Source organism: Chaetodon trifascialis, chromosome 5, assembly GCF_039877785.1.
Source record: "Chaetodon trifascialis isolate fChaTrf1 chromosome 5, fChaTrf1.hap1, whole genome shotgun sequence".
NCBI lineage: Eukaryota > Metazoa > Chordata > Actinopteri > Chaetodontiformes > Chaetodontidae > Chaetodon > Chaetodon trifascialis.
Window position 1 is genome coordinate 28,323,903 of NC_092060.1, and position 288,358 is coordinate 28,612,260.

The 288,358-nt window shown below is 43.3% G+C and overlaps 5 protein-coding genes across 8 annotated transcripts in view; 3 read left to right on the top strand and 2 right to left on the bottom strand.

The window, feature by feature from the left end:
* The window catches only part of ppargc1b (peroxisome proliferator-activated receptor gamma, coactivator 1 beta), an 84,986-nt gene extending 76,640 nt beyond the window's left edge, over nt 1-8,346 (top strand). For both annotated transcript variants that reach the window (XM_070962266.1, XM_070962267.1), the window contains 4 exons: nt 1-30; nt 408-526; nt 1,572-1,699; nt 2,177-8,346. The exon at nt 1-30 is cut by the window's left edge and continues 28 nt beyond it. In XM_070962266.1, coding sequence (XP_070818367.1) covers nt 1-30; nt 408-526; nt 1,572-1,699; nt 2,177-2,268 — 369 coding nt within the window. In that variant the 3' untranslated portion in view covers nt 2,269-8,346. The remainder of the gene's footprint in view (nt 31-407; nt 527-1,571; nt 1,700-2,176) is intronic.
* Nucleotides 8,347-15,836: 7,490 nt separating this feature from the next.
* Nucleotides 15,837-39,559, bottom strand: pde6a (phosphodiesterase 6A, cGMP-specific, rod, alpha). 2 transcript variants are annotated; one of them, XM_070962268.1, is made up of 24 exons: nt 39,485-39,559; nt 38,165-38,498; nt 37,527-37,668; nt 34,464-34,616; nt 33,325-33,414; nt 32,855-32,995; nt 31,850-31,924; nt 31,659-31,723; nt 30,836-30,902; nt 28,423-28,470; nt 26,550-26,699; nt 25,112-25,255; nt 24,414-24,479; nt 24,080-24,226; nt 23,872-23,979; nt 23,435-23,544; nt 22,354-22,441; nt 22,113-22,213; nt 21,657-21,764; nt 21,504-21,567; nt 19,190-19,264; nt 17,357-17,440; nt 16,835-17,003; nt 15,837-16,518 (listed from the first exon to the last, which is right to left on the bottom strand). In XM_070962268.1, the coding sequence occupies exons 2-24, from the start codon at nt 38,491-38,493 to the stop codon at nt 16,472-16,474; spliced, it is 2,571 nt and encodes an 856-aa protein (XP_070818369.1). In that variant the 5' UTR covers nt 38,494-38,498; nt 39,485-39,559; the 3' UTR covers nt 15,837-16,471. The 2 variants fall into 2 exon arrangements, with proteins under 2 accessions (XP_070818369.1, XP_070818370.1); XM_070962269.1 differs by having other exon boundaries at nt 38,165-38,501; nt 39,485-39,558.
* Nucleotides 39,560-40,741: 1,182 nt separating this feature from the next.
* slc26a2 (solute carrier family 26 member 2) lies at nt 40,742-49,056 on the top strand. The gene is made up of 5 exons (XM_070962612.1): nt 40,742-40,824; nt 41,942-42,567; nt 43,225-43,515; nt 43,741-44,189; nt 47,036-49,056. Exons 2-5 carry the CDS (start codon nt 41,956-41,958, stop codon nt 47,862-47,864), a joined length of 2,181 nt encoding a protein of 726 aa, XP_070818713.1. The 5' UTR covers nt 40,742-40,824; nt 41,942-41,955; the 3' UTR covers nt 47,865-49,056.
* A 34,544-nt stretch (nt 49,057-83,600) lies between these two features.
* Nucleotides 83,601-225,160, bottom strand: htr4 (5-hydroxytryptamine receptor 4). Its single transcript, XM_070962901.1, has 7 exons — nt 224,753-225,160; nt 181,870-181,948; nt 152,165-152,278; nt 145,774-145,974; nt 131,022-131,175; nt 125,567-126,168; nt 83,601-84,249 (listed from the first exon to the last, which is right to left on the bottom strand). Exons 2-7 carry the CDS (start codon nt 181,923-181,925, stop codon nt 84,162-84,164), a joined length of 1,215 nt encoding a protein of 404 aa, XP_070819002.1. The 5' UTR covers nt 181,926-181,948; nt 224,753-225,160; the 3' UTR covers nt 83,601-84,161.
* Nucleotides 225,161-285,309: 60,149 nt separating this feature from the next.
* Nucleotides 285,310-288,358, top strand: part of lman2 (lectin, mannose-binding 2) — an 8,562-nt gene continuing 5,513 nt past the window's right edge. For both annotated transcript variants that reach the window (XM_070962992.1, XM_070962993.1), the window contains exons 1-3: nt 285,310-285,532; nt 286,983-287,101; nt 287,528-287,645. In XM_070962992.1, the coding sequence (XP_070819093.1) occupies nt 285,397-285,532; nt 286,983-287,101; nt 287,528-287,645 (373 nt within the window). In that variant the 5' untranslated portion in view covers nt 285,310-285,396. The remainder of the gene's footprint in view (nt 285,533-286,982; nt 287,102-287,527; nt 287,646-288,358) is intronic.

Consider the following 288,358-nt stretch of genomic DNA (forward strand, 5'->3'; position numbering starts at 1 on the left):
AAGCAGAGGAACAAAGCCAAGTCTGACGAGGTACAGAGAGCATTCAGCCCTGCAGTCTTCTGCATACTGTTGCATTTAAGACACTTTTCACCTGAATCACAAACTCCACCTGAGTGTACCACACTACAAAATACACCTCTAAAGCAAATTCTTTATGCCACAAAACATCCAAAGACGTTTTTGGTCCACGAGTGCGGTCGTGTAAACACACATGCACAAACCGACAGCGTGTAGACGCTGCAGCTGTGAGCCCTGAATGATTGACAGCATGTAAATGAAGAGCAGGTTTGAAGTGTTGAGCCTCAGGATGCCGCCCTGCACTCAGCCTTCCTGCTTCAGTTCCCACCTCCATCTGTATTCTGTAGTGTCCTTTGTCCTGACTGTTGCCATGGTTTCCTTGTTGCCAGGACAACTGCCAGGTGTTTTACATCCACAACCTGCCAACCAGCGTGACCCAGAACATGCTGAGGAAACGCTTCCAGGTTTTCGGCAAAGCAGAGGACTGCAAAGTCATCATCTGCAACGAGTGAGTGTCCTGATCTGTTTACCTCCAACTTTCTTTTAAAGCTGTTTTTTGAGCTCTGAGATGCTGTTTGTTTCATACTAGATTGAGACGTTAGTGCTTGAAAAGTTACTTGTCTTGGTAGGTGAAATGAAATTAGCAGAAATGTCTGTCTTAATTCCCCTGAAGTAATCTGGCGTTAAGACGTAACAACAAAAGATAACGAGAAAATGAGAAGGGAGTGTGTGTTGATGGATTAATCCATCTGCAGCTGTTTGAGCATCTGGTGTTTTGTTCCAATGTTGAGTCATTTTATACAACTATTTTCTGTTCAATGGGACACTTAAACCTTACACTGTATACAGATGACCGCTGAGTGCCAACCAATCAGACTCCTAGCTTTAACAACAGCCCCGGGTTCAAACATTGTCTCGTGTTTGTGAAGGTTACTCCAGGGGATTTCATACAGCATAAAGTGAAAAGCAATCAAATTACCAGATTCAACGACTTCTCCGACCACTGCTCTTGGGAGACTGCCCACTGTTCGGTCAAGCAATAGTCCTAAAAATGTCCAAAAAAATCTGCCAGATGTCCTCACAACGCAGGGAATCAGAATAATGGGCTCATGACCAAAGATCTGGCCTCAGAGCTGCAGTTTGTCCCTGGGCTTTGCACTGTGAATGGTCACTGCTCCCACAGTTAGACTGGGTCGGTAACATTGGAGATTAAAGTGACTTAAAAAAGTGGAACACAGTAAGTTTGCCCCCTTTTTGTTGCAGACAAACCCAAAGTGTCACTTCATTTATTTTGGACATTTGTTCTGTTAAAAGTCAGAGCTGAACATGCAGTCCAGGAACAGATCAGATCAGTAACAGAGGAGATGAGGTTACGTCTCCCCTGCAGTTTATCTGCATTGGACCATTTGAGTCCATGAGCACATTGAATAATATGATGCACATGATTGAGTCAGCATTCTCCATCTCTCATGATGCCAGCGTGCACTTTCATCTCCTCAAAGGCAAACTGTCATTATCTTAATGCATGTCTGTCTCGACCTGTCTGGGTGCAGGGAGCGCTGTGGGGTGATAAAGATCCGCCAACCAGGGGTTCAAAGACACTGGAGAGAGCGGGAGACTGTTTTCCAGAATGGACCTGCAGGCCTGAGGAGGCTAACGAGGAAACGCTACATAGATCTTGGTAACAAACACACACAGACAAACTTCTCAATGGCTCAAAAAGTAAACCAGCATGACCTGCACCAAAGTGCACCAGGCAACTTTGATCACACTTGGTGGCAACAAAAGATCCTTTGTAAGCCTGCGTTTGCAGATTAATGTTCCCGAGGTACTTCACATTTCTAAGATCATAAAATACTGTGACATAAAGCTCTTCTGGTTGACAAAGTGAGCACATAGCCTTTCATTTTCATCCTGCTGGATGGTTTGGTCCAAAAAAGATGGACACTGACTCAAATTTGTATGTCAGAATTCACCAAAGCTTAACTGTATGCAAAAGCACTGTGCAAGTTTACTGCACCTCCTCACTGTGTTTAAGAAGCACACTGTCCACCTGAAGTTATCTTTCAAAGTAAAACATGCTGCTGAAAGATTGAGAGGAATGTTCTCAACAAAGACTTGGATTTTCTTGTACTTGAAAACTGTTTTCTTTGTGTAGATGACGCAGGTCCGGGCCCCGTCAAGAGCAAGTACGATGCACTGGACTTTGACACTCTGCTGAAGGAGGCCCAGAAGTCCCTGCACCGCTGACAGCACAGTGCCCCTGACTGGCCAGCCTTAGTAAACTGCAGCAGCGGCCCTCCGACTACACGGCTCTGCCCTCAGACGGGCCTCTCAGTACCTCCATGCAAGGCAACCTCGCAAAATGTTTACATTTTTACCATTGGAATAAAGTAACGATAAGGACCTTGTTTTTTTAAGTTTCTTTCACCGGAGGATACTGCTTAAAAACGAGGAAGCCACTGGGATTCGGAGGAGCTAACAGACAGTGGAGGAAAGGACTTTTAACAGCAATGGTACAACACCTACAAACGATAACGAAACAGTTCTCTGCTGAACAACAATAACAAAGCTGTCTGTGTCGGTGACATCATCGCCCCGCCTTGGAAGACGGGCATGAGAGACCTCTGTAGCAAATCCTTGCTATTCCTGCGTTGCGTTGGTCGTCGTGGTGTGTGTTTCTGCGTGTGCGTGTTCTTTGTTCTGTTTGTTTTGTAAAAAAAAAAAGAAAAAAACATCCCTCTTTCCGGTCACAGGTGGTGAACCTGCGAGCTACGTTCGCCACGAAGTTGTGTGGTTGTATAACCAGAAAAAAAACAAAAACAAAACAAAAAAACCCTGGTTTGTTTTAGCGAAAAATTGTGGATGTTCTAAATTTTAAAATCTATTGTGTGTGCGTTATGGACAAAGAATATATAAAAACATTTAACGTAATCATTTGATGACTGATAAAGTTTACAAATCTAAAATGAAGAAGAAAAAAATCATGTTTTTTTCTTTTTTGTAATTGTAGTGCTTCCTTGATTTTGATCTATGCACTGTAAGGAGGTAAATGTCTCCGCTGTCCTCCACTTTCCCCCTTTTGACTCTAATCTCTAACTCTGCCATGCTGAATATTTTGGCTTCTGCTACTGGCTGCTGCAGGCTCTGTTTGGTAGGTGTTTTATACGTTAAGACCCTGACTTGGTTTTCGGAAAAAATTCACCTCAAAATAGTTTCCAACTCGGGAACATGTATTAGAAAAGCACTTAAATGTTGAACATGTGAACAGCTTAAACAAGATCCCAACTGAGTTCCAGTTCCTTTTGCATGACTATGATGGGTCACAAAGAAGTTTCAAATGTGACCAAATCTTAAAAATGACATTTACTGTTTAGGTTAAACATCCCAGAAATATTTTTCTGTGACATCTAAATATAGAGGCTGTTGCTGTTGGACACTTCGTAAAGTTCTTTGGCGCTCTCGTGGATTCAGCCTGTCAGTTGAAATACAGAAAATAGACTAGTGTCAGATTTAGTCACTGTGATTCAGAACCGTAGTTTTAAACTTATCCGTGAAGAAAATGGACCGTCATCGGTTGTTTCCAGGTAAACTTTTTCCACATCTAGACGGGTCTTTATGTATCTTTGATAGGGTCCCACTGAACATGTGTCCAACAAAGGCTGCGGCCTAACGACACCCCCCGAATGCCACAGCCAATGCAACAGTTACTGTTTACATTTGGACTGCAGCAAGCAGGAGTGAAATGGGGAAATACAGTTGGTAGCCATTGGCGCTTTCAGCAATGATCTCAGCATTCATCGCATCTGCACCTCGTCCAAACCATCCCAGTCCAATCTTCTCTCACACAAAGTCCATCAGTCATTACAGTTCACAGTACTCAATGAAATATTCAACTCTAGATTGTCCAGGACTCCTTTTTCCTGGTGACATTAGTGCTTGACGTTGGGTTAGCTTGATGTCAGGTTTCAAAGTGCAAAGGAGAATAAGACCAATTTGCTTCCTGTAATTCACCCAGGGAATATTGCCATTGCTAGGAGTAGATGAATCTGCCGATTCAAATGGAATGTATTCAAGAATCTGAATGTAATCATCGTGTTCCCCATTTCTGCTTGCCCAAAGATTGTGGAGCTTTTTGGTGCTTTTAAAAGGGTAGAGTTGCTTCGTCATCCGTATGACTGATCGTGGCTTGAAATGCAGTCCAGGTAGCGCCTAATTTACATTCCTGACACAGCCAGTAGCACCCGCCGTGAAAAGGGAGAGAGAGCCTCCGAGCCTGCCAATCCGGTGGCACCACACCGCCACCTTCAACACAGCCAGGGAAGGAGCGAGGGATGGGCTTGAAAGTAACAAAAAGTTTCGGTCGAGAATCCGATTTCTCATCTGGGAGGTACTGTATCAGCTGAGCATCTCTACCTCACATCCATCCCGTTGTTTTTTTGTCAGAAATGTTTTCTGTGTGAGGGTTTCCCCAGCTGATGGGTGGTTATGGGTAGTTTGGGGGTTTAAGTTTGATTTTTTATACTCTGACTCCTTCTACCACGAAGCCCCTGTGAGGGGAATAATCTCTCTTTCTCTAACTATTTCCTTCGCTTGCCTCATAATGGTTTTTAGCGTGTCCGTTTCTTGGAGTCTCGACCTTGTGTCCTTGTGTAACTGAGTGTTTCGTCTTTGTCTCGTGTTTGAGTCGGACACTGCTGATGCTTGCAGGTTGGTTAGGAGGGGTTGAACGGTGGCTTGGTGGTTGGTTGGTCCTCGAGTGCGACTGGGGGGAAGGTTCCCAATCTTCTCCTCCCGCCCTCGTTTCCTTGTTTTCTTGAGGGACACGCCACGCCTGCTGATTTGCCTGTTCCTCCTCTCCTTTCCCAGGAATCTCAATAAAACGCAGCCCGACTTTCTCTAACTTTAACTATCGCTTTCTGTCTCTCGGTGGGTTCAAGGCCTTGTTTCCAGGTCTTTCCCAAATCCTGGTAAACTCCGCGCTTTTTAACAGATAATCCCTCTTTCCCCATCCTCTTCCTTGTCCTTTCTCTATCTAATCAACTCCTTGGTAACACACACAAAAAATTGAATGTTTACATCACTCGATTCTCCTTTGACTTTATTAGGAACGCACACTAAGTACAAAGGCGCCTTATTCAGTGTTAAAAAATAACATCAAGTGACGTGGCCTGGAGGGATACACCTTCTCCAGGCTCACTGATGTCCAAAACTAACAAAAACAATTTAGTGCTATACATACTGATTGAGAAACAAGGTGTCGACTTTAAAAAAAAGAAAAAAAGAAAAGAAAAAAAATTAGAAATTTTAACAAAACCAATCGCAAACTGAATGAGTATTTGTGCTTAGTATGTATACTACTAAAAAGTGAGAGAATGTGCTGGTTTACATATTAAAAAAAGAAAATATATTATATGAATATAAAATGTGTATATAGCACTATGCCTCGTTGTAAACATAAAATGTATTGTGTGTTTTTTTAAAGGTGGCGGGTCACAGTTGATTGCTAATCAGACAGGAGACGGTCAGGTCGGTTTTGTTCTAATGAGTTCATGTTTGTTCAGTACAGGGAGGAAATTAAGGGAAGAAATTAAGTTGAAATGACTTCACGCAAAGTCCAACACTGTTGTAAAAGAAAGACAAAAAAGATCCCTTTAGACTATCACACTAGAAGGTTCTATTTCTTTGCTGTTTATGAAATGACAAATTATTTTTTGATGTTTTCTGTTTTCTTAAAAAGCAATTTGAAATGCAATACGTAATAATCTTATCTATGAGACAGCCTTTCCGAAAAACTGAGGTAATAATGTATAGCGGGCGGTTGGATGTTGACAACACGGGCAATGTTAGAGTTGCGGATTCAATAGGCTACTGTACTGTATGTAGACTGCTGTTAACACAAAAAAAGCATCATAAAACGAACTACAGGAAGAATGTGGTCAGTTGTGTCGTGAACACATAACACGTATACAGAACAAATTGTACTAATATACTCTTGCACAAATAACGTCCCAAGTAGTGAAATCTCTTGACAATATTTTCTTCTCATTGAAAGGAAGCTATTGTAACTATGTTATTACCACATTTTGATGGTGCACAGGTTTGTTCAAATCTGAGTTGCATTGGTCACTTACTTGTATTACAGGAACAGCTAATAACTACTCATGACTCTGATAAAGGAATGTGGGAGGGAGGAAAAGAAGAAAACTACGGTCGTCAGTTCAAGTTTCAGACTCGTTGATGCAGATGAGGTCGACACTGGAGAAATCCCACTTGGATTAAAACAGTTACAACCTGTCACAGAATGGTGTGGTTGTCCAACAAGCCGAGAGGTGTTAGAGATGTTTTTGTGTTAGCGAGGTAACGCAGCACTAAAATCGGAGAGATGCAAAAGAAGGCTTGAAGGCAGACCGATTGGACAAATTTGTGACTGCTGCACGTACAGCAGGAAAAAGAAGACATATATTTCTTCACTGCCTGAAGAGGACAGGACAAGTAGTTCTACGCTGAAATGCAATGAAGTGCAATAGAAAGGGAAGGGGTGGAGGTCAAGGGTGTGAACGGGAGAACTTTGACTTTAAACCCGCTTGGAAAGTTTTCCAATGTTGTTTTTCTGACTGATGACCAAAATGCTTCCTCAAAAGGCTTTTAATGAGCGAATCCGAACACTTTACTCGCTGAAACGGTTTTCCTTTTCAAGGAGGAAAACCGTGTGATCCGAAATTCAGACTTCCACTTATTGGCTGCAGCATGTGGTGGGATTTCTACAGTGTCTGCCGCTGTGCCTGTGAGGGTACCTCCATTGTTGTAGAGGTGTATGACATCGAAACAACCCCATTTTTCATCATGGCAAGCCTTAAAAATCAATCGGGGGCGGGGGGTGGGGAACGAAGCTACCACTAGCTTTTATTATTACTTTCTCAACTCCTTTCCAATCCAATGTGGTTTATTATTAAATAATTACTGACGTAATTAAAACTTTTTTCAATAGCCATATTATAAAAAGGTATATACATATATATGAATATATATTTGTGTGTTTGTGTAGATATCTAGATAATTATATACTTTCTTATAGAAAACTTTGATGTTGACCATTCTCCTCAGTGTTTTGAGAACACGTTGACACATTTCAACATAATAATACCGCTGTCCGCTTGGTCTAGGTCCTAGGTCGATGGACAACGAATCCAAATAAAAAAAAGTTAAAAAAAAAAAAAAAAAAAAACGTTCCAAAGGGAATGACCCTTGTCAGAATGCAATACCTTTCTTTCCACTCTTCATTAAAAAAAATGGAAAATGGCAAGAAAACCACAAAACTTGATAGGCAAGTTGACCAAAAAATAAAACTTCAACAATAAAGAGCGTGGCTCGCGACGGCTCGAGAAAAATGTGACGTTTTTCAACGGCTGCGTCGGATTCAGTTTTATAGATGTCATGTTTCCAATGCCATGGCCCACGAAAACACCTTTGTTTCTGTGTCTCTTACGGTTTCTTCACTTCACGAAACAACGCATCTGTCAGCTAGCTACACCGTCAATGAAGCCCCTACCAGGACAGGAGTGCTTACAGCGGCCTGACTCTCGCTTCAGATTTCACTTCTGCTAAACGGTTGTGTTGCATTTCAACATCAACAGTTGTTCAATGCAAAGAAAATAATGGGTAATCTGTCAAACTTGATGGCAACAGTGATGTCAAATGGGCACTTCGTAGGGACTGCAAACTGTCAAAATCTGCTAAATGTGAGTGGGTGTTTTTTTTTTTTTGGGTGGAGGAAGATGTTTTGACACAAAGGGCATACATTGTTCTTGTTGTTTTTCATTACTATTGATTTTATTGTCGATTTACATCTAATGACTATCAAATTCACATAAATGATTTTTTCTTTCTTTTTTAACTTAGTTTTTGGTAAAAACAAAAAAGGTAAATACTGCTAGTGAGATTTTATATTTTTACATATGTTGGTTTTATTTTGCGTTTCTTCTTTTTTATTTATATGCCACTTAGTTTGGATGTCTTTAAATGGTGTTATTTTCTCTGTTTTGTGTGATTTCATATGTCTTGAGAATGTGGAGACAAAGGCATTTCAGTATTTTTGAATTGTTAAAATCTAGTTTCATAGAAGCGGAAGTATCTGATGTTATAAATTATATTTTAATTCATGTAAATAGTTTAAAACAGAAGACTATGGCTTCCTTTTAAACTGAATACATTTCTCTTCAGAGATTGTTTACATTATGAAACTGTAGAGATGTGCTCCTCATATACTGTATAAAGTACATATATTCATTGATTTGCCTCCAAAAAATAAAATCCTAATGAACAGCATTCTTTCTGTGCATGTGGTGATCTTTGAACGAGGAAAAAATACAACTGTTGACTGTCTTTAGCGTGTTGAAATTCAAAATATCAACAGAAAATCTCACCTCATCCTTCCCTACGGTGGAGTCAGTGTTTGGTTTGTCCTTTCTGGGCTACTGTAGAAACATAGAGGAGCCGCTCCCTCCGGTGATTATGCACTAATGAAAACATAACTATGAATATAATATTTCATTTGTGCCAATAGATCCTACAAACTGCTTCTTTAAGTACAGTAGTTGAGTAAATGTACTTAGTTACATTCCACCACTAGTTATACTGCTTGTTTTGCCTGTTTATTTTGTACTAACCCTGTGTGAGGATTCTCACTCATCCAGGCCACAGCGCTTCTAAGAAGCTGATTTAAATGTGGAAACTAGTGGAAAGCGTCAGTTTTATATGACTGACACTGAACCTGCTTGATTCTCATCACAGTAACCTGCGACTCGCACATACGTGACTCACTCTCACCTCTATTTTAATCTACAAAATACATCCGGTCTTCATGTTATACAACATGAAGCCTCTGTGGAGTTCTGTTATTATGTCCTTAGAGCTGAAGTTTGGTACTCCTAAAAAGTGACTGTCAGACTGATGAAACCTACCCGGCGGGTTGTCACGTCCTTGGTGTACTTGTACTCTGCATGATAAACTTTTGCTTTCGCACTTCAAAGGTTAATTATAAATGGAGTTTACTATTATACAAGTTTTTTCATTTCCTTCTCAACTGTGAAATTGTTATGAAGACACACCTCCAGGAGGAAAACGTCTCCTTTAAAATGCTGTCATGAATTGGACTTAGCTGTCTACTTCAACTGCTTCACACTGACATTTCACCCATGACTACTTCTGTCTTGAACTTTGAACATTATTACAGGTTTAAATATTAGTTCTTAAGGTTAGAAATCTTTCATGATTGGCCAAGTTATCATCAAAACATCACAGACACACATCAGTGAAGACAGTACTGACATGCTGGAGAGCTGCTATAGAGTGTGCTTGTTTTATTGTGTCCACCCACCACACGCCGTTTTCTCTGCAATGGGTCAGTACAGATGTCTCTGCATTTAAAGCGCCTGCATTTGCTGTGTCATGGTTGTATAAGGCTGCTCTGTTGAATGATGTTAGCACTTGTTGCTGTGATCAGAAACAAACAAATGTCAGTTTCTCTGAGCAGTTCTCCTTCGACATATTATCACTGTGCCTGGATGAGTGTTTACATGTGTTTGCATGCAGAGTGTTGTGCCTACACGACAATCTGCATGTTTTGTATAACTGCTGTGATCGGTCTATTCGTGCAGTGCAGAGGTTCAGCTTCATGAAGCAGTACGCTCATGGACACTCCCCCTGGTTAAACAGCATCCTATTAACAGGCCGCTGGCAATTTTCCGCCTGGCTAAACTGTGATTCACATGTCAGTGACTGCACTGATGATGTCTGTGCACAGGACATCACTTCACTAGCACTGCTGTGCTGATGCTCTCTGCTCTCCTGGCGTTCCCACACCAACTAAAACACATTATGTTTCACAAAGCCCTCAGGATACAAGGGACGAGGAAAACCTACCGGGCCCAATATCAATTGTGTTCAATCTGGTATGGAGCGAAATGGCCATTGAGAGGGCAGGAGGAAAGACTGAGAATACAAATAAGAGTAAACAATTTCATGGATGGTACAATAGAGAGGTCTGATACAGAGATGAAGCAGACAAGACAGGCCGTGGAGAGTCCAGAGCAAGATATTGACCAGAGTCACGCTGGGAGCCACAGGCCTCATTGTGAGCTGTGCAAAACAACATTACATCAGGCCAGTTAAGGGTAACTTATTTAAATTCTGGAACATTTAGTTCTGGAGTCATTTTTGTTTTTCTGAGAGAAAACAGTGAGGACTTTCACACCAACAGCGAGGCCGTTAATTCCAAAGGAGAATGGCGCTGTCTCCTGGTCAGCTGTGAGCCACAGCAGCCTGATTTTCCAAATAAACTGCTCTTGGATCTCAAATATGACGAGCTCCACAACGCACTCATTCATGCAAAAAATGGTTTTAAAAAGTCTGAATGCCAGGAGTTTTGTAACTCTACTCTCCGGTCCTTCAGGGACTTCAGTAAAGAGTTTCAAGCATGGCAGAATTTAATGGAGGAGATGAGGATACCAGGTCAATGTTGTAAGCCACTTTGTGCTGCTCTTCATCCTGCACACTGCGTCAGTCAAACTACTCCTTCTTGCATGTTTGGTCTGAAACCAGGTACACCAAAAACCTGCATCCAGATCCAAAGTAACTCCAGGAAGCTACCACAAAACATACACCTGCATTAAGCATTTTTGACCACTGGGTGACTAAATAACTGTTTTACAAATCCAGAAGTCACACAGCAGCATGAGCATCCCACTGGGCAGTACTGTCAACATCTTGGCTACCCAATAACATAGTATGCACAGTCACAGTCTGGCAGAACTACATCATATGCAAAAAGCAAAATACAACCCTGAGACCACCAAACTGTTCACACGACGTGGTGAAGATTCTGTTCATGATTAAGACAAACAGAGGGGGTGTCCCTCGGTGGAGCTCACTACAAACATGCCTGACGTACTTCAGAGAATATAAGCACAGCTTTCACTTATTACAGATGGACCAAATGGCTCTTAGCAAGGCACCAAACAATCTACATTCTTGCAGTACATCTAAGACACCAGATCTGCTGAACCACCCATCAGTCTAACATACTTAAGTTCAACAGCACAGCAAACCGCAGCCTTCAACAACAACAACGAACATAGCCTTCATCCAACTGAATGTATATACTAACATTAAAACATTTAGCCAAAGTGTGGGTATGAATGATTAATGTATGAGTACAGTGACTTTTCTTTGTTTAACAAAGTCATCTGGTCATATTAGCAAAAAACATAATATCAGTTACCGTTTCTATGCTGATGATACACAATTCTATCTCTCCTTTGACACTAATGACATCAATCAATTAAATCACTAACTGGATGGATGGCATCAAAGTTTCTTCATTGAAACTCATCATCAGTCCAGACTTGTCACAGAATTCCACCTCCTCCTCCCATCTTTGTCCCTTTGTATTTCACGTTACGAATTTTTGCAGAAACCTCGGTCTCATCTTGAACAACCAGCACATTCATCCTGCTGTCAAATCCTCTTTTTTTCCAACTAAGAACATTTTCAAAAATCGGGTCACTTTGATCCACCAAGAGCTTAGAAACAGCTTTAAGAATTCATTATTTTAGACCTGATTTTTATTGATTTTGCTGTTTTAGTGCTTTTTTCATTGTATTTTATCAACTTGTATGTAAAGTGCTTTGTAACCAGCTTTGAAAAGCACTATATAAAGAAAATGCTTATTCTTATTATCTATAAAGCATTAACCTTTTTTAAACTTTGGTGATTAACTGCACAGCCCAAAGCCAGAGGAGAAAGCAGACACTTGGAAATCATCCTGTCAGCCATTTCCTGCCCTGCTGTCCTCTGTTTGGTTGTTTCTGTGGGGCAGTCGTGACTGCAGCAAACAGAGCTGCTCTGCAGTGCAGTGCAGAGTTATTAGACACACAGAGTCATCCCCATGAGCTTCACTTTAACTCTGATAGGACACCAGGACACGACACACCATCCACCATGAGGACATTATGTCCAGAAGCAAAGATCAGTTTTACATCAAAGCTCAGTCTCCGTCAAGGCCACAGACTTAGCCCACGTAAACCATTACTTCAGTAAAAATAAAACAAGCTTGCATGGACTGTGAAACAGCCACTGCCGACCAACAGAAATCCAACAGATGATTCAAGAACCAGATACCTGAGTGTTCAGGAACTTCATGGTGAGCCTCATCATCCATAAAACAAACAGGTGGCCGTTAGGACGATGGCTTTTTAAATGTGTTTTTTAAGGGAAACTTGTCTCAGCATTTTCAGAATTAAACTGATTATCCTTTACTGCATTGATTATAGGAGGGGAGCAACAATTAATGCTGCACACTTTATATGGCCTTCAGTTTCCATCAAATATAAGACATTTTTCTAAAGTTTAATCAGTAAGATGAACTCAAGCGTTCTCAAAACCAATTAAGTGTGCTTTAAATTACATTCCACAAAATGAGAAATGAGCTTTTCACATCAGTTGTGTTCACAGTGAGAGCTCAGACATTGAACATGACTGCAGACCAGCGTCGTGTCAAAGGTCACCTTGTGCAACACACTGATAACTGTTGCGTTCAGTGGATGCCGACCCTGTGTGACACACATGCACAAAATGATGCATACAACTAAGAACCTTGAATAAATTACAAATTTTCAGCTGTACTTTGACGTGATTTATTGTTGCGTTTATGTCTAATGTTTTCATTTTAACACTGGCTGTTGTCTGCTGTATGACTATTTATCTTGGCCCCAGAAAAAGATATTAAACTCCAAGCTGGTAAAATTTAGGTGACACAGTATATCACAATATATTTGTAATTCAGATCTTTTTTTTCACCTGGCTATAAATCATACTACCCTAAAAACATCCCTGAGATGGAGAACAACTGCTTCACAGACCGGCAGTGTTTGGTGTTAGCATCGCCACACAGACGCATTGTGTTGCAGTCTGCGATGTGGCTGCTTCCTGCATGCATCCTGCATATTGTGCGAGTTGTTGGATAAGCCTCTTAACTGTCCTCATGAGATATGTTGATCCAAGCAGCCACATAAATCACACCTGCTGCGACTGAAATGATTTGTTATGGTCTTCTGCATGTATTAAAGAATGCATGTATCACATCAGCGCGCCCTCCTGAGATCACATCTCTCCCACAGTTTCTTTGTTAACTTTAATATCTTTCTGGCCTTGAAAGTACTGCAGCAGTGATTTCACACTGGTCTTGGTGCTTTGCTTTCACACATTATTCACTGCTGATGTGATTAGTTGATTCATCCAGTTGTTGATCTATCAATTAACCTTTCTTAGTGATTAGCTAAGTAGAGATGCTAATAGCTTCAAAACCTCAAGCTGGAAACACTCGTAGTCTGCAGCTCTCTGGTCTGAGTGCTGCAGCTATGACTCTACCTGAACCGCAGGTGATCCTGCTGTCAGGATTTCAGGTTATTGTGAGATCAGATCATTGGCTAAAACGCACAAGTGTGCATCATGAAATGCTGCTGAATGCTTTGCTGGGGCAAGAAAGCCTGAGCGAACTCGTCAAGTGCCCTCCTCTGCTCAGAAACTGCAGCCGACCCATGCATAGCTGTCCTATAAATAGTCCTGCATCGCTCTCTCGGCTGTGGCTTGCAGGCTGGCAGCTCTGCAGTCACGACTGCCCCCGATCCCTGCTGGAATGAGGCTAAAGTTCCTGTAGGCTCACTGGTTGTACTGCAGCTGCTGCTCTCCCCCTGCCTCTCTCTCTGCAGTCACGGGTTATCCCTGCGTCAGAGCTGAGCTTTGCTAGCTCTGCTGATCATCACAACCATATACGGCAATCCTTTGAGCTCCCAGCACGCCCTTACGTCACGGGGGTTTACGTCATACACCGGTGACGCCACACTTAGCTTATGTATCCATGCTATTATTACATTACTACGGTGTCTGAGGGAGGGAGGGATGGGCGATGATGAATTTAGCTTGTGCTCTGCTCCCTGTTGTGGCTCCAGTGGCGATCGGTTTTCATTATCCCACGCTGGCATCATGTTGTGTTTTATAACTGTATTATATATGGCTCTAGGTGGGAAAATTAACTAATATGTGTAAACACAAACAAATGCAAACGGATAGTGCAGCAGGCAGATATTTATACCACATCTTGTGTAAGTTGTCTTTTATGCATGTTTCCTGCAGCAGTTCTGTGTTAGTGCTGCAGACTCTCATGCACACAAACAGTCACTGTCGACAGCCGGTTCACAGTCTTTACATGCTGAACTATGAAACAAACATGTTTGCTACAAAAACTTAATGTTCTTTTCCACAGCTGCTACATGCAGTCAGCTTAAAAAAAATAAATAAATAAACAGAGCAATGATCTTCTTTTTTCCATGTTTGGTTTGAATAGTAAAAACACTGAACATGCTTTTCTGATTAAAAACTCAGCTTGCTTTGTCCTCAAGGTGAGTTGTTTCAAGTAAACAGGGATTTTATCATTTGCAGGTCAAAACATCTCTGAACATCTGACCTAAATGTGGTTTAAAGATGTGGCTTTGCACACCTGCAACATGCAGCATGACACAGATCCTCATTACAGTACATGCTGGCATACAGTAATCAAAGCGCTTTACAACAATGGTTATATGTGACATCTGAAAACCTTTTTACTTTCCAACAGAACTAAAGCCAGTTTTAACTCAGATCTCTTTTGTAAATCAGTGCTTATCGTAATAAATAACCCGTGGACGCCTTCACATAAACATTAGCAGTTTGGGATGGAAAGATTTTGAATTTCTGCTCCTTGCCTAGCAACTGATGCAAAGACACACTAGCAGCGGGGGACACCTATTTTGGGGGGAATTCATTTTGGCACAGCGCTCGGCCAGCTCCTGCACTCCACTGTCAGTCAGTTGCTTGCTGGGTTGTAAATCCTCACGGCTGAGAAGAGTGCAAAACTTTTCCAAACAGATTCTCTCGGGAATGAAATGAAAGTGCAGCGAGGGTTCAACAAACATGCAGAAAAAGTGCTATGAGTGTGTGTCTTAGAAGTGAAATGCTGACAGAAGTGCATTCGAAGACGCTGCCTATGTAGAAGCACTTCATCATACATCCACACACACGCGAGCGTTTAATGCTGAAATACACACATTTCTTTCCTACAACACAATGAAACCACTCAAATGGATGTGGATGCAGTGAGCACCTCACACACCCTGAGAGGTGGTATATTTAGATACTTCTCCTTACCTGTATGCACATATTGTACACACATGCATGCACACACACACAGACACACAACAGCATGAGCTCATCAGGTATATTTTTTCACTAAAGCAGCCACATCTGCTGGCCTCTATTATCACACACACTACACCACAGCACACAGCTACCTGTCACACACACACACACACACACACACACACACACACACACACACACACACACACACACACACACACACACACACACACACACACACACACACACACACACACACACACACACACACACACACACACACCACCCAGTGAAAACACAGACAGCGTAGTTCAGTAGGAAAATAGCCATTTATCTTTACTAATCTCAGCAAAGTGACTTATAAGCAGTTTCGTATTTCCTCATTAGCTACAACAAAAGTATTACATTTTGTGTGTTGAGTGTGAGTCCACAGACTGACATAAACAGCATGCAGTAAAACCAGAGTCGAATCAAAGCATCAGTAACACCATACATTTGGTATCGCAGAGACATCTATTGTGAAGCAACGTCCTCACTTTCTTTTCATGTTGATTTGCAGTACAGAGCCATAAATTCTGACCGCCTGACGGCATGTGGACAAACAAGCTGAGAATAATGTGTCAACACAGCTAATGTCACAGGACCTGCGCCAAAAGTACAAAATAACTTGACATTTGACTCGCAGACAGTATCGACATGTCAGCCAGAGCTGCAGCCGTTTCCCTCTCTGTGTTTACACAACTCTACAAAACCTGTCATATGATGCAAAACACCTTAAAACGTTCAAATCCCAAACCATCAGAGCTACAGTCTGTTGACTGAGTCCAACCTGTTCTGCTATTCTTTTCATCTTCTTCACATCTTACGCGACAATAAGCATCTTGATCGACTTAAAGAGACTTGCACTTTGCACTTATAATGCTGTGTAAACAGTGACTTTGAGGGTTTGCCTGAACACACCATCAAGCCAATGATGAGCATCTAATGAGTAATTCAATAAAAAGAGAGACAGACAGGAAGAAGCAGTGCAGAGGAAAGCAGAGCAGCAAAAAGGTGGGAAGACAAATATCAGTGGACACGGCCGTATGAGACGTCCTGACAGGTATTTTGAAGTGAGGGACGTCCTCTCAGTGGGGTCAATCTCGCAGGTGAGATCTCAAGAATGACACGGGAAAAAAAAGTGCTGGACCACAACCATGGAGCAAGTGATGTGGCATCTTTAGCTGAGACAACAAGTCTTTGACTGTGCCTGGGCTGCACTCCCCGCTGGAGGGAGGGAGGGAGGAAGGAAGGAAGGAAGGAAGGAAGGAAGGAAGGACGGAAGGAAGGAAGGGAGGGAGGAAGGAAGGAAGGAAGGAAGACAGAAAACAGAGGAAGTTATTTTTTTTAATCATTAAGTCTTTTTTTACACTTTCTACACTGTGTTTGTGTGTTATTCTGGTTACTGAGCTGCAGGTTTAGCCTACGTTTCTCACTCAAATGAACCTCAGAATCGGCATGTGGACTGTTCAGACTCAGAGACATTTCTGTCCCTCGTGAGGTTCAGAGAGTGTGTGAGTGTTCTCGTCTGACAGCCTCTTACCTTGTTTGGCTGCCACTGAATTCTGAGCCGCCTCCTCCTTTGCTTTCTTGGCCTCCTCCAGTGCAGCCAGTTTGGCCTCGTGCACCTCCTTCAGTGCGTTCCACTCCTTCCTGTTGTTCAGCAGGCGGTCCAGCATGGGGGTGATCTCCACATGGAAACGACTGAACTCCTGGGGAGCAGAAGAGGAGGACGAGTCAACCCAAATCCAATCACGTCAAATCAATACTGCTTGTTAGATCCAAAGTGTTAACATTTATTAAATCATAGAAATATGACAAATGAGTGCAAATAAAGTTGATTCTGCTAATCCAGTTGCACCTGAACCGTCTTGAAATAAAGTTACTCAGCCCAAATTTAAGTCAATACCAAGGCACAACACCAACAACGCCCAGATTAGACAGACATTCTTCAACGTGGTCTTGAGATCAAACACAGCAGGCGTCAGAGCTGCATGTAAATCTGCTGTTTAGTGTTCGGCAGGTTAAAGGGAAGGAGTGCTTCTGTGTTTGCCGGGCGTCTGACCTTGTACACAAAAGCGCAAACGAAGTCGATGAAACCGCACTGCAGCTTCGGCAGATCATCCGCTTTGTTTCTGTCCATCATAGGCTGAAGGAGAGAGAGAGAAAGGCCTTTAAGACATCCAGATGCACTGATGTGGTCATCGACCTTAATGTCTTTATAGCATGATGAGTACTGTAGCAACAACACTAAAGGGTCTATTTTGACCTGAAGTATTACTGCATTAAAGCTATCAAAGATTAAACAGAATGATAAAAGGTTTCACACATCAGTCATTTTTAAACGAAACGAGTACACAAACTGCTTTATCAGCTTGTTCCCTGTTCAGCCAAAACACCTTTAATGAATTTATCAACTGGAAAGTTTGGCTAATATTTCTTATGGTATGCGTTAACTGCGCACAGGCAGTGGACACCAGAACAGCGCCTGCACGTTACAATATGAACCGATCCCACAGCTCTACCGTAATTATTAACACATCTTTGTGTTATATTCATTTCAAGGAGAATGCTCCATCCTCACTAACTGGGAAACTGCTGCTGATTCACCCACTTTAAATAGAAGAAATTCAAATCATCTGATCAGAACCTGAAAGCCGAAAGGTCTCCTCAAAGCAGCAGAGAGTGAGCGCTCCTCACAGACGAGCATCACTGTCTTTGGTATGAAAGCAGGAAGTGCAAACTCTAGGAGCTCTACCTCCTCAGCGTCCTTTCCCAAGTTTAAATAAAGTTTGAATTAACGTGAAGTTACATAAGATTCCCATTAGCAGCCACATCTAAAATATACCTGGTGTACCTGCACACCGGACTGTGAAAGCCTGTCAGAGAAAGTTCACGCTGGCTCTAATTGCTGGTGAAATTGCCCACCTACATTTCCTGACAAAACTGTTCAAGTGTCGCAAGTTTTTCTTCTTGTCAGACCACCGTGAGTCAGAGTCGACTGCTGGGAAAATACAAACTGATCAAAATGAAAAGTTTTCCCTGCTGACACAGATGCTATTAAATTCAGAGCACTGCGAGGTGAGAGAGTGTGGGATGGTGCTTCTCACACTTCAAGTGTCTCAAGGACACGAGGGAATGAGACAGGGAGGGGGGCACAGAGGCAGAATGGAAGAGAGGGAGCCGGGGGAGGGCTCGGTCGGCTGGGTTAGGGCCACAGCGTCCGCTCTTTCTGTATCAGTGCTCCACATAATGGTCTGTACATGGCTCCACGCCGCCGCCACAGGGAACTAAATCTGTCTTTTCATTTTGTCTTCCAACTGCGTTTCTGTCTCTTGTTCTCCCTCTCCCTCCTCGTGTCCTTCCCGCTCTCCGTCCTAAATTGAAGCCCCGAGGAGAGCCGTGTCCTGCCTCCACTCCCATGATTCCTGTCCACCCACCGAACTGTCTTTCTCCTCCTCTCAAACTTTAGCTTACTGGCACAAAAAAAGCTATGAAAACCAAATTACACAGAAAAATCCAAGACCGAAAAATAACATTTGACAATCCAAACTGATGAAGGGACTGATCGCACATTTAACGACTTCTTGCAGATTGTAGGAGTTTAAATTTGCATAAAGAGATCAGTTCAATCTATTCGATTTCAGCAAACAAATGTTTAGCTAACACTGACTCTCACTGCCGTCACACATCGAGTAATAATCACTCACAATAATTAAGCTTTATTGACTCTCAAATGGAACTCCTCTTTTCTCATCTAGAGATCGACTAAATAAAACCACAGCGCTGCTGGAGCTGGAGGGGGTTTGGTGTTTTTACTCTGGGGGTCAACGGGACGGATGCTGTCTCCATCCGTCCCTCCAAACCTTCTCTTTAGCATCTCTCTCTGTGTCCTTACGATGGGCTGTTGCTCCAGGACTGTCCTCTCCAGGTCTCCCTGCTCCCAGAACTCTGCAGCTACAGACAGCGCCACCTGCAGGGTGAATCAAAAACAGGGTGAATCTGCATTTGTCGGACTGCAACATCACAAGTTCCCAGATCTAAAACTACAGATGCTGAATAACAGAAGAGGAAAGCAGCGAGACGTCACATTCGACTCTTTGATTCTGACTCAGTGATCAAAACTGCTGTAGATATATTTTCCCTACGCTGACAGTCTAATAATTTCAGCTCTCCTGACGCAGGCCGGCATATCCTTAAACTCCCATTTGAGTGGCATTTTATCAAGCAGGAAATCTTCCCGTTCACGTTGTTAAAATGGTCCTTTAAAGCTTTTACAATGTCCCATAAATGAGAATTCGCAGTTCACGAGGCAGTTTCAGGCTTTGTGTCTTGATGAGCTCAAAGCCTGTTTCCGTCCGCCCGCGCAAACCTGAAGCGGAGCAACGTGAGATCTGATGAATAATATGTGAATCCTGTGTTCGGGGTAGAAACCTCGTTTTAGAAGGAGTTAGTCATCGAGCCAGATTTGGGGAACAATTGCCATGAGGCTGGTGCAGCCTGCAGACGGATACTGTGTGAGTGGGAAGCAGAGCTGAGTGAAAAAGAAAATATCAGCCATAAAAATGTCAGCTGAATATCTCAACAGGAGCGAAGCAGCTCCAGCTTTTGTCTCTCCATAAAATCTTACAGAGGGCCGTGTATCATCACTAAAAATCTGAGTGAATTTATTTGTGCTTCAGAAGATTTTCATCGAAGAATCTTATCAACGTAAATCAGAGCAGAGCTGCGAGACTCATTTCATGCCAGCAGAGATTCACGCCGGTTAAATTAAATTCTTGTAGCAGCCGCAGGTCTCTGCACATGATGATCGCCAAAAGTGGAGGGTTTCACATGAGCTACGATGTGTTGTCGCTGTATTCAGGGTGGAATTCACCTTTAAAAGGGAAGAGTTAGTCATCAGACTTCTTCTGGAGCACAATTTGCAGGAGGGCGTCCGATGCTGTAGATAGACCCGCTGACAGTGTGTGTGGGACGCGGGGCTGACTCACCAGGTGCAGACAAAGGTGAGTCCAACCAGAAATAAATAAATGCCAAAAAATGAAGTGGAATACCCTAATTGACAGCGGCTGTGCAACGCAGGAGGAGTAACAGTGCATATATAATAATAACAAAGCAACGTGCGATGAAATGAAGGTGACAAACAAATCACACAGTTCAAACTGGTTTCAAGTCGCAGAGCCGTGATCCCCTGAAAACCTTGTCTTCAAAGGAAAAGTCAAGCATGGCGGGAGTCTGGAGCTGTGACGTGACTTAGCTAAGAGTCCCTCATTCAAAGAGACTTTTACTAAGTGAGAGTTATTTACTGGTCTGAGTGACTGAACCTTCCACCAGTGCTTCTCTCCTTCTCAGATCGTCTTATTTGAACGACTTTTAGAGGCCAGAGGAGATAAAATTACCCACCAACACACAAACAGACTGCAGGAAAATCAGACAGAATAAACAGAATTCAGTGTGCAGGAATACGTCTTTCTCCATCTGCTTATTCCGCTAATTATCTCCCAACTCTTCAGATTTATCTGGCAAGTCGTTGGGCGGCCCCAGTCCCCATCCTGGGATCTACTGTCTGAGAAACGTCACAGATTATGATCTTTTCCTTTCTGTCAGCAGAGGCTGCATCAAAGACTTCACCAGCACTCAACCAGCAGTGCTTTAAATCAACATTACTGGTTTTATTATGGATTCTATGTTGATGCAACTGCTATGAGACTCCAGCTTATGTGTGTGCTTAAGAATGTGAAATAGGCGTTATTGAGGAATAGCATATGCTTCCAGTCAAATGCAGACAAATAAAGGTAAAAAATGACCCTCCGGCAGCGGCTGCCGAGCAGCCTGGGATGCTTCATGTTCATATTGATATGCCTGCGTGTGCAGGCTCCATGGCAATGTGTATATTACATAGTTAACTGAAATAAAATGCTGAGCCTGCCAGGCGGTGATGAGGGAAATGAAAAGCACCGAGTTGCTTTTGATGCATGAGGCCGTCAGGAGTCACTGCTGAACGCCGCTGAGAGAAATGGCAGTGCTGACAAAATGTCATTCTCTGTCTACTTCATCACCGGCTCCCCTCTCGCAGAGCCTCTCCTGGAGCCCGTGTGCGAGTGTGTCTTATTACCGTGAGCGGCTGGATGTTTGTGAGGCTGGAGTGCCATTTTACAGCCACCGCTGTGAAGTATGAAAGGACCTTGTGGAGAGATCGTGCAGGTGTGTACCTTGCTCTGAATCTCCCACGGCTTGGCGATGGCAGACAGGTCACAAGCAGTCATCATCATGGCCCTGGAAACACAGCACCGATGAGATGTGAGGTCTGTGTGTCTCTGAGGGTGCCCGCCTCTCTGTGTGTGCGTGCGTGCATGTGTGCCTACATGACGATCTCTTTGCGTGTGGTCTCCAGCATCATGTACTTGGTCCAGTCGTTCCAGTTCTCGTAGGTCTTGGACTGGTCCACGATCTTCTGGAACATCGTCCTCTTCCTGCAGAAATAAAACAGAGAGGCCCTCATCTTCATCTCATGAGCTTTTCAAGGCGTGTGCTCGGCTGCTGAACAGGCTGCAGGAGGTGTATCAGCGTGTCTCACTCATTCAGTTTTGATCCTTGTCTTGTCTGTTTTGGTGCATACGGAGTAAGAGGTGTGCCTCTGTGGCCACTTACAGACAGTTAAAGTTAATCAATTGTTGCCTCTTCAAAATCAATTTATAGCCCACTCAACCATTAAACGTCATTACTCTCTTAAATCGCTTAAATAATAGCATTTAGACCATTGGAATAACATACAGACAGACCGAGTCACAAATCATAAATATCTGTGTTCATGAACTGACTTGAAGTAGAGAGCCAGGTCAGTGGCGATGATGGCGATGTCCATGAGGTGGATGACGAGGTCGTGCTGACGGCGGTTCAGATTCTGATAAATGTTCAGCGCCTGAAAGGCAAGAGGAAGTTCAGAAGCGTCAAAGCGCGAGGAGAAAACCAGGTAGTTGTAGTAGTGGGCTGCTGTAGAGATGCTGTGTGTGTGTGTGTGTGTGTGTGTGTGTATACGTGTGTGTGTGTACTGCAGCATACTTCATCTCTCAGCAGAGTCTTCCCAAACTCCAGATGGTGCCTTTCCAAGATGGAGGAGCCGTGAAGCTTCGCCAGAGGATTACCAGACCTGGAAACACACACACACGCACACGCACACGCACAGTGTGTTGGGAGGTTACACTGCGATGAATCACGCATGCTAAACCCAGGGTGGGCCTGGCCTGCTGCGTCCGCGGCTAATGGCGGCTCTCATTAGCTCATCCATCAGCAGGTGGAGCAGAGCAGCTGGAGGTGTTTCTGGTCAATATCAGCTCATTGATGTTCCGCGTGTGTGACGTTAGCGTCGCCTGAAGGGCTGAGATCAGCTCGTCTGTACGCAGGAGGAGCGGCTGCTGTCACTTTGACTCAATTAAACGGCCTCGGAATGACCAAAGAGTCCCATTTCACAAGGAACTGGGTCGTCGCAGCAGGAAGTCATAATTAATAAAAACTGTTTCTAATGTTTCATGCTGTTTATGTCTGTTCACTGTCTTTGATTTTAGGGAGCTGCTTTCTCTTTTGACCCCTGAGTTTATATTCAGTTCATAGTTAAACTATTTAAGCAACAGGTTTTTTCACTGCACGTCCTCCTGTTAGACTTCTGTTTGAAAGTGTGTCTGCTGCAGTGTGCAACCACTGAGAAATCACCTGTGAGCCGCTTCTACATACATGTACTGTACTGTGAAGGCTCTTTGTTTAGACTAATTGTTACTCAGCTCGCCTCAGCAACCTTTCTGTTCTCATTAATCAAACCCTGAAGCCTCACTGTTCTCACACTGCTTCTCTTATTGGCTCCATGAAGGAACAGATCTTGTATCTCAATGGGATCTTTCTGGCTAAATAAAGGCTAAATAAAAGTAAAACCAGCAAATCAATGCATCCCAACCGGCAACAGTGATGTACAAACAGGCAAAAAGGTCAGGAGCTAAATGAATGCAGCTTTACAGAAACAACCTCAATAATAAGTATGAATAAAGAGTCATGTGCAGTAAATACACATAAATAACTAGTGTCAAATTTAACCTCTTCACTGCCAGTATGTCCCCCACCTCCCCCGTTCCCTCCCCCGTGAAGCTCTTACTTCATCTGGTAGAGGTTGTTGGTTCCTCTGTGGTCAATATCGTGGCATAAGCCAGCGGTCACCATGGCCATACACTCCAGGTCAGTGTAGTAACGCTTCAGATCACCTGTCTGAGAGCACAAACACACACAAGTGACAAAGACACGCACACACAGGGATTCCCAGCAGGGGCTGTATTTCTATAAACAACAGACACTCGCTGGTTTCCTTATTGATGATCAGCTTCTTTTCCTTTACACACACTTCATTATTCCTCCCGTTTACACACACACAGATACAGAACACTCCAGATGATGATACAAGGAGTGAAAGAGGAGGAGAAAGAATGCTATTACTCTGAATCAGAGAGAGGAGAAACAGGAAAGATGAAAGGATGAAGAGGAGGAGGAGGAGGAGAGTGGGTTTACTGAGTGAGTCAGTGTATCTGTGTGTCTGACCATCAGCAGCGTGAACATGGTCTGTCCCACGTTGAATCCATGTCTCCAGTTGTGGTAGGTGATCCTCCTGTAGCCTTTACTGAGAGAGTACACGAACCTCACCAGGGCCTGCAGAGCGCGTGCACGCACACAAACACGTGAGGCACAGCGGTGAACACACACATCGTTTGTTTTGAACATCTACCTGGTTAACCAACCACACACCCACCTCTCTGGGAATGTGGAACTTGTCCACCACTTTCAGTTCGTAGTACATCTTGATGCCACATTTCACCAGGTCCAGCTCACTGTGTTCAAAGTCATAGAAGTGAAACTCCAAGATCTCAGATTTCTTAGAGCTTGGCAAGACCTCTGACTGTGGACAGAGACGGACAGAGACGGACAGAAATTCATACGTGTCGCCTCCGTGTGGATTCTAGTGTGAATACTGTCACGTTTTTTCAAAGCAAAAAAAAAAGAAACTGTCCCTTCGTCACGTGGAAAAACAAGGGACCTTAAAGTTTCACCAAGAGCTACGCTACATGTGCATTGTTCCTGCTTACCAGGATCTCCTCCAGCTCCTCCTCCTCACACTCGTCGGGCTCCTTCCCCCATCTCTCCCTGGTGTTCTGGGGAAACACACATCATCAACGCTCACCTTGAATGAAATGGTTCAGCATCAATCAACTGACTCCTGATCTGAGGTCAGAGCGGGTCATCGCTCTGCTTTTGTCTCCCTCCGTCCACTGACAAATCGCCTCATAGAAAATCTGACAGCTTATTTCGGTTTACAAACGACGCTCGCCCTCCTATTTATATCATCCACATCTACCGACGGGTTTGAAGCGGGCTGGGTTTGATCTGTCGAGCACAGATATCAAAGGATGAAGCAAGGCGCTAACTCTGCAGGATTGGGAATTCCATTTCCAGTGAAACTCTGCGCTCTGCCTCCCTCCTTTCCTCTATTTACCTAAAAATACATCCTTCATCTGCTCCCTGGAGCATGAATGTGGTTTTTATCTCATTTCAACAAGACCCCACTGCCCTAATTCCAACGTTAAAACTATTGAAAGGTGATCAGATTAAACCTGATCATCAGGTTGCTCGTGTCAGCTGATGGACTGAAACAACGACATAAGCTTCAATCCAAAGTTTGTCTCTGTATCAGCCTTAAAAAAAAACAAAAAACATTTCAGTGGTGCATTTCTTGTTGCAGTAGTTGGTTTGGTGAAGCCGGCCTCGCTTTTCAACATTTACTCACCAGAACGTTCTGGATTTCATCCTTGCGACACTTGACGTGGTACATCACCATGTCCTGGAAGATGTCCTTCCTGTTCTCCAGCTTGTTCATCTTGTCGTAGGTGTCGGGGTTGAGCATCGACCACCCCAGGAACTGGGTGAGAGACTAAACGTGTGTGTGTGTGTGTGTGTGAGAGAGAGAGAGAGAGAGAGAGAGAGAGAGAGAGAGAGAGAGAGAGAGAGAGAGAGAGAGAGAGAGAGAGAGAGAGACTATTATATTAAACAGCCTATTACTGGTGGCATGTGTTGGAAAAACAAAGATGGACGACACTCCTCTCTCTCTCAGTGACCATCAGAGCTCAAGCTAACTGCCTTCTTTAGTTCAAATCCAATGAAACCATGACGAGTAACCACAGCTGCAAAAAGTGCATTTCCATCCAAAATACCCTGCAGTAACAAATTTGAGTAAGTAAAGTATCTCAGACGTACTTACTTTCCACCAGTGTCACTTTGTTTGCAAACGTTACTTCACACTATTTTTTAAGTTGATTTTTCATCAAATCATATTCAAGCGTCAACATGAAAATTGTTCCTCAACCTATTTTAAATTTCATCTCCCGGCATTCAATGGCCAAAAACGAGCTTTTTCCCCCATGAAAAACATCCCTTCATGCCTTAAAATGTCTTAACTGTCACTCAACACCTTTGCCTTTATTCAGTATGCGCAGGTCTATGAATATGTGATTAGACCCCGCCTCTGTCTCCGCCCACTGCTCACCTGCTGCTCCACTCATATCTGGAAACTGATTCCAAAGAAGAAGAGTCTTGCACAGGGTCGCCTAAAAGTCGATGTATCAGAATGGTAATTTATGTTTCGCCTCTCTACAATGCTAGAAACAGTAAAGCGATAACACGAGCCGTGAGCTTGACTTTGTTATCGAGGAGCTTCACCCCTGAAGCTTCAGCTTCACCCCTGAAGCTCCTCAGTTACGTGATGTGTGAAAGCCTGAACGAGTGAAGCCATGTTTCTGAGAGCGTCACGGGTCCACTGCAGTGCCAAGGACTCGTAGCATATTAAAAAAACACCCCGTGAAGATGTTAACAAGGTTAAAGACTTGACTTTCATTGGGGGGGGTCTTTCAGGAAGAGCTAAGGATCAAACTGTCATGTTGGGGGTTTTCAGTGAATCCTGAGCAGCGAGGCAGATACAGAAACTTCAGTAAAAAGCCTCCAGGCCCAACCATAAATAATGCAGACGCTCTGAATGGGCTGAGAGTATTTATAAACCAATGAGTCAGTGCTGCCACACGCACGCACGCACGCACGCACGCACGCACGCACGCACGCACGCACGCACGCACGCACACACACACACACACACACACACGGACGCACACACACACAGACACACACACACGCACGCACGCACACACACACACACACACACACACAGACAGTACCTCCATCAGCGTTTCGTCCATTTCATCAAAGGGTTTCCCATCCTTCCTGTTATAGAACGTGGCCACACCCACGATCTCCTCTTTCTTGTTGACGATTGGCATCGACAGCACGTTCTTAATGGTCCAGCCGGATTCATCCAGAGGCTCTTTCTGTGCACGTACACACACAGTTCAATGTGCTTTACTTCAGTGACTCTGAACAAGCACATGCTTCACCTCAACATGTTAAAGACCGCAACGCGGGACCCCTTTATCCTCCCATCGCCGTCATTAACAGACAATTTATGACAGCAGGGAGCAGGAACGCAGTGGAAACGTGATGTCACCTTGCACATTCAGGGGAAATGTGAGAGAATCAATAATTCACCTGCTTACTGTCTCTAAAATCTAAACGTCCTGCAGCAGCCTCACTTTGGTGGACTGCCTCATCACAGAGGAAGCGTTCAGCCGTCAAGAGTTACAAAGAGCTGGATTTAAGAACATTAACATCATTCACTGGAAAATGCTTACATGTGTTATTTATAGTGATCTAGAAGCTCCCCTTAAAACACATGCAGGCTGCTGTTGAGTGTGCTGCTGATGCAAACTGCTCCCCTTCAATGCACAGAGGAAACAGAGGAGCTGCTCACAGCTGGAGAGAGCTCCGAGTCATTTTTGGAATCAGGCTTGTATAAATTATTTCTCGGTTGCAGTTTGATTGAAATCTGTCGCTCGCATTGTATAACTTCTTGAAGTCATGAAACGCTGAAGGACTGCACTCACACTTCTCAAACAGTGTGCTATCATAACTAGTGGGTAGCATTAGTTTGTAGCGTGAAGCAGATGGTAAGATGACTCAAAGATGAAGGACAGGCACGTGATCAGAAATGACATTACATTCACATTCAGACGCCGACTGTCAGCAGAGCAGAACCAGGACGGCATCAGAACCAGAGCGTAATGAGAATAAAGAGAACGGGTTATTTACGGCCTCAGGAAACTCATTCAGACTGAGGAGAGCAGAGGATGAGGAGCACGTCCTTTATGGGCGAGATGGCAGAATCCTTCCTTGTGATTATTCTCTGGTGGTCTCTTATGGTCCATAAGAGCTCATTATGCAGCTCAGTTAGTTTTCTAATATGTCTACATGTTCTCACTTCTATTCTATGCACATCACTCAAGAGTAAAGCCTGACAAATACGCAATTACTGTAATCTGGCTGCAAAATGCTAATGTCGTGTCTTACTTTAAAAAAATGGATGGCAGATATTGAGAAAAATTGCTTTCTTATCTCACAGCAACAACTGGTGTTAGTGCACACAGATATGAGCGTGAGGCCGGGCGGTGCTGAGCGTGTTCTTCCCTGGATAAAGAAATGCTCAAGAACAGATCACATGAAGCCAAATCATGTGAGTGAGTTCATGAAAAAGAAAGGTACGATAATTCATCTTGGAGCTGATCATTATTTCTTTTACCTGCATGTTAAATACATTTGGAGTGTAATAAGATGCAGTATCTGTGTATGTCTGCAGAAGATGGAGACACTTTGATGTTTATGTCAAAAGCTGAAGCTTAAAATCAAACTTTTAAAATGAATAAAGAAGCATTTTAGCCGCTGTCTCCTCTTTTCACTGATCACGCGGCGTCCTCTGCCTCCTGACAGGAAGCCTGATTTCTTTCATTTCTGGAGTTTTCACTGTGAAACAACAAACTGGAATCATCTCCAGAAAGAAATTCTGATGATGGATTTTAGTCCCTTATGTGTTTTTCACAGCTTACAGAAAACTCCATACTGTACAACTGCTGTCTCATTGATCTGGTCTTAAAGCTTCACTGCAGCTGAGTGGTTTGTTTTGTTGATGCTTTGCTGCAGTAAAACAAAAAACTTGCTTACCTGGAAGTCGAAGAATTCATCCTCAGCTGCGTTCATTATGTTGCAGATCTGTTGAAACATGGAAACACGAGATGACAAAGATGAAGATGATGAGAAGAATCCTCAGTGTTCAAAGTAAAAATCAAAAGGAAAAGAAGAGGCTGCTGGGAAAGACGAGGAGGTGATCTTTGCTCTCATGTTCTCACACCAGAAACTCCACCTTCAGCTTTTTGGCTTGAAGGACTTCATGTTCATATCATCATAAGCAGCTGACAAAGTTTTACTGGCCCACAGTGAATCCAATCGAAGCCCCCGAGTCTCATCCAAAACCATTAGTGTCACCCTGACGCATCTTCTCCCCTCAATTTATGAAAAGGTTTCACCTCTCACATGATGTGGAAGAGGAGAAAAGGGATGCCAAAGACAATGAAAGGACAGGGACGCAGGAGGACAGACGGGTGAAGCAGGAGGAGGGATGGATAGACGAGCGGCGGCGGGCTCAGCGGTTTGGGAAAAGCACGCTGTGATTAATTGCAACGGCTGCAGAAATTACAATTATACATCACAGCAGCGTGTGGGTGAGCGCGTTTCATTTCCACCACTGCGTGCTCCCTGGCAACTGTGTAATAAGGCCTAATGGCGCTCTGCTCCTCTGACCGCCCGCAGCTTCCAATGGAGACGTTTAGAAATAAAGATATTTTGCATGGGCTCCTGCACAGCAGAGAAAAAGAGCTGTTCTCTAAAAGTGAGAAACGACGAGGAGAAATTGGCTCTAAGCTAAAAGTTTTGTTGAATCGAGCCACATTCAGATTTCAAAAACATATTCAATCACTGAAATAACGCTTCATTTTATAAACTCTGCCTCCAAGACGTACTCATGCACACAAAGGGTGATTAGGTAAAGATAAGCTGTCACAAAAATATTAATATAACTCCTTAATCTTAATCCTTAATCTACCTGCTGGACTAAAGATGACCAAATACACCAAAGTAATATCTGACACATGAGTCAGTCAGTCAAAATACTGCATTTGGATTGGCTGAAAATGGCTCACAGCTTGGTTTCTCAGTCTGTCTCTGATGCTCATCCGCCACAGGAGATACACTTCTTCTCTTATCAACACAGCTGTCCACACGGGACACTTTGAAGGCTGTATTTTACACTTCAAATACTTTACACTGCAGCTGCAGTGATTGTTCACTGGACTATTTAATACTGGGAAAACACAGGTGACCTACACACAGAATTGCACCTGAACGCATCCTATGCAGCCTGTGTAGACAACAGATTCATGGAGTCTCAGCCTGGATGAGATTGAAGGACTCACTAATAAATGTTCACCGTCCATTCGTTCTTTGAGGCACAGTGTTTCTATTTCACTGACCTTCAGAGGTTCTGTATGTATGCATCGTCTTTATTATGAATAGAAGTTTTTCTTATAATCCCACAGTGTCCCTGACTGAATCCCTTTCTCGGCCACCTCCTCGCTGAAACACCTGTTGAACTCGCTGCAGCGTGTCGCTCTGAACATGCTGGATATGATCAGAGTTCACAGCTCTGTGTTCATGCTCGCTGACCATTTATTCATTATTCACTTGTTTAATTCATACGTGTTTGGGCTCCAGGGAGGCTGAAAGGTCACATGTCAGTACTGTCAATCATTGTATACCCATGTGACAAAGACTCCTTCCTTAACTCTGGAACTTAAGACTGTAAATGTGACAGCTAAATGACTCACATTTACATATAATTACAGTCTGTGCTCTCATTTGGTCTGATTCAGAGTCTCTGACAGCTGCAATAAGAAAATAATGCAGGCAGACAGAAGAGTTAGACACCTGCGAAACTGAGAAAGAATGATGAAATCTGAAGTCACAGATTGAAGCTGTGCAGTGCTGACGTGGAGGAGCCCTGTGGAGGGCAAGCAGAAGCTATGTTTACGTTCAGTGTTTCTCAGCAAAGCATGCTGAATGTATAGAAAACAATGTGTTGAATGACGTCCCCATAAAACAGAAGACCATGTTTGAAGTATTTTAAATGCAGCATTGTTTACGACCATGTTTACTAGCTTGAGGTCTTCTTCTCCGCCTTTGCTGGCGCACTGCTGCCTATGTTGGCTGAGTGGAGCGCTGTACGTTGCTGTAGGAGGCTGTCGTAAGGTTGTCGGTGGGACGTAAGGTTGCAGAGTTCAAGTGTGATACCAAACACTCGATGAAAAGTTTCCAAATGGGAACTTTCTGTGTTTTAATTTGCCCTCGAGATGAATTAATGTGATGCTATCCAGTGAGAAACGTGTAAAAATGCTGTGTGAAATTCATGATGCCGCCACATAATTCTGCCATGGTGCGAAAGTGTTCTTGTGACACAAAGTGGATTCGAGAGTTTATGCTCATTTCACGACACTGTGTGAGGCAGTTAAAGAGAAACACTGACCAGTCCAGACTCTGCTACGTAGGTTGGTAAACCGCTGATCAGGGCCCAGTGATCTGCCGGAGGGTTCCTGAGGATGAACACAACAATAATCATGTTAAACGACAGGAAAACAAAATAATGAGGTGAGTTACTTTCCTGTGCTGTGTTACGATAAACGTGACTTTGCCCGGGTGAAATAAATGATGTGAAATCATTCAAATCAAATTGTGCATAAACAACTTTCAGTTTACACAGGCGGGATTATTCTGCAGTGAAATGTTTGGACAGCACTAATTTCTGTTGACAAGAGCAACAATGTTGGATGATAGAAAAGCAGCTGAGGATGAGGATGAGGGTCGACCCCAGAGGTCAACGATTTTCATCTTTCAGTCAGGAAAACGCAGATCGTGTTTGGTTTTGTCTTTTGTCTCTTCTTCTCTCTAATAACCAATCCTCAAACACCTTTAAAGTGGCCCAGCAAGCTTTCCTGTGAACAAGCATGTTTACATCCAGGGTCACCATAACTGGCTTGTGTGCATGCTTGAGTCTAACAAAGTTTTGAATCATCTCCTCTCTCAGAAAACATTTGCAGACATTTTTCCTGCAGCTTTGAAACCTGCAGCGTTTACATCCGTGTTTACTAGCTCGCACTCTTCTTCTTCTCTGCCTTTGTTGGTGCTCCCTTTTGTTTCTTGGCCCATTAGATCGGTGGCACAGTGCAACACAACAGGCAGGAAAGTGCAGAGCGTCCACGTGCACAAGGACAAAGACAACAGGGGGGCACTTCAACTATCAGTCAAAGCTCCAGAGGGGACCTTTAAACCAGATCTGTGCTGACACTCACGGTATGACTTTGATGTCCTCTTTGCCGTGAAGGATGTAGTCAATCAGCTTGTAGAAGATAATTTCCTTGAGGAGACACACGACACAACAATCAGAGAGTCACTGTTACCTCATCACGTAGGTACGTTTTGACCTGAAGGTGGCACTAGAGTAAATGAGCGGCGCTAGAAGCGGTAGTCAATGCTTCCTCACTCTGCCATCAGGAGTTTTGGGTCCGTCGTATGGTGGAACTTCTCCCATCAGAACAGGCCACAGGTCAAAGAACTCCTACAGAAAAACACAAAGAAGAAAAGATTTAAAGCGAGACAACAAAGCGGACGCAGCTGCTGCTGTTCGTCCATCATTCAGATGCACTCGCTGCATATCGTCAGCACAGCCAGCTCCACCGTTCTGCCTGAAAATGCTAATGCCAGCAGCCTCTTAGCAGTGTGGAGTATTTCTGTCCTCACGAAGAGCAGATTCCAAACATGAGCCACTAGTTTTGTTTGTTATTCTTAAAAACTGGATTCATGAAATCCAGTGTTGTTACCAGAGAGCCATCTGCGCAGGCAGACAACATGTGTTTGTTCTCAGACAGCAGGTGTTAGGAATCAACTGGCAGCTGCTTGTAATTAGGTGACAGCCACAGCCAATAAGTAGTATTTATGACAATATGTTAGTTATCACAAATACATAGGGAATGTAGCACGCTGATCAGAGGACGGCTTTACGTAGTATTTATTTCACTGAGACAAGACAGTGAGGCAAGAAAGAAGATGGAGACAAAAGTCTGAAAATACGTTGTCCGAAAAGAGGAGAAGAAGAAGCAGAAATGATGTCATTGAAAGGCAGACGGGATGAGAATGGTGCAAACACAGCAAACAAACAAGCGACAGACACACTCAGGATAAAGTCTGTGGAGGTTTGGTATGATACGATGGTTCCTTCAGCTCAGAACATCGAGGTTCCTGAATTCAAGCTTCTTAAACCCGAACTGTAGATTACTGCCCTACAACAGTTTGACTGCGTTACTTTATTTAGGTGACCTGCTCCCTGACGCTGAGGCTGAGAGCAAATCTGAGGGAAAAGCTTCTATTATTTAACGTCCACAGCAGTGAAACAGTGAAGCACAGATAGAGATCTGCAAACAGTGGATTAATCGTTCTGCTTGTTTTCCAGCTTAACCCTGACTCTGCCTGCGTGCCTCTGCTGACCCACCTTGGTCTTGGTCATGTCCAGCAGACCCACAGAGTAACGGTCGCAGTTGAGGAAAGCTCTGACCGTGTACAAGGCCTTGTGGAACTGCCTCTCGATGTCCGTGAGCTCTTCAAACACCTTGCTGGCCGACCACAGCAGCACCTGGATGATGGAGTGGAATACAATACAAAACTATTAAGTTTCTGGGTTCATGCACACCACAGACCCTGAGCGTCGTTTTTTTTTGCTATACATCTTATCAAACACAGTTCGCTCTATGACTGTCTTCCCATCTTTATTTTTGTCCTTTGCAGAACATACGTCATCAAGAGTGTCATCAAGAGTGAAATAAACATGGATCCTTCCTGCTGTCTCTAAAAAACATCACATGTGAGAGTGGGAGGTCAGATGTGGGGAAACTCAAATGAACTGAACGAGGCTAATTCAGATGTCAGGGAGTAAATGAAGCTCTGCATGCTGTGTGGCCTCACCTGTCCCCTCCTGGTCTCACAGTTGTGCAGGTAGCTCAGGTGGAAAACTCTCAGGATCAGGTTGGCAAAGTTGAGATACTTGTTTAGAGTCTGGAAGAAAACAGCAGACATTCAGCTGCTTCGAGTGAGAAATGGACATGATTGTGGTTTTCAAACAGCAGATTATTTGATTTTTGAGAGAGATTCAAACTGCCATGTTTGAGGAAAATGTTGTTTTTCTGGGTGGGATTTGGGCTGCATGCCACAGGGGCTTCCAGGTGATGGAGCGCACCTTCAGGAAGCTACATCAGAGGTCCCCAACTGTTCTGGCATTGGCTGAGAGGAGTCACTGTCCAGTGGCTAACGTACGGCCACACTTTGATTTAAGGATTGTTTCTCAGCTTATACATCTGACCGCCTTTGTGCAAACACTTCACGTCAGGCTTGTTCTGGCAGTGAAGAATTGGAAGTGATTTTGCAGTTTCTTTTCCTTGGGACTCTTTCATCACGGTGGCCGAGCCCTTTGCGCCCTCTCTGACAGGCCTCTGGTGGCTGAAAAACCAAATCAGCTCCCGTTTCAGTTGGATAAAAAGCAGCGACTTTAAGTTGTTTGGGTGTTAAAGTTTAACCGTCGATCAGGTTTAAGATTTGGACAAATCAGATCTCTCATCTCAATTCAGAGGTTAGGAGTCATGGATTCAATATTCTCCAAAAATCCTGGGCGCCAACAGCCAATCAGCAACATTGTCTTTATCACTATGTGTATTTTTATTCATATCTGGATCCAAAAGCAGGTTGTGTGTTTGTATAATTTAATGATGATACCATCACCACTGGAGAGAAACAGGAAATACATGAGGTTAGAAGACATTACATGTTATCAGTTAACTTGATTAAAATATTCTGGGATCCATGAACCCAAAACGGCTCTGAAGGAGGAGGAAAACACAGCAGATCAGCTGCATCAGAGTCGAGGCAGAGCTGACACTTCGTCTACGTCACATGGTTTTATGTGGCTTTTATAACAGAGCTCATAAATGATTATTTGGCAGACTGAGTTTAATTGTGTTGGATCACTGTCCGGTCAGGCAGCCAGTTACTGACAGACGAAAGCAAAGGGAAACACGTGCAAGCTGAGGGGAGACAGTGTCACATGTTACCTCTTCATCCTTCGTAGTGAACTGCGGCCCGTCCAGCTTATTGACGGCCATCATGACGGCCACCATGTCTTTACCGTTCATGATGGGGATGGCGAGGATGTTCTTGGTCTGATACTCGGTCACTTCATCCACAAACTCACTGAAATGAGGGCTCTGTGAAGAGAGAAGAGAGAGAGTGCATTCGACTGTATTTAACTGGCTGTTCTTTGGCCCTGCACTCCTCAAAACGTCCAGACTCAGCTTTGATAACACACCACGTCCACCCGTGAGCGCTGCTAGCTGCTAGCTTCCATTCTCTGCTGCACTCCTCCTACTGCTCCTCCTGTACAGCAGGGGTCATCAATTCTGTTCCTCCAGGGGTGAAACTGAGGAAGAACGGCTCATTAACTGCCAAGAAGGAACTAAAACCCGCAGAGAGCGATCCCTGGGGGACCAAAATTGGGACTCCTGATTTGGGTAAGTTGAGTAAGTGAGTAACATATATTTTACAATGTTGTACTTCAGCTTCTTGTCATTTGTCGGCTGATATATACAATTATACTAATATATCTGCAATAAGCCGTCAGCCAAGCCCACCAGACTGCTTCCTCTGCCCCTTTAGCAAACACACACTCACATGCAGGAGACAACTCCTCAAAATCAAACATTTGCATCATTAAAGTTTCATCCATCAGCCTCAGAAAATATAATACTGCTGCTGTCACAGGCAGAGAAAAGAGACCTGAGCAGCATCTCAAACCCTCTCCTCCAGCCCGGCTGCAGACACAGAACGTGGAGCTGCAAAAGAAAGAGCTTTCGTGGGTTTAATGTTGGCGTGCGTCGCACTAAATGCAGTGAAACGTGTTTCCCTGAAGTACAGACCTGCCTGTTGCCACAAACTCAACTTGTGCTTAAAGCTGCTTTACATACATCTGACGTGCAGCAGCAGTGCCGGAAATGAAGGGGAATATCACAACGAGAGAGAGACAAAGCTGGTCCTGGATCAGCTGCAGCTTTACGCTGTTTAAAAATGAACGCGCTCCAAAGACCTGGGCAGTTTGACAGCTTGTTATTGGGTGACCTTGGACCCCCTAAAGCCCAGAGAAGTCTTCATCCTGCTTGTTATCAGCTGAAGCTTTGCCTTGACCTTTGCCCAGCAGCTCTACACTTTAGGCTGGTGTCAGAAAATCCTCAATAAGGGTTCAGAGATGATTTATTTTATATCTGTACATGAATAAATAATGAATGCAAATAAAGAAACATGTCCAAATAAATAAAAACAAGTGTAATAAATACATAAGTAATCTCATCTAAAGTCTGCACACACACGAACTTCCTCTCTGACCAACTTAGCTTGTCTGTTAGGACACAGGAAGTGGATTTTAAGGTGTTCCTGCTCGACTGAAGGGAAAAAACAAAACAGTGCAACAGAATAGATTAAAGGTGTGTTATAGTGCTGAGTCTGTGAAAATGGCTCAGGTCCTGTGTGACCTCTGGGAGTAATCTGGGATCGCTCTAATTCAGAGCAGATTAACAGGCTTCATCTGCAACCTCCCCCACTGACACTGTCCACGTTACACACACACACATGCATACACACCTCAAATAACAGTCAGGGTTATTAGTCTGTAAATGATGTGATAATTAAATTCACTTTGAAGGAGGCGTGGATAGAAGAACGGTGGGAAATGAGGCCAGTTGTTGTTCACTGCGTAATCCCAGTGACACAAAATCCCCGTCTTCCACTTCCAAGAATCCTGACTGGTTGACCGGCCTGACTGGATTGGACTGGGATAGAAATAGAGACAGAGACACACTGATTCCCAGTCTCTGCATTACTGTGAAAGGCCATCCTCAGTGCATTAGCATCATAAAGCCGACCAATTATATGGCAACATTAGCCTTTCCTTCGCGGTGACTGGGGAGAGGCTTGGGGGCTTTGATATTGTTCCAGTTGCCACATTTCCCATCGCGCTTTCATGTGTTTGTGAGAGGCTGCGGCGTGACGGACAGAGGTTTTGAAGAGCACCACGGCGTTTGTTCTGTGGCGGCTCAGGGCGAAGCCACAACCGGCTGGCCTGGCGGCAGAACCGTCAGATAAAGACGAAACCAGAACAATCAGCCGGGATCTGTTTTGTTCGCACGTCAGCGGCTGAGGTTTCTAATCTGCCATGAAAGGAAGTGATTGAACTGATACGGAGGAGGGCTTGTAATCCATCAGTTATTGTGGAGTGGGCTGCTGCCTTATTAACTGTAAATGTCACAATAGCAGGTTGTGCAGGAAGGAGGGGGTGGAGGTGAAGTTAGTGGACCTGCAGTGGCATGACACACTTGAAATGTACATGGGAATAAGCTTGCCAGCCTTTTCCAAATGTCAAAGGTATTGGCTGTAATGAGATTGAGCTGGCTTTGGTTGGAGGGAATTAGAAGAAGGGACACTGCAGTGTCCAGTCGCCATCTGGTGGCCAAACAGAGGCAGAGCAACAACACACAGGGCTTCACACCCTCCCAACACAAGGATTTCAATGTCTACTGAGCAATTAACAATGTTTATATTCTTTTTCATTAGCAATACTATCATTTTATTATCTTTCATACTCGACTTTTGCATAAATGTTCCCTTCTCCGTCCCCTGTACTGCCTGCTGTCTTACTTCCCTTTTTTAAACGGATTTTGTGGAAGCCAACAGGAAGAACATGGCAACAACAGGGTGAAACAGTTTCATTCTGACTATGTAAACACCTACTGGAGCTGCACTAGATAAACTTTAAGAGGATTTAATCCTGTATGAGTAACTGGGAGGAGCTGGCCTTAAAGGCTTTGGCCTTTATTTTTTTATGCAACTAGTGAAAGTGAGGGAGAAAATGAACCGGAGGGATAAGTTTGCCACATTTTAGATAGATAGATAGATAGATAGATAGATAGATAGATAGATAGATAGATAGATAGATAGATAGATAGATAGATAGATAGATAGATAGATAGATAGATAGATAGTTTGTCTGCCGACGCGTGTCGTGGTTCTGTTGGCCCCATCAGTGCCACACACACAGAAGAAACACACTCAAACAGTCGTGTATGTACCTCCGCCACATTAGGAACGTTGACCATCTTTTTGCTGGACGCCACGTGGCCCACGATGCCGAGGTCCAGAGGGTACACGATCTCACTGTCGGGCGGCACCAGGCAGTCTTCAAACGTCGCATCTTTATTAACATTAAACAACCTGGAAGTGAAGAGCAGCACAGTGTTACGATGAGCAGCTTCTCATCACAGGAAGCTTCACATCCACAGACCGTCTCAAAGAGCCGCCATCAACAAAGCCCAAGCACTGAAGAGGAAACGTGAACGTCCCTCGACACTTTGAACAAGGCAGCAGGAGCAATAAGAAGAAGCACCAAAAAACATCTGAAGTCATCTGCTAACATCCCGTTGCTTAATTAAGCTGCCACATGTGAGCGTCTGGAATGCACGAGCGCGAAGCGGCGAGCTGGAGAGAAACAGCATCTGCGCTCATTCATTACGATTCCCTGAAGATTTGTTTGAGATGATTTTTGTCCAAGCTGTTTCCCACACTTTACCGTTTCCTTTTCATGAGACCAACATGCAGACACGCCTGCAGTCAGTCACAGACTCCATCCGTGGCAGAGAAATATTATCTTATGATATTTTGACACAGCACAGAATCTGTGTTGGTGAAAGATGAACAGAAATCCAGTCACCTGGTTGCCAGCTCGGCCACTCCGTTCCTCTGCCGGTACATGAAGAGGCTCATGCGGTCGGCCCTCATTATGAAGCTCAGGTGTCTCATGAGGTTGAAGATGGACTTCTCCATGTTCAGGTTGTCCTGGATGTCCCGCACCAGGTCGAAGAGGATCTCGCTCTCCTCCACCATTGTCAGGTCGTGGTACTTGCTGACGTCCACCATTGGCTTGCGGTTGTTGTCCAGCAGGTCTGAGATGACCTTAGGCCTGAAGTTGATGTCATAGTACTGCTTGGCGAACTGTGGATTGGCGTCCAGGAACTGCTCTGCTGCCGCTGCGTCCACCATGGCTGCTGCTGACAAGGCACAGTTTGAAATGGAGGGTGTTTATCTTAAATTGTCTTTTACTGGCTTCTGTTTTTTAATTTTCCTTTAATTGTATTTTATTTTTATTTTTATATTCTCTTCTACTCTTTCTTTCTTTGAAATGTGTGATTTTAATGTATTTTTATGCTTCTTTAAAGCACTTTGAATTGCCTAGTGTACGAATTGTGCTATACAAATAAATTTGCCTTGCCTTGCCTAAATATCTGTAAGAAAATGCAAAAATATGTACAGTATAAACTGGAGTCGAGTGCTGAGACTGAGCTGTACAGCAAAGGTGCTGTAAAACCAAAACAAGGAGCTGAAAGGTGCTTAAAAAGCTCTGCAGAGCTGCAGATAATTCTCCAGTGGCACATGACTATAACTGTGCCGTTTCCCAAAACAGGCAGACACATCAGCACTCATGTAGTGAATAAAAACAGCAATCCTACATGAACCACTGATAACCTGCCATTTCATCGTCAGTGATAACCTGATGGTCTGTCTCCAGTCACTCCAACATGCTCTTGTCTTGAAAACGGACAGAAACAAGCTGAAACGGTTCTTAAGCACACAGTGAGTCTTTCATAGCTCTGTCAGCACTTCTCTTATCAACACGGTGAGCTTATTGTTTGGTCTGTTTATCAGCGTGTTCCACTCTTATTCTTAAAAAAAAAAAGCACTTTCAGCTGTGATTAAAGCGAAGTGGCTGTCATCCCTTTAAATCATCGTAATAACGATGTCAACACAAATTATTCCTGGCAGTTAATTAAACATGTGTGTTATGACAACATGACACGTTTCAGTTAACTGAGCACTTTCCTGTGATAATCTGACCCCTCTGGCTCTTCATTCTGTATGTCATCTCTTCCTTGTACTCCACATAGAAAGTCATCAATGCAGTTATGATAATAATAATCTATATCTGACACCAGCGATCCAGTAGATTATTTCAATAAAAAGCAAACAGTCCTACCTGTTAAAGTCCTTGTATTGTCTGCAGCACAGTGTATAATCCCTCTGTCTTGCTGAACAACCCCGCAGGTGCCTGAGAAAAGAAAAGGGATTACCAGGATGGCTTTAAATGGTCATGTGTGGACATAAGCCCGCATCCAATTACAACACTGGGCTTAACGATACCTTCCAAAGATTAATGACACAACCTGGGATTCCTTTCTCTGTCTCACACTGATATATCTGCTCGGGGCATACAGCCTGTTGAAGTACTGTTTGTTGGCTGTGTACCAACCACCAACCAGGTCTGAAAAATGTCACCTTGCTAGGAAAGTGTTGTGTGTTGGTTCTCCCCATTGACAATAAGAAAACAGAGTTCATATCAGGCGTTTAGGTGACATTTCACACAAAGTCTTTGATTTTAGTTTAAAAGATAGGAAAACCAACGAAAGGAGGCTGCTACAAGGTGTTCAAGGCTAACCTTGAAACAAGGCCTGAAAAAGACAAGTTTTTCTATGTCGCTTCTTTTTCCCTGACAACCCTCTACCTTTCCACTGCTTGTTACTGGGTTTGAAATATAAATTACCAGTTTGATGTAAACCTGTGTGATGAAACAGACAGCTGTCACACCCTGTCTGAGGAATGTGAGACGGAGAATAACAGCAACCACTGAAATCACATCATGGGTGATAAGAAAATAAACCTTTGTGTGCAGCTGCAGCTGCAGCTGTCAGTCAGTGAGGGTCTGCGTCTCAGAGGTGCAAAGCAGAACGAGCCTCACTGTTCCTGAACACCCCAACATCAACCTGAGGCACGTGACCGACTGTCTTATTGGACTTCTGAAGACGGGGTTGGACAACAGCCTCCAACTGACTTATTTCATTGACTTTCTTGTTTTATTCATTATTCTTACCTTATTCTTACTTATTCCTTATTCTTATTTTTTATGCCTGTTTTTATGTCTATTCTACGTGAAACTCTCACTGTGATTTCTTTGTTGTGAAGCTGCAACTCCTATATGAAAGGTGCAATACAAATAAAGCTTTTTATTATACAGACTGACTTGTTTTTTAAATAAACCTCCTCGTTATCTTACAATAATCACGCAGTAAGCTCCTGCCTTAAAGTTCTGCATCGTTACTTTATTTCTATTGCGTGATCTTATTTTTAAATACAGAGTGATTCATCTTCTCATTCACACGATCTTTGTCCCAGCGGGTCTGGTGACGTGGCTCTCGCGTTCGATACGTCATCACGCACGGAGCTAGAGACGGTGTAAAATGAATTTGAGGCGGAATAACTGTCGGCTGTGTGGACTGAGCTCGAGATTAACGTCGTAAACCTCGGCTGATCCTGGCTCAGGTCAGTTCTTTCTCACTTTAACTCTGTCGGTTGTGCTTCGCTGTGGAGGAGCAGACTGTCGCGTGAGTTTAGCTCAGCTGGACCAAAGTTTCAGCCGGTGTCCACGTTGACAACTTGTTTACAATGGAGCTCATTCACAGCATCGGACTGCCCAGACTGCGCTGGACAAACTTTAACTGCAGCTGGTTTCCACAGATGTCACTGGCTGCGATGTCCTTCAGTAACGTCGGACTTTTTGCTAAAATGTGTCCCCGTACGCAGATGGACAGCGCGAGTCGCTCCCCCGGGATTAACGGTCAACATTGAAATAACCGGCAGGCATGACCTATAATCTCATCAACGCACACACAGCAGTCCTCTGAGGAAACAAAACACGTTACGTTACTGTAATCCTATTAACGTTACCGTTTTAAAAATGCTTTAAATAGCTCGTGCGTGCAGGGAGGGGGTCACACATTCAGTCAGATCTGCAGGACAGAAGTCTGAAATGTGATCAGCTGTGTTGAAAGGAGACAGTTTTGTATTACTACCTTTTATATAACCAACTCTTCAGTTCAGCTTCAGCACGTGATCAGAGCTTTTTTTTTCACGTTTCCCAGCATCGTGTTAATGTGCTTAAACAGCAGGAAACTGTGTGTCTGCCCAAACTGACTTCACAGCCTCTCATTCTCTGGTCACTCAGCAGCTGGAACCTGTTTGCAGTGACCTCCTCAGGCAGCTCAGGGTCTAACTGTCCTTATCACATCTGTGCTGATGACGAGTGGGGGTAGTGAGGTAGTGAGGGTCACTACGAGCATGAGCCGTCTATGAAAAGGGGAAGTGTCTTATCTGTACTGTGATGTAACATCAGAGCTGCACTCGGCCCTCACCCTCCGTCCTGCCATTTAACAGTGCTGTCCTCTGCCTCCACCTGCTCCACCTGCTCTCAGGTGTCATATGTAGTTGTTATTGTGGTGATGTGCACATATGAAAATACACATGACCACAGGTGAGCTGGCATATACGTCGTTTTTCTTGTCCCATGTCTTTGTTTTTATCCTGTTTGAAACAGATGTTTGAGAAAACGTTGGTTTGGCTACTCGTCTGAAGTAAACTCTGTTTCCTCTAATCGCCACAGATAAGGGCTCGATCATGACTCATGGCGATGACTGCTGCACACCAGAGGAAGATGGCGACCGGAGCGACCAGCAGCAGCCTCTCATTCTGCAAAGAGTGGAGAGAGAAATGGCCAAAAACTGGAAATCCCTCGTGTCACATCGACTCAAGAAGCACTGCTCGTGCACCGCAAAGAAAGCTAAATCCAAAATACTGGGCTTCGTCCCCATTCTCACATGGCTGCCTCGCTACCAGGTCAAGGAGTGGCTGCTGGGCGACATCATGTCAGGAGTGATTGTCGGAATCCTATTGGTCCCCCAGTCCATAGCCTACTCCTTATTGGCCAGTCAGGACCCCATATATGGCCTCTACACGTCTTTCTTCTCCTCCTTAATCTACGCCCTCTTAGGCTCTTCTAGGCACATCTCAGTGGGGATCTTTGGGGTGCTCTGCCTGCTTGTGGGTCAGGTTGTGGATAGAGAGTTAGCTTTGGCAGGATACCTCACAGAAAGCAGCGGCAGCAGCAGTAACTATAGTGCCGACCTGCTGGCTGGTCAGGGGAATGACAGCGTTGGGGTGGAGTGTGACAGAAGCTGCTATGCCATCACGGTGGGAGCTACACTCACCTTCACTGCTGGAGTCTACCAGGTGAGGAAGCAGCGGCAATCGTATACACCGGACAGACACAAATAGCATGTTTGTGTAAACCAGAGGTGGGGAACCTCCCACCGTTTGATCCGGCCTGCGAGGCAGCTCATAAATATGAATAAAAAAGCATTTACTTCTTTCAGCAACGAAGACAATAACATAAAATGTAGACTAACATGTGGTCCCTGAACGCAACACACACAGAGCAGTCAATGCATCAGTGCCACAAAACCAAAGTAAGTGCGGAGTGTCGCGCTTTCCAAGAGAAATGGACTGTGTTCGTTTACGGGGACGTGGTTTGGATGAAAACGGCTCATCTCGAGCGCCACTGCAGCTCTAAAGCATAAACTGGATGAGCAACAAGCAGCTTTCACAAGACCATATTCAGACAGAGACAGTGCTCTGTGGTGAGCGAGCTAATAGCTAAGAATCTAAAGCCTCATTGAAAAGGAGAACTGGTGAAGGAGTGGCTTGCTGCATTAGTTTCCAGAGAATGGCCCTTGAAGGATGTTAGGAAAACTGAAATGGCCGTTGACTGGACAAAGGCTCCCCACCCCTGGTGTAAACAAATGCTTCTGTTCTTCTCTATGGCCTCTGGCAAACTGGAGGCGTTCATTTAAATATCAAACCCGCCTGATGCTTTTCTCTTTGTCTCAGGTGTTAATGGGCCTTCTCCAGGTCGGCTTCATCTCCATCTATCTCTCAGACTCCCTTCTCAGTGGCTTCGCGACAGGAGCCTCCCTCACCATCCTCACTTCGCAGATCAAATACCTCCTGGGCCTGAAGATCCCCAGGCCCCAGGGCTGGTTCACGCTGTTTAAGACCTGGTACAGCCTGCTCATCAACCTGGGGAAGACCAACATTTGTGACCTGGTGACCAGTTTGGTGTGTTTGCTGGTACTGATACCTACCAAGGAGCTCAACAATCGCTTCAAAGCCAAGCTAAAGGTACAAGTGCAGATTTGCATGTTAACAGCTTTGGTGTGACCTGAATCTGGTCTGCTCAGCTGCACGTGCGCTTCCAAAGTAACTTATAAATCCTCCACACATTAACAGATACATTTACAGTATAAACTCTGTTGACTTATCTGATGAGCAAACCTTCTAACAGCTGTTTTTAAATCAAACCAAGTATGTAGTATGTGTCATGTCTTTTGTCTTTTCCTTACCCAGGCTCCAATTCCCTTTGAGCTCTTTGTGGTGATAATTGCGACACTGGCTTCTCACTTTGGCCACTTCAACACTGATTATGGGTCGAGCGTGGCCGGCGACATCCCCACAGGCTTCCTCCCTCCCAAGCTGCCCATGTGGTCCCTGATCCCCAATGTGGCCGTCGATGCTTTCTCCATCGCCATTGTGGGATTCGCCATCACCGTCTCGCTGTCGGAGATGTTTGCCAAGAAGCACGGCTATACAGTGGACGCCAACCAGGAGATGTACGCCATTGGCTTCTGCAACATCCTGCCATCGTTCTTCCGCTGCTTCACCACCAGCGCCGCGCTGACGAAGACCCTCGTCAAGGAGTCCACAGGGTGCCAGACTCAGATATCTGGGCTGGTCACCGCTCTTGTGCTGCTGCTGGTCCTGCTCGTCATCGCACCGCTCTTCTATTCCCTTCAGAAGTAAGCGTACCAAAATGTTCATTCATAAACTATGTTTGGGGTCGACCTCAATTGTTCCTCTGGCAAGTTTATCTCATGATTAGTGGGCAATTGGTTCACTGTAGAATGATCATCAATAGGGTGATGAATTGAAATTAGCTTCTTCACAGTGGTTTTTGTTAGTAGCATTACATTACGAACACTTGGAAACATCACAGTTGAAACCATAACAGGACATAAAACATATACACTCACAGGACGGGAGTGTAAAAAGCAATGAGCCATATATGCAGGAGACGCACAAGTATAGGAGAAGTATAGAGTAACTGACAAAAGGGAAACCTGGAATAACGTCGATCTCCAGGCTGTAACCCTCCCCTAAAAATAGAACACACGTCTGAAAAGCTGGTCAGGGCAGTCGTGCCTGCTTGACTCGCCCCAGTAATTTCATTGTTAAACAGTCAGGCAGAGTGAGATTCTCGCCCTGGATGCAGTGCTCATCTCTAATCTGTTCAATGGATGTGAAGGAGACTCATTATTGTAGAGCATGAGCCACATGGAAATGAGAGCTGTGCACATTTTGGTGCCGAGCGAAAACATGACTTTGCTTTTATGTACAAAAATTAATTAAAAAAAAAGACTTCAGTGGTTTCTTTGATGTTCCACCTTTTGAACAGCAGTCAATAAAAAACACACATAAGCTCAAATTTTAAATTCCAGCATTAGCGGATATTAGAAGCTGACACCTTTGCATGCAGCTCTCAGCATGACACATCAGCATGACAAGCACATTTTATTTGACGTGAGGCCTGATCTACCTCAGGCTGAAGAAGGTGTCACTCATTCTGATGTTCTGGTTTGTTTTACGATTCGAGGGTTCTCCTTCTCGTCCGCTGGAGCACTTAAAAGTTGCCTGCAGTTCTTATCTTGTTTACCATGAAATGTGGTTTTAAGCAGAGCCTTAGACAAACACAGATAACCCACAGAGGCAGTTTAGGGTTAATGCTGACGCCGCCGGTTATTGCTCTGCAGTAACTGTGCTAGTTCAAACATCTTCAGGGCGACAACAAGAATGCTGATTTTTAAAAAGGCGGATGTCACAAGAAATGATTATGGAATAAGGAGAAGAGACACACATGAAATTTAAGAAAGAAGTGGCCACATTCAGAGATGCATTACTTCCCTGCAATCTGTAAAATGCATGCTGAGGAGAGTCAGTCTTATTGAGCACGGTGCATCACCAGCCACGTGCAAATGAGAGCCGTGCACATTCTGGATCTGTGCAACTACGTGCTATACGTCAGTTGAATTAGCAGAGAGATTTTTGTTAAGCAATGTAAATATTGGAATATTAACATGCTAAAATTCTTCTGGTTTCTGAATAGCACACAATGCAAAACATGCTTTAAATCAACACTGAACACATCCAGGCTGACGCGTTTGTGCAGGCTTTAACTCATCAGCATGACAGTGAGGTTTTATCCACTTCAGGCTTCTTAGGTTTGTTTTATGAGAAAACGTTTGCTGTCTCGTATATCAGAGTGCTTAAAAATTAGCTTGCACTTCTTATCTTATTTACCATGAAAAATGGCTTCTAGCCTTAGACAAACACAGATAACCTGTGGCTACAGTTTAGGGTTAATGCTGTTAATGTTTAAATTAGGGCTGCTAAAAGCCATAATCACGATTACTCTGCACAGTATTGAGATCACCATTATTCAATGGTGGAAATACTGGAAATACTGTGTATGTGTGGAACTTTTTAAAAAGCGTTGGAACATTGGTTTACCTTTACTTTAAATATAATTCAACTGAAAGACAAAAATCTCTGCAGCGGCGTCACAGGCTTCATCATAGCCTTTAATACGGTTCGATCTGCATGAGTTTTCTCCAAATCGTTCGGTGTTTAACGAGCTTGCCGATCAGTGACTCACACGTCAGCTCTGAGCACCTCAGGAAACAGTCGTCACTGCAGAGAGCTGATTGGTGCGCTGCAAGCTGTATGCTGAGGCTCTCTTCCAGCCTATTTGTACAAGGTTTTGGGACTTCCTCTGCGCATAATGAGCGATCCTGCCTGCTCTCCCTACATAAGCTCAGTGTGTGTGCACCATGTGATATCCTCCCGTCAAACAGCTGAATTGGTTTTACCTTTGCTGTTGACTAAAGGCTCTTTCTGTCTTGGCTCATTGTGAACTGAGGCTCTTAGGAAGGGCTGAAGGCACACCGCTGTAAAGAGCATCATTGTGAAACGGATATCTTCAGGCAGCGAAGACACAGATGTTTGAAAAGGTTTAATTCTAATCTGACCAGAAATAATTATGGAAACAGGAGAAAAGAGTAGAATTATAAATGAATTCTAAAGAGTTAATTACAACAAGAGAAACTGCACTTTTCATCTATTGGAGATTGTGATTGCAGCTGATGATTGGCAGTGATGCTGGTGTGATATCTCGGTGCACGCTCATGGACAAACTCACTGATGTCTTCATCAGCAGTGTCTCAACGTCCGAGGCCAGATTATGTTTAGTCTTTGTTCCTTGTCTCTTACTATCCTCCTCTGTCTCCCTCTGTGTAACCTTTTGACCTCTTAAATGGATTTTGTCTGTTCTTCTCAGTATCTCAACCTTTGCCCCTCAGAAAAATCTAAACTTAAGAACAGTTTGAAGAGCAAAAGATTACACTTTAAACACCTTGCAGATGTCAGAAGTCCACTTCTGTTTGTCAATTTGACGTTTTCTTACTACAGAATGAAATGTGAGGACTTTTCTCTTCACAGCACTGATTGATTGCTTTAACCCATGAGTGCCACTGCGGCTCGTAACCTTTCCCTGTTCCTGCCTGTTTCCTTGCTTCCTTGTCCTGCCCAGGTGCGTATTAGCCGTCATCATCGTGGTGAATCTCCGCGGAGCTCTGCAAAAGTTCACCGACGTTCCCCGCATGTGGCGCGTCAACCGTGTGGATGCCGCCATCTGGATGATCACCATGGCGACCTCGGCACTGGTCAACACGGAGCTGGGTCTCTTTGTGGGGGTTTTGGTGTCGGCCCTCTGTGTCCTGGGCCGGACCCAGCGGGCCCAGGTCCTGGAGCTTGGCCGGGCTACAATGAGGGAGCATTATGAGGACCTGTCATCTTACCGTGGTCTTCAAACACATCCCGGAGTGGCTGTTTTCAGATATGAGGCTCCAATCTATTATGCCAACCAGAGCCTATTCAAAAAATCACTGTCCAGGTGTGTGGGCATCGATCCTGTGAAGGAGAAATCCCGGCGTATTAAGCTAAGAAAGAAGAACAAACAGCAGGCAGAGGTCGCAGGAGTCCCAAATACCAAGTCAGAGGAGACGAAGGTTACAGGTAAAGAGGATGAGGTTGAAGCTGGCAGGACTGTAGTCACGATTAACTCTCCCTGTAGCTTACGCAATGTGGTGATCGACTGCAGCGCCATCTTGTTTCTCGACACGGCTGGAGTGAATGCTTTGAAAGAGGTCTGCAAAGATTATGGAGAGCTGGGGATCACGATCGTCTTGGCCCAGTGCAGCGCCTCAGTGCTGGATGATCTTGAAAGAGGGGGATACTACCCCGACGTAAAAGGATGTGATGGAGGAGAGGATAAGCTCATATTCTTCACCATCGCCGACGCCGTCCGCTACGTCCAAAGCCTCTCAGCTCCGAATGGAGATTGTGACAGCAAGTGCTAAAAAGATAACCTATCCAGATCTCTATGTTTACATGCATGCCGTTTACATCTCACATAATGCAAAAGTCCTTGTTGCCGATGTGCCTTGTTATGCTACAGTGATTCCTTGAAGAAGGTTTCCTATTTGAAGCACATTCTCTCTTGATGAGTTCATTGTTCACGGTGTTCAGAGAAGCAAACCAACGACCAAAACAACGACCGTGCTCACTTTCCAAAATACGTTCTAATTTTACTTTACTTTACGCTGCATTACTCAAATCAATTATGTTTCAATAATCAGTAGATCTGACTATCAAAATAGCCGTTAAGCTGCTGTCATAGCTACATCTGTACTTCACTTTGAGCAGCATTTTCTTTTTTTGCACACAGAAACTTAAATGAGTCGATAAACAGTAACCCACCAATGTTAATGTCCCAACAACTGAGTCACATGCTGAGCAGCTGGAAACTTGTACTTTGCTTCATAGCGAGGACCATAAATAACTACAATTACATAGAATTTTGTCCATAAACCCCAATCCTGAAGGCGCTCGTGAATAGTAGAGTTCACTGTGTTGGGGCAGATGTAGTTGGGACGTGTGCAAAAAGTGACAAAGTTCATCACTGAGAAATGCTGCTTTGAGGGGGACGTCAGAATCCATTGAAGGTCTTCCTCTTAATTCAAATGTCTAGTTTTTCTACAAAAGAAATTACAGGTCAAAATTTTACCTGCTGTTCATAAAATATGTGTTTTGTAAGAATCACCGGACTGTGCCTGAACACGAACTCTTTCTAACTAACAGTAGGCCGTAATATAGTTCCTGTAACAGCAGTGATGATCATGGTAAAGGTTTATTTTCCACTGGGAAAGACTTGGTCATGTTGTTAAAGCCATAAAAGTGTAACTGAACACTGATTGTTAAAAACAAACAAAAAAAAGACAAACTGAATGCTTGGCTGAAGCAGACAATCGCCAGTTTACTTTCCAGTCATGTGTCTAAACTGCAGAGGCTTTAGTGACGCCTTTACTGCAATAAATTTCTATACTGTGAATGTTTTCATATCAGGTCCTTTGACGTATGAATGCCAGTCACCTTCTTAATGTTACAACTGGGAAACTTTTAAAAACAGAGGATCTCATTTTGAAAGAAATTTCCTCAGCTCTGGTTTTGAGGCTGCGGTGTTTTTACAGGCCTGAACTGGATGTGTTATTTTAAAGAAGTTTGTCCTCAGTCTGTTTGCTGAGGGCGACGACGTTACTGACGCAGCTTCAGTCCGTTATAGCTGTGCAAATACAGCAGCGTGGGGGGGGGGGCAGAGTTCAAGTTAAAGAAGAACCGTGTGCGACTCACATGAAAGCAGCCTCCAGGAGTTTATTTAGTTCACTTTCCATGATGAATCGTGCCAGTCAAGCCTCAGACTCATTCCTTTGTGTAGAAGAGAATGGTTCATCCGGTCCATTCATTTCTGTTTCGTAACACCCCAGTGCTCAGGGTTTGCTACATGACGAGTGTCTGACCTCTATCGATCTGCATGCACGTTGATGAAGCAGTAGATGTTCCTGCCAATGCTTTCACACTCTTCCAGTTGATCTACGGGTCAACTGGAAGAGAAGAAGTGTACTAGCTAGAAAATATAGATGCAAACTGCACTTCAGAAAGTTGTCTTTGCATGTGATTTATGAGGAAAGAAATGTTTGTTAGATCTCAGTGATAGACATTTGAAAGTCACACCTAATGGAAACCAAAAGTAGCTTCACGTTTGTTTACAAGAAAAGTCCACAGGGAACTTTTAAGTAACACATTAAGCATTACAGCACAAAGATAGGATGCTCTTATCTTAAAAAAACATTTACCGCAGAGTGTATGAAGTTTGAGAGAAGTGTGGAATCGACAATCACCTGCAGCTCAGTGTCAGCTCAACCAATCAGCATGTGGTGGACTACAGAGCTGCAGAGAAGGTGGAGGCGTAGAAATATGAGGTCTTCTGGAGATGGAGGAGACAGTTTTTGCTCTTCTGCAGAGCAATTACTGTCAGAGAGGATTGATTCAGGTCGTCTCAGTCCAGAACGGTCCAGATGTATGACATGCTAACATCCTCTCCTGATCACAGACGGCCTCTCATGGAGCTTGAACTTGACGTTTCTCTTTCACACAAAAACACGGAGGGAGAATGACGCCTGTCGGATGAACTCAGTGGACAGTCGTGTGTTGTGTTTGCAGCTTTAAAATGCCTTGTAACATTATTTATGTAGCACTTAGAAAATTACTGCAAAGTTCACAGTAAGTTCTTTCATACAGTAGTTTTTTTGTTTGCTTGGTTTTTTGAAACCAAAAACATAACTATGCACAAACATGTCTTTTATCTAAACTGATTCACCTGAATGCTCAGGATAAAGTTCATTCCAGGTTCAGGCCTTTATTTCTTACCTCTCAGTTCCTCTAAATGTTTATGCCGTCATGGCTGTACAGTTTCTCCTCCTACCAGACTAAAGAGTGCCTCAGTATCAAGTAAAACTGCGACAGCCGCCCACACTACTGACAATTCATTGCTGGTTGGAGCGTTCCAAGATTCAAGTCATCCCATAATTAAACATATTATTGTGGATATTTAAGAAAAAGGTATTTGTGATTGAACAGCAATTGTGATTGTGTGGGTCAAAGAAATCCAGCAACTATCTGTTCTACTGAGTTTCTGTTTGTAATTCACTGCAATGAGCCCAAAGCAGCAGGTCCATGCATGAATATCCATGAACCGTTCAACTCCACTCTCTCCAGGTGAAAAGGCTTTTCGAACAGGTGCTCAGGGAAAACAGCCACCACTCATCCCACTACAATATGTCACTGCAGAGTTCATGTTTGTACAGGATGAACTCGGGATCTGAACTCAACAGTTCAACCATGGCAAACTGTAGTATTGTTTCAGGGATTGAGGTAATTGTTCGGACCCTTTCCTCTTCCTGTTTGTCAATCCCAAAGAGTCCATCTTGATTCCTTCTCGTCAGTAAAGTGTACCACCAACTCTTGCCTGGTTTATTTGGTTCTTAATACATGTACAAAATGATTGCTAATGTACCTTTATCACCCAGTTTAAATGCTAGTTAAATGCTTTTGTTGTCTGTTTTTATGGAAATGAGTGTTTTAATGGGGTCAAAGCTTGAAATGTTGAGGGTTGTTTGTTTTAGGGTGATTTTTTAAGACTTGGCCTTGATACACAATAGAACTTGTTCTGGGTTTTGAATGTATTTTGTTTTTTCATTGCTTGTTTTCTCCAATGTTCTTGCTGATATAAACTGGGAGTGGTATATATTTCTAGCTGCTTTCATAGAGATCCATAATACAAACTTGGTTAAGTGCTTTGTGTTGTTCAGTCAAGGATTGACGTAACCTTTGTTGAATATGTTCTTCTCGCCTTTGTCCAATTTGCTGATGTAAAAAAAAAATCTATATCTATATATATATAAATATATTGCTTTAAATGAAGGACTTTATTTATGACATACAGATAATCAAGGGAAAAGTTCACTTTTTACAGGTCATGTATCCATTGCGATTGATTTAGTAAAATACTTTGAAATATATCGTGTCAGTGCCTTTTTCCATCAAGGGGGGCTCATCCCTTGTTAAGCAAACTGAACTCAGAAAACGAAATACTGACTTTCAGATTCATTTACTCTTTTGTGTTACGGCTACAATGACGCTTTGTGAGGTGAAAAAAATCCTCAGTCTTTTACCTTAATGCTGAGAAAATGTCCGATAAATTGGACCTTTGCTTACCCCGAACGACAAACAAAGAGGTCGTGTGTCACGGGTTGTTACCACACTGAATGACCGGCCTGCACCTGCAGCAGTTCCTCACTGATACGCTGGACTTCTGCTGTTCTGTCCCTGCCTCTAAAACACAGTGACAGGACTAACCTTCTCTTCACACCAGCAACAGTAAACTTGAGGACTCGATTTAAACCACAGTGTGTGCTTGTTCGTAGCCTTTGGCTCTCATTAAGACTTTCCCCTGATGACACATTACAACAGAGACACAGGCTCCAGATAAAGTCAGCGCAGGTTTAAAGGTGAATGGGAATCCTCAAGGGTTCAATCAATAATTGAGTCTCTGATATTCCTAATAACACACTGTCGAGACGAAAGAACCAAGTTTCATCAGAATTTCCCAGGAGGCCACTCTACCAGCGTCACCTGTCTGTTCTGCTCTGATGACTTACTCATTAGAGCTACAACATGCAGACGGAGGTATTCAAACAAGCTCAACCATTCAAAGTATTTTTTGTACCTTCCCTCCTCTCCTCCTTTGCCTGATGACAATAGACTCCATGAGTCATCTCAACATTCTGACATTTATTGAACACGGAGACGTTCTTCAGGTGAAGCTCAGTGGAGGACGTAGCTTCCAAAAGAACAAAGCAAAGAAACATCACAGCAACAACTCAATTTGACATTTCTAACGTTTGTTCAGACTAGATAATGAGATTACCAACGCCGCCGGCTGCGGGAGCTTATCCTCTGATTAAGTGGAGTGGTGGTGAGAGCAGACCTCATCGTCATCATCGATCATCGTTAGCCAGCAGAAAGGCAGCATGAAGTCCCAGCCTTGTTTAACTGAACACAATCCACAGCGGATCCCAGAGGACCAGACACTAAGCGATCATTTCACTTATGGAGGAAAAAAAACCTTGTCTCACGTCTCACTGTTCACACTGCAAACATCTAGGTAGCGCTGTTCACGTCACCCTTTCATTAGTGAACATCAGGATTCACGTAAGAGCAGTTCATCCATTCAGGACACATTGACGTCACATTCAACGTCACATTGAAATGTCACTTAGAAAAAGCTTGCGACGCTTCCCTGAATCACGAGACACTACATCAAAGGACTGCTTTGACATGCCTGGATCAAGTGGCTAATGTGCTCTTTCATAAGGCGAAGGACACGACAAGAGAAGCCAATATCTAAGATTTCACGGAAGAGCTGTTAAACCTTTACAGCTCATTCAAAGTGTCTGTTTTATCCTGGTATTCTGTCATTGTCTTTGCTGCTTTACCCAGACAATAGTGGCCTGGCTAAAGAAAATACAAAATATTGATGAGCTTTTCAAGGTGAATGAGGATCCTCAGATGCTCCACCTATACTCTGACGCTTTGGTCAATAACCAATCTGGCTCTCTGTGAACTTGTGGAGGAGATAACAGTTCATAGATCTCAAGTTTTGCACAGCCTTTATCTCCTGCTCCCATCTTCCCCTCTGACTGAGGGAGCAGCAAAGGAAAAAGTCTTATATTTCAGCTGTTTTAAACTAAGGTTACGAGCATCCAGCATTCATCTTGCTCTGCCACACTTACCCACACTATTACACACTACGTGGATGAATCACAGAAGCTCAGTTTCGAGCTGGTTGTCATGTTCTGCACTGTGCACCACGCAACGCTGTGACTTCATCTGTCCACCAGGGGGCAGCATTGCCCAGGAAACTGGACAGAATCAGGTGAAGACCACAGGGACGCTGTGGCACTGGGTGTGATTCCTATTTAGATAAAAGCTCCTCATCCTGATAATGCTTTCATTATCAAACACCATGTAACATTTATATCTATGGAAAATCACTTTTCTATGCTTTTCACTCTAAACTGTGGTAATTATTTCTGTCCTGTGACGTTTTTTACAGAAACATTGGGATGCTGTTTTCAGTTGTCTGAAGTGCTCCTGAGCTCATGTATTAATCTCCTTTACCAATCATGTGTTCACAAAGTGGTGAACCTCACTCCATCCTCGCTCATGAACGACTGAGCCTTCCCAGGATGCCAATCATACCCATCATCACCTGTTTCCAATCAACCTGTTTACCTAACTTTCCCAGTCCTTTGTTGCTGCTGTCCCAACTTGCTTGAAACATGTTGCTGCATCAAATTAAGAATAAGCACATATTTACAAAAACCAATGAAGCTGATGAGGAAAAACATTTAATACATTGTCTTTGATGTCAAAAAGGATTAGCAAAATATCAGATGTTTTGCACAGCATCCCAACTTGTTTATGTCTTGATTTTGTTAACCTGAAGCTTATTTTAAACCACGCTGTTCAACCCTTTGGCTGCACATCAATACAAAACTCAAAAATAAACTGGACTTACCAGGAACTAAGACTGCAGTGGCAAAAAGGAGCAGAATTCAGGAGGACCGTTATCAGTCAGATCCACTTCATTTCTAAACTCCGGCCTTGGCCGAAGGGGTCGATACTGAAAACAGAGCAAACAGCCGTGTTTAAGACCAGAGATCAAAAAGAGACGCCACTCTCTCTGCTGCTTTAGAGGAGACATGTTACATGCTTGTGGTTCTTGGGATAAATAAAGAACCCAATGAATGAAATAACTTCTGGAGTCACCTCTCTGAGCTCTGAATGTCCTCTGTATGGATGCAACCTGCAAGTGTAATCAGGTGAAAAAAGAGGTGAAGAGAGCCAGTTGTCTGCAGAGAGGTGAGGATAGCAGAGGTGATTATAGTCTCCTTCACGGCTTGTTGCCTCTCACAAATTACATTGACTGGGGAACGGCACCTGTGTTGACTGGTACGTGAAGGAAAGCTCCTGTACAGGATGAGAGGAGCACAATTACACTCACCTCCAGTCTGCATTTTTTTTTTTTATCATAGGCAAATCCCAAGACGGCTTTCTTAATCAAGACAAGAGGGGAAAAAAAACGGAGATGAGAGCGGGCGCGTCTTGCTCTGGAGGTGATGCAGAAATTACTCTGAGTGGATCCAAAGTTCATACTGAGTCTTATGAATTTCTAATCCACCTTCATAACCTTTCCAACTGGCGACCTTCATGTTTAGGCATCGACTGAGCACACACTGAAATGAATGTAACAGGGGCACCGACGGCTGCTGCTCAGTGCAGCTTGAAAGAGTCTTAATTCAGAAAGAAAGTCTTATTTTTGCTGCATACTTAGCATAAATGCTGTTGTGTGCTGTTGTAATTTTAATAGGGATAGGATTAGGTTAGATTAGGATTGCATTATTACATGCAGAGAATATAGTTTGGACTTCATCTTTTAATCTGAGGATTTAAACTGTACGGCAACATGAAGCATGGCTATTTCTGAGGCTGAAGTACTTCTAAGGTATGTTATGCTTTTCTTAAGAGAGATGGCAGGAAATGGGGAGAGGGAGATGAGGAGTGACATGCATCAAAGGCTCGAGGCTGGGCTCAAACGCACAGTGGCTGGTTTAAGTACAAAGTGTCCATCTTTACAATCTCTCCTTAACCTTTAGCAAGTCCTGTTAGTTACTGAAACTTAACCGGAGCCATAGAGGAAGCAGCTCAGAAAACACTTGTGTGATATGGGTCATTTTTAGAGGCATTAAATGACCTATTTGATCATTTAGGTTTGACGATTAGCTGATTTTGCCAACTCCGTGCTACTCAGGGAGATCTTTATCGACTAACTTCAAAGAGCAGGTCACTAATGAGGCTAATATGATTGATTACGGCCACGGTAAGATCACCTGTTACCAACAACTTATTCCATTATCAGATAATGGAGGTAAGAATCACTGGGAGCACAATGGATTTCCAGCAACTTCGACGGCAGCTCAGCAGCTTGTGGCTGTGCTCTCTGTATTTTCTATTTGTTATTTGCAATGTGGACAAAAGCTGCATCATCCCATAAATGCCACGACTTTACACTGCCTCCATTTCTTTGTTTGCTTTTCCATAGACAGAGACAGAGGGAGGGAGGGAGGACGCGGGAAAGAAAAGCTCATGGATAAAGCTCTTGTCATCCACAGGGATTTTTGTTTCAAGTTGTCAAAATCCCAGTGTTCTGTGAGGGGACAATTCTATATTTCACTGAGGTTTCAACGGGGGAAGCCAACAGGCGTTTTATGTTTGCTGTCAGAGGCAGTTTTATCACCACTCTCTCGCACCAGCTCGGCTTTCTCTCTTCCTCAGATCTCATTTTTTTCTCAGATGCAGCTGACGGATCTGAAATGTATACGTTTCCACCAAACACAGCCGCGTTCAGTGAAATAACGGTGAAATAAAATGTAGGTTACGCCACTATTTGTCATATCATTTACTTCACATAACAGATACTGTGCTGGCAGGATGGAGTTTTAGTTTTACAGGTAGTTTTCTGATGTAGAGATAATAATAATAAATCAACAGTGGAAAATAAGCAGAGTTTAGAGGTTCTCACAGGACACCAGCTACATGTAAATAATTGTTATTGTGTGGCTTGACGTCACCAGAGCACCAGATGGGTGGGTTTGGTTTCACAGCATCAGCACAATCCACATGGTGTCAGACAGTGGAAGAAAAGCTGTCAGTCACAGCGGCGCTGTTCAAAGCCCGTGCTCTACTTCTGTTCATATTCTGGCAAACACTGCTGTGTCCTAACTGGGTCAAACTCCGACAAGATGGCTTATTAAAGGGTCAGATTTCTCAAATCCCAAAATGACATTTCTGACTCACCAATAGAGCCATGCAGATAATTTTTTAGCACTGTATTGTGCCCAAAGCCCAGTGTGATGGAGATAAATGAAACAGTGATAATCCACAGTTTGCACCATGGACTCTTTTCATGGTACCATTTCTTTAGTAGAAAGTAGTTGCAGCGGGCATTAAGGCACCGGCCATGAAGTCCTGGGTTTGCCTGCAGCTAAGTCATTCCAAGTCTCTCTGCCATTTTGTCTTGTCTACCCTATTTTCTCCAATCAATAAAAGGCATAAAATGGCCCAAAAATACTTCAAAAAGGTAGTTTTAATGACAAGAGAGAAAACAGATTTGTTAACGTCAGAGTCTCGCAGATCTGCTCATTTTGCCAAACTCAGAGGCTGAACTCAGAGTCACTTGTTGGTGCACTGAAATAATTTTTCACATTCGCACACTCTAATTTGCACTGTACTGCTATATGGAGCGAAATGCTGCACTTAAAGCCTGGCTGTCATTGAGGAGAGCAGCTCTGCAACACCAGCAGGCTGAGATGGACAAAACACAGCACGGTTCAGGTTTTGATCGACTTCATTTCAGCCAATACTGATCCATTAAAATCTGTCTGGCTCAGGATTGGCTCAGGACATCTCTGTTCAGTACTAAGACTTCCACTGACTCTTCTACAGTCACAGGCGCACAGCATTTACTCTCCCTTACATTTATCTGGGTGATCCTACGTCGACATAACACTAATTCTGTCCATGCCTGTTTCGAGCTCTACATGTGCAAACGGAAGTTGACCACCGGTTCATGCAGTGAGCCATCATAAGCGAGGACAATCTCCCAGAAATTAGCGGCAAACTCAGAAGTGTCCATTCTGCACGATATTAATTCTGAGCCATGATTGGACTCGCTAAAGTGGCTGGAAGGGACACTCTGTGCTGCGGGGAGCAGATGGCGTGGAGGAGGCCGAGGGCAGCAACACACACTGACAAACTCACACTCGCATGCATGTACACACACTCTCACATGCACAGTGACCCCGCTGAGCCCCCATCACAACACCAGCCACACCGTTTCATCCACTGACTGAAAATTAGTGGATCAGTGGAGCAACTGGGGATCACAGACATGGTGTCGGTGGACCACCAGGGGCTCTGAGCACATATCAGCCAAAGGACGGCCGTCACATGGGCAGCGCGAGTTGGCTTGGCTCGCTGTTGATGCCTGTGGGATGACGCTGAGAGGCAGTAAGAGAGCTCAGCTTCATTCGCTGCATGCACAAGATCTGCAGCCAGAGTGTGTGTTGTCCTCACCGGTCAAAGTCACACATCAGGCCTGCTGGTCCAGAGCTGAGTGACTGCTTCACAAACCCTTCACTCACTTCCATCCTCGCAACAAATAAATGGCAATAGGAGGATCTGATGTCACTTATTTCCTTCATCAATACTTCATTTATTGACAAAGGAAACAATATTAATTCGTTATTAAAAAAACTGCACCCTGGCATTAGGAACACCTGATCTCTGTGCTTCCAGGCTGCTCCTGCTGGCAACCACTGTGATTTTTCCTGTGTGACTGTAACACTGCGTGTGCCTCTTTTTTGTTCCACCTGGGTGAACAGAAGATAAAGATGCTGTCATGTTGATTTATCTCACTGAACACTGCAAAATAAGACAAATTGAGCGTGGGATAAAAATTCAACGACAAGCCGTCAGCATCACAGAGCAACTCACAAGACAGCCAACGGGAAAGAGAAAGTTAAGCAAAATCTAGAAGGCAAAAAAGGCTGGAAGGACGAGAGCTTACAGGGATTCATTGATATCAAAATACTCCATGTAGCCCAGAAAAACAAAACTTCATGCGGCTGGTTATAGCTATTCATGCTGTATATACTGAAAGACACAAGCAAATAAAACTGCTAATAATTCGAGTGATGGGACGAAACTATGATCCTCGCATCGTCACGAGGCTCACTGGCATCTCGTACTAATGCCAGTTTAATGAACAAAGACTCCTCATAAATGTCTGGTCTCTCTGCTCCAATAAAAGGGTGATGTGAAACACAGGAGTCGTCCATCTCCTCTCTGTCCAGTATCAGCCTGCTCGAGTTCATCCTTGTTTTCATTTCCAAGAGAAAAAGCTTTTTGTTATCGGCTTCTTGTGATCTTTGTGCTTCGCTGGTCAATCTTAAAGTGATTATGGACGTTAATGGAGTCTGCAGCAACATTTACTTTAACGCCGGCTGACAATGTGTCGCTTTCCCGTTCACTTCCATCTTCCTTTGTATTTATGAGGACTAGTGAGACATAAAGAAGTTGTTTTTTGGTTTAAAATTTCCTGTCTGAAATCCTCCCATGTGCTTGACGGATGCAGAGTTCTCCAGCTGTTGGTTCATCTTACAGAAAGTGTGAATCGGTCTATGAGCTGTTAAGAGAACTGGCTGATGCTGAGGAAGAGAAATGAAGGACATACAGGAAAAAAGAAACAAAGAAGAAGAAGGATTAAGTCGCTCAGCTGCTCAGAGAGGTGACAAAGTGACATGAATGTTTCTTCTAGTTTGACAAACAGATTTTTCTACTTGCCGCCGTCACTCGAACGCACCAATAATGAAGAGTTATCCAAAAATCTTCTGCTCTCAGCTCACGAAATGGCAACATAACCTTCATCTATGATGAATAGGTCAATTAAAAGAACAGAAGTTCATAGATTAGTAAAGTCATTACATAACCAATCATGCTACATCACACCATAACATCACAGCATACACACTAAACGGTGCCCTTCATATTGATTTCAGGTGACATGGTTCTGCTGTATTCTGCCATCGCACTGTATTGATTCTCTACATCCAAAAAAATCAATACACTATTTTTCACTCACAGCTGACTGCTTTCGAAAATAATATTCAACGTATATTATTTCAACTGTCCATTTTCACTGCATTTTTTCAATTTCTTGCCAATTTTCAAAAATGCAAACCAGGGTTCTCCTGAAACTGAAAGGACGTGAACGGCAGCGATCATCAGTGGCTTTATAGCAAAGGATTTGAACAGTGTTGAACAATTAACATGCATTTGGCATTCAAACAGATTAGTGTTCACAGGCAAGATTTGGTGCCGCTGCAGGAAGTGACCTGACGTTTGCTGTATTTACAGTAGGTCAGGAACAAATCAAAGGTGCAAAGACTTTGACATTAGAAAGCCTGTGCCCTCTGGTGAAGGAGATCAGCGTTGTTTTTGTGATATTTAACCATTTAACATGACAGACAAGCAAAATCCACCAATGAAATCAAGTCACTTTCTCTCTTGGTAATGTTGATAATGTGCATTGTGCAGTAAGCAGTGCTGCCTTTGTGCTGCATTGTTAATCTATTTTACCATAATAATAATAATAATGCAGCTTTTGTAGAATAGAATAGACAGACATCAGAGAAAGAGGAAGATAAAGTTAATGAGAGGGGAGCTGTCTCATTACCTCCACTTCAGGTGAGGACACAGAGTAAATCAGTGCTGTAGAAATGTGTACGTGGGAGACAGATGAAGACGACGGGTGGAAGAGCCTGAGCTGCTTGAGAACTGCCAGACATGAGAAGACTGCCAGAAAAAACCTCAAACAATGCTCTTATGAAAACGCAAAAAACTCAGTCCACAAATAATAAACTAAGATGTAACGGTGCTTCCTCCATCTTTGGCTGAGTGTAAATAGCACAGACGTTGGCACGCAAACAGCAGAATGACCAGAAGGCAGCCAGGAGCTTAATTCTATAGCTTGGCAAACTTACTAATCTATTAGCTACATCTTGCAGCAGCAGAAATCAATGGCTGACAGCTACGAGTTTCACCTCTTCAATTTGACAACATTAGCTGTAATTAAAACAGCAGCTCCTGCTATTGTAAAGTGGAGAGGACAGACGAGGGAAACCATGAAGTCCCTCCATGCTACCAGGATCTGAGTGAAATGACTCTTTATTCTAAGTGTCTCTCCGTCTCTCTTCATCGGGTCTTCTCCTTTCTCAGCTTGGCAGGAAATCACATTTACCAGACGTCCCATTTCGTTTCAGAAAATGAAAAATAGGTTTTACGAGGGGAAAAGCACGATTCCAAACGTCTGAGCACGTCACGTTTTTTCTGGAAGTCGTGAAAGCTCACCCAGAGCGGGCAGATTTTCAGCTGTGAAGGATTCCTTGAGGGCGACTTAAGTGTTTTCCTCTTTTTTTGCAGACCCTTATCTTCAGTCTAAACCAATGATTTCCAGCCAAATCAGACAGCAAACGCTCTGCCTTCCATCGTTATGTTGGAGCTGGTGTAAAAATCCAAAATACGCTTAACATAAAACCTAACAAGCTGATTCTGCAGGAACGGAAAAGGACGACTTTTATCATCACAGACAGTGAAACGAAAGAGCAGCTGTCAAACCTGTTATCACTGAAAGCACGAGGGTTTTATGGTGTGTTTTGCTCGGCCATCGTCACAAATGACTTTAACAGGTGCTGAGTGGAAAACCCATCGGCCCAGGAGCATCACGTTCAATACTATCTTAAGCACAGCACAAATGACTTCTTTGCACTTGGGGTGTTGAAACAGTCCATCTGGTGGAAATGGAGCGTTCGCACTGCACAGCGACATTCCTCACTCAATAACAGCAACATCTTACCTAAAACCAATTTTTGCTGCCAATGTTTTGGAATAACTGCGTGCCGCTTTTCACAAAGTGATCTCTCATTTAAGAAACTTTTTATGGAGGATTTCGGGAAAGCTGAATCTTTCAAACTGGACATGTGGGGGTGCAGGGCTCGGCCACAAATTGAACTAAATATCTTCGCACACCAACATCCATGGCTCTTTTCTGTAGTCATTTAACATGCTCTTTTTTCCATTACCCCAAGGCACCACACATTACACTGCACACATCATGGAAACCCACAAACACTCCCTTCCATCTGCGCTGTCCACAGCGAATGCACACTTGGGTCTTTCTATCAGCATTGTGTGCAATCATGTCACCTGTAAAGTGTCCTTTGCTTTCAGACTGAACACACCTCAGAGGCTGACATCCATAAACAATGGTGAATAAATCTGAGTTGAATCACCTTCATAAATAACTCATCAAACAAACAGCACAGAGAAGGGTTGTTTAGGGGCTATTGACTTTTATATCACTTGATATTTTACTGCACATTCTACAAAGGTAGGATGAAAGATCACAATGTATTCTGGGTAAATATGCACCGCTGTTCTCCCTTAGCAACTGAAGGGGCAATCTCACAGCAGTTCTCTTGGGTGTTCATACTATTGAAACAGCACTAAAGATGGTGGCGAGTTGCCCAAGGGCGAGTCGACTACATCTAAAGCACTGCTGAAACACACTGCTAGGATTTGAATTTGATGAGTGGTCATAGGCATGCAGTGGACAAAGTATACAAAGGCAGTAAAAAATCCCCCAGACGCAGAGAGTCATTTGTCGAAAAAGTGCTGAGTGAAGAAACCCAGGCTCATTTGGCTCAGATAAATCACGAATGAGTGAAAACTTGAGGATGCTAGAGAGTTTAGAGACAATCAACTTCAGCAGCCACACAGTGGACGAAGATGCTACAAGGTTCATTTAACATTATCAATTAAATTCAGTATTCCCACTGAAGTGCTGTAATGTGTGTTCACATGGCAGAAAAGACTGCAGTTTCTCTGGATTTCAGGCTCGATCAAGTAGCTGAAATGAGGTGTTTGCTTGTCAGTGAACAAACAACAAATGAGCAAGTTGCTCAAAAATCCTTCATTTCACCAAGCGCTGGGACTCAAAAAGCGTGGACTCAAATGACAAATGTGTATCAGATTTAACAGATTTCAGAAAAGGTTTCACGTCAGGTTGTAATTTACATTTTCCAAAAAGTAAGAGAGGGTTGACTTCAGGAGGGTTTTTATTCCCAAAGAGAGAACAGATGTGGTTATGGCAGTTAAGCTATTTTTTCCAAGTTTTGGGTCTGAGAATTCAATTTCAGTATGCTTCCTTTGAAATTCATTGTATGTATCCAAAAATTACTAGTTTTAGGGTTTTTCCCCAATCCCAGCTTTAGTTTTATTCACAGACACAGATCACAAGCATTTATAAGATAGGGTTAACTGGAACTCTAGACACTGGCTGAGCTGGTGCGTGATGCAGATGTATGAGGTTCAAAAGATGTAAGACATTTATTTGGTAAGCAAAGTTTCAGCTTTCGTGTTTCTGTTGATGACAGAGTACATAATAAATGCCTCAGTTGAAGTATTAACTGTGTGCCTGAGCAAAGCACTGAATTCTCCATCAGCCAAAAGAGTGTGAGAAAAAACAAGCTTACATAAAATCCAACTCAGACAGCTGTCTAAAGTGCTAAGCTTCACCAGCTACCTGTGCATAAATAAGGTGACGATCAGTAAACAAAGGAACCGCTGTGACTCAGGCTGTAGCTAACTTTAGCCGCCTTAATATGGCACAAACAATTCACGTCACAATGAAAGCAGAACACAGCTGCCGTTTCCAAAGTTCCTCTTGACTACAGTCTGCAAGAGGGCGCAAATTAAGCACTTACCAGTCATGAAATGCATTCTGCAAATATCGCTGATGACTCGCCGTCAGTCAGTTCCAAAGCAAGGCGACCTCTTCAAAAGATACATCACAGCAGCAGCAGCAGCAGCAGCAGCTTGCTCCAGGTCAGATCTTCTCATCCAGGCCTCCGTTGTGCAACTGCAACAAACCTGATAGAAACCAAAAGAATCCAGAGATGCTTACACTCAAATGTACCAGCTTCCAAAAAAGGCCCAAAGTAATGAACATGTATTGTAAGTCAGTTTGACAAAACTATTTATAAGACACTGTGAGCTAATTATCTGACTCACTCACACCTGGGAAGACAAGGTCTAATCATGTCATTCCATGCATCACTGATATTAATACAACCAGCATCTCAAACACATGCAGCTATATTTGACACAAGGCCGAGACTTTGGCAGTGAACTCACAGGGAACAGTACAGCTGTGGAGGCTGGAGGATGGGTTTAAATCAGCTCTGCAGAACTGTGTTTCAAACATAAATCATTAACATTAACTGCCGCCTTATAAAAATACAGAATGTACAGCTTTTGGCATGTCAAAGTCAGAGGAGCGTCAACTTTTAAACTGTTTGTGCCACAAAAACATAATTTACATTTCAGATTTTGTGCTTATTGCACATGTTTTTCCCAGAGTGTGCAGAAAATTCAACTTTAACATTGCTGTCAGGTCTACATGGCAGTTTGGAAAAGATTAGTCTATTTATCTAACACTACTTCGAAGCATGAGTACGATTAGGCAATTTATATTCAGTTCCAGCATTGGAATATGTTAAGAAGGAAGCCGGCTAAGAGACGATATGTGTATACTGTATGTAGGCGATAGTCTCTGCGGTCTCTAAGACAGCACTCAAATGTCTAATTATATGTCTCATGATACATTTTCTCCATAAACAGCAGCATGAATCTTCACACAACCTCAAAAAAGACCCAAACTCCTTTAAAAACACAGACAAACACACTACTGCACACACACAATGAATCAGGCGTGAGGACAAAGTCAAGCACACGAGCACATTTCCTTGCACGGGGGGAGGCAGCAACGTCTTCTCTTGTCGACAGGAATGACAAGGCCGCCGACTGTCAGGCGAAAACAATGACAGCTGCACTCCGCAATTACCTGGAACATCAACAAGAGCCCATTTACCAAGACATCCCGCCGGGACGTCCCATTATTCCCCCTGTCAAGACATATGCCACTGGGACTCGGTATTATTCGCTCTGCCATCAGGGGAGGCCACACACACTGTGGTCCAAGATGAAAGCAGGAGACTACAAACACCCTGTCGCCAGAGTATGTGATATCATCTGAAACACACACACCAACAGTCTGGAGTCAAGAAGTGTTGTGAAGTGACTGCCATGTCTTTAACCGCAGATAACCTCAGCTGTGACACCTAAACTTTCACAGAAACATGATTCCTCCCCCTGCACTTATTCCTGAGATACTCACTGATGAAACAAAACTACAGTCTGTACAATCAGTACTTCAGAGAGTTAGACTGACATATGGTCGAGCTGGACAACGTAGCTGAGGATACACGAGGATCTGTGAGTGAGAACTGTGTTTAAGTAAAGTGAAAACCGACGTTTTCTTGCTAATGATGAAGTCCATCCACCTGTTGTTAGAAATCGTTTTCCATCTTGTAGCGTATCATGGGCGAAATAAGAAAACAGACAGTTCAACAGGTCCAGTGTAGACAGTGAAGAGGACTGCAGCTGCTCCTGCTGTCACTACACAGCCAGCACAGATGTGGCGTAACAACATGTCTACACGGAGACGTGAAAGCCAGAGACACCAAAGCCACTCTCTCATATGAACTCTGGACAATGAAGGATGAGGTCCAGACATTGTCCAGAGTTGTAGCACGCTCTCACTTTATGGAAATACGGTTTGCTTTAGGTGAGGGGTGTTTGATATGTATTTGGTCACAGCCACAATATCGACAAAAGAGTGGAAAGCGATATAAAGACGAGCAGAAAGAGTACAAAGCAGCTCCATGTGCAGCGTCTCCAACACGCCCACTCGCTCGCCATGCAACAGGGCTGTGAGTGACAGCGTGTAAATACGCGTTAAGGGATAACTCCTGTGCTGGAAACGGCACTGCCAAAACTCGCACAGCACGGCACGGCACGGCACGGCACGGCACGGCACGGCACGGCACGGCACGGCACGGCACAACTGCTCACCAGAAACAAGGATAAAGCCTAAAAAGATGCTTCCAGGTGTCATGACAGTGTTTTGAGAGCCATCACACGGCCTGTGTAGACAGCTTTATCAAGCAAACCGTGACAAACCATGTTCTGAAGCGTTCTGAGCCTGTGAGCTCATATCATTTATACAATCATGTGTTCACAAAGTGGTGAACCTCACTTACTGCTTCTAGCAGCAGCAAGGTGACACATCAGCACGCTGTCAGGCTGAAAGACTGAAGTGAAGCTTCATATCAGACAGGGCCTGTTTCCGACATCAGGCCAAACTTCACCTGATCTGAATTCAAACTCGAATCCAAATCTCATCTCTAAATCATCTTTTAACAGGATCTGTCAGAATGTCTTCACTCTGTAAGCCTATCAGTCAAAAAATCCACACCCACACACATCCTATTCAAACTCTGGGCTGACGTGTGAAATGAAGCCGGTGTCTGATCTCGTCTAATGGTCCTCCAGCCGGCATGTAGCTGTCAGTCTGCACTGTGCAGGCGGTGAGTCATGCCATGGTTCTCTGTGTTTATGGTTTAAGGTGTGAGTTGTTTAACACTGCACACACACATAAACCTCTTGGCTACCTTTTTGAATCAGTGATGGCCAGCATCCTGTATGTGTGTTGTGTTGTGTTGTGTTGTGTTGTGTTGTGTTGTGTTGTGTTGTGTTGTGTTGTGTTGTGTTGTGTTGTGTTGTGTTGTGTTGTGTTGTGTTGTGTGTGAGTGTGTGTGTTTGATCAATACCCTGCATGTCACACCTGAGCTCCTACTGATACTTCTCAGCATGGGAAGAGAGACAGAAGAGATGAAGAGCCGACTTCAAGCGAGTTTCAGTTGTCAACATGCTGCTCACCTTTCTCAGTCTGCACACACAGAGACACACACACACAGCACACACAGTCAGGAGAGCTCATTTCAATCAGCTGTTTTCTTAAAATGAATTCCTCACGCCAGCCTATAAAGTGCCAGATGCTGAAATGACTAAGCAAAAGGACAACTCTGCGATTGTGTTTGGACATTTTTCAACAGCAAATGAAATGAGTACAAATCCAACCAGTTATTAGTCTCCCAAGAGGGACTGGAGAAAGTGAAAGACGAGATCTGTAAGCAAATCCTGACTCCTTTTTCAAGTCAGCTGTTTCAGTTTTCTGTTGCTGCTTTTCACAGATTATTTGCAGCTCAGAAGGTCAGGGGGTGTCGGCTTGCTAACACTTAACAGCTAACAAAAACGTGCATGTTTCAACATGATCTGACTGTGTCACATCACAGGAAGGGACATTCAGATAAAGACAAACGCTGAAGGATAGCCTGACATGATGTAACAGGAGGACACTTCACATCTAAATGGAGTCTGCTGCGCTCACAGTTTGAGTTTTTCCTTCAATGAATCTAATCTGCCAAAACTCAGAGTCTACAACATAGACGCCCGCGAGCAAAGGAAGGCCCACTCCTCACTCAGAAGTGACACACTTCATGTTTCAAACTTAAAACAGTGATTACATACTGCTCTGGCTTTGCTTACTTTCAGCTTGTTCTGTCACCTAGCACTTCCATTGTTACTAAACCTCCATAACACAGACTGCATCTACTGTCTTCTCTTCCAAAGTGCAGTACAGAAACAACAAGCTAAAGTGCTAGGGTCGATATTGTTCAGATACTGGCGTCTGATGGCCAAAAGTCCCTGTACTGATGATTCTTCGTGTGTCAATTCACATGAAAAGAGCAAAAAAATGCATGTTAAATCAAATATCCTCAACTACTGACACAGAGACAGGAGTCACTATTTGTTTAGACTCCCCACCATCACCCAAACCTCTAACCTGGCAAGATGTCAGGTAACCAAAACTGCACACAATAAACAAGCTACTTAAAGAGTCCATGTTAATTGTGTTTACAAGCCCCAGGCTGTTTGTAATTAGCCAATCTGAACCATAACAACCAAAAACATGCAACAAAGTCAACTTTTCCACTGTGGTTTGGGACTGAATTCATACCGAGTCTCACAATAATCCACGAGCAAACAATGACTGGTTACATGTCATATATGGAGTGTTAAATGCATCTCTGCCCCTTGTTCATCATCAGCCGCTATCTCAGTCTGACATCTAACCCTCACTTCTGTCCGTCTGTCATCCTATCTCTACATTCATCGTCCCTCCTCATGATTCTTCTTCACTGGCTGCCCCCCTCATATTATGCATCTTCTCTCCTCCAATTAAAAGTCATTATATACCAAGTTTGTGCTATACTAAAAAAAAGGTGAAGCTGAAACTCCAGTGCAGCATCTTCAGAAAGCCTGGGATGTAAATGTGAGTGGAACATGGATTCAAATGCTTAAAAGAAGACAAATAATGCACGACTCCAGCGCGACTCGCCTATAAGCTCCTACAAAACTCTGTCACGGCTGCTGTACAGGGAGGGAAAATGAGTGAAGAAAGGGTGAACAAGTGAAATCAAGCATCACAAAACTGAAAGGTTTACACCTGTTCTCAACAAAACAGGATTTCAGTAGGTGATCTGCTTTCCCAGAGGTCAGTTATGTGTCAACTGATTTAGGGATGGGAATCGATAACTGGTTCCAGCTGAAAACTGGTTTCAAATTAAACAGCAGTTAAACAGCGGCGCGTCACACCTGAGTCACATGGATGTCTTTTTTCTACTTTTCCTAAACTGCGTTCAGACTCAAGAGATAACAAAACAGTTGCACTGACTCTGAAAACCTGCGTAGGCCCTTTTTCCACACCGAGCTTCAATAAAGGATCGGACTGATAGCAGAAGAAAGAGGCAGAATCAATGATGGCCTCGGTAACAATAAAATCTTACTTCCCATCCCTGTCCATCTGACTGCTCAGCTCCAACAACCTGACGTGAGAAACTCTACATTACAAAAGCTGCCCAAACACCTGCTCATATACACCTTTTCAACCTGCCAGCTGAGCTAAACTTTCATTTTAATAAACACGTTTTCTTTGTTGAAAACAAACATTTAACCTGAAAGAGAAATCTTTTCTGCTTTCACTGAAGGCCCGACTGTCACTTCAGCTCTTCATTCCTCATTATTCTGCAGGTGATTCAGGGATTTAACCTTATTCTAGCAACACGACTGCTGTGAGTCAATCTGGATCAACAGCCAAAACATGAATACTGCTTGTTCAAATGAAACGCCAGAACTTAAAATAGACCTGAACGCATAAATTTATGCAGAAGCAAAGCCAGACTCCCTCATAATCAATAAAAGAGTTGGGGATTTGATCAAGATTGATTTTCACATTTTCTGCTTCTTTTTGGCAGATTAGGAAAGACATCACAGTGATTTATTACACCTGCTGATGCTGAGTTTAACATAAAACACACACAAATTCACACATCATGCTCACAAACAGACACTGATAAAAAAGCTTTTGATCCTACACAAAGTTGCTCACACAGTGCCCCCACACCACCCACACTCTTAATATGAAAACCTACTACCACAATCATTATTTAGCACAATTACTGAACCTGAACGAACACACATTAAAAAGAGATCAGTCTCAATCAGTGCTAAACCCAGCTGAAAATTCAATTTCTGAGGAGATTGAAATGTCTGGAAAATAATACATTTAACCCAAATTATGATTAAGGGTGTTGTCCAGCGAAAGCCCTTCAAGCAGCTGATGCAGCAGTCAGACTGAAAAGACTTAATGCAGCTGATCGTGATATGATTCACTCTACAGTCTTAGTGCGTTTATTTTCATCTACATAAAAAGGTCAAATTGGAGACAGTTTTTTTTCTTCCCAGCATGAAACAGATGAAGCTGAATCTCACATGTCAGCACTGCTGCTCTGTCACAGAAATGTTCTACCTCTAATGAAGTCAGTGCTGAGAGCGCAGGTCTTCAACACCGAGCTCGACAACATTTAGTTTTTCACAGCTTATGCCATACACATACTCGTATAATGGCTTTTTGTTTATTCTGTGATAAGATTTCTTCAGGTTTCTACAGTATGTGTGCATGTCATAAGTTGTTGTTAGCTACACATCTTCTTCTCTCTTGTAATGTGACAAACAACTGCTCCATGTTTTTCATTTTAGGATGTTAAACAGCTGACAAACTTGACGTTTCTTTAACGGATAGTGAAGGAGGTTGGATGATGAAGAAGAGTTCACATTTCCTGTGCATGCATCCTCACATCACATCAGCTGGCTGCACCCTGTGTGCATTGATCCCCACAGACGCCTACCTGACGCCGTGTTAATTTACAGTCACCTTTAAATTCCACTTCGGGTTGTGATTGATTATTATTGGGTGCTTGCACTGCTGTTTAGAGGAGCAGAGGTCAGGCATTAACTTTGATTTAGCGACACAGAGATAAGGGCGTGTGAATGTACAAATGTGCATGGATATAAATGCTAAAGAGCAGACGCAAACCTGCACATGAACATGGTGACAAGCTGTTAAAGTGCACACATATGTCCCATTCTTAAACAAACACTTTTGGCCAGGGGTTTATATCTTTATGATTACAGAGAACAAAATATATGGTTATTATTTGGCCGACATGGTGTCAGATGCTGTTCAGCTCTTCTGATTTCATCTGACAAGAATAAACTGTGAGTTTCCATTCTGTCTGTTCCATACTTAGAAAATAAAACTGAAAACTTACCAGAAACGTCTCTGCAGAGCAGGCCAGTCATTTTGCATTTTCACAGACTGGCTCTTACCCTCCATCGACCAATCCGGTTGCATTTCTCTTGATTTGCACTCATCAGGTGAAATCTGTTTATTTTTATTAGTTCCTGCAAAGAGAAAAGATTCATCGTCAAAATGTTCTTTCTATGCAACCGTATTTCTCAAGTGGAACATATGACAATGCCAGTGTTCTCATAAGAATATTAGCAACAGTATTTTTATGGGCAGTAGCACCTTTATGGCATTTAGTATTTTTATTATCTGTAATTAATATACATATACACAGCTGGTTTTCTGATCTATATCTTGTAAGCTTTTTATCTTGACCTTTCTGTACCAGTTTTGCTTTTTGTAATACATGCTGGCTGTAATGACTTAATTTCCCCGGTGTGGGATCAATAGTCTTATCTTAAAATACTGTGCTTTGTAAGATTTCAAACATTCAGTTTGGCCTTTTATTGCTTGGATGTTCCTCAGACGTTGTATTTCACATGCTGGCTCACTGGCACACTTTGTGGTTCTGGGCCATTATTAACAAAATAGGTTTCACCTGTGCTTTTCCTTCAAAACATCAAGTGGAAGTCAAAATACCTGCTGTGGAAAAGCTCTATTATCTTAAAACTGTTGATCAGACTACTAGACTTATAGCAGTTTCACTTTTTTGAGGTAGAATGACTTTAGACAACACATATTTTCAGGTACCTTTAAGCTAGTAGCCTCAAGTTAATTAAGCTAACTGTCTTGAGATTCTAAGCTAACGTTAGCTTAGCTAATAACTGTCGTTCCACATTTGGTGACAGTCACAGTGCTTGATACTTTTAGGTTGCTCTCTGGGTCAAAAGTTTGTTTGACGACAATCATATTACGGGCGAAATATTTAAATCTCCAAACTTTCTTACCGAACATCCGGCGCACCGGTGTCGTAACGTTTGTTGCTGAGAGGCAGGGCCGCTTCGCGTTGTGATTTGAATTGACTGATTAACCGTCCTGTAGATAGTATCCTGGGCTTGGCCATTGGCCCATACTCATCCAATCAGATTACGTATAGGCGGGATGTTTGTACCTTAGAGCCAAGGTTGGCACTGATTGGTTGGTGCGTTTGCGGCCGGCGGCCACCAGCCGCCGGAGGCCAGCAGCCCGCCCTTCGTTCTTGAGTGACAGCTGCAGAAAGTGACGATGAGTTTGTTTGTTTTTGGTATTTATCCTGTGGGAAGAAGGGTTGGTCACTGTAGTATTCTACTTAATTACAGTTTTGAGGTACTTGAGGTACTTTCTACTTATTTTAGAGGTAAATATTGTACTTTTTACTCCACTACATTTATTTCAAAGTTTTATTTAATAGTTAAGCTACTTTGCACATTCTTATTATTAATAAAAAAAATATCATTAATGATAGATAATATGGTGTATTATAGACTAAACTGTATAAAGATACCAAAATACCACACCAGGCAAGAATATGGAGGGGGGAGAGAGCAGTAGGAAAACAAATACAGGTGTTTAAGAAGAAAATGAAGAATCAGGATACAAAACCAAAAAGAAAGAGAAATGAGTGTTCAAAGAGGTGATTTAAATAATAATAATTATTAGCTGAAGTAGCAGACGAGGAGATGTTGATCTCAAGATAAGGAGATCCTGTTCATGCTGAAAACCATCGGCAGAATGTCAAAAAACATTCCCACTGATCATTTTATCACCGTGCACTGTGTCTGTTTGTGCTCTCTGGACGTGGAACAGGAGGCATATAGTGAAGAGCAGGCATCAGCTGGCTTCCACAAGCACGAGAGCATCTGCGTTATCTGGTTTGTGGCCGCGTTACAAACATCTGACAACTGTTGGACATGAGTGTAATCCCAGTGGGAAATGAAAGGTGAGGATGTAGTGGCACTGGAGAGGTGACAGAAACTGACTGAGAGGCAGAATCAATTGATTTCTTCCTTTTTTTACTTTGTTTTCAGCAACTTCTGGAGGAAAATAAACTCACCTTGATTTTGCCAAGAAGAGGGGGACAGAACAGGGAAAGAAATGGCTTCATTTTTCTCAAACATGTCCTCAGGTGAGAAAATAGTGGACTAAACTCTAATCTGCTACACTGCAGTTATAGTTTTGACTGAAGGATAGGTTGTCAGACCCCAGAGTCCTGAAACTCGATGTGAAGCTTTATAAAGACCTTTACACTCACCACGCTGTGACCACGCAGGAAATGTCACCCGCAAACAACATGGCGTGTGACTCTATTGCCCCATTTCTTTAATATTGTTTCTATCAGTCAGCACATGACAGGGCGCTTTGTGCCTTTGTTTTCCTCGTCTGCCCGTCGCAGCCAGCAGACCTTAAATGTCAGACAAGCAGGCCGAGAAACAATGCTGCGATTGTCTTCTTTTCTCCTTAATATCGAATATTAATTTTTCACTGCCTCCTCAGACCAGAACAATTACGGAGGGGGCTGCAAATGGACATTGTGAGTGAAAATCGATTTAACATGTTGGGCTAGAAATGAAAAGGCTTCGTGTGGGTGAAGGAATAATGGCCCGCTGTCAGTGTGTCTGATGGATCAGCAGACAATGTGAAGCAAAGAATAAAGACCGGCTGTACTTTGAGCTCACGTGTGAAGCTGTGGGTCCGTTTCCGTGAGATGTTTCATTAAGAGGAATGAAACTCTGGCAAAGGATATTCAAACTCCTTGAAAAGTATTTAGATTTTGTGCATCACTTATCCGGTTGGCTCTTTTTTCACATTACTTTCATATGCATTCAAATTCAGATGCAAGCAGGGAACAGAAAAAGGTGCATCTCTGCTCTCTCCAGCAGTTCAAGCTTGATGATCCTTTGATTTGTACAAACTAAACACCCGAAAGATCAAACAAGGAGCTCAGTGACATCAGGTTAAAGGAGGCGTGGTCTCGCCGGGTGTATCGTACTTAAGGTGAGTGTCACAATAAACCCGGGATCGTGTGTTGATTGGCCTAATGTACTTTGAAGCACTTGCCTCTGATGCAGTGATTGTGGCAGCTGAGCACAGACTTTGAACCCAAATGGAGACACAGAGGCAGATGTGGATGACACAGCAGTGCTTATTCAGTCAAGTGGGAAGCAAATGGCACCCAGGAGATCAGTCCAAACGAGCTTCAGTACAAAGGGACAGATGCAGGCAGACCGGACAGCAACCGAGACAAACTGGAAGAGTCGAAAGTGGAAGCTAGGGAGCCAATGGGAGCCACGAGGTTCAGGTGGAGTTTCAGGTGGGAGGCTCTTCAGTGACAGCTGCTGGACAGGTGGGCAAAGACCGTGTGCATGGGAACAGCAGTCATCACATATATGCAGAAGAGTGGAGCTGGGACAGTGAACTCAGCTGCAGCTTCTTTCATTTGGTGTGACTTAGAAGAGCAAACATGTAGCACTGATCTGTCAGAAGTGGACAGCAGAGACAGCCTGTTACTGATACTGAGTCTGATGCTGTGGGCAGACACTTTGCTTCCCAAGTCTATGTAAGAATAGTGGATCGTGAGTCCAGTAAGGATCTATGTGGACAAACAGTTGTAAGTAGAGACCTCTCTAAAATATCGCCTATTAGCTGTCTTTCTTTTGTCCTGCGAAACCAAAAATAGCAAGAAAACAGTAAAATGAGTGAAATATTATATAAAATGAGCAAAATGATGTGACATGTTTCCCTGGTTCATCGATGTATTATCTTTTTCCTCTCTCAGCCTGCAGCTGCAGTCTGATCAGACAAATTTGATGCAGTTTAATGAATTGACACCTCGTCCGAGCTCTGTCTCAGCCAGCGTTTAGCAGCCGTAGACAATAAGTGACCAGCTGTTCGCAGTCCATTCTGTCCAGCGTGAGTCTGTCGGAGGGCAGCAGCTGCTTCGTCCTCAGCAGATGTGTTCCTCTCTCCTCTCTCTCCGCCACAGTCTCTCTCCCTTGAGGAGAAAATTGTCTTAACAGTTGCATCGGACCGTCCCCTTGACTCAGAGTTAAAGGTCAATAGACTCCCTGTAGAAACAACAGAGAGGAGACGACATTGTTTTGTTGAGGTGAAACATGACCAGAGGGACAATGAGACGGAGGAGAGGACACTTCTATCACGTCTCTCAAAGGTCAAACTGAGAGAACAGACTGGGTGTCGAGAGTCGACACGTGTCCTCAGCTACTGAGCTGAAGCTGTTTTAAGAGAGTTTGGTATGACAGGAGTTTACTGAAGCGTTCCTGAGCTCATGTATTAATCTCCTTTATCCAGTCATGTGTTCACAAAGTGGTGAACCTCACTCCGTCCTCACTTGTGAATGACTGAGCCTTTCCAGGATGCTCCTTTCACACCCAATCATGACACTATCACCTGTTACCAATCAACCTGTTTACCTGTGGAATGATCCAAACAGGTGTTTCACTTTGAACCCTGACAGAGTCAGTCACTGAATTCAAAATGGACTCAAACAGGTGACGCTGGCTCAGAGGATCCTTTAAACCCTGAAAACACTGCAGGCTGGTTTCAGGTTGGATTTGGAGGGAAATCTGCTGCATGTTTCAGATCTGAAGATGGACACTTGAGGGCAAACCAAGGTCACACGTTCAGGGATTATGTCGTTGGACATAAATTATTCCAAATATAACAAACAAGTACGACAAATGTAAGTCTTAAAATCCCACACGCACACGCTGTGGCTTACCTTCAAGCTCCATGTCTGTTTTCTGACAGTGTGCCGCTGCCACTGACAGGGAGCAGTCAGAGAGCTGTCCTCAGTCTGTAACCGCATTAAAGTCTCGTCAGGAAGGATTCTCTCCACCTAATTGAATTGACTTGATGTGTGGGCTGGCTGCTTTGCTAACTTCACGACCTCTGTCTGCTCATCTGGTCTTTAAAGGCAGAATGAGGTGGATTTTACTGACAAAGAAAACAATCAATAGAAAACTGTCGTTTTAGAAAAGTAACTTGTTAATAAGTGAAGCCAGTCGAGCCCAAGTCAGCTGTGATCTGACTATTTTAAATCTGTTGTCATCACACTTCAGACAGCTGGCTTTAATGTAAACACGTTAGAAGTAAAATCAGTAAACAAAACCACAGTGATGTGTGTTTCTTAAACTCTCCAAACATTCACGCGCAGCACTGAGAGGAACTTTACGTTTTGTCAGCTCATCTCCGGGAACCGCAGCACAATGCAGCTTTGTGCTTTCTAAAAAGTGCTGCCCTGGATGATGTGCGCTTCTCTCTGGATATTTATCCTCCAGGTTTGACCGTCTCTATCGACGCTCTGCAGAAATTATGGTCTGTGGAGATGAATGCAGTCCGGCTGAGCTGAATCCAAAACATGCTGCCAAAGCAAAGCGAAGCTGAACTCCAGCCAAACACTAAAACTTTGGTTCATGCGTAGAACGACAGCAAAGGTTCACATGCATCAAATATGTGTGTTAATCATTATTATGTTACTGTGCTTTTCTCTTCACGATAGCCTCTGTGACTGTATGCTTCTGTATGGAGTCCTATGAGAGTGAGTGTGTGTGTGTGTGTGTGTGTGTGTGTGTGTGTGTGTGTGTGTGTGTGTGTGTGAGTGTGTGTGTGTGTGTGTGTGTGTGTGGGGGGGGTCTCAGCTCCCTGCACTGAGCTCTTGTTGACTTCTTTGTGAGCCCTTTTGAACACAGTAACCAATAATTTTTAATTTCTCAGTTTCTCGCTCCGCCGCGCTGCTGCGTCCCTGCTGGCCTGCAGATTACAGCTTCACATCAGCTGTCAATAAGAAGCAGGAAAACAGGAAGAGGTCCAGCTCAGTTCATTTCACAGAGCCGTTGGTTGTGTGTTTGCTGTGTGTTTGAAGTGTTGACATGACTTACATCCCTGATAGCTGACGGGGTTTGGATTTTGGATCGAATACAACATTTTTACTTGTATTTCTACAGTGTTATTGAATCTAAAGTAAAAAAATCAGAGTGCTTGTTCCACCACTGTCACAAACTCATAACCGGTATGTGATGAGTCATTAATGACATTTTCCTTAATTGGAGTTTGATGATCGTGCACTGAAAGAGGAGAGCCGAGGCACAGCGACGAGTTTGGAGGCGACGTTTTCCTAAAAAGACATTTTTCACTTCACTTTGAAGGCCTTTATTCATTTTATTCAACCCAACACACCGTCAGGGACTTTTCGTGGATAACAATCCGTCAGCGGAGACAGTGAGCGATTACACTTACAACACAACTGATCGTGTCCCAGCTTCACCAGTGACAAATAACAAAAGACTCGTTTATCTTTCCAGATTTTTGTCCACAGATTTTCCTCTCGTCTTCAGTCCAGAGGATGTTTTAGTGTTTTGTGTCTTTATGTGCTCCACGGGGAGGAGGACTGCTGACTCCTGCAGTTCGGACAGTGTCTAATGTGTCACAGCAAGCGTCAGGGAGGATAAGTGTATATGCAAATGAGGACGACAGCAGCTAAAGCTAATTTACATAAAGCTGAGTCCAGCTCAGTCTGCTCGGATCTTTCCTTTATATGACTGAACATTTCCATGTTTGAATACTTTCTGTTACTGGTGCCAGAATAAAACAAGTCTAAAATTTTAATAGCAGTTTGAAGGAAGGTTTGTTGATTCAGTGCCACTTAAATGATGAAAATCTATGACACTCCATCTGAACCCTTTTATCTCTCACGAACTGTTGACCTTTCCTCTAATTAAATACTGCTATGGCCCTGAGGAAGAAACCTCATCAGTATGTTGTTTGTTGTGTCTTCTATAGATGTGTACTGGACATTTCTGCCTTTAAGTGGTACTGGGAGGGTTCAGCCATTTTCAACTGTCCAATGAAGGAAGAGAAAGGTCTCACCAATGAGCAGCCGTTACAGCTCTGAGTTATGAGCCATAACTGTGATTCGAAGCATATTTTTGTGCCTTTGTGGAGTCTGTTTTCTTTCCATTTACCAACATAAATATTCCACAAAAAAAAGCAAGATGAGGAACTTTACTACATCACCACAAGCACTTTAAAACCACATAATTCACCATATTCATCCATGATTATTAATATTATTCTGGCTAATGAAATGAAATGAATGGAATAAAAAGAGTGAGTGGGTGGTCTAAAGGTTTAAGATGCTGACTGTGTGACTGCAAACGTCCCTGTTCGAGTCCGGCCAGGGGGCTTCTGCTGTCCTTCATCTCAATCCTTTCATTTCCAGTCAGCGCTCTGCTGTCTCTAATGTGTAATTAATGCAAAAATATCTCCACGTCTAAAAGGACCTAAAGGTGCAGCTGCTGTCTGCACAGATGAGAGATTCACACATGCTGCCTCCATGCTGCTGTGCAGCTTGTTAGCTCTGAGGTCACGTGAGCTCGCTGCAGGTCGTCAATGAGTGTCTTCTGAAATGTCTTCTGAACACGAGCTAAACAAGGTCCACGCAGCTCTGTAAGAACCTGGAGATGATGAATCTAAAGAGAGAGACTCTCACCGGACAAAGCTGAGACGTTCTCCTTCATTCATCACTGTGGAGTATCTCTGCTCAGAAGAAGCCCTATATGTGCTTTATCTTACTGGGTTTTTCTTTCTGAACTGCTGACTTAATCCTCCTGAGTGCCTCCAAGTCATCAACATTTCACTTAAGAGAGAGGAAACAGAGAAGAAGAGCGAGCTTGGATTAGCTCGGCGAGGAAACACAAGTCCTTTGAGTGAAGTGAGCTCTTTAATGACGTTTTAATCAGCGGGCTAACTGACGCGAGTGTCGCTATCGGAGTCACAAAGAAAGTCAACACCAGGATTATCAACATCTCTTTAATCTTTAATTAGCCTTTATCTGAACTGTCACATAGCAACAGAAAAAAGTCTTACACGTTTCAGCTCCCTGAAAGAGAAGCCTTTTATGTTCTTTTAATACATGAAAATACCCATTTTGTTCTGTCAAAATAAATACTGAAGAGTTTTATAAAAGTTGTTTTTTTTGTCTCCTTCGGACAGTTTGTGGGAGTTTTTTCTTTATATACACATTCATGCTGTAAGCTGCAAACATAAATGAATAAATTAAAAAAGAGATGGAGGGGACAGAGAGCAGGAAAGACAAAGAACACAAGTCAGGAAGTTGCACAAATGGCAGCCATTGTCAAAATCCTGCTTTTTACAGCGCATTTCTGTTTGTATGGTGTAAATCCAGCTTCTCAGTCAGGAGTGAACAAACTGCTCCATCAAACCTCTGAAACCTCCAAACACAATTCAGCAAAATCCTCTTTCTGCACTTTTCTGCAAAACGTGAGTAAGACTTAGACAGCGGCTGCAGCGGAGAAAATCTGCGACGGACGTTTAAGAAGGCAGATAAGATGTTCAAAATACGTCCGGGGGACATTTTCAGTTTGCAAATAAAAAAGGCAAAGAGGCCGTTCGAGCTTGGGTGCCAAACGTTACCTGTGAGGTTACATGAAGCAAAGAATCCAGCATCTGAAAAAAAGCCATACCTACACTGTGTGTGCACGAAGGAACCAAACCAGAAACTGTGATTATTCTGGATAAACTCTTTCTGCTTCTGAACAAATATTGACCCATCGACTGCAGGAACAGCTTCTCCAAACAAACAAACAAACAAACAAACAAACAAACAAACAAACAAACAAACAAACAAAAGTCATTCTGGAAATGAATTCAACATACAGACTGTTTTCACGGGGTTTAGGAGGCAAAAGGCTTTTAAAGGCTACAGATTCTGCTTAAGGTAAAGAGCAAAAGAACGGACTCTTAATGGAATTGAACACCTTACTTATCTTCCATCCTCCTTATCATCCAACAACGTAACCCTCACCAACCACCCTGCCAGCTCCCCGCTGAGGAGCTCTGTTCTGCACGGTGTTGTGAACTTAGTTAGGATTTCTATTTATATTTGGTCTGTGTTAGTGGCAGTGCTGCTTTCTGGCTCTCGAGTTTCAGCAGTTACATCAGACGGGCTTCCCAAAGTCACCTCAGTGCTCTCACCTGGGATAAAGGAAGATTTCACTAAATATGCAATCGAGTCTGTGTTATCAGAAAAGAACGGTTGGTCCAGGTGTTGTTCAGCTACATTTTGAGATTAGGTTGACACAAACATTCATTCAAACATTTGTGTCTGCTTAGTTTGTGATTTCCAACATTTCCCAGCGTGACTTTGATCAGCCTCCAGAGAAAAGGCTGATTTCAGTCAGGCTGGGTGTCTGGACGTTCGCTGACTGTATGAAGCCACAGTGCGTCTGTGGGACTGAAGCTCTGACAGCATTCTTGTCTTTTTAAGCTCCTCCAGGTGCAGAAATTAACCTTTTATTTATAGCTTTAAAAGAAACTATTCTCTTTGATTCTGAGGGATTGACATAAAACCTTAATGTTCTTTCTAACTGGCTCAAATGAAGACATTTAAAAACACTTGAAACTACAATTCAGGCAGCTTATCGATGCCCAAGCTGATTTTGGAAAGCCAACCAAGCACCTGCAGCGTCGGTCAGACCACAGCTCACCTCCAGCACAATGACTTCACCGCTAACTGTGCATTGAATCCCACTGATGATCACATGGACACATCAGGCACTAATGAACCCACATTTCAAGACATGAATCCAAATTCCTTCTCAGGTGGACGGATGTTCTGCTCTTTGAAGTGCTGAGGAGAACAATGAGTTTCTAACTTGAAAGTATTTCTGTTTGGAGCAGCTGCGTTTTCTTCCCGCGTCTCAATCTGGCTGAAATGACCCCTCAACCCCCCCCAATGGTTCCTAACTGGAGCGTGCTCACATTGATTTTGTTGTATCTTGTGATGCGTTTGGGGCATCTCCAAAAATGGCCTCCCTTACACTTTTTGGCTCATTGCACTTCATGAAGGTAGGCGAGCCGCAGTCAGAGAGCTAAATTTAGACTGTCGAGGAGCTTCCCACGCTGCGCACACACACAAACACACACACACAAACACACACATGCGCACACCTCCACAGCAGAACGGACACAAACACGCTGCCTCACATTAAGCTGCTGCAGATGTCATGGAAACTGCAGCTGTGGAAGTGGGCGGTGATTGAACAGCAAAGTAAAAAAAGGAAAAGAAAACGAAGAATATAGAAAAAAATAAGCCACAAAGTCTGTTTCTTTTTATACTGATGGAACAACAACAAACATGTTTGTTTGAAAAGAAAATTGTGGGTTTAAAGACGCTGAAAACAGGAATTTGATTGCTTATGAAAGAGGCTGAATCTGCAGCCGTCTCTGTGGAACTGCGTCTTTGTCCTCGGCCGTCTGTGCTCGAAGGACACAGTGAGGACACGAGGGCTTCTTAAGGGTCAATTACGAGGACGCTTGTTTAGAGAACTGCGCCATGATGATGTGCAGTTAAAGCTGCTCGAATACAAAAAGGGTTCAGAGGGTCCAAATCCAAAGAAAAGTTTGTTCTCACCTGAAAAGTAATAACAGACCTCGCATGCTGTTTCAAGCTTTGAGTCATTTGTTGAGGGAGAAATTTCAAACATTTTCAATCATAAATAATGATTCTGACTTTCATTACGGACTCATTTCAAGCTCCATTTAAATGATTCATCTCTAATTTTGAATGTAATAATCGACATGTTTCATAGTTAACTGAGAAAAAATATGCACAATTTATTTGCTAATAAAAAAGAAATGCCATTTCAGATTTTGTTTTACAATCTTCAGTCTTACTTTCTCAGCACACTGGAAAACTTTCTCTCTGTAACTGGAAAAGTCCTCGTGTATAAGCTTCATATTAAAACAGGTCACCTCGATCTTAATTGTCTTCAGAACATTGGACATATGTTGTAAATAAATAATATTCAAATGCACCTACAATAAAAGTCCACAGGTTGTTTTTGGGAACATTATCAACTTAAAGAATTATTTTATATTTTATACGCCCCAAACACTGCTAATTTCCTTAAATCACAAAAAAGTGCTTGTGCTTCGGTCATGGAAGAGGTCACAGTCTGAGTCTATTTTTGACAAATAAAAAGAAAACAAAGAAATGTTTGTACTTGTTCATCAGTGAAACATTTTCCCATCTTCTGTCGGTCGTTTGGTGCTGAAAAATTCCCTCAGCAACACTGAAACAGCCACAAAGACTCGGCATGCGCGCAGTAAACATACAGAAGAGCTTTATATACGGGATGAATGACTTTCTTACTCGCTGTATGTTGAGATTTGCTGGTGTCTGCAAGAGCACTGAGACAAAGAGCATGACTGGAGGAAACTGCAAGGGATTGTGGGTAGACAGGGAACTAACTGAGGGATGGAGCTATTGGTGGGATCCTCATCAGCAGCGGTTTCCTTTGAGTTCAGTAGCCCCAAACCTGGTGGGATGTTGGGCTGCTGGGACTCTGTCCACTATAGAAAGACAGGTGAGGACACTTGAAGCCACCATGATGGCACCTTTCATCGTGACTGTAAGGAAATATTTCCTCTTTCAGTGAAGCAAAAACTGCTGCAGCAGCATTTTCCAGTTTTCTGTGGCAAAATATGGCCAAATACACCTCCTGTGCCACCATCACCCTGCCTAGAACCTGTCTTTTGCCTTATTTTGTGAATAAAATTGACTATTTTGAACACATTGAACATACCGATGGACAGCAGAGAGCTGGATTATGCTGTGAACAGTTTGAGAAATGCATGTTTATGTATTTTAATCTGCTGTGAATCGTCATTTCAACCCACATAATTGAGCTTCTTACAGGAGAAGGTGAATGAGACTCAAAGGACAGATGCGTCTCTTACAGACTCATGGATATTTGTGTCTTGCTGAAGGACACTTCAGCACGATGAGCAGTTTCCTGCAGATCTCTACCATCTGTAAGACGGTACAATACGTCAAACGGCATTGACAACATTAAAGTGGAACATCGTGCACACACAGAGAAAGCACTGAAATGTCATTATTGTTGACTCTCTGCTCTCATAAACTCGTCTTTCAGGGACACGTATGGTTTAAACTGTGGACATTTCACTGTAAAATGTTCTGACATGACGGTAAAGAACTGAAGTGACCTGAACGACAGTGGAGTCTATAGCACATCACGCCTGAACCAGCTGCCCCCCCCCCTCGCTCTCTCAGTGTGTGAGCCTCATATTTATGTATCTGGAGTAACATGAGGGATGGTGTCATTGATGAGGTTCCAGCCCAGCCTGGATATGTCCTGTGAACCGTGGCTCACTAAACTGGGTCAACGGGCTTGTCTCTGCGGGGATTTGTAATTACCTCGCCTGCCCAGTGATTCCAGTCAAGAGCTTCTTGGCTTTTCTTTGTGCCAGTGAATCAGTGCTCAACAGTGTTGTCATGTGATTAACTGATTTCAGAGGGCTGTTTGTTCCGATGCAAACCTTCTGCAAAGGCTCTGTGCCGGCTCTGGAAGTCATGATGTTCGCTATTTGTCCACACTTCATAGCTGCCATCTGATTTAGTTTTTTTCCCTAAATGTAATTTTCTAAAGAAAGACAGCCCGAGTCCTAAAGTTTACGCATCAACTGGAATTCACTAAATTTGGACATGCATTGTCCATCGGTCTGCTGAGGACACTCAGAGAGACCATATATCAGAAGCAGAAAATCTCACAGCTCCAGTTAAGCTGCATAGTTATTTTTGACCACTTGGGGGCAGAGAAGCTCCACAGTAAGCTGACACACACAGCGCTGACGTATCACAAGTTCATGACGTCACGGCGAATGGCTCAGCACTCAGTGGCGTAACTTCACATCCGGCAGACAAAGAGCAACATCATCAAACCACTGAAGCCGTCTTTCTCCCCACCTGATGAGGACAAGTCCCATGTTCTTTCTCCTTTTAGCTCTGGTTTGGTCTCCACCACCTCCTGAGAAAATGATGTCGGGGAGGCTAATTGCTAACTTTGTTTATCTGCTGTCTGTGCAGGCAGCTTACAGTGGCTTTATTAGAGCTTCTTTAGGGACTAATTACTAGCTTTGGAGACGGGCGATTGACCTTTTTAATAAAGTTTTATGCTGTAAGCCACACGTACTGGAGGACACAGAGAGGACAGTCTGCCGGGGATTGACTTTTAAAAAAAGGACAAGGTTGCATTCTGGGTGCAGGTAAACAGGTGTTGTAGTGTTCTCTGTTTCCATGAACAAGAAAAAAATGGAAACATTTCTGGTACATTCTGTAACACGACCTCCAAGGCGAGCAGGGACGATGGGGGAGGAGGGGGTCGAGATGGAGCGGGGACAGCGCAGCATGGAATGATGGGAAAAGGAGGTTTCATTACATGCTAACGTCACACATGAGGAAATGCACATGTACGGTACATGGACACCCTCTGAAGCACTCAATCACCACAGAAGCACACATACAGACGCAAACAGACTGCAAAGCTCTGTAAATGTACACACACACACACACACACACACACACACACACACACACACACACACACACACACACACACACACACACACACACACACACACACACACCCATCCTTGTCTACACACACACACCATATTGCTCCACCATCATCACAATGGCTGCTGAATCATTCATGAGTAGCTGTTGCTGATGCGTCGTGGTCCTCTAACTTCTTATTGTGTGAGAAACATTGATTCAGAGGAGCCTCGTGGAGCGATGAGCACGGGGTGCGAGCTAGCAGCCTCTATATTAATGCACTTCAACAGTTTAGGTCAAGGATTTAACGCAGCCTTGCAGCCACATTTTCCTTTCAGCTTAGTGAGGATTTAGCAAAGCTGGAAAGCTTCGATCTGGGAGACGAACAGGTCCTTCAGCTTTGTGTCTAAGGCAAAGACACGTGATGCTTAACATGTGATGTTTGGTGAAGGAAACTGCCTTCTCTCGTGAATAACACTCGTTTTACAAGGAACAACCTTCTAAAATCTATGGTCACTCTTTCTGACTTTGCACTGGAAAACAACAGGGAGCATCATATAATAATCAGAAGCAGGTCCTTTGTGTGGAATATCAAAGAGCTTTGGCAACAGAATTCACTTCCACGACTCCCAGTCCATCATCACATCTCGTGCTGTGAACTTCTCCACATTCCACCGAAGCTGTTCTCCACAAGACAGGCTGAACTTCACAGATAGCTACCAGCAGGTCTGCGGCTCTGGGTCTGGTTTAGTTCGACTGGGACAGCTCAGTCTCTGGGGGCCTGCGGACCAGAAACCAGCACGACAGAAACAGCGTCAGAAAGACAAGAGAGCTGGTTTTGTTCAGTCCACCTGATCCAAGCCACCTTTAAAGACGGCAGCATGAGTTTCGGCTGAGCTTTCAAACCGGATACCCCCCTTCCAAAGTCACATTCCTGGCCTGGATTGGTAAGGTGCCACCAGGGCTCTGGCCTGCTGGATTTGTAGCATCTGTGTTGGATTTCAGCTCCGGGTGTGTGGAGGCTGCGGCTCTGTGGTGCCGCTGCAAGAGCCGAGGTTGTTGGAGATGTGACTGAGGAGTCGTTGTTGGTCACAAGCAGGACTCGTGGGACTCTGTGTCGGTGTGCAGAGACTTCTTCTCCTGCTCCGTGTGGTTCCCGTTGTGCAGGACAGAATACCTGAGAGAAAGAGAGATCAATCGTGTCAGTCGAAACAAACCATATGAGGATGCTAGCATGAGCTCTATAAAAACTCATCAATTAATCAAAAAAGACAATTTGTATGAAACTTACATCGATCAGTTATGACATAAAATGAAGAGAGGGCTTTATAATTTGTGTGAGTGCCCCCTGGTGGCCATAGATCACTGAGCAGCAGTAGACAACACGGCAGACAATCCTTTCTTGTCGTCGCATTCAAACATGAAGCTCTCATGTCTTTCAAACACACGACTGTCAGGCCCTTGAGGGAGCTGTTCAGGCTTAATCAAGCGACTGAAAACTTTCCTGCAAACACCTCTTAACTGCTCCTAAAGCCCTTCTGGAGGAAATGACATTGGTAGTGGCTGCAATAGATCCTGGTCTCAGCAGAAACACACAGCAACAAGCACCAAAAGTTTGATCTGGAGCAGACATTTAGCACTGTTATGTTAAGTAGACTAAGCTTATTTTCCACGATCACCAGCGTTACAATCACATCAGACCTGGTGACCTCCCATTGTCTCTGCACTGCCAAGCACCTCAGACTTGATAGGCTTTTGTGCAGGGATAATACAATTAGTTAAAGCCTCATAACATTCCCCTGATGGTAAGTGAGTCATTTCTCAACATGGCCCGAGCCCGCTTACTGGAAAAGTGATCATGCAGTCTGGGTTACAGGAGGGTGATGGAGAGGAGCTGTCAAAGCTGACCGCAGGTGGACTTTGTTAGGAGACGTCAGCGACGCTGGAGTGACGGTAAAAAGCAGGCGAAGGCGGCAGAGATGGTAACCTGAAGATGAGAAGGGCCTCTCATACGCTCTGGATCCACGATCACTACATGTGTTCAAAACCAAAATACAAGCTGAGTACAAATACACGTCAGACATGTCTGACTGATGTTCCCATTTGATGGTTTCTGATATGGTTTAGTCGTTTAGCTGGAGATAAGGACTGACGTGATAAGAAACAGCTGTTTTCGGTTCTGATCTGAGCCACCTTCATCACCTCCATCACTCAGATATTCTCATAACATTCATCCAGCTCTGTTGCGTTTACACATTACTGGATTATTTTCCCAGTTACATGAAGATGAAAAATGTATTCACTGCCTGGTTTATGCTCTGAGTTAATTCTTCTTTGAGTTTAATGAACGCTAGAGCTGCAGGACCTTTGAGTCCTGTCTAGCTTTCAGCAACAAAATCACATTTACCTTCTGTTGAGTGTTAAAAACCCTGACATTTTCTGTTTTAACGACCTGTTGTCACATGACTGACTGTGACTCAGATCATGTGATTACACCACAGCCAGGCGCATTCACAGATAAAGACCACGAGCGACAGATTGAGATTGTTCTGTTAATGTTTTTAGCTAATTCCCAGTCGTCCCCCTGACAGAAGAGGGTCCTGGACTAAGTGTACGAGGTGAATCCGGCCCTGATTCGTCTGCACCTGTAGGAATTAGATGACTTACTAATCCTGGGAATCAGTCTACAGTATGAATTGTAAAACTCTTTATGGCCCTTTGTCACTGAGGGGAGAAAGAACATCAAAGGACATTCAGTGGGGGACACTGGATAGAGGGGGAAGGTAAAGGTACAATTCACTGTACCTGAGGAGTTTATGGTATAGTACAAACCCTAAAGAAACGGATGAGTGAACTCCCCCAAATGGTCGTTGTCTTTGAAGGAAGGTTTATGATTACCAGGTGTGTGTGATAACCATCTGTCCTTTTATTGAAAAGTATAAAAGCCAAGACATTGTGGAGATCTGCAGAGAACACTCTGCATGAGTCTTCCCTCCATGCTGCATGTATTAAAGAGACCTGATTCATCACACCGAGTCTATAATTCTTCAGAGAATTAGCAACTCTCAACAAGCAACAAGGAGAATTTCCCTTACACACCCTCGTCCAAAGCGGCCACGGCGATCAGCTGAGAGTTTATTTAGACTCTGCTTTCACTGAGCTTTCCAATTTTATCTCCAGCTGGTGATTTGGATGTTGGACGTTTCCCAGTAAGAAGTGAATGAGTGCTGCTCCAGTGTGCTGCCTCTTCCCAGTATAACCGCAACTGTGAACAAGATAAACAGCTGAAGGTACATTTTAAACTGAGAGTGAGACCAGAAGAGAAATCAGCACATTACACTCATTTATGAGAAAAGGGATTCCAAATGGACGAAAACTGTGCCGAGCAGAGTTTTCCATTCAGTGTTGACAGAATTCTCCTTCTTCTTAAGCCAAACAAAGGATTTAAAAACCAACTGGATCATCTGAAAACTGAATTTTCACAAAACTTAAAATGTGGCTCATTGTTAACCTGTTGGAGATATGAGTTTTTCACAGCACAGTTAAACTAATGAGGTCAATGACTGAAACCTCAGTTCATTTTAATGACTTTAATGTTGCTAATTGGTGGAAAAAGCCAACAAACACTCGCTGTAGTTGTCTCTGCTATGAATTCAATGAACCGGCCACTGACCACAACGATAATAAGCTCAGCTTTCTGTTCCAGGTGACACTGATTTGTTCAAGCAAGCATTTCTAATCTGACAAAAGAGGCATTTAGCAGCACAAAAGATGAACGTGACTGATGTCCACGTCCAGCATGTGACTAATTGGTTCATGCAAACGGTCCACAAAGTTAAACGTGGCATCAGCTCTGCTCAACAGCAAGAAGCAGCATTTGTTAAATGTAAGAGAAACTCATTTGGCAGCCATGATGGCTCTCATTTGTGTACAGTCTATAGGCTTCACTGCTTTTGAATGAGAAGAATGAAAACATGCAAGCATTCACATGTGTGTGACTACGCGCACTGTGCAGATACACATGTGTATATGTACAAATGTATGTGTGTGTGCAGAGGCCTCACCGCAGGGCTAAAACCATTACGAGCTGTTTACACAAACACCCTGACCAGAGACACTTCCTGCTGCCAAACTGGCCGTGAAATTTACCTTCCCGACAGCCTCGAACATTTGGGGCTTTTCAAAAGGAAACTGGCTGCAGATTCCCGCCGGAGCGGAACCCAAAATTGCTGCCACATTGCAGCGTTAAAGCCTCAGCGGGTCTCACCGTGGCTCTGTGAGGGTGACCGTGCTGCTGCTCGAGCTCGTCGGCAGAAACGGAGATGATGGAGAGCCATGTCGGTGAGGAGAGGTGGGGCCGGTTATTGACGACTTTCTGCTGATCCTTCACTTAGCAAAGCCCAGAGAGTCACATGCTTTAGTCTATCGAGGAGAAGCTAAATAAACGTCAGCTTGATGGTGTTCAGATGAACCACGCGTAAACAGTGAGCTCTGCTCTTTGTCGCTCACACTTTTGGTGCTTTGCTGTGAATCTTCAATGTCTGAAATGTTCATGCTTCAGTTCTTTGTGCTTCACAACACTGAAATGAGTCCAAGTGATGCTACAAAAGACGTGACTAAGAGGAGGGCAGTCAGAAGGCACTTTCAGGCTGCAGCCAGCTTATTGTTGCTGTGCAATTCTGAGGCTTTTCAGATAAACTGAAGGGTTCAGTCAATGACAAACTTCACAGCGCTCAAAACAAGGCTATTTTTAACATTTCATGAGACGTTGACATGATTTTCACTGTACAGCAACAATATTTGTTTCCTCATTATGTCCTCGACAGAAGCTTGTTTGTGACAGAGACGTCAGGTCAAAATGTGTTGGCGTGAATTTCATCAATAACAAACTGCCTTCGAATCTCCGCTGGAGCACTTTATTTCTGTAAAAATGCCATTTTGCTCTTTTTGTGTGCACATGTGCTACCATTTGTATTTGTGTTTATCTATTTATCACCAGCTTCAGGAGAGATGGATGTAGTTTGAGCCTACAAATGATTCACTCTTCCCTTATTGATATCATTCGATTGCCATATAAATCCTTATTTTGTAATGAAATGCCAATGTTAAAACAATAAAACAATGCAGATCTTGATGATGGTATGTTCAGTAAGACCAAATGCATGATAACCATGAAAAAAGACATAAGTGAACATATGAGTCACAGATCTACATCAGCTTCATTTCTACACGAGAACAAACATGAGACTCGGCCAAGAGGAACGTGTAACGAGGCTGTAGCTTTATATATACATTAACGTAAATGTTATGCAATATAAAGTCAACCAGGTGACAGTATAATGCTCTAATTTCCATCCATAATAATTTATGTCAGGAAGAGAAAGGATGAAACTCCCAACAGGTTACAGAAAAGTCTCATTAAAAAGCCTGAAAACTTTATATGGAAGCAAAATGTGGACGGAAACAGACTGAAAGCTGAAGAATCTCTGATGCACATGAGCCTGTTCACACACAGACATATGCATGATAAGAAAAGTGCACACTGCTCATTAAGAGCACTTCTCATTCTTCTGTAGGGATCAGATGAAACTCTGGAGCGCGACATGTGGCTGCATCCATTCTGTGTTTATTCGTGGTTTTGTTTGTACACAGCCGAGCCACCAGGCCAACTGGCAGAGCTGGAGACAGGATGGAGATTTGTTTAATGAGGCCAGGGGAGAGAGAGAGACAGAAGGCCCGGATTACAAGCAGACTAAACATTTCTACATATTTTGGGCAGCAATGTGGCGAACATTCGTCTTGATGAGGTGCCCTTTAGCCAGATTTTGAACGCGCTGTACGGCAGACGCTGGCGTCGTCTTCCTGTGGAGGAGTGGGAAAGAGGCATTTCTCACTGAAGACCAACACGCTCTAAATCCAAACTGAAATCTGTATTCGAGGGTTTGATTTCTCAATAATCTGAAGGCAGCGCTGAAATGCTGGACTTTCCCACCAAAGCATGAAGAGTCTAACAGTGTACCGTCAAGATTTCCTGCTAACAATAAATTCAAACACTTAACTGAAATAATGAAATTAATGAAACAAAAAACAATTGCACCAGGGGACTGTGTGAGAGGAAAATCTGCTTCCTGCAGTGATTCTGTCTGTGAATTAAACCCTGAAGGACTTTAATAGACTGAAAGATGAACTGCACCAGTTTTACTCATGAGTCTCTTTATGGTTCTGGGTAGTACTACTGTGATGTGTAAAAAAGAAAAATGTATATAAATCTTTTTGTGGCTCCAGAGGGAGCTGTGTGAAATCTGTTCAAGGGGAAAGAAACGGGTTGGAGCTGAGATCTACAGCTGCTCCTCATCTCTGCTGGAGCCTGGAGGCTACAGGCTACATTAGCCGCTACTAGCATAACACCCCCGAAACAGAGCCTCTGCTGTGGAGTTGCATTGTGGATGATGCAGGCACAAGGATTTGATTAAGAATAAATCAGTCTAGTTGCATTTCACTCTTCAGCGTCATCAGCACTGAGGATGGAAACGGGCCTTCCAGAAGTCTTACTCCACTGCATTAACCGGAGAATTAACCTCAGCAGGAACTGTGGACAGAGAATGCTGGGAGATGCTGTTTTACCAACTTCTAAAAAGAGATTTACATCACTTATCCTCCAGCGTGTTCAGTCCGAGCACAGGCAGCTCTGCACAGGGTCAAAATAAATAAAAGAATAACAGAAATATCTTCATTCAACAACCTTCACGTTCTTTTCCCTCTGACCATCATCCACTTTTTATTTCATCCAAAGGACTTTGAAAAAGTTTCAGCGGTCTGACAGTCAGTTCAATAAACCTGCACAGAAATGTTAAAATATAAAAATCATGAATCTTGATAATAACCAAACATCTTTTGTGTTCTTCTTGAAGCTTTACTTCGTTTTTTTTCTTATTTTCTCAACCTATTTTTGCACCTTAATAAGCCGCCAGCCATTCTTTTACACAAAGTCATAGACAAATAAACAGCCTAATTATTCTTTGGCTGTTACTGTTTGTGGTTACATTCACTGCTCTCAGCACAGATGTGGACTTTTACAGTTTTATCTAATGTTTTACCTTGTTTCACCCTTTTCTGAACACTGTTTGTTTCGTCAAACAAACTCCTTTCATATTCACGACTGGAGCAGCATATGAAGACATACGATGTCTTCAGCCTTATGAAATGCTGAGAGAAAACATTACAGGGAGCTTGTAGTGACTGGCTTGAGGGAACCAGCAGTAATTGGAAAAGACTGTCAAGTATTTGGGCTTCGCGATATGAAGATTTACACTGTAAGACAGGGGACGAGATTGCGCCATAACATTTATCCCCAGGTAGCACTTTTTTATTTATGGGATTTATTTAAAAGGGTGTGAACACGCCTGTCTACAAATTCTCTGCTGATTTTTCTGGTTTGGGCCTTGTCAATGCTACAGCAGTGACATTTTAGTCAGTAGCGTGCTTCCAGTTTCGTTGCAGGAAGGCCCTTTGACCTCAGTTCAATAACTGGTGGGTGACTGTGAGCCAGGTCTTCATGCACAACGTCGGCGAACCTCACCCACGCCAGAAGAGCCCGAAAGGAAGCAAACAGCTACAGAAAGTCTCCAGAGGAATGGAGGCTGTTATAGCCAGGGGTGTACATAACTTACAGGTGAGCACCAGGAGGTTGTTTGGTACTCCACCATACACAGCGAGGTCTTTACAAATGCACTCTCCCTCACTGTCCTCCTCTTCAGCTTCCTGCATGCATTTTCCATCTCGCTTTAAGTGCATCCATTCTCTCACAGCGGACTCTCTGACAGGCTGCAAGGTGGTTTTTGTGATGTCCTCTCCGATCCATCAAAGAGCAGCTCCCAAAATTCAGCAGACTGCAACTTCGCTTTCAGCTCCCCACTGATAGTTTGTGCAATGCTCTGCATGATCTGTGCTCGCCCTTCACGTCAATATGTCCCTCCCAAATACGCTTCAATAAAGCCAAATCTTCAGCATATGGAGACATAGGGTGTGCGTGTTCAGCCTTATAAAATGCTAAGAGAAAAGCATTACACTGAGGGTGGTGATGATATCTTTGGAGAAAAATGCAGTGTTTTCTCTGCTATGCTGCTCAAAGCAAAGCTGTTTGGGTTTGAGATACAGTTACTTTGCTGTACCAAAAAGACACATGTCTTTTGACGGCCAAGTTCAGAGATTTCAGGCCAAACATTAATACAAACTGTCAATACTTTGTTATGAAAGTCCTGAATTTGTCCTTTGCATGAGTGACAGGAGAAATGTACATTTGCTGCAGTGGTTGAAAATGTGACATCCAGTTTCTCCACGAGTGATTCAATCTTCCACTTGTATCGCCGACGGGCTGCCAACACCCAAAACTCACTCTCTGCTGATGACCACTCTACGTCTCTCATCTGTCTCCACTCCCCGTAATCACACACTCAGCCTCTCTCTATCACTCTCCACTTCTCCTGATGATCCCACTCAGAGTCTTTCCTGTCTGAAGTACAATCATTGATCAGCACCATCGGGAAGCCTTTTCCCCTCTGTGCCGTGTCGGGGGTCTGTTTCTGTCCGGGTCACCACCAACCTGGACAACAAGTGGCCTGTTTCAGCTGCACGCCACTTGAGGCAAAAGCATCCGACTGAAAAACGAGCTCACAACCCTCGGTGATACTGATGAGAGGAGGAGGAGGAGGAGAGGTAGAGGATAGGAAGAAGGATGATAAATAAGAGATGAATACAATAGACCGGGATTTGAATAGAAAAGAGATTACACAGTATTGAGCTAACTAGACTGAGAGAAAAATTATGCAAAAATTATTCAAAGTTTACACCCACGGGGAAAGTTTGCCTGTAGCTCAGCAACAAAAAAGAAAAATATGCATGTTGGCAAGAGCAGCATGACTTTCTAAGACTTTCCAAAAAAGAGAGAACTACACAGTATATCTTAAAGAAAACCTCAGTGTTTACACTCCTCTGACCTTGAAGACAGATTTGTTTGCAACCTGAACATCCAGAAACGTGCACAGGTGAGCAGAAGCATCACGAGTCCACACTGTTAAAGGAGGTAAATAAGATGAGGTAGAATCACCTCAATCACAGTGAGGTAATGTGTTTCTGCTGTGTGGAGAAAAGTTCATAGGGCTAGAAAAGTCTGTTTCCACTTCCACATAAAAAATAAAGCTGGAGAAATGAAACTCCGGCAGAAAAAGAAATGACGCAAGCAGCCACCGGTCAGAGACCCAGAAATTAAACTTTAAACTTCTGACAGATGCTGTTATCCTCCGGGAAACAGACTGTTCTCTCAGGCCCAAGACCCCCATCAGCCCACCTCTCACCTATCTCCTCTTTCATTTAATTCCTGACTTAAATCTGAACACCCTGCCCGCCAGCTGAATCTGGTGGAAAACTGATTTATTTTGGAACTTTTCAGATCAGATGGACTTGATCTATCTGCTGTTGAGTTATTAGCCGCCAACCTTCCATAGTGCCCCGACCATACACCGCTGCCTCCAACTGAACCAGTCCGTACCCCATGCAGGTAACCCCTCTAGACCAATATTCAAGACTCAGCTATAACTCTGTTTTCTGCAATCCCCCCTTTCTATGATCATATTGGAGTAGTTACCTCATAGGCTCAATGCTGCAGGTCCATTTAATGGGCATAGACTCTCTCATGACGTTAATTTTGTTCCACATGGCTTTTCTATGATCGCGGTAATGAAGCGCTCTACATTCCAACCCTCATCCAAAAGAGAAAATCCTGTCCAAACAGAAACCAACAGAATATGGACAAGTTGATCCCAGTGAAGGTCAGAGCTGTTTTTAATAGCAATACCAGTTTTAAAATCAGTTTATTAACATTAGACCACTATAGGCTCCAAAGTGTTTTTAATTCATGATCTAAACTTCTGTGATTTTAATACTTTTGGACTCTGTGAAACCTGCTAACAGATAACTCTGCTTCCAGCTGAAGCGAAAAATTTATCAAAATCAGATGCTGAAATCCTCGCACAAGCCTTCCTAACATCTAGAACAGACTACTGTCATGCACTTTTCTCTGGACCAGCTAAGACAGCAACAAAAGGAGCAGCTGCCAGAGTCCATGCATGAGCTAAGAAGTTGGTTCATATAACGTCGGTAATGATGTCTCTGCATTGGCTACCATTTCATTCAGGTGCTGTCTTCAAAATCCTCCCTCTTACCTATAAGGCTTTCAATGGTCTGGCTCCCTCATACATCTTCAGCCTTATTTTTCCTGACTCCATCATATCTCTTTGTTCCCTTGATGGCAGTTACGTTAATATTCCTCCGTTTAATATGAACTCTTTTGGTGGTCAAACCTTCGCCCACCGGGCTCCATTTCCCTGGAATGTGGGTGCACTTTACATAAGTTGAATTGACTGCATGAGGGTAAAACACTGATTCAAATTTCAAAACAACTTAAAGTTTACAGCCAAAAGCTAAAGCAACATTGCTGACACCAGGTCTAGTGAAGGAATCAGGCACTTGGCCTTTCATGGGATTTAGTCTCGCCGGCTAGTTTTCTTCCTCTCCTGCTCGATGAGGCTGGTTTGAAGACATGTCAGAAGGCATTAGAGAGGGCTGAGAGATTTTTAGCCGGCCAAAGAAACCCAATCTGCACCAGACAAACAGAAAAAGAAATCAAATGCTGGAGTAATGCGGCTGCACGGATCCGTATTGTTTCCAGTGATGGAACACCATGAACATTTCATGTAGGGTCAGAGGATGGAGGCGGAGGTTCATGAGTAACTTGTGTGAAGTGGACAATGAAAAGTTTTGTAAGTTTCCTCAGAACTTTACACAGAGGTTATTCAAGCAGGCTTGTGAGTCAAAGCTAGCAGCCCCGAAACCACAGAAGCTGAAATAATTAGTTCAAAAGCAGAAAGAAAAGTTCACTCCTGCCTCGTTAAAAAAACAAAATTAGGACTTTCTGCAAAACTCTTAAAAGCTAGCTGAATACTGACTTTGTTCTGCTTACGTTGGAGATCTTCTGGGAGTCTAGTAACCAACAGCAGAGGCGGCAGTTTTAAGTCATCTGGTTTACTTAGACTCCATCAGTGCAGGGATGCATCGTCAGGTAGCTAGCTAAGTTAGCTAGAGCAATATCTAGCTGGAAAGCACTAGGCTATAGTGGGTTAGCTTGATTAGCTTGCTCGCCAGCTATCCCACCACAAAGGTAGCTAGCTAATAAGCAAGCTAATTTACCACTGAGCAAGGTAACTAGCTGATTGTTTTCAGTTGTACACTTGGTGAAGTAGAGACAGGCTTAGAGGACCGAAAGCACACAAGAAAGATAAAGTAGCTCACTCGTTAGTTAGTTAGCTCAATAGCTAGCTATTATAAGCACCGCCATTGACATGAGTGTCCATGCAGTCTGCTGTGGAGTGGATCTGGAGATTCAGGGTAAACCAGATCAATTATTATGAACCTCACGCTGAGCTAGAAGACAGAGCACATCACAAAGATGAAAAATTATTTTGAGTCTGGTGAACTCTCCCTGGACCATCAAACTGAACAGGACACATTTTGCCCTGCAGTGTATTTAAAACATAAAATAAAGCTAAAATAAAGCCAGGTGTGAGTCTAGAGTCTAACACAGTGCTGAGAGGACCACTCCTCTGAGCCTGCCCTGCATATCACAACACCAGCTGCTCTGCTTATCAGCATTTAAAACACCACAGTGCTCCCGACCGACGTCCCTTGTTGGCGTCTCATGGCAACCCCGCTGAGCCGTGTGGGATTAGATGGCAGAGCAGAGCTGGCTTTGCAAAGCGTCACTCACGGCAAACAAAAACTTCCTTCCCTCTTCTGTCACAGCGATACCATCTGCAATTTCAAGCTTAGTTTCAGAGAGCGAGGAGGGAGATCGTCCGTCATAACCCTGGTGAGGCCTCTCTGGGTTTGAACCAGGGCACTGCAAAGGTATCAAGATGGATGCTTTGATTCAGGTTGTTATTTTATGTTTTTCCTTCCTTTTCTTCCACCTTGATAAGAGGTTTTGAGGCTATGTGCCTCTGGGGCTCAATCAGACTCGAGTCCACGACTGAGCAATTCTGAGTGCAGCGGGGGTGATGGACCTGGGCTATCTCAGTGAGCAAACACTTTAATTGGAAATGGACCTTTTACTGATAACAGGGAAGCTACACAGTCAACATGATTGACACAAAGCTAAGACATGTTTTTATTTGTGGGGACTGGTGGCACTCTATTCTGTCCTCTAGCACACATAAATGCATCCTTTCTCCCTGACTGACTTCTTTTCTTGGCATTTTCCCTCTTTCAGTTTCGTCCACACAAGTGAAAATCTTTATTTTACGCATCAAACATCACTCCCTGTACATTTGAAAGATGGCTCTGGAAAGCTTGGAGCTTGGTCCTATGGGGTGGATAGCGGCTATATGGTCATCTTTGATTCACAGCAGTTAAACAATGGTAGAAGATCCATTATACATTCAGTATATTCCAAAACTACAGCGATAAACACAGTAATCCACGTTCTTCTGACTTCACTGAAGAACTTCTCATTCAACAAACACACAATGGAGCGTATTAGCAACACAATAAATATGTTTAAAACATAATGCAAAATGGCTCAGAAGCAGCCGTTAATCGCAGGGCTGGTGGTTGGTGATGGCGAGGCAAGCACTTTGCATGGCAGCTCTGCTACCGTTGGTGTGTGACTGTGCGTGAATGACAGCCAAAATCTAAACGGCTTTCTGTGAAAGTATAGATAGAAATATACTTCTTTTGCCTTGTTTGAAACTTTGAGACTTTCGTATCAAGGACTGCGTGGTGGCTTTGTGTCAATACTGGGTTCCTCCAACATATTCCAATGGGCTGAAGTTCTCATCTCTTTTCACACTGTTAATATTTGAGCTTTGCATGCTAAGACAGAAGAGCAAACAGCACATAATGGCAGATATCCTCTGTGGTATTTCTGAAAGTGAAACTACTTTCAATTGTCTTTCCAAATTGCACCTTCCCCCTCACTCCTGAATGTGCATTGTCAAACTTTTTCTCTTTTCCACGGCTCAGGTAACAGCCCAGAGAACCATTTTTCTGGGAACTATGTGATCAGTTTTTGTTGAGAGTCCTCTCAGACGGCTGTAGGTGGACTGACCTGACCTGCGGTGTTGAGCTGAGGCTGAAAACACTGAACCTCCTGCTCTGTTTGTCTCAGAACATAAAAACAAGGCTCTAGCCTGGACACAAGCACTGAGGCATGAGGGTGAAGTACGCAGCAGCCAGGCAGGCCTGTAGGGAAGGATACACAACACACATGAATGTGTGTGTGCATACTACACAGCATGTGTGCACACACACTCAAACAGGACAGGAGGACGAGAGCTGAATCATTGAGCAAGCAGGATTCTTCCTCAAGGAGAAGCGACACCAAAAATACACATGAAGAGTAGCCGAGCTTCAAGGTAAAAGGGCCAAGGGTGTGTGTGTGTGTGTGTGTGTGTGTGTGTGTGTGTGTGTGTGTGTCAGTGTGGTGTATTTCAGGAATGAGATCAGTGTACTGCTGGCTCTCAGTAGATCAGAGGTTTGATTATTTCTGGCTGAGTGACGCCTGCAACGCACCCTTCCTCAACTAATTGCTTGCATGACTGGAATGAGGAGAAATGACCACAGTGTGTGTGTGTGTGTGCGTGTGTGTGTGTGTTGCTGCGTACCATACCTGCAGGTGAGTTAACTGGTTCACACTGCGTGCAGGAATTCAGGCTTCTTTGAAGGTGAAAGAGCTGCGTGGGTTGTGTGAAGGCACTGAGTCAAATATGCTTCGCAGGTGAAAATCAATCAATCAATCAATCAATCATTGATACTTGACTCAGATTCTTCTGAAAATAGACCACGAGCTTTGACACATTCGTTCTTTACAGCATGCAGGTGCAGTTTTATCAGTTTGTCATGTAAGTTTCAGCTGCATGTGTCCACGCTGCTTCACGTTCACACACTTACAAACATTTACAGCCGCTCGCTGTTCAGCACAGCCACAGTCTTCTTTTCTGGCTCCTGAGCAGCTCCCAGAGGCCGGGGGGTCCCCGCTCTGCTCACATGATGACAGCGGTCGTTGGGAGGAAACTTAATCACACAATTACGACACACTTCTCGAATCTAGAGTTTAGATATTTGAGATAAAAGCAAGAAAGCCGGTCTACTTGTACAGTCAGCCTTCAAGTTGAATCAATTTCATGCAGAACATCTGACTTTTACTGAGTCTGAGCACAACTGGATCAAAAACTCTCCGACTGTAAAAGAGCCAAACACTGTTGATCACTTTTACTCATTTCTACAATAGAGTGAACACAGTGAGCGACGGTGTGGATGATAGTTTTGGTTCTTCCACTAAATGCTACTTGAAAAAAATATTTCAATACATAACACAAGCAAACAAAATCAGTGTCTGTCAGTAGAATAATAACTGTCAGAGCCGGAAAAGTGGAGCACATTCAGTGAAGAGCGAGCTGCTGCTTTGTGATGTTTCAATGAAGAGAAAAAGATTTGGATCTCATCATTGGGCTCATTTACAAAATTGCTTCTGGCATTCAGCAATTGGAACTGTAATTAAAATAAATTGTATAATAATCTTAAATGTCCAACATAAACAAACTAAAACTGAACTTAAATTCACTTAAAAATAAAAGTTAATTAAAACCACGACCATGATTACTGCGACTCCTGTTTTTACACGATGACTTAGCTTAACGCGGTTCACGGTCAGAGTTAACCACCGTGAATATTATTAGCAAAACACCAAGAGTTCTGAATGAGGACATTTGTGTCCAAAACATTCCCGATGTTTTCCGAACATTACGCTTCCAACACATGAGAACATGTTTTCCCCAAAATGGAAATGTACCTTTTTGGAATGAACCTTTTTATTTCACATCGCTGCGTTTGATGTTCATTATTTCTTGTTGGCTAACCAGTCGGTTTGCTTGTCTGGGCAAATGAGATGCTCCTACACTGACAAAAGAGGTTTTCCTCTCTTTATCTGCTGGGAGAACATTCACACTGACACTCTATTATCCACAATGCCCACAAGACGATTGCACAGAAGATTGCATGGACTGCCAGCAGAAGGCCGGAGGCATCGGCGCAGCTCCGGCGAGCATGAAGAGCGAAGCGGGTCAAGGTTCAAGCAGGGCCAAGAGCTGCTCTGTGCGCCGCAGTGGCTTCAGCTGGACAGGAGATCTTCTGCTTCTGTTGCATTTATCTTTCATTTGCAGTGGTGGAAACTCAGAAATAATACAGTATATGTGTATTTTGTGCAACTTCTGGGGAAAATATTGCACTTTTACTCCACTATGTGCAAATAACTACTTGACTCAGGTGAAATTACCACTTCAATCCTCAGATGCGTTTTTGTACTGCAGAACATTTTCAGTAGTTTGTTCTGAGCTTTTTCTGTGTGACTGTGGACAAAGTCGGTCATGTATTCTCCATCAAAACCTCGAAATGTCCCAGAGTTTATCCGAGTGCTTCAACACCAAATTACATTTAAAAACAACAGAAAAAAACTCCATTTCTAAAAATGTACTGGGTATTCCAGGAGCAGCTTGTCGGTATTAGCATCAAAAACTGACCTGATTTCAGCGTAAACACACAGAGAGAAACACGTCTGTAATGGTCTCGTGATTTTAAAACCAATGTTTTTTTTTTCTGCGTGACTGAGGACAAACTCAACCATCAAGTTATCAGTCAAATCTTAAAACACAGCGGATATTTTATGAAAGAGATTGTCTGCATCAGGACGAAGGAGCTGTAATTTGACTGCAAACGCTTGTTTTGACATGTTATTGTAAATGTCTCCTGTCTGCTGTTGGTTTTAAAACCAATGTTTGAGGACTATTTAAATAATGTAAGAGGCTCGTTGGCAGCACTGTCCCCTGATGAGTGGACATGCACGCAAAGGCAAACAAACAGTCAGAAACACACATTTCTACTCTGGTACACATGTAAAATCACACTAACAACACATCAGGCATGACACTCACTGCAAGAATAGGCATCACACACACACACAGACACACACACCTGTACACACACCGACAGAAGCAGCTGGTGTTTACATCCCCACCTCACCGGCAGAAGACTCATTGAACATTTATGTCTCGCCACAGTTTGGTCCTGTCGGCCTCGTCCGGCTCCAACCTCACGTTTGCCTGCTCTCCTCTCAGGCTTCATGTTGAAAAATTCACATTTACAGAGGGAAAATTTCTAATGGAGAGTAACTTAAAGCAGCAAGAATTGATTTATGTGGCCACTTTGAGGCTGAAACAAGTGATACCCACAACTCTGACAACAATAACAATCTGTCATTAGAAACTCCATCCATCCATTATCTATACCGCCTATCCCTTTCGGGGTTGCGGGGGGCTGGAGCCTATCCCAGCTACAATGGGCGAGAGGCGGGGTACACCCTGAACCGGTCGCCAGCCGATTGCAGGGCATCATTAGAAACTTCACAGCCTAATTCAACACCTAAATAATTAATATATGACCTTTAATCCACTTAAATTATAAAGCTTTTATTTCCTGAAAGCAAATGTTTTCCCTTTTCCTGGCTGACAAAAAGGTATTTAGTTAAAACTGAATGCTGTGTGAGCTGCAGACTGTCACAAACATTAGGCCAGCGCTCTTCAGTGTGAGAACAGACTGTGGATAGTCAAATCTGACATATGGGTATATCAATGGACGGCGCCAAGTTTTTATCATCGAGGGAGCGAGGAGCGAGCGGCCATGTTCTGTGTGGGAAGATAAGAGCTGATCTGATGCCAAACTACATTTACCACCGCTGTTTGTATGTGCGCACTGGAAAAATAAACCTTCACGGTGGCTGAAAGCGGCAGCGCCTGTCTAACCTACATGTGCTGTCCCAACTGCACCGACGCTGCTGTGGGAATGAATCAACCAGCAGCTTACTGGGAGACTTTAATCTGGTCCCTGACTGCCTGACCTGCTGCTGACGAGGCCCGAGGACGGCGGTGTCAGTCAGTCCATCTGTTTCCAACTCTGCAGCATGATACGCTCTCAGCTATGAGCCAGGCCATTATTAAATTTGGTGGTTTTATTATGGTTTTAAATATTTATATATTAATGTTTCATATTTTATATTCTATTATGGCGCCTGTGGGACAATTAATTATGACTCAGGGAACAGCAAGCAATGAATATAATCAATAATGTAATGTGGACAGTATGACAGCAAAAAACCAAGTTTTTTTTTCACTGTTCACAATCAATCCATCAATTGTTTTACATAATCCACTTTCAATGCATACATACATGCAGAGCAAGTCTGAAAGAAACCTGCAGCCTGACTGAGGAAATGCGATGTGGGCTTAATGCTGTTGAGCAGCAGGCTGTGGACTCCCAGATGCAACATAAGCCTAAATCTTTGCCCAAAGCTAAATCACCACTAAAGTCTCCTCGATTGATCCAGTAAAACGAAGGCTTGTGATGTTCAGATTGCACCAAATCTATCTGCAAGTTCATGATGTATTTCTTGCTAAACGACAGATATTAAATAAAATCAGAGATTTTTATTTCCACTGGTCGAGTGGCAAAGAGGGAAGTACGCTGAGGTTGATGCACTTACACTAAATCTCTGAGGGAGGGGGGTCGGGGCTGATGGGTGGCCGTTCTTTTTGAACCAGCCATGTGGGTCAATTTGAAGGAACTGACTTATTTTGTCAGTGAGGTATGAGGACCTGTTGAATCATAATCTTCACTGGCAGATGCGAGACAAACAACCTCATAGTCCACACCTCTGCAGCTCTCTCTCTCCTCTCTGTACATCCACCCACTTCAGGTCTCTGCGTGAGACGCCGTGGCAGCGAGGAGGAGGAGGAGGAGGAGGAGGAGGAGGAGGAGGAGGAAGAGGAGGAGGACGGAAAAGTTCCTGCCAAGCAGAGCTTTCTACCTGGAGGGGAGGGAAAGTTACGCTTCTGCAGCGCGGAGCCCTGTGAGACGAGGGGAAATATCTTCATATTTATGCTCAGGCAGAAGAAAATAAACAGACCTCCAATCAGCAGAGGAGAGCTAATCATGAATGAAACCACAGAATATGTGTGAGCGCAGATTTGTCTGCATCGGCGCTTGAGAATGAAAGAAGAAGAAAAAGATCTGACAGCATGCAGCCCAGACGCTTTCATAAAGAAAACTTCCTGTGTCGGTGCCTACACATGACCTGAGGTGAGGCCGCTGCTTTATTTCCAATCACAGGGTGGCGCTGTGATGAAAAGTTCAAATTATTTTTCACACGCTGAAGCTGACCTTCCACACACTGTTGCTGTCATTGATGAAAGCAGGTGCTGTCAGGAGAAACTCTTCTTTATGTTTCTGAGTCCCAAAAATAATATTTCAATAGCTTAAGCTGCCGGAGCGTCGACGCTGACGGTGATGCATCAGAGTGCCAGTTACTGTGGCACGAGTGTGCAGAGGTTCAGCAGAGAAAGCTCATGTAGTCAGAGCTCTGCATCATCAGGGTTACAAATATTTGGAGGAATTTAATCATAAAATGTGTTTAAAGAGGGAATAAACAAAGTGAAATTTATGGTAATTTAGACCAATAAAATGAGACAAACAGAAACGCTACACTTGGTATTTACAAGCTCCATTTTCAAACTTGCAAACCATCAAATGTTCGCTCTAAGATTTCCATTCGCCTTGGAAGCTCATCAGTTTTAGGTGGATGTCCCAGAAGGAGAAGGTCAGTGGCTCTCAAATCTCAAAACCTCCAGACCAAAAGTGCTAAATTTAATAAACCTATTTTCTGACTTTTCATCAAAGGATTAGAAGTACAGAAAATATTACAAGAAAATAATGCTTTTAATCTCTCTGCATGGACAGAAATAATGTTTATATGTGAATAAACCCACATGTTGTCATTGTCTTTAAAAATAGATGCAAGTCTGGATCAAAGTGATGGACATTAACTTGATGAACAGGCCTGTCCGGACACGTGTGCTGCAGCAGCTGAGAGCTGTATAAGGACTGTTTATGATGAATTTATTGTGTGCGTGTGTGTGCGCGCGCGCAGATGTGAGCCAGATGTATCTGCATTGTAACCGCTGTCTTCCACCTGGGCAGAGCTGACAGTGTGTCTCAGAGAGGAGGAGACAGTGAAGTTATCGAGGCAGCAGCCCACACAGCAGGTTGATTGATCAGGAGGTGAAAATCCTTCCTGACCAGTTTAATGTGGTTACTGACTGGGGACAGCTAACTCTAACTGCTGCCACCAGTTCTCCCGGAGAAGCACCACGAGGACACTAACAGACTATGAAACTGGTGAAGTCGCCGTTCAGTTGTGCTTTTGTGACCGAGAGAGTCGAGGCTCTGCTGGAGACGCAGCTAATGCATGCAGCTTTTCGCTCCATTAATCAACTTGGCTGTTTCACAGAGTCACAGCCGGTTAATGGAGGTCGACGGTGCAGCTCGTCCTAAATCTGTGGTGGAAAAAAGATGCATGACTTCATGATGTGGATAATAGTTTTTAACCTGAGTTGTGTGCAGCTTCAGCTGTACACAGATTCCTATCAACCACTGCACGAATATGCAGAACCCTGAGTCCTAGAAATGATGTTTATATGCTGAATTTGTATTTTCACATACGTTTTGTAGGAAAATGTTACTGCTGCCTTGTTTTGCTGTTTAGTGCTGCTCTCACTCTTACATGTGATGCTAGTGTCCCATCAGTCCGTCCAGTGAGGCTGAGGTTTAGTGTTTACAAAACATGATAAACTACAAACATGAAGCTAAGTACACACAGTATTATTACCACATCTTCTCTGTGTGCCACTGACTCGTACTGAAAGCTCAGTGTACACTCATATAACTTAATGAGCAGAAACCTTCAGTCCTCTTGTTCTGTTACTTCCAAGTGAAATGGCCACAGTAATGGATTCTCCATACAGATTCTTTACCATAACCATCAGCACACCTTAAAGCACCCGCATTTCTCTTGCCAACGGCCTCCCGCAGCTATAAAAACCAGCATGCGTGGCCAGTGAAAATGAAAAACGCACCACAATCATTTTGTTTAGCTGTAAACTGCCTCTTCAGAGCAGCTCCTCCAGGGTTCACCGAGCAGCAGCCGGACGCACAAAGGGCCGCTGGAGCAACACGTCCTCTGAACTGGTCATCCTAAAACAAGATACAGGAACGCTGGAGGGTAGCAGCGACACACGGGACATTTGCTGTCACATGGTTAACGTTGTGAAACTACCTGACGAGGTTTAGATCATGTTTTGCGTAAAACAAGTATCTCAGTTACGTAATTTACATGCAAAAGTCAAAATAAGATGTAAGTTAAATATGTTAATACGTTACCCCCCCACCTGACTTCCTCCTAATAATCAATACGGCCACAAGAGGTCGCCACCTAACAACAGTCTTATATGGATCGTAATAAGCCGCTCGCGCTGATGACCTACATGGCCAAATGAAAACAGAGAGACATCTAGTAAAAGCAGAGTTTAGCTTTCAGGATTAAAACCTCTGCTGTTTGTTTTTTTAAACCTGGATTTAAACCGTGGGGCTTTTCCATAAAATAATCTCAGTGTAGTTTTGCTCTTTGATGCTTCTGTAATGACAACACTTTGAATAAACAAAGCTTTACATTGTCAAACTGCTGTTGATAAAAGCCACCGGGTCTGGTTTGTCCCCAGCCTCAGCATCCACCTACTGAACTCACAGAGAAAGTTGACTTCTGCAACATAAACAGGCTGAAGCCTGTGTGATCGCGGCCTTGACAGGTCCTATGACAGTATGACAGCGTCACAGACTGCCCTGGTCAGCGCTGCCAGGGACAATGTCAGATTTCTTTTTTGGGTTTTGAATATTTCAAATTTCTGGCACAAAGATATGTGAAGCACTCAGCACTTTTCTTTCAACATAAGAAGAGAAAGAAGCCTCTGAGAAGAAGCTCCTGACTGACACATGACCTACACTGTCTGACAGTTTGAGGGGACCAAAGCTCAATAACATCACTCCCACACTCATCCTCATTCATAAACTGTCAGCGCACACAGAATCCCTGCAGCGTTCCACTTAAAAAACGCCTCTTAAGTCACCGAATAAGGTAACACAATGGCCCACTGATAAACATGCGGCAGTATTTATACACTCACTGAACTGTGTGAGCGTCAACATTTCTGGAAAAAACTTGTTTGTACCTACAAAATAAGACAATTTCCTGCATTTTCTGATGGCAGATGACTTTGAAATATTGCAGGGAGTCATGGAAGAAGAGGGAGCAGCCACAGTGAGCTGACAGATGAAGAGCTGCAGGCACACCTCCAACTTCTCAGCGAGGTAACGAACTCCTTTCATGACGGAGTCCCTGCTGACTGTGCTGGTCAGAGTTCTTCATGAAGACGTCGTCCTCAGAGCTGAATTTCAGGTGGCTGGTTAGTTGAGTGCATACAGCAGTACCATTTAAAGAGCTATGACAACTTTCACACTTATAGCTCTGAAAATGGCGCTGCCATCTGCAACAAACAGAGAAGCTGACATCTTTGAGCTGGCTGTTGGTTTCTGGCTTATCGCTTATAATTCTGCCCACACATCTGTCAGAAACGCACACGCCTCTGCGACAGCCAGCGACCACGCGTCAGATGGCGCTGCGAGTTTAGTCTGTTCGGTCCGGAGGTCTGCAGTCCATGTCAGGACGAGACAAAATGAAAATCAGAGTGGAAAGAAAAACAGCAGCAGAGCAGCGGGAAGTCAGCGACAGGTTTGCAAACATTTACACATGTTGTGCATGTCGGCGAAAAGTCTGCGGAATGAAAAAATGCTCTGTTTGTGACTTCATTCATTCATTCATTCAACAGCTAACACACACACACACACACACACACACACACACACACACACCAGCCTTTTGCCATCAGTCGTGTTTGCGTGTGAACAAACACTTTTGCGTGTTTTTGCGTGTTTGCATCATATTTTAACAGTCTACATCTTCCATGCACTCATATAACGTGTTAACACACTCAGGTTTGTTCCATCTCAGTTGTCACGTCTTATTATTTCTGTTGAGAAATCTTTCCTGGTCTCCTCTTTGTCTTTGCACAGAGCTGTTCATCTCTTACGGAGGGCGGCGCTCTCATGACACAGCAGTGTATTATGCTGCACCAGATGTTCACACAGAGGCTGTTAGCAAAGTGGACTGCAGCACGAGCTAAATGTGACAGCCCCTCTATCGACCCAATCCCCTGCTGCACATTTACTGCACGCTTAAAGCCGAAAAGAAAAACTTGACTGGTTTGAAAGCTTTTATATTTTGTCTAACTTTGTTGAAGCGATCATGGCTGTAACTCTGTTTCCTACGTGCTCCGAATGGATGATTTGATTCGACCTCTAGAAATCAAACTTCAAGTGTTTCATAATCAAGCAAATGTGAATGTGAGTGTGTGTGTGCGCCCGGGGATCTGGTGGTCTAATAACCCCCCGGGGAGACCGGCGGCGTTGAGGAGCGATGTAATTAGACCTGAGCAGCCTGCCAGCAGCAACAAGTGGAGCAGAGTGACTCGAGTGGGCGATGGAGGGGAAATGAAAGGATGTGCTCTGCTTATGGACCCTGGAACCACCTCCTCCTCCTCCTGCATCCCTCCATCCCATTTCCTCCACTTTCTCCCAAACTAAACAACAAATTGGCATTGTGTCCATAGACGACATGTGTGATATATAACTGCAATATTAAACAAGCGCTCACAGAATGCTACACCAGATTCAGTGGTCGCTTACTGCTGGCTCTTTGCTACATGTAGTTTTGGGAAGGGGGGCTCTTTCTTAAATGATCTTCATTGCAATTGGCTGAGATTAAGAATAAACATTAAATGGTACACACACACACACACCACAGGATCTAAAATAAACCTAATCAATATAAATGTGAGTGTGTTTCATGCTGCATTAATTCACGTGAATTGTTTTAAAACTTTCTGGAAAACGGTAGCTCTGCTGTTTAGTAAAGGAGATTAGAAAACAAATGTGAGCTTAGCTTTGTGTCCCGCTCTGCAGCTTTTCCCCCCGAGGCAACACACGGAGATGCCAGCACTTTCCCTCTTCAGCATTTATCATGCGCTCCTCTGGTACATTATGGAAAATGCTCTGATTTCCTTTATCCTCGCCTGCCTTTGTCCTCTGTGTGTGGGACCGGTGAAACTGATGTTTTCTCATTTAAAGGAAAACATTTCAAACAAAATTTATGAATTATTAATAGCAGTCATTTGAAGGTTAACATTTGGGGCATGTAGCTCAGGAGGCGGTGTGGGTGGTCTGCTGTGGAGTTAATTTCATTAACACTATTATTGTGTTATTTGTCTTTAACATTAACATCAAAATAAATTTGATTTAGCATCAAACTGGGAAAGACAGCGTTCCCCGGGTAGCTCCCATGCCCCTGGGTACACACAAGCCACTCCAGGCCCGGATAAGTGGTCGTGTTAGTATATATGCAGATTAATAAACCGGGTTGGGCGGGGCCCGGTTTGCCAGTGAGATGAAAACAGATGATCAGTGATTATATAAGAACTGTACCGTCCTGTTCCCGTGAAAAAAATCCACCACACTGAAGGTGTGATGAGAGTGAAATTCACAAAGCAAATGCATTTGCATGTTGTGGTGAAAACAGATGTGGCTGCGACAATTAGCTGCTGTTGCTAACTCTGCTAGCAGGCTAACAGCATTGGTCCACAAAGTGAGAATCATACATCTCATTATCTTTCACGTCTGTGCTCTCTGCAGCCACACAGCATCTCTGCCACTCCGCCGCTCTTAAAGCGTATAGTTTTACGAGCAGGGAGTGCAGTACTTCCTGGATGAAAGGTCACTGCAGTACGAGCACTGAGCGCGACAGGTGATGCTGCAGCTTCATGCGCTGCACTGAACACTGTGGACAAATCCACATGCTACATGTACAGAAGGCAGGGATAACTGCATCTTTTTGCTTACACTCTCATAATGTCATTCATAAGGTTGCACCATGTTTATTCTTCTTTCTTCTGCGCTCGGTGGTAGCACACCGTGGCTTTTCACATCTAAAGAGGCGTGCAATCGTGTCCTCATGCAAGCGGCAATGACAGTATCATGAAGCTTCTGCAAGAAAGGACTGAATACACAGAGAGAGGCCAGGAAACCTTTTCACTCTGTGACTCCTTGCAGAGAAGAAGCAGCGCACATGAACAATAGTACATGCTCAGACTTTCAATTCATACGCTGCTATTTGGAGTTTCAATGTGTTTGTTGCATATTGGAAACGCAGCGACAGTATTTTTCAGTATGTCTGAGAACTCCAGTTAGATGTTTTGAGTGTTTCAGGCTTCTTAAAAGTTTCTGTGCTTTGAGAAAAAGAATCAGATCAGCAGCCAGGTCACACACACACACGCAGTCTTATATGCACGCACGCACGCACGCACGCACGCACGCACGCACGCACGCACGCACGCACGCACGCACGCACGCACGCACAGAGGATGGATTTAAAAGCACCACTCAGGCTCACAAAAGCACACAAACACATTCCTCTGTTCACCTCCACTTGTGAGGACTTTAACCTCTTTAACTACATACTGAAGCCGTGACCTTTAACCTGCTGCACATGTGGGAAACAGCCACTGCGAGTCAATCCTACACACAGCGTCCTGCTGCCAAAAGTACTTACAAGTGCACCAAATCTGCAGCAGAAAACAGTCCCTGACAAATACACTATTTATTCCTGTTCGCTAAAACGACAGCACCCAGCTGTTTTAGGAAATTACTGAGCCTTTTTTTATTCTAAGAATCTATAAATGTGTGAACTACTGAAGAATTAATGCTCAGTGGGAACCAGTGGCTGGAACTTTATGTGAAAACTGGGCCTCACTGTCAGTGTCTAACAGCAAAACGAAATGTGATTTCAGCACAAATGATTGAGTTTTTTTGTGTTTGAGTTTGTACTTCTGTGTTTTCTCCTTCTTGGTGGAGCAGGTAGGGAGATTTCCCAAATCATGACACACACAGAATTTAAAATCTTTGCTTAAAATGATGAATACTGAACTTGTCGAGGACGGGATAATGTATGATTAAATGCAGAGTTAATGTAACATGGAGGCTGTTTGGTTACTGACATTCATCCTGTGCACACCTGTGAAAGGTCAAGATGTGACACATCAGGACTTTGTGATGTAAAGCCACTTTGTGCAGACTTTGGCAGCCCTCCATGGGTAGCCTGTGTTTGTGTGTGTGTGCATGTGTATGTTTTCCTGTGTGTGGATGTGAGTGTTTGAGGCAGCAGACTCACTTGATAGAGCCTTGAGACGCCCTACACACAGCAGCTAGACAGGCACTGGCCTGGTGTTGCAGAACCAGAGCAGCAGCTTGGAGGCAGAGGAGCAGCCGCTGGAGAGACAGGAGGAGGAGGAGGAGGAGGAGGAGGGGAGGAGGAAGAGGAGGATGAAACAAGAATAATCGATGAAAGAACAAGGGCGAAAGCAATGGTAAAAGGATGCACAGATTGGATAATAAATGGGAAGAAGAGGGAAGAAGAAAAATGGGAGAGGAAATGAGAAGGGTGGAAAAAGAATTAAGGAAGATAAGGAAACAAGAGCAGAGGAGAAGGGAAGGAAATGAAATAAATGACAAAGCGAAAGAGAGGAAGAAAGAAAGAAAATGTGGAGGAAATGTAATAAGGAGAGTAGGGAAGGAAAGGAATGCAAAAAGGAGACAAAATACATGAAGGGATGAAATAAGGTGAAGAGGAAGGAAAAAAGAGAAATAAGGGAAAAAGGCAAAAAGGGAAATGAAATAGGGAAAGAAAAGAAAGTGGAAGGAAGGAACAAAAGGGGGTAGAAAGTGTGAGGAAGTAGTGAAAAGGCAGCATACATGCAATGAAAAGTGGAAGATAAAAAGAAGAGACAGAAGGAGAAAGAAAGGAGAGACAGACAGGAGGAGCCAAAGGAGGTGAGGAAGAAACAGGAAGGGAGAAGGAGGGAGGGAGAGAGAGGGAAAAACAAGGTTAGTTTACACCCAGACGACCAATCAGACAGCAGGCAAGACAAAGACACCCGAGTGTGTGAGTGAATGTGTGTGTGTGTGCGCGCGCGTGTGTGTGTGTGTGTGTGTGTGTGTGTGTGTGTGTGTGTGTGTGTGTGTGTGACAGCTTGCTGAAGATGTCTGCATTATAGTAATAATAACAACAATCTGCTTCTTATCAGACTTTGGTTTTCAGACTTTCATGCTTATCCTAACACCTTAAGCTCGGCTTGCCGAAGCATAATCTAAACCTAACTTTACATTGAGCCAAGTCTTAACTTTAAACTTCAGTGATTTATGTTATGTCGCACTTTGTCTCCATCCGTAAGGCGAGTCCCCACAGTGTGACTGCACATAACAGACACATACACACACGCACACGCACACACTCACATCATGTCCACATCAATACACTCAGTCAGTGTTTTGGTGGTAGCTGTGAAATTCTGGACAGACCCAACATTTAATGAGCTCTACTCAAATGCGTCTGATGGAGACGTGGAGCAGCCATGTGGACCTAACGAGCCCAGAGACCTTTTAGTGGACAGAGGAAGAGACAGGCTGACAAATTACAGACAGAGTGACCAGCGAGCTGAGGGAAGCTGTCACAGAGGGAGGAAACAGGCCGCTAAAAATAATAAAAAAAAACGCCGTCGCAGCTTTCCTGCATCAGCCCCAAACTTCTGAGGCATGAAATAAAAAATATTTCCTTTGTCTCTGGAGGGTTTCTCTGCTAACAAGCTGACACTGTCTCCTCAGTCAAAGGTAACTTGAATGCTTTCGAATGAGCCAGATTACCGTTGCTAAAAGCTACACGCTGAAACATCTGATCAAGCCTGTCATAAAACAATAATGTTAAAGGTCACAGTGATTGCACCTACATTTTGGGGAAATACTAACGCTAATAAAGTTTTCTAAAGACCGAAAAGAGAAGAGGGTAACCTGGAAGAGAAGAAAAAGAACAAAAAACTGTTGGGAAAGCTAAACAATAACTGTTTTAGCCACGCTAGCAGCACATGAGCCTATTTGGCAAACGGAAACGGCTAACCCTGTAGAGCTATGAATGCTAAAATGCTAAGTGCTACATGCTATCAATACACCTGGAGTTGTCATGTTAACATCGAGTCTAAATTTGAGCCCTGCTGGACACTGTAGAGCTTAATCTGACTGAGGCGTCAGAGGAGAAGCTCTTTGATTTGAACAACACGGCTTTCCCAACTGTTTTCTGACCCACAGCGGGTGAGAAGCTGTATATGTATAATATATTTGTTTTTCTGTCTTTACATACTGGAGATGGAGCAAATTCAGAGCAGACGTGGCAGGAACCCAAAACAGCGTGAAGCTGTTTTGATTGGCCACAAATTGCCATAAAACAGATCAAATTGCTCCAAAAATCCATTTCACAGCACACAGTGTGAGTAAAAGCTCGCTCGCTCGCTTTGCACCCAGTGACACCTGCTGCTGTGGAAAGCATTCAGACCAATAATGAGAGGACAGTCCTGTCAGGTCAGCTGCTCAGCCCAGCGACGGCTGACTAAACTAAAGTTATCAAATATTTAACGGCTTCATGACTTTTTCTGACTGGTTGAAAAGTCAAACTCTGGTAGATGGGAATGTTCCTCTCAGCACACTTAGTTTCTACCCAGACAACAGACAGGAAATATGGAAATTTAAGATAAATAATGAAACCGAAACCATTTTGGAGAATTGTAGAAAAGGACAAATTAAAGCTGGGGTTGCACAGAAATGCACAGTTAGCAGAACTTAGTTTAAGTCTTGAGATTGTATGTGTTATGATTCACCTCTATGTTCTATAAAACCCAAAGTTTGAGTGTTTCCTCTCCGCTCACTACACATATTTGAAGGCAGACTCCGAGCATGTGTGCACTCTCAGCTGTTGTTGTTTGTTGTGAGCTTGCGGTCGAACGCAGCCGACAGCATCGCAGCAGCGTTTAACCCGACGGCCTGAGAATAAGGCTTCCTGTTAGGGTTTTCTCTGTTTGATTTTGTTTATATCCGCAAGACAATGCAGTCCAGACACACACACAGATATGCACACACTCAGCGATGCAGACACAAATATAGACGCTGGAATGAAAACACAAATAAATACTCACATTCCTCCTCTCCTCTTCCTCGCAGACAAACACACACCTGTTATCTCCCTGCCTTTTTATCTCCCGCTCACAAGCAAAAGACACAAGCCGACAAACACACTCCGCACACTAACGAGCGGCGACGGTGTGTGTGGTATTGCTTCAGGTCAGCGGAGAGATGCCACACACACGGCGAACACTGGAGGAAACGCCATGAAGAGATGAATATGTTCATTCAAGGAAAACAGAAGAATGGGAAAGAGAGAGAAAAGAGAGGAGAGGGGATTAAAGAGACAGAGAGGATACGGGGAAGATAGCACAATGGAAAAAGAGAGAGAGCCACATAAAAGAGCAAAAGCAAGGGAGAGAAAATCTAAACGTCTGACTGATGAGAAACAAGTGTCCTGGGAGGTAGTTTGTCAGAACTGGTGGCCGTACATTTAAAACCTGCTCCAAATTAATCTAAAACCTGCTGCCTACCATGGAAAACCTCCTCAGTCCTCCCACGTGGTCTCCTACTCAACATTCATCCAGCCGGTGGACTCACAGCACTGACACACACAGAGGTTTGATGAAGGACATAAAAGAGACACGCTCTGTGTCTCTTTACGATCCACTGCCACACCTGAGCGGAGAGCTCGTCACACACCTTGTGAAAGCAGCTGGTGTTCAACAGGAACTTTGATATGTCAGCTACATTACATGGGACGCTGTGAAAAACACTTTTTACTGTAAATGAGCCGCTGAGTTTAAAGCGAATATCATTTTCTTCACACACAAATAAACAGAGAGCACAAAGAGGCTGAGAGTATATCAAATAAATAATCACTTCCTGTTACAGATGAAAATATTTGCATCGACATGTTAGACGTTTCAGACAAAAACAAATTAACAGCAAACAAGCAAAAGCAGATTCAGCCATAAGTGCACAGATGAGTCATGTCTCAGAAATTACTTTAATATACAACTAATGAGCAGCAGCAAATACATTCAGAAGGTAATGCTGACTGAATTATGGACTACATTAACATAAAGAGGACAGTATTGCTGCTGTCAGCACTTATGTTTGGGAAAGTTTGAGGTCTGTTTTAATACAAGAAAGTCAGCAGCAATCAGCAGCTAACCAAGGCGTCCTCGCTGCCTAAACCAGTCTGGATGTGAACTCTGGATTCTGGTGTCAAAGTTCTGCACTTTCTAACCCGACGCCTCCAGTGTGGTGCAGAGATGTAGCGCTCCGTTCAGCCGAGCAAACATTGACTCTGAACATAATCCAGGCAGCGATGATGTTTGCCAGCACATCATAATTATGAATGCAAATCAGCTGTATGTAAACGTAATTTATAGGTTTGCGTGATTACCAGAAGAGGTTCAGGCAACAGATGCTTTCTGCAGTTCAGAATAACCTCAAGCCTCCAGCTGCAAGCAGCCGCCGTGCGTTCCCGTCATGTAGAATAACATTAGTGCCATAAGATCAAGGTTGCTCACAGCTGGCTGCATAAATACATATGGAAATTTCCTTTTGAGAAGAACTGATCACCAAACACTGGCAGCTGTTTGCTTTCACAGTGTTCTCTGGATGAATCTGGAACGGCTGTGTGTGAAAACCCCAAGATGGCAGCCGTTTGGTCAAAGCTACAGGTGGCACGTACAGACATTACAAAGCACAGCGACCTGTGTGTCTTTGTGCAGCATCACTCCAACGAACGACCCTTGAAATGTTCCTGAATCCATGTGTTAATCTCCTTTATCCAATCACGAGTTCACAAAGTGGTGACCCTCGCTTCATCGTCACTCATGAATGACTGAGCCTTTCCAGGACGCCCCTTTCATACCCAATCATGATCCTCTCACCTGTTACCAATGAGCCTGTTTACCTGTGGAACGATCCAAACAGGTGTTTTTGGAGCGTTCCACATCTTTCCCAGTCTGTGAAACGTGTCGCTGCATCAGATCCACAATAAGCAGAATGAAGCTGATGAGGAAAAATATTAAATATATTATCTTTGTGCTGTTTTCATTTGAGTTTATGTCCAAAAGGACTAGCAATTTATCACATTCTGTTTTATTTGTTTCAACTTTTGTGTGTTTGTGTGTGAGCTTGTGTGTGTTGGCTTTAGTTAGTTTAGCCTCAGTGCTTCTCTTATTAGCCTGGGAAGTGATGCATGAAGCTGCTATTTGTGTGTGTGTGTGTGAATACATTACAAACAGAATCGCACCTTGAGAGTAATCAGTGTTACACAATCTGAAGTGTGTGTCCATACGCTCTCTGTATGTGTGTTTGTCGGTATCCATGTCTGTGTGTGTGTCTGACCCTTTATTTCGACTCTCCTCCAGCCTCCTGCATACAGAGCAAACAGCAGCGGGAGGCTGAGCAGCAGCTGTATATTTTCAGCCAAAGGTAATATTCCCAGCTGGAGAGAACCCAGTGAATAATGAAGAGAGGCTGCTGTTTGTTCCGCCAGCATAAACCCGACCTGCTGAGTGTGATAACATTTTTACATCTCCACAACACCTCAGACCGTCTGAGGGCTTAAAACTGAAGCAACCAAAAAAAAAAAAAAAAAAACATTGATTAGTGTGGCTTCTACTTAAGTTGTAACTGAGACTTAATTGATGAAAGACGTGTAAGCAGGTATTTAATGTGCATTAGCCTAACGAGACTTGGCTCTGCATTATATTAACGCCAGAAAATATGAATATAGGTTTGAAACATCATCTTAGTTTATAGTCTGGATGTCAGTTACTTGGTTACTACTTGGTTATGTTATGTTAATGGTAAATGGACTGTATTTATATACTGCTTTTCTAGCCTGATGACCACTCAAAAAGTCTGCATTCACCCTTTCACACGATGGATCACACAAACGCTCCATCTCCTGAGCCACAGTAATGATTTGGCTTAAAATAACATCAAAACTGACTTCTGGTATCCTTTATGCTAACCTTTACCGCAGTAATTATCGCCCCCTGCTGGTACTGCACCATCTTGGCAAAATGTGACACGCTATCCTGCAGTGGATCAGCGGGTCGATCACATGCTTTGGTGCTTTGGTGCGAGACTGGGCTGAAAAATAACCTGAGCGGGAATCTGCGCTAACGTCGCTAACTGGATTCCACTTTTCTGAGTGAAATAAAACGGATCCTCCAAATGCCGTAAAGAGACGTCTTAACTTACAAACGGCGCACTGCTGCGTGGACTGATCCTGATTTATATTTCCTTACACAAACAGTGAGGAGAATTCAAACTTCAGTCTCTAAACGCCGTTTTAAAAGCGATGATTTTCCCTCACTGTTCAGCACAGTTGAAATCACTTTACCGCCGTGTGTGTTCAGCCGCCTCTGTGTTTTACTGCAGATCAGCTGAAACACACACTTCAGTTTGCATGCCATCGACATGAGTCCACAGCGGCGGACTGCAGCCCTCCGTGTTTTCTCTGCTCGCTGCAGGTGGTGTCAGCCTTCACACGGTGCAGCAGCGTGTCAGAAATGATGGAAATAGCCCATTAAATCGAGGCTTTAAAACCGGCTGACATAAATCATGCAGACTGTCATTTACGGGACTGGAGACGGACAGATCCAGTATAAATATAAAGCTGGGAAGCTCTGGCATCAACGCTGCTGTCCCTCTCTTCCAGTGTTTTCTCCTCTCCATCTCATTTCCTCTCTCCTCCATTTTCATCCATTCCTTCTTCAATCTGTTTCTCTTCATTGTCCTCCTCTCATCTCTCCACATCATCTCACCTCCTGCACTTTCATCCCTCCTCACCTCCTTTCCTACCACGCATCTATTTTCTCCTTTCCTCCTTTGCTTTGCTTCTTTCCCTTGTGTTTACTTTCCTCTTCTCTCTCCTCCTCTAACCTTCTCTGACTTCACATCTTTCTCTCCTTTCTTCTCTATCTCTTCCTCCATCCCTCTGTCTCTTTCCTTTCTGATTTCCTCTCACACTTCCTTTTCCTTCCTCCATGTCTCCTCTTTACTCTCACCTCCTTCTTCCCTTCCTATCCTTCTCTCCTTCCTTCTCTCTTCTCTCATTTCTTCTCCTTCCTTTTCCTGCCTATCCTCTCATCTTTCTCCATCCTCTCTCCTCCTCCTTGTTTGTCTCATGTAGATATAATGCAGTGTGTTCATGTGTCGTGCTTGTGTATTTAGGAAACGCTGCTCTTCACACTCAGTGTCTTTGTTCTTCTAGCAGTTTTCTGTAAATTGCACTGCATTTAGCAGAAATCACCTGTCAGTCAAACGGCACAGGTGGGAGCAATGCATCTTTTTTTGGGACTTTCTGTTGTTGTGTTTTTACAGTGTTGAAGTGCCAGAACTTGTTGAGTTATTGATTGATTTTTCTCTGCTGTATGTGTCCTCGTGTGTGCATCCAGGCTGTGGTTTCATGTGTATGTGCATGTATTTCAGATACACTTATTAAGCTTATTTACTGGTATTTACAAGCACTGCTGAAGGTTCCTGTCTGAGGTAATATTGATAAGGACGGATCCCATCAATTGTCCAACATGCTTGTTGACAGACAGGTCAAGGCTTGAGGATATGACTGTGTGTCCGTCCCTGATCCTCACTTATATAATGTGCTTCAAAAGTCAAGAGCAAGAAGAGCTGCGATCATGAAATATATGTTATATAATGTTGATGTGATGTTTTTGAAAAGAGTGAAGTAGATGTTTGAGTCGCTACGCAGCATCTTGCTGAACAGTAAAGACTTTGCCGGCTGTGCCCAGAGGTTTACAATCCTGACGAGCTTTGAAACCAGGAGACAAAGACAAACTTCACTGATCACTCTCAAAAACTGAACATACCAAACCTACAAGACCAGGCGACAGCCGTGCATCCTGCTGCATCATGGCATCAAAAACACTTTTCCAGCGAAGACAACGTTCAGAACTCTCTCTCTCACGTATTTTAAACTTCTGCTGGGTGTGAAGCTACGCTGCTTCATCTGAGTACCAGCCAGGAAGTTTGAAGTGTGGGGATAAAGTTCTGTAAAAGTTTAGAATCCAAACTGGATCAAAAGAAGTACAACGTGCATATACACTATAGTTATATATATTTGGTTAATCTGCAAAAGTCTGTACTTTTTCACAATAAGTGACGATATGTAAATCCACGTGTTTCAGTGTGTCCATCTCTACCAGAAAATCCTGCTTTTGGCTGCATTTGAGTGAATTTTCTGTTACTGGATCTCAAAAGTTTGTGTAAACTGCTGAGCTGAGCTGTGAAACGTGTGCTTTAATATTGGTTTATTAAAACGAAATTTGTTCTGTTTTGCTTCATGTGTATGCATCCTTTTCCTTCTTTTAATTAAACTGAATGTAAAAATCAGTTTACACATGAACCTGAATGCAGTCGTCTATTAAAGGATCATTTTAATAAATGTGAATTTGATTGACACGCCATTTTCTTAATGTATTTCTTCATATTGCTATAAAACACAGGCTGGGGCGCCTCTGTTCTCCAGCTTTCGTGATAAAAATTTTCAGCTTTGTCACGTCGTCACAAAGAAAACAAGTCACCTGTGCTCATCTGAAAAGCGCCATCATTACTTTTTATCTTGCTCCATGAAATCTTTTCAGAATATCTGCGGGACTTTTTGCTTCAGATTCCAGGTATCTCATTTTGCGCCTGGACTCTCCAGCTGTTTCAACCACATTCACAGCTGTACAAAGAACAACAATAGGCCTCATCACCACTTCTGGGAGAAAGTGTCAATAACAGAACTGAACCATGACCTTTTTATTCGACGCGTCTGAAACAGAGGCCGCCGAGGTCAAATGGGAACAAACTCCAATCAGCGTAAGCTGAGCGAGCGGCGTGAACGTTCTATATCTGGCCTGTTTCCCAGAATGAGACGTGAGCCAGACCAATGTACAGTACGTCCTTGCACAGCCATTGTGTTGGTTAAATTGACTAAAATGAGCGTCGTTCTATTTTTGTGCGCCTGCCCACGCACTGATGCGTCACGCTGGAGATGAGCCTGACCCTCGCAGTGCGAGATCATACCTGTGAGAGCGTTCTGCTGGGCTCGTAGAAGATGAATGAGGAGAACTTTCAGCCGTCTCTTCCTTTGGATAACGACCGAGCACAGCGAGAACCTGAACTCAACACTGTGTGACTCACACATGCATGAATCCCACTTTGGGTCTCACTCCTGAGCTTTTCTTGTACTCTACCAGCCAAAGAAGCAGTTTCAGGCTGAGCTGGTGCACTGCAGGCATTTTAAAAGCCATTACCTGAGCTGTGATTTTTCCACCTGTGCTGAACCCTCCACTGCCTCAGTCAGGCTGAATGGCCTTGCAGTAATGGACTGTGGGATAAAGATGATATAAAACAGGGTCGTGACCATAAAGCTCCCCAGTGGGATGCAGCACAGCCTGTTAAAGACTGAATAGGTTGGTGAAGTTGTGGCGCTCTTTTTCTGCTTCCATGACCGCGAACACGGCATTATCCACCTCTGCCGTTCTGTTTAAAGCCCCCATTTAATCATGTCATCACTTCCATACTTTAACAAGTTCACAATATTTTAAGTCAGATGCCCCCTTGGTCATCGAAACAGTAATGGTTCTTACTGCTCACACTGGTCTTTAAGAGATGAATGAATTGAAGCAGTTTCGATATGAGTGATGGGGATGAGTCCACAGTCCAGGACACTTCAAAGTTCGACACATGGTACTTTGTTTTCAGTGCGAAATGCCCGTTTCCCACTCAGACTACTGAAGCCTGCATGAGTGGTGAAAGTACGGCAGCTGGGATGTGCCAATCTGAGGGAGAATTTGTGATGACGTATACAATCTCTCATTCTCTTATTTATCACCAGCTCAGCTCATGCACACAGACTGTTGACTCAAATGACTTTAATTCCTCCCAAAATTATGAAGAAGTTTCTGGACAAATCACCCCGACAGATTATTGATGCAGACACTTTTTGAACATTTTTCGTCCATTCTGCTATCATGACTGATGCATACAGCGTAGCCATCGAGCTGGACAAAGGAAGAGTGGCAGTTTCCATCCTAAAATCTCATATCAGATAATAGAGTGATCCAGTTATTAAGGCCACTTTCAAAGCTCCAGGCTGGGTAGATTCATTCTTAAAAGCCCAAGCAATTTGTGACCTCAATTGTTGATGATTGAGGCTGTTGGCTTGTGCCGAGCTCTTTTTGAAGGCCTGTGATGTGCACCAGATATGAAGTCATTTACATGCATTTCTTTGAAAATTATATGAAATCTCTGTGCTCTTAGCAGACAAATGCTTGCATGTGCAAATAACGTAAAGTGCTTAAAATGCATTAGGGAATATTACTCATTGTGCAAGACATTAAGCTCATATGAAATGACCCTGTATTAGTGGATATTTAGGTTTAAAATGAGACCCAGGATCAAAAAACATACAACTGAACAAAAAGAAATGTTCCTTTTACCACATCTACAGAGTACAATACATACTGTAGCGATACTGTATGTCTGTAAAAGAGCCTGTTACGGCTTTGGGGTTCATCTGTTTCCTGTTTTATTTTGAAGGTTACTCTCCTCACGTCATGCCTTATGTTACTTCCTGTCTTTGTGTGTTTTCCCACCTGTTTTCTGTGTGACCTGTGTTTCATTAGTTAATTAACCTCTTGTGTATTTAGTTCATGTGTTTTCCTTCTTTCAGTCTTCGGGTCGTTTGTTCGTTTCCCCCGCTGTTCCTGTAATATTCTGTTTTTTTTCTAAGTTTAGGTTTTGTTCTTTTGTTCTTGTTCTCTGTTCTTGTCTCAGTCTGCTCCCTCAGTTTTTGCTGCCTGCCTGTTCTGCCTGTTTTACATGATCAAATCATGCTTTTGTTTCTTCAACCTGGCTGCTTTGTGTCCTGCTTTGGGGTCCAGCCCCTTCTGCTCCTGCACTCCTGCATACACATGAGTGTGACTCCTGTATCCTGGAAGGGCACCTCCTGGATAAATAAAGGTCAGACGGTTTAAAGACTGATTACGACCTCAGGGGGCAATGTGCCTGTTGCTGTAAGTGCCAAGGATTAATTCAGTCATCATCTGTGTCAGGATTAATACATCCTCCACTCCAGAGGCACATTAATCCGACTGGTCTGTCTGCATCGACCGCTTCAGTTCCTCCATGTGTCTCAGACGTGTTGATCTCAGATTGCGGCTCTCTGTCTGATCTTAATTAGCATCACAATTAGCATCGTCTCATCGCTCTGTACACTTTGGTGGCAGCGGGCATCTTCATCACACCTTCCAAAAAGCTGCAGCACAGATTTTATGAATCTGTTCACATGTTCTCCTTCTGTTCATCAGGATCCTGTAAAGCAGAGGTTCTAGCCTCCTAGTAAAGCTGACTCAACCTTTCATGCAGCTCATAAAAGCTTTAACATTGTTCCAAGCACCAAGTGACTGATTTTAGTTCTGAGGAAAATCCGTAAAAAAAGGAATCGTCCCGCCCACACAGTTTGATCGACATGTGCGACTCCGAAGCACAGACGCTGCTCAGCCATTAGCAGAGAGAAAAATACAACAAACTGACAGATGATTAGCAAATCTGATTATCTCAGTAATTCCTGTGTCAATTGTCAAAGTCTATCAGATGAAAGGAGGAAATGCTAGAAGCTGATTTAAGTCAGAGCAGCAGAGAGCAGGGCTGCCAGGTACAATCTTCAGGTCTTCTGAGGAGTCGGTGTGTGCGGGTATGTGGTGATGCAAATTTTCCCATATTTTGTGTGTTTGTGTATCTGATGTTTCCTCATTCCAGCTGCAAATAAGTCACCAAGAAGTCACACATAACAGGACTGGGCAGCATAGCTCAGTGCATGAATCAGAGGAGACATCCCCCAGCTGTGGTGACTGGACTGGTCATGTTTTTAGAGCTTCATCAGTGTGTAGATGTATGGTGAGGTGTGCCACCTCATGAAGGAGACGTTAACTAATTAGCATTCACCAATCAGTAGTTTTATTATGAGCTCAGCTAGTTGTCAGGCACAAACCGCACTTGTTAAGAAAAGCTTCATTTTTCATGCCTACAAAGGAGCTTGAGGTGGAAGAGATTTGATTCAACCCATTTTACCCACAAAGACTTAAGAATCCATCCATCCATCCATTTTCTATGCCACTTATCCCTTTTGGGGTCGTGGGGGGGCCGGAGCCTATCTTGGCTGTCAACGGGCGGCAGGCGGGATACACCCTGGACCGGTTGCCAGCCGATCGCAGAGCAACATATACAGACATACAAACATTCACACTCACACACCTAGGAGCAATTTTACAGTCGCCATCAACCTAACAAGCATGTTTTTGGTCTGTGGGAGGAAGCCGGAGTACCCGCAGAGAACCCACGCATGCACGGGAAGAACATGCAAACTTCACACAGAAAGGCCTGACCCAGGAATCGAACCGGTGACCTTCTTGCTGTAAGGCACGCGCACTACCTGCTGCGCCACCGTGCAGCCCAGTCTTAAGAATATATAATGTAATGTTGTTGTGTATCTTATATGGACTTTTGAAAAGTCACATTACTCATTAATGATCGAGAAACAACCTCATTTATCAACCTGATGAAGCAGGATAGCCTGAAAGTTTTGGTTCTTAAAGGGAGGTACAATGGAGAAGTACTGCGTGATCCACCGGCTTCAGCACCAGCATCAGGTTCACATTTGGGATTTTGACTGTTGGACGATCGCTCTGAGAAACCTTTAATATTAATAAATACAATTATCAGAAAAAACCTTTACTTTGCCTGATATTCTGGTTTGTGACTAAATACCTGAAAATGACATCTGCATTAGTCAAAGCTAATACCAAGCTTTGCCTTCTTCTTTTATTTTACCCTTTAAATCCCATTTAAATGTGTCTTTTCATATTGTCTTGTTTCTTTTTTTGCATGTCATCTATAACCTTCATCAGTCTCAACTGGCGGCCAATAGGAACAGAGCAACATAAGCAGAGCACATCTCCTCCTACACAAGTTGCCTGTAGCTTCATACACCAATGAGCAATGACCTACCTGAGCCCAGGTGATCATCATCACTCTGATGGTCATTTGCAGTGTGTGAGCAGATCGCTGCCTTCACACACTTGTAATCTTATTAGTTTGTGTGCATTAGCATCATCTTCATTTGTCAAAAGCCTTGAATATTTCAAGTCCGACAAAAGGGACTGAGCCCTGAACCTCCAACCCGACATGATGTACATGACATATGATGTGAACACCCCACATGTCCAGTTCCCGGCTTTCCTGGGAGATCAAAGCAGACTAATGGATGTCAAATCTCTGAAACCAGAGACGTCTCAGTGCTCTGTGCAGTTCCTATCAATAGCACACCAGGAGGCATAATGAGAGCATGTGCAGGAAAATATGCAGTGCATAACTCCTGTCTTTTATAAAGCACACAATTATTGTGAAATATTGCTGGTAGAGATCTCTCAGAGGTAATAACGTTGAGAAATGTCACCAGGTAGGAAACCCAACTCCTAATGACTTTTATTATGTAAAGCGGGGGATTACATTTGTTGAAAAGTCATATCTGTCAGCGGGGGATATCGATCGTGGTGAATGTCTAACATATTTTCCTGCAGAGAGCTTCGTCGACTCTGCAGAGCTGCAGGCAACATTCCTTTTATTTCTCTCCAGACTATTTATGACACCAAGAAAAGCTCTTCGATTGATTAACACAGCAGTCAAAATAGTACAAATTACAGAAAGTCAACAGGGAAACATGGCACACCTGCACTGCGCTCAGCTTGTTTCTAACTTTGGATGCGCTTTCATGTTTGCAGTTATTGTAGTAATTTGTCATCAGTCATTCCTGGTCGAAGACAGGAGCGGTTTTACTTGCAGGCCTGATTTAATCCACTAACATGGATTTCATGTGACACACTGTTAGTTATCACATGACACATAGCATTAGCCTCACCCCAGATATTTATTGTTAATCTGCTGACACATAAAAGTTTCCTCGCCAAACACTGCCATGATGATGCTTATTTCTCCAGACTGCAGCTGGCTCATTATCATCCTCGTACTTTATCTTTCTGAGCACTGACCGTAGATGAGCCTCCTGAAATTGTACCCAAAATCCGACCTGTGTTACGTATTTTTACTCATACAGCGATGAGGACAGCAGCAATTTCAGCAAAACACAAGGGTTCATTTTCAATAATCCTCTAATCTATTTTCAACCTGGAAGAGGATTTTAAAAAGCACGGAAAAAACAGGGAATCCCTGCAAAGTCACAAATAAAAGTGCAGCCAAATTACTGACAAAGGAGTAACATCTGTTTGGTTAAATATAGTTGGTAATTTGCAGTGGAATGAAGGATTAAGAACACACGAAACCTCTGAAAGTATTACAAATCACCGCTGCTGTTGCTGTGAGAATAATTGTAATTCTATTTCACTTGTACTCACCTCTGAGTAATATAATGAGCCTATAGATGACTTCCATACGGGCAGGCTCACAGTAATAGCTCTCAGTCCTCAGTAACAGCCCTCTGGAGGTGGTCCAGAAATGTCGGAGAGGGAATGAAAATGTTGTGCGTACTGTTGGCAGATTGGACATGATTTGATCTGGGCTTCTGAGTTGGTATAAACACACTCAACGACTGCTTACAATGAGCTCCAGCTCCTTTGTGTCTCAGCATAACAGCACCATTTTGAATAAAAATGGTAGATTTTCTGCTTGGATGTGACAACAGCTAACAGACATCGCTCCACATGGTCTTCCACGGAGTTAAATCACTCAAGCAAATGGTTACAGGAGCTCAAATACAAGTCTCAGAGGATCTGCAGCGTCAGTGTGCCAGAGGAAGACGTTTCATGTACTTCACGCTACATTAAGAAACCTTTCGAGCATTTACAAACGTCTTTTCATCTAAGAACATCATTTTGTTTCCTCTGCTCAGAAATATATGAGCGCTTCCATCATGCGGTAGAAGTGTGACTTTTACAGTCACTAAATCTGTCATTTCTGGCCTATATTAGCCATTAAGAAGAAGGAAAGGTGATTCAAATCATTAATCACTTTATTCATAACATCCTGGCGCAGTAATGTCTTGGTCTGTGGAGAAAGGTGTGTGAAGCCTCGTTGTCACTGTCTAAAGCCTCAAAGGAAGCGTCCTCAGAAAAAAGACCTTGGCTGCGATCCATAAGGAAGAAAGGAAGCCAGTGGAACTTTTTTGTGTAAATATGATCACAAACATGGAGCCTTACGAGGTGCAACACCCTCACAATTACACTCATCACCCTGAAATATTCCTCTTCATAAAATCTGAGCGCTTCCATACTTTAAATCCATCTGCCAATAATCGCTCGCAGGTTTAACTTCTGAACATGATGAAATTATCTTAAGATTAAGATAAATGTCTGAACACCTCATCAGCCTCTGGCCGTGGAGGCCCGTCTCCCGTCTGTGTTTACATGAATGATAACACGAGGGCCATATCAGGAATGCAAATCCAGGACAACAGGGGCGATACACTGAACTAAACTGTCACAGAGACACACTCGCTACAGGAGACGAGGTGCTGCTCTGAGTGTCCGGAGGATCTTAATGTGATTTTATAAGTCTGTATCTGTGACTGTGTTCAGGGGAAGCCGCACAGCAGCCAGCTGCATCGGTGCAGGACACTTCTCTGTCGACTGCATCAGTGTTTTTGGTCGTTTTAATGAGAGGAACAAACACATGTTACTGGTTAAAGGAGCTGCAGGAAGTCTGGATCAGTCAGATTCGCCGGTTTTCTTTGGTAGAGAAATAATTTAAAAGCTTGAAGCTTTAAGTTCCTGCTTGTTATTGGTAGAAAAATGTCTGCATGCCAGCCGTGCCACGTGTTCGCACTGTCCTTTTCATTTAAAACACATACATTCATTTTAGATATTTTACATCCATTTTTATTGCATATTTTTGTTTGTGAATGAAAGTCAATAAACCTGATTCTGATTCATGTTTATGTGATTTGAGACCAGCAGCTCACTTTTGTGGCCACAATTTCAGCTACTCAGAAATAAAAAACACTGATGTGACTGTGAAGCGTACGCTCTGTACTCTGAGATTCATTACTCTACTTTTTAATACAGTATGTCGCCTCATCGTTGCCGAGCATGTCTGTTCAATCTCTAATTAACTGGCCAGTGTGGTGCAAAGGGAGACAAAGGCTTGGGGACGAGGACAGAAGCTCTGTAATCTCTGGAGTGTCTATTTTCATTTTCCCCATGGTCTTATATATTATTCATACATGTCACATACAGATGCATGCATGACTATTTAGGCTTCCCAGCATACGCTGCATTCATTGTTACTGAATACAGATAAGATCGTCCTATTCACACGAGGACGCAGACTGTGGAAGATAATGAAGATAAGAAACAGCTCCTTACAATGAACTGCACATGTTAAACATCGTACTGTTATCACGGTGGCACACGTGCTCTATGTTTAGAAACAGTAAAGGCTCAGGAGAGTAATGAGTCGAGTATTGGAAAGCGAAGCGGCTGGGAGGGTATTTACGGAGATAAAGTCACCTCGAACACATCTGAAAATAAATCAGGTTTTATCACAATGAGCTGTTGCTACTTGCCATTTGACCCCAGCGAACGCTGTTCAGGAAACGTTAATTACTGCACGCAGGGCAGATGAACGATAACCGCTCCCTCTGTTTTCTGTGAGACTGCTGCTGCGACGTCCGTGTGCGGAAATTATGAGGAGGTCACAGTTTAAGTAGATAAAACAACAAAAACTGCAAACCGTGGAGAATTAATAGCTGAAATGTGTTAAGACGGCTGCAGCTGCTGTTGGGGTTGAAAAAGCTCATATTTACAGAGCAAAGGAGTGAAAGTGCGAGGAAAAAGTTAGAATGTCACAAGAAAATAATATAACATGGTCCGGGTGAATACTTCTGATTGGCTGCAGAGCGTCCATTATCAGGAATGAACTGACTATATGTAAAGAATATAAAGAAGAAAGAAAGAGAAACGGAAAAGAAAAGGGAGAAACGGCAGAAAACAGGAGAATTAAATCAAATAGAAGATGGAAAAGATGGTGGCTGCAGACAACTCGACATTAGAAATAAATTATTTACCGGAGGAGGGAAAGTTTCTGTTGCATAAGAACGTTATGGGATGGTCATGACTGCTCCAGGTATTAGTCAAACCCTCAGAGTCACGGCTTGTGAAAAAGGTAAAGTTTTCATTGCAAAACGCGTGAAAGTAAAAATAAATATTTTTCTTTGGTGAGCAGCCATGATCCCCGAGCATCACATGGTTCATGATGGTTGTCCTGATACTGAACATCTCATCGTGCGTTATCTCTTACTTATCTCTTCCAGACCCAAACACTCGAAAGCTTTCACTTACTTGAGCACGTGTGTGGAGCCGTTGATCTGCGTGGCTGTGCAGGGAGCGCCAGACCCCAGGATGGACGGCCTGCGGTACCTCTTCCTCCCACAGCAGAGGATGATGAGGAAGGCACGGCGGAAGGACTTGTTGAGGAAGGCGTAGAGGATGGGGTTCAGCATGGAGTTGATGTAGCCCAGCCACAGGCAGGCCGCCCACAGCTTGTCTGGCACTGTGTAGTCTATAAAGGGGTCCACCACATTGGTGACGAAGAACGGCGCCCAGCAGAGGCAGAAACAGCCCATGATGATGCACAGAGTCTTTGCTGCCTTAGTTTCTGTCCGCATACGGTGGTTGCGTTGATGGTCAGCAGAGTCTGATGTGGTACCGGCGCCGACGGCAGAAGTTCCAGGCGCGCTGACGCCGGCTCCTCCCGCCCGCTGCAGCATGCTGATCTGCAGGGCATGTGCGCGGGCCGTGACGTAGATCCTCTGGTAGGCCAGCACCATGAGGACCAGAGGGATGTAGAAGGCCACCACAGAGCAGGTGAGGGCATATGGCTTGTTGACCATGAAGACACAGGATGTGGAGTTGCTGCCCTCGCTGTGGCGCCTCTGCTCAATCTGGTAAAAGAGGTCAGATCATAGAGGACAGTTAGCCAAACTTCGTCTGTAGTATCAGCTGAAGCTGTGATTATTTCATAAATAATAAGAGGAAATCCTCATGATAAAAGTAAACTGCAGACATTTCACTGTATCGACAGCCGGTCCGGTGGAATCAAGCTGTTACTACTAGTGCCACTGAGACTCAAATGCTGGTCTGAGGATGGCGTCAGAGGAAAGACCCTGACCTACGGTGGCCAATTTGGGACGTTGCATACACAGCTGGTCAGGCTCAGCTCAACATTATCAAACTCGGTCAGTCAGTTGAAGCTGAACGTCATCAGCCTGAGCTGTACTGCTCGCTGACAGTTAGCATTTTCACCTGCTAACATGCTAACATGAGCCACAGGCTGAGTCTGAGAGGATCTAAAATGACTAACAGGAAATCTCTCTTAGATCAAGTCAGTGGAGAAGGACTGGATACTGGCCATATATGTGATTTTCCTTCTAATTTAAGACATCACCATCGTGAAGCCACACTGATTGGTCAGCTCCAATCTGATTATAAAAAAGGAAACTGTAATACACTGAGGTGCCAGCTGCCACCGAAAGTAATCCGAGTACTGTAGTGTATTCACAAACTGCCTTTATCCTGTTCTTGGCTGACAGAATCGGATGAACAAAATGTGTTATTTCATGCCCTGAAACAGATTAAGTCATGCACGAGTGACTCACACACATGCACACTGGCACGCACACAGTTTAAGCAAAAAGGTGGAATTTAGCGAATACGCAGTTTGTAGATATAATCTGCCGGACAGCTCTGCCCTGCTACGCCTCCACACTCCACTGTGAATCCCACGCTCTCCTCCGCTGAGCCTCCGTGGTGAAAGGGGAACACAGCTCCTGAGGGAGAGGGAGGCTCCGCACGTCACCATTAATCACAGTGAGGTCCCATCCCGCTTCTTCATCCGCTATCATCTTCATCTCAGCGGGAAACTACGGCTCAGGGCGACGAGATGAGTAATGCTGAGGCCAATCCATATCTCTGCAAGGCCAGGCTGCTGCACGTGTGAAGCCGAGCCGCTCTTATGAACGGCCCGACGTGTTTAAGTGTAACACGGTGAGCGGGAGCGTTAAGGTTACCTGTCCTGCTGCATGAATGCACACAATGATAAGAGTAAAGTTGAAGGACAAAATATATATATTTTATCTGTGCTTCATGCAGGTGCACTTCACACAGCTGCTCCTCAGTCCTCTTCTGCGAGATCCTGATTTATTCCACAGAAGTCCTGCCAAAGGAGCCCTGAAAACCGATTCTCCGTTAATCTTCTGAGCCGTGGAAGAACAAAAAAACGCCTTCAATGAAAACACCGTAGCATTTTTTATGAATCATCTGGAAAATGATATGGATGTTGTTCCAAACCTCTTTGAAGTCTTTAGATGCAACACGTGGGGAATTCTTTACACCGCATCAACGTCAAGTGATCGCTAATTAGCTGAGCACGCCACGACGCAGAAACACTGTAATAAGGAACGAGCGGACGGCTGAAGGTGTTATTTTAAGATCTGTTTAAGGACATTAACGCCAACTTCAGGCAAAAATATAAAATCAAAGTACCCTGTGAAAATGAATTTGTTTACTTGGTCCATCTGATTTTAAACTGAATGTCAGAAACAGGAAACTGTTCATTAAAGCCATTAATCAGCTGAATACAAAGAAACTCACTAATAGCTTTGATCTGAAAACTGAAATGGCTCAAAAAAATATTTTATTATTTTATGACAAGCTGAATAAAAAGCTTCTGCTTCTCTCACTCAACACCCAAACGCACCATCACTTCATATCTGTCACACTGCATGTTATCGTGTACTTTTGCTGATGAGTACTAGTACTCACTTGCAGTAGTATTGTATTAATTGCATTTTCTACAGTATACTGCTCATATTTTGAACTCCACTGCTTACATGTGGTACTTTTTATCGCTGATATTTTACATTTCTATCTCATTACTGCCTTATTTATTCTTTGTGATTATGTGTGAGGCTTAAATACAATAAAGTCCTACTTAGATATTTTAATTAAGCAGTGATACCACAATGTAAAAATACTCTGTCACTATGAGAACATAATACACATTACCTGACTGGATTTTAATTATTGATCTGTGTGTTTTCACTCTGACGTTGCAGGCTGTATCGGTGGGACTCATTTAAACTGATTGATTGCATTTCCCTCCAGGGATCAATAGTCAAAGGTTCTTATCTTAACCTATAACAGATCATAATCTATTTGTTGATTATATTTGTTTCATTCATCTGAAACTGCAAAGCAAGCAGAAACTGAAGTTATCAAATGGAGTAAAAAGGACGACAGAGGAGCGAAAATGGAAATATTTAAGTAAAGTACAGTTACTTTGAAACTGTACTTGTAGTGACAGTGATTGATTAAATGTACTTTGTTGCTTTCCACCACTGAAAATCTCACTTTTCAATCATCTCCTGGTATGAAATCGTCAGCGCGGCCGACTGTAAACACAGAAAGTGGAGTGATGTGAGTCCAACAAGGCCTTAAAAGCAACAGGAAGCAGTAAAAATACACAGTGGTGTGTATTTGTGGCTGCACCTGACTTCTGGTTGTTGAGTTCTGGAGCTGCACGCTGTGCCAGGACTGACTGACTACTCAGAATATTCAGCAGCTCTAATTAGACCCAAAGAGAGACGCCGCCACCGCCGCTGCTCAGAGTGCTAACGTTAGCCTGCTGTCGTGCTGTAACTTCTGTGTGTGTGTGTGTGTGTGTGTGTGTGTGTGTGTGTGTGTGTGTGTGTGTGTGTGTGTGTGTGTGTGTGTGTGTGTGTGTGTTAGAAAGACAGGAAGCCAAAGATGTGTGTGTCATGTGTGTCACTGCCAACACTGCCAAAAAATGAATCAGTCAGTCCTCCTGCTCTCAGTCAGCTCGGAAGTAACTCTCAAAGGCAGACAGGGGCGAGCGAGGTTAGTAGTGGCTGGGGACTCTCTCTCTCTCCTCTTTGTCACTGTCTGCACACCTGTCTGTCTCTCTCCGTCCTCCTCTTTCTGCCTGTCTCTCCTCTTTGTCTCTCCTCCTCTTTCTGCGTGCTTGTCTCTCCTCCTCTTTCCATCTGTCTGTCTCTGTCATCCTCTTTCTGTCTCTCTCTCCTCCCCTCTTTCTATCTGTCTGTCTCTGACTCTTTCTGTCTGTCTCTCGTCTTTGTGTCTCTTCTCCTCTTTCTGTCTCTCTCTCCTCCCCTCTTTCTATCTGTCTGTCTCTGTCATCCTCTTTCTGTCTCTCTCTCCTCCCCTCTTTCTATCTGTCTGTCTCTGTCTGACTCTTTCTGCCTGTCTCTCGTCTTTGTGTCTCTTCTCCTCTTTCTGTCTCTCTCTCCTCCCCTCTTTCTATCTGTCTGTCTCTGTCTGACTCTTTCTGTCTGTCTCTCGTCTGTGTGTCTCTTCTCCTCTTCTTGTCTGTCTATCCTCCTCTGTCTGTCTCTCTGCTTTATTCTTTTGCTCATGTCACTCACTTCGTCTCATCACATGCTGAATATCATATCATGTTTATATTTTTTGTTGTACAAACTGCTTCAAAATAAAAGCATATAAGGAAAAATATCAGAGGTGGAAAGTGAAAAACATAAAAATGACAAAATGGGAGGAACAAAGTGAATTGGATTATCGGAGTGTCGTGCAGCGTCTGATAGCTCATCACTAAACCTTCAGACTGAATTCCTGGCAGTCAGTGGACGGAGGCCAGCACTGGAGGAATCGGCTCCGTGTGCTTCGTCTTTGTTATAAGACGAGCCGCAGCCAGTTTCAACCATCTGCATCAGCTGCTTGGCTGAGACAAGACTAGAATGAGTTACAGTAATCCAGTCCTGAAGACACAGCGTGGATTCATTTTTCTGCGCTTCCAAACGATAAAAGTCTGATTGAAGACACTTCTCGAGGTCTTTGGAGCTCTCTGAGATCAATGGACTGGATGTCTTTTTGTTATTCTGCTGCACGTACTCGGCATCATGCGGCGGAAGCAGCTGTTGTTTGGATTCTAATTCAGTCGTTCCTTTATGGCTTGTGACGCCCTGAAACAAATCAATACCTTGCGACCCCTTTGATACGAGTTAGGAGCAGCTCACACTGACTTTTCCTCCTTGTTTTCTTTAATATGAAGAACTTTTAGAGGCCTGAGGGGAATAAAGTACCCATTTTTCAACAAGACAAAGTCAAAATTTATACAAAAAAACTTTATTCTTCTTCCCATCTTTCTCACTGGATGCCTGCTGAAGGAAGGAGATGTGTTCAGAAACACCTTGTGTACCATTTCCAAAGTCAAGAATGAACCTTAAACTCAATATTTGTCTATTTTACACCTTCAACCAACCTGTCTCCCCCTCACATTAATCCCAGCTCTCTTCTCACACCCTCGCATTTATCCTTTGACTCCTCATCCCTCTCAGCCACTCGAGCACTGACTCGCCCATTCAGGAATAACTCGACTCCACGTCCGTGCTGTCGTGGCCTTGTCCTCCTGTCTCTCTGTTTGACATGTTGATGTTGTTCCCATAGCATCGAGCACTTCCTCCTCCTTTGTAAACAACATGCCCCAAATTTGTTTCTCAGCACATGTGGAGGCTAATTGCTTTGTGTTGATGTAAAACATGTTTTGCTCTACTTTTCTTTTTCTCCCCTGCAGGAAACTCCACTTTTCACTTCACAGCAGTGTGTTACCATCATAAACTTGCATATCCTGTGGAGATACAAAGTAATTTTGGCTTCATCTCCATCCAACCCAGACTCCTGAGTGGATTTCCCCTGGCTAACACACACACGCACAAACATGCACACACACTCCAGTGCTCACCAGGTGGTCGATGCCGATGCTGTTCCAGCCTTGCATGATGGGCAGGAAAGAGATGAAGGTGGGAATAACCCAGCAGCCGCCGATCATTAGAGCCACTCGCATGGGCGTCATTTTGTTCCGGTAGACCAGAGGCTGGCAGCAGATAGCGTAGTACCTGCAGACGGAGGACAGGAATGAGACAACTGATCAACTCGTCCAGCTCTTTGCTAAACTTTTTCCAGAAGTTAGAGGCATTTCTGTTCAGCTCTAGGTCACAAATCCCCTCTAAAATTCTGTCATTTGGATGTTTTCTTTGGGCATTTTTCTTACAAACTTGCACTAATTGAACAGCATCAGAGATTTCAAGTCATGCATCACCAAAACACAAGACACAGCTGATGTTTGTTCATTTCTGGTGTTTTCTGCAGTCACTCAGCCCCTCTGCTCTCTGAGTCTTTGGGAGAGGGTAACCACAAATCACTGAGCACGAGAACATTTTCAAAATCAAACGTCTCCCTCGCTTTCTCTTCTTCTTCTTCTCAGTCTTCCTCTCAATCCCTCTCTCTATTGCACCTCTCTCTGTTTTATCATCTCTCACTCGTCTATTTTAATTCCACTCTTCCTCCTTCTTCCTTCACTCTCTTTCCTTTAATCTCCACCTTTCACTACTTTGTATCCCATTTTTACAAAACAAGCAGTTCTTCTGCCTGCTCTTATTTCTACAGTTTATCTGATATCTGAAAGTAAAGTAAAAGATGAGAGGAAGTAAACAGCTGTCCTGCCGCCCTCATCATCATCATCATCATCATCATCATCATCATCTCCATCAGTGGACTCCTCTCGACTGTCGGTCAGTGATTTGTTCGTTTCTGCTTTGCTGCTCGTTAACGTTGTCTGTCTGCAGCGTCCCATCTCTCGTCCTTCCAGTGACGGCCGGAGGAGCTGCTTCCAGATGCACTCTGTCAGGTGGTCAATCTGCTGCTGTGCTAACTTTTTAGGGCCACTTTTAAGCCTGCAGGCGACCGTTTGATGATCCAAACATATTTTTTTGTGGAGGATTCCTTTAAAGAACATTTAAAGCCAACAGATTCACTCACTCTGACCCAGATCTGTCTCTTCCATTGTCCACTTTCTTCCCTCTGCTTTTATTTCTGGTGCTGCCTGCTATCTTTCTCTCTTTGATGCCAAAAAGCCGAGCTTGGATTTGAACGCCCTTTGTCTTTTCAAATGAGTGAGACACACTGGATTTTGTTTCCAGTGATCCTGAACGAGCACCTTTTAATTCATATTAATCTTTGTGCATATCTACATCTGCCTCGCTTTACTGTGACTACTTAACACACACACTTACTGGCAACAAAGTCAGAGCGGATGTGTGTGTGTCCTTGAGTGTGTGTGAGCATGATATCAAACACTGCAGCAGGAATTCCCAGAATGCTGTGGGACAGCGATATCGCTAAAGCGACTCTGGTGCTAAACTGGATGAATGGAATCGCAAAGATGACAGAGAAAAGCTATGAATGAGTGCAGGGAGAGGGAGAAGGAGCGATGAAGAAGGAAGAGAGGAAGAAGAGACAGGCAAGAAGAGGAAAAGAGGAAGAGAGGAAAGGATGGAAGAGGAATAGGAGGAATGAAACAGGCGATAAGAAAAGAGAGAGTGGGGAAAAGAGGTGAAGAAGAAGAGGAAGGCAGGAAACAGAAAAGGAGGAAGAGGAGGATCATAAACAGAACGGGTGTCAGAAAACAGAGAGAGAGAAAGAGAGAGAGACAGAGATTAATCCCTTTATAGAAAAGGTCAAATGACAGATGCTGCATTGTTTACTGTAACAAATCCTCCACATCTGCAATTTTACCTGGCCTGGTCAATGACTCTGTGTGTGTGTGTGTGTGTGTGTGTGTGTGTGTGTGTGTGTGTGTGTGTGTGTGTGTGTGTGTGTGTGTGTGTGTGTGTGTGTGTGTATGTGTGTGTAGTCACAGAGTTCAGACCTGTTCCAGTGTGATAGGAAACAGATGAGGTCGACCAACCGAGCCACTCAGACCTCCATTACCCCCTAACCTGATGTGTCTACGTGTGTGTCTACGTGTGTGTGTGTGTGTGTGTGTGTGCCTGTGTGCTCCTGTGTGTATTTGCCGATGTGTGGCTTTGCATTGTGTGCCTCAACTGATCTGTGTTTATTAGCTTCACTTCTTGATTGTTATTGTGAAACACTAACATCAATAAATCTGATTAACTTTTTCATTTCGTTCAAAGGTTTTCATCCTTGAAATCTGCATTTTAATGCTTTTTTTTGCTGTTTCAATGTTTGAATGCATTTTGTAAAGTACTTTGAATTGTTGTTGGATGATCTAATAACAATGATCATGGTATACAAATAACACCCCCCCCCCCAAAACCAAGAGGAGAAAGAGGGAGCTGTGCATTAAGTACAGTCTTCACGCTCACACGCGTTATCGGAGTGTAGGGCCTTTAAATGGTGAAGAAGTTTCTGGATGACAAACTGGAGTTATTCCCCCTCTTGAAGCTTTTCGGCTTTTACCGCACTGTTTTGCTTTTGGGGCACATGAACTGGACGGTTCAGTCGCAGCGCTCTGATCAAACCCATTCCCAGCAGAAGCAGCAGGCAGCTGTTTCCAGCTAACACACTAATAATCACTGTATGCAACCTGCCCAGCTCCAAACAGCAGAGAGACAAAGTTAGAAACTACAGCAGCTGCTGGACAAAGTTGGACATCAAGCGGTTAAAGAGCCAGATCTCTTTGACAGGAGTTGGCACAGACCAAACCAGAGCTAAAAAAAGCCAACACTGGACTGGTAGGTGGACACAAACTGGACTCCAGATGAATGCTAATGTCACTGTGTGCGTGCTGGATGTGTAAACTGTCAGCTTCAGAGCTGTTTGTCTCTTTGCTTGTTTTCTGTCCAACTGTGCTCAGAAAGTCAATCAATGCGGCTTTAAAAACACTCTTATTCAAACACTTGATTAATCAGAAGAGTTTAATCACGTAATAATCAATGCTGTGGCTGCAGCTTTCCTCTGACTGTCTAACTCAGACTCGTCCTCTGCCTCTCTGTAACCTTTGCTGGTCGTCGGAGGGTTGACTGAATACTGTGCTCTGCCGCAGCAGTATTAAAGCTAAACCATCGTCGCCCACTGTTGATATTTTGCAGTCTCCCCTGCTATGTCCTACCTCATTACCTACTCGCGGTGCGTGGCATTTCAGCTCCCTCAGTAATTTGGAGTGGCTGTGTATGCTGTGTGTGGTCTGCATGTGCTGTGGCATTAAAAAAAGGTCAAGAGACCCTTTCTGTTTGAGTTGCCAAAATAGTTGTGTTAAAAGGTTGCAAATGGATTCTTTAAGTGTGGATGTGGAGGTCTGAATGACACAACACCCCCACTGGGTCTCCAGCACAAGTCCGTCCACACATGCACAAAAGCACAGTGTGCACGCACACACCCAGATGTTTACATGCATACAATAGTACACACAGAGGCACACAAACACCCTCACACACGTCAACCTGAGGAAGATTAGACGTATGCACAGCTGAGAGACATTTCATACGAACATTATTTTCAGTATATGGAGGCCAGTTTCTGAGAACAGCAAAGCCTAAAGCACGCTGCTGCATTTCATGTTCATGCGGCGCTGCAGGACATTTGATCTTGTCTTCACCTTAAACATAAAGAGAAGGTTTACAAAAACAAAAAAAAATCAGTCAGCATGATTTTAGCTATGAAAATGAGCATAAGGTCTACACTGTAGAACGTGCAGGGACACAAACCGTTCCCTCATGAGGAAGCAGTCGGCAATGGCGGCGAGGAAAAACTTCCTTTTAACAGGCAGAAACCTCAAACAGAACAAGGCTCTACAGGTGTGCAGCCACCTGCCTCGACTGGTTTAAAAGTCTCTGCTTCTCGTTAAGCATAATTAACAGAATATCTTAGTACAGTCATCAGTATCAACAGCTCTCAGGAGGAGGAGCTGGTGACATGAGTGTTTCAGCACAGTAAAAGACAGAAGTGTGAGGTTAGAAATGCCTGTGGGAACGACTGTGCGAACACATCTGGGTGTTTCTGGTCTGACAAATGAGGCGGTGATGGCGAAGGATAAACGAAACAGCTGATGCATTAAAAGCCTTCTATACTGTGCCTGAGCTAATGTTACGCTCCATTAACAGGTGACAGCAACACAAGAGTTTACAGTAGAATCAGAATCAGCTGAATTTAGGCTGATTCTGCGAGGAGACGCTCTCTGTAGCCGTCTCTGGTCTCTGGGGTGACTTGGACCATTACACACATTACAGAGCAGCCAGATCACTTTCAACATCATAATCCTGTTGGTCTGGGTTTTTTTAGTCCAGCTGATCAGACTGATTTGATCCACCTGGGGCGCCAGGTGGATGCAATTAACTGCATGTTGGGATGGAAGGCCAGCACCGCTCTGGTATTTGTCAAAACGGAGCTTCTTCTGTGCATTTCGGTCTTTTGTCCGCACACAAACGCAGTTTTAGGCCACTGAAAATGGAGCCTCTGGAAACTCCTTCCTGGGTGAAGATATGCAAAAGCTCTGATTGCAGAGTTGACAGCGTTTTTGAGTCATGCCTTCGTCACTACAGTCAGTCTCAGCCTCAAGAAACTGGCTCAAAATGTGACCTTTACTGACGCATGTCAAACACTTCATCACACTGACGACACAGTATTGACCCAGCTCGTCAGTCATCAGCATTTGCTCCCTTTCTTTCAAAAGACTTTAATCAATAGTGTCAGGTTTGGACGGTCAGTCTCACACAGAAAAGGAGAATAAAAAGGGGAATTAATGCAGGCACAGTAATAAAGTAAGAAGCCATTAATGAACAAAGCTTTCACTATGTTAGATTTAAACTGTAGAAACAAATAATTTTACCCCTAATAAAGCCCCCGCTGAGTGAACGCAGCAGAACTGTACATACCTTAATGTGTTCAGGAAAACATCTGCCTGTGAAGATCATGTGATATGACCAAAAGCTCCAGAAGAGCCACTGAGTGGACGAGTGCAAAGAGTCTTTTCTTCAGCCTTGGAGATCATACTGAAGTCATGCCAACCTACAGCGTCTATGTCTGTAGAATATGTCACAGACAGGAGAAGCTATGAGGGGAAAGCCGTATTTTCGTTCTGGTTCGCTCTCTGAATGAACAAGAATCATGTCGTCGTCGTCATTATTGATCGCCGCTCTCAAACAACACTCGGCGTGTGCGTGATGGCTGCCTCGCAGGCGTGTGGTGTGCACGCAGACGAGGTAGGTAGAGAGTCTCGGGCCTTAAGCGGTGCAAATTTCCAAACTGATTCCTAAATTTGATCAAATTACTAAAACCAAGAGACATGCAATGGACTCGAGACTCGTGGAGCCCGGGGGCGGCTATGGATCCTTCCTGCTCGACTTTAGGAGAATCAGGACCAGCAGAGCTTTGGATTCAAAGTTTACATTTTTGTCGAAATTAAATTAGCTGTTTTGAAAAAATCAAATCAAATAAAAAAAAAATTGGGATTGCTGATGAGTTTAGACTTGAGAACGCACTGGGAGGCTGTTAGCACACGTATACGTTCTATACTGTGATTTCCTCACAAACAGCCGACAAGGCAGCGTGCAGCTAACATAAACAAACAGGTTGTAGATCATTCAGTCAAAGAATCACTTGTTTGTAATCAAGTGAATATGAAAGCATGCAGTGATATCTGTGTGACTTGTTTTCCTCTCTCCCTGTCGCTTCGTGCAGCTCTCAGAGTTCCCGTGTCTCCGTCTAAATGCCTCTCGTGTGTGTTATCCTTTCCACTGAATGCCTTTGTGTTGGAGCATCCTCCTTGTGGCGGTTCTGGTATTTTTAGTCTTAATTCATCTCCATTCCGCCCTTTTCAGCATCTCCAGCTCATTGTGGATGAATGAGAAGCTTTATCCTGCAGCTGTTCACTTATTTCCTATGTTCTCTCACTTTCTCTCTGTTTTCTTCTCCATTTCCCTCCTTTTCTCTCGGCATCCATCTCTTTTCTTTCTCCTGCTGTCGCATACACAAGCGTATGTTGTCTGTTAGCCAAGTTCTTATAGCAGAACAACACCGGAGGCAACAGATGTTTCCTTTTCTGCGAGGATGAAGTGAAATGTTTCGAGCTGCCTCTTTTCTTCTGCCCTCTTTCAATCAGTGTTTCAGTGGTTTTATTTTGACCTCTGACCTGCCTCAAGGTGCGCTGAGGAGAAAGACTGACATGAGGAAAAGGTAAGAAGTCTGTCTCACAGCAGACACTGTGACATGTGACAGGACATGTCCTCATACTTAGACGAACGAATAGGTCGACTGCCAGACTATATAGCCAACTATATACAGTTGTTTTTTCATTATGTAACCTTTTTATAAAGTTATATCTTATCTTATCTTATCTTAGAGATATACCCGCTGCAGTCTATCAGACCTTTGTCGTCAGTTGGTTAACGCTGTGGAAGAGTCTAAATTTTTGAAGTTAAAATAAATCAACGTTGACTTTCGGACGGGACGTAAGCATCGCTCTACTGGTGGAAACTCCTGTGTTTGTCGATATGCAGACTTTCTTGCACTTTAAACGACGTCACCTGACTTCCTCCTTTGTTCCCATCATAATTACCGCGGCCACTAGAGGTCGCCGCCTCACAGTAACCATAAAAATGGGTTTGCAATGGCATACTTGCAGGATATACTGTATATGGATGTTTTTCTGGTGTTTGATGGCTGAATTCTAGAGCTGCTTTGATTTCAAGGTCCTGGTATCGTGCATGCTGGCTTACTGGGACTCTTGAACCTGATGCAGGATGTGAAATGAAGGGTCAAGTTTATTTGCAAAGCACCATTCAGACACAAGGGAATACAAAGTGCTTTACAAGGGCGTAGAAACACATTAACAATAAGACGGTTAGAGATAAAAGATCAAGTTCAGTTGAAGAGTGTGCCTACACGCCGTCTGCTGCAAATCTGACTGAACGGACTCTTATTGTAATCGATACAGCCGTCTATATGGGCCACTTAAGGGCTCATGTTTCATTCACACTATAAGAATGGAAACACAAAGCAAAGCGTGTTTTCACCCTGTATTCTTCTCTGTTTTGCATGTGTCTCTACAGTGAATGTGGATTCATCACTGCCTCCTGAAACCAAGGAGAAGCTCACAACAGCGATGTTTCCAATGTCTGTGCGTCAAAGTGTCCTTGAGCAAGACGCCGAACCCACAGTTGCTCCTTAATTGTGTGCATGTGAAACAAAAAGTCGAATTCATGTAACGTAAATGATTTTTCCTCGGGGAAATAATCAGGAACATCTTGCTCAGATGCTCCCGAGCAGATGCGGCACCGAGAAGGAAAAAACTGAAAGATTAATTAAAAAAGAAATGTTGGTAAGCAAGTTTTTGGCACACAGGACGAGATGCCTGGCTGAGTCTCCTCAACAGCTGACCGAGTCAAACTGATTAAACGGCTCACTTTGAAGAAGATGGCTGCCACCGCCGCAAATATGGCAGACATCATTGATGTTTATGCCGTGTTGTGTTTCTGTAACGCTCCGTCAACGGCTCGACGGAGCGCCGGTTTCTGGGTCAGGACATATTTTCTACATACTGAATGCAGTGACAATGTTTGACAGCTGTGAAAAATAAATAAAATGGCAAAATGAGGGATGACAGTATTTACACGCAGGTATAAATGCACCAGAAATGTTTGTCATTTTTGTTTTTGAGTTTTTCTTTCCTGTAAATTCTTTTATGTTAAGGTTTCATATTGTTTCCTTCTGTGTTTATGCTCCTTCTCCTCCAGTGAACAGATGCTTCCCTTCAGAGAATCATAATATACTTGGAAATATGCTTTTTTTTGTTCCTGGTCTATTGTCTTGTTTTGTTTTATTCAAGATGCTGGAAGCAACAGATGACCTCAACAGCCGCCCTTACCTTCCCCTCTCCTCTTTCTCCAAAAGCGTAAACATGTTGGAAGTGATTTTTCCACCAGCGTTTCACTCCGTTGTCACCAGAAACTCTGAAACTTTTCTGTTTGTGTTGTAAGAGCAGCGCCGTCTTTTAAATCAGTCCAGCACATTCCCCTGCAGATTTGATTATCCTCTTAGTGGTGGTATTGATCATTTGTGAAAAATAAATTAATCTCTCAAATGAATAACATATTGATCCGCTGCTGTAAAGAACAACACAGTCTCCCTCTCAGAGAAGGTAACTAATTTAATGAAATTTATTGGGATAATGCGACACGTTCTCGTCCCAGGTCGTCAAATACAGACGCCATGTTGTCTGTGTGAGACAGTGACAGCGGCAAGGTGAGGCGGTGATAACATCCACTGTATTCCAGAAAAGATGACACACATGAATCATGTGTTTTAAAGGCGGGGGGAGGTCGGGGGAGTTTGGCATACTGACACTTTAAACCATCCGTTGAAAAACTACATCTCATGATCATCAAAAAGATCTCACCTGGCTGCATAATAACCACAACGCTGAAAAGTTGAATACTGAATATCACCTTTCCACTTTTGCCATCACAGCTTTTTTGCCCAGAGGTGCGGATCACAATCCTTTGCTTGATTCATGACGTCGAAACGCTGGTGAAGCGGTGAGGAGAGCAGCTTCACGCTTCAACGACACTCAGATAACAACGGTAGCTTCACTGTCCTCCATCAAAGCTCCTCTTTAAAGACAGCCAGGGACGCAGGAAGTCACACGAGGTGCTGCTTTCAGGTGCCGCTCATGAGGTCGGACCTCAGCTGAAAGGCTGCTTCTCTCGCCATCAGCGGCCAGAACGTAAAATGCAAAAAGCTGAAAGCCAAAGCTTTGACCTACAGAGGTGAGCGGACAAGTGACAGGCTTTTTATAGCGTGCCCAAAACCAATCACTCTGCCTCCACCTCAACTATTTAAACGTATTTGGCCGAAGAAGCTTAACCAGACTATTCTGTTCTACAGCAGCTGCCGCGCTGCTTGAAACACCCCCACAGAGAGCTGATTAGCAGGACGATGAAGTTGTTTCACAGATGTGAGCAGGGATTCTTCGCCTCGCTTCTGGGCATTTGGAGGGCGGTAAGTGCAGGAGGGAGAGATTCTTTGTTCAGTATCTCCGCTCTGGCTTTCTCAAAAGGTCAGGCATTAGAAACTTCTTTTTCACTTTCTGTCAAACTTTCTGTTGTCTGTACAGCCTCTCTGACCTCAAGGCTGCCAGTAAGTGCCGACACGCCGTGAACACAAAGATTCAAAACACTTCGAGCTCCACATGACGCCCAAAAAATGCCCTTTTCATGTCGGCGGTTCAGGGAAAATGAATTTGCAGATCGTAACGCAGTGGAGCCCGGGAAGCATCCTTGAGGAACACTTTCATAAAGGTTTCATGAATACTGATGGATGAATGCACGCTTCAGAAGTTCCTAACGTGGAGAGTTCATCAGGATTTCACTTTCCTACAAAGGAAATCCAATAAACACAACAATGCAATCGTGTGATTTCTTCCCCTTCCTCTTCTTCACACTGTGAGTTCAGTGTAACTCTGAGTCGCAGCTTCTACTGACCTCTGTCGCTGCTGTTGTGATATTTCTGTTTGCTGCTGAAGGCAACGGCTTTTTCTGTGAATGGGAGTCTGTGAGTTAAAATAAACTGAACTGCTAAGTACTGTTGCGACAGCTTGTGCTCATTCAGAGACTGTTTAAAGAGCTAACAGGCAGCTTCTGACACAAAACTGTTTGCACTGTTGCTGCTGGCCCAAAATCTCAAACTGTCTGGGGAAATCAAGGCCTGTTTCCTTCCCTGCATGGTCGAGGTGGCCTCACCTGAGGCTCTTAACCCTTGTTGTTCCACGGAGCAACTCTGCGGCTCTAATTAGTGTGTTTCGCCCTGACTTGGGTCTCTGGGGAAGCACTGCCTCTCAGGCCTCTTTCATTAGGACTGACAGAGCTAAGACCTGACCACGGCCTGAACATGAACCATGAACAGATGAGCAGCCTGAGAGCTTCTGCCCTCAGGGGCTCAGTTAAAGAAGCAGGTTTTGGCTCCTTAGCTGATAAATCATCTGTACTTTACCATTTTGCTGACTATTTCGGATTCACGCCACACAGTTCTAGATATTTTGATATATTCTTCTTACAGGCACCCATCGGTTCATTTCTATTCCATTCACTTTTGTGCAGTATGGAAATCAATTAGCAGTCTCTTGAAACTTGCTGGAGTTGCATAAACCGTGCAAGGGTGAAATCCCGATTGGGGACTGGGTTGGATTTGTCACTTTCCAGTTTCGCTTTTGATAATGTTCTCACGTCTTGCAGCCGTATTCCACATAAGAGAAGCTTTGAGTTGATAGAAATCATAACATGCTCATCAGCGTCAGTTCCCACAGTGTGCTTGCAGCAGATGAGCAGGAACGAGGGTTAAACAGGTTTTCTTTCCCCTGGGTTTCATCACTAAGGTGACACAGATGTCGGCCTCCCCTTCTGGTCAATCAAACTTGTTGAAGCCTGAGAAAAAGATGTGCAAACACCACTCAAACTACTTAAACTCCACTGCACGTTTTTCAGAAAAAAAAAAAATCCATATTTTAATTTAGAACTGATCAATCAAAAGTCCAGGACCGTCTTCCATGCAGCGCAGATACAAGTACGGCATTATCTATCAAGTCCTCGGTCGTTTAAGTCTGTGGATGTGATTTTGAGTGGGGTTAATAATGCAGCCTGCATAACATTATCTCTCTAATGTAACGCTGACACTTAATTTCCAGTGTGAGGGATCATAACTCCAGCAGGTTTCAGGAGGCAGATATATATCAGTGAACATCAATGGCTGCCTTGAACAGTTACTGTACAGAGTTCAGCGAACGCTTTCTGTTCAAATAAGGTTGAAACAGGTCTTTGCATGAAAACAAGCTCTTTTCTTCTTGCTACTCTGAATCCATAATTATTTGTTTGTGTGTTGCGGTGATAGCATTTATCTCACCCTGGCAGATGAACTCAAAGCAGAGAGGCAGTTACGGCTCTCAGTTAATCCAGTGTTAAATCTGCCAACGCGTGTTTTAATCTTCAGTGCCTTTGTTTCTGTTGTTCTGCAGAATGTGAGTGTTTTTATGTGTTTGCTGAACATTTGAAACATGCAGCAGAACACACACACTGCAAACACACACGCTGACTGAAGCAGTTAATCTGGGCTTTGTACCGAATGGGACTCCAGACTCTCTCTTACATTTTGCTGTGACTGACTGACACTTTCATTAATTCTCGGTGTCATCCTGCAGTCTGACGGGACTTTCACTCAGTCTGTCGCTTTTAATACAACCACAGACGTGATCTCAAACGGCCCGACAACACGTAATTACAGCTTGACGCTTTACAAGCTTCTCAACACGTGGAAGTAAAACACTGAGCTGATGATCCAGATGCTACTTAACTACACCTGTTCCTAAAATACTTTTAATCATCCATCACATTACCAGAGCCCTGTTTTAGTTAGACATTAGCTCACATTATCCGGCATCTTAGAAAAGCTGCATGTGGTGTGTGACTCATATATCGACAGCTACTCATCTGTGAGGACAGAAACGTTGTACAATAAAGTGTACTTTAATTAACCCAATTATGCATTAAGTATCTTGTAGACGCATCAATTTTGTGCAATTTTATTTTAATTGAAAATAAAATGTTTCTGAAAAAGGCTTTCAGGTTATTGAGACCTAATACTCTGCTGTTTATTGCTCAGTGGGTATCTTAATATCATTACAGGGGCTTTCTTCTCAGAATAAGAACATATGAGCAGACATGCGCTTTATCAGCAGCAAGCAGTTAAAAAAGGGAAAGGTGAAGCTCGGGCAACATTGTTCTTGAGAGCAACATCCAAATCAACAAAAGAAGGAGGCAATTAAAGTAAGTGGAGGGGGAGAAACAGTCGATGGGAGATATGATATGATTCACTGGGGACAGGGGGAACTTGGGTGTAATGAAGGGTGATTGCCGCCAATATAAACTGGAAATGGAAGTCTCGAGAAGGCGGAGGCAGCTGAACGTGGAGGCAGCTGTATGTATAAAAGAGCACAAAGCTCCTCTGGCCAGATAATTGAATGAAGAGGCCATTTCCCCCTGCACTGTTGCTGAGCTTTGCATCTTTGGTTTGTCTAATTTGGAAAATTGTCTTGTGTTTGTGGCTCCATGAGTGTCCACAGGATGGAACTCAGTTTAGCAGAATAGACGGTCTATAACAACCGTACACGCCGCAGTGAGAGGTCACAGAGGTTCTCCTTGCATTCCTCCAGTTTGTTCTCTCTGGTCTTATTGAGGACACATCATTACTACATAATAAACAGTAAAATGCACAAGCACAATCTTCAATCAGTATCCTGCGAGCATGGTGCCAGTATCCCCCAGCGGCTCTTGTTTTACTTGACAAGTTCCTAAGACTACATTCAGTGTATAAATCCTTAATGGCCGATACATTTTTCATGAACTCTGACTTTCAGAAACTTCTCACACATAAAGTTTCTTCAGGATTATTTACTCCCTCTGTGTTTTCAGGGCTTACAATATTGGAGCATGTTTGAAAAGTCACTGCACACAAATCAGTATGAGAGGTGAACAGCCAGTGATAAGACTGTTGCTCACACCTGTCTCAGCCTGGGCATTGTCAGGTGGAGCTGAGGTTTAATCCGGCTGTCTGCATGATAAGGCTCACCCTGTCTGGTCTGATTCTCTCACATCGCAGGCTGCCATCCTCACCAACCAACCGCATTAAGTGAGCAACACAGAACAGAAACTTTCCAACTAAGTCACAGTTTGTTTTCTCTGCAGCAGGCTCAACATATCCTCAAGAGGACAAGTAAAGATTTGCATCTGTAACCAAAACGACTTTACAGCTTTACGACAATATATCTGATTCATGCAATATCCTTTCCAGCATGCAGGGACTTTACAACAGATGCTTGACTACAGCTGTCAGAGATGACGAGCAGAGCTGTCCCAGAGTGCAGCATAAAGTTAGCCAGCAAGCTAACGACCGCAGAAAGTGTAAAGTCATGAGCTACGTGGTGACAGAGCTGGCAGGCTAAACCGGCTAAGATGCTAAACGAGCAAGCGAGCTAACTAACGAGCAAGTGATGTCAACTTGATCACTTGCAGTCCTCACAGTTCCTCCTGAAGTGCACTGAAGGCACGGGAGGAGCTGCTTTCTGTCGATGAAGCTGTAGCGTTTCCTGCCAACGTTCACAGACTTCATGAACCGATGGTACCTGCTGAAAAGAGCGAGTGGCTGCAAACAGCTCTGGAGTTTGCTCGCCAGTTCGCCTGCTTGCTGCAGGAGCGCTCAGGTCAGGTCGTAGGTTAGTTCACTTCCACCAAGAGTGAACCGATAAGAATAAGCCTCATTTACACTCATACTCTTTAAGCAGCATGTGTACGGACTCCAAGCAGCCTGACGGAGGAACTTTCGCAGCGCTCTCCTCCTCAGTTTGAATCGTCTGTCTTGTTTGTGCTGCAGCGCTGGAATTTGTCAGGTGCTGTAAATGCCAAAGTGTTTTTTTCCCCTCTGTGTTGAAATGAATTCCATCAGTCTGGCCACAGAGGCAATAAAAAGAAGTCCTCCAGTCTGCGTCCTCACACAATCTGTGCCATCGGTCTGGAAGTCCTCTCCCTCGTCAAACAGAAACGCGTTGCTTCAATGAGATGATATCAAACTGCACTCTGCCATGACTCAGCCTTAAATATGCCTCAGCCCTGTGATATTTTTTAAAGTGAGTTTTCTACTCATAAAGCTTTATCAGCTAACGAGAACAAGAATTTTAGGAGTTTATGGGCAACTTTTCAGTATTTCCGACCTTCTAGAAACCTCTCAACACCAGGGGGAGGTAGGAAATTACATCTGCTGTGGAGTTTGTAACAGACAGGACGGGCACTGTGAGCCTCGATGTACTGCAGATCCTGACCTCTAACCTCGAATAACTCACAACTACACAGCAAGTGTGATTCGATCTCTAAATCACTTCACTAACCCATTACAGGAGTGACAGCACTGTGTCACACACTGAGTTCCCTCGTGTGTCAAGGCCTCACGCCTGCTCGATGTAACGCTGCAGAAGAACTGTGTGTAATGTCAGTGTATTGTTTGGTTATATATCATTTTTGTAATATATCCATGCATTGATGCGTATGAGAAGTGTGATGTACGTGGCAGTGCTCATGGTGTTAAACCGACATCTGTGAGCGCTTCACTTCTCTTCAATTACAGTCGCTGGCGTCTGTCATTCAACCCCTGACAGGTGGTCAAAGGCAACGAGTTTTGTCTCAAGATTCAGCACACACAAGACCCACAAGACCTGCTTATCCTTTACAGGGTCGAAGGGGGCTGGAGCCACTCCAGAGGCGAGGAACCCCCTGGATAGGCTGCCAATCAATCACAGGGCTGACATATAGTTTACCACATTCACCTCTACAGGCAATTTAGAGTTGCCAATTAATCAGCATGTCTTTTCTGTGGGAGGAGGCCAGAGCAGGAAAAAACCTTTCAAATATGCAAAGGTCCACATGTGCAGGCAATAATATGCATTGCCTTTATTAATCCTCCCACTTCTGCAGTGCAATGAAGCCAAATATGAAATTTTTTGTGGCAAAGCATTTGAATTTTTAGAGATTTCGTAAATATTTTGTACAAATATTTCTCAAGATCGATCATTTTACACAGAGTGCAGATACACGATTGAGCATTACACGTCCAAACACGGCATGTTGAGCCTTAATCACCAGCAGAACAGGAAGTCTCACCTGTCCAGGGCGATGCAGCACAGGTGCAGTATGGACGCGGTGGTCAGCAGGACGTCCAGCGAGGTCCGGACCAGGCAGAAGGTCTCGCCGTAGATCCAGTGCTGGTGGACCAGCTCGATGGCGCCGAACGGCATCACCAGCACTGACACCAGCAAGTCGGCGAACGCCAGAGACACGATGAAGTAGTTGGTCTTGATTTTCCTGATGGAGGAAAGATCGAATCGTTTTAGAGACAGAACAGCGAAAATGCACTTTAGATTAACAAGTGTACATAATTGTTCTTGAGCAAACTGAGTCAAAATGTGAGTGAAACTGCATGAAAAAACACCAATAACAGCCATGTTTTTTGTTTTTGAGGGGGCCGTCGGTCCGGAGGCTGATGAAAAGCAATTATAGAAAAACAGTGAAACAGCTCATGAGAGGCTCCTGTAAGTATGAAAACAAAGAGCTGCAGTTTTTATTATGAATCGTGATGTAAAGGAAAAACTGAATGAATCAATTTAATTGAACAGTTTCAATTAAAACTCTCGGCATTGAAAACGAATATTGAGGTTGGTTTATTTTAGCTTTTTGTGTGATTTAATTGAACACTGAACACATCTGAACTCATTGCATTAGCTTTGCTCTAATAATTCTGAGGAATCACCACAACAACACATTTCTACTGACCGAAGTTCCACCTGTCGGTCATGTGATGACACCTGAGCAAGCTGCATTTACAAAAATCAGTGGTTTCACAGCGCTTGTATATTTCAAAGGGCGCATTTTCTTTCACATGAGTTTCCCAGTTTGACTGCTTGTGTTGTTGTGGTGCTGTAACGTGACCACAGGTGGAGGCTGCTCAAAAGAGGCCTGATGGATGTTTTCCTGCGCCTGAGCTCAGATCAAGACAACAACAGACAGGAAGTACTGCGTTCTCTGCCCCGAAGAAGAAGAGGAAGCTGCAGGTCTTTTAATCATCTGCTCCAGAGTGGCATGACCTGCACAGGGCCAGAGGACCGAGAGACTGAATTTCAGCCGTGCCTAGCAGATGATGTAAAAAGGTGGAAAGAGCTGGAAATCCACCCAAACAAACAAAGTTATAAGACAGCCCAACTCCAGGTTTGGCTTTTCCACCACATCCCTCCATCTTATATACCAAACTGAAATCCCCTCATTTCATGTTGCCGGTCCTGTTAACTGTTTGTCATTAGCTCCATGAGATTACTGCAGAAACGGGTGAACTTCAAGACTCTAAAGTTCACTTTGACCAAAGGCAAACAGACACAGGCGATGAAAAATTCAGCAAAGAGAAAAAAAGGAAATCAGATTTGAAACAAAATACTGCTTCCATTACTCACAAACAACAGTTTTCAGGAGAAAAGAACAACAACAGAGAAAAAGAGGGAAGAGGAATCATCCATCTTCACCTCACTGGAGAGGGAGGAGGAGGAGGAGGACGGGAGGAGGTGCTGACTTCTAAAAGTGAAAGAAAAGTCACCAAAAGCTCAACTCCTCTCAAACACACGCCAACTTGAAATGAGGTGAACGGCATTAAAACAGATTCATTCTGCAAATAAGTAAAACTCAGGGATACAAAGGAGGCAGAGGGGCTGAATCCACCTTGATTACTGCAGCCGGAGCCTGCAGAGTCTTTATCCCTTTATCTGTGATTAAAGGTGACTTTCTTCATGAGCACTACAGCTGTCACAGGCAAAGGTTGTCCTGCTGCTTTTAAGTGTAGATGAGACACAAACGTTACACTTTTTTAAAACTACCTTCTTTTATAGAAGTCTTTTTCTTTTTCATTTTAAATTTTACTTTTTGCAGAGTGGTTGACTGTGGGACGGACTGAACTGAGACACGAAGTCGCAGCTGCTGTGTGAAGGAGTATCGTGTATTTTCAGTCCAACTCGCTGAAGGCAGCGCGGAACGATGACCTGAACCAGGCTGTTAAGACAAACACAGACAGTCATTCTCACAGCAGCGCTTTCTTTAACAAACTCTCACATTCGTTTCACAAACACCGTCTGGGCCAATTTCACACTGCAGACCAACGCTGTTACTAACTATTAAATGTAGTTTTTACAGGATTGTGACCCATCATATCTCTAGCCTTTCCTATCTGCTGACACCAGTACCGATACGGTATCAAACAGACAGGCTGACCAGGTCGTCCTCACCAGAAAACGCCCATATACGTCGCCTGGGTTCGCCACTGCAACCCATATTTCTGTTTATTTTTAGGCAGCGACCTCTAGTGGTAATAGTTGTTATGATGGGAGCAGCGGAGGAAGTCAGGTGAAAATCCTTTTCCGCTAATGTGTCACTTAGTTTTCTATTTTTTTTCAGAGGTCTAAAATATCTCATCCACAGTTTCTCAGGTTCATTCAGCTGATGGGGCGTCAATACCGCCTTAAAAAAAACAAAACAAGCAATTTTACAATGCAGGCTGACATTTTCAGGTGTATCTCATGTTGTTTTTGCAGCATGAAGCCAATCACAGATTTAGATTTCATGAAACTTGTTTTAATTGATCTTGGAGGACTAGGGTAAGGCTTCATGCTGTGCTCCCATTGAGTTTTCCAAGTCAGAGTAATCAATTAATATCAGATGAATCGATGTAAGCCTTATTTATATGACCGGCGGCAGCAGGTACGATGGGTCAAATGGAGGCTGAACGTATTGTCACAGTGTTTGTGACAGCTCTGTCCCAGCTGGTCAGCTGACCGGTCGACTCATCAGTCAGACCAGCGATCAGGTCAGACAGAAATCCTGACGGGGAGGCAGTCGAACGGAGAATGATGAGATTTGGTCATTTCTCCTTTTCCTTCTCAGGTTAGGGACCACAGCAGCCAACAGCTAATCAGCGACAGAGTCGGTCAGCCTTGCCTCCTCGCTCTCCGCAGCGTGGACGGTCTGCGGTCTATAAATAGCTTCACTCAGAGCGAATGGCGTTGAGGGTTTTCCATCTGCCTGTCTCTAAGCCAAACAGCCCCTTAAAACAGGCTGTTAGCGCTGGAAACAACCAGCCGTCTGCTCCGCCCGCCGCATGTGGGGCACATGTAAATCATGCACACACACATGTTCACATACACACATCTGAAACACACAAGCGCATATCATGTATAAAAGCAAGCACAGGCACACATAAATACTGCATACACACACAGGGGATGAATTACCACAGGTTTATACACACACCAGTAGTGTATACTGTATAGTACACTCAAATACACACGAGGCACACAGCAGCGTTGGCTGTGATTCAGAGCTGTTTAAAAACCATTAACATGCCCGGGGGGGGGGGCGTCTAGTAGGGATGGAGGTGTTTAGATAGGATGAGAGACTGTGTTCTGCTTAAAGTGCTAAGAGTAAATAAACTTTATTAAAAGAGGGTTGTGTTACGCACAGAATACGGAGAGTACAGGAGGAGATATTTAACAAGAACACACAGCAAAGAGGAGAAGAGATGCGGCGCAGGCACACATTCATCCACACAAGACTACATTAAAAATCCCTCATCACAATCTGGGTAAGAAAGAGGACACCGTTTTTCTTTAGGAACTTAATTACTGCGTTTACAGCTCAGACAGCCACGCACAGAGGTATCTAATGGTGCTGAAGTGTTGTCACGAAGCACGAGCGCTGGGAGTTTAGTTGGAAGCCGTGTTAATTTGACAGTTCTGTGCGGTAAATTATTCCCACGTTTGACGGTTGGTTGGGCTGCTTGGACCCTCTCCAGCTGGTAAAAATTCAAGGCTAAAAAAGCGTAAATCCAATGACCCTGAGGAAATAACAACAAAACAACTCCACTGCCAATAAACGGCATTAAGATAGTATTCCTGTTTTTGTAAAATGCTGCCGGAGGCTGCAAATGCCTCTGCAACAACACTGTAAAACTCAGATTACAACAGCAGTGAAACATTAATGCATATTTTCTTTATTCTTTAAGAAAATGGTTGTCGCTGAACACAGTTTGTTTGGAAATGATTGATTCTCTTTTGACTGATGTTTCACACAGAGTCCAACTTTTTGGGATTCAGGAAACAAAGAAAGCTCCTCACATTTAAAACCGCGACTGCTCATACATCTGCCCAATATCCAGAACACACAGCATGCAGACACAGCAGCGTGTGTGTGTGTGTGTGTGTGTGTGTGTGTGTGTGTGTGTGTGTGTGTGTGTGTGTGTGTGTGTGTGTGTGTGTGTGTGTGTGTGTGTGTGTGCGTGTGTTTCTTTTTCACACACTTGACATGACACAGTGAGAGAAACAAGAGGTGGTTGGTAACAGTGGTTGTGTTTGTGTGGTGGCTACTGACGAGTGGTTTAACACCCTGTGAATCACCTTCTGCTGTGTGTGTGTGTGTGTGTGTGTGTGTGTGTGTGTGTGTGTGTGTGTGTGTGTGTGTGTGTGTGTGTGTGTGTGAAATGCCGCTAAGTTTGTCTGGCAGGTTTCCTCTCTTGCAGACTACACAGGGTTTGCTTTCCAGTTTGTCCACCTGATTATGAGACTGCTTACAAAATTTAACATATTTAGCATGTAGCATGTTTCCTAGCATGTTTTTGCTACATCAGTAGTGTTGTAAAGATGATGAAGCAATTTTTACCTCATGTTTGCATGACTTTGCTGAACTCTGTGTGGTCTGTGTTTATTCTCCTAAAATAATTAGCTGTGGCTAGCTTGTGAAAAGTGGCTTGAGGAGACATTAGCAGCCTGTAGCACATCACACCTGAATCTCTATCTGAACCACTGGCATTCCAGTTGCATTATGGGTAATGTAGGCTCCAGGTTTTGAGAAGGAAGAGGGATGTGATGCATTTTGATTTTTTTTTAAACTGTCCTTCATGAGTCCAACAATGCGTAAAGCTAAATCAGTGGAGCGCCGCTTTGACTCCTTTAAAGGAGGAGAAGGTTCAGCCGGCGATGCTGATAAATACTGATGTGTTCAGGTTCATGGTGGCACCTCTTTTCTATGAAATGCTTTATTTCTGCTGTGAAATGACTGTTCTGAACAGTTTTTTATTCTTTTGGGTGGGGGGAGGCGTGGGTTTAATGATGTGCTCAGTTCTGATTTATTCTTTGTCACAGATGCTGTCATGGGACACTCCCACTGAGGAGCTGTGTTTTTGTGTTTCACACTTTATTTATGTGTGTCCTTTTTTATATTTGCATGCAAGTTTGTGTGTACTGGGAATAAAGACAGTGGATGTCTGTGTGTGTGTGAGCGTGTGTCTGTGTGTGTGTGTGTGTGAGTGTCTCCCCAGTAGACAGGAAGACAATGAGGCAGGGGGAAACAAATATGTCGTGTCATGGTTCTCTCCTCAGGGAGCTGAGGCATCACAGCGGTGACTTTGTCACTCATCAGCGTTCTTAAATACTCACATACAGTACACACACACACACACACACACACACACACACACACACACACACACACACACACACACACACACACACACACACACACAGCATGAGCGCAGTCATACACAGAAATGAAACCTCACACATACGCACTCATAACTGACACACACCTGCCTACGTTAACTTGTTTTTGTGTGTCATGCCACTCCTTCCACCACACACACACACACACACACACACACACACACACACACACACACACACACACACACACACACACACACACACACACACACACACACACACACACACACACACACCATGTCAACATCCTGGGGACAAAGGTCACCCTGAGCTCTCAGGTGTCATAAGATAGAAAGGGACAACGCGAGGGAGAGAGAGATGTGACAGAAGGGAAGACGACTCAGAAGACAGAAAAGGTGGAGAGGACAGGACAAGAGGAGGAGGGGAAGAATGAATTATTGCGGTGACAGCTGCTCCCACATGACCAGCCGTCCTCAGGATGACCTGCCGGCTTGTGTGGCATCCATTGTTAGCCTCACGCTGCACAGAAACACACCCTTCTGTCGTACAGTGTCCTCATGTATTGTGGGACATTTATTTTGTTTTCATCATTTCAATATTTGCAGGCTGTTCAGCAGTGTGTGTGTGTGTGCGCGTGTGTGTGTGTGTGTGTGTGTGTTTAGCGTCGAGAGAATCTACTTTCAAAATTCCACTTAGAAGCAGTTGATGTGTTACTTAACTGTGGCTTCCTCGCTCTATTTCTCTCACACTCATTTGCTCTTGAAAACATCCTTTCTATCTTTGTCTGACTGAAACACATACAGAAAAGACACACACACACACACACACACACACACACACACACACACACACACACACACACACACACACACACACACACACACACACGTAAACCAGTGTTGCTTCTGAATTACTGTAACTTGCATAAAGTTATTAGTAGTAATTGTGTGTGCTATAGGAAAGAAAGCAACATGCAGGACGAAGGAACGAGAGCTCTGTCCCACCTGAGTTGTCTGTCCTTGCAGACGGCCACCATGACCAGCAGGTTTCCCAGGATGCTCATCAGCATGACCAGAGACAGGAAGCAGATCAGGGCCATCCGCTTTGGCATGCTGTCGCTATGGAAAAGGCAGAAAAGCGCAACGACAACACATCAGATACGATCAGTGAACCTCGAGTCTGTATCTGTTACAGATAAGAGTGATGAAGTGAAGAAAACTAAGTTTAGATTTTTATGTAAAAATCTCTCTTTTATCAGGCAACATCATGAAGTGGAGCTGCAGGAGGGAAGCGTAATCCCCTCTCGCTGACTGTTTGACTCCAAATTAAGTCGAGGTATTGGTGCAGTCATGTGCAGAAAAACTTTTAATGAGGCTCAGCGCTCCATCCAGGAAGAGCCAGATTTAGATGTAACAAAGTTTCTGCTGCTCATCAATTTGGCTCAAGCGGAAATCTGATATGACGACACCTTTAAAGGTGAATCTGCTGTATGTGACACGGCAGAAAGTCACTTCTTTGATGCAGATTCAAAGGTGACAAACGAGGTCAGAGGTCAGAGGTCTGGTACCTGCGGCTCTCTGAACGTTGCTATCATGCAAATATTCAGGTGCCATTGAGAGTTATTTATATCTCCTCCATCTCCAAGGTGGCCTGTGTGCTCACAGCAATCAGCCAAGCAGCAAAACTCCTTTTAAAATCAGCAGCATGAACATCAGAGAGGCTTTGGAGAGACGCAGCAGCTGTGATGTAATGCCTTGTGTAATGAGAGGAGCATGCTTACTGAAGTAAATGTCGGTGTTTCTGCTTTACTGATTGCTTTAAAAGCTTGTGATTACTAGTGCTTGAAAGGTTTAACATTTATCACAGGAGCTTTGTGGTCTATTGGGAATAAACAGAGGAGCAACTGGCTGCGTTAGCATGAGCTGCAACAACCACCACGACAAGACAAAGGAATGAACACCACCTACAGAAAGTCACAAGTCCCGCCCACACAGCCTGACGGACAACACATCCGCCGCCAAAGACCGTGTCAAACATGGACGGAGTCTCTGTGACGTCACCCACAGGTTTCTGAAGAGTCATGGAGAAGCTCAGCCATCTTGGCAGTGCCTGACTCTGGGGGTGGAGTGTGGGTGGAGGCGTAGCGGGCATTCATTCAAAGCAGCCATGCATAACTTTTAGCCTTAAATCGTCATGAACAGGGACATTACCTGAAGATAAAAGGTTGTTTGCACCAGGCTGTAAACGTGTTCTGCTGTAAGGATGGTCATTTTAACATGGAGGTCTATGGGGACTGACTTCTGGAACCAGCCTCAGGCAACCTTTTGAGGAACTGCAGTTTTAGGTGTTGGCTTTGCATTGTGTGTTACCCCAGAGGGGGGGTTAGTATGGTCATGTGGTCAGAGCCCAGAGGGTGAATAAAAGTTCACATAATCTGTAGTTAAACCCATAAACAAAATTCTGATGCCAGCATTTTTTTGCTGATCTTTATCCTCTAAATTATAAAGTCATTAAATTGAGTCATTATGTCACTGTTGTAAGTGTCATGAAACTCTTTAACACTGAGCATTCAATTTGAAGTTTCCTCAGCTGGCATTTTGACAAAATGTCCATCCAGAGAGATTTGCAGTCAGAAGAGAAAAAATCAAAGACCCTTTGACAGGACACCTCTTTGTCCAGTCTGAAGAAAAATGCAAAAGGGTCATTTTTCTGTCTGATTCAGGCTGAATAAAGCCAATAAAGCCGGGTGGAGGGCGCTCATTCACTCTCCACCCCGGGGAACATGACTGATTTTATGGCATAAAACTGCGGATGTTGCATTTCCGCTCCTGCATACTATGTATAACCTGGCATGGCTTCAACAGAACGTCTCAAGGTACAGCAAAGCAGCCGGCGTGAGTTATGAATCAAAGCTCTTGGAGTGAGTTGTGGGGTTTAAGAGCCCTCCGAAAATGACTTGTTTAATCTGAGACTTGTTTGACATTGGTAATGCATTACAGTAATCCTCCTGAGGTTTGTGGTCTCTGGTACCAGAGGGCTTGACGGGGAGGGAGAAGCCGGAGTGAGAACAACTCAATTACACAAGCATAAATTCAATTTTCCTTCAACGTGTATTTGTCCTGCAAGTCTACAGAAAATCACAAGCACAGGGGCAATTCATGCGCGTCTCTTATGTTCTGTAATATGCTAAAACATGCCGTTACTGTACGATGCACTGCTGCAGTCGGGAGCTGGGCGCCTTCCCTGTCCGCCAAATTATTTTACTCTCACCATCTGAGGTTCAAAGGCGAAGTGATAGTGTGCAAATGAGGCTTTTTCTTTGATCAGTGGTGCCAACGCGTTAATCAGATCGAATGGGAACGCTGACAGGTTCTTAACAGAAGCATCAGTACCTGAAAGAGAGTTAAAAAGGCCTCACTAACACCAAACTAATCTTCTCTCATCTCGAATTTTGTCAGCTACATAGTCTGACCTTTCCCCTGAACGGCACATTCATATGCATGTTTCTGTAGTAGCGGCTATCTTTTAACACAGCTGCAGGCATGACACGCAGCGAACACATCCCCTTTAAAGCAGGAGCAGGAGGAACGCATGCAGCAGCGAGAGCAGCGCTCTCTCTGAGCTTTCAAAACACACACTTACTGATCATTAGTTGTCTGTCAGCTTCAGATAGGCTGCCAGCATCTGCTTCCTAAGGCTCAAAGAACAATTAAGAACAGCATCCAGCTGTCCAGCATAAAAGGTTTTTTTAAGATTTATTAGGCTCAAAGCTCTTATTCAGCAGCAACACGGTTACCTGGGAGCCACACAGTGCAGCTGCAGCCCTCTGCTGAGCTGTGATGCTGAAGAAAATGTTCCTCCTTCACACTACCCACCATGACCTCCCTGATTCACAGACTTGACCCTGCTACAACCAGGCTCATCTAACCTTCCAGTGAAGTCATGTTTAGACGTAACCTAGTGTTACCTATCTTTTCTAACTCAAGGCAGGGGCAACACACAGTAATCATGGAACTGGGGATAACATCCCACACTTTCAGGCAGGTGGTGCACTCAGTTGTTCACTCTGTAACGGACTTAAGTAGTACGAAGAATGAAAAAGGGATTTCAAACCCTACATACTTCATCACCTCTGGCTAATTCCCGCATGTGGTGGGAACACCTGTCCTATTGTCGGCTTCACAAAGTTACAGAAATGGTCAGACATAGCTCTTCCATTTCCAGCAGGAGAGCGATGTGATTGAGGGGGTTTCAGATGCTGTTTGATGATCCAAGGACACAGACATCTCAAGTCTCTTTGGACTTTTTTTGTCCAAAGAGACTTACAGTGAGAGCATTCAACCAAGAGCTGGATGTGGAGTGCATCCTTCCTGGGAAGTGCCACAGTACCAACGCTACAGACTCCTCATTCAGTTTAGAAATGAGATGCACTAAGTGCTGGCGTGGGGGGGTCTAAACCTGAGTGGGTTTCAGCCAGTGAACTGCTGTCTTGACTCCAGTGGGGACTTCATCCACCAGCGTGGGGCCAGAACAGAAAAGCCTGCATACTGTCCTTTGCTCTTAAATCCTACTTTATGTGGAATTCAGAGGTAAAACGAAAAGACTGAGCAAAACAGAGAAACTAATTTTGTTGACATCTGATACACATGACCTTCGACCTGCAGCTAAGCTGAACCTCTGGTGGGCAATCAGTGAGCAGCAGCCTCAATTAGGCGTTCAGCGACAGATGACCGGGGAAATACCTCGTCCAGACAAGAAGCTTCAAAGCTCCAGTCGGTGGCTGGACAGCTGGTTTCCTTCGCTGCCCCGTGAAGAGTGAGTGACGCTTCTGCTAAATGTGAGGCAAAATCTTTTCCAAATATGTGTGAAAATGTTTTGAAAGTTATCTCCTCAACTGTGTCAAGAAGTGAAAAAAGTCCCCCTCAATCACCCACACTGCTGAGATTACCCTCTGCATCACTGCTTTCACAGCTATTTTGGAGCGTGGCTTCAGCCTTTAGAGGGGCTCCGTATCAGGTAGCTCGACTGAACGAGCTGCTGAAGTGCTGCTGATTGGATCTAAAGAGCGGGGGCTTTTTCAGCCCTGATGACTGGCAGTCAGGGGCCTCGGTGGTCCACACAGATGTCCTGGAAGAGTTGATGCTGCAGGCAGAGAGCTTGTTGGGTGAGAAATCAGCCCTCTGTGTGCTTTACTGCTCGATAAAAATGATCAAATGATTAAAGTTTGAGGCTGTAAAATACAACTTTTCTCCACAAGTCAGGAGAGAAATGTGTTGTTCCAGCTTACGTCAACACTCCACTGCAGCTGATGCAATCAGAATCTGTAAATATGCCACCGACTCTAGAGAAAGAAACCAGGCTGGAGTGTAAAAACAATACTTTTAAACTGAAGTTTTAATGTTATTTGTCTTTTTTCTTTTTGGAATTTTCTAATTAAAAACGTTTTCGACCTTTTTGTCTGTTAATTACTTTATCCCCTGCAATTAAATGTAGTCAGCAGGCTGTGGTGGACCTCGCCCCGAGCCGACAAAACAGGACATAAGAACAAACGTGAAAGAGCACGTCACAGCACTACTACAAGCTGATGAAACTGAAAAATGCAGTAACACAAAAAAAGGAAAAAAGTGCTAAAAAAAGTGCTAGATTGCTCAATCATTCGAGCAGCAGAGTGCACAGAGGACCCTGATGAGCTGCATCCAGTGCTGGTACATGATTTAAGTGCTTCCCTTCTCTTTAAAGCCCTACAAAGTCCCTATTCATCTGAGGACACTACAGCATCAGGAAACTGGCTATTTCTGGGTGAGAGGTCCTAGAGGAGAGAGGCGTCCTGTAAGAGGGGAGAATTTAACAGAGCAGAGAGGGTGCGACTGGTTGACCGTCATTTTCTGGGCATTTACAGGGAGAAACAGAAGGACGGCCCCTGCTGTTCATCCCAGACGCTACAGGGGAACTCTGTGATGCTGATGCTGTGATGTATCCCTCCTGCCAATGTCTCTTTCTGCTGACACTGAAGCTGCAGCAGTGATTGAAGAAATTAAATATTCAAGAGTTTTCTTTACCTTACAGCTGCTGTGTGTCTCCTGTTGTTTTTCATGGATGAGGCCAGCTAGGAAGCTACTGGCAGCTGTGGCTCAGGAGGTAGAGCAGTCGTGAGGTTGGTGGTTTGATCCCTGGCTTCGGCAGTCCTTGGGCAAGATACTGAACCCCAAAACTGCCCCTGATGCTGCACCATCGGTGTGTGAATTCATATGTACGTCACTTTGGATGCCAAAAGACTAACTGTAATTGTACTGTGCAGAGTCTGGCCCACAAAGCCCCCACTGGTTGAGGTGGTTCAGAGGTCTGGAACCACGCTAGTTCAGTTTGCCTTGACTTAAGCTGAAATGCGGAAGAAGCTGCTGGTTCCAGAAATATTTTTCCACCAAGACACACAGGAGTCTCGTGGATATTTTAACAATACTTTAGGTTTATGAAATTCCCATCAGTGTTAATTATTTCAGCTTGAGAAATCATGTGTCATCTGATTTGGTCGCAAATGCAATGATACTCACGATCCAAAGTTGCTGAGAGTAACAAAACAATACATTTTCATTAAAATATGTATTTGGCCCCATCGCCACTGCCCAGATGACCAGACCTCACCCTGTCCTATCCTGTCTGGACTCCATCATTCAGGCCTGCTCTCTCTGTTCCTGCTCACCCAAACATGTCCGCGTTGGATACGTCCATCAGACCCCGTGTGGGTAAACACCTTATCAGCAGGGAAGGCATCCAACTTTACATTGTCTCTTTAAAAAAAAAGAAAAGAAAACGCTGGCTGCTGCTGAAGGCATCAGTGGGAATCCCTAATTGCAAACAATAGCTGTCTGGACACTGGCGTTCCCTCTCAGCAGGCAAAGACAAGCCTGCTATTATGCAGACTGGCACCGGAGGCAATGGGTGCCATCCAAACTGGTAGAAAATGCTGCTTCTCGGCGTCATAAACAGGGAAAAATGTGTTGGAACAGAGGGCTGGGTCATGACAGAGTCTCCTGCTGGCTGGAACCACAAGAGAGAGAAACTGGAGGCCAAAAAAAAGAGAATAATTACGCTTGAAAGCTTGGGAGTAAAAATAAATTATGAAAGCAGGTGGTTCACTCAGCTGGAAAATTCTGACAAAGGACAATAAATCAATGCATTCGAGTAAGCGGCCTTGATAATGAAATTCTTTTTATTTTGTGGGAATGAGCAGAAATGAGAATTCTCCCACATGCATGCTGAAGAGCTAATATTTCTCCTTCTGTTTACTCCATTTCTTCTGAAATGAACGGCTCAGTTATTGTACATTGTTTGTATGAAGTGAGATGGCCAAAGAAAAAAAAAAAACTTTATCACATCTGTATGCATCAAAAACCTCAACTGTTTGGAAATCTGCTCCTTTTTGTTCTGAACAGGACTGAAAATAAACCGTCAGAGGACACCAGCGTGGAAAGCGTTCAGCCTAACACCAGCCTGTAATCTTTTTAAATAAACCCAAAATGAAGCATTCCTTCCAGCTCGAGGATCAATAAATCAAACATTTCTAGATGTCTGTGTAGATATAGAAAAATGTCAATCAGGTCTTGACGTGGTGTTTTAGTCACAGTGAAGGTGCCCTCCTCTAAACGGTTTATCCGTGATTTGTCCTCCTACCTGAGTCCTGTTTTTCCAGCCCCACAAGATTATTTTCTTTGCTGTGACGAGGGCTCTTTAAGCGGCTGCCGCTGCAGCTGAGGTTTGCCTCTGAATGACAGGTTTCTGTTTCTGCTCTGAGCTGAAGGGTCAGACCGGAGTTTTCTTCCAATTAGGCTCTGTTATCTTTACCTCACCTCGGAAAGAGACGTTCTACAGCGCAAAACAGAGCGAGAGAGAAGCAGCTGAAAGGTAGGAAGCACATCTGGTTCAGCCGTCAAACAGCTTGAGGTGTCGGTGACGGTTCCAGCGACTGTAATTTAACCCGGTTGCTGCTTTCATAACTTGCAGTGTGATGAACATTGTAGGCGACACTTGGTCTGGTGAGGAAGAGGAGAACTGACTCTATTACTTTTTATTGGCCTGATGGTGGCCGGCCACAGCACAGAGCGCTAATGAGGAAAGAATTAGAGGGAAATTCTGGTGAACAACCTGGATCTTATTTTCATCGTTTCGACATCATTTCTATTTGTAATGAGACCACAGTGCTCACCTAGAAAGTTCCTGATTGGGGAAACTAAAACGAAGTCAAGAAACAAACAGAAGACAATGAAGCAGGTTGGAAACAAACCTCGAGCTCAGACAAACTTCACTGGAAAAGAAAATGAGGGTGAATCGTAAAATGATTTCTGGAGTTGTCCATTAAAACATTCATCCCAGTTAATAGACTGACTCACTCTTCAACTTTGATCTGCTGCGCTTGCTTTACTTATGCACACAGTTTTTCTGTCTAATGAGCCAAATAAACAGCCCAGAACCCTGATAATTATGACTGTGCACCACACGATTTATGTTCTGCACTAAGGCAGGATGTGAAAATATGTTTCTGCTGAATATATAACGGCGTTTTACAGAACTGTGCATTAACAACATTCTGGTGACAGACTGACATTTCATGTTGACTCACTTTCAGTTTTCCATCCAGATTAAGAGGTTTGACTGACCGCCCATCATTTGATGTGTCACCATGTGCTGCAGGATTACTTTAAAAAACACTGTACCACTAATCAATGATCAATCACAAGGCAACATTAGAGAGTCAAGTTCACTTGTACCGCATGTTTCCAAAGACCTCCGCTTCGACAGGCCTAACTAATCAATATTCAGTCACAAAGCAAACGGTGCGACAGTGAAACACAGAGACGTGAAGAGACGATCTGATTTGACCTGACATTTACTAGGATGCATTAACAGGATATTTTTGGTTGTTATGAGGTTTTAAACAAGCAAAGCTCATCCGATTGTTTACGCAGCTAATTGAAGCTTATTAGAGCTTGCTCTGTGCACCCATCCTTGTGATTGTAAATGTCAACTTCCTCAACTTTCCTGCAGCTCATAACTTTGCTAAGCTCGCTGTCTAAAACCCATGAAGAAGTCGCCGAGTTGTCTCAGAGCTTTTAAACTCAAAAGCTCAGAATAAGTTTGAAACGCAGCGTGGCTCGACGCGCCAAAGATCCGTTCCCGCCATGAGTTTTTGGAAACTTCCCAATCACAAACTCTCATCTTCACTTGCCGAAACAGAGTTGAGGCTGTTCGTGCACATGCAACGCTGCAATCGGCGCAAATGCTGCAGTTAATGGAAACATGCTCGCAACAAAAAAAGAGACCAAATTCACACAAAGACGAAAATTAGACTGAATGTGACAGATTTGGCTGAGATCTCTTAAAAGGAGGAAAACACCACCTGCACGAGAGGCAGAACACACAAGAGAAGCCGTCATTATCATCAACAGCACACAATTGCAATCGTTCAGTCACGCACACACACGTGCACGCACACACACACAGAGTTTCATGTGATTTATTCAGACTCGTCAAACTCACACAAACACGCGTACACAAAGACTCATTTGTATATCAATCAAAACCCATTCACCCTCTCTGCTTTGGCTTTTTCTCTTGATGTCGCCTCTTCGATAACGACGCTACCTCTCCTCATGCCTCTCTGACACATCAACCCCGAAACGCTCATCAGCATAATAACAACAGCTCGTTTTCCAGACGTTTTTTTAAAGCCAGGCATGGATTTGTATGAGGAATTCACATCTTCTTAGACTAAATCGCAAACTCGGGCTCCGGCAGAGAAAAGCATCTGAGCGAGATGCAGAAGATTCATCCTGTTTGTGAATTTAAAGTCTGCAGTCAGACAAGGCCGCTTTCCCACTCACAGAAAGTGGAGCATCAAAATTCTGCCGTGAAATGTTTCATAAACAGCAACGGTAATAGAAAAAGTTTCCTGACGTGTCCAAGCCCGGCCGTGGACATGTGCGGCGTACTAATGTCGTTTTTTCAGAGTCTCAAACTTGCATTTTCAATCGGCTGCTCATCATTTCCGGCCCTACAAACTTGACATCGCCCGTTTTGTTCCAGGAATATGCAGGACGAGTTCTCTGAGTCAGGACGCTGTCAGCGCAGATACGTCAAAGCTACGATTCAGGTGATCTGACAAACGTTTAACCAGCTGACACATGACTGACAGGAGCTCCCCTTCGCTGACACATCGACATCAGCTCCTCCCTGAAACTCAGATGAATGTGCGACTTGAGAGCCGTGTTGAATTTTGATTCATGTTTTGAGACTGGACAGGCATAAAAGCTGTTCGGAGAGGTTTCTGCCGTTTCCACTGTCCAGTTTAGGACCAACAATGTTCAAATCCAGAGACATCTGTGATTTTATTCAAGGTGATGGTGATGAAGACGACACCTGAGAGGGAGGAATGACGCCAGTGAACGTGACTAAACGCAACATGAATGAAACTTTAATGAATTACTTCATCTGTGAAAATTTGACACATCAGATTTATTTTTCATTTCAATGATTTCAATTGTTTAACAATGAAGACAACTCCCATGATCCCATGCTCCTTCACCACATCATCAAACTACTTGCAAAACCGAATGTATGTAAGTAAGAATTAATGAGGCTTTTCATGTAAGTGAGTGATTTTCACAAAAGCTTTGGTTTACTGAGTTCAGAAGGTCTTATTTTCCAGTCTGCTAACAAAGTGAGGACTTCCTGTCTTCCTGTCCAGCAGTGTCATGTACTGTACGGATGGACCGGGAGTGACGCAGCTCATTTCAGGCCAGAGAAACTCATCTGCACTCCTGAGGAGGCTGCCTGAACGTGATGCAGTGACCGGGACAGCTGATGATGTGTGACCAATAGCTGAGGCAGGGAAGGGCAGCAAGTGTCCACAAATCGTCCTGACACTACATACACAGAGAGGGTTCAGAATAGACGAGGACCTCTGTCTCAGAGTCAATCTGCCTGGTCATAAAAGTCAGTTTGTGTCGTTAGACCAGGATGTCGACGTCACTGCCGGCCAATAAAACTTTGTATTTGGAGACTTTTTGCCGTTGGTTCAGAACATGTTTTCCAGTCTGCGTCTTTGTCTGTCTTTGGATCAGCTAACCTCCCACTTCCTTTGTAGAGATTCAGGAAATGCAAACAGCAGCAGATCAAGCACAGCAGAGAAGCAGCACAAGCCTCCCGAGCCTTTCCAAATCAACTTACATTCCACATATAAATCATTCAAACACTCTCTGGCTGGAAGTGAACACAGAACGCAGCCCCCTGGATCAGCTATGGTAGCTAAGTGCACAGGAATGTAGTGCAGAGCAAACCAGCTAACTGACCTGAAGTCAGAACGGCTCCAGAGATAAGAATACGACCTGTAGACCCCTTTAAATGTGGCAGAGACCACCACAACCCCACTCTTTCATTACTCATCCCCGACTTTCATTGCTTAACATCTTTTCACTTTGCAAAGAGCAACCAACGCAGGGCTGAAGTGGAGCTCAGTACTGAGATCATGCTGTAATCAGAGTTTTATTGCCCTTTATTATCTGAATGAACAGAAAATTGCCTTCATTGCTTCTGACTTGCTCTAATTGTGCGCTAAAAACCGAATACTTAACTTGTCAAAAGTGTTGATATTCTAATACTTCTCATTAAAAAGATACGATCTCTGTTCATTTTATATTTGATAGCATCGAAAGTGCTGAAGGTGTTAAAAAACAGATTCAGATTTGTCACCCAAGGCTGCACGGAGGTAACAACTGTTTAAGTTATTATCAAAAAAGATAATTAAAAAAATAATTAGCATTGCAAATATGTTTGTATGTGTTCTGTTGATCAAAAAAGGTTTTAAAAATCAAAGTGAATGAGTGGCAGAAGCCAAAATGTGATTACTGTAATGATCATGAATGACTACGATCAAACAGCCTGAGGTCAGATTTCAGTTTCAGTAAGCCGTGGTTTGAAAATAAAAAGATAAAAATCTAACGTGGCGATGCATTAAATGCTTATCATTCACCCCAGCAGGATATACTCGTATCTAATCAACTGATTTCTAATGAACCTGCACACTTCTGCAAACCTGTAACTGGCACTCTGCACTGGCCGGACCTCAAACTGTGTCCTCTATAAATACTGGTCGATCAAAGAGGTCAGCAAAGGTCACAGATTTTTTAATGCACCTCTGAAAACTTAAGAATTAATGAGTCTCTTCATCTCCACCCTGCATCCATGTGTGATTTCACAGAAATCAGGCGAAAACAAACACGAGTGAGTCGCCGATCTGAGCTGAGTCCGAAGTGAAGGAAGCAGGCGGCTAATTTCTCCCTCACCCGGATCCGCTGACTGATCCACTGCGTGTTTAAAACTGGAATTATGACAGAAGAGCGTGAGGCATCAGGCAAGCGTTAGTGTCGATGTGGAATAAGAAGCGCTGCGACTCATTTGAGGCTAATTGTCTTCATAACAATTTCCCAGAGGCGAAAGGCCCCCCCCCACACACACACACACACACACACACACACACACACACACACATATCCTGAGGTTGAAGTTGAGTTGACAGGCCACGGAGTATGAGCTCAGTTTCATCCAATTACTTTACATCAGCTTCTCTGGTAGCACATCCATTTCCCCTCCAATTATCAATCGCTTACTGGCCTCGTCCTGATGCAACGGGGGAGTTCTGGAAATGGGTTGCACCTGTGGTCGGGTACGGAGACAGCTTTAACACATGTGACCCACCACATCCTCACCTCCACCCACGGCCGCCTTACACAAAGACATGCTTCACAGGTAAATTACCACACAACTGCCAACTCCTAGGACATGACTGACATCTCTTTACATGGAAATGATTCCATCATTTCTCCGAATCGTCTGTTTTTTTTCGTCCGTGAGGTTGAGGAAGATCATGTCGCTGTGCTGCTCCCTTTCTGGCATCACCTCATGAGAGAGAACGGTCGGCTTCCACACGTGCTCTCTGTTCACGCTTCAGATTCACCGCAGAAGAAAAAAAATATGAAACTACAAGTTTCAGGAAATTACGACAAACTTCATGTTTTGCTTTCAATCTTGTTCTTGCTTGGTTGGTTATTTTTGTGGATTATAGGACTTTTGTGTCTTCTCAGGGTGTATTCAGACCAGGAAAGTCCTTTGGTCCGCCGGTGAAAATAAACTATGGAGATTCAGCATGCTGCATTCATTGTGCTTGTATTGATTTGTTTCATTCAGCACAAACGTTGGCAGAACTTTTGGAGCATCAGAAGTGTTTGGCACAGTGTCGAGCATACTTTTTATGCTGTCGTCTGCCCAAATCTCCAAAAGACATTTCGTCTCCTCTTCGCTCCATGTTGAGCCACGACTCATTTTAAACTGATCAGTTTAAAATAAGTCTGATAGCGTGCTGCTAATCTTTGGAGTTACCGCGCTAATCAAAACAATATTTCCCAGCTTCGTTTGGAAGCGAACCGAGACCACCTCTCCGGCCGGGTTTCGGTCCAGCTGTTTGGTCGGCACCAGAGTTCGATGGTTTGTATTCACACCAGCCCAAAAGGTCCGCACCAGCCATTTTTTTTGGTTTGGTTCGAACCAAACAAGTCAGGCGTGAATACGCCCTTAATCTCACCAGTGCTTGTTTTTTGTGTTTTTACTGTGCAAAGAAATAAATAAAAACAAGCTTTAAAAAAACAGCTGTTGAGACATTTCATTCAAAACCGTAATTGTTGACCTCGTGCGGCTGCGGCAGCTGAATGGGAATACGTCCCTGCAGACTTCCTGTCCAGCGTATTAATGCCTTAATGGTTTTGGAGTAACGTGCTAACAGTCACATTATGCTTGGGTGTCCATGAACTGTGGGTCCTCACAGATATACAAGTACAAATGTATGTGTGTATGAGTACGAAGATGGCACTAATTACTCAGCTGCAGTGTTATCGTTACTTCCACACACAACCGATTCACTTTTTGTGATAGCTTGTCTCATGTAAGGTAAATTTCTCACATTAGGCTGAAGCTCAAAGACAAACTGTGCAAATTTTTATGTTCAAAACCATCAAACAATCCCAGTTTGAGAGTCAGAGGGCACGTGGCGTCATTTACACACCAACAGGCTGATGGGAAATAGTCTGGTTTTAATAAGGCAGCACATCCATCCTCTGAAGGCTCCTCTGGGAATTTAAGCTGGTGACGGCAGCAGTCAAACACCAGTTTGGGTTGCCTGGCAACATGTTTAGACCAAGTGTAAGTGACTGTGCTTCTGTTTGGTCCGCGTCACAGCAGCAGAGAGATGCTCAGACCGGCCTGCTGATCAGCATCACGCAGCAGGAACACTGACAATCCTGCCGTAAGCTGAACGTTGAGCTGCTCTCAGTGACGCTGAGGTGACAGAGAAACTCGTCAAAACAGTCGCACTTGTTACTCTGATTTGCTGAAAATAATTAGCGTGGTCCCGTGTTGGTGCTACAGGCAATTAGACGGCAGAATAACACAACTCAGCTCTGAAGCTCTCGTGTTTCAGTGGCTCTCAACCAACCTCTCAGCGTTTATTTACAGCCTCTGATTAATGAAAACACTGCATCCCTCTGTGTCGCATATGTCGTTGAATTATCATCTCTGTTGACGAAGTGTGAAAAAAAAACTGTTTGCTTTCTGTTTGCTGAGTGTAACTGGAGAGCAGGGGAAGCAGCAGCAGTGACCCTCTGCACTTCATGCCTGTGTTACACAACGTTTCTGCATGGAGGGTTTCACTCATCGCGCTGTTGCAAACATGCAATTAAAGGCTCTTCTTTTGACTTTAGCTGCACGGTGCCATCTTTTTACACATTTTAACATCACAATTATCTTGTTAGCATAAAGCATCTACAGATATTAACAGCAGAGATGCTGTCAAAACGTCACTTCAACACATCTAGCCTCGAACAGAGAGGCAATATCCCGCCCATTTCTTCCATCACTCAACTTTTCCACTTTTCTTTAAATTGTCTGGCAGGCGGAGCTGAGCTGAAAGACTGTAATTAATCTGCAGCTACAGCTCACTACTGACTGACGGACTTAATTAGAACAATTTCAGTCCTTCTTTAGCAAAGTTGTGACAAACAATACAAATCTACGTAAATCTACCTCTCAGTAAACTCTGGTTAAACTCAAAGGCATGTGCTAACAGGCTCAGACTGCCAAAATCCAACAAGATCCAGGATTTGAAGCTGCTCAATGACCTGATTCCTATATAACGCAGCAGTATCCGGAGTGTAATATCAAACACACAGCAGCAATTGAAGTGTATTTTCTGTTGATCTCTCTGGGTATATTTTGGGACGTTGAGAGACTGCCATGTGTTGAGTGGAGTTTCCTGCCTGAGGTTTGATGTCCGCTAAAACTCTTAAGATCTGGGATGAGCGCAGCACTGAGTGCATATATAGCTAAAGGGATTCCCACACTGGATTCAGTGAGCTCAGAAACGTAAGTGCATGTCCAAGAGTCAGAGACACTGAGAAGGTTCGTCAGGAGAGACAGAAATGGAAGAGGAGCAGACAGAGAGCAAAGAGAAAGAAACCAAAAAAAGAAACAGACGGCCACAATCTGAGTGAAACAGACAGCGGGGGAAAAGGCTCGTATGGACAAACAGAGAGATGATGGAAAGAAGAAGAGGTGCAGCGGCGTCTGCAGACTTTGTCCAAATCTCACCTTGGTACGAGTGACCCACATTAATCCATCATTCTGCGCTGTTACATTTGCTGAGCTCAGACAGCTTCAAACTTTGCTTTCGGAAAGAAAAATCAGGGTCAAACCAATGTGAAAATGCTCCTTTCTCTGCTCGACTCCCGTCCAAATTGGCTATTAATGTCCTTTGAACCTCGTCCAGAAACCTGATCATCAATTTTATTTTTCCACAGGAGGAAAAATAAAGTTGAGTTTCTGTTTTTCAGCACCTTCCCTGCTGCTGGTTATTCAGCCGCTGCTGTCAGTGAGGATGTGGTATCTTTCTGAAGGGAAACTTAAAAATCGTTGTGGAGTGTCTCTTCATCATTTGTTTTCCTAGAATCTTATTTACTGGCCTCCAAATAACCATGCAGCTGACCCCCAAACTGCACAGCATGCACCTGAATGCAAGCTAAACTTTGATGCTAACAAGCTAAGCTAGTAACTGTTAAAAATCAGCGTGTAAGCATGGCCACTGCAAGCACATTAAAATGTTAGCATGCTGATGTTAGCATTTAGCAAAGGCTTACAAAGTACTGCTTAATACTAGCACTTGTGAGTAAACAGTGATCTAAAAAGGTGTCAGGAGATGTGTTTTGGATTTTGGACAAACCAGGTGAGACTTTCCATTTAAAGCTCTTCCAAATGTCTGTGTTATAAATAAGGTGATTATAAGGTGAAATAACAGGATGCTCTTGCGCGTGCTGCAGTGATGGAGGCCTGGCTGCTCGTCAGTATTGTCCTACTTTGCAAACAAAGAGCACTCGTTAAGTTACAGATCTCGGGAATAGCTGAGTTTTTGGGGAAATGCACGCAGGACGCCTCAGAGATGTGTCACATCTACTCGCAGCACTCTGCAGCTGCCACAGTAATCAATGTAAGCTGCTACACCACCTGCAGAGCCCACACATCCCTGCTGCTGAGCCACGCAGCCAGAGTGTGAACTTCTCCTTCCTCTGATGGAGGAGCTGCAGGGGGTGGACTCGATGAAATCTGCACAGCATAATGCAAAACATCTACCTCTGCTCAGCCTCTAATGAACCTGTGTGCTTTCTAAGCTTTGTGGTTTGGATTCAATTATATGCTCAAAAAGTCTGAGTCTTGGACCACTGTTTAGATTTCCTGAACTATTTCAACTCATTCACTTTGTGCTCTGCAGGTAAAAAACAGCCACATTGCAGTGCTCCATTTTCCCCTCTGCACAACACAAATGAAGTTCAAAAGCACTGATCTGGTGATTGGCAGTCAGGAACCTCTTCACATTGAAATATAGCCATTAAATCCTGTGGAAACAACTGTTACAGTAAAATAATTCACCTTAAATCAGATCAGTTTAGATTTAGAGGCAGCAGCAGACACATAGCAGAGGTGTCTTATGATCTGGGTGAACTGACCCTTTAAACCTGGACAACAGACAAAGGCTGGAACAGACCAAGTTAGTTTAGGGACAAATAAAACAAACACTAAGTTGGAGTGTTTTGGATTAACCACATGAAAGTTTCCTCCTCATCTCTTCTCCTCGTTAAGCACAATTCAGATTTATAGCTACGTTTCATTTCATCCAAACAGCGGCTTTGTTTGCGTCTGACTCACTCCAGCTGTCCCTCCTCACCTGCCGGCTCTGCTCAAGTGTGAAATTTACTGTCTTAATGGGACAAATTAACATTCACACACGTGCACACACACACACACACACGCACACCACAAAGTTGCATCACTGTGCCTGAATGAGGATCTTCATTCATATCTGAGCTGTCATCGTCACTCTGACAGTCCTGTGGCTGCACTCCGCTAATCAAACCATCTTTGATTGGCTGTTATTTTATCATAAGGCTCACTCATTTTTTCAAACGGCGCTGCTAATATGCTCGACGTGTGAAATAATCTAAAGTTTACAGGTTTAACTGTGCCAGGTTTAATACAGTCACAGTCGTACATATAGTGTGTTTCTCCCTCTGCAGCTGATCAGCTGTTTCCTCTCTGTTGCTTGGTTACTTGTTTTCTTTGTTAAAGGGCGGCCAGTGAAGAAGCTGCAGTGTGCTGACAAAAGGAATTCGCCTGGCCGGTAAAATGTAAGTGGAAGGTTTTCACCTGGCACACCTGGACAGGAGACGACGTCCGGACAGGAGTGTGTGTGACAGAGGAAGAACCAGTGTGCGCTGCCTTGTGTTGTTTCTTTGCTACTCTTAATGCTGTTAGATTAAATGCACATTCGCATGTTAATTGATTTGACTTCTCCTAAGAAGTTAACTAATCTGCAGCGTTGTGCCAAATTGCATTAATGAATATGGAAAACCAGAAAGCCTCCCTCGCATCTCATTCAACCACTACAAATACCATCAGTCACTGAAGGAGGCTTTTTGCTGCAGTGTCTCTGCTGCTGTGGGTGGGACTGGGTTTTATTTAGAAGCTGTCAATACCATTGTGAACACCACTGCTTTTATCCATATTTATTAATCTCTTATTCAATTAAAAACAGACATTTTTCAATATTAAAAATGCTTCTGTCTTCACACCATTTTGGTAGTACAAGGACTTTGCCTGCAGAAAATTCGGTCTGTCATTAGGAGAACATTTTAATTCAGAATATATGTGATGAGAGAATAAGTAAATGACTAAATAACACATCTGCTGTTCTTTGCTTTGAACATTTTGTACTCTGTTGGTCATCTTGATCTTTTCAGGTGAGGTCATTTTAACATTTCTAAAAAGAAGCCGCTGATTAAAACGTGCAAATTTCAGGCTGACTCTGACGTATTTATATTTTAAAGCTGACTCATGCACACTGTCCCTCACAAAGATAAATACAAATGCCTCCTTCTGCACATCTGTCCTCTCTGTCGGAGTTTTGGTGATAATAAGCAGTTCAAACCTCACACTTTAATCCCAAACCCTGTGTGATGTTTGAGATCACTGAAGCATTTTCCACATCAAGCTGAAAAATATGGGGACAGGATATCACAAAGCCAACATCTGGCAGTTGTTACAAGGAGGAACAGAAACGCACTCGTCAGCAAAATACATCGACAAAACGTCTCACAGCAGCTGCAGTTTCTCTCCTTCCTGTTCTCAAGTTAGAGATGGAGAGAAAGTTCAGAGCTGATTCAACACAAAGCCTCTGATAATCATGTCAGAGATGCAGGTTGACTGACAGCACAGTATACACAGTACACAGTGGTAGTGGGGTTTTTAAGGAAGAAACCCCAGGCGAACACGGGGAGAGCATGCAAACGCCGCACAGAAAGGCCCCTTTCCTCAAGCAGGCACCGAAGGCATGGTGGAGGACACGTCCCCGGCCCCCACAGCGGGAATCAAACCTGGGCGACAGTGTTACCACCGTTACCAAAGTGCACAAAGGTTCATAATAGGGTCTGCTTACATGAGCATCACTTAGAGGCATGAAAAAAATCCAGTCAGGACCAGCGTGACAGCAGAGCTGCTCTGCACAGCTTGATCCCCCCTGACACCCCCCTCTGCAGCTCCCCTCCCACTCAGCCACAGCCGAGCTGACAGCGAGTCACCAAAACACCAAACAGACGCTGGTGGGAAACAAACCTGGAGTGCGCACGCCGGACGAAAATGCCACTGTACTGGCTCAAAGCTTCCCTGTGCGTCGTGAGGAAAACAGAGCGGTGAACTGGCAAGATGAAGCACAGCATCTTCATTTAGAGCTGCCATGTTTGATCATTACTGAGCCGAGATCAAGAAAGACGCAGCTTTTCATCTGTTTAAAAGAGACACAGTGGCACAAACATAATGTCTGAGCTGTTTTTTTTTGGGTTTTTTTTAAAGGTGTGCTTGCCACTGTCTCAATATGTTTGGACGTGTGTTAAGCAAGTTGTGGGGACATAAATCTGTTTATGTGGTCACATCGTGCTGACAAAATGCAAGTCATTAAGTCATTAACCTTTAGGGTGAAGACTTGGGTTGAGGTTAGAGTAAGGTTAGGTTTAAGTTAAGTCTCCAGTCTCCAGTGTAAGTCTATGTTTGTCCCCAAAAAATGAAGGAAACGCCGTCTCCATCATTGTTCCGTACTGTTATTTGGTCTGCTTTGATCCCTCTAATGGACTTTCTAATGAGCTTTTGGATTCATTTAATTCATGAATAACTTACATAAAATAATCAAATGAACCACTATATTTGCATAAACTGTTTTTCTAACTATAAATTCAAGCCAAATAAAAATGTGAGATGCATGAAATACATGATTTCTGCTGCTGGAACAAATTTTATCGTGGCATCAAACGTGGCTTTCACATGCTGCTCATCTGGACTATGCCAGTAAAACATATCTGACAAAATTTGGCAATAACCCACTCACCACACTGTGAGACTGTGTTCTGCAAAATCACCCAAAAATTATGTAATTCCTAGAAATACTGGGGCTTTAGCTCTCTTGACTTAAAGATTTCACATTTGCTTCTGTTTCCAACAATGAATGTAACACTGAACGCTCATAAACCCGTCTGCTCCACGTAAATTCAAACTGTCAACGTTAGCAGCTTTAGCAGCTCACGTCTGTGCCGGCTGATCATCAGTCGACGTCAGAAGCAGCGCAGCACACACGAGACTTCAGACCTCGGCGTCTTGCTCAAGGACACTTTAGCAGATTCTAATAGGATGGTCCTCCAGGTGAAGGACGGCCAGCCTGCAGGAAACGTTAAATAGATTTGGAAAATGAGTCTTAATTTCAGGTCAATAACCAGGAAGCTATTTCAACAAGAGAAAAGATCAAATTTGCCTTCCAGATTTGTCGCTTTAAAAAACTGACACGTACTGCGGCGAAGCGCTTCCAGGCAAAGGGCACGAAAACAAAACTCCCACACAAATTACTGTGCGGCATCTCGAGGCCTCTGCTGTAAACAAGGGACGTTTTGCGCAGTGTTTTGGAATCACTCCAAATCAGGAAGTTTGAATTTCTCCTCACATAATGACTGAGCGCAGCGCTGATTGCTTTTCATCCACACTCTGCTTCACAGTGAGGTCAAACCGGCGCTGCACATTCAGACCTCCAAACCTCTGTCAATGCACAAACGTCAGAACTGCTGTACAGTTCAGCAGTTGGAGCAAATGGATGCTAACACACCCTGTTTAACACACCAGTGGACCGTGTATGTCAGTAATAATGCATCTGCAGAGTGATGTCAGCTTTATGTCCAAAAGCCTCTTGGACAACAACAAGCAGGAAGTGTTGAAACATCTCAGTCATGGCTCGAGCGGCTGAACAAATGATCCAGCCAGCAGCGTCATGTGATCAGGTCGGGCCGGTCTTAAATAAACCGTGGTGCCTGTCTTCAGTTTCATCGCAGGACATGTAATAAAAGAGCAGGCGTCCTTTTCCTGAACAGGATGTCTACAGGAAACTCTACACCTGCTTTCACAGCTCCTCTCTTCGCTGCACGGGCTCGTAAACAGTTTCAGAATCACGGGGAATGCGGAGGGACTCGACTGCTGCAGGAAAATGTTGAGAATTAACACTGATACGAACTGACAAATGAAGCAGATTTCAGTAAACGCTGCTAAACGTACTGTCCTGAGGTGTCAGCGGGGCGTTTTCTGAGCAGCTGTATGCCACATTCTTATCTTCACCACAGCGCTCATTACCATTCTGCACATCTAATTTTAGTGTCTTTCTGGTCTCTGCGTGCTATAGATAAGATTTGGGTTTTCACAGCTAGACTGAACATGTCTGTCATATCTACCTGATAATCATCAGGAAGAAAATCAGCATGCTCATTTTCTTATTTCCTCAGAGGTTCAAAAATGAGAAGAAGCGCGAGTCGACACACACACACAACCACACACACATGCAACGGAAACGCTGTGCAAAGCGTGAGAAAGCTTCACCTTGTGAGCTCATGAGGGCTCGATGAGGACGGAGGGAAGAGCGCTGGCTAAAAGGAGCTGTTTGTTGTTTTAACGTCACACAATCATAAGAGCCAAGATGAAATTCTGAACTCAAGGATGTGGTGCTTCAGTAGGTAATGAGCAGCTCAATCAAGGAATTCAGTGCGAATAGGGTTTTACACAAGCTTTCCAAATATAGTAAATGGCCTCAAAATAAAGATATATAGCCTAAATATAAGTATAGATACCCCAAATCTAAATATAGTTTGCCTAAACATAGATTGCACGAGATGTTTGTATAGATAAGTAGAGGAAATGGACGTTTTTTTAGAGAACGCCTAGACATACCATTAGAAAAACATGTAAAATATTAATTTTCTGCAGTATTGTTATGAGTTTTTATTAACTTGGACTCGTGTAAGGCTTCATGCTGTGGTCCCATTGTGTTTTCCAGCTGATAAGGCCCAGCTCATTTCAAAAGAGACCAACACCATGCATGCACTCCAAAGGTTCAAGAGCAGCTGTCAGTTTTCTCTGGTCTGCCGTGGATAGGCGTCGATTTGAATGGGAAGGGGTGAATTTCTGGAAACATCAAGCAGAATGTCATTGAAAAGATGTCGAACAGATTAGTTTGAATAGATAAAATGTCACTGAATAATTTGGTGTTGTTTGAGGACAAAAAGGAGGAGGAAATTATTATTAATTATTCATTATCCATCCAACAAAGAAAGATAAGTTTTGACAAGGTGAGCCTGAATTTAATGCAATCGAGATCAAAAGTGACGTCTCTTTAGACTAAAATTGGTTGCATTTGGACACGATTGTGACGTACGATCAACTGAAGCCAGAGTAGATCAAGAACAAACGCTCAGATTCATGTTGAGGTTAATCTGTCAATCTTTTTAATCTGAGTTACTGCCAGAACACCAGATTTAGCAAATTTCCTCAGCTTGTGAGGACACTCTGCTCAGTAGGATGGAAAATTCCTGCAAACAAACCTTTAAACTTGTCAGCCTGTTGAGCATCTGCGCTGCAACTGTTACCACTGTGGATTTGAAGGAAATCTGTTGAACTGGTTTCCAGCATAAAACAGAAAGAGGAGGCTGTGATTCATAAGCAAAGCTTTCTGTACCACCAAAGACAGGAAAACAGCCTTAAAACTAACACATTCATGTCCAGTCAAACAGCACTTTCCCCGTAGAAGTGTTGTTAAAGCCGCTGAAGCGACGCCACAGACTGTAAACAAGATAAATTATTACTCATCGTATTATGAAGCTGGATTTCATAAAGGCTCAAAACTATTTTATGTTCATGACTCTCTTCCAGTGTAGCGAAGGAGTTCAATCAAACACGTGGAGGATATTCCTTTACATATTTAGTTTTGCATATCCTGCGTGTATCCCGCGGCTGTAAATTCTCACTCCTGGTCTAATCCCCTCCACACAGAGCAGCAGCTGCTGTGGCTTTAATCAGCGGTGTGGAGGTGGTGACGACTAAAACCACAACACAGGAGCTCACAGCAAACAGCAGAGTTTCCTCCACATCATTAAAATGCACTCCGGACTGGTGCTGCATGGCTGCCCTCTGTGTGTGTGTGTGTGTGTGTGTGTGTGTGTGTGTGTGTGTGTGTGTGTGTGTGTCAATAAGATCATAAGATCCCTTTGCTGCAGTCCTTCGCATGTGTGTATCAAAGGGAACGACTCTGTGTGAAAACACTGGGCAGACTTCAGCTCCGAGCCACTTGTCAGCACAAATTAGCTAATTGTTCTGCACTCCAACATGAAATATGGCATATTTGTTTTAATGGAGAAGCTGGCAAAGACGCTCTTCCAGCTCCTCTTTTGAGTTTTATTTCAGTTTTTTCTCGTCTGCGTGTTGAAACGGCTCGACTGAAGTTCGGATCTCCTCTGCACCCGAAGCAGGAGGGACGTTTTGGGAAGGCGGCTTTTGAAGAGGTCCCACTTCCTTCATTTATCCTGCTTTTGTCCTGCGTTAGCGCCGCAGAGCGAACACTCAGCATTTCCGAGTGATGAATGGTATGAGTGTCTTGAGCTCGTTGAGGGATGAAAGCAGGGAAACAAAGATTAAAATATTCTGCACAACCCTTCACATTTGATCCAGAGAGCAAAGGGAAACGGTTACCTGTGCAGAGCACTACACGCTGAAGACTGAGATGAACAATGACTTCCACTACTGAAAATGTGAATTTCTTCAGTTTTTTCGCCTGTTTGATACAGAAACCAAGTCAAGAGGGCTAATAAGTGCAGTTCCACTGCTGTATCTACGTTTCTTTCTTTTGATTTTTGCTTTCCTTTCACATCCTGCAATAAGAAGGATTCTCTCATGGGTGAAAAACAAAACGAAATGTTCCCCTCCAGGCATTTATCCCCATCTCCATGTCTTTACCTGAATACTGAATGACATAATTAATAGAATATATGTCACCTCTTGTGAATCTCAACCACAGCCTGCCAATCATCTCCTCACATTGCAGCATTAGCACACTTAAAAGTCTCCCTTCTGTCATGTTAATGCAAAATGTGGTTGAATATATTCATGTGTTCACAAGCTTGCTTCATGTCCAGCCTAAAACATTTCAAACTGATTTTTGGTCTTTGGTGCAAAGAGCTGCTCAGGGTGAAATAGTGAAGTGAAGCTTTTCTCTCACTGATCAGTAGCTTGTAGCAGTGGCGCTCCCCTGACTGGTGATTGACAGCTCCATTATTAGCGCCGCTGTGATGCTCAGTATGTCACCGCCTGGTAAAAGCTTGATGAAAGACTCCAAAAGTCAAATAAATGATCAGGATTTGATCACTTTGCTGAAAAGAGAACGACAGATATGACCTATTAATTAATTATAAAAAGTTCTTGCAAAAGTCTAATTTTGCACTGAAACCAGCATCAGACTGAATTTTTGATCTAAACTGAACAAAACAGTTTGAAACAGCAGAGAGATCATTTTAGCTCCGTGTTCAATTCCAGCAACCGTGGAGGGAAATACATGGCTGTTTAGCTGCTAGATGCTCCACTTTCTAGCAAGTCGCTCACTTTGGTAGCACTTTATTAATTCATTTGTCTGGTTAATGTTTAATTGTCCAATTGAAACCAAAATATGGAGTGACAACCAAACGCTCTGCAAAGCTGAAGGAACCTGCAGAGTTACAGGATAATTCTCTTTGAGTTCACTATCAGTGACCCCTTTGCTAATTTATATAGATATTTGATCTATTATTAATATAAATAAAGTGCAGTTTGAACAAAATTTAGTCAAAAACAATGTCCATGTAAAACAACTCCCAGATTTCCTCCAACACTGAGGACACGGTCTCTTTGTCAGCGTTGCCACACCCATGCAGAGTGTTTGTGATGAGACGTGTGAAAAGCAGGCTGGCTGGGGATGCTGCAGGATGCGAGTCGTTTTCAGGGGGGGGGGGGGGGGGTCAAAGAGCAGGAGGAGGCACTGGAGGCTGAGCTGGCACGTGCCTGAAGTGCTGTCACTGACAGGTGGGATAACTCACCTCGTCTGGCATGAATGGAAACAGGTTAGAAACACTGTATAATGGAGCACTCAACACACACACGCACACACACTCTCTCCACCTCCTGCTGACTCCTGTCCATCTGGGAGGATAACACATTCGGAGGCTTGGCCGATGTCAGGCTCAGCACCGGAGACGGTATCTTTAGTGCGCTGCCATTCAGATACGATCGCGCTGAGCTGAATGGAAGCCTCGGCGTCCTTTTTGCTTCGGTTTGCGTGTGTGCGTGCTCGGCTTCATGCATCAGCAAGTGCTTTTTTTTGTATGAATGGAGGATTTCTTATTGAGATTACGTAAGCAGTTGCTGAATGTATTATTCAGTCTGTGATTTGAAAAAGATGGTGTACTGTGCTGGCTGCCAAGTCTGCACTCTGCGACACAGCCACCAAACGGCATAAGTAGGGCTTGAATGGAGGGATAGAAAAAACGTAGAATAGACTCAGATTGTGCCAACACTGGTGTCAACATGCTGTACAGGTGGTTTGAGGTGATAGATGATGACTGTTAGGAAAAGATTTGGGAGCACGGAGGGTTAATCCGGCCACACCCTGCATGCACACTGCTAAAAACACACTATGTATGCACACTAGTGTTTTGACATATATTTTGACATACAGAATCTTCTTCTTTGCCTGGGGTGGCACAGTGGGACAGTGGTAACAGCTAGAAATCTGTAAATACTATTTACAACTTCTCAGGATGACGTTATTCTTTTATCCCACTCTTGTATATATACTTGTTTTGAATTTGCATTGCACTTGTTCTAATACTTTACACACTTTATTGATGCTGCTGTACAGTATATTGGAATTTCCCCTCGTGGGTCTAATAAAGGAATATTGAATTGAATTCCCGCTTGGGGCGCTGTGGGCGCTGGGGGGCGTGTCCTCCACCATGCCTTCGGTGCCTGCTCGAGAAAAGGGGCCTTTCTATGTGGAGTTTGCATGTTCTCCCCGTGTTCACCTGGGCTATCCTCCATAAAAAAACCCACTAAAAACATGCAAGAGACAGATCATCACCACCTGACCGAAAGGTGGCAAAAGGAACTGGGTCCCCGGGCGCCGCTGTCGGCTGGCCGCTCACCGCTCCTGGTGTGCCGCGGAGGAAGGACAACCAGGATGTGTTGAATGCGGAGGAACAATCTCAACAAAAAGCATGGTGTGTGCATGTTGTGTGGTGATAAAGTATGTCTTCTTCTTCTTCTTCTTCTTCTTCTTCTTCTTCTTCTTCTTCTTCTTCTTCTTCTTCTTCTCCTTCTCCTTCTCTTATGGTGCTATCTGACCCATCATTTGGATTTGAACCCAGAGAAAAACGTAACCATAGCCATTACAATCTTACAGTCCCCTCATAGTGACTGCTATTTGTCTCCATCATTATCATCACACGGAGGACATAGTTTACGCCCCTCATCCATCTCTTGCTACACCTGTGAATGGATTACATAGATGGGAAAGAATCAACAGCCGAATGAACTGAATGAATAAGCAAACACGAGAATGAACGAGCAAACAATTGACAAATGTACTGTAACAACACAAGCGGGCAGAGGCGACCTGCTCTTTCCACCTGTCTGTTTGGTTTCATGCCGTCTGAGGCCAAACTCTCCTGTTGAAAGCAATCATCCAGAAAACAGGATCTGTCACAGGACACCTGGGGTGGTGGGGGGGGGGCAGCAGAGCAAGGGGGGAAAGCTGATTCAAGGAGAGGAAAGAGAAGCTCGCCGCTATCTGATCGCTCGCAGTCTGACTGACTGCATCATATTGACATATGGCTGCGACATGTCGGCCTGCTCCAGGACGATCGCGATGGTTGCATTAATGTGAGCTGTTGCTTAGCAGGATGTGTCTGACATGCAAAATATTAGGTGTTAGTTAAAGAGAAGTACAGCGTGACACATTTTTCATTCACGCAGTGTTAGCTGGCAGAGCTTCAGGGTCTTCCTCGGGGGAAATTCATGCTCGCCATGAAGACTTTTACTGCTGGTACTTGTGCAGTGAGTTTTTTCACGCTTATTTATTCAAAGTTTGAAAGGGAGGAAGTGTTTCTTTTACAGGAACACTTTCATCATATTTGCACAGTTGTACACATTCACACCTGGCAGCTGCTGAACAGGTGACCTTCAGGTCAAAGGTTACCTCTATAACCTTGCTCGTGCGCGATGATTGTCGTCGTAGCCCTAACTGTGCATCTTTGGCAGAACTGGAGCAACTTCAAAATTTTCAGCTCCAGACTTCTCTCATTGTAAACCTGCACTGTAAGATAAAGTAAATAAAACCGAAATACAGTCAAACTGAAGAGAGATTAATTTTAGATAGAGCGTGTGCAGCAGCCATCACTTTTGTTTCGGTTCAACGGTGCAGTCTGATGGAGAGAAAGGAAGTTCCTGCTGCATCAACGCTCACTGTAAACACTGTCAATGCTGTGTGCAGCTGCCAAACCTGATGCATTTTAAACATCATGTTAAACGAGTGTAAAGCTGCAGCACCGCGTGCATGTTATGCACTTTTTATATGTTTTATATGGAATATCAGCTGAACTGTTTTGTAAACGTACCTGAATGGACTAACTCTTAACATTGGTCAAAAGGAGGCAAATTGCTATATCCTGTTGTAAGCTGCGATTTGGACAAATAAGATCAGATGAGACTTGACTTCCAGCCATCTGCACATTCCTACACAACAATAGTACATAAAATCTGTGTGACATGAAAAATGAATGCGCTCTGCCTCGTGACATGCTAACAGAAAGCGTTGCTAAATGGTCTCCACCAATCGAAGCCGCTCAGAGACTGGGAGAACTGGGTTACGCATTCGGAGCCTCGCTGTCTAATGAAAAATGAAAAATTTGCTCGAAGGCGTTTCGTGTTACAAATACTCTGCGATGTACTGAACAAACAAGAACAACTGCTGGTTTGAGGACTGCCTTTTTAAAATGCATATATGACAGATTACTGTTTAATTAGCTTTTTCTAGAGAATTTGTTCTTGCCTTTTTACGTCTCCTCTGTTGTGTCCAATCAGCTCTCTGGCTTTTTTTGCGTGCACATCTACTTTGACAATTTTGTCCTATTTGCCAATGATTATTTTCTGTTCACATGTAGCCTACGGTCCTAACAGTAAACCTGCCAAGTGGGAGGAAATGGGTTATCATTTCAGAGATGCTACTGTAGCTCATGTAAAATGTAGAAATCCCTCACAGGATGTGAGGATGTGTACATAATGTGGACCACATTTGGAGCCAGAACTGATGTTAAGAGGTGTAAGCGGGGAATAATCCATGCCAGAGGACAAACTCCTGCATGTATACTGCACAGGCTACATGGATGTTAATGAGAGATAAGACAGTAATGTGACGCTGTTCTGACAGAGCATGCAGTGCAACATGTGTGAAACGAGTTAGCAGTTAGCAGCAACAGCATATACTGTCTCCACTAATTAAAGATAGTGGGTTGAAGCTTAAGAACGATACTAATGATGCTAATTTGGCATTAAAAATGGTTATGGATGTTATACAGTAGCTGCATCTGTGTTTGTGTGCGTAACTTGTCCACCACCTCATGTTGATTTGTCGTCAACCAATAAACACAACATACAGACACATATGTTACCACGCTACTTAACATATATGGCAGGAGGATGGGTGTATGTAGGGCGCTGCGTGGGCCGGTGTGAGAACACGTCATAGATCAAACTCCTGGCTGGAGCTGCTGGGTTTCTCTCAAGGCTGCTGGAGGCTGAATGAATGTGAGGCAAGATGCTGAGTGGAGAGATGTTTGATGAATTTCTGGATGCTGGAGATCATTATCACTGGAAGTTATTCTAGCCAAATGTGGTGTTATTACTGTTACTGTGCATGTACTACAATACTAATATGTTAATGATCAGTGCTGCCTCATTGCTTGATCAGTACTGTTCAGCATTTCTTCTTCTTCGTGCACAAAAGGATCGCACACCGACCTGTTTTTCCTAACAGGACATTTTATGGTTTAATTTCGTTTGATGCGAGAAATGATCATGGTTAAATCCACATGGTCCACAAGTTACTGCTCTCCCAGCAATAACATGTTTCATTATGTACAAGAGCAAAAAGAACAAGCTTATTGAGATTTGGAAGAGTGATTGGATTTCCATGATAACACACTTAAAAATCTAATGAGATGTTTGCAAACAGTCACTTAAAGCTCGACACAGACGGCAGGAGTGATGTGTCAGGGATGCTTGTGCTCTCCAGCTCCTCCACCTCTAAACGAGCCACAGAGGAGCAAATGTCCACAACAGGAAGACAACAACAACAGAGACATTCAGCCTGTTTTCAGTCAGTCTGTCCTTCTGTCTTCTGTCTGGTTAATCTCTCTCTCTTCTCATCCGTCTGTGGGTCAAAGCAGCCCAAAAAAAGTGGCCCAACTGTGCCTCCACACTGATGATTGAAGAAATATTCTAATCTCTCGCTCACCTTCAGGCTAAAGGACATCAGCCGAGCAGAGGGAGCTAGAAAATGACTCCACATTCCAAAGCAATGAAAAAAGACCACCCAACAGCTTCAGCAGGGTCCCCGTTTTAATCAAAGCAACAAGCCTGAGGGAAAGACAACTACTGAGAAATCCCACGTCGTCTATTGTTTCCTCGGCTGAACCAAATATCTGAAGATGAAAACGCCCTTGAAGAAGACACGAGGGCAGGCCGTTCATTTTTCCATGTGCACAACTTTGAGGCTGCTTTATCACACGATGCAGCAGCCACACCGGCTGTTTTTCCAGATTCACAGTTTCTTATTATTTAATGCCAGAAACTGCATTTTCCTATTATTTTGTAGAGGTTTTGTTTGGGGTCGAGATGAGAATCATGACCGATGTAGATGCTTCCACGCAGGTCACAACAGCTCACCGAAAGGCTTGATGAGCATGAAAGTGACGCCAGACCTTTAAGGTACTGATAGATGGCGTTCCACCACCAGCCAAACACCAAATAAAGGAACATCTTTTGGAAGAATGGTGTTTATCCCTCCAGCAGAGTTCTACATTCTTGAAAATTTATGTCAGCGATCACTGAAGCTGCTCCACAAACTCATGTGGAGCAGCATCTTCATCTGTGCACAACCATCATCGAGGGTTCGACCATCAGAGAAAACTACAAACACCTTTTGAAAGTGTATATTTTGAAGTAAAAACACAACAGCCAAGCTCCAACTAAGGACTGATGTTTTCAACATCAAGTGGACACCAGTAATACTGCAGCTACGGAGGCTGATTAAGGACAAAAACCCTCTGTAATCTCAGCAGAGTTCGGCTGGTGCAGTCATGGAGCCACGTGTACAGATGTGACTGTGAATAAGTGCATGTGCAGTGACAGACTGAGATTTCTTCTTCTTTCCCCGTGGGCACATGAAGAAGTGTTAAACACATGTGTGACTGCATATCGGTTAGAATGAGGGTTATTGGGTGCCTGCATATGTCCGTGATGCCTCTATGAACAGAACCCAAATTAGCCAAAGTTACCAAATGTAATTTGAGAAACTATCTAAAAAGTCAATGTGTTGTGTATGAAGCAATGTGACTATTGTCAGGAAGTGTTCAATCACACACACAGTGATTATTCTACATTAAAGCTGATTAAAACTCACCTCTCACTGACAAGCTCCTCCATCACCGGCATCTGGCCTGCAGCGCTGACATTCATGTAACCATAAATGCAGAGAGTCCCTGCAGACAGAAGATCACAATTAATAAATTAACATAATCATTTATGTTATTATAGGCTGAACTTTTAATTACAAATATAAAACAATTCATGCAGGCAACAGACTCTGCAGATTACATTAACATAAACGTATTAAGCCAAATCAAAATTATGCAAATGCAAGCATTTTCTTTGACATTTGAAGTCTGCTGAAAGTTGACCAGCACTGTGTGTTCTGCATCAGATTCCAGGTGGAATAACGGTGGATTTAGCACACAGCAGATAAACTTTGAATGTGTTTACCCCAAACTTTGACATAAAGCTTTACAGAACGAATTCATTGACGATAACAAGTCAAACTCATTTGTCTTGGTGGTAACATGAAGCAGTGCTGGGACTGACAGGATAATGCTGCTGTACATAATCTTCTTAGACAATATTCAGTCTGTCTGGGGTGTTTTTTATAACCATCGAGTGGGATTTAGCTGAACCTCCACATGGAAACTAATAATATGTTTTAGGCCAGTTATGGTGAGATATTAAACCTTCTCATGAAGACTTCGATCTCATCACCTCCAGATAACAAACAGTGCTCATATTCAGCTTGTTTTAACCTCAGACATTGGTGCTGATTTCCTCAAAACCTTTTCATAATAAATGTTTGAAGCTACTTCCAATAAAGCACAAATGTCACAAAGCTAATTCAGCTGTCTTGCTAATATGGCATTCGGTGACTGAATATCCTGGCCACCTGACAGACGACACTTTTCATACAAGAAAACTCCACAAGGAGACTTTAAACTGGATTTACTGGACACTTTAACAGCCGCTACTGTGGAAAACACAAACTTAAATAGACAGAAACAAGCTAGAGTTGCAACAACCCACAATGCAACACTCATGGTGCTGCATCAGGTTCATGCTTGATGTATTCAGAGACCCTCTGTTCTTGTAAATATAACCCCAATTTTCCAGGAAGACATGACACTTTTTTCCTGATGCTCAAAACTTCAAGATCAGCAATCGCAGTAGGACATAAGAACTGGTACATTATGTAAGCAACAACACGGTAACACCTCTGATGGTGATTAGATAATCACGTTAGACCATAATGGAGACAAACAACATCAAGACGCCTTCAGCGAATCAAAACCTCAAACACACACACGAAAATCTAATTACAACACATCGCTCATACCACATGTAGAGGTTTAAATTATACAACTTATTTTCTGGTTAACTCTCTCCTAAAATGAAAACAGCATTATATAATAGCCAATATATGGAGGTAGAAAACACTTCAGGTCATAATCTCCATTCAGGCCATGAGGAGACAGAATCCATCCAATGACTGTTCCCTAAAAAAACATCCAGGTTACCTCCTCATGATACCCTCTCAGTTCCAACATATGTTACAGGTAACAGGCTGATTAAATTCAAATTTAATGAAGTAATTAATGAAGCGTGTGCAAGACTTTTTCTGCTGCTCTCGAGCAGTGGCAGCTCCTGACAAATTTCTCAGGGGGGGGCAACTGTTGCGATGATGGCTAAGATGACCTGTTCAATGAGTAAAATAATATTAAATAAAAGTCAGATAGCTAACTTTACAGTGTTACATTGTATTGTTTAATTTGGTTTTACTGTTCAACCACTAGATGGCAACACCAGACATGAACTGTGCATACTGTACAGTATTTTTGTACAGCTATATCAAGTTAAATGTCTCAAATACAATAAATTAGGTTCCACAATAAAACACTTCCACCGTGGCGTCAACAGATACAGTCATTTACTAGTTTGCCCATGAAATTACTGTTTAGCACAGTCTACAATTTATAGGTACCATGGATGCCCTAGCAATAATCAAATCAAATTATACTATCATCAAAACTGTAATTAATCAAATCTTTCCAGTACATATTCAGCATATGCAGTATTTGGCTGGCAATATGCAATCAATACAACTATTTACAATTCAACTCACCATTTCATAACACACTCACTCAAAACTTGTGCTGAAATTTTGCTCGCCTCTTTTTCAAGCAGGCAAAGTGATCAATTACCCTCCACCCATTGTCTATACCCGACTATCCCTTTTTGGGGTTGCGGGGGGGCTGGAGCTTATCCCAGCTGTCAACGGGCGAGAGGCGGGGTACACCCTGAACCGGTTGCCAGCCGATCGTGGGGCAGTGATCAATTACCCTCATTGAAATCTGACATGTTCCTGACAAGTTTTCTCTCCATGGAAAGCAAGGCCAATGTTGCAGTCTCCCGACTCCCGACACGTACGCGTGCTGTGCGTATCGTCCGAGCACGCATCAGTGCGTATGACGAAATCACATTGGGGCAAGCCCTCCCAGAGCCCATAGAAATCAATTGTAGGAAATGGAAAAAAAAAATCTCACCATGTAAGTCTATGAGAACGCCTGGGGAGATTTCCAATCCCCGAGGGGGCGGGGCTTCTGGTTGGAAAGTGATATTCAGGCTGCTGAATGTCACAGCAATATTCAGGCTGCTGAATGGACAATAATATTAAGACTTAGACCAGCAAAATAAACTCTTTTCTCTCTCTTTTTCTCATGTGGGCCAGCCGCCCCTGCTCTCAAGTCTACTTCCAGTGATCAGCACCTCATTATGACACTTGGTGTGCGTCACACTTCTATTACACATTGTTAGCGTATATCATTCATCATGGAGTCTCTTCTTCTGACCTTGAGAACAAGATGCATTCGAGAAAATGAGCAAAAATGATGAGAATTGGGGATTAAGGATGAGGATTAAAGAAGCAGACCTAATTAAAAATTTACCACTATGGCCTCCATTTCTTGTCTCATGTATAATTAGACAATCAATTTATTTTCCTGAGTGTCATCAGGTAACATCATCTCTTGATAACAGTAATGAGTACCAGAAGAATAAAGACAACTGGGCTAAAAATTACTGGTCTGACGACATTAGAAAAGCCACATTTTCATGGTTCAGCTTGCTGATGTGAAGAGATGAGACCCAGAGGTTGCTGGAGATGAGAGGTCAAAGGTCAGCTGTATAGACTATCTGAGCACAATGACATATTAGAGTGTCCCGGTGAATAATCCTCATGCACGAGTCGATATATGTGCCTGTCAGGAAGATTTATTCTAACATACACGAACTGTGCACTGAGAATACAGAAGCTGGCCTTAATCGAGCGTTGCATGGATACGTGCAGGTCTGAGCCGGGAGACCTCACCTCACGCATGTTCACGAGAATATCCTCACACACAAACACATGCAAATCCGTCAAGCAAGCGCGTGCGTGTATGTACTCATGCATATGGATTCATCAGATACTGTGAGGGGCTTTGGGTAGAAGTGCCCTCACAATGGCACATATTTACACACACACTTAAAAAATCTAAACCGTACTTGCTGCTCTCACATGCTCGTCTCCAGGTATCAAACAGAAAATAAGATTTAATGTACAATGCCATAGGAAACTAAATGTCTTTGTTAAATCTGCAAAATGTCTGGATCCTGCAGTCCAAAACATGTCAGAATGTCCTCTGTGTGTATGAAATGGACGATGGGAATAAACTTGTTGGCCTCACTTTCAGACTGACTTGTGACCCGAAGCATCCACTGATATACTGGGCACAGTCTGTCTGGCCCCACATGGTACCCACTAATGGGACTGGAATGTCAGCATTAAATTTGGCTCCCTGTACAACAAATGATGCAAATAACTCTGCAGTCCACCATGACACAGAATCTCCACACCAGAAGAAACTCTGAATACACATCACATCTTTTGCATTTAGCACATGAAGAAACAGAAGTCAAGACACTGAGTTTGAACAAGCAGCCAGCCTGGAGGAGTTAGCTTAATGTCAGCCCCTGCACACGGGTCTGGATTCACACCCCCTCCAAGTCTGAACAGAACCAGGTGGTTTATCAGTGGCGAGCAAGCCAGCCAAGTAACAGAAGCATTTGTCCCATTTTAGCAGAGGCTAGCTGTGCCAAGCTAATATATCAAACCAGCCTCTCCACTGAACGCACAGAGAACGAATTAATATGAAATCTTCAGTCCAACTCACTGTAACACATGTAATTCTATCATAATCCCAGCGGTTCAACAGCATGAAACCATTCAAATCGACAAACAGCACCGCTGCAGTATCATGAAACTGCATTTTCATCTAATAGCACGCACCTATAGACTTAACTGGACAGGACCTTCAAATGAGAAAGGTGCTCCGTTACACAGGTGCCATGACTTCCAGTATATTGAGGAAAGGTGGGAAAACTGCACCAGTATGCACTTATGTCACCATGTGAGCTGTTCCTTCGCCTCAAAAATCCCTGTGGGTTCAATCCTTTTGGTAATGACACTTTTTTCTCTGCTTCCTATGAAATAAACTGGAGCAAAACATGAGCTCACATGGCCACAAAAGTACATACTGCGGCAGATTTTCCCACCTCCTTCCTACACATGTACAATGCAGGTCATGGCACCGGTGTGACGGAGCATTCATTAATCCAGAACAGATTATTATATCATCATAAGACTGACTGGCCACCAGTCTGAAATCTCCTTGGCACTGTCTTGAGTTCGCGGCGGGCCTGCAGACTCTGTTCTATAATAGACAGAGTTGGGGAGGTGAGGTGAGTTGAACGCATGACGGAGCTAATGGGCGAGGCCGCTGAGAGGGTTTACTGAAGTCTGTCAGCTCTCATCCACTCACAGAGAGGAGGGAGGAGGAACACAAGGAAAACGATGACCGAGGGAGAAACTGATGGAGTTAAGTGAAAGAAAGAAAGGTGATGGCAGAAAAGGAAGAAATACTGAGCAACAAAGAGTCAGGAGGAGGCAAACATGATGCAGCCAACTGCTGCATTTACACACACTGACAGCTTCTTCAGCTGGTGATTTAGGAAAACTGACTTTGGGCCGATGCGTGAAAACATACGAGTGGAGTTAGAAAAGCCCAGGTAAGCTCAGGGAATGACACACACTGTTAAGATGCCAGGCTTCAAGCTGCCACTGCTGCTGCAGCAGCAGCAAGAAAACATCTGAAAGTTTGGACTTTCACAGCATTATGAGCACATCCCGATATCTACAGGAGCCACGGCAACAAGCAAAGGCAGAGCAGTCAGAAAGCCACATCGGTTTAACACTGGCAGGCTGTGCACGCCGTGGGCGGGACATCACAAGTGGACAGAAATATTCTGTTAAGAGGTTTATTCAGGGCAGCATGAATGGGAGACTCAGCAAGGTATCAAAAGTGCATCACAACAGAGTAAAATCACAGCCCTGAACCAGCCAGCAGCTCAGCTAATGTACACAAATCTAAACACAGCCACAGATGAGGAAGAGCCGACAGCTTTGTTTACGACCACGAAGTTAAGCGACTGTTGGTCTTAATGGAGCTGAGGTCTGCTCGCTCTGCGTCTCCCTGCAGTCATTAAGAGCGACAGAACATTCCTGACTGAGTCTCATAAAACATTTAAAGCCCCGCCGCCGGCTGCCCCTCAGTTCTGGAGAGGTGTCTGAATGGAGGCATGGCGGCGGGATCGTGTGTTGATGTCATCCATCGTGGAACTACATTTACCCCGTTCAGCTCCACCTGCAGTCTGTCCGGCCTGTTGAAAAGAATTTTATTGGTTATGTAGCTTTTGTAAACTGTTCATAATTTGGGCCTCTGATCACGACCTTGAGAAAGTTGACTTGAGGACAAGCTGAGTGAGAGTTTGAGTGAATATTTGACTCATTTAATCAGTTTTCATCTGTGTTTCTTTTGGTTCTGATGCTGTTAGCTGGTTAGCTCAGTTAGCTAGAGTTGGTGATTGTTGTAACAAGACAGATTCTGTGGGTTTTATTTTGCTTCTGTGCCACAGCTGGCTGGTTAGCATAAATTTCAATAGATATTTCTATAACACAATACATGGACATCATTTACTCCCATGAGGATGCAGCCCCTGAACACACCACTGCAGCTAATGCTCCTGCTCTGCCAACAAGATGAAGCAGTGAAGCCGAGGGTTCCTGTTCTCCTCGTGGAGGAGTCTGTCCTGGGAGGAGCCGGAGTTTGAGCTCACAGCAAAAACCAAAGCAGACAGGAATAAAAGGCAACTGGTTTTTCATATTTAGAGAACGATTAGACCAGGCTAGGAGAGAGATGTGTGTGCATCGTAGTGAGAGGAAAGATGTGACAGCAGCAGACAGCTCCAGACTGACTGAGCGGAGCGTCGTGGGGGTGGAGGCCTCGGCTGTGTTTGTTAAACTGTGTGGTAGAGCTGGTTCGGGTCTCCTGAGGTTCAGCCAAAGGTTTCCATTGAAGGTGGGGCTAATCTTCCAAACTAAGCTCCTGTGTGCTGTCAGCCCTGCAGGCCCCTGGAGGTAATAAACTGAGCACCAGCAAAAAGAAGTGGGAACTCTGTATTTGTGCAATAAACTCCACAAGAGCTGTGAAACCATCGGGGTGCTGTGCGGACACTGTATCTGTGAAGCAGTGTCATATTTAGGTGGTACAGTTTGTGCCGTTTAGCCTTTTATGCTTGTTAAAATGAAGACCACATTTTTTAGACCCACTTTTATTCCTTAAAGTAGCAGAATGTTAAATTAAGTAAAGCCTCTGCTTCAGGCTTTCTTTAGAGAATTTAAACGCTGTTGCAAGTATCTTTATTAGAAAAGGATGAATATACAGTAACTGTATTCAAAGTGCTTACAATGCACTGCATGCACATTAACAACAATACAAGGATCTGGAAGTATTTAAGTATATACTCTTTGTGATGTAAATGTCCACAAAGAAAAGCACCATGACAGAAAGACTGATGCACATACAGGACAGCGTGTGCAGAGGCAGGAAAGACGTTAATTTACAGCAGCATTCCTGTAAAATTCACTACATTTTACCGCTTGGCAGTTTGTGGTTTGAAGGTTTGTCTTGATATTTTTTACAATTTTTCTTGTGATTGCAAACATGTTAAAAGGAAATACTAAAATCAGCCTTTGACAGGCCAACAGAACCGAAACATCATGACACACCAGCTAGTTTTTCAGTCAAAATGAACTGATGAATTCTCTAAAAACACTCTTTGGAGCAAACAGCCACCAAAGATCACTGCACTGCAGCGTGAAGCCACAGATCACTTCTTCACTGGACTTTTGTTTTCAGTGTCTGCTCTCATTAACCAGCTCATTAAACTCCACTGCCAGACCACGGCTGCACATTAATCCCAAGAAATTATTAATATTATTCTTACTGAAAGTCAGTAAAACACACAATTAAATTGTGCTAAAAAAAAAAGACAAACGGACACAATAAAACCTGAAAATTTTAGCCAGTGATAAGTCAAAGCGTGGCAAACAGTCATTTATCGGCCGATCATTCATTCTACTTTTACCCTTTACCAGTGAATTACAAACATTTTACTTATTAACTACTGGACAGAAAAAAAGAGTTAACTTATTTCAGGCAACGTCACATTTTCGCTTTTTGACATGAAATTACTTTACAAAGATGGAGAGTAGACACACACACTCAAACTGTTACTGAAATGAAATTAAATGATTGGTCGATGAACTACCAAACAGAAAATAAATCACCAATCATTTCTATAACTGACCGAATGTAAAATAATTTAGTAATTTAACAAAAACTCAGATGGTTGGTCCAACAAGACATTTAAACACGTCGCTTTGGACTCGATCATTAATTGATAATCAAGAATGAAGGCTGCAGCCTGAAAGCCCAATAAAAAACATTCTCAAGGTGTGAAACTCAAATTGCTCTTAAGAAAAACTGAAGTACAGAAGCACACACACACAAACACGCACACAGAGTTCACAGGAACATGTATGTTAGTAAGAAAGCATTGTAAGCTCTTTCTGTGCGATGCTCCTGACACATGTTGAGAATGTCAGTGCACTCGGTGACCTGAGGCATCGGGCTGCATGCACACAGGAACAAACCCACTTCAGACAGATGGACTGGAACTAATTAGCGGACTATGTAAAGACAGACCACACGCAAACCTGGAAAGCACTCAGTGAGCGCCCCACCAAGGCTGCACAATCCTCCAGATTTCTAGTTTTAAATCATAAAGAATATTAATGTTGTTCTTTTTTATCTGAGTCTGGATCTGCAGCACAGTTTACGCTTCGATTTAAATGGGTGCAAGAGTTAAGAAAATAGCAGACATGCATACAGTAGATATTGTCTTCTGCATAAAAACAGATCAAGTTTGTCCCAAACCAAGTTTATTTCTAATGAGAAATCACAACTTTATCTCAGAGGGCTCAACAATCTGTCTAACAGACAGAACGACCCTCTTCCCTGGAAAGACTTCCCAATAAACGGAACTCAAGTGCTGATGGGTTTCTGAGATATTCTGCTGCAAAACACACAAACAAACAGAGAAACAAACACAGTCTGACACGCAGCCTCTCAGCGGGAGATGCTGCGTGGAGACTTCTCGCAAAATTCATCAGAATCACAGGAAATGAAGTGAATGAAAGGCCGAGAGATCAAACATCTTTCCAGAGAGACTTATCGTCCAATCACGGCAGAATACACTCACCAACGGGAGACAGACCCTCCCGCACAAATGACACCACAAAGTGCACCGCCATCAGGAAGAAATGGCTGAAACCTGCCTAAGATACACGTGCAGTATGTGTGCACTTCATGGCAACTGGTTTTAATGGCAATTTCTCTTAAGTAGTAACAGAGAGAAACAACAGATGTGTTGTTTGGATAATACTCACCCGTCACTGGCGGCCTTCACTGAGGAAGAGAAAGGTATGAGGAGACAATCAGCATGTCATGTTTTTTGTTCTGTCCTCCACGCGGCTGCAAAAGCCTAACGGTCGTGTTTCAGAAGCGTTTTGCTGACTGATTGGTCAGATTTTGCTCTTTTGGTCATTTTTGTGCTTCTACCTTAGGAGGTAGGCTTCGTGGTTAAATGGTTTCCAATCTTGTTTTAACTGTATTTACTGTTGTACGATCAGGAGTCTGCACAGGGCGCTTTATTGTGAAAATTTACAGGATTCTCGACACTGTTCCCGTGTCTGACTTCCTGTCTGGCTCGATCTGCTCTGTGCAGATTGACACGTCATTTCATGCTTTTCTTGTCACCGTCCACCAAAAGTCTGACAGCGTAATGATCAATCAGTCGAGTTCTCTTTGAAAAGAAATGAAAAACATTAAGTCTCCTCTGAAAAAGCACAGACCTTCAATTAAAAAACTCACGTAATTCAATGAAGTCACTAATTAACTTGTTCAGTTGAGGCTGAGAGTGTGAACATGTCGTTCTTGGTAAAATATACGGGTCATTTTGTGGATGAATACATTCATCCAGTCGTCTACATTCTGACCATCCCTGTGATTTTTAATCGTAAGAAAGACGGACGGTCTCGATCGCTGATGCAGCGCTGATGTCCACCTGTCCATCGTCCTGCACTCATCCATGTCCTCCCTCTTTCTCTGAGTGTCAGTTTTCAGTTTCCCTGTGCTTCATCTTCCATGCAGAAACCCGCTGACCCGACCGTATCCTGTTACATCTCCACTCCTGTAGCTGTGCTGCTTCAGAGTCAAGCGGCGTGACCGAGACACAGCTCAGCTCTGCTACTTTCATGCACTAAGGGTGTCCAACTGCATTAATGAGACCAGTCCAATGACATTTAGGCCATGGAAATACCTCCTGTCTTAATTTCCTACCACTCTCATGCATTGTTCCAGTATTGTGCAGAGGGCAAACACATGAAAGGACCCAGGACTGATTCCACATTCAGTTCACATGGCAATAACTCTTTTCTCTTGTTTGAAAGATTTCCATTTCAGATTGGACTTAAAACACACACAGCTCACAGCTAACGTTATTTCTGTTGTAAGAGGGAAAAAAGCTCAATTAGGGGATAATTACGGTGTTAATATGGACTGTAATAACTCAGTGTAATGTGAAAAGGCATCAAGTGTTGAACCAGCTGTGTGAATCCGCACAGAGATGTGAGTCTCTCTGATCTTATTGCTTTGCTTCTCTGGCTGCATCGTCTGCACAGTCTCACATTAAACTGCAGAAAGTTCGCGACCAGCTGTTGAACAAAGAGGAAGAGTTGTTTTTCTTCTAGGAGTTTGTGGAAACCAAAATGATGATGATGCTCTGCAGCTGCTGGATGTGCAAACAGTCAACTGATAGCTAACATGTTAGCTTATCAGCGCTGTGTATTAATGTGCTTGTTTTAAAGGGGTTTGGCTGCATGTAGCTTTAAAAGAGAAAGTTTAAAAATGGAAACTTTACATTTAACTTTCAGCAATTTATCACACATGCAGGCAACTAGATCTGCAGCACGGTGTATATAATATTCAAAATGTCAGAATTGGTATGAAAGGGCATTTATTCGGATTCTAATGGGGTGAAATCGCTGCATTTTGGCTCTGAATTAATCTTTAAAAATCCGACTTTTAATGTCAAACCAAATGCTGCCTGCATTAATGAAAAATGCAAGCAGCTGTTCTCTGCCGTCTCACTTGGCATTCATTTACTGTTAACATGTACATTCTTATTATTTCTGATTGATTTGTATTGTTGTACAGTGTACTTCTTACTTATTTCCTTCTGATTCTGATAAAGCGCTGACAGAAATTAACGTCATTAAGGCTGAATAATTAGCTAAAAGGAGAAAAATATCCAGACTCTGTGAACATTGACGGATGCACAAACACAAACTTCCAAAGTTTAAAGTCATTTCCAGCAGTAGCCAGATGTGCGACTGGGTGTCATGTGTGTTTGTAATGATCCAGCTGTGTGGTTTTGGCCCCACACCATCTGCTGCCAGTCTCCCCACTCACAGGCCCATTAAGCCTCAGTGCAGAAGGCACCATTGAGGGAGGCGACCTGAGCCGGGCCCTGTCAGGGGCCAAAGACCTCAACCAGGACTTCTGACAGTGAGAACAGGCCCCACACTGAGAGCCGGAGGCCCCAACGGGCGACAGCTCTATGGACACGGAGCAGCAGAAGGAAAACACACCTGAACTCACCTGCCAACTGTTTCTAACCACTAATTAAAATATTAATTAGTGAATTTACAACTGGACATGTTTTGGTGGAAAACATAAGGCATATCCTGATCCATCCACACGCAGGCCACGTCCTCACGGCTGCCATCATTTACATAAATCACTAAAGGTGTTTTGCCTTTTGCTGCATTGTGCTCAAAGGATGCCAAAGAAAGCCACTAAAATCCTGTGCAAGCACTTTAAAACATGCTGATCTGTCCCGCTACACTGTGTCCCATCTGTGCAAACTGACGAAGCAGACGCTGTGAAACTTTCCAGCACTTTACTAAAGCTCAGCAGGCCGAGGACATGCACACTGCCACCTTCCACTGTGCTCCGATTGTTTGCTCTAATATTACTAAATAATGACTCATCTAGTTAAATAATGAGATGAAACTGCTTAATTACCACCACAACCAGGCGATACAGAGCTGCATTAGACTCATGAGGCCTTAATAAAGGTTGGTTTGGTTGAGTACGATGAGGCCAAAGGCAGCTGTTATCATTGGAGTGTAATTCTCCTTGTTGGGTGAACAGATTGTTAAAAAACCCAAACCATAAAGTGTTTATTATCATCAACACGACGACAGAGTTTAAGATTACTTTGTCAAATTATCCAAGATGTCCTTTTCACTCAGCTCAGTTTATGGGTTAACATCTTAAAACAAGACTCCAGAGAAAAATCCAAAACCTCAAAATAAAATGTTAATTCTCCAGCTTTGCTACACACGAAGAGAAGGAGTTTAAGTCTGCTAATTAGCATCAGGGTTCGGGGGTATGCGTGTTCCTCGTTTAGGACACGCTGATTTACATCTTTACTCCACTCTTTCTACTCGAAGGGGATTAAAGCTCGCCCTTGCCAGCCTTTATCTTCACACCAGCTGCCGCTCTACCTTGAATTCCTCCCTTCTGTTTTAATTCAGTCCAATTATCTGCCTGCTCCTGTGTTCTGAGGGGCCCTCCAACCAGACCCTCATTACTCACAACTTTCCCCTTCGCTGTGTCTTAAGGAGCAACAGAAATTACCCTTCAGACATCTGGACAGCCTCGCTCTTGAGTTTCCTTCCAAGTGCCAGCTCACAGATGACTCTGTTTGGCTTTATTTGACAGCGGTAATCAAATTTGCCTTTCTGTTGGTGAGGCGCAGTCCAGACGGGGTGATGCTTCACCGTGTGGAGAGCGGAGCCCCGTGAATGGAGGTGGGCGAGGGAGGACTCCCGTCGCTCTCCTGCGCCCACCAGACGAGAACACACACTTCCGTACCTCTTGATGAATTTTCCAATTTAATTTAAATGCTAATTTGAATTTGATGACAGTCTTGGGGACAGTCTTCGCTCTCAATAGCAAGATGGATGCCTCTCCTTTAGTTTCCCGGCGTTGTATTCAGCCTCAGTAAGTTCCAGTTTTTCTCATGATTGCTTCAGCATGGCTCCTACATATGGAGGGCTCAGCTAATCCAGCAGTCAGAGTGCTACACCCTTTCTGCTACGCTCATAATAATGAACATCCTTTGGTCTCTGGGTACACATGCAATAACACCCTGCAGCTGAGAGAGTCTATTTACTCTCCACTGATAACATCCACTGAGGCTTTCTGGTGTTTTTCATTTGCATGCTTCACCCAAACTGCTGGTCCAGGTTCATTACGGTATCGATCCAGGACTTGGGATGATGCCTTGAATCATTCATGTGTGTCGTGACGGTGGAGAGAGAGGCAAAGGAGGAGGGACACAGGGAGCGAGGGAAATTAAGGAAAATAAGGAAAAACAGAGGGAGAAAGGCAGGATAGGTGGAGGAAGAGACACAGATGATAACCATCGAGGCCTGAAGCCGCTCCTTCAGCAACAGACTGCAGCATCCACCGAGGAAGAAGCAACACCACCGCAGGTCCTTCATTCCAGCAGACTGTTAAACTGCAGCATCGTTTAATGTAGCACTGCCTTTCATGTCACAACATCCCAAACCTTCGCTCTGCACGACTCCATTATTTATTTTACACATGCTAATATCATTATGCAACTATCTTGTGCAATGTTACTTTTTTTTTCTACTTATATATATTATTCTATGCTATTATAGATATCCTTTACATATTTTTACTGTGTTATATACTTTCTAGCATGCAATAGTCAATCCTTCTCAAGGCAATATTATTTCAGAATATGTACATAATGCACATATATATAGTTGGTTTTATTGTGTATCCTTTTTTATTGTGTATTTGTTCCTCCTTTTTGTTCTTGCTGTATTCAACAATGAAATTTCCCCAATGTGGGATCAATAAAGTTATATCTTATCTTCGAAAATATCAGAAAGAAAGAAAGAAAGAAAGAAAGAAAGAAAGAAAGAAAGAAAGAAAGACTGGATGCTGTGTCTCATCATGTTATTGATTCCTAATATCAGCTGACGCTGGATGGTATTTCATGTGCATTTGCTCTGCTAAATGTCAGTATGGTCTCAGTTCACGGCCTCTGACTGAACATGAACCCTTTAGAAACCTGACGAAGAGACGAAGGGTTAAGGCTTAAAGGTGAATTCTCTCTTTCTGGTCTTTTTGCTTGTTCATTACATGGATCTTCATTTCTTCCCTCTCAGTTCTGGAAACACTTAACTCACCAGTTTCATGGCTGAGATCTGCAGATGTGGCGACACCACTCGACACAGCTTCACGACACTCCAACAAATCAAGCAGCCTGCTGAATTTCAGACAATTCAGGGGTTTAAGTGCTCTGCTCTGTGAATCTGCATGTGCACACAGTTAATACAGAGGGATAAAACGACACCAGGAAGTACCTCTGCAGGATCGAATGGATGTGTTGGATTTGTCTGTTATTTGGACTATTTGGTTCTTCCTCATATATTATTTCACACGTTAGTTAAACCTTCGAATGATCCTGTCTCAGTTATGTCCCTCCTTCAACACCCTGCTTCAGTGGGAAAAGCATCGAAGGCAGAATGCCCTTTACGTGTGTTTATCGCTGTATTAACTGATGAGTGTTTGCACCACAGAGTAGCTGCAGTTGAAATTAAAGTGACAATGTGCATGTCAGACATAGCCTTTGTGGAGTTACTATAATTCAGCTCCTTGAAATCCGATAAAAATGATTTAAATGTGGAACTTTCCAAGTTCATATTTATTAGAAAAGCTTTCACTCTGTTTGGGAAGACAAAAGCACTCCCAGTAAATTAAACTTGTATGAATCTGAATAGAAATAAAAATTGGTTCCCAAAATAGTCCGAAGAGAGGCCGAGGTTTCCCTGCAGAAGTCTAATTTTATCCTGTGGCTTTCTAGCAGAGATTGTTAGCACATGTCCAAAGGCAGCCCACACCTGATTTGTGCAGTTTTGTAAAATACTAATAAAGTATTTAGATTTTTGACTCAAACTTTTACTGTACATATTCACAGTAAAGTAGAGTTGAAAGGATTAATCAATTACTGTTGGAAAAACAATCAGAAAATATTTCATAACTGACCGTTTTAAACATTTTCTCAGCAGAAATTGCGGAAAAAATGCTCTGGTTCCAAACACTTGAGAAGATTTGCTGCTTTCAGCTTAAAGTGAATATTTTTGGTTTGGACATCTGATCAGACAAAACCAAACATTTTGAAACGTGGAGAAATTGCAATATTTTATGTCAATTAACTGACCAAAACATAATCAGCAGGTTCATGAATGCAGAATAATGCAAATAACTGTGAGCTGCAGCCTCAGTATAGATGTATTCTTGAGGAAAGTCACCCACCTAAACACAATGTTAGCACACACTCGAGGGTTTCACATCAGCTGGTATTTTGCTCTGAAATTGGCTTGAACTGAATGTCAGAACACTCAATAACCAGCAATCAGGAGTGGTCCCTGCAGTCTGAGCCGTCATCACAAACTGACCTTTCAGTGCTGTCTGTCTGACTCACTGTTTGTCTGTCCTGACTGCATGTCCACAGGAACTGTCAGAGCGCCACTCTGCAGGGTGACTTAGTGGAGATTTCAATAGCAAAAGCCATAAAAACCCGCTGAACTGTCCAAAGAGCTCCCTGAGAGAAAGTGACTCACCACTGTATAAAGTCAGTCGCTGAAGACAACCACACACACATGCAGTGATTGTAAAATCTGTGGCCAAAGAACCTCTCAGCACCTTTAAAACATCAGGCCAGAGACATAAATGTCAGGAGCAGCCGCCGCTTAAAAGCAAAGTTGCTGCAGAGCTTACCCTAACCCTGCACTAAGAGCAGAAATCAGGAGAGAAGAAGAAGAAAACAGCATGGAGGACAAATGGAAAGAGAGCTGATGATAATTTAATAGAGCACTCGTGAAAGTCTCGAATATGTAATAACTCCTTGAGTTCAAATGCAAACACACACACAGTTTTATGGTTATTACACTTGAGTCAGTAACCTCGCATTGCCTCAGCTGCTTCTTCCCCAACGGCAAACAGCAAAAATCTCTTCATCATATTGTTTCTGCGGGTGTCTCCTGCAGGGGGCGCTGCAGGTTACATGCTGCTGCTTCTCACACACAGACAACAAGTGACCTCAGATTCCCTGTTAGCTTATTGTGGCAGGCAACAGCACCAAAAAACATGTTAAAACATCGGACTCACAGCCACCATTAGCATGCTAACATTTGCTAATTAGCACTAAACCTACAGTACAGCTGAGGATGATGGGACTTTGGAGGTTTGGTTTTGGAGATATTTGGTCATAAAGCAAAGCGTTAGACAAAGTCTTCTGCTCTGTTTCATTATGTTAGGGCTTCAGACTGAGAAGATGCAGCCAAACAGCCACGTTCAACACAACTTTATTTCTCTCTCACCTGTGAACAATGCAGCCTCTTGTTACCGCATTATGTAACACAGGCCACGCTTTCACAACCTAACACCACAAACAATTCCACGAGTCACGGCTGACGGCCCCGATTCCTCTCATTCAGGTTATCTGGAGCAAAGTCCAAGGCCAGCGCCGCGTTCCCAAACCATTCCCTTTGTAATACTGGAGCTCACAGGCTGGTTGTATTGGCAAATACTTCAGAGTACTCGATAAACAGACGCTGACCTCCTCTTGTGCTTTTATTACCCCATTTTATAACCAGTGTTTGCTTCCATTGCGGAAGACATAAAAGACAATGGCAATAAAGTGGCAAAACCAGGCGATGTGTTCACTGACTCCCCTGACAGCACCAGACTCCACCGCTGCACTGGTTTCATGATGAAAACTCATTAAACCGTGTTCAGCCTCCACCAGCGCATCATCATCAGCCTGTGACTGCCAAATGGCAAACAGCCTCTTCCCTTTTAATGTGAATAAAACACACAAACTGAGCGAGCGATATATGACGCAATAAAAACCAGGACACCAAACACATCAAAGCACAAAGCGTCACAACTAAACGGCTAAATGCGTCATGTGTCATCGCCTTCATAACAACTCAGGTGAGCTTCCTGAATCTGCCATTGAGGTGTGGTTAGCTGTAGGTGACCCGACGACTAAACAGTGAAAGAGACCAGCATCACCTGTCAGAGATGTGCTTTATAGGCCCGGTTATCCACCCCGACCTCCTCCCTGCACACAAGAGAAAACCCAGAAAATCTATAACAAGTCGGAGTAGCATATAGCTGATTTTGAAAGTTAAGCACGGTTAGGTAACTCACTTTTTTTAAGGTGTGTTCAGACATGATATCTTTTAGCTGCAGTGTAGTTACATATAAAGCCATTGCAAAGATAAACGTGGACCCTAACAGTCACGCATTTCACCTGGGGTGGCCAGAATGGAGGCAAAGTGTCAGAGAGAGTAGTAAATATCTAAAATTAAGCAAAAAATTCATACCTATCCCGAGTCCATTCAATGAGCTCGAGGAGATGAGAGCAGCAAACGTTGCTAGCAAGCTACAGTCAACATCTGCCGGCTGTAAATTAGTGGTTTGGTACAAATAGACTCAGATTGCAAAACAATCCCAGAGAAAAACAGCGAATGCGCACTTAAAAAGCTGGGAGCTGGGAATGTCTGCCATCTTTGCTTGTCAAACCATTAATTGATTGAAATACTGTTGATTGCTGCGGAGAACATGCTGTTTTTATAGCTTTACCCTGTCAGGCTGACCCCAACCAGCACGATGAATTCTGCCTCACAGGATTTGTTTGTAGAAAAGTCCAATACAGACTTTATTAAAGGTGGCCATTAAAAGTAGCATGAAGTCCTCCAAACAGACAGTGAACTCGCAGAGACACGAGGGAGCAGCGGGGACGACTCCAGCAGAGCCAGCACGTGTCCCCAGTCCCATTAACCTTAATGGTCCTTTCTGTTAAGCGGCATCAATAGCAGCTACGAGCATGTAGGTCACAGACGCGAGTGTGCATCACTGTAGCAGCTCATTAACGACAGTGGAAACTTCTACCTGTTTTCTGGTAAAACAGCCAGAGATAAGGACACAACAGCAAACGCAGCAGTGGAAACTCCTGCTGAGCAAAAATGATCCACATTCACTCATTATCCAACAGAGCAGGATCACTGCGTTATACGCAGTCCATGAGGAGGATACTGGGCTTTCTTTAATATAATGTCACCCAGAGTTTAAGACGTTTCAGGATTCACTGTAGCGTTCAGGAATGGTTCTGTTTACGAACGTTTCAGTCATTAAATAGATTTAAATAAACATGCAGCTGTGAAAAAAAGAGCTTTTCATGAGCTTTCTCAGCCAATCCGATGGGTTTTTAAATAGTTTTGAGAAAGTTTCTCAAGCTATAAAGAGACACTTCATCCTTAAGGTTGTCTGAAAAATTCAAATCTCCAAATTTGGAGATCGTTCAAGTGTTTTTTTTGGATGACAACAGTAAGTGAACTGTCATCAGACTCAGATTCTTACTTGACTTTCAGTGAAAAGCCGATTAAGAAAATACGTTTTCCAGGTATTTCAAATATTTCCTGGCATTCAAAATGTGATGTACAACATATTGTTGACCTCAATCTGTGTGTGTGTGTGTGTGTGTGTGTGTGTGTGTGTGTGTGTGTGTGTGTGTGCGCCCAAACATTCCCATGCATGACAAATGTTTTATTAACACAACGTTATGCAACAGTCTGTCGTGAAGTAATAAGATGCATAAATCTGCCGTGTACAGTGTGGTGCGAGCATGTGTGTGTGTGTGTGTGTGTGTGTGTGTGTGTGTGTGTGTGTGTGTGTGTGTGTGCTTGTATGCCTTTTTATGGCCGTGCCATAATCCTGCATCTTCAACAAGCAATTCCTGGCACAGTGGCACAGCACAGTCCACAGCCGTGTCACAGATATTATTATAAACCACGTTTCTACAAGGCTGCGATCGTCTCTCTGCTGGATTACATCCTTTACTCTGCTGAGAGCTGGAAAGCTGGAACAATGAAAAGATTGAACACAGTTCTGCGGCTCTCCTCTCCTCGGCCTCGCCCGAAAACCTCAATTAGAAAGAACGCACTGCAAAGAGGTGACCGAGTTGGAAAGCCGCAGCTGGTCATAACGTTCATGTGATGCGTTGATCATCACCTGAGGACCTCTGGTTTTACAGCCCACGACGTGTGAACACTGGACACGCGTTCAGGCAGCTGGAAGACGAACTCATAATGGATGCTGATGTTACTCTGTGTCTGCTGGATGTGCAGACAGCTGCTTGCTAACATGCTCACCGTGCTAACCTATGATGGCCACACATGAGACCACTTCAACACTCCTAAATACCTCAAAAGCAACCTTATAAACAGCTAAAGCTCATTCACTGACATTATTCCCCAGATTCATAACAGCCGCTTCCTGAATAACAAGAGATCAATGTCGTGAATTTGGACCCAAAACGTTGTCAAAACTTTCACTTATAAAGGCCAACGCAGCTTCCATATTTCCAGAGCAGGAAAGAGGCAGAAAAAAGGTGCACAGAAAACTAAAAAAAAACAAAAATCAAATCACACTCAAAAGCAGCATCTAAGCATTTCCTTTGTGTTTCCTCGCTTCGTTTCAGAGCATGAGATGCTTCCAGTTGTTTCAAATGTTAATTTGTGCCCCCGGTCAAACAGCACGAAGGCCTTTTCTGCCATAAACTGAACCGGCTCAGATGTTTATAAGAAGGAACGGTCTTCAAAGTAGACCAGTCAACACAGTGGGAGCTCAGCTAAAAATAGCCATTACATTAGCTCATCACAAGTGCGCTGGCTGGGCTGGCAGGCTGACTCATTCCAGCGAGTCAGTAATGAGCCTCCGCTCACCGGGCCTCGAATCAAACGCGCACTCAGCAGAGCAAAGCTGACATTATACGACTCTACCTGCAGATACCTCCTTCATGGCTCTTCATTGTGATGCTCCCAAACAAGAAAGGCTGATTCTCTGGCTGCATGCGCTGAGGTTTAACCCGGCTGCAGAGACTATTCATGCCTCCAGAGCGGCTCTGCCTCAGAGGAAAGTTTGCATAACTAAAACGCCACCCTGCACACTTTAAGTAAATACCACCCTCAGATGCTCTCACACTGTTTTGTTCAACACATTCCAGGACTTCATTTATCTCTTCATCACAGGCACCCTGAACCTGCTTCTGTCTGTTTTATTCAAGCTCCATTTGTCAATTACCTGCGTTTTCAACAATTACAGCATCTTTTGCAGCATCAAGCTTTCTGCTTTACAAGGATCGAGTACAATATTGACCAAATGAGGATGAGTGTTACCAGAGGGGGAACAATAATACACTAATTCAACATGCACAAGCTGCATCACGTTATGGGCTAAACTAGAGCCAGGTCACTTAAACAACACAGATATTCCCTCACCTCTGAAGCCAAAAAGAAAACTAGAAACCTAAACTATTTGCATGGCGAGAAAATGTCATGATTAAATGAAAATTTGGGCGAGCTGCCCCGTTAAGGATTCTTCTGTTCTGGATTAGTAGATGCTGCATCTTTTACAGCGTCAAAATCTTTTCCTACAGAAAATCCAAATAGAGGAAGAAGCCAACAATAATCAGCTGCGAAAAGAAGGAAAAGATCACAAAACAAGAGGAATAAAAAGAGTCCAAACGGTATGTGAGCCGATACAGGATGTCACAGGTCTGACAAATGCTGGATGCAACAATGTCAGTTAAATGGAAACTGCAAAGAACTGAACCAGTAACATAATCAACTGAAACCAACTGCTGCTGGTGAAATATTCAGTGTTCAGTGAGATTTACATTTAGCTTCGTGTGTTTCAAGAGTTAACACGTAAAAATAATGCAGAAGAAAAAAAAAAGAAGATGAGATTGTGTTGGTAAATGAGTTCATGATGTGTTTCATCAATAAAAGGAAAAAAAGGACAAATTAAAGAATGTAGACAGAACAATAAAAGTAGAGTACAGTAGAGGGATGTTTCACTGAGACTTTACCACAACGACACTGAACATGTTTAGTTTCTGCACTGAGCTGGAAAACATGTCAAAGGACAACCGTTCACTGACTGACCTACAAAACAAAGCAAGGCATTTTGTCATTTTCTGGCAATGAAATCCTATTTTTAGGCTAATGCCCCATTACTGACACGACTTGTGTGTGCTCGGAGCTGAGCAGGATGACGGCTGGCAGATGCTGTTAGTGTCACTCACACTGAGAGCATCTGTCTGGAATAAACTTGTCTTTTCTGGGATGAAAAACCTTGAAAACATCCTTGTACAACTTGTACACCACCAGCCTGTATCTGTATGTCCAACTTAAAGTCTCTGTGTGGCCTGACGGGGAGGGATATTCTGACGGGCTCGGGATCATTTAACAAAATGTTGGAGCAAAACTGCTCAGAGCCCAAATTTATGCAGCATCTTGGTAAGTGTTCAAGGAGTACTCCATTTATTATGCATAACATTGCACACAGTCAACTTCAACAGCTCTGGTCAAACTCAAGAGGTGAAAGAGTGAAAGAAGGTTTCAGGTTGAGAAAAAAGATGCTTTTCTGGCCAAAACCAACCTCAGTGTACTATCACATAATGAACAGACAAACATAATGAGAAGAACAGTCCTATGTGCATTTTCTCGAGTGACTTTCTGCTCTTCCTCTTCATGATCCTCTTTCTAAAGACCAATCACACTTGAAAGCAGATTCAAGTAGAATTCAGCACACCTGAAACTCAGATTTAAATTTAAGTGTGTTTTGTTGAATCAAGAAGTCGTCCTGACATCCTGAATGTAAAATGAAAAGGTGTCCTGTGGAGGAACAAAAGTCACGCTTACACTCAGTGTTACTCACCAAACCGCACTGTGTGAATCCCCGAGGTCCGAAAAACTTATTGTGTGCATTTCCTTCTCCATAAAACATCTGCAAAGCCAACTTTTAACCATTTTGAAACCAGCATTGCTAACATCCATGTGTACCTGTTGGCTGTCTTCTTCTTCTCTGCCTTAATTGGCGCATTACTGCATGTGCTGGTGCTTTACTGCCACCTGTAGATCAGGGGTGTGGACCTGTTCCTTGTGAGTGTGCATTACTTCACACTGAGTACAGTTATACTACAGTACAGGGAGTTTTTTGTCGAGTCAGTGAAGCGTCTCTTGACGGCTGCAGCTAAGCTAACCATCGTTTTGATGCCATAATCCTCATCTGTTACACTGGTCGAGCATCTCTGAAGCACAGTCACAGAGCAGCTCATTTTTCGGTTTAACTCCTCCAACAAAGACAGAACAGTCTTTTCCTGCTGGTATTGGCATCAGCGCATCCCTAGAATTATATCCTATATAATAGATGGATATATCTCATCTTTTCTGTAAAAATATATCCTATTCATGGATTCATGCCTTGAATGTTGTATTTCATGAATAGCTGCACACTCTTAATAAGTCATCTCCTCTTGCTTGTCATTCCCAAACAGCAGCTCAAACATCAGGACGTGGGTTAAAAGTCGCAGCAAAGTGCACAAATATTTGTCTCTCTATGTTTAATAGTGAGGTTTAATGGTTTGAGACTACAGAGGAACTCGAGGAGCATTTAATTTATTCTGCCTGACACTTGAGCAGCAGCATAAGTGTCCACCAGGTGCACTTGATCGAAGCTGTCAGATGAATGGCTCTTCAACTGCAGCCCGCCAGTCAGAAAAAGGACAAGAGGCGAGAGGTCGAGTCCATTTATGAAGACAGTCTTTGTTACTGTGTCTTTCAAAAGGTCACATTTCCTGAAATTGGCTGTGCAGCTGATTAGAATTGATTGGCTTTTGTTGGATCCTGCAGAGTTATAGACGTCAATCAATAAATGAACACAACTGATCAATCTGATTACACAAGTGAGTAAAAGTTAGAGGCAAAAGGTTTTTTAATTTGTCAGCTTCTCATTCGAGTGAATGCTGCATGTTTCCAGCTGCTGTTAACATAAAGTGTGTAATAAAAAAAAAAACATCTAATGCGTTTTTGTTTTCCTACAGTTTTTATAGAAACAGTTTTCTTATGAACGTCAGTGAAGGCAGCGCTCAGTCTCGTGTGCTGTGTTTTTCCAGACAGAAAGTCTTAAGTGGCCCTGCACGCTTTGAAAACAAGCAGTGCTCAAACAAAATCACAAATAAACAGTAATAAATCAATATACTTCTTGATGGGGTTCCTCACTGAGGGGATAATAAATTCTACTTTTAGAACATAAACAGCTTCACAGGATTAAAATATCAAAGGAAGTTCCCTCCTTTCAGTTTCTCACCATTAATGACTTTAATTTAAAAAAACAAAGTGAATCACTTTTGATTATTTATAACCAAACTGGCTCTCAGGTCACAGATATCCCACTGTTAAATCAGATGACTAATCCACCAGATAGTTGCTAATCTATTAGCAGATGACAGCTAGCTCTCCTGGGGCATCGTGTGTGATGGGAACCAAGCATGTCTTTAAATCATCCCCCACTGGAGCTCTAAAAATAAGCCCTCAGCGCCTCAGTCCGGTTCATGTACAGCAGGATGTAGGTGAGACACAGTGTCAACAATGTCTGCTGGCTGTAGGAAAAACATTTATTTACTATGAGGGAAACTACAACCTCTAACAGGAAACAGAATGGAGTCTAATTCAATCAAGATAATCAGTTCAACAACAATGAATGAAGGAGAGTCTTCTTGCAACAGAGAGCCCATTTTGTCTGATATCAACATGTGATCTTAAGTGGATCTTAAGTGGATCAGGAGAAATATGCCACTGCAAGCACAGACGCTTGACTGACTTGACTGAAAAGGTGGCACAGTGGAAACACTGTCGCCTCACATCTAGAAGGTCCCGGGTTCAATTCCCGCTGTGGGCGCCTCAGGCCCTCGGTGCCTGTCGCTTGAGGAAAGAGGCCTTTCTGTGTGTTTGCATGTTCTCCCGGTGTTCACCCGCAGGATCCTCCTTAAAAAAAACCCCAAGAAGATCACCACCTGACCATTGGTGACAAAGGAACTGGGTCCCCGGGCGCCAGTCGGATGGCAGCCCACCGCTCCTGACCAGGATGGGTCAAATGCGGAGGACAAATTTGACCAATTGCATGGCGTTGTCCCCTCTGATTCTTAAATTCTTCTGATGCTCAGGTCTGCACATGTCGGTGAGCTTTGCAAGTTTCTGCAGCTACACCCAAAAACTATTCCCTCGCTAGTTGATTAATTGTGGGATTTCTAACCATCATTCCCATCAAAAAGGTCTGAAATACAGCCAATTAAGGCTTAAGGAAGTAGGCGGGATCAACCTGAAGGCAGGTGAAACAGCAGAGTCCTCCCTTGGCTCTGACAGGCTGCTCACAAATGAGCCACAATCTGATTGGACTAAACCCCCAGTGAGCTTGTCTAAGCTGGAAATAGAAAATGTTGGTTTAAATTTATGTGTGCTCTGGTAATGTGCTTCCATACTGCTGACTGTAGTCAAGCAGTAGGATGTTTACGTCAACAGCAACTATCCACATCTGCTGTAGATAACACCAAACGTAAATAAAGTCCCAATTTTGGATGCATAAGGACAAATGTGGGTGTTTGCACGCTTTAAAAAATGCAGGTATTTCAAGACAAAAATCTGTAATAAAATTAAAAAGTGCCAGACCTCTTGTTTCTTCTTCACTGTCCTGATCTTTTAATGCTGATGTCCCTGTGAGTCTAGCTAAGTGAGAAAACTGAAGACATCTTGTGATTTCAGGCAGTGTGTTTTTTCCTGCAGTCAGGTCTTGAGGTCTTATTGGTGCCATCTCAGCCTGCAGTTATTGACTGCTGAGACTGTCCTGCCAGGATAAACTGATGAGTTCTCACCAACCTCACAACCTGAGGTAAATACTCGGGCAGTTTGCAGACGGGCACTCGTTGCCTGATGTTCGAGTGTCGGCTCCATGTTGTGCTCTCTCTGTCTGACTGTCCCCCTCCTTTCCAGGGTCCTGCAGAGCTCAGAGACAAGCTTTCCTCTGGCTAACCGTCTCCTCAAACCGATTCGACTCAGAGCTTCTGTGGGTGGTGAACGTCCGCCCTCCTCTCAGATGGAGCAGACGTCCAGCCGTTGCATCCGGGTCAATGGATGACCCCTCCAGGCAAAGTTCACAGGTCACACCACTGGGACACAAACCATCCACTCCTTCCTCCATCAAACTTTCCTTTCAACTTTTAACCTCTGATTTCCTGCCTGCTTTTCAGCCTCATTCTATTTTCCGCCTTTTCTCTGACTTCTTCTTTTCACCCTCTACTCCCTCTGCAATGCCTGTTGGGTGCATAAACACTCATTTCCAGTTGAGCTGAACGACGGGAGCAAAAAGGTACAAAAAGAAAAGTGGGTCATGGGCAATAAACTGCCACCCGATCAGAGCAAGTTTCAGGACTGATGCTGCAAGACTTCAATTGTGATCCCTTGATGCCCTTTGGCTGCATGTGCAGTTCATTTGAATATTTTTTAGAGGCCCAGATGTATTAGCATTCAGTAAGAAAAAGCAAATATTAGTCAAAAATTCAGAAAGAAATAAGGCCATGAAGACCCTCCTCATGAGCTCCAGCCCCTCTGATTCATTTCTGGACACTTGTTCAGATTGGGAACCTCCAGTTAAATTGTTCACTTCTTATTATTAACTTCTGGTGTCTTGATCTTTTCAATGTGTCGAAACTCATAATTCAGTAATTATTTGTTGACATCTGGTTCGAAGCCCGTGTCAGACAGTTTCACAGGCATACTGGATTTATCCTTTTATTTTTGGAGCAGACAAAAAAAGCTCTTCGATGAAGCAGCTAAAAAAACACAGAATGAAGCAAACAAGCCAAATCAGACTAACACCTCCGCGATGAAATATCAGCCCCTCTTTGCCTGCTCTGTTTGAAACCACTTCTCTCGTCTCTTGTCTGTTTGCCTTCCTCTCCAGCCTCCTTCACACAGACACAGAAAAGCAAACTCTTGGACAGGGTTCACGGTCAGCAGGGCCAGAACAGTTGGGGGATTGATGAAGAACGAAGCCAGGTGGCACAGGACTGGGCCTCTGCGCTCCATGCCAGTCTGCCCACCGGCCTCTCCAAACCAGGAGTTTGGCAAATATTCTGTAGGTGTAGCTGGATGGGTTTTATCTGCGAGTCCCTGCAGTGGCAGCTGCTGAAGGAGTCCCCCCCTCCACATGAATCCTGCACTAATCCTGATCTGTCTGACACAGTTCTGTCTCCAGCGTTCACACGAGGGAGAAATTCCACTCCTCACTGTCAGCTTGTATCAAGTAATTTGCCTGGACATCCACAGGAAGTGATAAATCTAAATGGAAAATGCTAAATATGAAGCGCAAAAACAAGTTCAGATCAGTGCAGATTAATTAGTTTTTCCGAGCTGTCAAACATCAGTGTGCAAAGATTTATCCCTGACGCTCAAATTAAAACAGTTTACTAGCAGTTCACCCTTTTATTTATAGCTGCCAATATTCAACTGCTGTGCAACTTTTGGTAGATTCTGATGTCCTGAAATGTTTTATTTATTACTTTATTATTGAAAAAATATTAAAAATATATTTTTCCCAATAACTTTTATGTTGCATTAGGAGCTGCAACTGTTTATTTCTAATCAGTCAAAGTATGTTGTCTATAGTTCAGTGTCTAAAATGTGAAAAACGGGTAAATGCTAATCACATAGCAGGTCCATGTTGTGACACTGGTTAAGGTTTGGTCAGGGTGAGGCACAAAAATGACATTGAAAGAGGAAATGAACAGCAGTCCTGTGTTAAAGTCTGATGTTTTGTTGGCCTTGACCTCCTTATGCAGACCTGATGTCACCTGACTTCCTCTTTTGCTCTCATCATCATTACTTCAGCTGCTCACATAAATATAAGTCGACAGTCTCTCATCGTAGGATCTCTGAGCTAAAACTCATTTTTCAACCGCTTATAGTGTGAAGAACCGTGAAAAGCCCAAAACAGATTCAGTTCAGACCGACATGAGAAAGAAATGACATCATCACAGATGATAGATGCCTTACAAATACACGCACACACGCATTTTTATCCTGATGGTGACTGAGCTGCGACATCAGAGAGATTTTCTGTCTCCATCTCTCTCTGGACACCTGATGAAGCTTCAGCCAAACTACTCCTCCTAAATTCAAAAGCTGATTTTACTCCACCTGATTCGCAGTGCTCCTGGGGAGCTGACGATTCAAACACTCACACTTATTGTTTGTCACCTTGCAGAGGTAGAAATAATCAAAGCCGTTCATCAGAGAGCACGTCTACTGCATCAGGAACAGCAGCAGTGGATTAAAAGCCTTGTAAAACTTCCCCAGGCAGCGACGAACATCTACAAGGTAGTCTTATCTATTTATGTCCCAGATTAAGCTTTCATTGAACGAAGTCGGAGATATTAAATTACCGCATGTCTATAGTGAATGATAAATTGCATGTTGATTATTGTTAATCTTTATTTAACATCTCACATCAGACGTGGTTATTACAGCTGGGACACAGACGGTGCAGACGAGGAGTCCCTCTTCACGCTGCTCTCCCACCTGATGCTGCACTTTGACTGCAAGAGGAGCTCTTTGGAAAAGTCAAGGGTCTATTTTGAGCTGTTGGTTAGAAAAATGGCCTGTAGAGAGACTGTTGACATTAAAGTCCACTAATGTGAAAGTGCTTCTAGAGACTGAAGAGTCCCTGTGCTTCCAGGATAAATGCACGAATATGACTTTAACATGGAGCGAAGAGGAAGCAGGTCTCCCTGTGTTCGTCGCTCTAATGTTGTGATGCCGTCATGTTTTCATGTTACATCATGACGGATGGAAATATGGGCTGGTCCACCAGTTTGGTTCAAGATGATGTATCTTAACAACTGTTGGATGGGTTGCGATGACGTTTTCTAAAGATATTCAAGGTCCAAACAGACGAGCTCATCTCAGTGTGGGCATGTTAGCACGCTGATGTTAGCATTTAGCTCAAAGCACTGCCTCACAGAGCAGCTAGCACGGCTTCAGACTTCACTCTTTTTGTTCATCTGCATCCATGCCGACGTGTTTTTGACTCTAAAACATCTCAGACACTGCTTGTCTGTATCCACTGAGCAGCTGAGGATGAACCCACTTTATTTTCAGGCGTCTGGACTGGTAATGTAATATGAAAGTGGCAATTCAATTTATCCTCCACATTACAGTGTCAGAGAACCCAATCACAGGCAGGACACCAGGGTTCATGTAAACATACTCATTTAGAATAGACAATGTAGAAACTATGCAGTCACTATTGTTAGCTTGTGTTAAATGATACCAGATCTGCAATTACTGTACAGCTACACATCAGATGAACACAAAACCTCCTAAAGTCAAGCCGTCTGACACTGCCATGAATGCAGAGCTGACTTGCACATTAAGTTTCTCTTCCTTTGAATATTCATTAGCTGCATAGTCAAGGCTGGTTTAACAAGAGAGGAGAGGCTTAAACTAAAAATGGCCTTTCAAGCTTTTAAAGGCGAGCAGAGTTCACTGATCACAGTTCGCCTGTTCATGTTCTTTGACTGAGCCAATATGAGCTAATATATATCAGATTTACATATGAATCCACATTTATATCCTTCAGACTCGTCTTCAGTGTCATGTTGACATTATATTTTTGTACTTGCTGGTCATAGTGGCCCTAAATTAAAAAATAAAATGCAAGAACTCTGTTTTGTGTCACAATCGACCAATCAGGTGTTAAACCAGGGATCACTGGAGAGAGGTTATTACGCACAGGCGAAAAGAGAACAGGATAATCATGAGCTGCTCCTGCTGCAGCATAAGAGTTTCTGTTTAGAGCAACATATCTGAGATCAGCCGACAGATCTAAACTTCACAGCATCTCCTGAGAGCAGCTTATCAGCAGCGACCAGCCTCTGCTCCGATAAAAGTGCCGTTAATAAACTCAACAACGTCCAGAAAGTAAACACTGTCGAAACGCATACGAGCGCTGTAAGTGTCAACCTGCAGAAACCTGCAGCCCACATGCTGCAGAGCGCAGACGACCAGAGCTCTGCACGACCGAATCGGCCCAATAATCAACATGTTTGAACTAAAGTGAAAATCTTCATGCACAAGAAAACAGATAAAACTCACACACACACACACACACACACACACACACACACACACACACACACACACACACACACACACACACACACACACACACACACACACACACTCTGTTCCAACACTTGCAGTGTGTTTACTCTGCAGCAGCTCCCACAGCGATTCTATCACTCAGCTTCATCTCACTCTCTCCACTGAGCTCCCTGAAGATTTACGTGTTTATCTCGCCCAGAGCTCGCCGACAGATCGTCCAGCACTGCAGCTCCTGCACCTCAATTTAAAGCTCCTCTTAATCATTCACTGTGTGTAAATTAGGTGTTGGTTCAGTCTGTTCCAGATAACACAACAAGGCAGAGCAGGAGGAGCAAGTGAAGGAGACGTTTAGGGTTTGTGCAGGCGTTAATGAGACGATGGCGGGCGAAGATACTGAAACCGGCAAAGACGTCAAGTCTCTACCATCCTAGATTACTCATCGAGCAGCAATGTTGCTTACTTTTGTTTCTTTGTCATGTCTCAGCCTGCGCAAAACAGAAACTCCTTACCTAAAAAAGTAGAATTTATAAACTGTCATCATATCCCGGCTGTATGAATGTTCCATTTTTTGACACCTGAAAGCAAAAAATATGTTAATACCAAGAACAAAATTGTGAAATTGTGACAGAGAGCAGGAGGGAGCTGGACAGACGTTCTCAAACTCAGGAACTTGTTGACAGTTGTGGGCTGCGTGCGTTAAGTGAAGACAATATCTTCTTGATGTTGCCTCTAACATTCACGGCGAGTCGCCAGCGAGGCGCCTCGTGGCCGTCGGCTCGCTGGTGAGAATGACAGCAGATCCAGGACTGAGTTTCACACATGGATGAGAAGTCCCCGAAGTACTCAGAAAAATTGAAATTTAAGCAGCTACGATTCCACGACAGCTGGGAAAACTCCAGCTGCTCCGTCCTGATCCTGTGATACGACAGGAAGATCCAGAACAGCCACGAATGGACCTTGAGGTGATCGTTGTAGCGCTCATAATTCACCCCGACACTAATGCGTCCAGTGTCTCTTCCCTTGATCTGATTTTCATACATATAATTTCTTTCTTTCATGTTTAAGTCCTTTAAAACTGACAGTAAACGCCTCATCTGACATGACCCACCTCTAAAGTATCCTGACCATCTGCTTTGGGCATTACATCACTGTCTGTGCTGGATGGACACAGCGTGCACCTCCATTAATGCTTATTTCCAATAGCTCTCTTGTGTAAATGCCCTGGAGGCACATTTCAACGTTAATGAGACCAAACGAGCCCTCGGTCACTTCTGCAACCAGTTAGTGTGACTCCATTCTAATCCTCGATGGCTCTTGTGTTCGTTAACAGCTGGTTTTTATGTAATTACAAAGTGATTAATCGAGATGATAACAGGTGCAAACAGAACAGATTTATTGATTTACAGTTGAACACACACTGACACAAGCTCCCTTCACTCTCTCACTAATCCTCTGCTTCCTGTGTGTCTGCATCTGGAAATATTTCATGCATTTTTGTCTGTTGAGGCTGTTTCTCAGGTTCTTACGTTCATTTTAAAGGAGTTTATTGTTCATCCATGCACTGAAGGAAGCTATAAAAGAATGAGGGGTTGTTACGTCACGGTGGAGTCTCTGAATGCATATTGGTGCCACACTTGAAAGCTCTCGGCTCAGTTAGCACAGCGATGAATGGGTGAGTTTCTGATTTCCTAACAATGCACAGCTCATTATCAAAAGTTTGCAAAATGTTTCATTTAAATATCAACATGACATATAATCATCTCTGTCAATCACTGCAATGCAACCTCAAGTTCAAAATAAAAGAAAGACAGCGGGAATAAAGAAGATTTCTTTATTCTAAACTCAATACTTTCAAGGGAAACATCACCTGCAGCTATTCATTTAAATGCGACTCTATGAGTCCTGTAAAGTATGTCTATTACAGCAAATAAACAAATGTGCACATTGGAAAAAATTAGTCAGTATTCTCGGCCATGACGGTGCAGTCCACTGAATTTATTATTTACCTTGCAGTAGAACAGAGAAGTGGAGTAGTGGAATATCCTGAGATGGAGGGAGTTCATGAGTAGACCGTGTTTTAAAGAATGCTTTATCTTCCATGATACTGGGTGTCAACTATCGACTTCCACGACATTCATGATGCTATCTTATCGCTTTCTTTTAAGACATCTTGATAAATGACAGAAAAGTGCATCAAAATGGTAATTAAATGTCTTCAGGGTGTCCTCATCATGGATAAAAACCATAATTGTCTCCTGAGAGAAAACACAGAAGTTGCTTCCAAAATCTAATCTGTTTCCTTTTCCCTGGAAAAAAACCAGAAATGTTCCAAGAAAGTTTGTTTCAAAGGAAAAGAGATTGAAGAAACATTGCCTCCACCTTCTGTCGTCCTCTGTCCCAGTAAGAGCCCCAGTCTGCACTGGTTAAATCAGCTCTCGGGGAGCCGTTTTGACACTGGCTTCAGTTTCATACTAAAATTCCAGTCTGCATTGCTCACACACATTAAACCTGGAAAAACACTGGAAACCTACAGGAGCGACTGCGTCTCATAACTCCAGCACCCCCAGCCCTCTGCTCGTCTTATCTGCATGAAAACAGAAGATGCAATGTGAACAGCGTCGAGCTCAGCGCTTGACTCCCGGCCTCTTCGAGGTGTCTGAGTAAAGAGTCGGTCCAGTATAGACCAAATATGTGCAGCAGCGCTTCAGACAGCGCAGCATTTCTGCAGGTTTCTGAGTTTCTGGTGACTCAGAGACGATATTTTCCTTTTTACGGCTTTACTTTTCTTCTAAAAATCACATGTTTTATGGTGGAAGCTGCTGGATGCAACGATGCAGCGACAGGCTTCACTCTCACAAATGAGGACTTTCTGTCTCCAGTAACTGAGAATATGTCACAAAACCCAAATAATAAACTTCAAAATGCCCATCAGACATTAGATGGATCCTACTGACTCCACGCCTCCACGCCTCCACGCCTCCACGCCTCCACGCCTCCACGCCTCCACGCCTCCACGCCTCCACGCCTCTGATTTTGGACTTGTGTGTCTGCAGTGTTCTCGTATGCCTGTGTTCTGACCACTACAGTATTTGTGCATGTGTGTGTTTTCCCTGAGTGTTGACTGCAGGTGGGCAGCCTTCAGAACAATGTTCACACACTCTTCAGTCTCTTTGAAGTGAGCTTTGATGTACAGCAGCTGAAACACACTTTAAGATTACAGTGATTTTTCATTTGGCCAGAGGGCTCTCACTTAACACACACACACACACACACGCGCACACACACGCGCACACACACACACACACACACACACACACACACACACACACACGTGTCAGATGTTACCGACATCTCAGATGCTTTCTAGTTGGCTTTCATGTGATTTTATCAGTTCTGATTTCATTTCCATTTCCGCTTCTTTACAGAGCGACATCCACATCCCAGAGCCCAAGTAAAGCGTCGCTCTGTTAGAGTACAACTTTAATTACACTTATGAGAAAACATCTCTGCTTGTACCGGCTTCTGGATTCTTCTGTGTGTAAAGATTTTATGAAATTCAAGTGTAAAATTTTTGTGGCTTCAACATTTCCTCTTCTTGAATCCAGAAGCCTCCGGTAGCAGTTTCTGCTTTTCTTGCTGCTCTTCTTCCTCCGCAGCTCCGCTCTGCTCTGCACGGCTTTCAGTTTGATGTTAGGAGCTTGTTAAAGTCACAGTGTACCTCAGCTCCTGCTGCCCTGGGTGAACATCTCAGAGATGGAGTCGGGATCTTCGATCCCTGCTGAGGTCACATCACTGCGTAACATTTGCTGTCTGACTTATGAAACATGTCAGAGTCTCAACATTTTGGTTCACAACACAAAAGGAGGACACTTAACCTTTTCAGATGGGCCTTCTGAACATCCTGGCTTTAGAGCTACAGCCACTGTGAGTAACAGTTTGGCTTTATTAAGTGGTGTTTGAGCCATGTCCACTTTGTCCTTCAGTGCTTTGACTCCCTTCATCAGCATAACGTGAATGATGGAGCAGCTTCGGCTCCTCTGGTTCTGGTTCTGGTTCCTCTGATTAAATATGGAGTCACAGAAACAAACAACTGTTGTCCTGAATAATAAATAAAGAATAAAAAGCTTTTATAGCTCATAAGCTAACATGTGTATCAGAACAGATGTGCTGAGGTCAAAAGTCCAAGTACCCTCAATGCACCAATGCCCCTTTAATATTCTCATCAAATCCCAAAAATTAAATCTCTAAAACAGAATTATATAAATAGCATTATTTGGATATGTCATGCCTTATCTGTTTTGGTCTAAAATAAGTATGTTTTGTAAGTAAACTACGTATATAAGTTAAAAAAGATGCTGCCTTCTGGTTTCAGGCGGGATATGAACAGCGGCCTGCCGGTGAAAGTCCTGTGTTTGTCTGATCCATCCCTCCACCCCAACACCTCCATAAACGGACTTTCTTGCTTTTTACACTCTGTCACCTGACTTCCTCTTTTACCCCCGTCTTAATTACTACAGCCACCACAGGTTGCCCTGAAAATAAATGGATATATCGTGATAAACTGCTTACACAGACGACCGATTGGGATGTTTTCTTGGAGGAATCAGTTCAGATGGAGACACTCACTGACATGGCAGCATACAGTACGTGTACCTCTCACAGGTGGCTGCTAAAACACCAAATTAACACATCAGTGTCAACAGAAACGGAAAATGAGTCACTGAATTTCAAATGGACACATTATACAGTCTTCTCTGACACTGGGTGACAGAGTTTTGGTACACACGATTGAAAAAGGCTGCAACTAACAATTATTTTCATTGTCAATTAATCTGCTGATCATTCTCTCCATTAATGTGTTAATCGTTTGGTCTAAAAAATGTCAGAAAATATGAAAATCACATGTTTAGACACAATTTCCCGTAGACTAAAGTGACCGACGGTACAAAGCCCAATAATATTACAATTTACTGTCAAATGAGACCAAAAAGGCAGAAAACTATGACCACGGAGAAGCCAAAATAAAAACTGAGCTAACAGCAGCCTTTGCACCACCATATCGTACCAATGGAAGGAAATAAATCCCTCAAGATCTGCTCCAAACTAAGATCAACAACTTCCTGTTATCCCTGTTCAAAGAAGACAGAGATGTAGTGAAAACCAAGCCCCTGCAAAATGAACTGACACTACAGAGCCCCGTCCCACACGTCCCAAAAGAGAGAGAGCACAGCTAAAGGAAAAGAGACAGCGAGGGACGAGCAGACACAAAGACCTGAGACGTATTGTTCCCTGAGTTTCAGCTTGAAGAAAGCACCTGAGTCTTATTGGAGATGAAGGCAGGCTCCACCAGCCTGCAGCCTGCATGCATAAATAACGAGGGAATACATTTTCTTTCTCACATTTTGGGAATTTAGCTGACGCTCTTACTCCGAGTGACTTAGAGAGAGTGAGCAGGCGCAGTGGATTCAACTCCAATAACGCCGACGTCACAAGAAAACAATAGCCAAGAGTGCACAGAGTTCAGGAGCTCTGAGACTAAACGGAGAAAAAGATTCTGGAAAAAGGAATGCTCAAATCTGTACACTGTGAAAAGTATAAAAGAAGAAAAGAAATAGACACTCTTCAGTTTAAAGTTGCTTCGCCAGAAGAACTTCACCCACTAACGATTCCCAGAACTGATGAGATTATTTCCGCCTCCAGAGCAAATCTGCCTCTGAGAAATATTTGTATTAGTAAATCAGATCTGTGTGTGGAGTTTGATGTAAACAGCTTTAAAAGAAAAAAAATATCGCAGACTAATTTACTGCCAGAGGAGAGCATGAAAACATTTGGGCGGCAAGATCCAATTAATCTGCATCCGAGAGTCATTTTAGATGTTAAGCTCTGCCGGATTCATTATTGCGGCCTGTTGGGGACACACACGTGCATGCACGCTCTAAAAACAGAAACATGCATCCTGCATGTACGCAGAAACAAACAGATCCAGACCTGAGATGCATCGAAACGCTGAACAGCATCAACAGGTGTCACCAAAAACCCACAGGTCAACACTCAAACACGCATTCACACAGAGGTGTTTGGACGCTTCGCTCGTGACGACCGCCATCGACATCATTCAGTTACCTTTGGCGTAGGAAATAATTACAGCTTCTCAAGTTCAGTTCCAAACATTTGGGTGGACTGCTCGTGCTTTAATTATACACCCCATAATCATGTTTACATTCACATTGACAGTATAATACAGAGCTGTTCAGGACTGAGGCCTCTGCACACCTGTCTCAGGAGAGGAGGAGGAGGAGGAGGGGATGAATGAAGAGAATAACTTAGACCTCAGCCTCATTATTGCTTCCTGAAATCTGAACACACGCCTCCCACTATGACATAAGCTCACCAGCTAATCACTTTGATTGGACTGTTTGGTGTCAAATTCAAATTAGTTCTCACATAGATAGAAGTATAAGAGCACACACACACGAACAAAGATAAATAAATATGTTGACACACACACACAAGCAGCAGCACACACTTCAAAGTGAAAATCGTCCATTAATGGAGTTTTGACATTTTTCCAACATGCTTCTCTGTTGAGTTTTTTGGCTGAATGACGCCGTCGCCGCTCAAACAGAATCTCTCTCTGTTCTCCGACTCGCTGCCTGAGGTGAAACACCAGAAATAAACGCAGACTCTCTCTCTGCAACACTGAACCACTGTCTCTCGACCCCCTCTCTCTCGCTCTGTTTCCCTTTTCTGCTCTCCTCTCTCTCATCCTTTTCTGTCATTCATGAACTCTCACTGCCCTCAGCTCGTCTCCAAACCACCCGTCTGCGTGCGTGCGTGTGTGTTTGTGTGTGTGTGTAACACTGTCTTCTCTTTAACCCGAGCTGCTGCCTCTTCATCACCCACCTACTCTCTCGTCTTTCTTCCTCGTGTTCTCTCATGTCTCTACAGTTAGGACGATTTATCAGGTCATGACAGAAATTCCCTGCACGCACACTAAGACTTAAGACAGGCGACAGCTTTAAGGCTATAATATTGTTTAAGTGTGCAACAGACAGCTCACTTGGAGTAGTTTCGATGCCTAACCTTCAGCAAACTGTGTTTCACTGTTTCACAATGTTCGCCGAGTGACGACGAACGTCTGGTGCGCCTAACTCTGGCAGTCGTACACGTCCTTTAGGGAGACATTAGCAATCGGCCTGTTCGCTCTTTACGGTATGAGGGATTGTTCAGGTGTGTGGAGCTGAGGAATGGCTTCAGGAGACTCCCTCTGTGACGGCGGGCCTTTCATCCCGCCTCCAGGTGAGGCTGTTCGGTGCAGCTATGCACCCTTTCGTCCTGTGAATCAGCTCTTCTAGGCCTCACCTCAATGTCAGGGAAAGATTTCGCTTTTGGTAATAAAAAAAAAACGGCTTGTTTGAGGAAAGATTAAACAAACCAGCTGTTGGTAGGAAGTGGAAAACAAACACGGGTCTCCGGTGTCAAAGTCCAGATCATCTCCCGACTTTCTCTCTGAGAGGATTTGTGGCAGGATATCAACGTCAGTCTGCTTCCTCTTTTCTTCTGACAGTCATAACTCACAGCAGGTCACAGTTTGAGAAAACAGAAACAGAATTTATCTTTAGGAGGACGACCGACGCTGCTCTGTTCCTGGTGATACCGCTCACATCTACTTCATGTACTTACTACTGTGTTTCAAATGTTGTAACTGAATCATTTGACTTGACATTTACCGTTACTGGCTCCCCTTTTCGGCTTCTTCTGTCTTACTTGAATTTGTTATTTGTGTAGTTGATTTTTTATCTTTAGGGGTGAAACGATTAGTCGATTTATTGATTAGTAACAGAAAATGAATCAAAGTTTATGCCTTCGTTAGAGAGTCGACAACGGAGAGCAGACAGCAAACGAGTTAAGACAGACGCTCAGACTCAAAGTCAGCAGGTTTCCCCATTCAACAGAAATGCTAATAATCGATCGATTATTTGAGGCTTTCACTGACCAACAATCTTGCATGTGAGCTTAAACTGTGATGAGCATGTCTTACTATTTTCTTACATTTACTCAAACCCTTGACTGGACTTTGAAAACTTAACTGAAAGATTAAATTGGTGAGCAGAACACCTGCAGCTCTACTTTCCTCTTAGCACCTGAACGAATTTACACAACTGATGTCAGTGTCAGTAACAAAACCATAAACCTGTCTTTAATCCTGAACTTCCTCCTTCTTCTCTCTGTCGACTGGCTTTACTGTGTGAAGCTAAAGGTGGGACATGAAAGCGGACTGTATTGACAGGCTCCACTACTGCACACACACACACACACACACACACACACACACACTGAGTGCAAACAGTGACGCTGAGGTTGATAATGAAATCAAACTGCCTTCTTCATTCCCTCTCACTCCTGAATCCTCTGTCTTTTTAAATCCCATCATCTCTGGAGATGCTCTGATTCCTCGCTCGCTGTCAGCTCTCGCCACCCTGAACCCCGCGAAGGTCGGCGTGATATCAGAGCCTCACCGCGTTCTGATGAAGCTGCGTTCAGAAGCAGATCTGACAGCGGAGCGCGTCAAGGACTGGAGGTAATTACCTCTATTCAGCAGCAGCATTCAACGGGCTGAGTGGCTGGGAGAGATTCTGACGCTGCTGAGCAATATGCAAATCTCATCCTGTGCCCCAGCACTGCATCCTCATGGCTGAATCAGCCGGTGTGTTCACCTGTATGTGTGTCTGCTTCTCTACACAATACAGTCAAGTCAAGGGTTTTATTAGAAGCATACGTTTTCATAAACAAGCTGGTATTCAATGCAGTCAGGTGTCAGATAATACACCTGGTCTATCAGAGAAACAGCTGATAAGGAAAGAACAGGGTGGGGTGTGTGGAGCGCTGTGCAAAATGACCTGCATGCATTGCACCTGATTCTTCTTAAACTGGCTACAGACGAGATTTCTGCTTTAAATGATCATTATGAAGTAAAAGCTGTCTGCACAACGTAGCAGCAGTAGAATAATGACACCATCAGGGTTTAGATGGTTCCCTGTAAGCCTCGCTGTCGCCTACGACCTCCAGGACAATGAAGACTGATCAACAGAATAAATGAATGAATGAACTTTTTCCTCCTTACGTTTTCTCTACGCCTCCTTCCCGACACCACCCTCTGCTGTAGGTCCACGTTTGCACGAAGCAACACTCAAACGGTGTCATTCCTCCACATAAAATCAAGTCAATTTCGGTTTTCCTCTTCAGTGAACTCACTTCTTTCTTCTCTCTTATTTCCAAAGTGCTGTTGATCGTTTCTTTGTGGAAATTTGGAGACAAAGCAGTGTCCTGTGTTGCTCGTAGCTGTTTGGCTCTGAGGAAAACGGAAAATAAACTGGTTGTGTTTGTGACTGCTCCGCCAACAATAATACTGCTTGGAAACGCGAGAAGGGGTTGAAAAGTTGTCTGTATCAAACGTTGTCTGTCGCATGTTAAAAATGGCAGCAAGAGTCATCTGCTGATGTTTGTCTATTCCTAAATTTCTATTGGTTATAAAGTCATCAAAGTACAAGGGATCTGGAAACATGGTGACATGACAGAACAAAGAAACATCATCAAGCCAATAGTTTATCCAGATGATCTTAGGCTCTTTGTTTGAAGATGTTCTGCTGCAGCCTCACTGTGATTGTTCTGTGTCTCCTTACCGCCCAGAAGGACTTCATGCTTCATGATGATCGGCTATCAACACTTTCATTTATGACTCAGCATCAATTCTCTGATAGCTGAGCTGTTTCTTTAATCATTTCCTTGTTACTTCAACTTCTGCAAATGAGCCGTTTTTGGTGCTAACGCAGCAGCAGGCGGTTTGGCCACATTTGTTCCCACTTCTTTAATGTGACAAACAGATCGTGAATGTATTTTGGATGCATTAATGTTACATCTTCTACAGTTTTGCTTCCCCTTCCCAGTCACTGGCTGCAGCATGTGTGAGTTTGCTTGGCTGTTCGTGCAGTTTGTGTAAATGCAAAAGCTGTGATTGACTAGCTTTGCGATTTTAATGCAATTAACTATGCAGCGCAAAGGCTAAACACGATGCTGTCGACCTGTCAGGTGTGAAGACTGCAGCAGACGCAGAGAGAGAGACAGACACAATGTGTGTGTTGTGATGTGGAAATGTTTGTTCTCCATCTTCATCTTCGTTCATCTTCAGCTGACTAAACACGTGTTCTCTCTCTTTTATGTCCTCTGTATGAACCTCGATAACAACACTTCAGGATAAAGGCAATAATAAATGATCATCAAGCAGCTCAAGGCTGTTTCTGCCTCACCATCACGAGTACTTGCCATTTCAGCGTGTGGCTATGCTTACATTTACAGTACTTGTGTATGTTTGTGAGGTCTTATATTCATGGAACATAAGTATTCAGTGAAGCCAGTGGACAGGACTGGGACAGACTGTAATCCTCGTTAAATAGCGAAACTTTGAATGCATTCAGCAGCAGTGAGTCAGCTGACATCGTCACTTTTCCCTGCAGGATGGGAGCATCCCACCACTGGCTCCATCCTCCCTGAACAGCGAGGGTCAGCATTATGTTTGCCCAAAACAAAATCATTAATGCAGACTATTTGCATATGTACGTAACTTGTAGACGACAGGGATGGAATTTTTATTTTGCCAGAATATTACGGCGCAAGTCGTTGTTCCGCAGCCCAAAGTCACACAGCTGATGAGCACGTACACAACAACAACACATCAGCTCCTGTCACAGCTGTCACAAGGCTTAAAATGTCAAACTCATAACCTTCAGACACTTCATAACTAGCTTTGATATTGCTGCTGATTAGTGCTGTTAGCTTTTCTGCACGTTATTTTGTGATTTTCATGATCCCACTCCAACGCATCCCTGCCTGTAGGCTCAGTCAAACTGCACATCAAACCCCTCACTGTACATAATGACAAAGTGTTGAGTGTCAACACGCTTAGTGATACAAAGTCCTGCACTGACTGTCAGCTGCTGCTCTTCTGCACCGTGTGTGTTACCAGATAATCAATGCTAGAAGCACTTTCTTCCATAACTGTATAACTGCTCTATACAGTGCTTCCACATTATCTGACTCCAAATGTTGCTTATACTCGCACACTGATGACAGGAACAGCAGGATGTTAAAGAGGACGGACAAACGGCTCACATCAGTGTAAAGAGCACATCACTCTGTCTTCAATCCACTGTTGAGATAATCTTGAATTATCCCAAAAGCGTGAGTCAGCGCTCAGATTTAAGCTCTCAAGAGACATACGTTACTCATAATCCCCCACCCGCCAACCCAGAGATTTTTAAAGCTCTAAACCAATTTCATCTCATTGTTTTTCTGTGCAGGTTAAAGTCTGACAGCTTTTATCAAACCCGTAAACAGAACAGCTCCAGTGCACAGCATCAGATCATACACTGCCTGTTCAGCAAGAAACAGTGGAGAGAAAATCTGTAAGATGATCGCTGACGAGTCGGTACAGTCAAGATTTGTTGCTGAGAGTCCATTTTAAAGTCTACATTCTGCCCTCTAGTGGCCAAAAATCACTTCATATGGCTTTTAAGTGAAGAAAAAAGCTAAATTGGAGCAGCTGATTGGCTGAAAATGAAAATCTAACACTGTACAAGCATCCATCCGTGAATCCATCCACAAGTCTTCATAAGATTTGGTCCACTTGTAATGGTGGTGGGGAGTGAGCCTAATCCAGAATATGGAAACCCAAGAAGGTCAGGCACATTTATCATTCCTATATATAAATCTGTGGATTATCTTATACAAGTGATTAAAGTTCAGCTTGAAAAAGAGAATCTCTGTCCACAGGGTCACACAGTTCAGCAAGGTAGCCTGTCCTTCCCAGCACTCGGTGGGGGGATCCTGAGGCATTCCCAGGCCTCCTCAGATATATAATCCCTCCAGTGAGCTCTGTGTCTTCCCCAGGGGCTCCTCCCAGTTGAGCACTCTTAATAAAAAATGTCAGAAATAATGAGAAATTCTCCCCGAGAGATGCCAATATTTTATCTTAAGATTTCTCTCTGATCAGCTGCCAAAGCAGGATTTTTTAAAACTAACATGCAATAAGGGAGCTGAAGCTGTAAAAATCTAACATTTGGCATTTTACTGGATAATTGCAAATGACTGGCTAAATGTTCTGCCAATCAGCTAATCAATCAGTATGATTTAGACTGAAGCAAATTAATGCTCGCACCTTGTGTCACAGCAGACTCAAACGCTGTGGCTCAAAAACCAATAGTTCTCCTTAAAGGCTCATTTCAATGAATCGACCGTTCACGCGCTCATCAGAGTCCACATGCAAACACTGACACACAGATTTATGCACAGACACAACCACGCATAGTTTCAAGGCAATCACGGGCTGATGCACAAAGAGCACACACTCGTTAATACTGTGCATAGGCCCTCCGAAATAATGCAACAGCACGACTTGAGCTCTAAAGGAAAGTCGACATAATCACAGACACATCTGCAGCAGAAGAGCTTCTCCTTGTTAAGGTGTGGGAGGAGAGATTCACATCCACAAGTCAATTCAAGGAAAGCTGGAGAGCTGCTGCTCAGCAACTATTTCTTATTCATCTCTTCTAAAAGAAGACATCTTGTTTTCCTGAAGCCCCCGTACACACTCCTGACTGCAGGTGTATTATTCCAGTGTAAATACGGGGTGTGTGTTTGCACACATCATGCATGACCAAAGCTGAAAAGAAACTTTAAAAAGCACATTTTCAAGCCAGTGTTTTTGAGTCAGTCCGAGGAGTCCTGACTCCCACGTCGATGTACTTAAACCTGAAGTCATTTGCATTGATTGAAAAATTGCAAGTGCTCTGGCTGCGTTCCAATCCGTCTCACACAGCTCTTTATTTTCAGGCTCTGAGTGGCCGTGGGCGAGCTGACGGGAGTGTGAGCAGTGAATGATACAGCTGTGATCCTCCAATCAACACACCAGTCACTACAACAGCACTCTGTGCCTGCACCTTTGATCGAGGCGCACTGATTCCCTGCATGCCTGATCCATTCATTTAACATAAGAGTAATAATCAAAGCTCTGAAGTACACGCACAGTGAAATTAGTCAAATACAAGTGAAGAGTTTCAGTTACTAATGACGTGAAAACATTTGGAGCAGTGAAATGGAAAAACTGCAGCTGTGTGTTTGTAATATCCTTCAGAAACTCACGGCCTCATCTACTCTTTCCTACCTGTAAAACATCCATTTCTTAAAGTCCTACTGCCTTGAAAAGCAACTTGCAGTAAGTTTTATTTGCATGTCATAAGTCATTTTGTAGATGAAGGCGTTCTCTGCGTCTCTTTTGGCTCAAAAAGTGGAAATCTCAGTTCAGGTGAAAACCTGAGAGCTGAAGAAAATTCAGATAAAAAGATTCTTGATAAACTGCTTCGCTTTAGGATCTGTCACAAAACAATAAGAGCATCAATCAGAGAAAAGCAGAGAGATACAAGAAAACCACAAAAGAGCACAAGTGCACAGATAAAATCCACAAAAAGCCGATAATCAAACGCAGATAGCAGCCTGGCTCCAACCTGAAACCCACAGAAACGCAATAACTCCCAATAATCCAACAACATTACTGATTTTCCACCGCTGACTGTTCATTTGCAGCTTCCCGCTTCACGCGCACGTGTGACAGCTGACCGTCATTCCACTCTGTAGATCGATAAGATCGCGTTGTCGATAACTGATCGGAAGAGAGAGGCGCAGCGGCACGGCAGCCCCGCAGGAATCACATGTATGGAAAACTAATTCACATTCAAACAGATCGATACGAAGCGTTTCTACACGTGGAGGTCAAAAGACTCGACCCATTAACTGAAATATTCCCTTTGAATGTTTCACTCTGACGGTAAAAGCAAACTAATAAATAGAAGCTGTAATTTAACATATGGGATCACAAATAATATTACTCCTGACACACCACCACAAGTTCCTCTAACAGTGTTTTCATTGTGTCAGAATGCCACAGATTTTAGAAATAAGCTGCTGGTAACATTTGTTCCATGGATTTATATCTAATTTGGGAATATAATTGCATGCGACCCATCTGGGGATTCCAGAAACCTCCAAAGTGACTTTAAACTCACATGTGAGGACCACAAACTTGAAATTACAGCCGGGGTTTCAGAATAATCACACTGATAATTTTTCCTTCCTCGGGGTTGTGAGTGTCACCTCGTGCAGAGGTCACCCGCTCACACCGGAGACGGGCGCGTGCAGCAGCCCGAGAATCTGCGAGAAGAGAGCGGCTTCAACTCACCATTTCCATGTGGAGGCGCCCGGTCCCGAGAGCATGTCACGACACTAAATCCCCATGAGCCAGAATCACATTGTTCTTCTGCCCGAGCTCACGGCTGAACTAATTACTGAACCTTAGAGGAGAGGGGACAGTAGCCCGGGGTTGCGGCTGGCGCTCGAGAGTCTTCAGAGGAGTGGGATGACAAGCGCAGCGCAGCGGGTGGAAGTGGGAATGTGGAGACTTGTCCGTGCGCAAAGAGCCGCGAGGAGCGACGCTCGGTGCGCGCCTGGAGACACCGCGGAGAGACCGCGGAGGGACAGAGCCCGGGGGAGGAGTGGAGAAACCTCGTGGAGAGCTCGGAGAGGGTTCGTGGAGAGGTGAGGAGACCCTGCAGGTGTTTGGAGAGACAGCGCGGAGTCTGAGCGGACGGAGCGGAGTCAGCGGCGGAGATGTTCAGCAGCGCCGCTCTCACAGCGGACATTAACCCGCTCTGCTCTAGTCCCTCCTCTACAGCCCTGAAGTGGAGGAAACCTCTCTCTCTCTCTCTCTCTCTCTCTCTCTCTCTCTCTCTCTCTCTCTCTCTCTCTCTCTCATGTCATTGTCACTCCACATCTATCAAACATGATTCATTTGGACGCTGCTTGTGTGCGCGCTGGAGTGAAAGCAAAGATGTGATTCTGGAGGTCAAACAGGCGCAAAGATCAGAGATCTTTTGGTTCTGCAGTGAAACCAAGATTAAAGACAAAACGTCATTTTCAACCAAGTAGTTTGAAGAGTATTGCTTTTCTGACCCCTGAATGTGACCTTGACTGCAGATGGCCTTCATTCATTTTTGGCTCCTGGTGATTTTAAAGTGAATCATTTTTACTTGACCATTTGTTCATTTAGCTGAGGGCTTATCAGAGTCGAGCAACCTAGATAAGCTTCAACCAACTAATAGTGCAAAGGACCAACATTAATTGGCATTGCTGAGGGATTAATGGAGGATTACCTCATGTGAGGATGTGGATGGTTACAGGTCACAGTGACTCATGAGATGAGGCTGCCGGAGGTCAACACCAACGCCAGCACTGATATTCTAAACTCTGCTGAAAGCTAAAATTATATGCAAAGATATCCCCAAGTTTACTTATTATATATATATGTGTGTGTGTGTGTGTGTGTGTGTGTGTGTATACATATATATATATCATTTCTATATTTTTTTCTTTTAAAAAACAGAGACTGATTGCGTCTCCCAGAGGAAGGCGCAGCTGCTTTTCAGAAACTATTCCCCTTTTTTTGGTGCTGCTTGTCTAATCGGGTCCTGTCTCTTATCATTCTTTTGACATCTACGTCAGACTGTATGAAGAGTCAGTGTGGATTACAGCATCAGAACATGATGTTCCCTCCACTTTGTCACAAAGTCTGTTTTATAGTCAGAGCTGTTACAGGACCGTAAATCTCACTTTCATGGACTCTTGGAAAAATGTCTGAAATGATGTTTCCACTGTCAGGCTCTGTGGACACCGCGTCATCAGGGACCCTGTTCTTTATCTAGACGCTATTCTGATGTGTTACAACCAAACTGCAAATCAGGTTGGGATTCAGATCGTTGGTTTGAAACCTTCCTCATGCATATTTTGACTTTGGGTTGGATGCCGAATGGCCATGTTGATGCATCAGAGGGGAGAGAAAAGAAATAAAGAGGAGAATGCAACATCTGGCACATCTCAATAAGCAGTTAATCTTAAGTAGCTGCACACATCAGGTTTCAGTCTTATTTTACTGCTCTTTGGTGCATTTACACTGCTTTAAAGCAGATGGTCCCTTTCTTTTGCACTGCCCTCTATGGGCAGGTCTGTTTTATTTGTGTCCACATCCAGCTGTGATGCAGCTGTAACATAGTGCAAGGGGACATGTTACAGTGGACAGGGTTTGGCAGAGCCTATAGGAGACCACTAGAGGGCACTGCAAACAGGATTACTGGATTTAACGTAGCTACAGTACTCCTCAAAGGGCCTTTGACGCTTGGTGCTTTTATGGCCACACAGACAGTTTCAATTTTATTTTTTGAGTTTTCAAGATGTCCTCCAGTGAGCCTCCTGCAGCTGCCCCAATATAATGTGGTTAAGTGGAATTTAAAGTTATTTTTCAGAGGTTGAGCATGACAAACCAAATTGTATTTGGGTGGCAGCAGAGGAGTCCACAGCGAAGATCTCTTAAACTCCATAAAAGCTAAATTAGCTGCACAGTTAGAGTACTGAGTCAGTAAACACATTTCTTTGTTTTTGTTTTGGCCATTTTTCCTCTTGACGCCTTCGGGCAGATTTTACTTCAATCTTTTATATTCTTACACTTGGAAAGTTGTTGAGTTAAATTAGATTCTCACCTCCATCTGAACAGTGAACTCTGCTGTGTCTAATATTCAATTATTTTATGAAAAGACCAACTTTGGCCTCCTCATGCGTAAACTCTTGCAGCTCGTTGCAGAGAAAGATCAATAAAGACGTTTTTCTACTTGCTTTAAGTGCTTCTGCACAGTTTAACATAAAAAACACTTCCACAAACTCCATTTTCTGTGAATCAGTGAGTAGATAAAAGCGTCAGTGCTGGAGGGAGGAACATACTGCAGGTGAGCAGGATGTTTCCACCCCCTTTTAATTAGAAACAACCCTGGTGTTGAACTTCAGCTCTCCCTGTCTCATCTCCAACAGTCCACCTGTCCACTGACATCCCTCCATTCTTTCACCAGTTGCTTATCCATCCATCCATCCATCCATCCATCCATCCATCCATCCATCCATCCATCCATCCATCCATTTACCTTTCATTTCATTTACCTTTTGAACTGAAATGATCTCATCTCTATGTGTTTCTTTCCCTCCGTCTGCTTGAGTTCCTGTCTCAGTCTTTATTCCGTCACTCTCGGCCCCTCTGGGTATCTCATATTCAGGCCAGTTGGTAATGAATATGTCACCTTAGCTCGAGCCACAGCTCTAATTCTGCCTTTGGTCATTCAGTGCCATTCTTAATGCTTGAATGCAACAGTTAAAATGCATCATTGACTCATCTTTTTTCAGGTTTAGTCATTGGTGTCTGAGACTTTCAATGCAACCCATGGAAGACTGAACCAACGCGGCGTAATGCTGAAAATGTGATGCATGAAAAATGAGTCTCTTGAAATTCTGGTAAAATTCGATGAGTGAATGTTGTACTGCCCCCAGAGGCCACAAAGGAGCGATGACATGCATCATTTTGTCATGTTAAGTGAAAACCGATAAGTGCCTTCAAGGTCTACTTGTAGACCGAACCGTGATATTAAGAGTGATAAGACAGACCAATAATATTCCCTCAATTTCTGTCAAAATTGATCAGTGGTGTCCAGCGCATGACGGCTGGACAGATGGCCCAAGGCCGATCTATTGTCCCACCCACGATTTATTCATCAGAGACAACAAAAACTGAGGAGGACTTGCAGCAGAACAGTGAAGAGGCTACAAACCTCCTCTCACTCTGAGTCACAGTCTGGGTGATTTGCAAAATGCTGCATGTCCATGCATTGGGAATTTAAATTTTGCTCTTCGCATTAACACATATGCACATGGAGATGAAAATAAACATGCACTGTAAAGCATAAAGACGAGGCAGAGGCTGGAAGGATGTAAATATAAAAAGAAGAAAAGGGGCTTAAACTGTATTCATACAGTGGATATAGGGAATATCAGAGTGTACAGAGTATGATAGTATATCTACTACAGTAAAGTAAAAGTAGTATCGCACAGTTTGGAAATCAGTAAAAGAGTAATGTGTGATTCTTCTGTACTAGAATGTGCAGACTGAACACAGAATTTGAGGCTGCACTGTATGTCGGCTATTATGGCACAGGAGTGAAAACATGGATCTTGTGGGTGCAGGAGTGAAAATAGCATCGTGAATGCAGCATTATGTGAATAAATGAGTAACTAGATTGTTCTCACTAAGCTTGTATGTGGGCAGCTGGGCTCGAGAGAGGGGTTAGCTGATGAAGTGCTGATTGAAAGCAATGTGAAACAGTGAATACAGCAAAAAGACGGACAGGGCTGGAGGGTGAGATGAGCTGTGGACCCCCTTTTAGACCAAAACTGCCGCACACTTAGCCTCACTTGACTAATGGTGTTAACACAACATTAAACAGTTAAAGAAATGCACCAGTAAAATTACACAAAACAAGCTTTAATTAGTGGTGCTAAAGTAATTTGAATGGGATAAATTAGCAGCACAGATTCACACATCAGACATAAAGGCAAGAATAGAAACAAGATATAATTCAATGTGGAGAGATCTGCTTTCAGTGATTACAGCTGCATCAAAGCAGCCATCATTAGACACCAGCCTCTTCAGCTGTCTGACAACAGAGACAACAGCAACAACACAGCTAAAATTAAAAATTGCCATTCAGCTCTTAATTCGCTGTAGCAGACTGTAGACACCAGTCAGACAAAGGAACCATGAAACCTTGAAGTTTCATGCAGCCTGAAAGCGTCTGCTGTCTCCCTCTTTCACTTTCCTGGTCAGACTACAGATCATTTCTACATAACTCACAATAATCATCCTAATCAGCCATTAACAAGCTTCTCGAAAAGCATCACAAACCAATCTGCGATCCTTTCTGAGTGAACTAATTTGATAATTCAGTCAAGAGGAGACTTCATGAAAGCAGACTGACTCCTACATAAGTGAATTTGAACTCCAGTAAAGAGAATTAATTTTATTGCTTGTGTCTCTAAAAGTAGCTTTGTAGACTTGGTTCATCAGTATTTCTGTGTGGTTTTTGAATGTGATCTTATCATTCAGCGTCTTCAGTCAGATTTTATGTCCATATAATGTCAGTTTCTTTGCTAACTACAGTGTCTTGTTACACTAACCATCACTGTCCTTCTGGATTTGGACCTCTGTGATGATGTTTTTTAGGGTATTTTTTGGCTTGAATGTGTGGATGCTTCCCGCTCACATGCAGGATGTGCACAGCTGTTTCGTGCTGCCTTCACTGACCTGCAGCCTTAACATTTCATCTCTCCTGATATCCCAAAATGGTCCTGGGCTCGCTGGATCTCTGTGGTGTGGTGCGATGGCTTCCTGTGATGAGCTTTTCTGCCTCACCATTTTCCTTCTGTCCTCTCATTTCACAAAACCATTATAAGACTGTCTTTATTTAAACTGGCTTCACTTCAGTTTGTTGTGGCTCCACCACTCACATATGTAGCAGTGAGTGTCCACTTGTAATAGCTTATATGCATCAGGCATATGTGTTGTGCAAGTTAGTGAAAATTAATAATAAGATCCAGTAACTAGTTAGCTCGTTAGTTAGTTAGTAACTAGTAACTCGAAAGTATTGTATAGTATCTTGACAAGACAAATTGTAAATTTCAGCAATCAATGCACCTGTTTCCACTGCAGTGAGTTAATTGCTCCCGACCACCTGAGGGAAGCATCTTGCACTGGTTAGCCAATAGGATTTGGTAGAAGATGATCCACATATGCTGCTGCATGTACCAGCTAACTGAGCTTTTCTACAGCTAATAAATATTTCTATTTGATGAGCTCAAGTTTCGTCACTTTATATTAGAAATATGAATCTAAATCTAAAATCTAAGTAATAAGGTAGCATGGGAGCCTTCACTCATATGGACTGAATAAATAAAAAATTAAAAAAAGAAGAAGAAAGAGGGAGTTTTGAAGTGCATTTAAGTACTTACCAAACACTCAGCCACAGCCTGAAGGACACATCAGATTCCCTTTATTCATCAAGTGCAGTTATGGTAGAGGGATGTAAAAGTCGATGCAGGAGCAGAGCGACTAATGGAGCTACGACAGAACAGGCGCTCATCACACATCCACATCGTACTCAGCACGCATGGACACTGCAAGCCATCAGAGAGCAGAGCATATTCAACACTGCCTACGGTACATTTTGGCTCTCTGTTGGATCTGCGTCCTCCAAAATGACCTGATAGGACATTTAAGGCTGTGAGGAAAAGTGAGAACTCACTGCTCATTTATCATTTCTGTCAGGTTGAGTAAGAATGGGATTGTGTTAATGACACGAGCAAGAACATGAGAAAAGTGGTGAAGCAACGGAGACACAAGTTGAGTCAGAGTGTAGCTACAAAGCCGGGTTTGGTAAGCTGTGGCGAGCAGGCATGATCCAGGTCAGGCTGGAACATAGACCAACACAGACTGACTGACCAGGAACCAGGAAGACACAGGAAGAAAACACAGGAGCAATGTGAGCACAGTACATGTCCTCATAAAAGCCAGAAATGAAGGAAAAGAGGGGAACAACTCCTACTGGTTTCAATAAATGAATATTAATCAAAGATGCTCAGTCATTCAGGTCATGGTCAATCAGGGAGGGTTGAATGTAGGACAGCTCCACTAGTTGTAGATACTTGAAAACATATCATGTGAGGGGCTTCTACGTGACTGATGGGGAGTTCCCGGTATTTAACCTCTGTGGGACCATCATCACCCTCATCGAATCCACTTGTTTCTGCTCCAGACTCTGGTCGTTAGAGTCATTGCAGTCACCTGAGGCCAGGTGTAAACGGCAGTTGTTGGAGTCATCAAGTGAGGACAAGGAATGAAAGGACAACACTGTAGGTGGAGGATGGGTGGTGCTGTAGACCCCCTCTGTTGAGAGAGGGTCTCTGTACTTTTGCGGCAAACTGCAAGTTTTCTTCTTTTCTCTGCAACTACTGTCTCCCCACCTGTCTTTAGCTGCTATAATCAATAAGAACTGTATCTTTATTGATAGTACGAGCATTGGGACCAATGTATTATACTCCAGGTCCAGAACTTTGAATCCACCCACTCCACCCAGACTAATTCGTCTGGCATCACAACATTAAACTGCGGTTTCTCATCTGAAAAAGCAGATGATCCAATGAGCTTCACAGAGGTCTAATGAGTAGCCAATCAGCACCATGGATGAGACTAACGCTGTTGTCAAGCTGTTACCCAGAACGAGGAGGAGGATGACGCCAATGGCGACCGCAGTGAATAAGACAGATGCTGCTTTCAAGGCTGTTCATCTTTTGCAGCGTTGTGCAGCTCTGACAGCACAAATGTTGATATCAATAAACTTTTCACAGCACACTGTGTAACTCGTCAGAGCAGGTCAATCACAGGTGTATCTAAGAATATTAAATATTCCTGAGCCAGAATGAGCAACACCAGCATCCTGGAAATGACTCACTAAAATCTGTGGCAGCCATATTTAATGTTATTAATTACACCTGTGTTTATTCTGATCAGAAATGTTTAAATATGTGCTGAGGAAAAGGTGCAATCAGGTGAGAAAAGGGATGAAATACAGAATATAAAATATATTCTTCTAGGTATATTTAATGGCCAGTATTGTTTCCATTAACTATGCTTCTATGGAGCCAATTAAAGAAATACTTCTCTGTTATCAGTACGGATATAAACAAATGTTTGTTGGATGTTTTACTGATGTTCTTTCCAATATTTTAGTGATATATTTCTAATATTGGATGGGGGGCAGTTTGGTGACCTCAGTTCCTGCATTCAAAGCTCAGTTAAGTCAAATGTTAGTCTGCTTCTTCTTGTTTGGGAACAAGTTTTTTGCTCATGTGCAGCAGCTCAAATATTTTTAATACATGGTTGAATAATTTGTTCAGCCTGTATGCTCACAGGAAGGTAAACTAGGAAAATGTCAGTGTAATAGAAAGAGATGTTGTCAAACACCAAGTTCAGCTCTGACATGAGCAGATCGATTAAACCAAATAAATCAATGTCCGACCTTTGAGCTCCTCTGAAATGTGGCCTTTTGTGCACTGTTACAGAAATAGTATGTGTTGTTCTGAGTATTTGAGGTGATCAAAAGTTTTTTGTTCCAAAGTGGAGTTTGGTGACAAAGTTGATTTGATTTATTATCACAAGATATCATTTTGCAGTTGTGTGGTTAATACATGCATTCAGGTAATATGCTGAATTTCTTCTGCGTCTTTTTTTTTTTTTTTAACTTTATTTTTCTCCCAGAGAGTCATGTGTTTTGCCACTTCGTCATTATGTGCCTGCTGAAAACAACTCTCATATTTGCGACCTGTCTGTGACTTCCTCTGAAATGGACTTTTAGCTGATGCAGATGGTGAGTGAACCTCCAGCTCTCTGTGGTCCATATCAGCAAAATGACTTCAAACACTGAAGCTTTCAAACTGGCCCACATGTGATTCCCACTAGTAGAATCATATCTGTGCATCATTTTCAAAACAGTGGTTCTAAAACCTTTGCAGGGTTTTTGTCCCTTAAAATGAATGCATGTCTGCTAATGAGCCCTGATCACAGGTGGGATTAATGCACGCTGAATATTTCATCAAAAGCAGTTTTTCCTGTCTGGTCGATTATCAGAAGTGGTTTAGAAATTGAAAAGTATTACATGTTTGAGAAGATCCAAAAAAGCAGCAACGCCGAAGTCAATTCCTCCACAATGACCTTTGAAAATTGCTGATTCAGACGTCAGACGTCTACAGCCGTGCAAGCGGCTCTGTGTACGCAGGCTTTGGCCTAAATGCTAAAGTCTAACATGCTAAGAACGGAAATGCTAACATGCTGATAGTAAGCAGATGTAATGTTTACCATATTCATCATCTTTGTGTAGCGTGTTAGCATGCTAACCTTTGCTAAGTAGCAGCAAACACACACACAGCTGCGGCTGATGAGCATGTTATCAGGTCATCAACCTAGAAGAGTTATTGGCAGCCATTCAATAAATGTCCAGATATTTTAGGAAAAGCCACAGGTGTCTGTGAAGGCGCCCCCCATCAGGATTCACCTTCTGGCCACCATGCACCTCTGCGCAGTCACAGTGCAGCCACAGAAACTGTGTGTTCATGTCGTTTCATGCAGGCGTTTTTTCCTTCACATCTTTGCCGTTAACCTGATGACCCCGACCAAGACGTTATGTAACTGGTGTTTGTGTGTCCTTTGCATCGTCTGTGTTTTTCTAAGTGAAAACACCATTTGTAATAATTTGTCTGATGTCTGAGTGAGGCCAGCAGACGTTTTGTGGAGGCGGCGCGGTGCTGGCAGAGATAACGACCATCAGACGGGACCAGCCAGCTTTGATTGTCACTGCAGAGGTCCATATCTCTTTCTCTTTCAGGCGCTCCCTTCTCTCTTTATCCTCCCTATCTTTGCCTTTCTGTTGTTCTTTCTCCTCCTCTCCTGCTTTGGTTCCCATTCTCCGCTCCATTTATAATTCATCTATGTGTGTTATCTGTCTCTAACTCTTCTGCTTTTTTTCTCCTCTTATTTCTCCTCATTTCAGCTCATTTTCAGGACTTTTTACTGCCCCCCAAAGACTTTCACGGTACATATAGCTGCCATATGAAAACAACGCGGAGGAAAATTTGAGCTCAAGCTAAGTCACCTTGACAAGTTTAAATTCAGCTTGTCCTCCTTTGTTGACATCTATCTTAAAATTACATTTAAAGTTGCTGCGTGCAGCTACATGGAACATTTTTAACATAAATAAGTTACCACGAGAATTCAGAGACATCAGTATGATTGTAAACAAATTCGTCTGCTGAGAAGATTTTTGCATGCGAACCACGTCGGACTTGGCAGGAAATATTCGGATTAATTTACCACACAAAAGAGAAAGAGATGTTTTTCCAACTTAAATGTAACTAAAGAGTTTCTGGTAATGTAGGAAGGATGAAAAGCCAAAAGAAAAATCACTTAATGTTAAATTATACCAAATAAAAACAGTTTGAGACAAAGATCGGCTTTTTAACCGCAGACAGGGTTTCTGGGAAATGTGAGCTTGGAAAAGTGCTACGCTAACAATAGTACCAGAGCAACACACCAGTGCTCTGTTTACCAACCCAGATCTCTGACCTCTTGTAACAAAATAACACAACAGAAATATTGTGATGCCTGTTTGAAACAGATTCGTCACTTTTCTCAGTTTTCTGCAGCAGCTCTCTGCTTTAACGTGGATTTCAGAGTCAGCGGCTCGGCTGTGGTCGCTGCGCCGGCCGCTGGTCAGCATCCATCTCTGCTCAGCATCTCTGACTCCACAGAGACGCTCACTCGACCACTTTATGTCCTCCTTTCAGGGCCAAATAATCTCCCATTTACTGGGTGTTTTGCTTCAGCTCTGTCCCTGTTCTCTTTTCTCATGCGGAATAATGTGTTTTTCTCTCCTCTCTCCTGTCTCTCTCTCTCCTTCTCCCCACTTTCTCTCCCTTTTATATCAATATCAATACTGCAAGAAAACAACTTCTGTGCTCTCTCCATGTGGCTCCTTTTATTCCCATCACAAGTATTATGGGAATAAATTGTGTGCAACGGCGTGTGAAAGCTTTTCTGTTATAAAGAAAAAGTTTTCTCTTTTGGCGGAAAAATATTGATTTGACTTTGTTGTGAATGATGGAAATTAAAGAAAGAAGAATGTTTACGGATAGAAAATGCAGAATGTACAATAATAATATACATGTTGCACTTTTCAGAGCAGTCACAAACTAGTTTGTAAAGGAAATCTAACTGAAGGTCCACGTCCAGCTTTCAACCAGCAAAGCTCGAGACCTTTAAGGTCAAGAATCAATTTTTCATGCACAAGTTAAAAGCTGCTTTACAAAAAACTAAAGGACAACATACATCTGAACACAACATATAGAAAATAAAAGATAAAATGACGCAACTTCATAGCTGAAAAATAATATATATCTGCACAGTTCAAAAGAGTTTAGTTTTAATGGGACAAAAAGAACTCAAAATGTAACAAAAAGTATCTTTTGCAGTTAATGTTAATCTACTGGCTATCTGAAGATTCTAATGACAATAAGCAGAGTAATAACTTGATTAAAGTTACACAGTGCTTTACAGTAAAAACGAAAAATAAAAGCAACATAAAAGATGAAACAATCAATTCCAACTCTTTCCATGACCATTATTTATTTCTGACCTTATTTGGCTGTTGATCAGATCATTTATAAATTGCACGTTGATCATTTTGCAGGGACGTTTTGATGCATTCATACCTTCTGAACACATTATGTGAGGCTGAATCGGTGGTCTTGTACATCCACTAACAGGCTGCGCTCCCATTTAAACTCTTTCAGGAACATTCTTTTCCAGCTGCTGCTGAACTCAGTCAGTAATGAGCAGATTAAACCCGAGAGGTCATGAGTCATGTTCAAATTTTCACTTACTGCCGAGCAAGAATGTTGTTGTGTGGAAAGTCATCTGTGCTTCATGCTGACCGAATCGCGAGCAGCAACTATTTTCAGCCGAACGTCTACAGCGAACACTCTCCTAATGGAATATCTGATTTAGAGATTGTTTTTCTGCCTGAAAACTGTCAGTCTGCGTTAAATGCACACCTGTTCCAGTCCACCGCTGATGTTATCAGTGAGTAATAAGAGACATCGTTTTCATCAGCGGCAGCAATTTTCCAGTTTCAGTGTCTTTTTTAATGGGGACACAATTGTTACTGTCTGACAGCAGGGACCCGCTCAGCACCCTGCAGAGGCTGAAAGTGCAGCCTGCTGGTCACTGCCTCGCTCACAGGGTCATCAACCGGCCATCCTGTCAGTCATGAGCACTCATTGAGAACTTGAGCCTGGAACCAACAAACAGTCCAAAATAAGGCTACTTATTAAAATAAAAAATACTTATGAAACAGGGAAAATTAGGAACTATTTCAAATAAAAGCCCTTTCTCCTCGCAGTTGAAGTATTGTAAGTAACTGAATGCATGTCTACGTCTAACAGTCATACATGTGCTTCTTGTTCTTGTTTGTCAAACAGAGTGAGTCTAATGTGAATCATTTCCTCGCTTTGCCACCTGACGCCGTCTCTTCACGTCTTCCTGTACGTGTTCCTGCTGCACAGCTGCTATAAAACTGACCTGTCTGCTCAGCAGGGTTGAGGTGTTCACATCATTATCTGTAACAGGATGCTGTGTCTGTTTTACAAGAGCGTGCATGTCCTTCAGGACACTGATTGGTCACGGACAGGTGATTCTGACCTGCAAAAAGCTTTGATTTTACCTTTTATTTTGTCTTAAAGTGGTATGACTTAAGAATTACTTTTATGTTTTCAAGGCAAAAGAAACTTCCCTGACAAACACCGACAGGTTTTAACTCATTTGTGGATATTTGCTAAAGATTTACAGCCCATCTGCAAGCGTTGAACAGTCACATTGCATTGGACTTATGTATTAAAGCCTGAATTATAAACAGGTGAAAACAAAGACAGAACAGAGGGTGTGGTGTTAGCTGTCATTGAAGTTAGTAATAACAAATATGTAACATCCAGTTATAATGTCTTACTTTTGTTGAACAAGGAGGCTGAAACTTCCCTCCACGCTTCCTTCTCTGCCTCTCGGCCACACGAGTGGCAGCACGTGAAAAAGTTTGGTTGAAGTTTTGCTGCTGATAGTTTGACTCACTTGATTCCCAATTAATATCCGAAGGGTCGCTGGGTTTGGCGTCGCTCCGCTTGAGCGAACTCAGCACAGCCTGCTGCGTGAAGCAAAGGTAATTAGCTAGAATGAATACACACACACACAAACACACTTTCCAAACTCACACTTCAAGAACAGAAGCATCGTTTGACGCGCTCACCAAAACACCCACTTATACAAACACACGCGCCTTGGATGGTCTGTGAGAGCAGGGTGTAATTACAACATGTCTGCGTTATAGATCTATTAAAAGATGAGCTGCTCACCATTAAACTCTCCGTCTCCTGTTTCTGCAACTTTGGCCTGTTAGTAAACCTCCATGACCTGCAAAAAGACACAAAGCACATAAATGTTTCTGCCCAGATGGAAAGAAACCTGTTTAAGAATCAGCCTCAAGTTCATCGGTCGCTCCATAGTTTGTTCTGGTCAGCAAGCCGAGGATGCACACGCCATCACTGTAAGCAGGCCTCAGTTTTTTATTTCATTGATCAAAAATAGTATTATCATTCTCACTATTATGATGATGTTTAGAATAGGGAAGTTTAAACTAGACTAGTCGACTAGTCTAAAAGTAAGAAAACGCTCAGAAAACAGTCAAAAATTAGCACAACAAACAAAACACAGCAGCCATTTTAAACCCTGAGGGTGTCAGTGAGGGCGTCCTGAAGATTTCAATGTCCCGGACGAATGCGAGGAATCCCAGTCACATCTTCACCGCGTTCGCGTGATCCTATTTTCCCGTGTTTTTGTGTGTAAGGGACTAAATGGGACACCAAGTTTTTCCAGGATTGAACGAGCAGCCAGCAGCCGTGAAACACGCTGTGCCCCGTCAGTGTTGGTCCACGGAAAGCGTTTGTTTTTGCCACCGACAGGCTCAGATAGTTATTCTAAGCGTTGCTGCAGAAATAGACCTTTTCGTGAAAGAGTAAGATCCTTTTTGTTCAACCAGAAACAGCCGCTACATCACTCTCAAAGCCAAAGCCACCACACTCCACTTACAGAAGCAGTAATTCTATCATTCTAAAACACACTTTAAGAACAGGAACAAATTAAAACTCACCAAAACCTTCTCGGTTCACCTCATCACTGCTCTAACAATCACCACTAACTCTGGTTTGGTTGAGATAAACTCAAAACAGGAGCTGAGCAAGAGAGAGGGCGGACATCAGAGAATTGTTATCACAGGACATCAACAGGACATCATGACTGGAGGGATTTAATACGGCAGCCTTCAACACATTTCCCTTAAAAGTGTAACAGTAATTACAAGAAAACAGAAACCCTGTTGTGCATTAGTCGGGGTAACAACCTCTAATTGTAAGTCAACTAGAGAGCAACAAATGGAGTCGTGTTTCTGGGCTTTTGAACGTCCAATAATGACACTGCTTTTAGCTCTGGTTTGGTCTCCACCTACTCTTTAGCAGCTGGATGGTCCAGTTTCATCACCAGCTCATCTTGAACTGCTGTCTGAGGCTGGACAGCTAATGAGGATGTACAGCTGCTGAAAACAGCTGCTGGAAATGAGGATGATAAGACCGAGACAAAAAGCTAAAAGAGGCTAATGTAGAGCTGCGGCGCTGATGATCGTTCCTGTGCTCTTTTTCTCCACATCGTCATCGCTGCCATCTTGAAAACAGTAAACTTATTTATTGCCTTTGCTGTTCATTTGAAGTGTGGCTGTGTTTGTAAAGGTGAGTATTTTTCTACACATTTGGATCCATTTGTGAATCTGTCTGTGCATCTACAGTGTGTGTAAGTACAACTGCATGCATACCTCTGTGTGTGTGTGTGTGTGTGTGTGTGTGTGTGTGTGTGTGTATTGCACGCCCGGGCGACCGCTCACAAACATAATTAGCTCTTTAATCTGAGTCTCTGAGCAGAAACGAGGGATTTGAAAGAGCTCGACGCTTCCCCGCTGTTGCTTGTTGCTGGGAGAAAACTGTCTCATGTTTCCTATTAGTCGATTCAGTAGCTGTTGGACATTTAGTTGTAGTAAACAGTACAAAGTGAGGGAACGTGTGTTTCATCCGACTTCATGAGAGCGAGCCGTGATCTTCTGGCTATGGAAATGAAAATATTAAAGTCCAACAAACAGCATTTAGGAGCTAAATGGACCAATCAGTGTTGTGAAATGACACCAGCCCAACAGGAAACCAGGAACACGAGATGAATATTAGCTTGTGCTGATGCCCAGGTATTGAGGTCCCGCCTATTCACCTGCCCGACTCAATAACAGGTTAGAGTTAGCTGTCAATCATGGTGTCACACCCCTTTTTATTTAATCAAATAACTGATTAAAACCAAACTTATCAGACAAATGAACACTTGAACATGCATCAGTGCAGCATGAACTACCTAAAATGACAACAGAGACTGAAGTGACACCAGACCATAAAGCAAAAATAAAAGAGATGTTAAAAAAATCCTCCCGGCAAACAAACAATTATCTAAAAACAGTTTCTCTGTTTTGTCCCCTAATTGCTTTTCTGTCCCTTATTAATAATTCATGTAATGTGTCATTTGAGGTCTTTCTGCTTCCAGCCTCTCCTGCACAGGCTTTTGGTACCATGGATGTATTTTTAGTTACATGCAAATGAACCATTAAATGAAAATTACATGCATTAATAAAATGAGGTACTTTGAAAAAATGGTCTTAAGACACAAAGAGCATATCCTTCCAAGTGGCCCCTGAATGCAGCACACTCATAGTGTCCATGAGGCGTGCGTATGTGTCTCAGTTAGTTTGTGGGGACGAGCTCGCAGTGGTGAAAACGGCTCATCTCAAGAGTCGTTACAGCTCAAAACATGCTCGACTGAATGAGCCGCGAGGACAAATGTGGACAAAGTTAATGCTCTTTAGCAGAGTTTGTGTCTCAGCAAGCCGCTTTCATAAGACCACATTCTGACAGAGACAGTGTTCTGTGGTGAGCGAGCTAGTAGCTAAGAAGCTAAAGCCTCACCCAGAAGGAGAATTTGTGAAGGAGTGCCTTGTTGCTGCTGTGGAGCTGCTAAAAGCACTGGATAAAGAAAAGTGTCTGTTTGTCTGGAATAATTCATAGAGATGAAGGAAAAGCCTGCAAAAGCCTGCTGAGACATCTGAGTGTGAAAACTCCTTCAGGCATTTGGTGAAGAGGTTCCAGGACATGAAGTCAACAGAAGGAAGTGAACACATTTGCTGTTTAACATGTAAAAAGTCGCTGTGTCGGACAAATTACGACTTGAAACCATTGAGCTGAAAAGCAACAACCTGCTGCTCTTTTCAAAGCTAACTCCTGCAGTCAGCCCACGACTGACTCACCCAAACCTGGAAACCTCGCCATGTAGACGCAGTTCCAGCCATTGCAGCAGCGCCCCCTTGTGTGCACCTAAGCAAGCCGCCCCCGCCCCCCCATGTTAAGTAGACTTAACATGCACACTAGAATTCCATTAAACTGAGAGCTTTAACACACAGGAAGAATAAGATAAATTATTTATATTTGCCTGCGTATAATAGCATCACTTTCACTCACAATAAGTGAATTTGTTTTTTCTTGCTTTCGGCTTTGTTGCTCATTACTCCAATCCAGTCATCTACTGTTTGTCACTTTGCATTCAGTCTGCAATCAAAGTTTACTGCTGTGATTACCGAGGTCTGCTGCTCTAAAGGTTACCGCACTGTGTTTTCTAAAGAATAAGCTGTGTTTTTGGTGATGTTCTGTCACCACCGTGTCCACTGGACTGAGTGTCTGCCCATGTTTCTGCACGGCGCTTGTTTTGTTAGATGTAACTGTGAGAAGCAACTTGAATAAACACTCTTGAAGTTAGATGCTTTAAATTAAAAGTTGTTTGAATTCACAACCTGCAACTGGCCAGAGTGTTTGCTAAATTGATATTTGGTGCTTGTGGCTAAAATGTTACAGTTTGAAATAGGAGTTGGTTTGGAAAATCTGTGTGTAGAAAGCGAATGAGGAACCTCATCTCCCCACAAGCCCTTGAGCAAGACACCAAACCAGTACATGCTCAAATGGAGTAGGACAGCGGCATCTCCCAGTGGATTTACTGGGAACCGATGTGATCACTCAGCCAGACTCCAGTTCATAAACCCAGTTACAGGTTAACAAGGTCTTACTCCAAAGAACAGGCGATGCGTCGATTCTCGTCAAAGTGTCGCTGAGCTCTGCTGAAACAAATGTGTGTTAAAAAAAAAATCATTACATTAAACAAATGTTTAATTACACTCTGCAGCCGGAGCGCCCTGAACAAAACCTCTCCTGTTGAAGGCAGGACAGCGGAGTTCTGACTTGAGACGTCGCGAGCTGTAAATAATCTACTGAAGTGGCAGATCAGCATGTTCACAATTTCATTGGCTATTGGAAGCGTCAGTCATCTGCAAAATCAGTAGCGATTGGCCCGATCTTCACACAGACGAAGAGAAGAAGACCCTTCTGTTCAACTCGGACTGTTAGGCTTCACACAGCAGATCGTGATTGGTCAAGTGAGGTGTCATTTGAAACCTGAGACTCCACAGAGGAACTGGAGACAAGATGGCGCCGGTCTGTAGATGTTTCCAGAAGTTCTGCATGAAAGCATGAAAACCTCTTTCTGTGGATTATTACCATGTTTCGGACTAAATATTTGTACTGCAGTGGATCATCTGGACCTTTGTCGATGTTACAGGACCATTTTTCTCTGAGTGTTTTCGACTTGTGGATCGCTGAGAGACATTAAACTGTGAGTTGCGTTAATGTTACTCAATTTTAAAAATGTTTGTCTGTTGTTGGCATTTATTGAACCTCCTGTTGTGATTGTCTCTTGGTGTAGTTTCCATCAATCCATTGACGAGAATCTTAGCTTTCTATCGGTGTGCAATATGAGTATAAATGTGAACAATTTGTGTCAGTGTACAGCAACAAAAATAAACTTTGCCGTTCCTCGGCCCACTGGCGGGCCAGTGTGTGTGTGTGTGTGTATTATCCTAGTAAGTGGCTGCATATGTTGCTGACATTGTCATTGTTACTGACACATAGTGACGTTGCTACAGAGCCCCTATTCTGCACTAAAAATATATGTTGTCACACTTCTACATTCAGCCCCCCCCCCCCCCCCCCACACACACACACACTGAAAACCCTTTATATCTGTTTTCACATGTCAGAAATCACAAAATGAAATGCTCTCACATGCTCGCAACATGCAGACTAAAATTGCTGGACACTCTTTTAATGCAATGCACGATAGAAACAGAAGAGTTTTTTAAGGTAGTGCAACGATGTTACTATGACGACAAATTTGTGCTCATTCATTATGTTTCCATTCACTCCGTCCTAAGAAGAAGATCTAGATACAGTCATTACTCAAACATATTTGCACAACTAAAGAGCGAGTGCATGCACACTGCAATGAAATGCATATTTGCAGCTTTCATTTTGTCCTTTTCTGTAAAGGCCATGTGTGGTTCTGTAGCTGCTGCAGTGAGCAGAGCGCCAGAAACAAAAAAGTGACCTAACAATGTTTTATTTCTGAAAATGGCTGATGTTATTTTGCACTTAAAGTTCTGCCTGCTGAGTGATGAGCCAACACAATTTCTTTTCCGTGGCAATAAGCAGTCCCCTGTGTCGTCCTTCTTCTGCGCTCTCTCCCATTTCCTGCCTTCCCTTCTCTCCTCTCTCTAAGTTGCTGCAACAGCAGCGTAAATTAAAGACCAACAATGTGGCAAATGCAACTTTTCTTTTCTCTCGCTCCCCTTTCTGTTTTAATCCCTCACTGTTCCTCATGTTTTACCTTCTCGGTATCCTCTTTGCTGCTCTTCTGTCTGTTTTACTGGGTGATGATTCTCACGGGAAAATGAAAGCTCCTCTGTCTTCACATCTTTGCTGCCCGCTCTTGTATTCAGTCCCGTTTTATCCCCAGCGGAGGCGGAATTATGTGGTTTGTATTCCACTTATCCCACATACTGATGCATTACACAATGTGTTCAGGTATAAAGAAAAAGCATTTATGGTCTTTTTTGGACAAATCCTGACCAAAAACCTAAATGAACATCACATGTTCGATGCACCTTAAAGGTCTGTCTGTTTCAAGCTAACTCATCTGTATGACGTGCCGTCGACCACGTCTACAGGTAAAAATGTTTATACCTGTTTTGACTGGACGCACATGGGCAGCTAACCCTAACCCTGACCTAACCCTAACCTTTATCTAAACCTAACCCTGATGTCTCCCCTCTTAAATCCAATTATTTATATCTTAATATTATGTATAAAGCTTGTTCTTTTTAAGTGGTGACAGCCCCAAATGGTATAGCAGAGACCCTGGAAAGATGGGGTATTTTGATAAATATACGAGTTTGCACTCCCGGCCTGCACCGTTGCCCAATCCACCATGCATTTTTGAGCATTACACTTGGCCAGGCTTTTAAGTATTTTTTAAGGATCAAAGATCTTTTGAGCCCCCGAGAGCCCGTGCCCCTTGCATTGCTCCCCCAAGAGCACTGCGCCTTTACCAAAACCTAACCCTGCCAGCCCTTACCCAAAACTAACCCTAACCCAGAGCAGCCTGCTGTGGTAACCTCCCTCTGGATGCATCACTGCACTGCTGAGCTTTCAGACAATGAAAACAATCCCACAAGGACTTTGAAGCATATTGAAGACCTGTTTCCTTAAAATATCCAAACATGGAGGAAGGAATTTCAATACAAAAGCCAGTTAAACAATGAGAGCAAAGTGGCATTAAGATGGCCTCTTCTGACCTTAATATTTAAGGGTCAGCACATAAGTTCACCCAGAGGACAGCTGCTGTCTCCATTTACAGCGCTGGTGTAGACTTTTATTTCCTCTCATTTTTCTTTACCTTTCCTCGGTGTAATTTCACCCACCCCTGACCACACCGTTTCAAAGCATCTGTTGTTTCACCCATTACACCCCCATCATTTCATCTTCTTCACTTTTCCCAGTTATACAAACATTTTCGTACTTAAGAGCGCTCATTTTCTCTGAAGTGCAGGGGGAAGGGTTTGACGAAGGCCAGAGTTTCGCAGTTGATTGAGTGTCGGTAAGAAGAGACTTCCACTCGGAGGCCTTTCCCAGCTCTGCTGCAGCAGCTGAACTCCGTTTGACTTCCTCCAAAACTTCTGAACATTTTCTGATTGCTCCAGAAGTATTTCACTGGCTGAATGTCTTCACAAACACCATCTGTGCCATGTAGGTGGCAAGAAGCAGGAAAACGAATTGTTGCATTAATAATTTTCCCATTTTTCCACTCGGGGAGAAGTTGATTGAGATGTCTGATGACTCAGAAATACATACTGTTGCTACACGACACAGCGTGACGCCTCTCACACACTCCTGGCTTTCTTCACTGCACCTTTTCACACAGTCTGCTCCTCCATCTTCTTTATCTCATGCTCTTTTAGCCTGAGCCAGCCTCTGGTTGTTACTGTTGGTGGTGATTGCAACCAATCCAAACATCCAATATTCAAAATCTTCATATATTTAAAATATGTAAATAAAGCAGCTGGGACTCGATGGACACAACACATTGTCAAATGTGTGCAGATCCTGTATGTTGACACAAGCTGTACAAACCTCCTACAGCTTTCCAAATACACGTGATTTTTACATGAATCATTTCCATCTCTTGTTTGAGTCTTACTGAGAGTGAACGCAGACAGAAGGTGCCTGAAATTGCTATTTTGACTGACTACAGATGGCAAGTGCAGAGCAGCATGACCCCTAGAGCCACAGTAATAATAATAATGATAATAAACTTTATTTGTATTCACTTTGTGTGTTTACAGCAAAAAAAAAAGAATGAGAAGGAACATAAAAACATGATGTAAAATACGATGGACAAAAAAAAAAACAGAATAAGCATGAAAATAAAAATATAGTAATAAAATAATGTTGAAAACATAGAATTAATTAAATCAAGTAAAATAAACATTTTACAAGATATGCAGCAGTGCATAAGTATAAGGCAAAGCACAAAAGTTTCAGGTCTGCATCAGGACCGTCGTGGCTTGTCAAAGGCTGACGTGAAGAGTGAGCTGCTCCCTTGATATCTCTAGTTAGTGTGGTCCAGAGCTTTGGAGCGTAATTGACGAAGGCTGCTGCAGATGATCGCAGTGCTCCTGAAGGCAAAGAGTGAGCAGGGGGTTTAAAAATAATCACATTTATGGGAAATAAAGCAGGTTGAATAAAATGATCCTTTGAAAAGATAAAGAAGCTGGAGACAGAAATGGACAGTTCTGCCGCTGACAGACAGGATACTCATTCATCTGATTTTCTGTTCGGACTGAACTTGCTCAGATCTTTGATGAAACCTGAGCTCGCCTCCAATCAGAGCTGCTAAAAACAATGCCTGATCGTGGATCACAGTCGTCGCGTGAAGATCTGATGTTGCTTTTTCTCAAATGTCAGACTTCTGAACAGGCTGTCGCTTACAGACAGTGAAGATGAACTTGTGGAGGAGGCCACAAAGAGCCTGTGGTTTATGCAGAATGATTGTCAGCGTGGAGTGCATTGTCAAAGGTAGATCAAAGGAATAATGAGGCTTCTTGTAGAAGAAGAACACAATGACTTTCTGCATTTTTGGCAGCTTTTCTGAAACTGACGCACTTTCGCTTCAGATTTACGGTATCAAAGCGTGATCTCAATCATCATGAAGCTGTGCTCATATGTACAAGTCTGCATGTTTACTCCCACAATTACCCACAAATGGATGTTAACCCACTCCTGGCTGCCTGCTCAGACATGAATCAGCCTCATTCTGCCCTTGGTTTGGCATCGGTAATGCGCTGTAACTGTGCCAAAGCAGCTTTTGTGTCATTACACTCAGCGATTATGTGTGTCTGAGCTGTAATAACCTGCTGACTGATGATGCATAAAAATGTCTAATTTATGACCCAATGAGCAGTATTCTTATTCCCACATCACATCTGTTTACCAACACTAAAAGAATTATGCTTGGAGACAGAAGCCCATTGAGCTCGGCGCTTAAATCAATAAGACTCAATCAATTGTCATCCTCATTTCCTCTTTTGACCTTCTCTCAACCAGGTTGTCGCACTTGCCTCAGTCGTACTGTCAGCCTGCGTCTGTACACTGTGATTCAGACATGATAAACATTTTCTGCCAGCATATTTCTTTTCTTTTACCCCGTGAAAAGCTTGATTTTTGCATATATCGTGCATCTGGCCTCATATCTTACACAGAAAGGAAGCAGATAAGAAAGATGAATGTAAAGGGAGGGGAAATAATTCTGACAGGGATTTATATTGAAGATGTAAATTATATGGTTTAAAGCACCTCAATATCTCCATTATTCTCATGAATCCCTCCTGAATCAAGAGGTCAGATAATTGAGGCACTGCTTTGTAAAAACCCACGTCAAGAAAAAAAAGGCTTTTTTTATCTTGTGCAGAAGAAAATCTCGTTCCAGCCTGAATGACTCCGTCTCTGTCTGGTGGATCCACTTTGATTTAAACACACAATTTGTTAATGCTGACATCACTTTGCCAAAGCGTAATGGCTGATATTTAAAGCCATGAAATAATGATGGAGACAGTGCTCCCAAATAAAACCTCCATGAAGGGCAAACTTGCTTTTCCTTTCATGCTAGCAAACATACAAAGTTAGCATGAGCTTTGGATTCATGGAGCCAAGTGGAAAGTTTGACCTGTTGGTGACACCAAAGGAAAAATCAGAAGATCCCTAAAGTCATCACAGGTATCATGTTGGGACCAAATTTTGTGGAAATCCATGTAATTTCTCTCCAAACCAAGGTGTTGGACCATCGTCCTGATGGAGCCATCCCTCAGCAGTGCTGGAAAACCCAACGCAGCTCATTAGGTAGAGGGATCAGCTTTACACTAGTTATAGTGTACAATAGTTCATCAGCACTATAAGATGAATCCTGACACAGACCAGTTAGTGCAGACCAGCTTCCAATATTCACTCTATGATCATGTTGTATCTGGAGGAATAAATCAGGTGTGACGCACCATCAGCTGCTCTGTTTCCTGCTTCCTTGCCTCCCTCCGTGAGCCTGGTCTATAACGGCAACATCAAATGCTGCTTCCATAGCTTTTCTCCATCACCAGCAACAATCTATCAACACGCATTCACGTGGAAAACATAATGTGTCAAATGTGTGCAGCTAATTACACAGATTTATGCACAAACCTGCGCTGACAGATCATACATCAGATGTGTCTCTGGGCCAACTCAAACAATAATGAAGACAGTGAGACGTGACTTCAGTGCCAGCAGCTGTTTTTCACCTTTGATGTGTAAGGAAAGACGGTGGCGCTGAGGTGAAGAATACCTCATTTTTCTTGGAAATGTGTCGTTTGATGGAGGTTTTTCTGTTGTGTTTTTGTCATTCGGTGCTGCTTCGCTCAGTGCCGCAGTGAAAAAGTACGATTCAACAGCAGCAGAGAGGTTAACAAAGTCGTTACAGGTTGATGGGGATAAGTTCGTCACCTCCAAAACAAGAATACTTTTCATCACTTAGGTCCAGTTTGTAGGATTTGAGGGTATCTATTGCCAGAAATGGAATCTAATCTTCATAAGTATGTTTTCATCAGTGTATAATTACCTGAAAATAAGACGGTGTTTTTGTTACCTTCAAATCCACCATGTTTGCACCGCCATGTTTCTACAGTAGCCCAGAACAGACAAACCAAACACTGTGCCTGAAGACGGCCTTTTGCGTTGTTTTTGTGGCCACTGTAGGTTCTCTGGCACGCTTGGAAAAGAAGGTGTGAGGCGAGGGGTATTCAGATAGTTGCCATCTGCAAGCTCAACACTACGTCCTACTAAATAGAGCACACTGGACCGCCTAAACAAGCTAACAGATACACAGCTATCACCATTAAGTTGTTGTTTTGTGCCGGACAGGTTCTGTACACTGACTTCATTAATAAGAAATTACAACATAATGCATTGGCAAGGGTTAGGGTAAGGGCTTGTTACCCAATTCTCTGTTATTTAGGGCAGGTCAGGGTCAGCCACAGGACACCTGACGTGTGTCTTGCTTAGAGACTTCAGCGGGGCACATGATGGCCGACATGGAGACTCGAGGTACGTCTCGTGTTTTTGCTGCATATATTTTGATCATGAGTTGACTGTTTGACAGGAAACTGGCTGACTGGTTGTTTAACCAACTGGTTGCATGACTCCCTGATGTGATTATGTCAATAACCTTGCATCAATGACATTTGGCAGAAGGTACTATGAATAGCTGTTGCCTGGAGGACCCATAATGCATTAGTGTTTTTATTGTAGCAGAGCAGCGAGGGTGGAGGTCTCTGTAAATATATCTATCTGCACATGTCCATACATGATGTGTGTTGTGTGGAGTAACGACAATGCCCATGAATTAGCTGGTGCCTCAGGGCATGGACGTATGTCATCTGTGACCCGGGCCTTATGTTGCTCTTTATTTTATCCCTGTGGCAGCCCACTGTTTAGTGCTCCAATATGCTAACCTCCACATTCTTGTATTATCTGCCTCTGAAAAGATGAAAGGTACTGACAGAGTGGATTATTACTACCAAGGTTTAGTAACAATTCAACTGCTCCACAGCCAGGAAAAGGTCAAAATGTTCTGTATCTCCCATCTGCTGTAGAGAAAATGTTTGATGAAAACCAAGATCCTAATTATCTTTAATTATCCCTTAACAAGAGCATTTCTTTGTGCTAGATGCTAATGTCATGCTGATGTTTTGCAGGTGTAATGTTTACCATGATCACCATCTTAGTGTAGCACATCAGCATGCTAACATTTGCTAATAAGCACAAAACGTGAAGAACGACACAGGCTAATGGGGATGTAACTAGTTTTGCAGGTTCAGCATTTGGTCAGAAACCAATGCACAGAAATGAAAACGATACGCACCATCATTGTTTTAATCAAAGAAAAGCAAATTACAGTTCATCCATAGTTTTCATCGTCTTCATGGCTTTTTATTTGACAGTTATTGAGATATTTCAGTCTGGACTGACACTGCCCTCTGTAGAACCATCTATAATGGCTAAAAACCAGGTGGTTGTGACAAACTACAGAGTTTTTGCACGCGCTTTCTTTTAGTTGTGGTTTGGTCTCCACCGATTACTGAGAAGGACATCTGTCTCTTTAGCTGCTGGATGTTCCACTTCCTTCACCAGCACGTCTCAAAGTTTGTCTGCTGTTTGACGCTGAGCAGGCAGCGTACAGCGGCTTTATCGAAGCTTTTCTCTCCGCCGCTGCTGGAAATGAGGCCGAAGTGAAGGCTGAGACTGATCCAAACAGTAAATGTGCTGTAAACCAACACTACGAAGTAAAAGAGGACTTCATGTTTTGCTGACTGCGTTCAAGTTTGTACATTTTACAAATGGCATTTAAAAGGAAGTCGAGCGGCCTGTCAGCCTGGCGTAGCTCAGCCGGCTCTGCTGTCTCTTCACATCGGTGCTCGGTTGATGTGAAAAGAGCAGGGTGTGAATGGGTGTTTAATATGACGTGCTAATACAGCTGAATGTCAGGGTTGAATTTATGTTCTCCCCAGCAGCCCGCCGGAACAGGACTTATTGCTGCTCTGTAATGCGAAGCCGTCTTCTCATAACTCCACAGTGTCTGGGTAAATAGCAGCCCCAGGACTTACTTTCCTGTTCACCCATTTTATTCTCAACCACACTTTCATTGTGTGTTTCTAGTTGTTCTTGCCGATCATTTCATCTACACCTCTTTCCTCTCCGATTCAGTTTCTCATTCACACGCACAATTAAATTCACTAAAAGTTGAACAAATTGCCATTTGTCAACTCTTACAATTCAAAATGCATTCAAAGCTTGTTCTCCTTTATTTTCTCTGCCTATCTTTTCCCAGAAAGGAATATTTTTTCATTTTCTCCAGCCAATATGAGGCTCGGACGGGTTGCTGGAAGCAGGTATTTTCTCCTGACCCAAGGGAAACAATATGATTTCTCCATGGAATAACCTCCAGGAAAGAAAATGTTTAATGTACTTCTGTGAAAAGAGGAATGTATTTTTCCTGTGTGAAGGACATTGTTTCATGTATTTTTAGTTTATCCTGTAGGATTTGAAAGGTTTACCTGCGCTGAGCTGTGTAATCCTTTAACTGAATGAGTGAGGACGCTGGTACCAACAGGAAAAGTCATTAATTATCTAGTAACTTTGAGGTTCTGTTGAAAGCAATTTCATTAAAACTGATACCTTTTATGAATGATAATAGTGTTTTTAACATTTTCCAGTCTGGTTTTAGAGCTTTTCGCAGTGCAGAGACAGCACCTGTAAAGGTTACTAATGACCTGCTGCTCACAGAGGCGACGGCTTGATTTTAGTTTTTAGGTTTAAGTGCTGCTTTTGACGCAGTCCATCACAGTATACTCTTACATCTGTGATCATCAGGGACTTTGCTCTTAGCTTTCTGCATACATACCTCTCCAGTCCCTCTGTCACTCTGGGTAACTCTTCTTCGACCGCTCAGTTGGATTGTGGTGTCCCTCAAGGATCAATTCTTGCCCCCCCTGTTTTCTATATATGCTGCCTCTTGGTCGTTATTCAAAATCATGATGTGTTTCATTATTTTTACGCTGATGACACTCAGTTAAACATGCTGTTAAAACCCACAGATCCTAGCAGTTTAGCCAATCTCACAATTTACCTCTCTGATATCAAATCCTGGATGTCCCAAATGTCCTTAAATTGAATGATGATGAGTCTGAACTCATTCTGTGTGGTTCCCCAAATTCCATCAGCTCCTCTGGTGCTAATCTTGCCAGTCAAACACAGGATACAACGCAGGTTTCTGGGAATATTGGGGTAATATTTGATGCTGAACTCTGTTTTGATGATCAGCTTTAAAGTATTGTTGTCATGTGTCTTCCAGCTAAAGCTAATCTCTAAAATTAGGTCATTTTTATCAGTTGCTGATGTGCAAAACATTGTACGAGCTTTTATCTTCTCTCGGCTTGACTGCAGCAGTGCACTTCACGCGGGTATCAGCCAGAGCTCCTTCCACCATCTGCACCTGGTACAAATCGCTGCTGCTCGGCTCATTACTGGAACAAAAGACCCGATCACATCACTCCAGTGCTGGCCTCTTTACACTGATTTTAGACCCTAAATACATTTCTGATCTGTTGACCTGGTCTGTGCCCTCTCAACTATCAACATCTGCAGAACGACCCCTGTTGGTTACACCCACACTGTTTCTGGCTTCTTACTCTTACTTCTACTCATTTAGTTCATTTTATTGTCTTTACAGTACTTTGTCTGTTCTCATGTCCTTGGCCTTTTTCTCATTATACCTGGTTTTATTTTAAGCACTTTCTAATGTTGTTAAGAAAAGTGCTATATAAATAGAGTTTATTATTATGATCATATCATCCTTATGCTGTCCTTCTGTCCACAGTTTGTTTCTTACACTGTTTGTTCGTGTGATGTGATTTTGGTGAATCCTTCCATGTCCAGAATGTAAATTTTACAAAACCTAAAAGCCTTGTTATAATCTTGACTTATATTTTATAAAAACAGCCGGGGCATAACTCAAAGCGTAAACCTACAATAACTGATTTTTAATCACTCACACAAACATGAAGTTGCCTATTTACATATCCAGCAGATACAGAGCAACACTATCGTTCATTGTGAATCATGTGTCCAACCGCCTGATGAATGTAAATCCAGTATTCATTCACCTTTTAGCTCTGGAATGGTCTTCGCCAATATCTGGCTGGTTAGCTGCTGGAGCTCCCATTTTTTTTCTCCATCGAGCTGCTAAGTTTGTCTTCCCAGTGACTTGATTGATGGGAGAGGTTAGACTGAACAAAAACAGTTTGGGGCTGTAAAATCAGATGAACGAGCTGGAAGATGTTTAAATGCTCCGTATAGTTTAGGGGAGCTGCAGAGTCGGGTGATAATTCTCTGTTTGTCACTTTGTGCACGTCCTGCTACATTTGGTCCATTGTTAATATCAGAATATTGATTAGTGTGGCTTTAAGGAGTTTGAAAAAAAGTCTTTTCTCAACTTGGAAAGAAGCCTGGAGCTTATCTCAAGACCTCAGCTTTAATTCAGTCGCGCTTGAGGTGCAGCATTGAAATTTAATCTCGATTTAATGAATAAAGAAATGCTTAACAGAGGAAATGCATTCGACCACAAGGGAGAACAGCAGATATGGAAGCATTATCTTGCTGTTGGAAAGTAACTCAACAAAAAACAATGAACAAAAACCTTCTGTTCAACAGAACTGCAAAACAAACAGTCATTTAAATATTCATATAATCTTTGTTTGCAAATGTACACAGAAGTAAATCTGTGTGTTTCTGCATCACTGAAATCTGTATGAAAGTAGCCATGAACATGTAAGATAGGGAGTACTACTATTAAGCAGTAAGCAGTTTTTGAAAGTATAAAAAACTGTGAATTTCTCAGACAAGAGAAACAAATGGGGGCATTAATCAAAAATACATTCCAGACAACTTATTTACATAAGACATAAGAAAACAGTCTTCATCCGGATGAACAGACAGATTCCACTGTTCAAGTGCACTGATGAATATGTGGAGCCTCAAATGTTTCTTGTGATAATTAATCAAGGAAATTTGCCTGAAAGGGGAAAATAAAAACCATCACGTACTGTCAGAGATTACTTCTCTGAGTAATTGTTTACAAGTAACGATTTCACTTTAATGCTGAAGGTCAAGAGCTGAAAATAAATCACAAAGGACCGTTCATGACCAAAAAAAAAAAAAAAAAAAACTTTAGAAACAGCTTAAAGGATTCTGCAAAACATTCAATGCCAACGTTTTAAAAGCTATTTCTCATGTGGTTGAGGTTGAGAAAAAAAAAAAGATTGTGTTGTTAGTTGAAAAGTAAAGCGAACACCAAACTTCTTCCAGAGACATTTCAAGGCAATAAATCCGATAATTGGCAAGAAATTTACCTAAAAACTAAACATTTAATGCTCAAGGTGGCACTAGAGCTGTGGCTCTCAAACTTCTGTCGTGCCCCCCCTTCAGAGCCTGAAGACAGCTCATGTCCCCCACCCTACAATTTTTTTTTATCAAGCTATTAACAATAACTGGGGAAGCAGCTAATAAAAAAAAGATCCAAGTTGAATTGCAGTGAATTAAAGGTGGCTCTGTGTCCCCAGAGGAGGAGGAGGAGGAGGAGGAGGAGTTTTGAGAACCACATCACCAGAGGAAGAGACAGAAGTCAGTAGGATTCATCCTGTGGGGATCATGAATGTCTGTTTAAATAAAAAACACATGTCAGTGCGCTGAGTGGTTGTACTTCAGTCTGGACCAAAGTGGTCGACGATCAGTCAGTTTGTCTGACGAAGAACCTGAATTTACCGAGAGGAGAGACAGTAAGACAGACAGCGATGCTTTGATCAGCAACCTGCAGCTATGACATTCAACAGAAGTGACTCACAGGGCTACACACACACACACACACACACACACACACACACACACACACACCCTCTCAGAGGACAGAGGGACTTTCAGGGGTCCAAATCTCTCTGTGAGCAGGAGGACTCTGGGGTGAGACATCAATCATTCTGCTGTGATCTGTTAAATGTCTGATTCCTGTTCTGAAAATGAATATTGACTGAGCCCGCTCAGTCAAGTCAAGTCAGTCTCTCTCACACACACGCACACACACACACACACACACACACACAGAGTATATTAATGTTGTTGTCAGGTGAAAACCCTCCATATCCTAAATGTCAGCCTTTCATGAAAAAAAAAAAAAAAAATAGCCTCATTTTACATGGATGCTTGGACATTTCTGACATCACCCCCAAAGAATTTATGAGGTTTGATGAGTCAGAGAGGGTTGATGGGTTCAACCCATCGGGAAGCACAGACTAGGAGGTGGAGGAGGTGTGGAGAGAAAGGGGGAGAGGACAGAGGGGCTGACAGATGACGTACACTCTGAAAAAGTACATAAGAGGCGGGCGGCAGTGAAAAAAGAGTGACATGCACAGACGAAGAGGCGTTCAACTGTGCGCTGTTGTTGTGTTTGCTGCCCCCAGTGGTCGGTACATGCATCATTTTGAATACCTCTATTATCAACCTTTGTTGTTATCAGTAACCACATGATGGAGCGAAATCGTAAAGGCCCTGCACACTCACACCAGTCTGTCACACACACTTGATAAGTGATAAAAGTAATTAGACCTCCGCTCAGGTTGAAGTTGAAGTGTGGGGGCGTTATGTCACCACGATGCATGTGCATAAGAGTGATGAGGGTGGAAGTTGTTGCACCCTAATGGCTTGTGACAAAGCTAATGGAGTGTGAGGGAGATGCCGATCAAGCACAGTTTATGTATGGTTTGTACACACCTGAGCAAAGGGCTAATGAGGCAAAATAAGTGGAATCACCTGGATGGAGCGTGGGTGAGCGGACCTTTAAGTGGCACTCTGCTGATTTTAGATGAGTTTACTCATCGCAGGCAGGACTGAGCAGCCGGTGAAAACAGTTGTATAATATCGTCTGTTGGCCTTTAAGGAAATAACCCTGATGGAGTCATTTTGATATCAGCAGAAAGCCTATGAACACACTGAGTGAGTGAGGTTTGAAAGAAAAGTGAAAATGGGTGTTTACCTGACTGAGAGTCGGATTAATTATTCATTTGCACTGTGCAGAGTGGAGGATCCATCGCTGCCGAAGCTTGACTGAGGACCAAACGTTAGGATATCTCAGCCTCTACTGCATCACTTCTTTTTTGTATCTGTGTCTTCTTAATTCCTCAACTTTTTGGAAGTGCAATAAAACTTAGGATTAGAGCTTCATTTGTCAATAGTAAACTGAAAATATCTGATTTGAAGAATGAATTAGTTATTGATAAGAGGATACTTTTCCGAATATCTGGAGATAATGAAGTATAATGAGATAATGGAGAGTGCCAGTGACAGGCGCGGGACCTTCGTCACCTCGTGGTTAATGTTTGGTTAGATTTAGGCACCAGACGTTGGTTAGGTTCAGGAAAAGATCATGATGTGATTTTAAAAAGCATGTTACTGTTATTTTAACTTATATGTAAGTTAAAAAAAAAAAAAGTAAACATTGACATGAATCGTGGCCTCCTTGGTGACAGTAATTCACTCCACCTCCTCCATATGCAGCCTTTCTTGCTCTTTATACTGTCGCCTGACTTCCTCCTTAGCTCCTGTAATAATTAAGGTAGCCACTAGAGGTCACCACTAAGCAATAGTCATAAATATGGGCCCTTTAACTCACTGGCACAGACAGCGTGCACATCTGTTTTCTGGTGAGGATGAGCTGTCTGAAAACTATCCACCAAAGTGAACTTAACATTCCTACAGGCCCCTAACACAAGCCTCATCACTTTCACCCTCTGCTATCCATTATCCCCAACCCCTGTCAGACTCTTTAGCACTCCTCAGCGTTCATTAATAATGCTGTCAACCTCAATTCCCCCACCAGGCAAAGCTCAAGTAAGCCGAGTGCATTTCCCCAGAATAATAACTGAGCTTCCCACCAGCAGCTTCAGCATGATTGTGCAGTTTCTGAGTACATTTCAGCTTTATAATTTCTGTCCGATACCCAGTGGAAATCAGACTTATATATTATATTTCATGCACTGAAGGTGTTGATTATTAGAAATAAGGTTTTTCAGACTGGGGAGATAAGGGAAATATCATCATGAGCACAACTGAGGTGCCTTTCCTCCTTTTCACTCCAGTTGTCGTCTTTCTGCTCCTCCTCTCTGCTTCTCCCTGTTCGCGTTGGCATGGAAGAAGAACATTCGAGCTGGTTGGAAATGCTGTGATGGTTGTGTCACGGCGATTGCACATTTGCCGTGATAGTGATAAGCAGCTCTCATTAATCATACGATTGACACCAGCTCAAGAAAGGCTGACATGTTGGCCTGTGTGGTGCAGGCAATTATGCAGAGAAGTTAGCAGGAGCGAGTGCTTAGAGAGACATTCAGGATCTAAATTCAAGCTCCATCAGTCAAAAGTCAAAGCTCAGACACATCCTGTCCAGTTGAATCAGTTTGTATAATTGTAGTGCTCTTCAGCAAATGACTCTTTAAACCTGAAATTACACTTAATTTACATGACAACGATGTGGAAAAGCCTTTTGTCCAGAGAAATCCACATTTGTTATTGAAACAAATATCTAGATGCGCGTTCTGTTCCACCACTTAGAAACAAACTAAAACGAATGCTAATTGCAGATGACTGTTAAGCCAAATTGGCCATGTCCTCCTGTCTCCAGCAGCTGTGTGTCTCCTCACATCAGCAGCAGAGGGAGGATGAATGATGCTGCGCGGCAGGTTTATTGTAAAAGCCTGGCAGCCTTCTAAACAGTGGAGCCCAACAGCTTTAGGTAACCATTAATAATCTGGACACTGTGTCAACTTATTACTGCACTGGTTTTTGTTGCCTGCGCTTGTCAGGGTCACGTTAAAGTAAACCTGACAGCAAACATCTGTTGTGCTCAAGTGCCATTGAGCAAAGCTGAATCCCTGCCAGGTCCAGAAATGCTGTTCTGCAGGCGACGTGTTTCCAGTCACAGTGGCTTGAATAAAGCTCCTGCTCTTCCACTACATCACTTAGTGTTCATGATGTCCATGTTTTATGTTTTTACCCGTTCACCTGCAGCCTCTCTGCAGACATCTGAGCATTCAATATGAGTCTTTTCTTCCTTTGATGAAGTGTTACTGCCGTCCAGGAGCTGTCCATTAAGCATTACGTCGTAAAACTTGTGTATTGTTACATCTGCAAGGACATAATCATCTGAGGCTGAGCCCCGTCAGACCTGCTAATACTGCCTCATTACATCTTTTGCAGTTAATGAACCGAGTTTGCTGCCGCCCAGAAATACAAATGGCCACGCATCAGCTTACGTCAGCGTTTTCCAGTAAGAGCCATCACTGCGTAACGTAAACCTCTATTGAAGTTAAAGTCCGGCTCCGCACTTGATCTGTTTGAAGGATGTCAGCCACTGTGAAAGTGTGGAGGCACGGCCGTATGTGCAGACATTTGTAAAGGCCGGAGTTTGTGCAGATGCAGCTGTTTCAAAAGTTCAGCTTATAACTGTGTGCTGTGTGAACTGCTGCCACACGCTGGCTTCATCCTTTATGTTGTTCTCATTTCAGTTATAGGAAATTACAAATCACGTTTCATGCTGATTTGGTCCAACTCACCGATATTTTGAGACTGAGGACAAGTTCATGGTCCATGGAGCCTTTGTTGCAGTGCGGATTGAGGAGGCGTTTCCTGGTGATGCAGCTGCTTTCAACATGAAAATCCAACTGGCTTGAAGTTGTGAGCTTGTGGATGATTGATTGGCGTCTTTTGAGGACTGAATGGGTGGGCGTGGTTTAAATGCGCTGAAGGATTTTCTCAATGAAAAGATGTTTTCACTCCAACTGACTTTGGCAAGAGTTTTTCTCTCTGACTCTGTCATGTGGTTCTTTGTTCCAATTGGCTGAAGTTAGCCGGTGACAGACAGATGGTTCATCCAATCACCTGCGCAGTATTTTCTGGAAGCACCTGCCCTTTTCCAAACAGCCCTCACGGATGACTTTGCAGATGGTTCTGTGTAACAAACCATCTGGTGCGTCGGGTTAGAAGATCGGGGCGTTGAGACACGCTGAACCTCAGATTGTTTGTTTGTTTCGTTTGTCCGACTTCGTCCTCTGAACCGTGGACATTACAAGAACTGTTTCTGCATGGAGGCCTGCTGCTTTCATCCCCGACTGGAGCTGCTGTACACAGTACAATCTGTCCTCTTTGAGCTTCCTTACTTTCCCGATTCCTTTCTATGTTACTGTGTTACAGTTAAAGAGTAAATATGTGCACATCCACACGAATATTTGGCCACTGAGAAATCTTGATTATGATTGGCTGACAGGCAGCTGTCCATGACGTTCTGTAAGGGACAATAACAGGACACTAAATGGTTTAATGTGTCACTATTAAACTGTAGGTCAAATAGCCCAATGAGAACTACACAAACTGAACCAGAACCTGCACTTTTATTATCCCTTAATTATTTAAGTGCTGCAGTTGTTCATAAAGTGGATTTAGACTGCAAATAAATGAGAAAGTTTAGCTAAATTTAACATTCCTTTATCCATAATATCTTTTTTATTATATCATATTTAATAAACTACACATGCAAGATGCTAAAGTAAAGTAAATTAAAAAGTTTATTTTATTTTGTCAAAAACAATCCTGAGAAACCCTGACTGGATTCTTTAAAACACACAGACACACATCTAAGCTCACAAAAATCATGTACAAACACACAGAAAATTAGAAGCAGACGACCTTATCGTCTACAAATTATCACTATTATGTAACATTATGTACGTTTGGGGAAACCTAATCCTGTCGGACAATTTTGGTCCTTTTAGTCTCCTGGTCGGATTAAATGTTGACATTGAACATATCTGCTAAATGTCCACTGGCAGCATTTTTTATTTTTATGGTCTGGCCAAGATTAGGCAAATAAAACCACTTTGTGAAGTTTAGGGAAAGATGGCGCTCATGGTTCATGTCAGTGCTTACTTCCAGGATGAGGTGAGACATCAGCCTGTACCAATGCTGGCGCTGAAATTAAATTACAGTTGCATAGCAGACATCATATCTGCTCTGTAAACCACACGCCCTGTGATCTGTGAGAGGAAAAATCTCAACCCAAACACGAGAAAGTTGTGTCTTAATAGCGCTGCCTGGGAAAATGTGCTAGATTGTAAATTGTACATTGTGTAGAAACTGGCCAAAGAAAGCTCTACTGTCTGCTCACTATAATCTTTACTGTAGCTACTAGATGTAGTTAGCTAGCTGGCTCAGTTAGCCGTGCAGCTAGCGGCCCTGTTAGCTGGGATTGTTAGCGTTTACGCTGCAGGTGAAGGAGCTGGGCTCAGCAGCCTCCTGATGAAGAAGAAACTAATCAGGACTGAGCACAGCCTCCGAGACCAGAGGAGGCCAGTTTGACGACAGATGAAAACCAGGAGAGGAGCGAGGGGAAGGTTGGTTATCACCCCAACCACAGCCTATAGACATCATGACTGCATGTAGGACAGCTGCATATGAACAGAATTTACAGGAGGTACATTCATACACAGACACAGAATAAATGAACCACTACAGCAGAGAAAAGGCGAGTAAATATGCCTTAATTATAAGCAGCACTTATGTGAATGTGTGTCATCTTTTGTAAGCACTGTGAGAGTCCATACTGCACCAGGCTGCCCATCGTGAGCCGCATTATCTCCCATTATTGGTAACAGCGATAGAAAACACTCAGTGGGCCAAACATGAGAATAACACCCAAATATTTGACCACTTTTGTGCTGCAGCTTTCAAGGCATGAAAAGACATGTCTTTTATTCTAGGGGACAGTGTACATTAGCTTTGTGTGCGGGGACAGCTCAGTCCTGGGTCATGAGGCCGTTCTATACTTTCCAAAAGAAAGAAATCATTGAATTTGTGAGATATGAAATGAGCCGCCGCTGCTTCATTAACGATGAACAGGACGTGCTGGATTGAGTTGTTGCACCAGGGTAAGGTTCATATTGTCACTGACAGGAATGAAAAAGTTCAGAGCTCATTTCGGTGGAAATCTCAGACACAGAATCAGCAGGAGGAACAAAGTCAGCACAGCATTTACTGTCAGTGAAGCAGAGGCAGATTTTACAGTGAAATGACTCTGATGCTCATTGATTATTATTAGGACACTTTATCCAAGTTTCTGCTCCATATAGAGGGGCATCTTCAAATCAAGTTACTTATTAGTAAGAAAAACATGATAATAATAACATCATTGTAGTAGAAATGAGAAGCTGACACTGATCAGGGTGGAGGACGTGATGAGGCTGCTCATCTGTCGTCTCTTCTACGCCAAAATCAAGACAGCGTTCAAATAAATCAGCGTCCAGCCATAAACCAGAGTTGGGTGTTAAGATAACTGAGTTCAATCATCTCTATCCCAAATTCAAGATCAACAGTCAAAAGCATTTTGCTTAAATTATAACAGCTTCCCTTGAATTCCACTCGAATCGAACATGTAGTTTTGTTTAAAAAGTGTATATGCTGACCTTCACTGGCAGCCAGGAGGACTTTAGGAACAATGGACATTAAAATCACAACTGAGCTCACTGAAAATACACACACTGATTGAACTGACTGAGCTTTATCCATTATAATGCCCCTGTTATTCATATCAAAAAGCGAAATTAGCAGAAAATTCTCCAACGTGCCGACCAGATTTTGTATCTCCCTGCGGCTAAAGAGACCTTAACTTGGCTTTTCTACATTTGTCTTGGGAGTGCAGCTCAAGGACGGCAGCACTTTAGCCAGAATGGGGTGAGAAGTGAAATATGTCAAACGGCTTCATCCGCTCCTCCACCGTCAGACAAGTTTTATCGCAGCCTTTGCAGAATATGGATGGCACTCATTCCTTATTGCGTTTACCCCGAACACCATCTAGTCTGTGCTCTCGGGGGGAAGTGAAGAAGGAAATGAGGATGCCAGTGTTTATTCTGGGGCAGTTTTTCTTTATTGACGCAGCAGAAGAGATGAATACAGAGAGGCTGGTAAACAGGAGGGAGGAGGGCATGAAGGCACGCCGTCACACCGAGGAGGTAATACTCCTGAAATTCAGCATTCACAAGTTTTACTGGTGCCATTATCAAGAGTGCACACGAGGTCACCGCCACCCACTCAGATGCTGCTGAGCTGTGAACATCCTGGAAAACAAAGTTTAGAAAACAAAGCAGAGAGCATGATTAAAGTATTAACGTGTGTCAGTGTTTTTATATCCCATAAAACAGAAGTAGGGAGTGCATGGAAGGTCATGGGTCATCGAACTGAACAGAAATGTGAACCTCCACGAGAAAACCAGCAACAAGTCGGCCCGGCGCAAGTTGAGTAAACAAAGAAAAAACGATTTTCGTTTTTTTGCAGAATATGTAAGTTGAAATCATGAAGAAGCTGCTCCATGTTTCAAATAACAGTATTGAAATTCACAGTCCTAGTTGGGGGTGTGGCGATTCAACAGTAAATTAGCATACTGGCTTTCTCTGGCTATTCACGCGCTTCTGTTCTTTTCTTGGCCAATCAGCTGCACATTTAAAGGAAACCACATGGCCTCTTATGCAGCTTCTGGTTATGTGGTAATGTGGTGTCTACATGTTTGTCTTCGTCAGTGTGTTCGAGTGATTTTATGTTTTCGTCGCGCTTGTTTGTCCCAATGTGCACATACAGCCGTAAATCCACACAAGCCGGCTATAACATCTATCGTACTCGCCAATGTACGCTCCTTAGACAACAAACTTCTGAGATCGACCCAGCAGACCGTGAGAGAGTGCTGAGTTTTTGTTTTTACGGAAACATGGCTCAATAACAGTATAGCGGACTGCGTCATCCAGCTGGACCGGCTAACATGCTACCTAGCAGACAGAGTCCTCATTGAGGGAGGTAAGACCCGCGGCGCTGCGGTGATTCGTAGAGTTTATGATCATGAAGTGCTGGCCTCTGTTAATGTCCTGTACATATAGCAGCATTGACAGTAAATTTCTGCATTTCATGTAGAAATATCACCAGCACTGCGTCAAACGTTAACCCAGCGTTGTGCAGTTTTTCTAGAGGGTAACGTCAGATAAATTCTACAACCAGAAAATGGAAAAACACACGGCAGATTGACTGTAATTTTGTGTTTTTCTGTGCATTTGTTAAAGGAATAGTTCAACTGCTTTCTTTCTTGAGCAGACTGATGCAAATACCTGAGCGTTAAGTATGGTCATGGAGCCAGGAAACAGTTAGCCTAGCTTAGCATAAAGACTGGAAACCTGTTCCACCTGGAGCACCCAAACATCGAAAGCTCGCTAATGAACACGTTTCATCATGTTTGTTCAATGCGCACACAAACGGAAATGTGGAAATGAGCATCTGTGGCTTCAGTGGGAGCTGTGCCCTTGAACGGTGATTTGCTGCGATTGTCGCGGTGAGGCTGCCACAGAATAAAAGCTGGAGACGCTCTGCGTAGAAGCACTAGGAAAAGTGCTGTTTGTCAAGGAATAATTACAGTGTGTGCTCGTCGCTCTTAATACCACCACAGTCAGGAATTTTAAAATCCTGCAGCACATTTAGTGCCTTCAGTTTGTTCTTTTATTGGCTGAACAAACGATATTTTACATTTGAGGAGAAAACTAAAAAGCAGAGCGGCTACATGCTGGAAAACATGTGTATAATATTGAAATTAAAGGGAATCAATGGCTGTCTGAAGGGATGAAATTCAGTTTAAGTCGTTATATTGTTGCACACCATTACGCTGTATAAGGTAATGTGTGTCGCACAGTTAAAGGATGGCAGTAATGTAGAATATAAGTCTTTTGTGTGGAATTTTCTGCTGTAGCAGATTTGTCTTGGTCATCTGGTTTGTCATACATATGCATGAGCTGCATGCATATTTATGAATGTATGAGTATTTATGTTTTTATACTCCCATATTTGGATTACAGTCCTCTCATCTTCTGCATCAGCATAAACTCTCAGACTGATTTAGAGTCAGCACAAAGCCTGCAGTCTTCGATGTCATTGTTTTCACTTTGTTTTTCTTAAATTCCCTGATTTCTTTTCATTGTTTCTTCTCATCCTCCTGCTTTTAAATGTGTTGTCTTTAATTAAATGTACAGTAATTCCTGTTTGTAGCTGTTGCTCCTTATTTTCTCAGTCGCTTTTTAGTGTTACCCATCAGCCCCTCTTCCCAGTCACCCTAACGTGAAGTGACACGCTGACCTGCCGACGTTGCTTCCTTTGTTCCTGACGATGTCACCTCCCCTCTGGGCCGAGACGCCTGGCGTCGCACCGCGGCGCTCGAGGAGAGGAAAACACCCGGTCTGATCTCACGGCACGCAGCAGGAAGGAGCCGGATGACAAAATGATGAGGCACAAACAAGCCTGACCTTGAAAATACCTCAACAAAGGAAGCAGAAATACATCAAGTGTGTACAGCTGCTGTTTTGATCTAACAGCGAGCAGGTAAATCCAGGACAAAGCCACAGTTCCTTCATTATTTCGGGAAACTGTCGAAACACTTTTAGCCCTCAGGTGGTTTCGGTGTTCACCGTGTTGCATTAGACTGAAAAAGATTCTCCGAGATATCTGTCTTTTGATTGTGAAACTCTCACCTCCTGTTGGCTTGAAAGGTTGTCATTAAACAAAAAAGTTCACAATGTTTGGGAGGCTATGGTTGGAAGCCAGCTGTTCCAACAGTGAAAAGTTTTAATGGCAGAAATATTGTCAGCTTCCGAGTGCTTTGTGGACAGATCGCAGTCAATCACAGGGCTGATGGACGTGGACGACGTTCGCGCTCACATTAACGTTCACCTGCAGCCAATTTAGAGTCACCGATGGACCTAATCTGCATGTCTCTGGACTGTCAGAGGACACCCGACCCAGGCCAGCATGCATGCAAACACCCCGCAGAAAGGCCCCAGAACCTTCTCGCTGTGCGGCGACAGTGCTGATTGACAGCTTCAAGCTGGCGTAGCGCACTTCGCTTTTATTTCCTCTTCTGTGAAATTCACCCTCTGAAGTCCCAGCGTTAACTGGAGCAGCCTCTGACTCTTGACCAGCATGCAAAGCGTTTGGTCATTCCCTGATTTTAGCCACAGAGGCTGCTAATGATGGCAAGGACACACTTTGGTCCAGACTGAAGCATCTCAACAACTGATGGATGGATTGCCATTAAATTATGTGCAGACATAGACGTGCCAACAGGAGTCATCGTGGTGATTTTATGATGCCCTGGTATTTGTTCCAGTGCCTCCAGCAGGTCAAAGTTTTACTTGTAAAGTATCTTGATGGATTAACACAATGTTTTTACAGATGTTCATGGTCTGCAGTGTATCCTAATGATGTTGGTGATCCCCTGTGCTGCCGAAGAGGTTCGCATTTGTAGTTTTTACTGAAATATCTCAGCAACTATACAAAAATTTCGTTTGTCAAGTACTTTGGTTTATGATGCTGAAGTAATGACGTTCCTGTCAGCCTTTCTGTTTTAGCCAATCTTAGCATGTTGACAGGTCGCAGCATATAAGCGTCATCGACTCCTGTAAATATTCTGAGTGTCTTTAAAATGGGTGTTATATTAATAGATATCATCAGGGTAGCCCGACCTTGTATGTTATTAATAGTATATTCCTTGCACAACACGCAGCCGCAGCGTGTTATTCCACTGTCAGCCATGATATCTTCGAAATCCAGCAAAGCAATTATGAAATAATGTCCGATCGTTTTACATGCAAACTGCTTTACAGGGTTCCATCCCAGCGTAGCACAGCGGCGGCAGTTAACTTCACTGATTAGTCCCCCCCCCCATGTTTGATTTACTATAAGTGTAAGCCCCCAACTGCGAAACAAATTCACATCAGCCTCCTAGTGGTAATCATAAGTAGGACAAGTGGCATTTTTTCCCTCTTGCAAACTCCCTCTTGCGCTCGTTAATTGCAGAAACTCAGACAGCGAACACTGATGTCTGCAGTAATAAAAATAAAAAGAGCAATTTCATCCTCAGTAATGACATTCATCCTGTCCATAAAACGCGAGCAGTATCTGCAGTTGGTTTAATTTTAAAGAGATTGGAATCTTAGATGGAGACGCTCCAGCACATAAATGCTTTAAAACAATTGTTATTCTACTTTTTTCCAACAATTACACTTCTCGGCAGCGTGCTTAAAAAGCTCCTTCCACAGACTCCACTGATCTGGCGTCCCGCAGACAAAAAGACAAATTTCAGTCAACATTCACGAGCCTCTTACTCGGCCATTTGAGACAGTTTTAAAGACGCAGAGACTTTCTTCCCCCGGCCGCACTATTTTATTCAATTGCTCTGCTCGTTATACAGCACATTTCCTCCACTCATACGGCACCTTTCAGCCAAAAATAAGAGGAAGAGAAAGACCAGGGAAGATTGATTTTCAGCACAGATCAGATTCCACCTGCACAGGGAGGTTTCGGTCTGGACAGTCGGTGAGGTTCTGCGGTTTGGCGAGCGGGTTGTGTTTTTTCAGCAGAATGAGCGGGGAGGTAATTTCATACTGAGCAGAGCTGGGAGAGAGACGAAGCCGAGGAAAGAGACAACAGGCAAAATACAAAGCAAAGAGCTTTACAGTGAATGAAGGGTGAAATACAGATAAAGACAAGAGATAATCTGTCAGAGGGGCTGGAGCTTCAGTGCTGCTCTGAATAACTCTGTGGAGGACAGTAAAGGATGTGAGAGCACTTGGTTTTTCCAGTAGTTTTCAGTACAGGCAGTGAGAGTCCCGCCTTCCTCAGTCGGTGGGATTCGGTCCTGTAGAGATTTGTATTTTCATCCTCCAAAGTGCATCAAAGTGCGCTCCTTAAACCCTTAATCTTCATTGTTTTTGCTCTCATCCTTTCCTCTGTTTTCTGCTCCAGATGTGGGTCAGAGTCTTTTGTGATCAGCCCTGCCTCCCAGAAAATACATTTATATCAGATTAAAAGGTTTCCCCAATTATATCGTGCTGGGAGGCACGACCGCTGCCTGGATTATGTTCAGAGTTAATGTTGCTTCAAGTGGCTGAAGAGTCACATTTATGAGTTGCGGAAAGGTGGATGGTGGGCGTCTTTTTGTGTGCTCAACCAAGACCACAATCTTCCTCTAACTTTAACCAGCTCATATATATCAGTACCAAATATTACATAGAAGAACAAAAACTTGATCCTGTTTCGTGTTATTTACCCAAACAACTTGCTGACTGTTATAAGCCACAGCTATTTTATAATTTCAGATAGATTCAAGGTAATTAAACCAATAACAATCTAAAAATAACGGCAACACACTGGCTCAAAACAGCCCATTGTCTCATGGTGAGCCTGTGGTTCTCTAACATGCATACTGGGTGGAGTTAATCCAGTACTGCGACATGTAGTGTGTCCTGGCCTTTGGACAAGTCATAGTACGACTTTATGACCCTACAGTGACCTAATCTGATGCAGTGACCGCCTCAAGAGGCAAAAACCAGTTTGAAGTCACGCTTGAACAAGATCCTAAGACACTTGAGGAGCAGCCAAAAGGGTTAAATTCACTATTTGGCCATGGACTTGGAAGTATTGAGCCTCATCCCACCAATTCACACGCAGTCCGATCACAGCAGCAGAGATTCAAATTCCCTTTTCCACTTTATATGAAATTAAATAACTTTGTTTTATTTCAGCCTCTTACTTTAATAACCCTATAAAAAATATAAAAGCTTCAGGCTCTCACCGGGTAGTCGTTTGAATATCTCTTTTCAGCCAAATTAACCAAAGGAATAATTAGTGCCTCATTCAAAACTGGCACATCAAACATTTTATTCACAACTTTGAGTGTGTGGAACTATGCCATCAGGATTAGGGGGCGCTGGTTGTGAATGTGTGTGAGTGTGTGTGTGTGTGTGTGTGTGTGTGTGTGTGTGTGTGTGTGTGCGTACAGTTTACAGCAAGTCACCTTGAATGCAAGCTTTCAGGTTTCATAGCAACAGCGGCACATTAAAGGAAACACAGAGCACTCGAGCTCGTGTCCCCTGTGTGACAAATTGTGGATTTACAGGTTTGTGGAGGTGTTGGACAATTTAACACAGCTGGAAAATATCACTGTTGTGCAAATGAGGTTGGGATGCCCAGCTGGCTTCAGCAGCGAAGCGTCTGGACACACAAAGTAAAATCATTGGTTCCCTGAGCTGCTGGTGCCAAAGTTTAGGTGCGTGGCTTTTCTTCATGGTCGCCCCTGGTGTGGTGTTTCCAGGCGTTTGGCTCTGCAGCAAGACGTGTGGGTTAATCAGGACTTAATTATGCAGGGTCAATGTTTAGCTCACAGATCCATGAGGATGGGCTGTCCACAGGGAAGAGCGAAGACAGATGTGAAGCAGTTACGGGCAATTAAACAACACTAATTGGCAGTTCCTCCCGAAGACGCTCCCATTGTGCAGCCTGCGACTTTTCACTGCACATCTCACCCGCCATTAAACTTTGGCTCCAATGTCACGAGTAGCTGCTCACCAACACTCGGCTTTCATTGTCTGGTCTGTCAGCAGGAGAAGAATGATTAACAGGAAGCACGAAGTGAAAACAAGGTTTACCTCCACGGCTCCACCTGCTGACTGATGATAAGCTTCCACCTTATATTTATCCCGTACTTACTTGTCTCTGCTTTTAATGTGCATTTATTCATAGAGCACATCAGTTACTCTAACAGCTGGTTTACCTGTTTCAGCCGCTGGCCCAGAATTCTGCAGAAATGCTTTGAACACGAAGAACATGAAGATATACAGGCCACCATCAGGTTTTGCTTCTCTGTGATCTGGACTGTGGGTGGAAGAGGAAGGGCTTTGTGCAACCTACACACTGATTGAAGCTGAAAACCCTAACCTGCCGCTAACAGTATGAACATAAACAGGCTAACAGCTGTTAGCTTGTCTTTTGCCTTTTTTAACACCAGGGCTCACCTCCCCACCTGCAAATGTTCCACCAAAACAGCTTCTCCTCCAACTAATTTGCAGCAGCAGCATTGCTGTAAAGCACAGACAAACATTTTAATGTTGTTTACGTTTCACAAAGCATTCTGTGAAGAACTGAGATTACAGTCACAGTGTGGCCAAATGAACTTGAAGTCACTACTTGCTGCACAAAGAGGTTCGAAATCACACGTTCACTTTTATTTTTGAAGCAGGAAAGCCTTCAAAACCAGATAAAACCAAATAACAATGTAAAATATGCAAATTAGGTCTGTCTTGTATAATATTGTGTTTAAAATAATTAAAGCAAAGACAAAAAGGGTGAGAGCGAGAAAAAAGGAGAAACAATCACTGAGTGACACATGAAAACAGCCGATTTTTCTTCATCTTCACGACCCTGAAATGGCAATTAGCTTTCATATTATCTCACAGCTCTGCACAAATGCTTAACGCAGCACTACCTGTCAGTCTGCATTCACGCAGCAGAAAGCAACGGACAGGCCGCAGTATCAACTCTGACAGATGATTAGTTCAAACGAGCGGCGCTTTCACCTACAGCGAGTCACCTCCAAAAGCTGCAGCTCAGAAGCGGCGTGCATCACTGCAGCTGTTTGAAGATGAGCCGCGCTGCCTGAGGCCGCGCTGTGACAGAATGTGAATGTGCTCGGCTGTATCTCTGCATGCACAGTCTGCCACAGTGTGTCACATTATGCTATCTTTATGATGGCCATGAAGCGAATGCAGGAACATATTTAACATGTATAGAGTGTCATTAAGGGCTCGTCTCACACTGTTAGCTGTCAGAATATTTTAGCTCTGCTGTCAGTAAAAGAAACTAATTTTTATTTACTGTTTAACCTCTTTGACGCTGCTGTAAACTCAGTTTTTTTTTTTTTTTTTTGTCCAAACATTGCTCAAGACACCCAAACTTTATTCTGAATTCCAGTCAAGATTCTCAATTAAGAGCTTGAACAAATTAAAGATCGGTATCATACTGTCAGACAGAGTGGAGAAGATGATCAGGAGGCATATTTGTTCAAGACCCGTGTCATTAAGGGTCTAAATAAAAGGTCTTTATCTGCAGCAGTTTACACACAGGAGATGATGTCAGGAAGTGTAACCTGTAACCTCCTCCTGTTCTGTCTGTCCGCTGCAGCTCGGCAGGAAAACTCTGCTGAGGAACATACAGGGAATAGATGAACTAAGTTTTCAGTGTATTTCTGCACAAAACACTCACTGAGGATCTGTTAATTTCCAGAAAACGACGGGAACAATTACAGCAAGAAATGTTGTAATTTTTACATGATCATCTGACTGTTGTTTAAAGGCAGACTTGAACAATTGGGAGTCGTCTAACAAAGTTTTCATACTTCAAATACGGGAATGTGGAGTTTCCTCAAAGCTGGGATCCATTCTGTGATCATCAGGCTAATCTTCAGGAGATTAGATCTGAGGGCTGCACCGAGATTAAAGATGAAACATCATGTTAAGGATTTTAAGAGCACGTCTGAATTCTGCCACAGCCTCCAAAGTTTAAACCAAGTTTTACAGAGAAGAAACTCGTCCGAAGATCAGACTGAATCACTTTCGCTCAGCCTGACGCGTTCGTGTTCGCTGATTCCTTGTTCTTTGTGCCAGTGAGATTTCCAGCCCACTAATGTCACTTTCTGTCGACTGTTAAATGATTTTTCATAATAATCAAAGAAATATGCTGGTTTCTGGATTAATATTCCTCTGCCTCCACTTACCAGTCACTTGTACGAGCCTCTGATTGTTCAAATGTTTAAAAATGTAGACTTAAAAACTGAATGACACTCACTCACCCTCACAGACGCAAATGGCTCATTTAGACCCGTAATTATCGCTCTCAGAGAAGATGATGAAGCACACATGAGCGACTTGCTGGAAGAGCCGTCAGCACTGACAGTGAATCCCATTTCCAATCAGCTGAGCAATCTGTCGGGTCAAAGATGTAAATCAGTCGTGCTGTTAGAGCGATATTCCCTCAGGGTGCAACGTTCACTGCAATTAAAGCAAAATTAGGATCAACCCTGGACTTGATTTTTCTGTGATATTCTGTAATACCAGTCGACTCTGTCCACAGCTGTGGTTGGTTCCCTTCTTTATTTACATCCATCCAGCATCTGACCAATGAAATATTACGACTAAACTAATGTAAAACCCCAACAAGACATGGAACAACCTTTCCCCTTTGACCTACAGCCTGTAAACAACAAACTTAAGCCCCATTCAGACTGGATTTATGTCTCTAGGGGCTGGTCAGTGTTTTATATTAACACATTACATGCTGTTTTTGGGTAAACTGGGCTGAATTACTTTGACACTGAAGAAATCTCAAAATGTGGTGATTCTCAGTTCTGAAGCATCTTTTTTTTATTATTTCTAAGCTGATCTATGGATGTTTATTTGTGATGGAAATCAGAGATAATGAGACCCTCAGTCAGTCCCGCTGAATCATATCAGCGTGTTACGGCTCGTTTGATGGCTTGTTACAGAATCATCTGGGATGTCGTCCATGGAAACTGTTTGGAGAAGCGCAGGCACTTTCAGAAAATGCTTGGCTGCTGATTGGATGAACCATCTGTCTGTCAGCGTATATCAACAAGCTAACTTCAACCAATCAAATCAACCGACCATATGAAGCAGTGAGAGAGCGAAATGAAGCAGAAGGGCGGAAGAAGAAGCTACAGCAGTATGTATGCTAACCTCTGCAGGAGCCGCCATTGTTGTACAACATGGACATCAGCTTCATCTCTCTTCATCTCGGCTTCATCCTGTTGAATGTCATCCTCTAATCTTAAATTGGTTAAAATGTCACCTGTGACGATGAATTAAACTACAGATGAACAGCAGATATTTCATTCCCAGCCTCCACATGTTAATCCCACCAAATGGACCTTAATAAGTTGTTCAATGTGATTCCTGTTCCAAACTAAAAAGACTCTTCAAAGCTCTCTGGCTGATTAAAACTGAGTCACTGACACTGATAAAGAACTGACCAAACAGCTTTCACAACTCCAGGGGACGCTCAAAGCTGGTCTCATCACTCCTCATCTACCTTATAATTTGGGCTGATGCAGCTGTTATATTAGGACCTTTCTGGCCATCTTCCAGGCGCTGCTGCAGAGGCAGACAGACGATAATAACGGGCCATGCCAGCCTTCTGCAGTTCATCTGCAGCACTCGCTTTTTGTCTCTCTTTCTCTTTGCCCGCCGCTTCTTTTAACACTCGTCACCCGAAGACATCATGAGCTTTCATGCTGCTTACTTGTTTCACACAATGAACCCTGTTACACCTCATTAACCCTCCTTCCACCTGCTGAGGTTTGTCCTACTCAAAGGAGGAGAGCGGTCTGTGCACGGGGAGTCACTGGAAATTTGAATATGTGATAGACACACTTAGCTGGAAACATGTTGTCTGTCAGACTCCTGTGAGCTTCACGTTTTAACAGATGGAGATTATTAGCTAAGAGGAAGCAGTTTGAGGGAGGAAGAGGAGGAGGATCAGCATTTCGTTGTCATACAACAAATTATTGGAGTGCATAGGTGAGACCAAGTTATTATCTAGCACACCAATGGCCAGAAGGCAAAGCTTGGAGTTACCTGTTGATTTACCTTCCAGCCCTCACCTGGTCTCTATTTCATGACTTTCAAATGTGTTAAAATGTGGGAAACTAGAATGTAATATGAGTTAATGTCCTGGTTTTGGATGTTAGTTTTGTTATTTCCTCTTTTATGTTGAAGGATTTTCCCTCATGTGTGATCTTTTGCTTTACTTCCTGTGGTTTCCCTCACTGGGTGCCAGTTTGTCCTTCGTTTTTTACCTTCGTTTTTGGATCTTTTCTTTATTTGGCCTTCTCTGGTTTTGACCCCTGCCTGCCTCACCAACTCACCTTACAGTTTATCTTTATTCTGTTCCATTTATTAGAAAACCCACATGAGTAAAGTCTGATTAAAAGTTCATCCCATGTGTTTTCATCCCATTTTTTTTATATATGCACATCAGAATGGCAGAAAATGTTGAGTCCACGGCTGCAGCTTTGTTTCTTTGCTCCTCTTCTTCACTGGTGCTCGCTCTGTTTCTCACCTGCCTCCTCTCAGTACTAAAGTCCACACACTGTGTGCTGTAATACTTCACACCTTCATGTTCAGTGCCCCACAACAATGTCCTTATTTGTCCAAATCACCAGAAATACTCTTTTCATCTTTCAATGCCATCCCCTGCAAGAGACTGACAGAGGGGTTTATGGGTATTTATCATGCCCCGTGGGATTGCTTGGTAATCACTTGCAACCACAGTGCAATCTATCACTTAAACGCATATGTTTTTCCAAGTAGCATAAAGTTATCTCCTCCTCACCGTGCTCCCTTTTTATCTCTGCCTGCTCTTTGCTGTAGAGGTTAATAATGTCCTCATTGTTTCAGGAGAGATTAGCACTGCCTGAGAGAAGGGGGGGAGGCTGTCATTTTATTTTCTTTCATGTTTATCAAGGTTTAAATGCAGTTTGATTCCAGTTATTTTAGATGCCAGAAGTGTCTGTCATGTCTTGACTATGAAGACCCAAATCAAGTCCTAAACTTTGTCTTAGTCATAGTGGGACTAAACAGCGGCTCAGTAACTTTACTGCAGGGTCACACATTCCTGAGAGACGGTCAACATTATAAAGCTGTTAAAAGACAACATTTATGTTAACAAACAAAGATTTAGTTAGACTGTGGTCACAGCTCATTGATTTCAACTTTGCAAATGAGCTGCTTAATGTAGTTAGCATACGCCACGAAGAGCAGAAGTATTAGCCTCAGTTTACTGCACATTGCGATGCCCTAAATGTCAGGCGGAAAAATATATAAATAAATACGATTCTCATGTAAATCCTAATAAATATTAATTCTTAATATCAAATGCTGCCAACTCTCTAACCAAAGAAATGTAAACATATTATGCTGCAGTAACTCTCCATAATTATACGCATATTTTGAGCATCATCATCAACAGAACATGCTGTGTATAATAAAAAGCTGATCAAACTCCTGTTTGCGATGAGCCGGGAGTTAATGCTCATCTGTTGGCTGGCACCGCCCATGTGGAGAAGCAGGATGGAGCTGGATCAAACTGAGTGACACCTCAGCAGAAACCTGCTCCAAACACACGTGATCTGAGTCCGGGATGAAGATTAAAACATCGACCAGAGAGCGCGATCGTACTGAGAAGGCCTCGAAGCAGATCACATGAAGAGCTGCAGATCAGAGGATCAGAGAGTAGCAAACGTCCAGATTCAGGTTTGACTGGCTGAAGAGCTGTGGATCCGTCACTATGATGTCAGACGCTGGACTTCAAATTGGATCAGCATGCGGTGTCTAAATTGCAGCAATCTTTATAAAAGTAAGCAGAGAGGTGGACAGAGAGGAAGCCGGGTGATTAGAGGGTTTATCGAGTCTTCTGGGAGTCCAGATGAGTCAGTCTTATTGAGAAGGCAAACAAAGCTGCAGGTCAATGACGAAAAGAGAAGCAAGAGGCGGATATCACAAAGAGGAGAAGACACTCGTCCTCAGAGGCTCCAACCTTATGACGGTTCAGGTTCTCACGCTGACCGTGAAGCAGCCTGTGATCTGCTTTTTGATGCATCCTGCACTTTTGGGCTTAAAGGAAGAAAAGTTACAGCTTCTGTTCTTCATCACTGTGGTTTGCTGACGTGGTGCTCGGAGGTCAAGAAATAACAAGACAGGCAGGACACTGAGGACACACGAGTCAGCTGACAGGTCTGAAGTGTGTTTTTACTGACACCGGTGGCCGTTAAGTGAACTGCAGTCAGCATCCTGCAGCATCATCCTGTGGGTGTCGACCAAAACAGTGAAACAGTGGAAGAGAAATTACAATCGTATTGAGAATCTGTAACTTCTCGATGTTTTATTTGGGCCGTTCGCTCAGTGGTGACTTGCTCACCACTCCATCAGCTAACAGGAAAATTGTGTCTCGAGGATCTTGGAAGATGGTGACATTCAGAGTTCCTTCTGAAGGCCGAGACGAATAGCCAACAGGAGCTGCAAACCCTCTGCTGCGGACGAGTCGAAGATGCCGTATTTTTTTCAGCTATTTGGGCTTTAAAAGTAGAGGAAGTTATTCTCCCTCATTAGATTTGCACACCTGCTTCCTACCCATGAGTCAGAAGAGCAGGACCTGAAGAAGAGTTCCTGGATTAGCAGACAAAGCCGGGCTGTCAGATGTGCTTCGATGAACAGAGTCAACGTCTTCACGTGAACTTTCCAAACGGAGCTGAAGCAGCTTCCTGTTTCTGGAAACCGCCTGCAAACTTTATTTGAGTTGGTGTTTTTTCCCTGCTGGTTGTACTGCAACAGAAAATTAATGTTCTGAAGAAGCTTAAAACAAATGTGCTCTTACATTTTTAATGAATAAAACAGTAACTGAATTAAGAATAAGACTCAGAATCTCGATTGTTCTTCACCCGCTGATCGTAAATAGTTTTTTCTAATGCAGAATCTCGTGATCAAACTACATTAAGGCGTAAATATTTAAAGGTAATGACTCTGGTCCAAAAAATATATTTTGTTAAGCAGCAACTCACCGACATAACCCCACACCTCAGAGCCTGAGAACAAAGCACATGTGAGACCACACACACATAAAAGCTTTAACAATAAGCTTTATTTAACCATCAGTTTACAGTGATGCATCAGACCTTTTCTGGTGTAATGCTCCAATTTACACACACACACACACACACACACACACACACACACACACACACACACACACACACACACACACACACACACACACACACACACACACACACATTAAACAGGACACACTAGAACAAAGAAGAGAAACAGATTTAGGTGCCTCAGGGTTATACAGTATGCAGTAAACACCAAAGTAAAACACCAAAAGACGCAACAAGAGGACAGAATAAAAATGTGCCAAAGCTTCAACTGCGTCCGAGCCGAGGACAGCAGCATCGCAGCCGCTCCACCGAGCTCTGAGGCCACTTTGGCCAAACTCGGTCGCGCAGAGTCACGTGAGGAACAAGAGGCCAAAAAGCAGAAATGTGATGCAAATGACACAACATGCTTCTCTCGCATTTGTTTTTTGACTTTGTGTGTTTTAGGTTTTGCATCATTTCTATATTTGGCTGCAGAAACGGAAAGTTTTCGGGCTTTTGCAGCACGTTTGCCCTTATCGGCCACCATACCCTAGGCCCAAACAGAAGAGTGAGGAAGCCTGCAGAGACTTTTCCAGCGTATGAATCCAGTCGCAGCTTTTCATGGGAATGAAAACACAGAATCCAGTTTTTCTTCATGCATCCATGGTCCATGCTGGCCGTGAGGGATTCTTTCATGCATGACCGGACATGCTGCTTCAGGTGATCCAGAAAGTCCAGTTAGAAGAACAATCCATGGGTTTGAAGCCTCATGAGATAGTTTCATCAGTTGGTGTGACAATTATGAGGTTGAGCAGAGAAACGTTCATTAAATCTGATAAAATAAAGACATATCGTAAACAGAAGAGCCTCATGTGAAGCTTGAGGCTTGTATTTGACTCACACACACACAGAGTTACCCTGCTCTTTGATTTGTAGATAATCAGTCATCCTGGTGTCTCTGTGGGTACATTTTCCAGACACTTCCATCCAAGTTTTGTTTTTTAATTAAATCTGAGTTTAATGGCTTTGCCCGGCTCAGACCCCGGAGGCTGTGCATCCCAGTGGGCTCACCACGGGTGAAATGAGACCATCAGCCTAATTTAACAGCTACTGCCTTCACCCTGATTCGAGATTTAACATCTCACTCTGCAATCAGACCACACAGCAAACATTTGCAATACTCATAGACGCTCTTTGCAGTAATGGATGTTTCTTTTATCTGAGAAAAATATGTGTAAGAACATCGGGAGAGATTTTCCTTTTTTCTGCACAATTAATAAGGTTTAGTCCTCAAAGGGCTTCAATCTGGGGAAAGCTTCATTAAATTCGAGTTAATCAGGTGTGCTTCCCTTGTATTCTGAAAGCAGGGATGGAATATTAAATCCAGCCCAGCGTGTGGATTAGTCTCTGAAGCATCTGGATATCAACTGTGGTGCATTTAAAGGGAACTGCTTCATTTAAAGCACCTGAGTTACAAAACTACATGTTTAATTAGGAGTCATTTGTGTAAAGTTGTGACCTTTTTTCCATTTTTTTTAACTTGGTCAGGCTGAAGGTTATTTCCTCTTCTGCTCTGAAACCCCTCTGGGCCAGTTGTCCATCGCAGGGTCTTTTATTTTAGTTTATTTGACACAATGAGAGAGAGAGAGAGAGAGAGAGAGAAAGAGAGACGACTCCAGCTCACACATATCTGCAAAATGTCAAGGATTACATATAAATTAGCTAAAACGATGAGCTTAATTTACAATAACGGACTATTTAAAACTGCTGCGGCTTCATTTTTGAACATGGAAGGGTAACGTTTTCCAAAGTTTCTGCACTGATCGTTCATTCAAGGACAATTAGGTGAAAAAAATATGAGACTTTTGTACGAGAGGACACCGTTTGTGTAACTTTAAACATTAACTTTATTTTCTTTTATACATGATTATCTGTCATCGATCTTTTCCACCTGAAACAAGTATTTTTGGTACCTAAACTTAAACCACAGCCAATCAGGCGCGGCTCAAAAAGTAGTAGTAGTAGTGTATTAGAAATATAATTTAAATATAGAAAAGTCATTACAAGTACATGTTTATGTTTTGAGTATGTTTGATAATACTTTTAAAAAGTGTACTTCTAAATCAATGTCATGAATTAAAATGGATTAAAATGAATATACTAATTCTGCAGTACTTATAAAAAGTGTACAATATTGGAATTGTATTATAAATTGTGCTTAAGTGTAAATAATGAGGTGTTAATGAAGGGTACTCTATTAACATGCTTAATTAAAGTGTACTTTAATTTCACCTCATTTGAAGTATATCTAAGTACACATTGGTGATGTAATACATTGTGCTGCAGGCGTGTTTTGAATGCTCATGACTCTATCAATGATTTTCGCAGGTGTACTTCAGTACTCAACACAACAGCAGCACAATGTGAAGCGTGCGCTTAGAGAGAGAAACGCACATCATGTATCGCCTTCTGATAATTAAGCATGCATATATTTTCTGTTCGCTCCTGAAAAGCCCCTCAGCTTTCATAATAGAGCGTAGCCTCCACACACTGACATGGATAATCTCTGTATTCCAGTATGTGGCTCAGAGTATTACTTCCTCACAGGGAGAAGAAAAAAGTACCACCACGCTGATTTACTGCGTTGAATGTAAATTCAGTGTGATAGGAGAGAGCTGACAGCGCATACATCACGCATACATAACACACAGCGACCTCCTCCACTATAATGTTCCCACCTCGTCCCCTCAGCCCTCCTGACGCACAGCACATCATCCTTTCACCTCTTTGGAAACGCTGAAAGAAGATGCATGCTTTTATAATCAAACACGTTTACAGCCTAATACATTCTATGGTGATGCATTCAATGTACACAGCATTTAGAAAGAGCGAGCTTCCACAGAGAGTCTGAAATAAGATGCATTTTTATTGGAAGTAAATGTACTGCTGACGGTCATGGTCATTTCTTTTTTTTTTTTTTTATTGCTAATGCAGACACAAACACGCCATAAAGGGACTTTGCTGCTGTGTCGTACATCATTTAAAGATCTGGTGTCACAAACGTTAAATTGCATAAGGCTTGACAAAGAGTTAATCCCTGCAGACTGACGTGGGGCTGTCAGCCTTTTTTATATTCCAGCTAAAGTCAGCACTGAGTCTGAGCATCTGACTCGTTTCAAACTGATTTTATGTCCCCACACGTCCAAAAGTCAGAATTAGCCGAACGAGGCTGAGATCGAAGACAAAATGAGAAGAAATACATCAGCAGACTTCGCTCTGCAAATGCTGATTTTCAGCCCTTTTTTAAGTTCTGAATAAACACTGATGGATTTTATTTTGAAATGCAACCAGCAGATAACGAGCTCTGTCTGTGAGAAGGTTTCTGAAGTTTGTCTTCGCACTGCCCACGTCCTCTCCGTGTGTCCGCTCCTCGCTGAGACTTCGAAGAAATGAAGAACAAAATCAACAATCTTTATCCAAACACACACACACACACACACACACACACACACACACACACACACACACACACACACACACACACACACACACACACCAGGCAGAATTACTCAAATCAAGCATCTTTTCAAAGCTCCGTCCTCTGAGTACAAAACGCCCTCCTTCACTGAAAACATGAAATCTAAATAAGATGAAATATCTCCAGTTAAAGCAACATATGATTGTTTTTTCTGACAAAATAAATCTTCTTACCAGACATGGTAAGAATATGTGAGAGCATTTCACTTGTTTTAAGCTTTCTTGTCCTTAATTATCTTAATTGGATACTACTGAGATTTTCTCTCTGAAGAATCTGATGCTTGAAACTTGAACTGTAAAGTTTTTTGATCAACACTTAAATGTATAAAACTGCTCTGTCAAAATCAGAATTTCTTTGTATTCAGACAGATGTGCTTGTTTTTAGTCTGGCTGTACTGCTTTTAAGATAACTGTGGGATCCTGGTGCTGATCATTTTGCTTATTTTAAGTAACATTTCCCCCATTTTATGCTTTTTTCTTGTTTTTGAGTTTTGACAGTGCTGAGACTGAAGACTCCTCACAGGGTTCTGCACCTGCCCATCACTGGGACCTCCTGAAACGTGATGTTGAATTTTTCCTTGTTTTACTGAACATTTGCTCATGGGGCTGATGAAACTGGCTAACTCTAGCACAGTCGCACAGCGGGGATGATCTTAATAAATCACATTTGAAAACAACCAAAGCTGAACACCAAGTTTTATGACAGACAAGCAGAACTCCACCTCCTGTTCTCCTCCTCAGCTCCACCCGGCCTCCGTCGCCTTTGCCAGACTCGCACACACAAACACACTTGGGAGATAATAGTTTTTACATTTGTAATTATATTTCTGTCGCTGTGAATCTTCTTTAAACACACACATGGGCTGTGTAATTACTGTCAGAGTCACCCGGGTGTGTTTGATCAGCTGACCTGAGCAGTGACAGCGCACACACACACACAGGTAGCAGAAGGTGTGTAAATGAGCTTTCAATCTGCTGTAATTATCTCGTTACTCACAGAGAGATTTGCTCTAAAATAAGACATCTACTGAGACAAAAGGGGGTCGTCTGCTATTTTAGAATGACTGACAGCATAAAATTAAACTAATAACATGATGATGTGGGGGGGCTGAAAATGAGAGCAGTATTACTGAGTGTTACAGCGGCGCTGAGGTCAAGAGCACGACTTGATCAGTTATCTGTATTTACTGATCAGGCTTCTTCATGCATGGATGTACGATCAATGGACGGATGGACGTGTAGACTGACAAATGGCAGAATTATCAGCTGCGTGGTCCCATCACATTTACACCATTCTCCAATCATCTGGGCCCTGATCAATATTATCACTGATAGGTCCGCGTATTGATTAGGCCTGAGGAAAGTTTCCATGGCGCTGTGATGGCCTTCAGGGCTCAGAGAATATATTGACATGACTACTTCGATCTGTCTGCTCACACGGTCACCATGAATACACATCTGTCGGCGAGTGACAGAAGACAAAGGGAGGTGTGCCACGCTGACTGGATAAGAGTCCATTCAGTTATCTGTAATCTTAAGGGTTCTCGTAGGGTTCTTGAACACTTCTCAGCATCATCATACCACCACGGACACAATGCAAACACTTTCACCAACTACCTCTAATGATAGAGGACAGGTGACACCCCCACCTGCTCAGAACAAAAGTGTCACATGATGTATTGAACATGAACTGTAAGAGTTTTCCCTTTTCGCTCAAGCACGCTTTGAACGATCTGTGATAAGCGACTACAGACCAGTCCAATGCCCCTTTTCTTGGTAAAATACTTGAAAAGGTTGTCTGCAAATAGCTGCGTGATTATCACCTCACAGTCTGTACCATGTTGTTTTCAGCTGTTTTCTCTAAATATTTGAGCTGGGGGGGCTTAAGCAGCTCCTGCTGCTGCATCCAGTCTGTAGGAAAGAAACTACCGCAGATACTACATCATAAACCTGTCTCTGGTTATGAACCACTGTTCAAGGCTAATATACGTTCTATTGCTAATATCTGCTCACATTTATCCATCTCACCTGGTGCAATCTCTAAATTTCAGAAGTTGGATACTTATAAACTGTATATATTGCTCCTATACATAGACCCAGTATTTCCCATCGAAACTTGCTGAACCACGAAACCATCTGGCTCCATCTGATCCACATCAGAACCGAGCAATCTGATGCCATTTAGACAGATGTACAATGGTCCAAATCAGATGGAACCCAAACAGCATGTCGGGGTCATTTCACAGGGAAACACAGCGGGCAGCAGTGGCCGCGGGGGTACAGATGCCAGCCTGTGACGGGAAGGTCGTGACTTAGATCCTCAGATCCACTGGGAAGAAAACAGCCGCACCGTGGAAAGTGGATGAGGGAAGCTCCCCCTCCCCAAACGACTGCCGTGGTTCCCTTGAGTGAAGAAAAGAGGAAGAACCAGGACAGAAGGATGATAAGGATGTTACGATGGGGTTTTCACTATTTAGACATAATATGTGAGATTATAAGGATAAATAATCATATTTTACATTTAAATCATCACTTTACAAAAGTATAACAATGAATAATTACGAGAATAAGATTACAATACTGAAGTTGTGAGGGATAAGTGGTCATAACGTTAATGTTATACATGTGATATGTACAAGTATAAAAGAGGCACCGTTCATTACGGTCAGCTTACTCTTGGAAGTAGCAGATCTCAAGAGCAGGTCTCAAGAAAGTAGCATCAAAGATTAAATTAAGTGTTGAGAACCGAAGACATGCTGTACATCAAGGGAAAATAGGGAAGACTTGCAACTTGCAATGTATTGATAAGTCTGCAGATGCAACATTTAACTGGAGTAAACTGATCAATAATATGTCAGGTTTCAGGTGCAGAAAGTAAAATAAACCATAAACTCAGAGCTTTTTACTGGCTGATATAACAGAAGAAATGCTGCAAACAGAGGAGAAGAATAGAGGTAGAGATCTCATAAAAGAGGTGATCAGAGAAATCAATGGTAGTAAAAACAAAGGAACCTGAGCAAAACACAAATAACAACAGAAAAGTAAACAGAAGAAAAAAGAGCAAATGCTCACAATGAGTTTTTTTGGAAGCGCTCAAATGGATTTCCAGGTCATTGCGTCTGTGAGGCGGCGTGAGCATGATGAGAGATGAAGGTGAAGCCGCGAAGCTTCTTCCCTGCTGCTGAGTGCAGGAGTGACACCTCCAGACCAATGCCAGCGTCCGTGAGAGGTTTTACATCAAATGATGCTCGTACAACATCACAAGACACAAGAATAAACGTTCAGCCAGATTCGCCCATCTCTCCGTGCTGCAGCACAGATTCTTTTTCCACTAAATCATTCGACACAACTGCAGCCTTCATCATATTTTGTGTTGTGAGACAAACTCTTACAAACACAGTGTGCGGCATCAAAGCTTCATGGCTGTTGCTGGTTAGAAGCAGATACACATCACAGCAGCTTTAAACACTTTGCCTCTTGTGAAAACTCTTGTGACGTCCACACTGCCTGAAATTTTGAGGTAATTTAGCTTGAATTATACAGTATACAATGTACGTAATAGATCACAAACACGTGTTTGTAGTGAGAGTAAAAAGGGGATTTTATCCACTTGAAGAACCACCATGGAGAGATTTAAAACTGAATATTTTTATGTTTTCAACAGGTTATGTTGCATTATTTGGGAGCAGCAGGCATTGACAAAAGAAAGACTGGAAACAAAGCGTCCTCAGTGGAGGTAAAACAGGCTGCTGACCAGCTCACAGCTGAGTTTTTTAAGTAACAAACGTCTTGTCAAGCTGAAAAAAACTGCTCTGAGCTTAACCTGCTCATCAGGTCAAATCACTGCATTAAATACTAATTAACATTTAAGATCTCAAAGAGGTCTGAGGATCAGCACTGAAACTGCAGGTGCATCTGTCAACAAAAACACACAAGCAAACCAATCAATAAAAGCCTGGAGGCCTCCAGACAAACTGGAGGAAGGTGCGAGGAAGCCGGTGACACCAATCCCATCAGCTTGTGGATGGAGCTGAGAGGCATCGAGGGGCATCAGATGGAGCGACGTATGATTTCACTGTTTTCAGAATGATGAGTTCCAGGCGTGTTCTGTTTGTAAAGTTGCAAAAGCAGAGATGGTGAGTCGCCATGTTTTATCAAAGGATCTGAGAATCCCAGAGCCAAACTGCAGCCTGCAGGAGCCTTTTTCCAGAGCGCCGTTTACCACAAAACTTACACTGAATCCCAACGCTGTTCCATCCATTTCTCCTGAGGACACAGTGAGAACCAGCCAAAGAGTTGGTCAACCAGTGAGTTTATTTTTCTCATGTTTTATCTGTTGACTGTCTCCAAACAAATCTGCTGTGCGCCAGATAATGTCAGCCAGCGTTAGACTGCCAAGCGACGTCAAATCCTGACAGGGCATTTTCCATCGCTTTGGGGTGTTGACGAAGAAAGTTACAGCAAACGTTACTCAGGCCAGTTCGTCAGATAGCGAAGCTGCTGATGAGGTCGGTGTGTTTGTTTGTTGAAGCTGCAGGCGAGGGGTGGAGGGGTGGGTGAAGGTAGAGGCGAGGACTCAGATCTGCACACGCTGCATGAAAGCAAAGGTGTAGACTCACATGAAAGCCAGAGTAAGGCATGAAGGGATTTTAATCTCATGGAAAAAAACTTCTGAATCTGTAACTGTGATGAACGGAGATGGGTTACAGTCAATGAGAGGAACTTTAAATAATCCAAACCATGATCTATCTCTAACTCTAACCAAACCTTTATATCAGAAAATGCTTTTATCTTCGTAACATTGATTTGTAACAGCAGGTGTGGTCCTGTCGGTGGAGGTCTATGATTCAGTCAGCTGGTTTGTTTTCCTTCTGCATTGCAGCTCTGTCTGTACAGAAAATACCTGTGTCCTCTTTGATTGCTTAAAATGGATGCCAATACACAGCAGTACATGTTCCACGGTCACTAGTCATCTGATGTGTGCTGGTGTTGCGTAACACTGGAATATTGACCAGAAAACTGAGTTTGTGTAGCTCCCACTTAAGCTGGAACACTCAAACGTGGCCCATATCTCCACATAGCATTCCTGCCCTCCACATCTGTTTCAGCCCAATAAAATAAGGAAAGTGTGCTGTTAAGCGCTCGGTTTAATGTTTTTTCCTGCAGACTGGAAAGTCACAGAGCCGGTGCTGGAGTGCCACTGACATTTATGGTGCGATTCAGGTGGAGAGAGCCAGATAGAAAAACCTACAGTTGGACCGCACGCATAATTGAGCTTAGTCCCATCCCACATGAGATGTTCTGGTGATGGCTGACTGAGGTGTACATTGATGTATGTGTGTGTGTGTGTGTGTGTGTGTGTGTGTGTGTGTGTGTGTGTGTGTGTAGATGACTGTCAGTTTGCTGGCGCTGCAAAAACCTGTCATGTGTGTCCAGTAAATCAGAATAATTCAAATGTCTGAATCAGTTAACACACATCAGTCAGTAGGCTGCGCTGTTATCCGTGAGAGGAGAAAAAGGCAGGCTGACAGCCGTCAGCTGACCGGCTTGTTGGTTTCTCTAACAGACTGCTTTGAAAACAAGCGCCCTGGAAAGGTCTCAGATCTCAGATTATAACCTGCCAGATTTTTTAAAATCTATTCCTGACCTCATTGCGCGTGTAGTACGTACTGTAGGTGCAATTCTGATTTCATAATGATCCATCTTCACAGTAGGGATTAATGAGAGGTCCAGCACCTGATAGCATGGTGTGCTGACAACAACCTGACCCTCAACAGCAAAAACACCAAAGAGTGTGAACTTCAGGAGGATCAAAGGTCGCATCTGTATCAATGTTGAACATGTTGCTATCTGTACGTTTCTGGGTGTTCACACATCTGAGGACCTCTCTTGGACCTTCAGCACTTCAACCCTGATCAAGAAGGTTCACCAGAGTCTCCTTGGTGAGACTGAAGAAGGTCCATCTGTCTTTTCAGATTCTGATGAGCTGAACCATTGACACTACCAAGAGCATCCTTACCAACTGCATCAAAGCCTGACACGAAGCTGCTCTGTCTCTGACCAGAAAGCACTGCAGGGGTGGTGAAAAGTACTGCTCCCCACCACTGAAGCTGTGCAGCACATGTCTGTGGAGGGGACGAATTCAGAGTCCTCACCCAGTTCAAAAACACCATTCCACTGCATCACCACTGTCCTGTCCTGTTTACATCCACCCAAATCTTCTACACACCTTAAATAAACTCATTCTTACAGTTTACATGTTTTCAAAGCGACATGAGTTGACAGAGCTCCAGAGAAGTCAAATCAAATCTAAAGTAGGATTATTAAGACCATGATGTGTCTCTGTGGTATTTCAAATAGAGGAATGCAATCACTGTGGACTGCATTGTGCGCTACATTATAGTGAAATTGCTTGATAAGACTTTGTTGCAGTAAGTGTATAATAATCACAATATTAGATGTTGCTTGACTTGGACCAGCACTCATCAGTACCACCACTTTAGGTGCTCATGGTGTGATATATATACTGTATATATATGTCTGCATGATTTGTGTCCCCCAGTTACTAACTGTAGATGCTATGCAGGCTGCTGGTTTATACTGCTGGATCCATAAAAACAGCATTGTTATCCATCTATCAATCCAGTATCTATACCAGTTTAGCCTGTGCAGGATTATGGGTGGCTGAAGCCTATTCCAGCCTGCATTGGTCATTCACAGGGCTTACACATACAGACAAACAACCATTCACACCTACAGGTGATTTAGAGTCATCAGCTAACCTCACCTGTATGTCTTTGGACTGTGGGAAGGTTACCTGAGCACCCTGAGGGTGCCCACGCATACCTTTATTGCAAATTTGTGATTAAATACTGCGTGTGATATACACCTAAACTTGACTTTGATGCTGGCAACCATATCTTCAGCTATGTTTATTTTCCCCACTGGTCTGCAAAATAGTGAATATATATTTATTCATTGCTTGTTTTTTATGCTGTGACTTTTGATTGAGTATGATAAGTTTAGTTTGGTTTAGACTCCACTGTTTGTGTGCTGAGTCAGAGAAAACTACACAAACCGCTGGACCCGTGGTTTTATTTTTTGCCTTCTGTCTCCATCTAGTGGAAAAAAGTGTGTACTAAGAACTCCCTGATTGGCTTAATTTGCGATGTGCTTGTCTCTGATTGGCTGGCAAGAATCCGCCATCTTCAAAAATCTTCCGTACAGAAACACACATTGCCCAACGCTTCCGCCGAATCTTTACAGTTAATACTCGTGAAGCTAATTAAATTTCTTTTAGCACTAAGATTTTATTATTTATACAAGTGTGATTTAGGAAATACGGAAGTGGAAAAATACGTCCGATCAGTTGAAGAATATTGCAGTAAACATCGGACTGTGGTTTCTCCCCGGACGATAATAGAGAAGGGACTGGCTCGATTTATGGAGTTTCGAAGAAGTAATTTGTTGTGAGAGTTTCTCCCCGCGGCTGTTGGCACAAAATGGGTAACTTCAGAGCTTTTCTGAGCACAGCACTGGTCTTCCTGACATTCGAGTTGTGTCTGGTGTGCTGTGATATAACGGACGGAAACACAGAACATCTGAAGAGGGAGCACTCGTTAATGAAACCTTACCAAGGTAAGACGGCTCAGTTAGCACGTTAGCTAACCCGATTTTCTGTCCATCCTTCCAACTTTCGCTGCGTTGCACAAGAAATTTAGCGACATTTGCAACTTCTTGGCTAACTAATGTGATCGGCTGTGTGTTATTATGGCTCACTGTTAAAGAGCTACTTTTATAGCTAGCTGTGATATGCGCTCCCAAACACATCTAAGTTAGTAGAAGCAGTCAGGGCTGTCACATAAAAAGTTAGTGAAATTGATGCCTAGCTAAAAACACACAAGCATACTTTGGTTATACATCACACATTTACATCTCCCCCTCGTGATATTAAAAGTCAAACTTTGGTTGGCTAAAATGTTATTTTAAAGGTTTAGCTACACATTTGAACCATACAAGTGATAATGCGTGTTTCAGTTAATGTCGTACAAACGACGCACGCTGAACAGTTAACGTTAACAATGTGCACATCATGTTGCTTTGTTATAGAAACGTGAATGCGTCTTTTCTGCTGTGCCAGGCGTCAGTCGGTTTCCTTTCAATTCCGTGTTTTATGACCTTTCAGCAGAAACTTGAAACCCCCTTCATGTGTGTAATCTATTACAGTGAGCGTCAAGAAAGTAGACCAAACGTTGTCTGTGAAGGACTAGAACAAGCTTTAAGAGTCCGCCAAAGGATTTTCATACCATAAAGAATTGAATGGAATCAAGTGGATGCCCAAAATGTAGGAAAAGACACCTGAGCAGCTTGTATTTAATAATCCGCATTAAAATATAATGTACAGATTGTCTTTAGTTAGGGGCCTTCTGGCTGTTAGTACGATCCTTTAATTGCTGGTAAATTAAATGACCATACCTTTCATTTTTTTCAAGAGAAAATTAAGTTTCTGGCTAGTTTGAGTTTACCACAACTGACTGTGGCAAATTTTGGTGGAAAGTGTTTTGGAAACGCCAAAACTGGTGCAGCTCTGAAAGTTGCAGATTGTGCAAAGCAAGTTCACTGCTGCACTCAATCAGACAGTTTTGTGCAGGTGCCTGCAGCTGTTACAGCTAAGTAGGTCGAGGAGTGCACCGCAGATTGCAAGAATTTTATTTGCATGAATTATGAGACAAAATATCCGTAATTCACACTGACTAGATGTGCAACATCACATGAGCACGCTCAACAGGCCTTCAGGACACGGAAGTGTTTGCTTTCAGGGCGTGTGCAAAAAGTGCAATTGAAGGAAAATGTGTCAGGTACTCACAGGTGTTCATTCTCAAGTGAGATGTTGAGTAACTGCCTTGTTGAACATGTTTTACAGCGTGTGCCTCTGCTCATATGACAAGCTGATTTGGTCAATAACGAAAGTCAGATTAGCCAAAAGCAAACTCCATCGTTGTGATAACTTGACTTGATTTCTCTCCTCTCCGTCACAAATGCATTGGTCTGTCTGACTGTGTGTGTCTTTCATCTGTTTGTCTTGTAGGTGTTGGCAGCAGCCCTACCAGTCAGTGGGACTTCTGGGGAAGCACGTTGGTGACGAGCTCGTATGTCCGACTCACTCCAGATGAGAGAAGCAAGCAGGGATCCATCTGGAACACTGTGGTGAGGAAAGGCTGCAGACACAGCTCATACCTCCAGTCTGACTGACGGGTTCATCTGAAGCCACGTCCAGTCGTCCCAGCTCTCATGACACTTTTCAGCCTCAAACATTAGTTACGTTTAGTTGTCTCATATTGATATTTTCTGTATTTCTGTGTATGGTAGAAATTTTCACAATTACAATATATAAATATTTGTTAGCTCACAATAAGGTGAAAGATGAACGTGCAAAGCAGTAATGAAGTGTTTACTTTCTGCACCTGATAAACTCGTACTCTGACATTTGCGAAGTATCTTCAGTCTGTGGTTGTTGCTGTGCTGAAGTGTGTCTGCAGACGTGTGTTTGAGATGCAGATACTGTCAGAATGAATCGTGTGGTCTGTATTTCTCGATGCTTCCATAGAAAGTAAATCCTTTTCTGCTCTACAGCCGTGTCACCTGAAGGACTGGGAGATGCACGTGCAGTTTAAGGTTCATGGGTCAGGAAAGAAGAATCTCCACGGCGACGGCATTGCGATCTGGTACACAAAGGACAGACTGCACCCAGGTAACCTTCGCTGTTTCAGCCTCTTTCCTGCTGAGTTGCTGCTTTTGTGGAAGAAACTCCGCTTGATCTCACTTCACGTTACGTTGGTCCTTCTTGCAACAAAGTGTTGACGGTTGGCTTTACCCAAAATGCAGTGCTCACCTGTCACCAGCAGCTCCTCATCTGACAAGTACACAGTGGCTGCCCTGTTGTTTATTACCACTGCTGCCTTGTGATGTTTAAACGAAGAAAAACAACAATGAAGTCCCTGCTACTGCATCACAATCAAAGCTTTCTAGTAATACATCGGTTAAAGTGTCAGACATCATGTGCTCCAGCAAAGCAAAGTGAATCAGAAAACAGAGGCTGCTGCCTGTGACATGGATGTAAGAACAGCCACAAATCTACAGCCTAAACTACACATGATATATTTACAAAGAGCTGCTTAAAGCTTAACACTGTGAGAGTGCTTTCTCTGCTCACCTCCACGGTCACACATGTTAAACCAGTCACTTTAAGGCAGTTTGGCTCTGCTCTGACACGACCACAGTATCACAGCTCTGGTGTGTTTTCCCCTGCAGACAGGATGCCGTCCAGATGTATGTGATTATTGTGCAGCACATCTGAAATCTGCTGTACTGTGTGTGCTTTGGCTTTTCAATGGATCCCTTACCGAAAGAAAGAAAACGTCAAGTTATGAAATCACAATAAAGCCTACTGCAGGTTTCAAATAC

Bases quoted from the DNA above. Each gene is read 5' to 3' on its own strand.
- slc26a2 (XM_070962612.1), top strand. From the start codon at position 41,956: ATGACTCATGGCGATGACTGCTGCACACCAGAGGAAGATGGCGACCGG. The intron at 42,568-43,224 runs GTGAGGAAGCAG...TCTTTGTCTCAG, and splicing joins TCACTGCTGGAGTCTACCAG to GTGTTAATGGGCCTTCTCCA. The intron at 43,516-43,740 runs GTACAAGTGCAG...TTCCTTACCCAG, and splicing joins GCTTCAAAGCCAAGCTAAAG to GCTCCAATTCCCTTTGAGCT.
- htr4 (XM_070962901.1), bottom strand. From the start codon at position 181,925: ATGAATGTCAGCGCTGCAGGCCAGATGCCGGTGATGGAGGAGCTTGTC. The intron at 131,176-145,773 runs GTGAGACTTCCT...CTCCGTCTGCAG, and splicing joins TGCTGCATCGCCCTGGACAG to GTACTACGCTATCTGCTGCC. The intron at 126,169-131,021 runs GTGAGCACTGGA...CTCTTTTACCAG, and splicing joins GCATCGGCATCGACCACCTG to ATTGAGCAGAGGCGCCACAG.
- pde6a (XM_070962268.1), bottom strand. From the start codon at position 38,493: ATGGTGGACGCAGCGGCAGCAGAGCAGTTCCTGGACGCCAATCCACAG. The intron at 37,669-38,164 runs GTGACTGGATTT...CTTCACTTCCAG, and splicing joins GTGGCCGAGCTGGCAACCAG to GTTGTTTAATGTTAATAAAG. The intron at 25,256-26,549 runs GTACTGTCTGTG...ACACACGTTTAG, and splicing joins TGGACGAAACGCTGATGGAG to TCTCTCACCCAGTTCCTGGG.